This window comes from Hyperolius riggenbachi, chromosome 1 (genome assembly GCF_040937935.1).
Source record: "Hyperolius riggenbachi isolate aHypRig1 chromosome 1, aHypRig1.pri, whole genome shotgun sequence".
NCBI classification, from domain to species: Eukaryota; Metazoa; Chordata; class Amphibia; order Anura; family Hyperoliidae; genus Hyperolius; species Hyperolius riggenbachi.
The window spans coordinates 218,695,401-218,971,379 of NC_090646.1; the positions used below are offsets into that span (position 1 = coordinate 218,695,401).

General features: G+C 42.6%; 1 protein-coding gene across 1 annotated transcript; it reads left to right on the plus strand.

Annotated features, from left to right (window-relative positions):
- Positions 1 to 24,169: 24,169 nt before the first annotated feature.
- Positions 24,170 to 242,511, plus strand: PRSS12 (serine protease 12). Its single transcript, XM_068280625.1, has 13 exons — positions 24,170 to 25,177; positions 95,219 to 95,363; positions 98,173 to 98,345; positions 111,106 to 111,256; positions 126,008 to 126,186; positions 127,833 to 127,974; positions 140,128 to 140,324; positions 157,730 to 157,871; positions 173,729 to 173,934; positions 191,930 to 192,005; positions 194,459 to 194,581; positions 233,711 to 233,985; positions 241,572 to 242,511. Exons 1-13 carry the CDS (start codon positions 24,754 to 24,756, stop codon positions 241,877 to 241,879), a joined length of 2,541 nt encoding a protein of 846 aa, XP_068136726.1. The 5' UTR covers positions 24,170 to 24,753; the 3' UTR covers positions 241,880 to 242,511.
- Positions 242,512 to 275,979: the final 33,468 nt, after the last annotated feature.

The window sequence follows — 275,979 nt, forward strand, 5'->3', positions numbered from 1 at the left end:
ATTGTAACCTCCACCTCTCTTACTTTCTGTAGTAGATTTGAATTACACTGTGTGTGCTTCTGTCTTCTGGACTGTACACAGCAGCCTAACACTCACGCTAGAACTTCTTGGACCAGAATCAAGCATGTGTATATGTATCGCCAGATGTTTACCAAACCTATGAGGAGAAAAACATTGAAAGTTAGATACTTATATAACTAGTAGGAAGCCTCTGATTGCTCTAACGTCTTTCTAGATCCTCCTTGATTCCATCTCTGCTGCCAGGAACCCTTTTATTCTTCATAGCCACTCTCATGCCCATGTATGAGTGTGACCTTACCGTGCATGCGCAAGTATGGTCCACGCATACCCAGTAACAGGAAGCCATTCATGCTTGTACATCCACAAGGGTTTTCACTTTGTGGACCTGGGCATGTGGGGGCTGTTCTTGCACGTGGACAGATGGGATTGCCACGAGGGCATATCTGTCAAACCCCTGTTGGGTATGCTTAAAAGGACCCCGATCTGGGATTTAAGCGGATTGGGGAAGCCTCTGACCTATCCAGAGGCTTCCTTCTACTAAGGTGAGCACCTAAATTTTATTTTTAAATCATCCTGCTTCAAGTTCACTTTAAGCGACAGCGTTGACCAAGTGTATTGTATCTTTTCTTAAGATACAATTTCTCCCCCCCCCCCCCCCGAAGCTGCTCCATCGTGTGTCCTACCATAATTCCTCCAATCGTCGTAGAGAAAGTGCACAAGTGAGCTGTCTAAGTGCACAAGCATTGTGTCTGTGCAGCGCTTGTTTTTTTTTTGCAATGTTGTACAGAGAATCAACCTCGATCCTGATGAACAACATTAATGGTGCATGTGTACACACCTTGAAAATGAAATGATCTACACCCAGAAACTTCTCCTTATGATACCCCGACTCGTTCTTTGACTAATAGCTACTGGAAACGTAGGAGGAGAGAGAGAATGAGAGATCTTGAGAAGAGCTTCCCTGAGGGTTGCATCATTAGAATTTATCAGCATGTGCAATCATGAAATGAGCTTTATTGGTGTGGTTTGCAGGTAAGGGGACAACTCGGTTCGTATTTCAGCTGTTATCTTGATGGCTGCAGAATGGGAATTGATGTATGTATATATATTTTTCTCTGGAGAACTGCTTTACCCTATTTCTTTGCAGACGTTAAAATGCTTGCCATCATCAGCAACTTTGGGACATTAACTGTCTTCAGTATATAACAACAGCGTGCGCAAGTATTGATTTGAAAGTAAAAAAAAACAAAAAAAAAACAATGGCTTAACTTGATACAGTTTAATTCCACATTTTAATGAACCACTTAATCATTTTTGAACGTGTATTCATGCCATCACTTTCAAAAACTGGGCCATTGAGCTATTAATATTATTCACCTCACAGCTGCGTAATCTAACAAAGCATTACATATATATACAGCTACATATTTTGACTTATCTTTAATACAATTAACTTGTCATCTGTATAATAAACCATCCCGCTATCTGTAAAAGATTAAATTAACTTTCAAAATGCAACCTCAAGTGATTCTTCTATTTCCCTGCTGAGTCCCCTCCCCATGGAGCGTGCGTGACATTTGCCTACAGCAGTGGATCTCAACCTTTTATATATCAGTGGCGGCTTAACAACTCTATTGAAGTAATAAGGACGGCTACCTTCATTATAGCGTCTTTCCCTGTTCTTTAAAACTGAAATTATTTGGACTAATAAAATGCAGCAGCAGGCTTAGTGATAAGTGAAATAGTTTGCATATTACAAAATTATGTAATCAGTTCAGTAAGTTTCACAGTGTCCTCTTGTGAATTGCTGGAACCCATTCAAACAGGAAATATTAGCTTTTATGAAGCAACAAAATTTTGATTCTTGCTATGGAAGTGTGATTTTGTAATATAATTGTTAAACAGAAATAATTAGATTTTCATTAGAGCTTATATAGGTGTTCAGTTACTAGTTAGTCAGTCTTCTGACAGCTTGTTGCCATTAGTTTTAGTCTAGACATTTAGCTCCACCCTGCACCCCCCCCCACCACCACCACCACCCACAATCTTAGATCACAAGGATCTAATAACTTGGTCACCCCCAGAGTCCACCTCAAAACCTTTGGAGACAGAGCCCTCTGTCATACTGTCTCTACACTTTGGAACTCCCTGCCACACCTCATCATGACATCTCCATCGCTGGAAGCATTAAAAGGACCCCATCACGAAAAATGGTAACATTTAAAATGCATGTAAACATATACAAATAAGAAGTATGTTTCTTCCACAGTGAAATGAGGCATAAGTTACTTTTCTCCTATGTTGCTGTCACTTGCAGTAGCGAATAGAAATCTGATGGAACTGTCAGGTTTTTGACAAGTCCATTTTTTCATGCTGGATTCTCAGTATTTCATTTATTATTTAGAAAAGCAATCCCTGTAAATGATCTATACAAAGATGCAGGCCGCCCTCCCTATTCATGTACACACTATTCTGGAAGTGGGACAGAGCAACTGCTTTCGAAAATAAAGAAAACCCTGGGAATATCCCATGAGGAGATGGGCTAGACCAAAATCTGTCAGTTCTGTCAGGTTTCTACTACCTATTGTAAGTGCCAGCAACATAGGAGAAAAGTTATTTAAAGCACCTTTTACTCTTGAGGAAAAATACACATTTTATTTATGTGTTTTCATGTTTTTTTTTATTTTTATAATTTTTCACAATAGTGGTCCTTTAAGCCCAAACTGAATAGCCACCTGTTTAGTCTGTCATTTATGAAAACCTGACTATTTCCTCTGTAGCACAGTCCAGCCTGCAACCCTGTATTGATTTGAGACCTAACTATGCGTTTTAAATCCAATGGGAGAAAAGTGCTTTACACTTGTTATTTAATTGTATAACAGCCATAATACCCCAAAATGTATCACTATTCACCATCCATGCCATAGCACTGTCCCCAGCTAACATGACATCTTTTTCTCCTATATGCAATAGTAGTCCTGCCCCACCAATACTCAAATTATTCTCCTAATGTACTAAAAGAAAAAAATATTCATCCTCTATCCTTCATCCTCCATATTTCTTACCTAAAACCTTACCCTATCCTTCCACCAATCCCACCAAAGCAGTACCAAAGTAGTTTCAGTGTAGTTAATAAATGAATTGACTCAATGCGCATATACCCTGGTAGCTGCAGCAGACAAAGTGACAGCATTGTTGTCTAAAAACATTGGACTATTTACATGCAGCATCGTCAAATTTGTAAAAATCATTGAGATGCTGACATTGTCAAATCTGAGTCATGCATTGGAGGATCAAACATCATGGTGTGAGAATATTTGTTAAAACTCACCAGTGGCAATACTATAGGAAGTGCAGAACAGAAGCATTAATCACTATATGTTTGAGAATAGCCAGCAACTCTGAATAAAAAGCCTGCAAAAAACTGCCTATATACCTTTAAGGACGCTTGGCCCAAGGCAAAGCTAACTAAGGTAAGCACAGAGGTACACTGCTGCCCATAATTATTCATACCCCTGGCAAATTTTGACTTAAAGTTACTTTTATTCAACCAGCAAGTCATTTTTTGACGGGAAATAACGTAGGTGTCTCCCAAAAGATAAGAAGATGTACAAGAAGCATTATTGTGAAAAAAAAAAAAAAAAAAAATTTGTCAGCTTTTATTTACATTTGAGCAAAAAGTGCCCAGTCCAACATTATTCATACCCTTCTCAATAGTCAATAGAAACGCCTTTATTGGCTATTACAGCAATCAATTGCTTCCTATAATTGCAAACCAGCTTTTTGCACGTCTCCACAGGTATTTTTGCTCATTCATCTTTAGCAAAGAGCTCCAAATCTTTCAGGTTGGAGAGTCTTCTTGTCATCACTCTGATCTTTAGCTCCCTTCACAAATTCTCAATTGGATTCAAGTCAGGACTCTGGCTGGACCACTCCAAAACGTTAATGTTGTTGTCTGCTAACCATTTCTTCACCACGTTTGCTGTGTGTTTTGGGTCATTGTCATGCAGAAATGTCTACTGGTGCCCAAGGCAAAGTTTCTCTGCAGACTGCCTGATATTGTTGTAGAGAATCCTTGGCCCATATGCAATTCACTTTTTCTCCTTGGAGATAATTTTTCTTCTACTCAAACTAACTTTTCAGCACTGTGTAATTGAAAAAAAATATCAAAAACTAAGTGAAAAAGTACTATTAAGATTATTTTAAGTATTTTCTTGCTTGTTGGTGGTTTAGAATGCATTTTATTGACAAGTTTGAAAATATCACCTACGAAAAAACTCAGGAGAAAAAGTTAATTGCATATGAGCCCTTATGTATTATCAAATGTTCAAAGCGCACTGGTAAATGAAAGCACATAAATTACAAAATTGGAATAGGGTGCGCTCTCAACTGAGTATAGCAATTACTCTATGCAAATATATATGTATAGTCCAGCGCACATCCTCTAAATACACATCCAGTCCATTGTTGCACAATAAAAAGTCGCGGTTCACACTGTCTCTGATGCGAAGCTGAACTCTTGCAGTGCTCCACCACCAAATAGCACCCAACTGTTGGGTACTATTTGGTGGTGGAGCACTGGAAGAGTGCAGCTTAGCATCAGAGACAGTGTGAATCGAGACTTTTTATTGTGCAACAATGGACTGGATGTGTATTTAGAGGATGTGCGCTGGACTATACATATATAATCCTTATGTATTGCTCTTTTTTCATGGTGCCGTTTACTGTGATTAGGTTCCCTGGTCCATTGGCTGAAAAACATCCCCAAAGCATTTAGGTTCCCACCACCGTGTTTGACAGTGGGGATGGTGTTCTTTGGGTTCAAGGCTTCTCCTTTTTTATGCCAAATGAAAGAAAACATCATTGTGACGAAACAATTACATTTTTGTTCCATCTGACCATAACACAGAAGACCAGGAGTCTTCTTCTTTGTCCAGATGAGCATTTTCAAAGGCCAAGCGAGCTTTTGTGTGCCTTATCTGGAGAAATTGGATGGTATCCGGGGAACCCAGCAGTGTGCAGTGTCCGTTGGATTGTCTGCCTTAAGACATTGCAACCAGCAGCACCCAGATTCACTAAGATGGCCTTGGTGATGATCCTTAGATTCTTTTTCACCTCTCTCACTATCCTCCTGGCCAGCACAGGTTTCATTTTTGGCTTCTGACCATGATCTCTGAGATTTTCCACAGTGTGGAACATCTTGTATTTTTTAATAATACTTTGCACTGCATCCACTGTCACTTGAAAACATTTAGAAATGGCCTTGCAGCCCTTTCCTGACTTGTGAGCAGCCATAATGTGCAGCCGCAGGTCCTCACTGAGCTTCGTTGTCTTAGCCATGACTGTCCACAAACCAACTGCAGAGAGCTGCTGTTTTTCGCCTGTTGAGTTGATTAAAACAGCTGTTCCCAATTAAGAAGAGTAATTAGGATGCTTTAGAACAGCTTGAACTATTTGGAGTGATATCGAACTTTGGATTTTCCCACAGACTGTGACAGTTTGTGAAGGGTATGAATAATTTTGGACTGGACACTTTTTGCTCAAATGTAAATTTATCAATTACATTATTTTCAGTACAGTTCCTCTTTAACCTCCCTGGCAGTCTATTAGAAACCGCCAGGGGGCAGCGCAGCACTATTTTTTAATTTTTTTTTTTTAAATCATGTAGCGAGCCTAGGGCTCGCTACATGATAGCCGCTGTACTACGGCATCCCCCCGCCCGCTTCGATCGCCTCCGGCGATCTTTGATCAGGATATCTCGTTCAAAGAACGGGATTTCCTGAAGGGCTTCCCCCATCGCCATGGCGATGGGGCGGGATGAAGTCACCGACGTCATGGACGTCGTGACGTCTAAGGGAGTCCCGATCCACCCCTCAGCACTGCCTGGCACTGATTGGCCAGGCAGCGCACTGGATCTGGGGGGGGGGGGGGCGCGGCGACGGGAACAGCGGCGATCGAGCGCGGAGCGTTGGCGATCGGAATGCACACGCAGCTAGCAAAGTGCTAGCTGCGTGTTGCAAAAAAAAAGTGAGTAAATCGGCCCAGCAGGGCCTGAGAAATCCTCCTGTGTGGCATAGCTCGAGCTCAGCTCGGGCTTACCGCCAGGAAGGTTAATGTTTTGAGGACCAAGTTTTATTACGTACACTATTTTATTTCTTAGTGACTATGCGATTGTGGAGCTATTATTTATTTTTTGTGATGAAATAGTTATCTATGTTTCATGACTTTCTTGTATAAAAAGATATCTGGTGACAGGGCCACTTTGAGCATGTACATTCATAGCATTTTCTGCTAACACATTAGAGGTGGCTAGTTCTGCAGTTTTGATGCTGCCACTTGCACAGTGTTCTGAAGGTTACATACTGAGTTATGTAAAGTCTGGGCAAATGTTTGAGCCTTCTACATCAACTAACTGCATGATGGATGACCTCTCTAAATATTTCCTTGTATTTTAACAGCAGCTTGAGAAGACTGAACTAATAACAAAAAACATAAATTCTGTAGATTAAAACCGTCCTGTTCTAGGTAAAATGCTTTTTTGGATATCATCTGTTTTTTAATTTTTTATTACCATGGCATTTCAATGCTGTGAAAAGGTCAGTTCAGACTAAGGCAATTTTTAAAGAAATATCTTTTTTTATATATTTGGTTAGCGGATTTGTTAAATGTATTAATTGTGTCAAGAATTTAGAAACTTTATATACAGTATATATCTGGACAAACACACACAGATTATATACAGTGTGTATATATATATATATATATATATATATATATACACGCACATACATAAACGTTTGCTGCTTAGAGTAACGTAGCTACAGACTATGTGGCCCCATAGCAAAATTTTCATGGGGCCTTTAGATCTAGGCACTCTTGACCAATGCCACATGCCCCTAACCTATAGATATAAGTTGACCAGGCAATTTGCATTTTCATGCAATGTACACTGTGTATAGTCCATGGCACTAAGAGGGTAGTCAGAGGGTACAAAGGAAAGTTAATAGTGAACACATCAAGTACCACCTGGGGCCTCTGATCTCCAGGGCCCCATAGCAGTCGCTATGGCTATTGCTATGCCCCCTACACCCCTGAATTTTTTACCAGAAAATTATTATGGAGGCATGTACGCTGCATAGCTACACATCCACATGGTCTTTTAGATAGTTTGATCCATCACACCAAGCCAAAGGCCTCCTTCTTCCAGTGATCTGTGGTCCAGTTCTAATGTTCAAGTTCTTACAGTAGGTACTTTCAGCAGGGGTGAGTATGGGCACCCTGAATAGTGGTGGGTTATGCAGAAAAGTGTAAGCACCCCCATGCACTGTGTGTTCTGATTGCCTTCTGTCAAGGCCAAATTATATTTTTCCTCCATTTATGCTATAGTAGCTCTTCTGTGAGGTTGGACCAGATTGACTAGTCTTTGCTACCCGCGCACATTAGTGAGCCTTGGGTTCCTAAAGGTAGCATCACACCATACAATTTTTTTAAATATCTGTCCAATTTAAGAATTGCAATCAATTTTTCTGACTGATTGTAAAGGTGGCCATACACGATACAATAAAATTATCCGATTTTACAGCAATTTGATAAAAACGATCGTATCTCCCGAAAAAATCGAAAGCTTTTTTTTTTCATTCGACTGAAAAATCCGATCAGATTTACAGTTTTTTTCAATTTTATATTGATCCGGAATGCCAGATATTTCTCTTCAATATCTTTAAAGATTGTATGGTGTGTGTTAGATTGTCAGTTTATTAATATACATACTCTAGCAATTTTCTCTGAGTTTCCAATCAGTTTTATCATAATTGGGGAAAAATTTAACATATGTGTGTGGTACATTGGTCATATTTTTGAAATGTTACAAACAGTCAGAAAAATCGATTGCAATTCTTAAATTGAACAGGTATTTATAAAATTGTATGGTGTGTGGCCACCTTAACATTTCAAAAATATGAACATTGTACCACACACGTATGTTCAATCACCGTACAATCCACACACCGTACAATCTTTAGAAAGATTAAAGAAAAATATCTGGCATTCCGGATCGATAAAAATCAAAGAAAATGGGAAATCTGATCGGATTTTTCAGTTGAATGAAAAAAAACCTTTCGATTTGTTTGGGAGATCCGATCGTTTTTATCGAATTACTGTAAAATTGGATCTTTTATTGTATCGTATGTATTAAGTTGCCAATTTACCAATTGTTTTTCATTTGGCCACTTTTGGTACAGTAGGTACTTAACCACTGCATACCAGCAACACCCCATAAAATTGTTTTGAAGATACCCTGTCCAGGTCATGTAGCCATCACACCTTGGCCCTTTTCATACATGCTTGTGTGCCCATTTTTCCTACTTGCAGTACAGTCAACTGCTTGCAATACATCAACTTGCTGGACAAACTCTTCATATGCTCCTTAATGCATTATATCCCTTAACAGTTGTTCTTATAATAAGATAATCAATGTTATTCACTTCACTGGTTTTAATGTTGTAGCTGATTGGTGTATATCACAGGTGTCAAACTCCAGTCCTCGAGGGCTATATCCATGCCAGATATTAGGATGGACTGAGAAATGGAGAAATGTGTTCTACTTGATGAACCGCACCTTTCCTGATTCAGTCCAAACAATTAACTTGAGCTGGATTGTTATGTTAGAGACATCTGCTTTGACCTATTTGGCAGTGTTTCATAGTGTATGTTTTTGTTCATGCAAATAAAATTTGTTTGATTAAAGAAAAATAATAGTTTGAGCTGTGCCAAAAATATGTGAAGATTGAGGACTGGAGTTTGACATCCCTGGTGTATATCATCAAATGTAATACTACAAATGCACATTTCTATTTTGAGAGCTCTGCCTGCTGGATAACTAGTAGCATTTTGTGAACAGAAAAGTCTAATTTCACTACTGAATTATACAGATCTAAAAAGCCAAGTCTCTGGTGAATGAAATGTATAGACATAAGGATGACTTTACAGACAGTTGGGGAGGGTGGAGCCTTTTTGTCACAAACATTAGTGCAAAGTCTTGTAAAGCCTGTGGAAGGACCATGGGTAATACTCCTCCTCAATACTCCTCCTCATTCCGTGTCAGACTGAGAGGTAGAAAAGCTGAGGAAATCCACCTAGCAGCAGAAAACATGTGTTATCACTTCCAATAGAAACCTGTAGCAAGTCTTCACAGCGAGCAGCAACACATGCTTACTGTTGCTTGGCCAGCAAGTAGATTACCTCAGTTTCTCCACTTCCCATTCTGACACTGTCCTCATTTGATGAATCCACTCTTACTCTTCGTGACTATATTTACTTCTGTATGCCAGATGTTAATCACTGCTTCTTTCAGCTGTTGCATATGTTAATACCTTCACATCTGCTGCCTAGCTATCCTCTTCTTTTTTTGCCCTCAATTTTTCCAAGCTTCAAGGATTTCTCCAAAGAATCCAGTCTCCTAGTTAGATGACCAAAGTATTTGAGTTTAATAGTAGTATCGGCCTTTCTAGTGAACACTCTGGCCTTTTTTCTTTAAGTATTGACTGGTTAGATCTTCTAGCAGTCTAAGGAATCTCAGTAGCTTTCTCCACACCCACAGTTCAAAAGCATAATTTTTTCTTATTTATAGTCCAGCTTTCATAGCCATATGTTACTAGTGGGAAGATTATAGCTCTGACTATGCTGATCTTTGTTGGTAAAGCAACATCTCTATTCTTCAGTATCTTGTCCAAATTTACCATAGCTTTCCTTCCAAGCAACAAACGTCTCTTAACTTTTTGGGGACCGCCTATATGAGATCCTACGCCGCACTTGTGGCTGTTCTAGCCTGATGCGGCATAGGATCTACGCCGTCTGCCGTTTCTGCTTCCAACGTGATCGTGCGCACATGAGAGGGGGGGGGTTAAGCTGTCATTTGACAGCTGACATCTCCCCTCAGTGATCAGAAGCCATCGCGTATGGCTTCTGATCATGTGATCACTATGATCGCCAGCAGATCATAGTGATCACTGTGACAGCTGCGGCGGTAGGGGGGGAAGAAGAGGATCCACTCACCTACCTGACGTTCCCACGACGATCGGTGCTCCCCTTCGCTCTGGCCAGCATCCCCGCTCGCTCTCACTTCAGTGCCGGGTCCCAGCTTGATGACGTCATCAAGCCGCGACCTGGAACTGAGACTCTGTACGAACGGGGATGCTGGCTGGAGCGGATGGGTCTATTGCGGCTCATCGCTGGAGCCTGGGAGGTGAGTAAAGGCTGCCAGCTACAGGGGGGACACCTGGCCACACGGGGACACACAGCCCAGCAAGCCCCAAGAGGGATCCGGCTGCCTGACCCCCCCTACTCCAAACGCGCACCCCCATGCAAAAATGCCTGGTCCTTAAGGGGGGGGGGGTTAGGTGGCCAGTCCCCAAAGGGTTAATCTCATGGCTGCAGTCACGATCTGCAGGGATCTTCGATCACAAGAAGATGAACTCTGTTACAACTTCTACTTTTTCTCCATCTATTTGCAAATGGTTCATTGAAGCAGATGACATGACTTTAGTCTTCTTGATGTTATGCAATAGACCAGCTTTGGCACTTTCTTGCTTGACATTTATGATTAGGCTCATTAATTCTTCCTCAATTTCAGCCATTAGAGTGGTATCACCGGCATAACTCTGATTGTTAATATTTCTGCCGACTATATTAATTCCAGCATGTGACTCATGCAAACCAGCTTTCCACATTTCATATTCAGCATACAAATTAAATAAATATGGAGACAATATGCAACCTTGTTGTGCTCCTTAACCAATTGTGAGCCAGTCTGTTATTTCATACTCCGTTTTAACTGTTGCTTCTTGGTTTGCATATAGATTCCTTAAAAGGTAAATGGCCTGGTATCCCCATTTCCATGAGAATCTTCCAAAGTCTATCATGATCTACCCAGTCAATTGTTGAATAGTCAATAAAGCAAAAGTAGACATTATTCTATAATTCCCTTGCTTTCTCTATTATCCATCGAATGTTGGCAATATGGTCCCTTGTGCCTCTCCATCTTCTAAAACCAACTTGCACATCTAGCAGTTCTCGCTCCATATATTGCTGCAGTCTGTAGTGTTAGTATCCAGTTTGGTTTACTATGACTCAGGTGAGCATTTAAAACATTTGTCACCTACTAGACCATTTAAAGCGGTGTAAAACCCTGACATACATTCAATAAAAACATGTTTTCCTACTTTTTTTATGCTATACGGTTAGCATATTTGCTTTTGTGCATAAGTATTATTGTTCATTTAGAAATTATGCATTCCTAAAATACACTAATTTTACTCTGAGAGCTGACTTTGCATTTTATTTATAACTGCTTTATTCATCCTCTAACTTAATCATAAAGGATTTATGCTTGTCTCACTGTCTTTGTGAGACCCAGTGGTGTGAGAGAAGGCTTTGTTTACATTCTTGACTTGATACAATTAAACACTAGATAACATTATGTAAAGTTTCGGAAGCGGCCAGCTCTGCAGACAGGGAAGCTTCTAAAGCCTGTGTTAACCCTTTGAATGCAGTTCTAGTAAAAAGAAAATGCTGGTTATATATAATATGCTGGGTTTCATTCCCAGTAGACATGCTGGGTTTCATTCCGCTTTAAAGAAATAATCCAGTCTAGGTTTGCTGCATTGTTAAGATGCGCAGGTATTCTCTGGCTTTGGTAAATGAAGCGCTTGGTCACTTGTGCTATAAATCTTTAAATGTATGCAAAAAGACATTCTGAGCATTTCTTGCATCAGGATTTAGGGATGGCATTATGCTATCATCTTATTGCAGTTAAAACCTTGGCTGTTTTCTGGTCGTTTTTAAGCAGCGTGAAATATGTATAAACCAAATAAAACAGGTTTCCTTTTCTTCATATGACTTCAATGTTTACTGAAGTAGTTTAAATGATAACAAATGGGAAAGAAAGCTAAAGAACACACATAACATTGTCCCATTCCTTTAGAGGCCAAAGGCACCCAGAGGCTAAAGCACATGCAACTCAAAATGGGCAGCAATTTATATGCTAATACATTCCTGTGATTTTCCCTGGACAGAACAGACATTTCCAAGTGACTTATTTGTTTTAATGCTGACATTTAGCTTATTTTTGTAGGTAATTTTAAGCTTCCCAAATGTTTGAAAGAAAACAGAGTTGTAAGTTTGAGTGAATTCCAGTAAGTACAGGAGTGAAATATTTACTCAGTGCTCTATGTTTATAGTATGAATGTTGCATGACCCTACTGCATACAGCTTAGCTTGTGTGCTATACAGAAGATTAAGTTTACATGTTTAATAGGGAAAAATATATGATAAATAGCTTTATTTGCTTACACTATACAGTATTTCACTTAAGTGCTATTTGTCCAATTCTAGAGAAGTTACAGAAAGTGTAATCCAAGCCTTCATTCAGACCATTTCTGTGTTTTGAAATTTTATATATATATATAGGGAGTGCAGAATTATTAGGAAAATGAGTATTTTGACCACATCATCCTCTTTATGCATGTTGTCTTACTCTAAGCTGTATAAACCAGCGGTTCTGGATGCTTGCTTGGCTTAACAAGGGCGGAAAGGGATCATTTGCATATTTAGTAGGTGTGCATTGTGGGTAACCACAAATGTTCATTTATAACTGAATTATTGCAAATTTCCTTCTGTTTTAAGAAGGCAATTACACCAAGCTTTGCTTTTTTAGTAGGAGGGCTTTTTGGTTCCTTTCATCCCCCTATACATTCCTAGTAGTTTGGGTCACCCTGAGCTGCTTGGTTACTCTGTTGTACTCGACCAAGCCCTATTTCATACAGCCTTATCAATCCCTGCCATGTACTGATGAGGACCAAAAGTCCGAAACAGGCTGTCTACATGTGGGTTTGGTATGGCTGTGTAAAACTTAAAGCTATAGGCTTGCTATAAACCAGCGGTTCTGGATGCTTGCTTGGCTTAACAAGGGCGGAAAGGGATAATTTGCATATTTAGTAGGTGTGCATTGTGGGTAACCACAAATGTTCATTTATAACTGAATTATTGCAAATTTCCTTCTGTTTTAAGAAGGCAATTACACCAAGCTGTATAGACTCGAAAGCCTACTACCAATTAAGCATATTAGGTGATGTGCATCTCTGTAATGAGAAGGGGTGTGGTCTAATGACATCAACACCCTATATCATGTGTGCATAATTATTAGGCAACTTCCCTTCCTTTGGCAAAATGTGTCAAAAGAAGCACTTGACAGGCTCAGAAAAGTCAAAAATAGTGAGATATCACTGCAGAGGGATGCAGCACTCTTAAAATTGCAAAGCTTCTGAAGCGTGATCATCGAACAGTCAAGCGTTTCATTAAAAATAGTCAACAGGGTCGCAAGAAGCGTGTGGAAAAACCAAGGCGCAAAATTACTGCCCATGAACTGAGAAAAGTCAAGCGTGCAGCTGCCAAGATGCCACTTGCCACCAGTTTGGCCATATTTCAGAGCTGCAACATCACTGGAGTGTCCAAAAGCACAAGGTGTGCAATACTCAGAGACATGGCCAACGTAAGAAAGGCTGAAAGACGACCACCACTGAACAAGACACACAAGCTGAAACGTCAAGACTGGGCCAAGAAATATCTCAAGACTGATTTTTCTAAGGTTTTATGGACTGATGAAATGAGTGTGAGTCTTGGTGGGCCAGATGGATGGGTCGGTGGCTGCATTGGTAAAGGGCATAGAGCTCCAGTCCGACTCAGACGCCAGCAAGGTGGAGGTGGAGTACTGGTTTGGGCTGGTATCATCAAAGATGAGCTTGTGGGGCCTTTTCGGGTTGAGGATGGAGTCAAGCTCAACTCCCAGTCCTACTGCCAGTTTCTGGAAGACACCTTCTTCAAGCAGTGGTACAGGAAGAAGTCTGCATCCTTCAAGAAAACATGATTTTCATGCAGGACAATGCTCCATCACACGCGTCCAAGTACTCCACAGCGTGGCTGGCAAGAAAGGGTATAAAAGAAGAAAAACTAATGACATGGCCTCCTTGTTCACCAGATCTTAACCCCATTGAGAACCTGTGGTCCATCATAAAATGTGAGATTTACAAGGAGGGAAAACAGTACACCTCTCTGAACAGTGTCTGAGAGGCTGTGGTTGCTGCTGCATGCAATGTTGATGGTGAACAGATCAAAACGCTGACAGAATCCATGGATGGCAGGCTTTTGAGTGTCCTTGCAAAGAAAGGTGGCTATATTGGTCACTGATTTGTTTTTGTTTTGTTTTTGAATGTCAGAAATGTATATTTGTGAATGTTGAGATGTTATATTGGTTTCACTGGTAAAAATAAATAATTGAAATGGGTATATATTTGTTTTTTGTTAAGTTGCCTAATAATTATGCACAGTAATAGTCACCTGCACACACAGATATCCCCCTAAAATAGCTAAAACTAAAAACAAACTAAAAACTACTTTCAAAAATATTCAGCTTTGATATTAATGAGTTTTTTGGGTTCATTGAGAACATGGTTGTTGTTCAATAATAAAATTATTCCTCAAAAATACAACTTGCCTAATAATTCTGCACTCCCTATATATATATATATATATATATATATATATATATATATATATATAATGGCAGTATTTGTATAGCGCCTTTCTCCTGTCGGACTCAAAGCGCTTGCGAGGCAGCCACTAGAGCGCACTCAGTAGGCAGTAGCAGTGTTAGGGAGTCTTGCCCAATGAACTCCTTACTGAATTACTGGCTTACTGAACAGGCAGAGCCAAGATTCGAACCCTGGTCTCCCATGTCAGAGGCAGAGCCCTTAACCAGTACACCATCCAGCCAAATTATATATATATAATTTTTTTTTTCCTTTAGGGTTGTTTCACACTGGGCTGGTGTGGTGCGCTTATTTTTTACCGCGCCCCACCGCAGGGCATTGAAAGTCTATGGGGACATTCATACTGATGCGGTACGGCGAGATGCAACGAAAGTGAAGTTTTTGCCACAACCCCGACGCCAGGACAAAATCTATGTTATCATGTGGTTCTGCGGTGACCTGCAGTGATGTGCGGTGGACCGGAAGTCGTAAGTCTATGGCAATGTGTGTGTGTGTGAACACGCCACAAGTTTTACACGCTGCACATGCGTGGAAGCATATTTTTATCGGAATTCTTCCACACACGTGATCGCTTAGGCCACAGGAAGTAAGCATCACTTCCTGCTTGGCCGGCTGTCAGACGGGGATTACGATTACGACATACTAACATGGCCATCCCGAAGGCCTGTGCAGGTCGGCCCCTGGGCAGGATGCTTTCACCCTATACCCATTGTGTTGTGCATCTTCAAACATAGGATCGCAAAGGTGATGAAAAGTCGCATAGTATGTTGCCGCTGTGATTTGTCGGAAACAGTTCAGCATACAGTTCATAGTCTTATGCAGACACTGCAACTGTGACCACGCACTTCGGCTAATATTGTACAGCAAGCTGCGTCATATTCTGATGTAAATCGTTGCACCACACTGCAAACACACCCGTGTGGAAGCCCCATGTCTGTTGTGTTGCAATGGAATGGACTTACTGTATTGTGAAAAGACCCTTATAGGTTATTCATTCTAGATAAACATTGCCCCCTCATTAACCACTTGAGGACCCACCCTTTACCCCCCCTTAAGGACCAGCGTTATTTTTTGTGATCTGTGCTGGGTGGGCTCTGCAGCCCCCAGCACAGATCAGCTGGCACACAGAGCGATCAGATCGCCCCCCTTTTTTCCCCCCTGTGGGGATGATGTGCAGGGGGGGTCTGATCGCTCCTCCTGTCTGGCATGTTGTGGGGGGGGCACCTAAAAGCCCCCCTCCGCGGCGAAATTCCCCCCTCCCTCTCCTATCTTCTCATCCCCGGTGATCGGGGCTGCACAGGACGCTATCCGTCCTGTGCAGCCAGTGACAGGCTGTCCCCTGTCACATGGCGGCGATCCCCGACTGCTGATTGGCCGGGGATCGCCGATCTGCCTTACGGCGCTGCTGCGCAGCAGCGCCGTACAATGTAAACAAAGCGGATTATTTCCGCTTGTGTTTACATTTAGCCTGCGAGCCGCGATCGGCGGCCCGCAGGCTATTCACGGAGCCCCCCGCCGTGAATTGACAGGAAGCAGCCGCTCGCGTGAGCGGCTGCTTCCTGATTAATCAGCCTGCAGCTGGCGACGCAATACTGCGTCGCTGGTCCTGCAGCTGCCACTTTGCCGACGCGTGGTATGAGTGCGCGGTCGGCAAGTGGTTAATTTATTTATTGACCTACTTCATTACATATGACTAAAGGGACTAATAGCCAAAATACTTTGTTTTGCAAAACTCTCAAATGTTGACCCATTTAGCCCACTGTGAATGATTGCTGTCACATGAGATCACCAAAGGATAACTGTTAGGGACTGGGCAGCTCTTATATACTGCTGATGCATATGTTTGATGGATACGGGGCCAATGCTTGTGGCTAGGGCTCAGTTCACACTGGAACGCAAAACAGGCACTTTTTACTGGACTTGCTGGATCTGGTTGTGTTCACATTTTCATGGTTAAAGAGAAACCATAACTAAGGATTGAACTTCATCCCGGTCAGTAGCTGATACCCCCTTTCCCATGAGAAATATTTACCTTTTCTCAGACAGATCATCAGGGGGCTTAGTATGGATAATATTGTAGTAAAACCCTTCCCACAGTGTGACGTTAGCACCAGGGTGCTGACATCACACTATGGAAGCCTTGTTGCATTGTAGGAAATAACAGCTGTTTGCAACTGCTTAAAAAGCAAGCAGCAGCTACTTCCACTGACATCACCTGCCAGCAGTAAAAATGTCACCATGTGATAAATGTCAGAATGTAAATCAGGAAGAGGAAATATTTTACTATAAGCAAACATTGACTAAATCATTTATAAAAAATTATTGTAAAAATTGAGCACTTTATTCGTTACTTTATTTTCACTAGAGTTTCTCTTTAAATAGATCTGTTTCATGGAATCTGAAAATCACAACGCAAACTCCCAACCTGCTTGATTTTCCAGGATCCTGATTGCAATTAAACTGCAAATGCAGATGCACAGACAAAATAAAAGGCAATAGAAAACTCATACTTTATTTCACATCAGCGGATAAAAACGCAAAAACGAATTTATCAAAGTTTCTTTCTTCCTGTTTGAGGTCTATATACTTTGGATTCCTGGTTATCACCATCTTGGATAGCACAGAGCTGCTGCAGACGTCCATCAACCCAGAGGACCTCAGTCCAGCAATACCCTGCCCTGTATGATGAAAGTCATGTGGACAACAAGAACCAGCAGAAAGTCATCAGCTGTAGGAGAACATTGCCCAGCAGTATGTCTGTGGATCCAACATCCTGCCACACAAGGAGTAATGAAAGCATAGTGAGTACCTCCGTAAACTGCATATCATTTTCATATGGGGAAGTGTTGGGGTGGTTATTGCTGTGGTCAAGTACATATGCATCTATGTGTTTGTGTGCATATACAGTATGTGCATGTGTTTTGTTTTCTACACAGATAAACATACACAAACACATACTGTATATGTTTATATTCTCTATATGTATGGGAGGTTTGGTATATGATTGCTGTTATCAAGTTTGTATGTTTGTGTGTATATATATATATATATATATATATATATATATATATATATATATACTAGCTGACGGCGCAGCGTTGCCCGGGTATATACTTGGCTGGTGTTGGCTCCCCCGACTTTTCTAACACACAATTAATCAATTACTCAATGCCCATGTTTGTGAGCTTTGTGGTCTTTGGCATCAATAACTTGCTCTGAAATGAAACAAATCTGATTGGCTGTTTGTGGCTCCACCCACTTTTCTGAATTTGAACCCCTGTCACCCAAAGACTAACTGTACCCGGTTTGGGGCTTGTGCCACTAACAGTGCAAGAATGGCAGCATTTAAATATTCCCCTTGAAAATCAATAGGTGAATTTTGATTGGCTGTTGTAGGCTCCACCCACTTTTATGAATATTAATCCCAGTCACCACCTATGCAAAATGTGAGAACCCTACCATTAACAGTGTAAGAATGGCTGCAGTTTACATTCTCCCAGTGAAATTTGTATTTGTCTCCGCCCACTGATGACCCAGCATTGCCTGTGTATGTATTTGGCTGGTGTTGGCTGCGCCCAATTTTTCTAACCCTAACACACAATTACTTAATTACTCAATAAACAAGTTTGTGAGCTTTGCGGTCTTTGGCATCAATAATTTGCACTGAAATGAAACAAATCTGATTGGCTGTTTGTGGTTCCACCCCTTTTATGAATTTTAACCCCAGTCACCCAATGACTAACTGTACCCGGTTTGGGGCTTGTGCCATTAACAGTGCAAGAATGGCAGCAATTAAATATTCCCCTTTAAAATCAATAGGTGAATTTTAATTGGCTTTTGTAGGCGCCACCCACTTCTATGAATATTAATCCCAGTCACCCAGGGACCAACTGTGCAAAGTTTGAGAACCCTACCATTAACAGTGTTTGGGGCTTGTGCCATTAACAGTGCAAGAATGGCAGCAATTACCTTTTCCTCTTGAAAATTAATAGGTGAATTTTGATTGGCTATTGTAAGCTCCACCCACTTTTCTGAATATTAATCTCTTTCACCCAGTGACCAATTGTGCAAAGTTTGAGAACCCTGCCATTAGCAGTGTAAGAATGGCTGTTGTTTAAGTTTTCAGTGAAAGTTGTATTTGTCTCCGCCCACTTTTTGGTTATGGGAAAAAGTATCCTATGTGTTATTCCACGTAATGTACTATGTGTGTGCCAAATTTCATTCAAATTCCGTTCAGCCGTTTTTGCATGATCGAGTAACAAACATCCGCGCTTTCCCATTTATAATATTAGTAGGGTACATATATATATCTTGGTTTTTTTTGCTGCCAATCAGGCTTTCTTTGGGTGGTACATTATGCTAAGAATTATTTTATTCTAAATACATTTTAACAGGAATAATAAGAAAACAATGGAAAACATTCATTATTTCTCATTTTTCGGCCAATATAGCTTTAACCACTTGAGGACCGTGGGCTTTACCCCCCTTAAGGACCAGGCACTTTTTTTCCATTCAGACCACTGCAGCTTTCACGGTTTATTGCTCGCTCATACAACCTACCACCTAAATGAATTTTGGCTCCTTTTCTTGTCACTAATAAATCTTTTATATTTGGTGCTATTTGATTGCTGCTGCGATTTTTACTTTTTATTATATTCATCAAAAAAGACATGAATTTTGGCAAAAAAATGATTTTTTTAACTTTCTGTGGCGACATTTTTCAAATAAAGTAAAATTTCTGTATACATGCAGCGCGAAAAATGTGGACAAACATGTTTTTGATTAAAAAAAAACATTCAGTGTATATTTATTGGTTTGGGTAAAAGTTATAGCGTTTACAAACTATGGTGCAAAAAGTGAATTTTCCCATTTTCAAGCATCTATGACTTTTCTGACCCCCTGTCATGTTTCATGAGGGGCTAAAATTCCAGGATAGCATAAATACCCCCCAAATGACCCCATTTTGGAAAGAAGACATCCTAAAGTATTCACTGAGAGGCATAGTGAGTTCATAGAAGATATTATTTTTTGTCACAAGTAAGCGGAAAATGACACTTTGTGACAAAAAAAAGAAGTTTCCATTTCTTCTAACTTGCGACAAAATAAAATGAAATCTGCCACGGACTCACCATGCCCCTCTTTGAATACCTTGAAGTGTCTACTTTCCAAAATGGGGTCATTTGTGGGGTGTGTTTACTGTCCTTGCATTTTGGGGGGTGCTAATTTGTAAGCACCCCTGTAAAGCCTAAAGGTGCTCATTGGACTTTGGGCCCCTTAGTGCAGTTAGGCTGCAAAAAAGTGCCACACATGTGGTATTGCCGTACTCAGTAGAAGTAGTATAATGTGTTTTGGGGTGTATTTTTACACATACCGATGCTGGGTGGGAGAAATATCTCTGTAAATGACAATTTTTTCATTTTTTTACACACAATTGTCCATTTACAGAGAGATTTCTCCCACTCAGCATGGGTATGTCACAGGTCATTTTGAGAAATTTCGTTTCAAGACTACTCCTCACGGTTTAGGGCCCCTAAAATGCCAGGGCAGTATAGGAACCCCACAATTGACCCCATTCTAGAAAGAAGACACCCAAAGCTATTTCGTTAGGAGTATGGTGAGTTCATAGAAGATTTTATTTTTTGCCACAAGTTAGTGAAAAATGACACTGAAAAAAAACCAATAAAAATCAATTTCCGCTAACTTTTGACAAAAAAATAAAATCTTCTATGAACTCGTCATACACCTAACAGAATAGCTTGAGGTGTCTTTTTTCGAAAATGGGGTCACTTGTGGGCTTCCTATACCGCCCTGGCATTTTACAGGCCCAAAACCGTGAGTAGTCTGGAAACCAAATGTCTCAAAATGGCTGTTCAGGGGTATAAGCATCTGCAAATTTTGATGACAGGTGGTCTATGAGGGGGCGAATTTTGTGGAACCGGTTATAAGCAGGGTGGCCTTTTAGATGACAGGTTGTATTGGGCCTGATCTGATGGATAGGAGTGCTAGGGGGGTGACAGGAGGTGATTGATGGGTGTCTCATGGGGTGGTTAGAGGGGAAAATAGATGCAATCAATGCACTGGGGAGGTGATCGGAAGGGGGTCTGAGGGGGATCTGAGGGTTTGGCCGAGTGATCAGGAGCCCACACGGGGCAAATTAGGGCCTGATCTGAGGTGTGCTAGGGGGTGGCAGGAGGTGATTGATGGTTGTCCCAAGGTGTGATTAGAGGGGGGAATAGATGCAAGCAATGCACTGGCGAAGTGATCAGGGCTGGGGTCTGAGGGTGTGGGTGGGTGATTGAGTGCCCTAGGGGCAGATAGGGGTCTAATATTATAGGTAGCAGTGACAGGGGGTGATTGATGGGTAATTAGTGGGTGTTTAGGGTAGAGAACAGATGTAAACACTGCACTTGGGAGGTGATCTGACGTCGGATCTGCGAACGATCTATTGGTGTGGGTGGGTGATCAGATTGCCAGCAAGGGGCAGGTTAGGGGCTGATTGATGGGTGGCAGTGACAGGGGGTGATTGATGGGTGGCAGTGACAGGGGGTGATTGGTGGGTGATTGACAGTTGATTGACAGGTAATCAGTGGGTTATTACAGGGAACAACTGAAGTAAATATTGCACTGACGAATTGATAAGGAGGTGTCTGAGGGCAATCTGAGCGTGTAGGCGGGTGATTGGGTGCCCGCAAGGGGCAGATTAGGGTCTGATCTGATGGGTAACAGTGACAGGTGGTGATAGGGGTGATTGATGGGTGATTGATGGGTAATTAGTGGGTGTTTAGGGTAGAGAACAGATGTAAACACTGCACTTGGGAGGTGATCTGACGTCGATCTATTGGTGTGGGTGTGTGATCAGGTTGCCCGCAAGGGGCAGGTTAGGGGCTGATTGATGGGTGGCAGTGACAGGGGGTGATTGATGGGTGATTGACAGGTGATTGACAGGTAATCAGGGGGATAGATGCATACAGTACATAGGGGGGGGGGGTCTGGGGACATTGGGACCACCAGGGCAGGAGGCAGCCTGTATAATACACTTTGTAAACATTACAAAGTGTATTATACACTTTGTATGCGGCGATCCGGGTGCTAGTAACCCACGAATGACGCGATCGCGCCGCCCATGCCCTTACAAGGGCCGCCGCCATTTGTCAATACGGCGGTCCTTGCGGGGTCCACTTCCCGGCTGCCAATTGTCTATACGGCGGTCGGGAAGTGGTTAAAATAAAATGTGCTATTGTGAATAAAGCCCACATATTTCATTTGTCCCGGTTATTACAATGTTTAAATAATGTTCCTAGTACAATGTACGGCGACAATATTTTATTTGAGGGAAAAAAGGTACATTTTTTTCAGTTTTGCATCCATCACTAATTACAAGCCCATATATGTATAACAGTAATATACCCTCATACCATACACAGTAAAAAAGAGTCCCTAACATAACTATCTATGTATTTTTTTTTAAATGCTGTTAATTTTGTTGTAAATTGGTAACAAAGGGGGAGGGGGTTGAGAGGCGGTATTAATTTATTTTTATTTAATTTACAAAGTGTAGAATGTAGTGTAGAAAGTATATTTTTACTTATGTATGTATTGTTTCTATTTATTTATTTTTACCACTAGATGTCCTCACACTCGCTCTCTGTGTGCTTAGAACGAACACAGATACAGTTTTGTTACAGCAAAAATCATTGGCTTCTCGCTGGAACCCATGATCGTTGCCTTACAAGCACTTTGAGATTGGTTCAGGGAATACTTCTTCCCTTTCACTAATCACGGCTCTCCAGGTTCTGCCGGGTACCTGCAGTGGGGGGGGGGGGGGGGGGGGGGGGGGAGTTTGCATATGTGCACGGTAGTAGTGGCCACAGAGGACACTTTAAAACTTCTGTTGGTCCATTAAGAGTTACCAACAGGACATTTTAAAATGGCGCATGGGCGGGTAGCGGTTAAACAAAATTAAAACACAGCAGGTTAAGTAGCAAATAAAAAAATATCACTGTGAACCAATCTCATTGATACGGGTTTGATTCCAGTCCAATGTGAACCAAACCTAAGGCAGGAATCACAAACCTAAAGTGACAGTAAATATTTGAGATGAATAATAATTTTACCTGTTCCCAAATAATAATTTTAATGGTACTAACGCCGGGGGCCCACCACCTGTTAACCTAAAATGAACATGCATGTCACCAGGATAAAATACGAGGTTGTTATGGTAATGTGCGGCATAACACGTGTTACTATAGAAACACACGCATTACTCCAGTAACGTGCAAGGCACTAATAGGTTAATGGGCGGAGCTTCCCCAGCATTATTAACAGTAAAAACTGCTGGGAGCTACCTGCGCATGGGAGCTTTACTGCCGTTTAGTGCACAAGGGCAATATAAACGATATGAATCTGTTTTAGTGTTTTAATTCAAATGTGTGTATTTTTGCAATATTTTACATGCAGTCTGCATAAATCCGTTTTGATGCATAACAGTAATGGACAAGCAAATGATCTACTTATTCTTTCGTGTCGGTACTGCTTTTATTGCCTAAATTCAAGGTGCATTTTAAAATGTGGCAGCTAAAGGATGTATTTTTATAAAGTTTGCAGAAAAAAATGCAAAATCATAGAAAAGGGTTTTTTTTTATGATTTTGCAATTTTTTTCTGCAAACTTTATAAAAAAAAATAAAACAAAACAAAAAAAAAGTTTTTTCTTATTACCATCATCTAAGGGGGTCTTTATCATATTCTAAATTACCTATAACAGGCAAAATGGTAGCTGGTGCCAAGTTTGGGTTCATCTTTATTTTTGTCACTTGCAGCCCATAAGGAATTGACTGAAATCCTATCTGCATTGCTAGCAGTGGAAACATTGAAGCAGCTGACTAGCTGTGCTGTGCCTGGATGCATGCGCTTTAAACAGCTGGAGGGAGAAGACTCCTAGAAGAGGCACAGCCCACTGCTTTTATTCCAGTAAGTGAACTAAGTGCCTTTCAATCAATAAGGCTGGGCAAAGCAGCTTCTTGGGGAATAGCTAGCTCACTGCATTAACAGCGGGAGAAAGAAGGACAGCACAAGATGAGCTCTTTAACAGGACAGAAACTTCCATCTCCAGCTTGCTGCTTTGTCTGAGTCGTCCTGACAGCTCTGTTCACCTGCAGCTATTGAGCCTCACGGTTCGCCATCTGGACAATGTAGATGCATGAATAGGTACTTAGCATATTTTACTAATTACGTTGAGATCCTTAGTGAGAAATGTAATTCACGGTTTATGGAGAAGAAAATAAAAGGCATTAAAGAGAGAAATAAGGTGTTCAGAAAGTGCTAAGGGAGAACTTTCTGCTTGTTTGACTCATCAGTGCACACTTATTACTTATAAATGTAAGGTAAGCCAGCACTTGGATGCATTAAATAAAGTCACTACTGTTTCTACTAGAAAGCTTCTTTTTTTCTTCTTCTTTTTCTTTTTTTCCCAACTCTGCTGGAACTTTGGCTGAAACGTCATTGCTACGCTTGATTGATGCCCCGTACTTCCTTGACTAAAGCCAAAACGACTGTACTGACATTGCTTAAAGGAAAAACTATTTGCACCATCTGTCTCTAATTCCTTCTGAATTGTTGACACTGAGAAGTACGTTGGAGGAACGCAATCATTGAACTGCCTAGTGTAGTGCTGCTCCTTTCAGATGCTGTGAATTAGTAGTGTCACTCCTCACATACCTTCTGAAGAGTCCGGTGTAAAACTTGGCAGACCACGTGCTCTGGAATTTGTTGACTGGTAGTATTAAAGAGTAAACAAAAGCCTGAGAACACGGCTTTCAGTGCCTTCTTCTCAATTGTTTTTTGTCCATCCCATAGAACTTGTTTCTGTTTCAACAAGCACCCTAGCTTACAAAGTTCTCCCTCCTCCTTCTCCTCCTCCTTCCCCAGCTTCTCCTTTTCCTCATTTGAGGATTGGGCTCTTTGTCAGCCCCGCTTTACTCTGCTGACTTTTACTGGGAAGACCTGCATTTTTCCTGCATGAATATGAAATGGGCTGAATGGTATTAGGGGGAAGTGGCTGCTCCGCCTCCCCTATCAGACTCAGGACTAGTTTAGTGGTGGAGATGGAACAAAACAGACAGTACTGGCAGCATGACAATAACCAGCTTTGCTGTAGCTCTAATTTTAGGGAGCATCCCTATAGTGGGCTGCTTTGATAAGTCTGCCAGCCCATCCCTTTATCAGCTTCTCCATAATCATCAGACACTTCGCAGATCTCATCAACCTGCCCTGCATCCTCCACCTCAGCACCCCCTACCTGTCCACCAGCATCATCACACTGGCTGCCCAAAATACAGAGGCAAAGAGGGATCTATTGGTGACTTTATCAATGTAACTGAGTTTGGTACAAATTGCCTAAATTGGTTGGAGATCCCCACTTATCTGGAAAGAACTCCTGGAAAAGGACTAGGGGACCACAACTTCTGCAGGAACCCAGATGGGAGGAGTAAACCTTGGTGCTTCTTCAGAAACAATCGTGGTAGAGTGGACTGGGCATATTGTGACTGCAAACAAGGTGAATAGTTAGTTACTTTATAAGTGTATTATGAATAGCAATAGAGTGTTTTTAGAGTAAAATCTAAAAACAAGGGTTGTTCATTGTGATTAACTGATAATTTGAACTTTGGAAAAAGTTCCTGAAGTGGAATGAAAGTATTAAGATCCAATGAAAGTGACTATTTATAAACAGGTTAAAAATAAGAATATACTATGATGTATAGATAATGAGCGTCCCATGTATTGAGCTGTAAAGAGTTATTGGACCTAAACTGTTGGCAGGGAAATGATGACCGTAACGCTGACACTAAATCATTTGGAATATCTCTGTGGGAAAAAACAGTTAAAACAAAAGTTTCATGATGTGACTATTTAAAGTACGGTGGAATACGTCAGTGCTTTATAAATACTGAATGATAAAAATAATGTACTTTCAATATGAGATGTAGATATGAAATGTTAGCATATAAAATCAACATTGTAATAATAATCACACTTAAAATAATTGAGCTTATGATCGAGGTGTTATTTGATATAGATTACAGAATAAGAACACTAAAATAGTTTTTAGAAAATAAATTGCTATTCTTACTATTCTGGTGTATAGTAGATCTGTAAACGAGAATAGCGAACACTGCACAGAGACTGTGGACATAACTACTGCCATGCTCTCTTACCAAGCCAGAGTGCCACCTGTTACGCACAGACAGGCCTGCTCTGGTTTGGCCAACTTAAAGTGAACCTCAATGAGAGGGTTATGGAGGCTGATTTATTTATTTTCTATTAAACAATACCAGTTTCCTGGCAGTCTTGCTGACCATTCTGGCATCAGTAGTGTCTGAATCACACATCTGGAACAAGCATGCATCTTATCTTGTCAGATTTTTGTCAGCAACATCTGACCTATAGGCTTGCTCAGGGTCTATGGCTAAAGAGGATGAGCAGGGCAGCCAGACTATGTGCAGTGTTTAAAATAAAAAAAAATATGTCAGCCTCCACATCCCTCTAACTTCAGGTTACCTTTTAATGTAATGCCATGGACCCCATGAAGTGAAATCCTCTGTGAGAAACTTCAGATCAAAGGCATCATCAAGGCTTTGACTTTACGGAACATAAATCTGCTCAGATAGTTGTGCAGGTAGCCTCCTAAGTTAAAGGACAACAATCAAAGCTGAGGTTGCTGACAGAACAGCAGTAATAGAATGTAGCAGCATAGACAAGATAGTTTTTGTCCTGTGTCGGTGTCGAAAAGCAGGAGAAACCATGGGCCTGAGGGGATGCCGTTATTTGATAAAGCTTCAGCTCGGGATCCTGAAAAATATGATTCCTCCTTGCTGCTGTGTGAAAGCTGCGCATGTGCAGCATAAGGTGCGAGTGAGAGAAGCAAGAGACAACCACTCTCGCTTCCTCTCTCTGCATCCAGTGTATATGCGCACTAGCTTATGCACGCAAGCATGCAAGCCTTCAATTGACTGTCTGCCTTTGACATGCAACGCACTGGACGCAGAGTGGCTGCAGGAGAGAGGAATAACAGTGCACTAGCACAGAGCCGAACCTGCTCTGGTTTTTCTGCCAAGCGCAAGCAGCAGCTCTGTGCTACTGAGCAGGCATAAGCCTGTCACTTTATGGAACTTTTCATAATTTAACCCATACTAAAAACATATGACAGCTCCAGTCCAGTGTGTATAGTAACTAAACTGTGTGCATATGTGAGTACAAACTTTAAAGGGACCCTAAGCAGTGGCTAAGAAAATGAAATCAGGACTTACACCCCCCCCCCCCCTTCCCCAGCCCGCGAGTTCCCTCGGCATCCTCTTCTTCCGTTTCCTGGTCTCCCTAGAGGCTCCGGTAATCTGGCGACTTTGTGCCTCTGTAAGAGTCCTACGCATGCATGGTTCATTAAAGACTGAACTGCACATGCGCAGGACTCTTACGGCGACTGGCGATATGATGTGCAGGGTGCGCGCACGCACAACTTCAGCCAAAGTCGCCGGATTATAGGGGCCACCAGTGAAACCAGGAAAGGGAAAAAGATGCCAGAACCTCGCGGGCTACGAGGGGCTAGAGGAAATATTAGGTAAGTCCAACCTTCGTTTTTTAGCCACTGCTCAGGGTCCCTTTAACGTGTTCATTGTCAAAGCTGGTTTGAAAAGAAAGTAGCATGCTTAAACAAAAAGTAAACTGTCAAAGTGTTGTATTTATTTGATAGCACACAAAACAAATAGCCATATTCTAAAAGCGGAAGAATCAAGCAGACCACAGAGAGCAAAAAATCTCGGGTCATGTCGCTGCAACCGTGGCACTACATCTGTCAGCTGCAGGACATTATGAATGAGAACTTAGCATTCTTGTTGTTGGTGTAGTCCAAATCTGTTGCCCTCAGCCTAACAGCAAGGAAGCAGTAATTCTAAAACATTTTTTTAACCTTTGTAATTAATTTCACTTTGATACAATTAACCAGCAGTATCTGCTGAGGACACACGTGAATATGTCCACAGTAGTCTACATTGGTTGATTATTATCTCACATCTGTAAATGCCTATACCAATCCTACACCGTGTGTTCTTTTAGATTAGAGCAATATGGTGATCAGAACAATATACAGACAGCTGTTTGGTGTGAAGGTCTACCTGTCTTCATTCAAACTGAATGATCACATTACAAAGTTGCTTATAAACAAGACTGATCTGACAAGCCGTTACCTGTAGCAGTCAATGAGTTTTCAGAAATCTGCAGCCAGCCCAGTTAAGAGATGATTAGTGATTGATGTCTTTAACCACTTCAGGACCACAGTCTTTTCGCCCCTTAAGGACCAGAGCCTTTTTCTCCATTCAGACCACTGCAGCTTTCACGGTTTAATGCTCGGTCATACAACCTACCACCTAAATGAATTTTACCTCCTTTTCTTGTCACTAATACAGCTTTCTTTTGATGCTATTTGATTGCTCCTGCGAGTTTTACTTTTTATTATATTCATCAAAAAAGACATGAATTTTGGCAAAAAAATGATTTTTTTAACTTTCTGTGCTGACATTTTTCAAATAAAGTAAAATTTCTGTATACATGCAGCGCGAAAAATGTGGACAAACATGTCTTTGATAAAAAAAAACCCATTCAGTGTATATTTATTGGTTTGGGTAAAAGTTATAGCGTTTACAAACTATGGTGCAAAAAGTGAATTTTCCCATTTTCAAGCATCTCTGACTTTTCTGCGCACCTGTCAGGTTTCATGAGGGGCTAGAATTCCAGGATAGTATAAATACCCCCCAAATGACCCCATTTTGGAAAGAAGACATCCCAAAGTATTCACTGAGAGGCATAGTGAGTTCATAGAAGATATTAAAGATATTATTTTTTGTCACAAGTAAGCGGAAAATGACACTTTGTGACAAACAAAAAAAAAAAAAAAGTTTCCATTTCTTCTAACTTGCAACAAAAAAAAATGAAATCTACCACGGACTCACCATGCCCCTCTCTGAATACCTTGAAGGGTCTACTTTCCAAAATGGGGTCATTTGTGGGGTGTGTTTACTGTCCTGACATTTTGGGGGGTGCTAAATTGTAAGCACCCCTGTAAAGCTTAAAGGTGCTCATTGGACTTTGGGCCCCTTAGCGCAGTTAGGCTGCAAAAAAGTGCCACACATGTGGTATTGCCGTACTCAGGAGAAGTAGTATAATGTGTTTTGGGGTGTATTTTTACACATACCCATGCTGGGTGGGAGAAATATCTCTGTAAATGACAATTTGTTAATTTTTTTTACACACAATTGTCCATTTACAGAGATCTTTCTCCCACTCAGCATGGGTATGTGTAAAAATACACCCCAAAACACATTATACTACTTCTCCTGAGTATGGCGATACCACATGTGTGGCACTTTTTTGCACCCTAACTGCGCTAAAGGGCCCAAAGTCCAATGAGTATCTTTAGGATTTCACAGGTCATTTTGCGGAATTTGATTTCCAGACTACTCCTCACGGTTTAGGGCCCCTAAAATGCCAGGGCAGTATAGGAACCCCACAAATGACCCCATTTTAGAAAGAAGACACCCCAAGGTATTCCGTTAGGAGTATGGTGAGTTCATAGAAGATTTTATTTTTTGTCACAAGTTAGTGGAAAATGACACTTTGTGAAAAAAACAATAAAAATCAATTTTCCGCTAACTTTTGACAAAAAATAAAATCTTCTATGAACTTACCATACTCCTAACGGAATACCTTGGGGTGTCTTCTTTCAAAAATGGGGTCATTAGTGGGGTTCCTATACTGCCCTGGCATTTTAGGGGCCCTAAACCGTGAGGAGTAGTCTGGAAATCAAATTCCGCAAAATGACCTGTGAAATCCTAAAGATACTCATTGGACTTTGGGCCCTTTAGCGCAGTTAGGGTGCAAAAAAGTGCCACACATGTGGTATCGCCGTACTCGGGAGAAGTAGTACAATGTGTTTTGGGGTGTATTTTTACACATACCCATGCTGGGTGGGAGAAATAACTCTGTAAATAGACAATTGTGTGTAAAAAAATCAAAAGATTGTCATTTACAGAGATATTTCTCCCACCCAGCATGGGTATGTGTAAAAATACACCCCAAAACACATTATACTACTTCTCCCGAGTACGGCAATACCACATGTGTGGCACTTTTTTGCACCCTAACTGCGCTAAAGGGCCCAAAGTCCAATGAGTATCTTTAGGATTTCACAGGTCATTTTGCGGAATTTGATTTCCAGACTACTCCTCACGGTTTAGGGCCCCTAAAATGCCAGGGCAGTATAGGAACCCCACAAATGACCCCATTTGAGAAAGAAGACACCCCAAGGTATTCCGTTAGGAGTATGGTGAGTTCATAGAAGATTTTATTTTTTGTCACAAGTTAGTGGAAAATGACACTTTGTGAAAAAAACAATAAAAATCAATTTTCCGCTAACTTTTGACAAAAAATAAAATCTTCTATGAACTTACCATACTCCTAACGGAATACCTTGGGGTGTCTTCTTTCTAAAATGGGGTCATTAGTGGGGTTCCTATACTGCCCTGGCATTTTAGGGGCCCTAAACCGTGAGGAGTAGTCTGGAAATCAAATTCCGCAAAATGACCTGTGAAATCCTAAAGATACTCATTGGACTTTGGGCCCTTTAGCGCAGTTAGGGTGCAAAAAAGTGCCACACATGTGGTATCGCCGTACTCGGGAGAAGTAGTACAATGTGTTTTGGGGTGTATTTTTACACCTACCCATGCTGGGTGGGAGAAATAACTCTGTAAATGGACAATTGTGTGTAAAAAAATCAAAAGATTGTCATTTACAGAGATATTTCTCCCACCCAGCATGGGTATGTGTAAAAATACACCCCAAAACACATTATACTACTTCTCCCGAGTACGGCAATACCACATGTGTGGCACTTTTTTGCACCCTAACTGCGCTAAAGGGCCCAAAGTCCAATAAGTATCTTTAGGATTTCACAGGTCATTTTGCGGAATTTGATTTCCAGACTACTCCTCACGGTTTAGGGCCCCTAAAATGCCAGGGCAGTATAGGAACCCCACAAATGACCCCATTTTAGAAAGAAGACACCCCAAGGTATTCCGTTAGGAGTATGGTGAGTTCATAGAAGATTTTATTTTTTGTCACAAGTTAGTGGAAAATGACACTTTGTGAAAAAAACAATAAAAATCAATTTTCCGCTAACTTTTGACAAAAAATAAAATCTTCTATGAACTTACCATACTCCTAACGGAATACCTTGGGGTGTCTTCTTTCTAAAATGGGGTCATTTGTGGGGTTCCTATACTGCCCTGGCATTTTAGGGGCCCTAAACCGTGAGGAGTAGTCTGGAAATCAAATTCCGCAAAATGACCTGTGAAATCCTAAAGATACTCATTGGACTTTGGGCCCTTTAGCGCAGTTAGGGTGCAAAAAAGTGCCACACATGTGGTATCGCCGTACTCGGGAGAAGTAGTACAATGTGTTTTTGGGTGTATTTTTACACATACCCATGCTGGGTGGGAGAAATAACTCTGTAAATGGACAATTGTGTGTAAAAAAATCAAAAGATTGTCATTTACAGAGATATTTCTCCCACCCAGCATGGGTATGTGTAAAAATACACCCCAAAACACATTATACTACTTCTCCCGAGTACGGCAATACCACATGTGTGGCACTTTTTTGCACCCTAACTGCGCTAAAGGGCCCAAAGTCCAATGAGTATCTTTAGGATTTCACAGGTCATTTTGCGGAATTTGATTTCCAGACTACTCCTCACGGTTTAGGGCCCCTAAAATGCCAGGGCAGTATAGGAACCCCACAAATGACCCCATTTTAGAAAGAAGACACCCCAAGGTATTCCGTTAGGAGTATGGTGAGTTCATAGAAGATTTTATTTTTTGTCACAAGTTAGTGGAAAATGACACTTTGTGAAAAAAACAATAAAAATCAATTTTCCGCTAACTTTTGACAAAAAATAAAATCTTCTATGAACTTACCATACTCCTAACGGAATACCTTGGGGTGTCTTCTTTCTAAAATGGGGTCATTTGTGGGGTTCCTATACTGCCCTGGCATTTTAGGGGCCCTAAACCGTGAGGAGTAGTCTGGAAATCAAATTCCGCAAAATGACCTGTGAAATCCTAAAGATACTCATTGGACTTTGGGCCCTTTAGCGCAGTTAAGGTGCAAAAAAGTGCCACACATGTGGTATCGCCGTACTCGGGAGAAGTAGTACAATGTGTTTTGGGGTGTATTTTTACACATACCCATGCTGGGTGGGAGAAATAACTCTGTAAATGGACAATTGTGTGTAAAAAAATCAAAAAAGATTGTCATTTACAGAAGTATTTCTCCCACCCAGCATGGGTATGTGTAAAAATACACCCCAAAACACATTGTACTACTTCTCCCGAGTACGGCGATACCACATGTGTGGCACTTTTTTGCACCCTAACTGCGCTAAGGGGCCCAGAGTCCAATGAGTACCTTTAGGCTTTACAGGGGTGCTCAAAATTTAGCACCCCGCCCACTTGCCAGGACAGTTAACAAACCCCACAAATGACCCCATTTTGGAAAGAATACACGCTAAGGTATTCCATGAGGGCCATGGTGAGTTCATAGAAAATTTTATTTTTTGTCACAAGTTAGCGGAAAATGACATTTTGTGAAAAAAAAAAAAAAAAAAAACACAAAACCACAATTTCTGCTAACTTGTGACAAAAAATAAAACATTCTATGAACTCACCATGCACCTCACGGAATACTTTGGGGTGTCCTCTTTCCAAAATGGCATCATTCGTGGGGTCTGTCCTGGCATTTTAGGGTCTCTGCAATCATTACATGTATGGCCAGTATTAGGAGTTTCTGCTATACTCCTTATATTGGGCATAAGGGTAATGCACTGTGGGCTGAAAGGAAAAATGAACGTCAAACAATCAATCAATGTGGATGAAAAAATATCTGCCAAAAAATTTTGGAAAAAAAAAAAAGAGGAGGAAGGCGTCTGCCAGGACATAGGAGCTGCCGCCCCAAAAATCCAAACCCACCAGCTCGTATGCCCTGGCAAACCTGATTTATCCATTCACACCGATCGATGTGGATGAACAAATCATTGCCAGAGTTCTTTTTTGATACAAAGCGTTTGCCAAAGCATATGAATCCCCAACACCACTCCTCGGCCCATATGCCTCGGCAAACGTATCTTTTTGACTGCGGAGGAGAAATCTCGTCCTGCAGCGCTGCATGCACCGACTTGTGTGTAAGCTGACAGACGCGCAATGTTCTGTCAGGATGCACCATCAGTGCTGCAGCTGATTGGTCGGTCTGGATAGAAAAAAAGAGAGAAGAAAAAAAGACAAAACAATACAAAAAGGAGGGGAAAGCGTCTGCCAGGACATAGGAGCTGCCGCCCCAAAAATCCAAACCCACCAGCTCGTATGCCCTGGCAAACCTGATTTATCCATTCACACCGATCGATGTGGATGAACAAATCATTGCCAGAGTTCTTTTTTGATACAAAGTGTTTGCCAAAGCATATGAATCCCCAACACCACTCCTCGGCCCATATGCCTCGGCAAACGTATCTTTTTGACTGCGGAGGAGAAATCTCGTCCTGCAGCGCTGCATGCACCGACTTGTGTGTAAGCTGACAGACGCGCAATGTTCTGTCAGGATGCACCATCAGTGCTGCAGCTGATTGGTCGGTCTGGATAGAAAAAAAGAGAGAAGAAAAAAAGACAAAACAATACAAAAAGGAGGGGAAGGCGTCTGCCAGGACATAGGAGCTGCCGCCCCAAAAATCCAAACCCACCAGCTCGTATGCCCTGGCAAACCTGATTTATCCATTCACACCGATCGATGTGGATGAACAAATCATTGCCAGAGTTCTTTTTTGATACAAAGTGTTTGCCAAAGCATATGAATCCCCAACACCACTCCTCGGCCCATATGCCTCGGCAAACGTATCTTTTTGACTGCGGAGGAGAAATCTCGTCCTGCAGCGCTGCATGCACCGACTTGTGTGTAAGCTGACAGACGCGCAATGTTCTGTCAGGATGCACCATCAGTGCTGCAGCTGGTTAGTCATTCGCTCGGTCCACCTGGAAGGTTATTGGATGGAAAAAGAGAAAAAAAACCCCAAAAAACAAGCAAGCAGCAAAGCAATTACTTCATTAACATTAATAACCTTTGAACTTTTTTAATAAAAAACTTAACATTGCAAACCAAACATTAACTTCTTTGCTTACCTGTTTTTTGTTTTTTTTTAACTTACCTCCCGAGGACAAACCTCTCCTCCCCCATGGAACAATGTGCGAAGTGCAAATTGCACAGAGTTGTGGCGAAATACATTACGCAATTTGTCCCAAGTTAAAGGAGAGGTTTCTGGCAGCCCTGTGTATTAGGGTCTCTGGAAACCCGATGTTTGGTTTCACACTGCATATTGACATATCCGGTGGGTCGAGCCCGCCGCACCGTATCGTCCAAAACAGACCTTCAGGCAATACCACAAGAGTAGCATTCGGCCTAGTAATGAACTGCGTCGCCATAGACTAACATGACTTCCGCGCCGATCGATATTGCCACAGAAGCCACGCAGTAACGTAGGCCTGCACTAGCGTTAAGTCAAGCACTTCCGGCGTAGGGGGGGACCGCAAAGTGTGACTTTTGCTAGGCATTTTGCCCTAACGCATCGCAGCAGTGTGAAATAGCACTGAGAGACCCTTGTGTGCCTACCGCTGTGTGTGGAGTTCCCTACTCTCTAATAGTGTACCTGCTCGTGGTACCTCTCAAAACACTCCCCTAGGCATAGGCCAGGCTGGTCAGGACAGGTGGGACAATAAACAGTGGTGTCACGCCTTATTCCAGCCCTGCTGCAGACACGACAGCGTTTTCTTCGGATTCGTTGACCTGGGGTAGTCGGAATTGGATAGGCGTAATGCCTTCCATGCAGCCGGCTAGTTGCATCTTGGGGTTGGGCCACGGCACCTCCTGGATACAGGAGTTCCATCACGATCTGTTTATTAAATTGAATAAACGAGCCAGTTCTCCCAGCCTTACTGTAGAGAACAAAGCTGTTGTAAATTGCCAATTGAATGAGGTAAAAAGACACTTTTTTATACCAGCGTCTTGTTTTTCGGGCAACTAAATAGGGCGCTAACCTCTGGTCATTGAAGTCCACCCCTCCCATGTTAGTATTATACTCGTGGACGACAAGGGGTTTTTCAATGACCTTAGTTCGCCGTTGAATTTCAACTGTCGTGTCTGCGTGAATGGTGGACAGGAAGTAAACCTCCCTCTTGTCCTTCCATTTCACCGCAAGCAGGTCGTCAGCACACAAGGCGGCCCTCTGCCCCCGTTGAAGTCTGGTGGTAATGAGCCGTTGGGGGAAGCCCCGGCGACTAGGCCGCACGGTGCCACAGCATCGGATTTTTTCTATTTTTAAGTGCTGAAAGAGGGCCACACTTGTGTAATAATTGTCCACAAAAAGATGGTACCCCTTCTGGAACATGGGTGACACCAAGTCCCACACAACCTTTCCACTGCTCCCCAGGTAGTCAGGGCATCCGACCGGCTCCAATTTTGAGTCTTTTCCCTCATAGACCCTAAAATAAGATGTATAGCCTGTGGCCCTTTCACAGAGCTTATACAATTTCACCCCATACCGGGCGCGCTTGTTTGGGATGTACTGTTTGATGCGAAGGCGCCCGGTAAAGCGTATGAGGGACTCGTCTACGCAGATGTCCTGGTCAGGGGTATAAGCATCTGCAAATCTGGATGACAGGTGGTCTATGAGGGGTCGAATTTTGTGGAGCCGGTCAAAAGCAGGGTGGTCACTTCGATGACAGGTTTCGTTGTCATTGAAGTGCAGGAAGAGCAGGATGTTCTCAAATCGTGTCCTGGACATGGCAGCAGAGTACAGGGGAACATGATGTGCTGGGTCCGTAGACCAATAAGACCGCAACACATTCTGCTTTACTAGTCCCGTGTGAAGGAGAAGGCCCAAAAAAATTTTCATTTCGGAAACTTGGACTGGTTTCCACCGAAAAGGCTGGGCAAGGTACTTTTCCGGATTGGCGGTTATATATTGTGTGGCCTTACGGTTGGTCTCTGCCACAATTAAGTCCAAGAGATCCTGGGTGAAGAACAGATAGAAAAAGTCTAGGGCCGATCCTAGATTATCTGTCTCCACCTGGACTCCAGACTGGGCGGTGAAAGGGGGAAGTACGGGTGCGGCGGAATCAGGGGATTGCCAATTTGGGTTTGCCAGCACCTCTGGTAAATTAGGGGTAGTACGGGCCCGTCTTCTTGGTGGCTGCGACTGGGATCTTACTGCACGTGCCACCGAACCAGTTTCAACTTCCATGCTGGTGCTCGCCACTTCACCAGGGTCTACGGAAGTACTGGTGCTAGGTCCAGGAGATGTTGTGCTGCTGGTGCCTGCCCCACCATGAAATCTCAGACCAGCACGAACACCACTCTGCTGCCCTTGAGGCTGATCCTGCGCCACCTGCAGTCCAACAACATGGGGTGTGGTACGCCTGGCTTTAGCCGGGACCTCAACCTCGTCATCACTATCGGTCAGTGAGCCACTGCTCAATTCAGGTTCAAACTCTGACCCGGAAGATTCGTCGAATGAGGCGTCCCAATCGTCCTCATCCGACTGGGCCATGTACCTGAGAACCTCATCATCGGAATACCCCTTTCTTGCCATGGTGGGCTACTAAATTTAGGGGGTATTCCTCTGAGACTACGCAGAAAAAAGAGCACCTACCTAGCAAAAGGGAGTATTTGAGAGGTAGAAAGCTGTGCTCACTGAGTTTTGATAAAAAAAATAAATCAAAACTGAGGTTTACAGTGCCACAGCTATTGTACAGTGTTTTTTGCAGTGATCAGAAAAAAAATTCTGTCACTGCGGTGGGGCGGGCTGAACGCAAGTGCAGGCGAACGATCAGGCCTGATCGGGCAAACACTGCGTTTTTTTTTGTGGATCCTAGTGACCCTAATAGATCTGACTGCGATCAGTAATGATCACTTACAGATACTATATAGTACCAATGTTGATTAGCGACAGTGATGACGCTAATTAGTGACTGTGGTGCAGTGGGCTGAGCACTAACTGACACTTACAAAGGGGCCTAAAAAAGTGACAGTTTTCACTGTTTTTAGATCACTTGGATAGTGACAGGGGGGTGGTGGCGAGTGGGGAATCGGAGGCAATCAGAAACAATCACAGGACAATCAAAGGCAATCACAGGGCAATCGCAGGCCAATCACAGGGCACTCAATTCCCGGGACAATCAAAGTCAATCACAGGGCAATCAAACCAATCACGACACAATCAAAGCCGATCACAGGCCAATCAAAGCAAATCACAGGCCAATCACAGGCCAATCACAGGGCAATCAAACCAATCACGACACAATCAAAGCCGATCACAGGCCAATCACAGGGCAATCAAAGCCGATCACGGGACAATCAAAGCCGATCACGGGACAATCAAAGCCGATCACGGGACAATCAAAGACGATCACAGGCCAATCAAAGGGCAATCACAGGGCAATCACGGGACAATCAAAAAAAATCACGGGACAATCAAATACAATTACAGCACAATAAAATTGAATGTCAGCACAATGAAATTGAATGTCAGCACAATCAAATACAATTGCAGCACAATCAAATACAATGCACTGGGAAGGTGATTGTAGGGGGGGGGGGGGCTGAGGGCGATCTAAGGGTGTGGGGGGTTGATTAGGTGCCCGCACGGGGCAGACTGGGTCCTGATCTGGTGGGTGGCAGACACAGGGGGTGACGATAGGAGATCAGTGAGGGATTACAGGGGAGAATAGATGTGGACAATGCACTGGGGAGGTTATCAGGAGGGGGGGGTCTGAGGGCAATCTGAGGGTCTGGGTGGGTGATCAGGTGCCCCCAAGGGACAGTTTAGGGTCTGCGCTGATGGGTGGTGGTGACAAGGGGTGATAGACAGGTGATAGATGGGTGATAGACAGGTGATCAGTGGGTAAGACAGCTATATAGCTGTATACAGCATACAGGGGGGTGGTCTGGGAGAGGGTCTGGGGGGGATCTGAGGGTAGGGGGGGTGATCAGGGGACCCTAGGAGGCAGTTAGGGACCTAACCTAGGGGATAGCGTCCCTAGATAGTGACAGGGAGTGATTGATGGGTTTTTAGGTGGGTGGTGGGGTGCAGATGCTGGTGTGCTGGGGTGGTCAGGGGGGGTTCTGAGGGCTGGGGTGGGCGATCGGGTGGTCTGTGTGGGGCAAAGAGTGTTTGTGTGCACTTAGCTGCAAGGCTGCCGTCCTCTCTGATGGTCGCACGACGAGTGACCATCAGCGGAGGAGGCAGCCAGTATAATACACTTTGTTACAATAACAAAGTGTATTATACTCCTCTGATTGGCCGGATCGCCGCATTTGAAACCCGCCGGCGCTGCTAATTGGCCGGCGGGTTTCCGTGCAGAGTGGGCGGAGCCTATTGCCGGCGGCGATCGCGTCATTGATGACGCGATCGCCGCACAGCCACCGCTGATGCGGCCCCCGCCGATGGGCGTATTGCGGTCGTTTGGGCCCGGTCTTTGCCGCCGCCCATCGGCTGGGGGCGGTCCTCAAGTGGTTAAATTGCTGCACCGTGGTCTTTCTCTTTGCTTTTTTGTACTGCTTTGGTACCCATAGATGTCAGTATTTTGGTTCAATCAGGCAATGTGATTATATCTTGTCTCTGGATTCTCTGGCATATGCAGTTGAGTGTAGAGGTGGCCATACAATTATACATTTTTGATATCTGGCAGATTTGATTACTCTGAATGAATCCGCTAGAAATCGATGCATCGTGCCTGATTGATTTTTTTGCCAAAATAGATCGAATTGGCCAATTACACTGGACGGAAGATATCGCTCAATCATAGAAATTAATTTCCAGGACAACGGATGTGCAGTATTGGCAGCGGAGCTTACTCTCCCCAGCTTCCCTTGTCCTCTCTCATAGCCGCTGGGTGCTACTCCCTGCCTGTTCTATTCCGGGCCACCTGTGTCCCGTGACAAACACTAGAGGTCAAACAATTGAGGCCCAATGTACATAGTTACTAAGCCTCTAGTGCTTGGTCTCTAGCATTTGTTATGGTCAAAGCAGTTGTCGAGCACCCCTCAATTTTCAAGACGGATGTGCGACGGTATGGCCAGCTGCACCCCGGCCAATCAAACGTGTAGTACAAGAGAACCGGCACCATCCATTGTATATAGCTCTTTTATTTGCTTGTCAAAGGCATAACAGCAATCAATGCAACGTTTCAGGGCAGCCGCCCCTTTATAGCATTTGTTATGGGACACAGGCCTCCCGGGAGAGAAGAGTCAGGGAGGAGCGCCCTGTGGTGGAGAGAAGACATGCACCAGTGGGCGCGTGAGTGTAAGCTCCACTCAAGGCCAGATTTATAATTTGTGTGCCCCTAGGTCAAGTATGTTGTGGTTCCCCTTCCATGTACAGCAGCGCCCCTCCTATTCTATGTGCAGCCGCCTTTTCCATGTGCATCATCCATCTATGCAGCTCCTCTCATTTATGAACTGCTCCTTTGAGCATCAGTTTCCCTTTTTCCATATGTTGCTCCCTATTTTACCCTCCTCTTTCATATGTAGCAACCCCTCTTCCATGTCCAGGTGCCCCTGGGCAGCAGCCGCCCAAGGCCTGGGCCTATGTGGTCTTTCCAGAAATCCCGCCCTGGTTCTGCTGCCTACACTTTGCTGATCAATGAGGGATGATCAATGTGATGATACGTTTATGTAACTTGAAAAGGAACCAATCAAGTCCCACCAAGGTTACAATATTTTCAATCTGGATAAATTTGCATACAACAGTAGCATAATCCTGCATCAACTCCAAATCATTTGCATCTCCTTGATCATCCCTACACTTTGCATGGCCCAGGGGGTAGAGGGACCATGGGAGTGACTTGGGGACCGACAGGCAGAGCACAGCTCCACAGAATTTCTGTACATTTTATGCTGAAATCTAGTGAAATTCTGTGTACAGCGTGCGGAGAGATTCAGTCAGATAGACCACATCGTCCAGTGAATGGCTAACCTAAGCTTATGTACATACAGTACCTAGATACTTTTTTCTTGAAAAATTATTCCTGTGATACGTGTGTTTTCCAGCACGACAAAGCAAAAGTGATAGCGGAGTGACTGTCAGAGATCATTACACTGAAATTTTGGACTCCTGACCAGGAAACTCCCCAGATCTTAATCCCATTGAGAACTTGTGGTTAAAGGACAACTGAAGCGAGAAGGATATGGAGGCTGCCATATTTATTTCCTTTTAAACAATACCAGTTGCCTGGCAGCCCAGCTTGATCTATTTGGCTGGAGTAGCATCTGAATCACACCAGAAACAAGCATGTAATCTTGTCAGTTCTGACAATAATGTCCGAAAAACTTGATTTGCATATGCTTGTTCAGGGGTTATGGCTAAAACTTATTGCCATTAGGCAGAGGATCAGAAGGATAGTCAGGCAACTGGTATTACTTAAAAGGAAATAAATATGGCAGCCTCCATAATCCTCTTGCTACAGTTTAAAGGGGCACTATGGCGAAAAATTGTAAAAATGTAAAATATGTGCAAACATAGACAAATAAGAATTTCCAGAGTAAAATGAGCCATAAATTACTTTTCTTCTACTTTGCTGTCACTTACAGTAGGTAGTAGAAATCTGACAGAAGTGACAGGTTTTGGACTAGTCCATCTCTTCATAGGGGATTCTCAGCAAGGCTTTTATTCTTTATAAAGATATTCCCTAAAAATGATTTAAACAATGATGCTGGCCAGCTTCCCTGCTTGCTACACAGTTTTTTGGTGGTTGGACGGAGCAACTGCAATTCACTAAGTGCTTTTGAAAATAAATAAATCCGTGAGAATTCCCCATGAAGGGATGGACTAGTCCAAAACCTGTCGCTTCTGTCTGATTTCTACTATCTACTGTAAGTGACAGCAACATAGGAGAAAAGTAATTTATGGCTCATTTTACTCTGGAAAAAAAATTATGTCTTATTTGTATATGTTTGCACATATTTTACATTTTAAAATTTTTCGCCATACTGCCTTTTTAACTCTAAGGCTGGTTTCACAGTGGGACGTTAACCACTTGAGGACCGTGGGCTTTAACCCCCTTAAGGACCAGGCACTTTTTTTCCATTCAGACCACTGCAGCTTTCACGGTTTATTGCTCGCTCATACAACCTACCACCTAAATGAATTTTGACTCCTTTTCTTGTCACTAATAAAGCTTTCTTTTGGTGCTATTTGATTGCTGCTGCGATTTTTACTTTTTATTATATTCATCAAAAAAGACTTGAATTTTGGCAAAAAAATGATTTTTTTTAACTTTCTGTGCTGACATTTTTCAAATAAAGTAAAATTTCTGTATACATGCATACATGCAGCGCGAAAAATGTGGACAAACATGTTTTTGATGAAAAAAACCCCATTCAGCCTATATTGATTGGTTTGGGTAAAAGTTATAGCATTTACAAACTATGGTGCAAAAAGTGAATTTTCCCATTTTCAAGCATCTATGACTTTTCTGACCCCCTGTCATGTTTCATGAGGGGCTAGAATTCCAGGATAGTATAAATACCCCCCAAATGACCCCATTTTGGAAAGAAGACATCCCAAAGTATTCACTGAGAGGCATAGTGAGTTCATAGAAGATATTATTTTTTGTCACAAGTAAGAGGAAAATGTCACTTTGTGACAAAAAAAAGAAGTTTCCATTTCTTCTAACTTGCGACAAAAAAAAATTAAATCTGCCACGGACTCACCATGCCCCTCTCTGAATACCTTGAAGTGTCTACTTTCCAAAATGGGATCATTTGTGGGGTGTGTTTACTGTCCTGGCATTTTGGGGGGTGCCTAATTGTAAGCACCCCTGTAAAGCCTAAAGGTGCTCATTGGACTTTGGACCCCTTAGCGCAGTTAGGCTGCAAAAAAGTGCCACACATGTGGTATTGCCGTACTCAGGAGAAGTAGTACAATGTGTTTTGAGGTGTATTTTTACACATACCCATGCTGGGTGGGAGAAATATCTCTGTAAATGACAATTTTTTGATTTTTTTTACACACAATTGTCCATTTACAGAGAGATTTCTCCCACCCAGCATGGGTATGTGTAAAAATACACCCCAAAACACATTGTACTACTTCTCCCGAGTATGGCGATACCACATGTGTGGCACTTTTTTGCACCCTAACTGCGCTAAGGGGCCCAAAGTCCAATGAGTACCTTTAGGATTTCACAGGGCATTTTGCGGAATTTGATTTCCAGACTACTCCTCACGGTTTAGGGCCCCTAAAATGCCAGGGCAGTATAGGAACCCTGCAAATGACTCCATTTTAGAAAGAAGACACCCCAAGGTATTCCGTTAGGAGTATGGTGAGTTCATAGAAGATTTTATTTTTTTGTCACAAGTTAGCGGAAATTGATTTGTATTGTTTTTTTTTCACAAAGTGTCACTTTCCGCTAACTTGTGACAAAAAATAAAATCTTCTATGAACTTACCATAGTCCTAACAAAATACCTTGGGGTGTCTTCTTTCTAAAATGGGGTCATTTGTGGGGTTCCTATACTGCCCTGGCATTTTAGGGGCCCTAAACCATGAGGAGTAGTCTGGAAATCAAATGCCGCAAAATGACCTGTGAAATCCTAAAGGTACTCATTGGACTTTGGGCCCCTTAGCACAGTTAGGGTGCAAAAAAGTGCCACACATGTGGTATCGCCGTACTCGGGAGAAGTAGTACAATGTGTTTTGGGGTGTATTTTTACACATACCCATGCTGGGTGGGAGAAATATCTCTGTAAATGACAATCTTTTGATTTTTTTTTACACACAATTGTCCATTTACAGAGATATTTCTACCACCCAGCATGGGTATGTGTAAAAATACACCCCAAAACACATTATACTACTTCTCCTGAGTACGGCGATACCACATGTGTGACACTTTTTTGCAGCCTAGGTGCATTAAGGGGCCCAACGTCCTATTCACAGGTCATTTTGAGGCATTTGTTTTGTAGACTACTCCTCACGGTTTAGGGCCCCTAAAATGCCAGGGCAGTATAGGAACCCCACAAGTGGCCCCATTTTAGAAAGAAGACACCACAAGGTATTCCGTTAGGAGTATGGTGAGTTCATAGAAGATTTTATTTTTTGTCACAAGTTAGTGAAAAATGACACTTTGTGAAAAAAAACAATAAAAATCAATTTCCGCTAACTTTTGACAAAAAATAAAATCTTCTATGAACAGAATACCTTGGGGTGTCTTTTTTTCTAAAATGGGGTCACTTGTGGGGTTCCTATACCGCCCTGGCATTTTACGGGCCCAAAACCGTGAGTAGTCTGGAAACCAAATGTCTCAAAATGACTGTTCAGGTGTATAAGCATCTGAAAATTTTTATGACAGGTGGTCTATGAGGGGGAGAATTTTGTGGAACCGGTCATAAGCAGGGTGGCCTTTTAGATGACAGGTTGTATTGGGCCGGATCTGATGGATAGGAGTGCTAGGGGGTGACAGGAGGTGATTGATGGGTGTCTCAGGGGGTGGTTAGAGGGGAAAATAGATGCAATCAATGCACTGGGGAGGTGATCGGAAGGGGATCTGAGGGGGATTTGAGGGTTTGGCCGAGTGATCAGGAGCCCACACGGGGCAAATTAGGGCCTGATCTGATGGGTAGGTGTGCTAGGGGGTGACAGGAGGTGATTGATGGGTGTCTCAAGGTGTGATTAGAGGGGGGAATAGATGCAAGCAATGCACTGGCGAGGTGATCAGGGCTGGGGTCTGAGGGCGTTCTGAGGGTATGGGTGGGTGATTGAGTGCCCTAGGGGCAGATAGGGATCTAATCTGATGGGTAGCAGTGACAGGGGGTGATTGATGGGTAATTAGTGGGTGTTTGGAGGAGAGAACAGATGTAAACACTGCACTTGGGAGGTGATCTGATGTCGGATCTGCGGGCGATCTATTGGTGTGGGTGGGTGATCAGATTGCCCGCAAGGGGCAGGTTAGGGGCTGATTGATGGGTGGCAGTGACAGGGGGTGATTGATGGGTGGCAGTGACAGGGGGTGATTGACAGGTGATCAGTGGGTTATTACATGGAAGCACAGATGTAAATAATGCCCTGGCAAATTGATAAGGGGGGGTCTGAGGGCAATCTGAGCGTGTAGGCGGGTGATTGGGTGCCCGCAAGGGGCAGATTAGGGTCTGATCTGATGGGTAACAGTGACAGGTGGTGATAGGGGGTGATTGATGGGTGATTGATGGGTAATTAGTGGGTGTTTAGAGGAGAGAATAGATGTAAACACTGCGCAGGGTGGTGATCTGATGTCGGATCTGCGGGCGATCTATTGGTGTGGGTGGGTGATCAGATTGCCCGCAAGGGGCAGGTTAGGGGCTGATTGATGGGTGGCAGTGACAGGGGGTGATTGATGGGTGATTGACAGGTGATCAGGGGGGATAGATGCATACAGTACATGGGGGGGGGGTCTGGGGAGAATCTGAGGGGTGGGGGGGTGATCAGCAGGGGGCAGGGGGGGGGATAAAAAAAATAGCGTTGACAGATAGTGACAGGGAGTGATTGATGGGTGATTAGGGGGGTGATTGGGTGTAAACATGGGTCTGGGGGGTGGACAGGGGGGGGTCTGAGGGGTGCTGTGGGCGATCAGTGGGCAGGGGGGGGGGAAACAGTGTGCTTGGTGCAGACTAGGGTGGCTGCAGCCTGCCCTGGTGGTCCCTCGGACACTGGGACCACCAGGGCAGGAGGCAGCCTGTATAATACACTTAGTAAACATTACAAAGTGTATTATACACTTTGTATGCGGCGATCGTCGGGTTAACATCCCGCCGGCGCTTCCGTATGGCCGGCGGGATGTTGCGGCGGGTGAGCGGAGCCAGGCGGCGGCGGAGGATCGCGTCACGGATGATGCGATCGCTCCGCCCATGCCCCTACAAGGACCGCCACCATTTGTCAATACGGCGGTCCTAGCGGGGTCCACTTCCCGGCCGCCAATTGTCAATACGGCGGTCGGGAAGTGGTTAAAGTCCCACGTTACAGCAGCCAGTAACGCAGCCTAACTCACAACACTGTAAAATCAATGTGCTGTTTCACAGTGCACACATTGCGTTACATAGTAACGCAGCACCTTTAAACAAAGTGCTGCATGCTGTACGTTATACTGGGCTAAGCAGCGTTAGACTATTTGAACATGCTCAGTAATGTTGGAGGAGGAGGTCTCTCCTCCTCCTCGGCAGCCAGCCACATGGCTAATTAATTTTCACTGCACTGAGGAGACTCGTGGTGGGACTGTAGTGTTGTCCGGATCATGAAAGAATCGTTCATTTGATCCGGATCTTTTTTGTGAGTCGAATCATCCGGATCATCACAATGAAAGTTTCGGTTCACAGTGGATGTCTGTCTGGAAGAAACAGGAACATACAGAATGTACAGTGGAGGGAAAGTCCTGTCCTGCTAATCATTTCACCCAGTCTGCTTCCCTAGTAAAATGATTCAAATGATTCGGTTCAAAGATCCGGATCTTTTCAATGATCCGATTCAACTGATCCGAATCCTTAAAAAGATCCGGACTTCCTATCACTAACCTGGAGCTGCTGCTTTGAGAGCTGCATAATGCAGCTCAATCTGAAGTCCAACTTCAACACCACCATCCGTTGCGTTAGGGGCAGTTATGCAACCATAACGTCCCCTAAAACGCAACGTCTTGGTGGGAAAGTAGCCTAAAAAAGAAAAGGGAGTAGCAAAAGTAGACACGTCAGTTTCCACAATCTGTGGTCAACTGAAAGAAATAAGGCAAAAAATGGATTACCATCAGTCAGCATTTGCTCAGAAGCTGAAATCCAGCATACCAGAGCAAATTGCAGAAGTTATGAAGAAGAACAAACACTGTAAATATTGATTCTTTGCATAAAAATTATGTTTGTCAATAAAAGCCTTTAGGCACCGTTTCCACTTGTGCCAGCATCCGTCTCCGAGATGGACGCCAGCACTTGTGCTGATGTGGCTGGATAGTGTACTGGTTAAGGGCTCTAACGCTGACACAGGAGACCTGAGTACAAATGTTGGCCCTACCTGTTCAATAAGCCTTGCTATATAGTTAGAATACATTGGACAAAACTCCATAACACTGCTACTGCCTAAGTGGCTGCAGCTCTGGTGCTTTGAGTCTGCCTGGAGAAAAGTGCGATATAAATGTTCTGTGTCTTGTCTTGATGCAAATACGCATCTGAATCCCTCTAGCTGTGCTATGGGGATGCAAACGTGTTGTCCAAACACATGCAGCTGACAATATGTTTCTCCCCATACCTGAATTCGGAAGCAGCCTGTTGATTTAAATAGTATCATACATGTTCTTAGAAGAAGCAAAGTTTCTGTGTCGCTGACTCTTGCTGTAGGTAAAGTCTGTGCCCTTCATGGAGCTGTGTTTAATTTTTGTTTTAAAGTAATCCTGAAATAAGGGGAAAAAAAAGTTCTATACATACCTGGGGTTTCCTCCATCCACCTTCAGGCCTCTTGCACACTGCAAGCGATTCAGATTCAGATTCCGCTTTTTAATCGGTTTTTACTTCCAAATCCGATTCAGATTTGCAGTTTGCTCCCTGCACACTGCAAATCGGAATCTGAATCGGATGTAAAAACTGATTAAAAAGCGGAATCTGAATCGGAATCACTTGCAGTGTGCAAGAGTCCTCAGGCTGATCGTTCCCTCGCAGTCTAACTCTGCCATCTGGATCTTCCGTTAGGTGGCCCAATAACTCCACAAATCGGGGTGTACTGTGCATGCACGCGCCCCATTGCGCTCCCATTGTAGGGAGAGTTCTGCACCTGCGCAGTACTACTACACAGGAACAGAAGGTTCCCGCCCGCTAGAATGGACTGCACCGACTGCCGCTGCCTTGCGAGACTACCGAGCCGCCTAGCGGAGGATCCAGGAGGCGGAGGAGGACAGCAAGGGACCAATCAGCCTGAAGGGGGCTGGAGGAAGCCCCAGGTATGTATAAAAAGTATTTTTTCACTCATCTCTTGTACCCTTTAAGTGCCACTACAGGGATCCTTTAGTGCATACTTGCATATCACCTCAGTTGTTATTGTGGTGCAGCAAGTTATGTGTAATTATTTTTATCCAGTCCGTCATCACTGATTTGGTTCCCTGGTATCTTCTACTTCTGTTTTTCTTTAGTATCTGTAACCTCTGCTCCTTGCTCCTAGTTATTTGCTATTATATCCCTGCAGCCAGCATAAAAATCAATAGACAAGTTGTGTAGTATTATATGTGTTTTCCATTTCTTTTTTATTTTGGGATCTGCAGCTGTATTGCAGTGGAGCTGAAGCCTACAAAGTTCCCACCTGCCGTGTATATGCCTGTAGGCAGAGTCATATTGGAGTGTAGCTGCAACTATTCATACATGTATTTCTCTTTTAAGCAAGGCTTTTCTGAACCTTATATTCCCTTTTATTTTACTGTGTACTACCATGTTATTTGGTATAAATCTAGCTCTATTTTGCAGCGAGTTAATACGCAAACTGCACTTTCAGCTTGATGACAAGCTACACATTAAGGTGCGTCCACGCAGTAAATTGAATCGGGTGTGTGTACAAGTGTCCCCCAATCCGCAAAGCTGGAACTTTAAACGATAGTGACCTTCAAGCACAATGTTTCCCTCCTTAATGGACAACTGTAGCGAGAAGCTGCCATACGCATTTCCTTTTAAACGATACCAGTTGCCTGGCGGCCCGGCTGATCTATTTGGCTGCAGCAGTGTCTGAACCACACCAGCTAATCTTGTCAGATCTGACAATAATGTCAGAAACACCTGGTCTGCTGCATGCTTGTTCAGGGTCTATGGCTGAAAGTATTAGAGTCAGGGGATCAGCAGGATGGCCAAGCAATTGGTATTGCTAAAATGGAAATAAATATGGCAGCCTCCATATCCCTCTCACGTCAGTTGTCCTTTAAGCCTGGTACACACATGCAATTTTTATTGGCCAATGACTAGCCAATTTTACTACCTCCATATAGTATGAGGGTCAATAGATTCTCAATAGTATTAACAAATTGTGTAGGTAAGATATCATACTACATGAATATGATAAATTGGTCAGTGGTTGGCCAATCAAAATTGAAGGTGTGTACCAGGCTTTACCCCTGTTTACTTCTTGAACAGCAGACCTTATTTGTATCCAATTTTTTGTGCCCGGTCTAGTCTGTGTGGCTGGAACAGACTTGAAAGTTCTAAAAATAAGCATGACCAGCACTAAGGCTGCTTGCACACCAAGACGTTACAGGCGCACGTTAGTGCGCCTGTAACGCTCCCCCAACGCACAGCAATGTAACACAAGTGGGCTGTTCACACAGCCCACGTTGCGTTACATGTAACGCTGCACGTTCTGTGCAAAGTGCAGCATGCTACGGCGTTGGAGCGGCTATAGCCGCGTTAGACTGTTTGCACATGCGCAGTGGGGGGCGGAGGAGGCGGGGAGAGCCAGCTACAGTAGCCGCGCACATGGCTACTTAATATTCACTGCACTGGCGGGCGCTGATTGGCCGGCGGGACCACGTGATGCGGAGTGTCTCGCTCCGCATCACGTGGTCCCGCTGGCCAATCAGCGCCACTCTGGGAGATATTATGGGCATCGAGCAGCCTAACGCGGCTCACTCTACCGTCGGCTTTTGCAGCACCATACGTTGTGTTAGGTGCACGTTATGCGACCTTAACGTGCCACCTAACACAACGTCTTGGTGTGCAAGAAGCCTAAACGGTTCAAATAGGTGATTTATTCACATCCACAAAGTGAATAACAGAAACCAGGATATCCGATAGTAAGAATAGGATGTAACAATAGCTGTTATGTAAGAAGTGCTCCTGCCGCTAGCAGTAAATGCAGGCATACTTTGGATAAAAACTGTGTCTACATTGCAGCTAGGTTAGCACAACGGACCGTCACTGTTTCGAATGTAAACTCTTTGTCAAGTGAAGGTATACCAATACCAAAATTGCAGCCTATAGAAATCTCCCGCCCTATAGTGTCTTCAGCATTTTTCGGCACGTCTCATCAGACTATCCATTGACAAGCATGGCACAGCACAGGTGCTCTGATGTGAAATATAATTAACATAGATACCGCATTCGTTTCGGAGACAGACACAGCTCGCAAAAAGGGGCCTAATACTTCCAGCCACTTACCAGCAGTGTTGCTTGTGAGTTTCCACCAGTCATTTTCACATAAAAAATGCTATTTTTAATATCAAGCATATATTCATTCACAAAAATTCATTGTATTTTTGCAATATGGTCAGATGAAACAAATTATTCTTTCTGATCCAAAAATTCACAAAAATGCTGCGAAAATAGTTTTTTTCTAATGTAAAAATTCACAGGACAAGTGAAAAAAAAAAACCACGAACGTATTACAAAATCACTTTTGAATGCAAGTCGAATTTAACATTATTTTTGCAAAAATGAATGTGAAAAGAATATCGGCATTTTCACTTCTTTTCACTCACCAGAATGAGTATGAACATCAGGTGCTCTAATTAAAGGCTGACTATATTAGTTGCAAGTTTGTTTCAAGTGTGCAATTCAGACACTACTGCAGCCTAAAGAGATCAGCAAGACTGACAGGCAAACTGCAATTTTTAAAAGGAAATCAATCTGGCAGCCACCGTATCCCTCTCACTACAGTGTGCCTTTAACAAACCATTTTTCATTTACTTAAACACTTAACGACCAACGTCAGCCGATAGGCGGACGCAGGTCGCAGTGGTGTTTCCATGGAGCAGCTGTTCCATGTCAGTTCACGGAGGGTGTCTCCGTGAACAGCCTGCGAGCCTCCGAGCGGCTCGCAGGCTAAATGTAAACGCGGGAAAGAAATCCCAGCTGTTTACATCATAAGTAGATCGACGATCTCCGGCCTCTGATTGGCCGGGGATCGCCGGTATCTGATAGGCTGAAGCCTATCAGAGGCAGCGCAGGACGGATTGCCGTCCTGTGCCGCCCATAGGAAGGAGGGAAGGGAGGGAAGGGGAAGGAGGCGGAAAATCGCTGCGGAGGGGGGCTTTGAGGAGCCACCCCCGCTGAACGAAGATAGCGGGCGGCGATCAGACCCCCCAGCAGGACATCCCCCTAGTGGGGAAAAAAGGGGGAAGTCTGGTCGCCCTGGCTGCTTGCTGATCTGCGCTGTGGGCTGGAGAGCCCACGCTGCACAGATCAGCGCAAACAAGCCCGGTCTTTAAGTGGTATCTTCTCACACACTGCTGGTTTTTGGTGGTCTTTTACTATGCAATTATTATACATAAAGTGTTGGTGTAAAATGTGCACTGGGTTCAATGGTTTGTACAACTTTGTAGCTACACCACTGTTGACTGTGCCAACTCTTCTTCTTTTCCAGGACAATATCCCGGCCTGTACATAATATAATGTTTTGATGAAGTGGCTACTTCATATAACAATTATAGGAAAGATTGTTTATGTGGGATCAAAAGAGCCACATAAGGCCCTGCCACTGCCTAAGCAAACTAACAAGTTGTTTTAGTTACAATAGAAAGCATAGAGTCATTTTAAACAAATTATCTGTTGTCATAGACTGAAAGAGCTAGTTTGACACAGCCCTAATCTCCCTTTTCTGGTGAGTGGTCCACACACAATGAAGAGCATATTACTACTTGCTTTTGGTCTCTCTAAAGATATGTTTTACTTAAAAATGATGAGAGGCTACAGTATATAATTTAGCATTCAGACTCCAGCAAGATTCACTGAGAGATGAGCGGCTATGGGATAGTTGTTTCGCTAAAGAAAGACATAGCATGCACTGTTCTCTTCATGCTATCAGTGGGGAATATGTGCAATTGCAGGAGGCGACTTTCATAAGACACATGATAAAGCTGGGTTTGTTTAATAAACTGTTATCTTTCACTTGAGTTTTCCCTGAGGTACTGTGTCATGAAGAAAAGTAAGCTGGCTTGCCTGGACTTCTTTCCTATCAGCCACGATCGCTTCAGTCGTGAAAAATAAAATTCACAATAAAACGCCCTAAGCTACAGAAAGCAATTTATTTACATGGTATTTCAAGTATTTTCTAGGCTTGGCTTGTGCAAGGGATAAAGGTCAATCCTAAGTGAATTACAAAGGTTACAACATGTTAAGTGGGATTTGGTGCGTTAAACTTTTAAATGATTATGTTAGCTATTTATTCTTGCTTTAATAATATAAAGATTTTGACACTTTAATGACTATTTGTCCTATCTGCAGTCAGTATATATGGTCATCCCATTGCAGGAATATCTGTTTTCAGTAGACTGAGGCTAAAGTCACAGTAGTCAGTTGCATAAAGCATGCCTTATAATGAGTGTGAACTGCAATGGAGACTGGACATAGATTGCAACACAATATTGTGAGCAGGCCCATAATTGTATGGGCAGTGACCAGATATACCAAATTATTCTTCAACACAACTTTGCACTGTGCCTTCAACCTCTGAAGTATGTCTACAGTCACAAGAAAAAAAAAAAACATACTGTTGTATGGCCAAGATGAAAAAGTTGCCTTTACACTGCTGGTCAAAAGTTTTAGAACCCCTCACTTTTGCTATTTTTTTTTATTGAATTCAAGCAGGTCAAGTCTAGAAAATAGCTTAAAATGATACAAAGGTAGGAACAGTAAGTAGTGACCCAACAGAAGATAAAAAAGGTAAGGTTCCCCAAACCAGGAAACAAATGTAACTTTCAGAATTACTGTATATACTCGAGTATAAGTCTAGAAATGTAGGTCTGATTCACTTCATAAAAGTATAGGGGTCGACTTATACACACGTCACAGGCAATACTGACATTCCCATTTGCAACAATGTACCCTGTGGTAAGTGATACTTTGAGGAACGTAAATGCCAAGAAAACACAGGTCTGAAACTCCTGGCCACAACAATAAACAAGGAAAGAGGCAGGAGGGAAATACTGGGCTTCAGGAAGGGGAATGAATAATTGCAGCTCTTGCGGGCCTGAAGGAGTTATTGGCTGCACTTAAGGGACAGGAGGGGTTAATGGCTGCAATACTGTATGCAGTGCAGTCATTAACGCCTCCTGGTCCCCCAAGTGCAGCAATAACTGTGCTGGGTAGACTTATACTTGAGTCAATTAAAAATTCCATCTTCAGAGGGTTGAATATTGGAGTCGACTTGTACTCGAGTATATACGGTATACAAAATACCCTTTTTAAGGGAACAACTTCCTGCTGTTCTGCAGCAATGGGGGTTGATCAAGCCTTTAAAAGTTATTGTTACCAATTTCTACATATGTCCCAACTTTTCCTGACTACTTACAACCCGTGCTGTCTGCATAAAAGTAGTGTTGGAACACACTATGGCAATATACCCTTGTGAGCACTATTTGAACAGAGTATCATGACACTTAAAGAGAATCTGTATTGTTAAAATCGCTCAAAAGTAAACATACCAGTGCATTAGGGGACATCTTCTATTACCCTCTGTCACAATTTCGCCGCTCCTCGCCGCATTAAAAGTGGTTAAAAACAGTTTTAAAAAGTTTGTTTGTAAACAAACAAAATGGCCACCAAAACAGGAAGTAGGTTGATGTACAGTATGTCCACACATAGAAAATACATCCATACACAAGCAGGCTGTATACACCCTTCCTTTTGAATCTCAAGAGATCATTTGTGTGTTTCTTTCCCCCATGCACTGAAGTTTCAGGCTGCTCTTTTCTTCCTGCAAACAGCTTTGTCCTTGTTTGTAATTCCTCAGTATGTGAAAGCCCAGCCAGCTCAGAGGACGATTTATCCAGCTTGTAAAAGATAAGAGAGAGAAGAGAGAAGCTGCTCTAATCCTAAATAACACACAGGCAGTCTGCATAAAGGGGAGTTCATAGCAGAACCACAACACTGAAGAACTTGGCAGCCTTCCAGACACAGGCCGACAAGTCTGACAGGGGAAAGATACATTGATTTATTACAGAGACTGTGTTAGTAGAAAGTGCTGCAGTTAGCCAGAACACATTAGAATAGCTTTTGGAACTTGTAGGATGATAAAAAACAGGATGCAATTTTTGTTACGGAGTCTCTTTAAAAGTGTAGGTGTTTTCTACAGAGAAGTCAACGTGTCAGTGAGTACAGTCTCCTTCACCATCAAACGCAGTCAGAAACTGAGGGAACCTCTGACAGGAAGAGGTCTGGCAGGCCCAATGCCAAAACACCATCAGAAGGCAAGCTTCTGCAAGTCAACAGCTTGTGTGATAGGCGGTTCATGGGACCACAACTTCAGGTGCAGCTTAAGGTGAAACCTAAGTGAAAACAAAGTGAAGAGATAAACAATATCCATCCTTCTACTCCTAAAAATGACTTTTAGATATCCCACAGTTTTATGTTGTGTTTTAAAAACTTAAAAAAGAGGCATATTTATTGTTTTGTCTCAGCTGAATGTAAAGGCCCGTACTCACGGGCTGCAAAACTCGCCTGTCGCCAGCACACGTGAGCGTGTGGGCGACAGGCCGGCGACAGCTTCTCGCCAGGTCCCTCCGCGTACACATGCGGAAGAGGGACCAGCGGCAAGGCGGAAGCTGTCGCTGACGTTCCTCCTCCCCCCGCCGGAAGGTCTGTGAACCTCAATGGAGGTTGCTGTCGCTAGTCCGCGTACTCACGCGGACTAGCGACAGTTGCGGCGGGGGGGCAGCGGCGACTGTCGCCATGCGATTGAAAGTTTCAATCGCATGGCGACATAGCGACGGGCGACAGTTCGGGGGCGCGCGGGCGTGCGACGGCCCATACTCACGGGCGACCTGTCGCCGCAACACGCGCGCGCCGCGTGTTGAGGCGACAAAAGTCCCTCGTGAGTATGGGCCATCACAGTCTGTCTCTGTGTCTCACAGGGCTCAAATAAATGAACTGTTGACCTTTTTTATCTATCCTCTCCTTGCAGAGAACTGCGCTTCCTTGAGCACAGTATTTTATGGCTGTCCTTATCAGTAGTCTGACTGGGTTCTAGCTGGAGAAAAACTTTCAGTTGCATAGCTAAATATTAACTCTTTTAGGCAGAGTAAGAAGAAAAGCATCACAGCATATTTATTTGTGTGCTAGGCACTGTACATACACGTCTCTCTCATCATGTCACTTAAAGGGGCACTATGGCAAAAAATGTTTAAATTTAAAACATGCGCAAACAGACAAATAAGAAGCATGTTTTTTCCAGAGTAAAATGAGCCATAAATTACTTTTGTCCTATGTTGCTGTCACTTACAGTAGGTATTAGAAATCTGACAGAAGCGACAGGTTTTGGACTAGTCCATCTCTTCATAGGGGATTCTCAGCAAGGCTTTTATACTTTATAAAGATATTCCCTAAAAAAGGATTTAAACAATGATGCCGGCCAGCTTCCCTGTTCGCTATACAGTTTTTTGGCAGTTGGACAGAGCAACTGCAATTCATTAAGTGCTTTTGAAAATAAATAAATCCTTGAGAATCCCCTATGAAGAGATGGACTAGTCCAAAACCTGTCGCTTCTGTCAGATTTCTACTACCTACTGTAAGTGACAGCAACATAGGACAAAAGTACTTTATGGCTCATTTTACTCTGGAAAAAGTAATTCTTATTTGTATATGTTTGCACATAGTTTAAATTTTACAATTTTTCGCCATAGTGCCCCTTTAAGGTTCCCTTTAAAGAGAACCCGAGGTGGGTTTGAAGAATATTATCTGCATACAGAGGCAGGATCTGCCTATACAGCCCAGCCTCTGTTGCTATCCCAAACCCCCCTAAGGTCCCCCTGCACTGTGCAATCCCTCATAAATCACAGCCACGCTGCTGACAAACAGCTTGTCAGAGCTGACTGTGTTTATCTCTATAGTGTCAGTCTGCTGCTCTCCCCGCCTCCTGCAGAACTCCTGTCCCCGCCTGTATCCCTTCCCTCCCTGCTGATTGGAGGGAAGGGACGGGGGCAGGGACCGGAGCTATGCAGAAGGCGGGGGAGCAGCTGAGACTGACACTACAGATGTAAACACAGCCTCACAGCACGGCTGTGATTTATGAGGGATTGCAGAGTGCAGGGGGACCTTAGTGGGGTTTGAGATAGCAACAGAGGCTGGGCTGTACAGGCAGATCCAGCCTCTGTATGCAGATAACATTCTTTAAACACACCTCGGGTTCTCTTTAATAGTTGTGTTATGCAAAATCTCTCAGTTCCATCTGTAAAGTGAAGACTGTAAAATGCAGGATGAAAGCTTGAGATGCAGCAAGAAAACCATTGCTAAGACGCCAGAATAAGATAAAGAGGTTTGCATGGGCCATAAAACCCTGCCAGTGGAATACTCAAGACTGGACCTGCACCTGTAGAAGTGGAAGTGTGGGAATATTCTTCTGGTGATATTATTTGCACCAATTCAGAATACAGATCAATGACACAAGACGTGAGGGGGCAGGGTTCAACCAACATGGCTTCTTTCCTGAGGGACCTGTAGCAGCTGACAAACACTTTGGTTTAAGACACAGGCACCAGGTGAGAGTAAACAGGATTGTTATGAAAGCTGCCTTACTCCAAATGTTGTTTGTTGGATGACGTCTGCTATAATACCTTTAGGAGAGTATACAATTGCCATCATGCAACTTCTGGACACATCATACCCATCTCCCTTCTGGAGTTCATGAGATGAACATTGTGGGGCATCCAGCCCTGATAATAGGTGTTTCATAGTGGCAAATGAGAGCAGGTTTGTTCTGGACTGCCATTGTGCTGCACTTAGCCTGACAGTTCTGGACTTGGAGGAATTATAGCCTGCCATCATATAACTACAATTTCAGGAACTTCAAAGTTGTTAAGGTGAAATTTCCTGACCTTATTTCTCTTAATATGTTCCACTTTCCTTTTCCTGTTGCAGAACCTAGTGTTAGCAGTGCATTATAGTGTCATTTCTCAGACATATCAATTCCCATAGGACTGTTATAAGATGTATGACTCATAACTGAGTCACTGTCAAATAAAAAGATGAACATACACTGCCAGACCTGAAATTGCAGCTTTTATTTTAGAAATGGTTTATGTTACGTATAACACTGAAATCCCAGGAGGTCTGTAAACCTTGAACTCTGATATGGCTATGAAAGCCATATGAAGCCATTTTTCTGCATGGTAACTACACACTGCTGGGACCTACTGGGCTAGCTCTGCTACACAAAAAGTGGAGGATTTTGATGGAGCTTCTTTGGCGTTGATGATATTAAATGACATGTCTGATACAAGCAGCTACATATAAAATGACACAGATGAGCGTTTTGAGAACCTGTCATAAGTGAATAGATTTACAATGAATAGGCTTAGCAGAGAGTGATAATTTCCAATACACAGCTGACTTTTGTTTTGACTTCTGTGATCATTGTGAAATTGGGAGTCATTCTTCTGAATGATGAGCTCTGCAATTAGCATTCACTGCCAGCACTGTTAACATATTCCTGTACAGCAGTGGTTTCCAGCCTGTGACATATGTATGTCTTTCAGAGGCATGGATAATCTGTCACCACTTCACACCTGTTCTTCCTTCTAAGGATTTCTTGTGACAGGCCCCAAGCATATTGGGATTTACATCGTACCTGCAATAGTCTAGTGATGCCAAGACAGGCTAGAAGCCAGCCACAATTAGCACCCATTAAAGAGACACTGAAGCGAAAAAAAAATATCATATTAGGATTTGTATGTGTAGTACAGCTAAGAAATAAAACATTAAGATCAGATACATCAGTCTAATTGTTTCCAGTACAGGAAGAGTTAAGAAACTCCAGTTGTTATCTCTATGCAAAAAAGCCATTAATCTCTACGACTTTCAAAGTCGTGGAGAGGGCTGTTTTCTGACTTTTATTATCTCAACTGTTCCTGAACTATTTACTTTTTCTCTGCCAGAGGAGAGGTCATTAGTTCACAGACTGCTCTGAAAGAATCATTTGGAATGCTGAGTGTTGTGTAATCTGCACATATTATAGAATGATGCAATGTTAGAAAAAACTCTATATACATGAAAATAAAAATATAAGAATATTTTCTTTGCTGCTAATCTTCTAATAATTATTCATAGTACACAACCAATTCACTATATCATATTTTTTTTTTCGCTTCAGTGTCTCTTTAAGTAATGCCGGACCAGTACTAACCCACCAAATCCAAGCCAGTGCCAGATAAGCAAGACTAGCACCATCGCTGCAGTTTTATAGGCAAGTGTCAGCTGCTTTGGTGCAGAATTTTGTACGCCTACATGTGCATATGTGTTTGACAAGCACTTTGCATGCGCACATGCAGAGTCTAACAGCACGCTGTGTATGCCTTTCGAAATGCCGCCAACCACAGGAATAAACCTGCAACCAGTGGCACATGATCGCATAGCACCTGATCAAGCAGAACCAAGGTCAGGTGAGACTGACACCATCCATTGCATATCCACAGTTTGTATGCAGCTTAGATGGCCATGAATATAGCATGTGTACAGAGACTGCTGACCCTCCTCAATGTGTCAGTGAGAGATACAGACGGCTGGATATCTCCCTTGAGCAGTGGTGATCTTCATTCTATTCCCTCCTTACAATTCCCGCTCCATTCGGCTCCTTCGTGGGCCATACATAGTAATTCCCCTATTGTAACAGGTGTGGCCAGCCTGAAGGCTAGCGACTGTGCATACCTAGCTTAACCTTTTCCAGACCGCTGTAGGTAAATCCTATGCCGCACTTGTGGCTGTCTAAGCCTGATGTGGCGTAGGATTTACGCCGCCTGCTGTTTCCGCTCCTGACGTGAACGTCTGCACTTGAGAGGGGAGATTAAGCTGTCATATGACAGCTGACCTCTCCCCTCAGTGATCAGGAGCTATCGCGATTGGCTCCTGATCACTGCGATCGCCGGCGGATTTTAGTGATCACTATAGGCAGCGGCGGCGATAGGAGGGGAGTAAGATGATCTGCTTATCATCCTGGCGTTCCCCCGGCGATCAGCGCTTCCCTTTGCTCTGGCCGGCACCCCCGCGTGCTCTGCGTTAAGTGTTGGGTCCTGGCTTGATGACGTCATCAAGCCGCGAACCGGAACTTAGCGGCAGTACAAGCAGGGATGCCGGCGAGAGTGGAGGGGTCCACAGCTATTCATCGCCGGAGCCTGGGAGGTGAGTAAAGGCTGCTGGCTGCTACAGGGGAGATACCTGGCTACAAGAGGGACACCATGCCCAGCTAGCTAGACTGGGGATCCCCCAAACGCGCCCCCCGCATGTAAAATTGCCTGGTCCTCAAGGGAGGTTAGGCAGCCAGCCCCCAAAGGGTTAAATACGATAGCATATGCCCTTGGACAGTACATGATGCAGTTTTCTGCTGCAGAAAAACTACATCACATGTCGATTGCCGCCACAAGTTTGGTTGGTACAGAAGCTGCCATTCAGGACACCAGAAGTGAAAGAGATATGAAAGTATATATTTCCTTAAAAAAAAACCTGTTGCCTGAAATCCAGCTGAACATCCATGCATCATTCAAGGGAACCTGAAGTGAGAGGGAATTGGGACTGCCATATTTATTTCCTTTTCAACAATATCGGTTATACATGTTTAGTCATAGACCCTGAACAAACATGCAGATCAGATGTGTGACAAACATCGGTTAGCGGCATACTAATTTCAGGCGTGTGATTCAGACACTTTTGATGCTATAATGATCATCAGAATGCCAGGCAACTGGTAATGTTCAAAAGGATATAAATATGGCAGCTTCCATATCACTCTCACTTCAGGTATCCTTTAAATTGTGACTAGAAGGTGCTTGTTGCTTGCAGGTTGGAGGCTTAAAGCAAACCTGAACTGGAAAATAAATGTAAAAATAAACATACACACATCATACTTACCTCTCGTGTACTCTACTCATCAGTCCTTTTCTCCTCTCCTGCATCCTGTTTGTTCACTGTGATCGATGGACTTCTCCATCCTCCAGTGATGACCCTGTAACAGCTTCCAAGTCAGCACACTGGTAAACTGTAATATCGCCCACTTGAGCCATAGGTAAACATTGACATTACCTTGCACATCAGTTGTCCTTTAAGTTATAACTGACAGCAGCTGATATATAACTGACGGCAACTGATATATTTCAGTTCTCACAAAATCTTGTCATTTAAAATTGCAGAAAGTAGCTGCTGTGACAAAGTTGCCCATGTGACACACTGTGACATGGCCTTGAGATAAATGGATGGTTTCTTTGGTCAGTCAGACTAAATAATGCTTAATTTGTGTGCTTTGGAATGGCAATTTGCAAAAACATATATTGGTTTAACAGAGAAAAGCACAAAATGTAATTAGAATACCACCAGCTGCCCAGATCTCTTCTGCTACAAGTTGTTTCCCCATTGTGTTCTCTTTTTCCAGAGAAACTGTACAGTCTGATACCAGAGCATCATTATTTGAATTGTTTGTCTGGAGGTCAGAAATGCTACTTTATTCAGTTACTGCAGTTTGTTTTTTTTTCGTAGCTAGAAAAAGTTTGGAAGGAAAATGAGTGATAATTACAACTTGTTTTCTGTAAATGTCACAGGAAATGATTGCACAGAACAATATGCAAACCTAAGTATTTAATAGCAACAAATTAGCAATCAGCCTTCATTGTTCTCACTGTTTATCTGAGCGATGAAACATCCCGGTATTTCCTGTGGATTACGTGTTGTGCTCCTTGCTCTTTGCTCAGCTCTTTAAAGTGAACCTGTGACGCTTGAAATATGGGCATGTTGATAGCTGACTTCATATGCGAGTGAATCTCTGCTATTATGCTTATCCTCTGTCTTCCCTGTACACCCAGGACAATCTTGAGAAAAAGGGGACTCCAGGAAACCAGAAACCGGAAAAACATAAAGAAAAACCATGAGCCAATAGTGTATTAGGGCCAGTGCACATCAAAAACCTCTAGCGGATTCGCAAAACGCTAGAAGTTTTTTGAGCAGATTTTCAGAGCGATTCTAAGCATGTTTAGAGTGGTTTTCTAAACATGCCTAGCGTTTTTTGGAGCAATTTTGGTGTAGCAGATTTTATATATTGTTACAGTAAAGCTGTTACTGAACAGCTTCTGTAACAAAAACGCCTGATCTAGCGTTTTTCAGAGCGTTTTTTCACTTTCCTATATTTTAACATTGAGGCAGAAATGCCCCAGAAATCTAAAAAATGCTGCAGCCCCCAGTTTGCGTTTGTGTAAAAAATGAACCGCTCTGGTGTGCACCATCCCATTGAAATACATTAACCAAGCAGTTTTCAAACAGCTAGCGTTTTTAAAAACGCTCCAGAACCGCTCTGGTGTGCACCAGCCCTATAAGTAGCAGGTGCAAGTTATGTCAATCAATACTCACGTTATTTTGGTTGCACATTCCTGCAACCACCTTTAGAGCATACATGGGAATAGCTTCCCCACTCAGACTGGAGCAACTAGTCAGGCGGTTGCTCATCTTGATTCGTAGAATAGTAATGGGGAGGCACTAAACTAAAATTACAACCATCTTTCAGAGGTGTATACTTGATACAAGATGGGGGAGGTGGCCAAAAAGCAATAAAATTAGGGATGGGACGAATCCACAATTTTTTCGAATCCGAATCTGAAAAGGTTCTCGAATATCTCGAACCTTTCGAATCCCGAATCTAACGAATCCTGCACATAAGAATTGTGCGATCCGTGGTATAGTTGCCCGCAGTATAGGTAGCGAGGTAAAGGTGCCTTCAGTATAGCTAGCTAGGTATGGGTGCCTTCAATATTGGTAGCTTTCAGTATAGGTAGCAAGGTATAGGGGCCTGCAGTATAGGTAGAAAGGTATATGGGCCTTCAGTATAGGTAGCAGGGTATATAGGCCTTCAGTATAGGTAGCAGGGTATATAGGCCTTCAGTATAGGTAGCAGGGTATATGGGCCTTCAGTATAGGTAGCAGGGTATATGGGCCTTCAGTATAGGTAGCAGGGTATATAGGCCTTCAGTATAGGTAGCAGGGTATATGGGCCTTCAGTATAGGTAGCAGGGTATATGGGTCTTCAGTATAGGTAACAGGGTATATAGAGGCCTTAATTATAGGTAGGTAGGTATGTAGGTAGGTAAAGGGACCTTCAGCATAGGTAGCAGGGTATAGGGCCTTAAGTATAGGTAGGTATGTAGGTAGGTATAGGGGCCTTTAGGTAGGTAGGTAGGTAGGTACGTATAGGGGGCCTTTAGGTAGGTATAGTGGCCTGTAGGTAGGTAGGTATAGTGTCCAGTAGGTAGGTAGGTATAGTGTCCTGTAGGTAGGTAGGTAGTTAAAGGGACCTTCAGTATAGGTAGCAGGGTATAGGGCCTTAAGTATAGGTAGGTATGTAGGTAGGTAGGTATAGTGGCCTGTAGGTAGGTAGGTATAGTGGCCAGTAGGTAGGTAGATATAGTGTCCTGTAGGTAGGTAGGTAGTTAAAGGGACCTTCAGTATAGGTAGCAGGGTATAGGGCCTTAAGTATAGGTAGGTATGTAGGTAGGTAGGTATAGGGGCCTTTAGGTAGGTAGGTATAGGGGCCTTTAGGTAGGTAGGCACGTATAGGGGGCCTTTAGGTAGGTATAGGGGCCTTTAGGTAGGTAGGTAGGTAGGTATAGGGCCCTTTAGGTAGGTAGGCACGTATAGGGGGCCTTTAGGTAGGTATAGGGGCCTTTAGGTAGGTAGGTAGGTACATATAGGGGGCCTTTAGGTAGGTATAGGGGCCTGTAGGTAGGTAGGTATAGTGGCAGGTAGGTAGGTAGGTACGTATCCTTTAGGTAGGTATAGGGGCCTGTAGGTAGGTAGGTATAGTGGCAGGTAGGTAGGTAGATACATATAGGGGGCCTTTAGGTAGGTATAGGGGTAGGTGGGTAGGTAGGTAGGTAGGTGTCGCTCCCCCCCCCCGTGCCTCCTCCGCTCACCCCCACGGCCTCCTCCGTCCCCCGTGCCTCCTCGCTCACCCCTGCATAAGTATCAACTCACCTGTCCAGTGGAGCGCAGAGCAGCAGACCTCGTCGTTACTTCTCGGTTCCCTCTAGTGGCCGGACCGGCTTTTACTGATGACGTCATTGTAAAAGCCGTCACTAGAGGGAACCAGGAAGTGAGCGAGAGGTCTGCCGCTCTGCGCTCCACTGGACAGGTGAGTTGATACAATGTATGCGGGCGGGCGGAGGAGACGCGGGGGGGGGGTCGGAGGAGGACGAGTGCGAGCGGTGGATGCGCGGCGATGCAGCGTCGGGATTCGGCGGATTCGCAAAGTGGAAAATGGCGTCGGGATTCGAATCCACGAATCTCAAATATTTCCCAATATTCGAGGGATTCGTGGATTCGTCGGCCCATCCCTAAATAAAATGAATGAAAAAAAGAAGAAAAGGTATTGTAATGCTCAGGGGCATAACTTGAAATCAATGGCCCCCCCTGTGAAAATTTGGACGGGGCCCCCTTTTATTAGCTTCTGTAATAAAACATGCATGTTTTCACACATACAGACACACATGGGGCTTGATTCACTAGACCGTGCTAACTCAATTATCACACTTTATCAAAGATATAACACCTTATCAAAGTTAGCACGCCTTATCAAAGTAGCATAGGGAGCGCTACAAACTTATGCCTGCCATTTGGCAATGGCACTCATCCTGCCCTGTCCCCTGCGGGTTTGTAGCGCTCGCTATGCTACTCTGATAAGGCGTGTTAACTTGATAAGGTGTTATATCTTTGATAAGGTGTGATATTTGAGTTATCACGGTTTAGTGAATCAAGCCCATAGTGTGCAGAAAACACATACAGAAAACCAACAGACGAGTGTGCTCCCAGCCTCAGCTTATTACACTCACTCTGTCCATGACTGATGGAGCAGAACTGGCTCTGCAGACTTCTGCAGCATCTCTACAGTACAGAGCACTCTGGGATGGGTAGAGAGGTTGGGGACTGGGTGTTTTACACAACAGCCTTCTGCACACTGAACAGGGACTGTTTACAAATCTTGGTTTAAAAAACTTTGTATGGTTCGTTATCAGTGGCTGCGCAGATGCAGCCATTATAACAATTGTGCAGAGAGCAGAAAGCTTTTTCTCTCTGTGCCCTTAGTTGTCAGTCTCTCAGGACAGGGAAAAGAAACTTCCCCCCTATGGGGCCCCCTGCTGTTTCTGGGCCCCCCTGCGGCTGAATCCCTTGCAGGGTCTATTGTTACGCCCTTGGTAATGCTGAAATGGGTTGTCCATTTTTTTCATGTGCAAAAAAACTTTTTTCACTCTAAAGTACATTTTTGGTGGCTGATTATCCTTCAGAAAATACCAATACCTTTTCTTTTTAACAGTTTGAATTCATTTTATTTATTGCTTTGGGCACCTTAATACCCCCCCCCCCCCCCCCCCCCCACACACACACACACACCTTACATCCACAACAAGCATGCAGCCGGGAAGTTGAAAGATTATGAATCCCTACAGTGGGCCACACAGAAAGCAAAAGCACAACAACAGAGCTCTTATTTATATTCTCGAACATTCATGCTGAATTATATCTGCTTTTAACTATCTATTAGCAACCAACTGAGCTGGGTAATACACATTATACAACGGCCTCAGGGGTAATGCATATTATACACTGGGCTCAATAGAGAGAGGAAATAAAGCATTTTTAAATATATCTTGATGTGAATGGAAGACTGTGTACAAAACCTTTCCAGATTGGCAGTGGGACTCTTCAAAAAATGTTGGCACTGGCAGCATGTTGGATACAAAGGCCAGCACACTCCTCTTGTACAGGCTAGGGTCCCAGAATTGCTTCCCAGCTAGGACACTCTCTGCATGGAGTTTGTACTTTCTTTCTCTATTTACCTTAGCTTGAAACTGAAACTACTAGCCCCTGCAATCCAGTGCAGGTAGATGTGGCACTCATAATAAAATGTAATTAAAACAAGAAACAGTATGCAAAAAAATGAGAATGACCTGCCAATAACAAACAGTCTCCTTTAATGAGAACATTCTGATATTGTTAAAATTATTGATCAAAACAATGCAATCATTTTCCTTGGCATTGTACTGGTAGAAGATACTGGTAGACACATTAATTACTGGCAGCTACTTGTACAACAAGGTGAATGCAAACACACTACGTACCTAGTAAACTGAAATAAGTGGTGCTATAAAGATTTAAAGTGTACCTGAGGTGACATGATGAGATAAACATGTGGAAACATGGAATTGTTTAGTGCCAAACATTTAATAACTAGGCTGTGTTTCTTTTTTTTCTCTGCCTACAAGAGTTAACCTTCAGGCATGCAAGTTTCTCTCTTGTCGGACCCTCACTGATAAGGAATTGCATCCATAAATCTTTTCCTGGCAGAGAAAAACCTCTAAATACAGGTGATATATAAAAAAAGGTCAATAGTTTATGTATTTTAGCTCTGGAACATTTTATAGACTGTCATTGAGCCAACACTATACAACATTAAATCTAGTGTTTAAATGCTTAAACATAAAATAAAACCATGGCATATGTTATAAAGTCATTTTTAGGAGTAGGAGAATAGATACAATTGTTTATCTCATCAGTTTATTTTCACCTCGGGTTTCCTTTACATTCAGCAATATAGGAAACACTCAATTCCTTAACCTATTTTAGTTCCTGGACGTAGAAACTACGTCCAGGAACCATGCGCGCTGCCGCTGATTCCTCTCCCCCGCTGGAAAAGCGACAGCTTCTCTCGGAAGCTGCGCCTTTTCTGGCTGTTACCTCCCCCATGCGTCTCTCTAAGCGTATGTTATGCTTAGAGTGACGTCATGTAAACAAACTCATGGCCGCCATCTTGTGGCCAAAAAGTAATACTACAACTAAAAGTAAAAAAAAAAAAAAATCAACACACATTTACATTATAAACCTATTGTTTACATCCCACCCTCCCAAATCTACCCAAATAAAATGTTTAATATAAAAAAAAACCATTACAATAAAGAAAAAAAAACATGTAAATATTTACCTAAGGGTCTAAACTTTTTAAATATCAATGTAAAGATGAAATATTTCTATATTTTTTTTATTTTAAACTTGTAAATAGTGATAGATGCAAAACGGAAAAAAATGCAGCTTTATTTCCAAATAAAATATTGTCGCCATATATTGTGATAGGGACATAATTTTAACCGTGTAATAACTGGGACATATGGGCAAATGCAATACGTGAGTTTTAATTATGGAGGCATGTATTATTTTAAAACTATAATGGCTGAAAACTGAGAAATAATGAATTTTTTCCGTTTTTTTCTTATTCTTCCTGTTAAAATGCATTTACAGTAAAGTGGCTCTTAGCAAAATGTACCCCCCAAAGAAAGCCTAATTGGTGGCGGAAAAAACAAGATATAGATCAGTTCATTGTGATAAGTAGTGATAACGTTATAGGCTAATGAATGGGAGGTGAACATTTCTTAAGTGAAAACGACGGAACGCGAATGGGTTAAACTAGATAATATTCAATAATTATATTTATAATTCATTAATTTTGATTATTTATTAACTTATTTCCTGTAAAATGTCAATGGCTGCAATAATAACACAGGTGGCGTTATAATGCTGTGAAACTAGAGGCCCTGGAAAGCTGTGATACAGAGCAGGAATGTGTGTGTGTAGGAGGCAAGCATGGTGACCAGTCTTGATGCCAGCCCTGCAGTGACATGACTAATGAGATAGAATAACCCCGCTGGGGGTCACAGAGGTCAGTAACACTGGACAGATTTGTACCTGCTCAGTCCACAGCCCAGATAAAAATAACAAAAATTTTTACTGACGTCGAACCTGGGAATAATTTTGACAGATAAACAGTATGTCTGGATAGCTTTCAAGACTGTAAATTATTTGGATTTAACAAGTCACTGGTGTGCAATGTAACATTAGAATAGTTGTTTTATGAGACCCACAGCCGTAAACTGCTAGATTAACTTGGCTATTGAAATGAAAGACATTCAGTTTCTCATGTCATTTGAAAGTCTTGTAGTTTTATCAATAACTCATCAAATAGCTACATTGTCCTCACTGTTCTGTTTAATGACTGAAGCTAGAATTAGCAGAGGAATAATACAAGATAGAGTATTCTCTGCTCATTGTACAGTCGGTTCTTTGTACAATAAAAGTAACAAGGTGAGAAAGAAATGAGGAAAACACCATATATTTTCAGGTTGAACTTGATGGACGTATGTATTTTTTCAACCCAACTATGTAACACTGTTAGCTCCCTTAAAGATGAAATACAGAACCTGAGATTTAATTAAATAAAACTGAATTGACCATATAGTGCTACAGATATATTTTGCTTTCTTTCTGTCAATGCGAAGACAGAGGAAAATGAATGTGCAATGTTATCAGAAAAAAATGGCTTAGTTAGACTACATTAACTAGTTCTAAATCTACGCCCTGCAGGACTTCATCTGAAGTCCCAGAGACGTAGATATTCGCCTGTCGCTATACGCACTCACCACTGCATGCTCTCCCGTGCATGTTCTAGTCGCTGCCCGCTAGTACGGAGATCAGTGAATGGGAACACAGTTCCCATTCACCGATCGAAGTGCCGGTGTCAGTTATCGCCGACATCAATGAGATGCCTGAGGTCATTGTAATAACGAAAGCAACACACCCATTACTTCTTCTGTGTACTGTTCAGTACATAGAGGACTGAAAGGAGAGGGGACATCTAGAGGCCAAAAAGTAAATGATACCCTAACACATTACATTACACACTAATACACACATTTCACATTAAATTTCACTCTCCCATAGCTACTAAAATAAAATATTTGCATATATATATATATATATATATATATATATATATATATATATATATATATATATATATATATATATATTACATATATATAAAAAAAACATAAATAGTTGCCTTAGGGTCAGGGACTGAACTTTTTTGATATGTATGTTGTGAGGGTATATTACTGTTATGTATGCAAATATGGGCTTGTAAGTAGTGGTGGAGGCAAAACGTAAAAAAGACACCTTTATTTCCAAATAAAATATTGTCGCCATACGTTGTACTAGGTAAATATTTTAAATGTTTGTAATAACCAGGACAAATGGGCAGGTACTGTAATGCAACTTAGATAGGCAGGTGTAACCGTGGAACGGTAAATGTCTATTACTTGGACATTATGTTGTGCTGCCTAAAGTCAGTTGCTGTAAATAAACTGTGGGAATCACTTATAGGGTGCAAATATTTACAGTGATACAATCTCCGACATGTTTCACCCCGAAAGGCTTCTTCAGGAAGTAAATACAGTGTACAGTGTAACAATATTTACAACATCCCCTCACCAAAATTTCCAGCAGCAACAGCCCCTCAGTTCTGAATGTTTATTTTGACTTTAAATTTTCAGTTCAGGTTTGCTTTAAGGATTTTAAAGTGGTGTGTCTGTCTTTGTGAGTTGGTAAGGGAAATGCCTTTAAAGGGAAGGTCCAAGCAAAATAAAAAAATGAGTTTCACTTACCTGGGGCTTCTACCAGCCCCATGCAGCCATCCTGTGCCCTCGTAGTTACTCACTGCTGCTCCAGTCCCCCGCTGGCAGCTTGCCGACCTCCGAGGTCGGCGGGCCGCATTGCGTCTATTTTTACGCATTCCCGCTAGTGCAGGAACATTAACACATACATTTTTACGCGTTAGTGGTGCAATGCGTAAAAATTTACGCATTGAACCACTTACGCGTAAAAATGTATGTGTTAATGTTCCTGCTGCGTAAAAATGTACGCAATGCGGCCTGCCGACCTCCGAGGTCGTCAAGCTGCCAGCGGGGGATTGGAGCAGCAGTGAGTGACTACGAGGGCATAGGATGGCTGCATGGGGCTGGTAGAAGCCCCAGGTAAGTGAAACTCATTTTTTAATTTTGCTTGGACATTCCCTTTAATCACATGAGCAGATTTAGCTATCTTGGTCACTCCATCATTAAAATGATAGTCCAAATAGCAGATATCCCCCCAGGGAAGGGATCTGGTGCCCATTGATATTGGGTACCAGTGCTTTGTGGCGTGAAGAAAGCATGTTACGGCACAGTGCTTCCAAAATACCTGCACTCTCACCATACGCTTGGTATGGACCATTAACGTAATTGAACCTGATTGGAAATTGTGTCTGACCTCTATTTTTGTTTATGAGAAAAAATATTTATTAATGTTAAAATAAAAAGTTTATTTTGGCATAGAAACAAATGTATTTGTTCACATTGAGACGGAATGTTTCAATACAGTTTTTCCTACTGCTTCATATAAGAATTGTTCGAAAGAAATTCCACTCCTGGTACTGCATTTAGAATTGCTGCTGACAGATTTTTTCGTTTTTTTTATCATAAAGTGAGCAAAATTATCTTTAGTTATTTTATAAATGAGAATTTTAGAAAAAAAATAGGCAGCCTCTATTAGAGATAACAAGTTAAAAAGGTAATTTTTGAGTTGATGCAAATTGTATTTTTATTTTATGCAAATTTATGCAGCCACTGCATTTGATTGGAGCAGTTCTGAGAGGCATAACCTTGCACAAAATTTGTGACAGCTCAAAATTATAATAATCTCATTGACCATCTCTGATGGTGTATTCAAAAATTAGTTTTTTTCAAACACTTTTGAATACCTTTCCAAATATGCCCAAGTAACTGCTGGTAACAACTTGTAGATGTTGGGCTGAGTCACAGTTCATTCCCACCTCCTCCATATCTCATTCAAGTATTTAAAGTGTACCCGAGGCGACACATGACGTGATGAGATAAACATGTATATGTACAGTCCAAAACATATTCATTGTCGGTACCTTAGCAGGAATATAGTAAACATCACTGATAAGCTAATTACGGCCATAAAAGTTTTCCTGGGGGGCTTCTGTTTGGGTCAAGGTGCGTTTGTAGTTCATGGGGGGGCTCAGCGCATCTCTGATGGAGGCCATTCGGAGGCGGCCTGGTGTTGCGCTGATCCACCTTTTGCGCAATAAAAGTTTTCCTGGCAGAATACAACTTTTGAGGGCAGGGAGAGATAAAATACATGAACTATTAACCTTTTTCTAACTCTGAAAAACTTAATAGGCTGCCACTGATTAGATACCGTAAAACATACAACCTACTTTGTAAATGTTTAAATATGAAAAAGCCCTGGAATACTTAAAAACAGTCATTTTTAGGAGTAGGAGGATAAATATAATTGTTTATCTCATCAGTTTATTTTCACCTCTGGTTTACTTTAAAGAGGGAACTTCAGCAAAAAACAAACACACTGTCATTAAGTTACATTAGTTATGTTAATTAAAATAGGTAATATCATCTCTTACCCACCCTGTTTTTAAAGAACAGGCACATGTTTGTGATTTCATGGGGCAGCCATCTTTTTCATGGGGGCAGCCATCTTTTTGGTTGAAAGGAGGTGACAAGGAGCATGAGACACAGTTCCAACTCTCCTGTGTCCTGATTACCCCTCTTAGCTGCGTGCGCTAGGCTTCAAATCTCAAATTCAAAATTGAAAAAACATATTTGCGCCAAAACAGCAGAAGGAGAAAAACAACATCAGAAATCTCATCAGGCTTTGCACAGTATCAGGGGAAAAATGCCTGGGCAGATTTCTTTGATGGGGCACAGGTTAGCGCCTGTGCAGCTAAAAATGTGGCTTGGGTAAAAAAAACAAAGTTCTGATGCCGTGAAACTGTTAAAGAAACACCAAGCCTTTTCAGTGCTGCTGAGTAGATTTTTAGTCTGGAGGTTCACTTTAATGCTCTGCTATCAAATGCCTCCCACTGAGCTGCTATGTCCTGCTTCATGCTGACACAGAGCAGGTTTTCTGCTACTGTAACTATTGCTAACATGTCTTATACTATGATTACACATATCCTATCAGTTTTCAAACTGAACAAAGAGTTGCCTGCAATGTTAATTAGTTGGAAGACTTTGTTTTTTGCTTTAATTACTATTTGTGTTGCTTAAAAATACCGCTGTGCTGAATTTTGATGGCACACTCTCTGGGCTCGGTTTCCTAAGCTTGGAGGTTCTCTGGCAGTGAGTGCCAGTGAGGCCTCATTGAGCACTGTCAGCAGCAGTGCGATGTTCATTGGTGTCTGAGTCTAGTGAGTGCGCATATGTGTATTCACACGGGTGATTGCCTCCAAGCAGTCCAAAGTCCACTTTTCGGATTTTGTCTATATGGGTGATCAGTTAGAGAAAATTAAAGTGAAGATTATCTCATCTGACAGCATTGCCAGCCCAAGGCTTTCTTTCAACAACATGTGTGAACGGGAATTTGTGTAAAGTACCATATTTGTTGGAAACATTCTAGCAGACTTTTTGATGAAGTCCTTCAATTTCTCATTTCAGTATCAAATATGTCATTTAATTTTAGGTTAGTAAGGACAGCAATAATCAGTAACAGTAACATGCATTTAAAACATAGCTTCGCTTCAATCAATTCTGAGGTTAATTGGACATAGATATACTTTACAGATTGCTCTGTGAATTTTAATAAAGGAATGTTTGAAAAACAAAACAATCACAAACATATGCAAATTCAGTTAATTAATACTTTTTTTTTTTTAAATGTAGGCTCTGTTTTTACTGTTAATTACGTAATCATATTTTCCAGGGTGTATTGAGCCTCCTACCTAAGCAATATGTCCTTGTTTACGTACAGGCCATATTAAGGTCGTAAAGGACCATTGCACTAGTTCTAAATGGGTGAGAAGTTTGGTTTGTCACGTCATTTATAGGTATATGTTAAATACAGTAACAGGTACATATTTCATAGGAATTAACATAATGTTCTCCTAGCGTGCAAATCCACTCACTTAGGAAATGGAAGCAGGGCCTTCAAATGAAAGGCAGTAATTGCTGATCAAGTAGTTTCCATCCTCAGACCATCACCTTCTCACCTTCAACCTCCTCACGGAAGGCACCTCCAAGCTACTTGCCCACCCACCTGGTCGATGGCAGCGAGACCTACGCAAGCTCAACCCTAGCGTCCTTGCTGACCCCCTCCACGCCATCTCCTTTACTCTCCCCACCCTAACCTGTCCTAATCTTGCTGCAGCTCAGTATCACCCAACTCTCTCATCAGCCCTAGAGAAAGCTGCTCCACCAATATTTTGCCGCAACTGCCCCCCTAACCCCCAGCCCTGGCGCACTACCCATACTCGCAACCTCCAGAGGGAAACACGCCACTGTGAGGAAACGCGGCGGAGCCGCCGTCTCTCACAGTGAGGCGGCTGTTTCCGCGTTCAGCAGCGCGTCACAACGCGAAAAAACCGCCGCATGCCGCCTAGGCAGAGCGGCGGAATCCGCATTGGTAACGGCGGAATCCGCATCAGAGGCGGCCCCCGCACTAGATACATTGCATGACAGTACTGGTGTGGCTGGGACTGATAGTCCACCAAGATTCAGACTTACACGCGCGCGAGCACAGAGGCAGAGTTTAAATAGCAGTTAGAAGGGTGTCGGCTGACCAGCTGGGTCAGCTGACAAATTCCACTGCTCCCATTGGACCAGCAATTAGGGAGGTCCTGGAAAGGTCCTAGAGTATATGTACTGCTGGTTGTTCACTTGCTCCTTGTCTGGCGTGCGATCACATATGTGGGAGCACCCAGATCCGTAGTCAGATCCGCAAGTGTGCCGGGACCAGCTGGAGCTGTAATCCTACACTTAGCTAGATTCTGTTGATAGCTAAAGTACTAGTTTGATTGTGATTATCTGTTATGACTTTTGCCTGCCTTGACTATCCTCCTGAACTCTGATCTTGTACCTCGATATTTCTGATACTCTGTTGCCGAACCCCGGCTCGTTCTTTGACTCTGCTTCTGCCTCCTGATTTTGTACCCCGATATATCTGATACCCCGTTGCTGAACCCTGCCTGTACTTTGACTCCGCCTTTGCCTCCTGATCTTGTACTTTATCTGTCCGTGTGTGTACGACCTGGCTTGTCCGACCCCGAGAACCGACCTTACTGTTAGAGGCGGTTCCTCGCTCTGTTAGTGATCCTTCCTCCTGAAGGTTGCTTTCAGTCTGTCCTTCCTACTGTCAGTCTGACTCCTCCCATCTTGGAGAGCTCAAGTCTGCGGAAGGAATCTGTGCAGTTCTCCTTGCTCTGCACTGAGGCCTAGTCCTCAAAGTGTTACAGTTACACCAAACACTACACTCTACTCAGGTGAACAGAGGTTAGCTAGTATATCGGATTATCAGTGATACTGCAGATCACGTATAATCTGGTATACATCTGTATTTCCTGTGATACTGCAGATCACTGGTAATCAGATCCTCTCTGTGCTTCACCGATCGTTACAGAACGCCAGACCAAAAAAAAATGCAAATGGACGCACACACTGACCGTCTGGGCGCACTTGCCACCTCGGTGGAAAACATCAACCAAGTGCTGGGTAGCCACAAGACTATGATTGATGTCCTGTCAGGCTCTGTGCAAACCCTCCAGACGTCAGTTGATTCAGTGCGATCCTCTCCTAGTACTGACATACGTATGCCTGTACCTGATAAGTTTTCCGGCCACAAGTCTGACTTCCGGAATTTCAGGAGTAGAGTGTTGTCGTATTTCGAGTTGAGACCCCGATCCTCGGGGACTGAGACCCAACGGGTCATCTTTATTAAAACTTTGCTGACTGGGGACTCCCAGTCCTGGGCATACAACCTGCCTCCTACCAATATTGCCCTGACCTCGGTGGAGGAATTCTTTAAGGCCATGGCCATAATTTATGACGACCCTGACCTTGCCGCGTCCTCTGAGCGGAAGCTCAAACTTTTGCGGCAAGGCAGAGGCTCGGTCGAGGATTATGCGGCAGAGTTCCGTAGGTGGTCAGTCACCGCTAGATTCGATAACTTTGCTCTGATGGATTACTTCCTGTCTGGGTTGTCTGAGGAAGTCTCTGATCTAATGTTGACTGTACCCGAGCCCAAGACAGTCGATGAGGCCATATCATCGGCCATTCGAGTTGATCGTAGGTTACGCCATCAGAAGCAGGTTAGGGGTACTCACCGCGACAGGGTGACATCTTACGCGGCACCATCCGCTACACCCCTAGTAACACCTTCTCCGCCTGTCTCACCCTCTCCGGCCTTGCCTCCGCCCGAACCAATGCAGATTGGTCGTTCGAAGTTGACCCAGGTGGAGCGACGGCGGAGAATGACGGAACAGCTGTGCCTGTATTGCGCAGCAGCAGGGCATAGGGTGCGAAACTGCCCTAACAAGTCGGGAAACGACTTCGCCTAAGAGTAGTGGGGGGTGACACCCTAGGCACACAATTTTCACCCCTTAAAGAGAAAAAATTGCTTCTCCCCTGTACTATCACATGGGAGAATAAGTCCGTAGCCACTGAAGCGTTTGTTGATTCTGGCTCAGCGGCTAATTTTATGGATCTTGAATTTGCGCAGGAGTTGGGTATTCCCCTCACTCCAGTGAGTCCCCCCATTCAGGTCACGGCAGTAGACGATTCCCCTCTGCAACGGGATCGCCCACTGTCACAGACCCCGGAGGTGAAGGTCGTCATAGGGGTACTGCATGGGGAGCAGTTATGATTTTTTGTGTTACGCATGTCTACCTCCACTATTATCCTAGGCATGCCGTGGCTGCAAATCCATTCTCCGCACATAGACTGGGCTACGGGTCAGGTAACCAGATGGTCCGATCATTGTCACCAACGGTGTTTAGGGAAGGTGACATTGGGTCAGACCAAGATTCTTGTGGAGGGGGTTCCCGAAGAGTATGCAGAGTTCTCTGATGTATTTTGTCCTAAGTCTGCTGATCAGTTACCCCCTCATCGCCCGTTCGATTGCCCCATTAATCTCCGTGCTGGTTGTATGCCTCCTAGGGGTCACCTGTATAACTTGTCCGGTCCAGAGAAGATGGCTATGCAGGAATACATTCGTGATAACTTAGCCAAGGGGTTCATCCGGCCCTCCCGATCGCCTGCTGGGGCCGGTTTCTTTTTCGTTAAAAAGAAAGACGGGGGTCTCCGACCTTGCATTGATTATCGGGGCCTCAATAAGATCACGATAAAAAATCGCTATCCGTTACCCTTGATAGACGATTGATTTACGCAAGTCACAGCCGCAAAGATCTTCTCTAAATTGGATCTGAGGGGGGCATACAATCTAATCCGCATCAGAGAGGGTGATGAGTGGAAGACGGCCTTCAACACACCCGACGGGCATTACGAGTACCTAGTGATGCCCTTCGGGTTGTGCAATGCGCCAGCCGTCTTCCAAGAATTAATCAATGAGGTATTCCGGGAGGTTTTGGGTAGATTCGTGTTGGTATACCTCGATGACATACTAATTTATTCCAATAACCTCTCCGAACACAGGGTTCACGTAAAATTTGTCCTAAACAAATTAAGACAGAATAGGCTCTACGCAAAGGTGGAAAAGTGTATATTTGAAGTGACCACGGTCACGTTTCTGGGATACGTAATTTCCACCTCGGGCCTCTCAATGGATCCTGCCAAGGTCACAGCCGTGTTGGAGTGGCCACAGCCAGTGGGGTTGAAGGCCCTGCAGAGATTTTTGGGGTTCGCGAACTATTACAGGAGGTTCATTAAGGGATACTCCACTTTAGTTGCCCCCCTTACCAGTCTCACAAAAAAGGGGGCGGATACCAACCACTGGTCTCCTGAAGCCGTGGAGGCATTTGCTTTATTGAAAAAATTATTTTGCTCTGCACCAATTTTGAGGCATGTTGACGCGTCCTTTCCCTTCATTGTGGAGGTTGATGCCTCAGAAGTTGGGGTGGGGGCGGTGCTGTCGCAACGGTCTGGGTTGCAGGGCAGATTACACCCATGTGCTTATTTTTCCCGCAGGTTTTCATCTGCAGAAAAAAATTATGATATAGGCAACCGGGAACTTCTGCCTATTAAGTTGGCATTTGAGGAGTGGCGCCACTGGTTAGAGGGGGCAGAACACACGATCACAGTTTACACCGACCATAAGAACTTGGAATACATCGAGGGGGCGAAGAGATTGAGTCCCCGTCAGGCCCGATGGTGTTTGTTTTTTACAAGGTTTAGATTTATAATCACGTACACCCCAGGCAGCAAAAACGTCAAGGCAGATGCCCTCTCCAGGTGTTTTGAACCAGAAACGGCACAGCCACCCGCTCCTGAGTCTATCATCCCGCGGGAACTAGTGTTAGCCGCAACAGAGACTTGGGAGGATTGGACGGAGGTTTTGGGTCCATTTCAGCAGGACGTTCCTGAGGGAAAACCCGAAGGGGCTATGTTTATCCCTTTGCCCTTTCGTTTACAAATCCTGCACCTCTTTCACGCCCATAAGAATGCTGGTCATCCTGGAGCTGCTAGAACGCAGGATCTGATTGCCAGGTGTGCTTGGTGGCCTTCTTTGGCAACAGATTGCAAAGAGTACGTCAGGGAGTGTGCGGTCTGTGCCAAGAGTAAACCCTCCCGGCTGGCATCTGTAGGTAAGCTGCAGCCTTTGCCCACCCCGAGTGAGCCATGGACCCACTTGTCCATGGATTTTGTGGGAGAATTGCCCAGGTCTGAAGGAATGTCGGTCATTTGGGTGGTAGTCGACCGTTTTAGCAAGATGGCCCATTTTGTGCCCCTGAAAGGACTCCCCTCGGCTCAGGAACTGGCCGAGTTGTTCATCATTCACGTCTTCCGGCTGCATGGCATTCCGGAAGACATTGTGTCGGATAGGGGAGTCCAATTTGTCTCTGGTTTCTGGAGGGCATTTTGCCGCCAAATGGGCATGAAGTTGTCTTTTTCGTCAGGCTACCACCCACAGACTAATGGGCAGACGGAACGTATCAATCAGTCTTTGGAACAATTCCTAAGATGTTACGTTGCGGAAGCACAGACTGACTGGGTAAAATTTTTGCCCTTTGCGGAATTTGCACAAAATAATTTGAAGAATTCCTCATCTGGGTTCTCTCCATTCCAGATTGTGACAGGGAGATCACCCAAATTTTCCCCTTTTCCAGTCGTGTCATCCCCATTTCCAGCACTGGAGGATTGGCAAAGATCACTTAGGGACAATTGGGGAATTGTTAAGGGGAATTTGCAGAAGGCGTTCCAGAGTCAGAAGGGTCAAGCAGACAAAAGACGATCCGTAGAATGGAAGTTTCAGCCAGGGGAGTTAGTCTGGGTGTCCACACGTCACTTGACCCTGAAGCAGCCTTCTACCAAACTGGGTCCCAGGTTTGTGGGTCCATTCTCAGTAACCAAAAGAATCAATAACGTGACTTACGCCATTGATCTTCCTGCCAGCATGCGGGGCGTAAGGTCGTTTCATGTGTCCCTACTCAAACCTGCGGTCCAGGTGGGTTCCGCTCCTCCTCCTCCTGTGTTGGTAGATGACCAACCTGAATATGAGGTGGAAAAGATTTTAGATTCACGTGTTGTGCAAAACTCAGTACAATATCTCGTACACTGGAAAGGGTACGGCATTGAGGAGAGGCAATGGGTACCAGGGACGCGCATGCATGCAGACGAATTAAGGAGAGAATTTCATGCCTCACATCCCGAGAAGCCTGGTGGGAGTTGTCCGGAGTCCACTCCTCGGGGGGGGGGGTACTGTGAGGAAACGCGGCGGAGCCGCCGTCTCTCACAGTGAGGCGGCTGTTTCCGCGTTCAGCAGCGCGTCACAACGCGAAAAAACCGCCGCATGCCGCTTAGGCAGAGCGGCGGAATCCGCATTGGTAACGGCGGAATCCGCATCAGAGGCGGCCCCGCACTAGATACATTGCATGACAGTACTGGTGTGGCTGGGACTGATAGTCCACCAAGATTCAGACTTACACGCGCGCGAGCACAGAGGCAGAGTTTAAATAGCAGTTAGAAGGGTGTCGGCTGACCAGCTGGGTCAGCTGACAAATTCCACTGCTCCCATTGGACCAGCAATTAGGGAGGTCCTGGAAAGGTCCTAGAGTATATGTACTGCTGGTTGTTCACTTGCTCCTTGTCTGGCGTGCGATCACATATGTGGGAGCACCCAGATCCGTAGTCAGATCCGCAAGTGTGCCGGGACCAGCTGGAGCTGTAATCCTACACTTAGCTAGATTCTGTTGATAGCTAAAGTACTAGTTTGATTGTGATTATCTGTTATGACTTTTGCCTGCCTTGACTATCCTCCTGAACTCTGATCTTGTACCTCGATATTTCTGATACTCTGTTGCCGAACCCCGGCTCATTCTTTGACTCTGCTTCTGCCTCCTGATTTTGTACCCCGATATATCTGATACCCCATTGCTGAACCCTGCCTGCACTTTGACTCCGCCTTTGCCTCCTGATCTTGTACTTTATCTGTCCGTGTGTGTACGACCTGGCTTGTCCGACCCCGAGAACCGACCTTACTGTTAGAGGCGGTTCCTCGCTCTGTTAGTGATCCTTCCTCCTGAAGGTTGCTTTCAGTCTGTCCTTCCTACTGTCAGTCTGACTCCTCCCGTCTTGGAGAGCTCAAGTCTGCGGAAGGAATCTGTGCAGTTCTCCTTGCTGCACTGAGGCCTAGTCCTCAAAGTGTTACAGTTACACCAAACACTACACTCTACTCAGGTGAACAGAGGTTAGCTAGTATATCGGATTATCAGTGATACTGCAGATCACGTATAATCTGGTATACATCTGTATTTCCTGTGATACTGCAGATCACTGGTAATCAGATCCTCTCTGTGCTTCACCGATCGTTACAGCCACTGAACGAAAATAGAGGAAAACTCGACTTAAGGAGGATTTCCTACAGTACAAGACTAACCTGCTGCAGTTCCACACTGCCCTTGGTGATGCGAAGCAGGAATACTTTACCAAGCTAATCGGAACACAAGCTTCCAAACCCCGGCGTCTTTTTGGCACCTTCAACTCCCTGCTTAAACCCACCCCCCACCTTCCTTTTCCTCCCTCTCTGCCATAGATTTAGCCACCCACTTCACCAACAAAATAGTCTCCATCCGTCAGGAAATATCCAATCTTCCATCTTCACCTCCCACCCCCTCACAACCAACTCCTCCTCCACCCTATACTCCCCTCACCTCCTTCACTCCTACTACCATTGAGGAAGTCAACCACCTACTGCAGACTTCCCATACCACTACCTCCCCCCTTGACCTCATCCCTTCTGATCTACTTCAGCCTCACTTCACGGATTTGGCCCCAGTCCTCACTACTCTGTTTAACCTCTCCCTGTCCACAGGCACCTTCCCCTCAGACTTCAAGCAGGCCACAGTACTGCCACTGCTCAAGAAACCCTCCCTCGACCCCTCACTACCCTCCAACTACCGCCCTATCTCCCTCCTTCCTTTTGCCTCAAAACTCCTTGAACGTCTGGTTCACAAACGCTTGACCCAGTAACCTCAATGCCAACTCACTACTAGACCCACTGCAATCTGGATTTCGGCCTGCCCACTCAACCGAAACGGCTCTCACCAAAGTGGTCAATGACCTTGCCTTAGCTAAAGCTGAAGGTAAATACTCCTTTCTCCTCCTCCTTGACCTTTCAGCAGCTTTTGACACAGTAGATCATCCCATACTCCTCCAGTCCCTCCAGTCCATGGGCATTCACAATCTCACCCTGACCTGGCTTTCATCCTACCTCTCCAACCGCTCCTTCACGACCTCCTTCAATGAGTCCTCGTCCACCCCCAACCACCTCTCAGTGGGAGTCCCCCAAGGCTCGGTCCTTGGCCCCCTACTGTTCTCCCTATACACATCCTCCATTGGCAAGGTTATCTCCTTCATGGGTTTTAACTATCATCTGTATGCAGATGACACCCAAATCTACCTCCACACCCCTGACATATTCACCACTACCATGGACAAGGTCTCCGTCTGCCTATCTGCCATCTCCTCCTGGATGTCCGCTAGGTTCCTGAAACTAAATCTAGACAAAACGGAATTTATGATCTTCCCACCTCGGTCATCCCTGAACCTCCCAGATTTGCATGTCACTGTTAACCACACTACCATTCGCCCTACCTCTCAAGCCCGCTGTCTGGGTGTCACCTTGAACTCCGCACTCTCATTCACTCCCCACATCCAAAACCTCACAAACTCCTCATCCATGCCCTCATAATTTCCCACCTCGACTACTGCAATGCCCTTCTGTTTGGTCTCCCTATGACCCGAATAGCCCCACTGCAGTCCATCATGAATGCGGCAGCCAGAATTATCCACTCCTCCCATTGCTCCACCAGGGCGGCTCCCCTCCGTGAATCCCTCCACTGACTTCCTATCCAGTTCAGAATCAGATTCAAGATTTTGTGTCTAACCTACAAATCTGTCCACAAAATCTGTCCAACCTACATTTCTGATCTTACTCAGGGATACACACCTAGCCGCTCACTCCGCTCCTCCAATGAACTTTGCTAAAATCGTAACCATTTTTTCATTTAATGCTGATTGCAAAGGCCAACATATACAATGTATTGCTTATGGGCTACACATGATTCTGCAGTTTTTTTTGCATTTGTTTCTGTTTTTTGTGTTTGCATTGTGGAAAAAAACCTGTCTGCATTTATTCTTTTTACTCATGCCCCAAGTGTTTTCAAATCACATTTCAATATTGAAAATCACACACACACACCAAAACACAATTATGTACAGGGCCGGGCCGAGGCATAGGCTGGAGAGGCTCCAGCCTCAGGGCGCAGTGTAGGAGGGGGCGCACAATTCATTCAGCTGTCATTCCTAATTGTGTTTGAAGCAGAAAGAAATAAGAAAAGGGGATACATAGCAGTGACTGCAAGCCAGATAACTAGATATTAAGGTGTTGGGGAGGTTGTGGGCCCTGTGGTCCTCTTAGTCTAATAGCAATCAGTGTGTGACAGCTGGGGTGGGAGGGATGGAGGGGCGCACTTTGGTGTCTCAGCCTTGGGTGCTGGAGGACCTTGTCCCAGCTCTGATTATGTAACACAATTTTGGCAAAATGATCTTATACTTGCACAGCTCAAATGTTTGCCCGATCTAACAGAGACATACAATGTCAGAGCCCCAGTGGAACTGTATTAACTTTAAAAAAAACTTCCATTCAAATTCTGATAGTGTTGACTGGCATATTGCTGAAAGATAAAATGTCTAAAGGTGAAAGACAAGTTTTGCATTTGATGGGATTTGCAATCAGCATGACAACACTATTACCGTATATACTCGCGTGTAAGCCGATCCGCAGATAAGCGAGTACTCACTTTTCCCTCAAAAAGCAGGAAAAAGTGATTGACTCGCATATAATTTTCCATCACTTTTGTGTCCAGAAACAGTCTTTGTAGGTTTAAAAAAAATCGCCTGCCCATTGAAGTCTATGCAGTTCGCCAGATCTGCCTGTTCGCAAACATTTTTCGGAAGTTTGCGCTCGCTGTTCGGGAACGGAAAATTCTGTGTTCGCAACATCTCTATCCATGGGATAGCTGTGCCTCCAAGATCAAGAAGAACACACTAAGGGGTGGAAGGAGGGGGTGAACCAGCCAAAGGCTTACAATCTAAAGGGTGGGGAAGGGACACATACAGGATTAGAGTCCCATATTATCCAGAACTTAACTAACCAGCACACTCAATCAACCAGCACAAATCTCCAGCAGTACTCAGTGGTGACGGCCAACTTCTTAGGCTGTTTGTGGGCTTTGCTGTGCTTAAAGACTGGGTTCCATGGCCTTCTCAAGGTTAATATACTTTCAATTACTCTATTTTTACATTTAATACAGAATTGATGGTATGTACAGTATATAGTATGGGGTATAGTACTGTATTAGCTAAGCCTATTTTTAATATTAATTCTCAAGCACACTTATCCTGCATCAGCTGATCTCTATCGGTGCTTGATGACCGAGACTCTACTGCATACTGTATGATTAGTATCCTAAGTTTTGTGCCTAATTCACCTAATGCACATTATACTCGTTCTGCTTTCAAGCAGCTTACAGAAAATGGTGAAATTTCAGCTTTCATTTTATCATGCTGGTTAGAGAATAAAGTAAGGCTTGTGATTTCCTTCCATTGGCTGCACACACAAATTTGCTTTCAAATAGTTTTGATACGTGTGACCTGTTCAAGAATTCCCTTGCTCATTCATAATTTTCAGTCACTGCATACAGCTGCTCACAACCTTGCCAACTCCAGCCAGGGGGCACAGTCAGTGTTTCTAGTGGAAGTGCAAAACATATTTTATGTGATCTTGTACTAATATAACTGAAACAAATCAGTGATAAGGCATGCTATGCAGACTTACTTCCTCAACAATGCTACTTGCTCTCATTGAAGGCCCACTATTGTGAAAAACTGTAAAATGTGCACACATACTGTACTTTAAACAAGTACATTTCTCCCAGACTAAAATTAACCATAAATTACTTTTCTTCCATGTTCCTGTTGCTTACAGAAGCAGTAAAAAAAAAAAAAAAAAAAAAAAAAAAAATATATATATATATATATATTTATATTTATATATATATATATATATATATATATATATATATATATATATATATATATATATATATATATATATATATGGGATTCTCAGGGTTTTCTTAACTTTCAAAGCACTTACCAAATGGCAGCTGCTCAGTCCAACTGCCAAAATAGCATGTAAATAAGTAGGTGGATTTGCGGATATCTTTGTATAGCTCTTATTGAGGCAATGCTTTTGTACAGAATAGAGTCAGCGAATCCATCATGAGGAGAAAGACTAGTCCAAAACCTGTCATATCTTTTAAGATTTTAAATGCCTACTGTAAGTGACAGCCACATATAGTGCATTTTAGGCCTCGTTCGCATCATTCAGCGCAGGTGGCTGTGCGATCAGAACGCAATGTGTACGATCGCACGCCATCTGTTCTACTATGCACAGCAGATCCCATTCACTACAGAAAATGGGTCACCACTGCGATTCTCAAAAAACGCAAGCAGCGCATGTGATGGGAGCGCCACAAGTGCTGTTTATTCACTTTTGCCATCTTTGCGTGTCAGACATCATACGCGCTGATGAAATGCACACGGCAGCGCATATGATGTGAATGAGGCCTTACTCTGGGAGAAGTGTACTTCTTAAAATTATGTGTAAAAATATATTTTATATTTACATTTTTTGTAATAGTGGTCCATTAACAGATCTCCCCCAGATCCCAGTGAGATTACTACATTTTGCTGGACCTCCTGGCATGGACTCACCAGCTCTCAACATGTTCTAATCCGTACAGACTAACCAGCAAGCTCATGGTGACCCAGAACTCATTGGAGTGTGTAAGGGACTACAATGGTCCTAAAAGCCCCCTTACTAAGATGTTAAGAAAAACAAAAATTTGCTTTCCTAAAACAGAAAGAATTTGCGATAATTCAGGTTGGAGTGAGCTCGAGATGTCTCCCAGAGCACCACTGCTGAATATATGCAAATTAACCATTGTACCCTTAGAAGCTAAACACACCTCCAGAACCGCTGGAATGCAATGATGTGTCAGCTTGTTAAACTGTACAGAGCCATAATAATCCAACATGCATACAGACTGTTTCGGATTGTTTGATCCTCATCAGTGCATGGCATGGATTAATTTGGCTCTATGGAGTAGGGCTTGTAAACCAAGAGGTACAGACTAACCAGCAAGCTCATGGTGACCCAGAACTCATTGGAGTGTGTAAGGGACTACAATGGTCCATGTTCTAATCCTAAACCTCTATGCCTCATAATCTGGTCTTTGCTTCCAAGCTTCTGAATTAGTGCAATTACATGAGGTGAACAAGTAGTCTGGTGTATTATTAGATTTTTCTCAAACCATAGGGACCCTCTGGTGCTCTTGATGTTCAGAATGTAAATGTTCAGTAGAGGGTACACCTTTACGAGAACATTTCAGCTTGCAGTTCTGCAAGTTTGTTCTTCAAGAACTGGATGGCAAAGGGCATATGCCTTTAAAGCCTTGTACACAGATCTGACTTAAGTCAGCTGAGGCGGCCAATTACGACTGCCTCAGCGGACAAACAGGTGTGTGTATGGCACTCACCACCCCCCGACGCCCAACCCCAGGCACGCTGATCCCATTGTTTGCGCTGCTCCCCCACTGCTGTGTGATGTCAGGCATGCACCCCTTGTCAAAAAGTATCTAAAAAAGAAGGAGCGCTCTAAGTGCGTTACCCAGGATGAGACTTTTATTGCGCTTAAAAGTGGTTACTTACAGAATTGAAGATTAAAAACGCTTATCAGCGGGTGGACTACCCGCTACACCCCTCAGCGGCAAGGCTGCACGCGCTGTGGCCAGCAGCAGCGTGTCCGATGTACCAGGAAGCTCGTCTTGTGAGGCGGTGGGCGGGGCCTAGAATCGTGGTGCGTGTGACCACTTTTAAGCGCAATAAAAGTCTCATCCTGGGTAACGCACTTAGAGCGCTCCTTCTTTTTTAGATACTTTTTGCACACTCCCTAACTTGGAGCAGCATAAACTGTGTTTGCCTGGTGTGGACTAGAGACTCATTGGATGTGATTGGTCAAGGCTTCCTGGAAGTTGAAAGCGCAAGGAACACTTTTTATGCACCCCTTGTCACCCTTCCATCACCCCCCCCTGCATAGCAACACAGCGAATTGTCAGCTACTGTGCGGCCCGACCCAGAGATGTCACCCAAGGGGATCAGCTCCTGATCTCTGATGGGCAACACCAGCTGGGCATGTGTACGGGACCTTTAGCTGACTTATTTCACATTAGCTAATCAAGGAACTTATCCAAAGATAAAAAAAAAGCTCTACCACTGATTGCCTTCAGTAGAGTAGGAAATCATTTGTACCTGGGTTGGACTTTATAAAAAAAAAAAGCTGCAGGCCGTCATATATTTCCAAATGAACAGCCCAATTGAATGACAGTGAATTCGCCCTGCACCAGCTCAGAGTTGGCCTTCCTCAAAGCAGTAAAAACAATTATTAAAAAAAAACAAAGTCTAAAAGTGGAAGCACTTGCATAAATAAGATGTGAAAACTAAACTTAAATGGAATTTAGATTTGGTAAAATCAACAAGCAGGGACATTAATCTGAAACATTATTGTATTTTATGGTTATATTGATATAAAAAGCCTTCTGCTCTCCTGGATGGCTAGATGTAAAAGATGATTTAATCAATGAACCATATTACACTACACATGATTTGCTTTTCTGTTGCTCTTAGAACTTTGGTCGTTTCCTTGTAACAACAGAAATATGTGAAGCTCTGCCAGATTTCTGAGGGCATTTTTCGGACTTGTTATTGATCCAAAAATATGCAGTATTCTGATAAACAGCTTTTTTTCCAGATAGCTGTAAAACTTGATTATTAAAGCCAATAATACATTTGAAGCCACCTAAGGCAATCTGAAATGTTGGATTGCTTTCTGTTTGTTGTTGTTGCCTTGTTCAAAAAGATGGATTAAATACAATCAACATATGAATTTAAGCGTGCAATAGTTTGTCTGATATTATGTAACGTTGCAAAACTGTTAATGGTTGAAGAATGCACAAAATAACTGGTGTCCTAGTGATACTAAACAGTTTTAACAAGCAAGCTATCAAGGCATCTCTTGTATGACCTCATTATGAGTAGTGATTATAAGCAATTATGGACAATTTTCGTGAAAATTCTCATACTCCAAAAATATTTTCATGTACAATTAAATTATCCTCAAAAATGCATGCAAGTCAGTGGGTATCCTGAAAATTTACAACATGATTTACCCTGGGCGAAAACATGACATTCAGAGAGAAAACGAGATACAACGAGGGATGAGCGAGGTAGTGGCAGCTTGCTGATGCGGTGAGAGGCGCGTCCTGACCCACCCCTCACCAGGAAGTAGCGAGCAAGGCGCCGCGTGTGCTGCGGCGTCTATGGCCGGAATTTGAACAGGTGTTCTGCTGGAGGTCTTGCTGGAGGGCCTGGAAGGAGAGAAACCCTGAGGAGTAGGAAAGAAGAGGTGGTGAGCCTGCAAATTTTGAATATAGAGGCCTGCTGGGAATTGGAAGCAGCAAACTAAGTGTATGTCCTGGTGTGATTGGCCAGAAACTTTTGTTACTATTTTTTCAAATGCTGCAAGCTACAACATACTGGAGGTGACAAAGTATTGATAACAGCAGACTGTCTATATTTCCTGGTGTGGTTGGCCAGAGGATTTGATTTACACTGCAAGTAGATATATATTGATGGTCACAGGGAACTGATAACAGCAGACTGTGCATGTATCTGGTGCGACTGGCCAGAAGATTTTTTTTAAGTTGATATATGCTGGAGGTCACAAGAAATTGAAAACAGCAGACTGTGTATATAGCCTGGTGCGATTTGGCCAGAAGATTTGATTTATATTGCAAGTCGATATATACTGATGGTCACAAGGAATTGATAACAGCAAACTGTGTATGTATCTGGTGTGATTGGCCAGAAGATTAGATAAGTGCTGCAAATAGTTGTATACTGGAGTAACACAAGGAAGCGAGACCGGCAGTTTGTGTGTGGAGTCTGGTGCGACTGGCCAGAAGTTCTGATTATTATGACACGTGAAAGACAGAGAGGGAAGACTGACAGCTGTTCTACAAACGGGAGATATTAGGAGCTTTATGGAGGTAAAATCTGAAAAGTCTGATGAAAGTGGAGAAAGAATGGAGGAGACTCCTAAGGAATCCCTTGGGGGAGATGGTGGAGCTGGTAAAAGCCCTGCAAGAAAAAAGAGAACTTTATCTGATGCTGAGGAGGAGGAGGAAGGTTGGAAGGAGCAGGTGAGATCTTTGTCAGATATGGAAGGATTGATTGAGCGTTTGGAAAAATCGTTCCATATCGAAATGGTGGAGATTAAAAATAAGATGACGAGTATAGGTCAGAGAGTAGTAGCTGTGGAAAGTAGAGCAGAAAAAGTGGAACAAACTGTGTCTGAAATTGCTTCCCAGATTAATGTGCATAATAAAAAGTTTGATGAGATGTTGTCCCAATTGGATGATCTGGAAAATCGAAATCGCAGGCAAAATATAAAAATAAAATAGCTCTCTGAGAGTGTTAATGCTGAGGATTTTAAAGAAGCAGTTTTGAAGATTTTTCATATTCTTTTGAACAATGACAAAATTATTGAAATTGAAAGAGTGCATAGGTCGCTGAGTCCCAAAAAGACTGATCCTAAGAAACCAAGGGATGTGATTTGTAGACTTTTGCTTTATGCGGATAAGGAATAAATCATGTTTAAAGCCAGAGAAAAGGGTTCAGTTGAGCTTGATGGAAGCTTAATTGATCTATATCCGGATTTATCTTGGAGGACTTTATCAATCAGAAGGACAGTAAAACCTTTATTGGGGTAATTAAGGAAAGCAGGAGCAAAATATAAGTAGGGGTTTCCTTTTAGCCTCAGTGCTACCTTGAATGGGAAATCTGCAATTTTGAAATCTAAAGATGATGTAAAAAAGTTTTGTGAGACTTTGGGGATATCATCAGTTGACTTTGAGGATTGGAGAAGTCCTAGCTTTAATGCAACTTTTTCTCAGCAGGATAGATGGCAGAAGAAATAAGAAATAATTAGTAACGTAATAGATTTATAAAGGCCGGTTAAGTAATAATTGGATTAAGTTGGAAAGGAGTTTTCCTGGTGGGGGTGGAGGGTGGGGCGGGGGAGGGAGTCACTGAGCCTTCTCAAATCTCCTAAAATGGATCTCTGTTGGGTTGGAGATAAAGAGAATGGGTTTCTCAGGTGGAGGGCGCCTTGAGAAGACAATTGGGGTTTTTGTTTTGGTGTGTTTTTGTTTGTTTTCTTTCTTATGTACTATTTGATTATTGTTTATGGTTTCTTTTTTTTTTCACCTACTAGTCTTCTTTAGGAAATTAATGGAGTTTATGTTTGATGACTCAAGAGGGTGATCATTTAAGGATTCTCTCCTATAATGTTAAGGGTCTTGGCTCTCCAGTTAAAAGAGGAAAATTATGGATACAAATTGCATAGACTTAGACCTCAAATACTTTTCTTGCAGGAAACTCATTTTTGTAGAGATAGTATGCCTGGTATGCCCTTGACCATATTTGATAGGTGTTTTTTTTTATAATTCTCCAATTAAAAAGGCTAAAGGAGTTGCAATAGCAGTGAGTAAGGCGTGTCTGTTTGTATTTTTGGATAAAAAGAGTGATGAGATGGGTAGATTTGTTTTTTTGAAGGGAAAATTAATGGGCCAAATTGTGAGGAAACGCCGAAAGCCACCGCGTGTGCCAAGAGCTAGGCGGCTGACTCCGCGTCCTACGCGGCGGTTTGCTCGCGTCTGGGTGTGTGGTGGAACGCAGAAAAGCCGCCGCATGTCCTGACAGCAAAGCGGCTGTTTGCATGCAGCAGCGTGTGCTTGGTGTGGCTGGGTTTGTTAGTGCACTTAGGCAGATGGAGAGCTATGCACGCGCGGGCCTGAATCCAGGACCTTTATACTAGCAGGGGAAGTGTCAGCTGATCAGGAAGGTCAGCTGATTCCTGCAGGACTCATGATTGGCTGAATGGTTCGGGCGGGGCGGCAGTGTCCAGCAACTATATATTCTGCTGCTTGGTCAGTTGCTGGTTGCCTGTCGTTGCAATCACAATGTGGGAGCATGCAGACCCTTAGTCAGATCCTTAAGTGTGCCGGGACCAGCTGGAGCTGTAATCCTACACTTAGCTAGATTCTGTTGATAGCTTAAAGTACTAGTTTGATTGTGATTATCTGTTATGACTTCCTGCCTGTCTGACTACTCTCTTGATATCTGACTCTGTACCTTGCCTTTCTGATTCTCCGTTGCCAACCTCCGCTAGCCCCTGACTCTGCCTCTGTCTTCTGATCCTGTACTTTGTTTGTCTGTGAGTCGCCGACCTGGCCTTCCCGACCCTGAGAACTATCTCTATCACTAGGAGATAGTTCATGCCTTGTATGTGCTGGGCACCTGCTTCACAGGGCCAGCTCTGTATGTGTTGGGCACCTGCTCCACAGGGCCTTCCCGACCCTGAGAACTATCTCTATCACTAGGAGATAGTTCATGCTTTGTATGTTCTGGGCACCTGCTTCACAGGGCCAGCTCTGTATTCGCTGGGCACCTGCTCCACAGGGCCAGCTCTGTATTCGCTGGGCACCTGCGCCTCAGGGCCTTCCCGACCCTGAGAACTATCTCTATCACTAGGAGATAGTTCATGCATTGTATGTGCTGGGCACCTGCTCCACAGGGCCAGTTCTGTATTTGCTGGGCACCTGCCCCATAGGGCCAGCTCTGTATTTGTTGGGCACCTGCTCCACAGGGCCAGCTCTGTATTTGCTGCCTCGGGGCCCATCCTGTATTCATTGGGAACTCGCTCCTCAGGTTCCCCATGCTTGTTACTATTCTTCTGTATTCTGATCTTGTACCCCGATATTTCTGATACCCTGTTGCCGAACCTCGGCTCGCTCTTAGACTCTGCATCTGACTCCTGATTCTGTACCCCGATATTTCTGATACCCTGTTGCCGAACCCTGCCTGTTTATTAGACTCCGCCTCTGCTTTCTGTATCTGTACAGTATCTGTCCGTGTGTTACGACCTGGCTTGCTCGACTTCGAGAACTGACCTTGCTGTTAGAGGCAGTTCCAAGATCTGTTAGTGACGCCCTCTCCTAGGTGTCACTCACGTTCTGTCCTTCCTACGTTCCGCCTGACTCCTCCCCCGGGAGAGTCCAGGCCTTCGGAAGGAATCTGTATTGCTGCAGTACTTCATACAGTACGGCACTTGTTTCTGAGGCTTAGTCCTCACGGTATTACTGTTGCACCAAGCACTCACACTACTCAGGTGTTCAGAGGTTAGCGTTATATCGGATTATCGGTGATACTGCAGATAATCAATAATCGGATATATATCTGTATTCCCAGTGATACTGCAGATCACCGAGAATCAGACCCTCTCTGCTACACCGATCGTGACACAAATATATACTTTTGTTAATATCTATGTGCCTAATGAATTACATGCAACATAGATAGATATTCTGTTTTTGGATCAATATTTTTTGGATAGAGTAAAAGGAGCAGGTATAGGGAACATAACTATCTCAGACCATGCTCCTGTGTGGTTTGATTTGGATTTAGGGATTAGAAATAGACGTGATTGGCATTGGAGATTCAATGGCAACCTTCTGGATGATATAGAAGTTAAAGATAAGATTAAAAAAACATTAGTAGAATATTTTGAGGATAATGAATTGGATGGTGTGGACAAGGGCATAGTATGGTTAGCTCATAAGGCGGTGGTGAGGGGGGTATTTATTTCCTTGGGAGCCAAAAAAAAAAAAGAAAGAATATAATGGTAAAATTACAGAATTATTATCAGAAATAGGAAAATTGGAATTAGAACATAAGGGTTCATTAGATCAGAAAGCATTAGATCGTTTGAACAGGGCAAGGATCAAATTGTCAGAGTTATTAGAGAGTAGACTGAGGGAAAAAATATAATTTATTCTGCTAAATGGTTTGAAAACTATTTATTTGAAAATAAAAGTGGAAAGTGGTTGGCAAGGGCATTAAAAGGACAAAGGAAAAGTGTGTATATTCCTAGGATTAAGAATGATGGGGGGATGGTTGAGCTGCAGGCACACAAAATAGTGAATGTTTTTAAGGAGTATTATTCTTCACTATATGGACTTGGAATGGATCCAGGGATTTTGATAAAGGGATGTGGAAATATCTAGAGGAATCTGGGATGGTGAAAATATCACAGGAAAACAGAGATATAATGGAAAAAGAGATTAGTGAGGAGGAGGTGTTAGCTATGATAAAAGCTATGAAGGTGGGTAAGTCACCTGGTCCTGATGGTTTCATAAAGCAACATTTTTCCAATTTCAGTGATGTGTTAGTGCCACCTATGTGTAGATTCTTTAATTTCCTTAAAGAAGGTAGAGAAATTCACAAAGATGTGTTAGAGGCCCATATAACAGTTATTCATAAGAGTGGAAAAGATCCAGACTTATGTCAAAGTTATAGACCTATATCATTACTGAATTTGGATATAAAGATTTTTGCAAAAATTTTAGTTGAGAGAATTAAGCCATGGTTGGGATTAGTAGTTAAAGGTGATCAGGTTGGGTTTGTGCCCGGGAGAGAAGAGAGAGATAATGTGGCAAGGGCAATGGCATTGTTTAAGTGGGCTTTAATGAAGGAAGTTCCTGTGATGGTATTGTCGTATAATATGTATTGTACTTTAAGATTTATATACCTGTCGGATGCCTTCTCCTTGTCGAATGGAACGAGACAGGGGTGTCCCATGTCACCGGTTATTTTTATTTTGACCTTGGACATTTTTTTATGTACTGTTAGGAGGTCAGGAAATGCCTATGGAGTTAGAGTTGGAGATGAGGAGCATAAGATATCGGCCTTTGCGGATGATATTTTGTTTTATATTTCGGAGACTCTGGTGTCTTTGCCAAATTTGGTTAAAGAAATTGAGAGATATGGTTTTTTTTTTGAATTTCAAGAGTAATATGAATAAGTCTGAAGCACTGAATGTGTCATTGACACCAGGTGTTGTGAAGTTGGTAGAAAGTAATTTTTCGTTTCCTTTTAGGAAAGAGGCTATCAAATATTTGTGAATAATGTTACCAAGTGATCTATCAAGGCTGTACTCCCTAAATTATCTTCCATTATTAAGTATTATTAAAAAAGATCTGGAGGGATGGAATGGTAGAGGTTTTTCATGGTTTGGGTGTATTGTTAAAACGAATGTTTTGCCTAGGTTGGTGTTTTGTATGTCCATGATTCCAATTTGTGTGCCTGCAGCTTTTTTCAGGTCTCTTAAATCAATCCTTAGTATGTTTGTTTGGCAGAATAACCCCTCAAGGTTAGCATATGAGATTTTGGTACATCCTAAAGAAAAGGGGGTCTGGGGCTTCCGGATCTGAAACTTTATTATAGAGCTTGTGTAATGGTAAGACTTTTCGATTGGACATATGGGGGTAGAGGTAAGAAATGGGTAGATATTGAAAAGAAATTGGTTGGATTGGATTTGGCAAAAGTTTTTTGGCTCCCGGGGAGGTTTAGAGATCTACCAAGATGGACACCCTCTTGGATTAAAAATGTATTTAAAGAGACACTGAAGCGGAAAAAAATTATGATATTATGATTTGTATGTGTAGTACAGCTAAGAAATAAAACATTAAGATCAGATACATCAGTCTAATTGTTTCCAGTACAGGAAGAGTTGAGAAACTCCAGTTGTTATCTCTATGCAAACAAGCCATTAAGCTCTCTGACTAAGTTAGTCATGGAGAGGGCTGTTATCTGACTTTTATTATCTCAACTGTAGGTAAACTGTTTACTTTTTATCTGCTAGAGGAGAGGTCATTACTTCACAGACTGCTCTGAAAGACTCATTTTGAATGCTGAGTGTTGTGTAATCTGCACGTATTATAGAATGATGCAATGTTAGAAAAAACACTATATACCTGAAAATAAAAGTATGAGAATATATAAGAAGGGAGAACCGAGAGCCCAATATGGTGTAGTAAGTCAAGGTAAATGGTATATGTAAGGAGTAAAAATTTTATACTCACAAACCAGGGTTACCTCCAGGCAACCACTGAATAAGCAGGTGAGGAGATTGACCTGTCCCCACTCAGGATCAAGAAGTCGCTCTCTGTAGACGTGAAGAAAGAAAGGGGTATCCCCCTCCACCAAGGGTGGATATGTGATATCGTATCAGACTGTACAGAGGCGCCAACAGGTTAAAAACAGTAATTAAAATGTTTAAAAATTGCTTAGGAGGCAGTGGTGGACTTACCTCCTTCAAGCAGACACAAGTCACTGTGTATTTCGACAAAAAAATTGGATTTATTGGTACACTCCAAAGTATTATACAACGCGTTTCGCGGATCTATGCCCGCTTCATCAGGTAAATAGAAGTAGGAGTACACAGCAGAGTGTCAGAATCGCACCTGGCGGACAAAGGCGCCAGGTGCGATTCTGACACTCTGCTGTGTACTCCTACTTCTATTTACCTGATGAAGCGGGCATAGATCCGCGAAACGCGTTGTATAATACTTTGGAGTGTACCAATAAATCCAATTTTTTTGTCGAAATACACAGTGACTTGTGTCTGCTTGAAGGAGGTAAGTCCACCACTGCCTCCTAAGCAATTTTTAAACATTTTAATTACTGTTTTTAACCTGTTGGCGCCTCTGTACAGTCTGATAAAGTATGAGAATATATTCTTTGCTGCTAATCTTCTAGTAATTATTCATAGTACACAACCAATTCACTATATCATATTTTTTTTTCGCTTCAGTGTCTCTTTAAGGTATGGGATGTTGTTAATAAAAAGGGGGGTTGGTCTATGGGTATTTCTTTGATGACTCCTTTGGGGGATTCTCCTTTTTTCTGCCAGGAAAAGAAAGATTTTTTTTGGATCATGGGATGAAAGGGGAGGGGTAATGTTAGGAGATATTATGAATAATTGGAAATATATAACTTTGATCCGGTTGCATGAGGAATATGGGCAATTTCCATTTGATTTTTGAAGATGTACTCAATTAAAACATTTTTTGGAGAAGGGGAGAAATGTTTCCATGTGTAATGAATTATCAGAATCTGAGAAATTGTTTGTGAAGGAGGCTCCTCCCAAGCATCTGATATCATTTTTATATAAAGAGTTAAATAAAATGAGGGAGGGAGGATTTCCTAAACATTTGAATGGATGGGAGGAGAACACTGCCATCTCTTTAGAAGATGGGTTGAAAAGGAAAATATGCATTTTGGCTCATGCTACATCAGTTAGCTCTAGAATTAAGGAAATTAATTTTAAATTATTGACAAGATGGTATAGAACACCGGATAGGTTGGCTACAATGTTTCAGGGGGTGAGTGATAGATGTTGGAGGGGGGGTGGAGCAAAGGGGTCTTTAATGCATTTAGTGTGGGAGTGCCCAGTAATATCGGGTTTTCGGAAGGGTGTGTTGGACTGTATTAAGGAATTATGGGAAGATTGTGGAGATTAAAGGTATTGCTGCATGGAACATCTATGTCTACTGTAAATATAAGAGATCTTGTGTTCCTCAGCTCCTGATTGCAGCTAAAAGCTTAATCCCGGTTAAGTGGAGATGGGTTTCAGGGTTGAGAGGGTTAATAAGGTGAAAAGCATGGATAATCAGATTGCTTTGCAGCAGGATAGATTAGAAGCATTTAATGTTAAATGGGGAAAAGGGAGAGAATTTCAAGATACTAAGGAGTATGAAGATATGGTGGAGATGTAGGGGAGGGAGTTTCCTGTAGTTATAAGTATAACAATCATTTGTGTAATTTTTTTTAGTACTTTGGATGGTAATTGGTGGGGGGGGGGGGATCTTTGAAGAAGAAATCCTAATGTTATTGCATTATTTGCAAAGAGTGTTGATTGGAAGATTGAGAAGAATAGAGGGTGGTTTTTCTTTTTTTTTCTTTAATATGTATTGTATAATTTTGAAAATAGAAGAAGAGAATATGATGATACGTTGTATTGGAATTGATATGAAAGATGGAAATATTCTTACTTCTTCAATAAATTATATGAAAAACTTTAGTGGGCTTTTTCTAATCACACCTACATGCTATGTCACACCAGCAACTTTGGTAGATATCTAGATGGATACAGCACAAGTCTCTACGTAGCTGACACCACAGGATAACACAAGCAACAACTACAGCTGGAGACTTCGTGCTGTTATAAGTCTCTCTCTGTAATACAAGCCTGAAGCTAGCCATAGACTGCCAACAGAGAGCCATATGCAATTCCAGGTAATAAGAAGCTCCCTGGTTGCAAATTAATTATCACCTGACATCGCTCAGGAGCTACCGGCTTCTCTTGGGTGATGGTTGAGTGAGAAGGGCCTCACTGTCATTCACCTGGGCATTGCTTCTAGTTGCTGGGTGATCATGGAGCAACATTTTGTGCTGTTGAGCTGTCTTTTGCACCACTGACTGTTGCTGCTAAAATTCCAGGCACCCCAACACTTTCCTGATGTCCCCGGCACCTGCTTCTACAGCACTGAACACCTTGACATTCTTACTTTGTCTGTCACTAGATTGCCAGGCACCTTGACACTCTCCTGATGAACTCTGCACCTACGCCAGCTTCCTCTGCTCCATCACTCCATGCAACAGCTGCTCTGACCAACCAGGACCACCATCGCAGCTGCCATTCTTCACCATTCCTCTCAATGTGACATGGGAGCCCTGACAAAAAATGCATCTATAAACCTCCTGCAGGGGGGTTTCCCATTGATCCACTAAAACTGGCCAATGGGGATCCTCAGGGAGAGATAAGCCATAGCAAAGATGAACTTTAGTGTAGAAATAGTTTAGTTCATACCAAGGCCAGCCCTATAATAAAGCCACCTGACTCATATAAAATCTAGGAGGCACCATTGACCTGTCTAATCTCAATGGCAGAGCCAGCAGCAGAGCACACATACCTGGTACAGTGCTGGGTCCTCTCCTCTTCTGCACTGTAGTCTATCACCATGCAGCAAAGTCTCTCTGTAGGCTCCTGATATCACATGACATGTATCAGGAGCCTATGGAGGGCTGCAGTGAAGGAGAGGGCCCAATGCTGAATTAGGTATTTGTGTATTTGTGCTTGACCGCACACTCTCTGCTGTTTAGGTTTGAGAAAAAGAGAGAGGCAGGCTCCCTTAGCCCCTGGGCACTTCTTATACTGAGGGGGGGGGGGGGGGGGGGGGTGCTGTCCCCACTTCTTTCTGGGGGGGGCGTTACTTCAGGCAAAAAAAGCTGTGTGACCTAGCGTGGTTCAGACTTCCTATAAGCATGTCTCTGCATATGTCAGGGCTTCATCAAGTAGACGTCAGTACATTTATAAGAGATCAAAGGTGTTATTTTGCTCTATACAACTTGTACTGTATATCACTGTGATCATGCTGTTATAGAACTAATGACAAAGGGAAAGATTCTCTGCTCTGTTAAAAGTCAATACGCATCATTTAAAGTCTTCTTGCAACGTGTAATGTTGCAATGTTACAGAGCCACGGAAGATGCTGTCGCTATATAAATCAATAGTGATAGTAGTAATAATGTAATGCATAAAAACCAATAATGAGTTGGAGCTAAATGCCACACCCAGCCACCCTGGTCAGAAAACCATATGACATGTGAACGAAGCCTAAGAATTTTTTGGGGGGGATATTTTCTGAGTTATATTAATTAATTGAGATCTGTCAGCTGGAGGCTACATACAGTCACACAATTGCTGCCGATAGCTAATGATTCTTTTCTGGAAACTTTCTTTGAAATCTTTTTATTTGAAATTCAGCATTACTTTAACTGAATCAACTGAAATGATATGAAAGGTGTGTAAAGGTAGAATGTATTGAAGCTTCTCCTATCACTCACAGTCATCTGTCAAGGCATATAGGAGCCAGCAAACATTCCTTCTCAAATATTTTTCATGACCTTAAAATTTATGGCTTTCCCCTTCAAGGTAATTGTGATGCGAATAGAGTCTTTGCCCTCCAGCAGGTTTTTAGCATCCAGGGAATACATACATCTGTAAACTCTGTGGGATGCTATTTGTTTAGGCATAGTACATCACCTAAATGCATTTTTAACAATTAACAGGGTCAGTGCGTCTGCGGGGGAGTCAGAAGAGCGAGTCAGAGGGAAGTGTAGTGGAAGTCTATGTGAATGGAGCCTGGGGAACCATCTGCAGCAGCCACTGGGATGATAATGATGCCTCCGTCATATGTCGTCAGCTTGAACTTGGGTAAGGTTTTTTTTTTTTTTTTTATAAGGACTGTACATATATTTTAAAATAGGAAAACCCTCCCAGAGCTATTTTTACCAATGGAGAGGGAAAACTAGACATTATTAGCATATAAAAGGTTTAATACAAAGTTCCTTAAATTACAACAAGATTTTCTGTCTCTCGTGATCCTTCACCAGTAGCACTTGGCAGTCAGTCCTTATTCATTCAGTTCCTTTCTAAAGCTTCATACACACACCAGATGCAACTTGTCTGAGGCTTCTATTCTGATCTGTCTTGGTCGATAATCTAGCATATGAACAGTCCCCGCCCCCCAAGATCGGAGCAGCAGATCTTTTTGAGTAAGTTATTGTTGTCTCCATGGAGACAGTATCCTTCACTCTGGTGACACATACGTATATGGTGCTCATTCCCCACAGTGTTGCATGCAGGATAAAGCTTAATCCTGACACTAATTTAAAGTTGTCCCGAACTCTTTCACAGCACACAGTGAAAAGTCTTTATTCTACATATAGTTGCTTAAAAAATTCACTGCTGTGTATTCTGTGTTTGTTTAGGCAGATCAACCTGTCTAATTAGATTTTATCAGCAGCTTTGAATCAGAGCTGTGTGCCCAGGCTCTTTGCTCATAAGTAAACACTGAGGCTTAATGCCTTCTGTTCTCCCAGGAATGTGAAAACAAGTTAAATCTTCAGGTTAGAAGATTTTTTTTCTCCTAAAAGTTATCATTCTGCTGCTTATCTTTTAGAGCAAAGAGAAAGTTGATGATACTTTACGGTGTGGAGGCAAAAAAACAAAAAACAAAAATCAAACAAGCCACAGCAGTACATTTTCTGCAGGGCTAATTTTAATTTAATTTTCCTTTCTTTCCTGCAGATTTTTATGTATTTATTTTTTTATCATTCCATATGTTAAGTTATTTGTTTTAAAACAAGTTTATTTACTTTTCTTTGTTTTTACAGTGTGATATTTTAAAACTGTTTGTTTTATACCTTAGTATGAGTGGCTTCCTTGGCTGGGGAAGGAGCGATCAGATCGTTGGTCTGTGAATGTGGTGCTGCTCTGGGATCCATTCAGGCACAGATGCCAAATAGGGAGACAGGAGAGAGTGCACTCAATGTCAAGCAAGTGAGACTGGACTAGCCGGTCATGGAGTAAGCCGGTTATGGACTAGCCGGTCATGGTCAGGACAGCCGGCCAGTGTTGGCTAGATTACTCATATGGGCGTGCCATCAGAATCGCTTTGTCCCACTAACCGGGGATGGGGCATGTAACAAGTCTCCTCTTTCCTCTAGACAGTCTCCTCCTCGCAGTCAGCTGTAACTTGCTAATGCGTAAAACTTCCTACTACTCGAGCATTACCTGCATTCTGTGAGCACTCGGGATACAGTGGTTGGGTGTGGCTGTATATGGGTGATAATGTGTTTGTAGGGGTGAGTGGAGCAAGGTAAGGATACTCCGTTAATGAATATAATTACTTTTATTAAATTGCAATGTGTTTTGGTAAAGTTATCGCCTTCCCTTCCTCAGGCAAATGAGTAACAGGAAGTTTTGCACAACAGCAAGCTACAGCTGACCGTCCATCCCCTCCTCATGGAGGAGTCTTGCTGCATGCCCCATCTCCACCTAGTGGGACAAAGTGCTTCTGCTGGCACACCCATAAGGGTAATCCATTCCAGCCAACACTTTTCTGCGAGCAGAAAAATAAAGGATCTACTTACCTGGCACTTCTGCCAGCCCCTGACATCCTACTGTCCTTCACCACAGCTTCGGTGAGTGCTGTTCCCCTCCATTGCAGATGCTGACCTCACCAGGTAGGCATCTACTGCGCCTTCCCGAGCACACCGCCGCGCCGCTCGTAATCGCGCTCACGTGGTCTGGAGTGTTCTGCGTCTGCACAGAATGCTCCAAGCCACGGGACCACGATCGCAGACACTGGAGCTGCTGTGAGGGACAGATAGGCTGCCAGGGGCTGGAGGAAGCCCCAGGTAATTAGATCTTATTTTTTTTCTGCTCACACCTTCACTTTAAGGTGAGTTTACTCCACAACTGACCAGTCTGGTCTAGCTTTCTTGACATCAAGTGTGCTCTCTCCTGTATTATACCTTAAAGAACAACTATTAAAGAAACTGTTCTTCTGTAAACCCAATATACCTATAGAGCTTTAAGCCAGCAACACTAGAAAGCTTTTCAGAGGTCTCTCAGCACAGCCTGTATGAAAAAAATGCCTTTTTTACCAGCTGTTTGTAACAATTTTGCGTCCTTGGTATTTGGGGTAGGTGGGGGAAGACAGAGCTGAACTGTAACCTAGCTGTAAACTATTTACTTTAGACTGGGTATAGCAGTCAAGCAAAAACTCCATTCTCTACTCTTATTGGCTGTAGGATTCAGATTATTATAGCAGCTTAATCCCAGAGAAGTGAGCGTTACAGCAGCAAAAGTAAAGAGTGCAATACCCCATTATTAGGGTTTACTGACACTCCAGCACAACATATTAGTGTAGACTGGGCAGCTGGGTAGTGTACTGCTTAGCAATGTTGCCCTTGATGTGGGATTTAAGCCTTTGACCAAGGTTTGAATCCCATCTCAAGCCAGTAAGTAAAACAGTAAGGTCTTTGGGCAAGGCTCCCTAATGATCCTGGTTGCCCGTGGCTGCCTGTAGAAAAGCATAAAAAATGTTATGTGTCATGTCTTGAAATTGATGGTTTTGAATTTAGTCACAATGGCACAATAAAATGACATGTTACAAAGAAGTAATAGTTTATGAAAAGACAATACCATATGTATTTCTTTTATGTCATCTGCTCAGCAATAAAGGTGAAGCAAAGAAGATAGCAGTATCTGGACGCGTTCCAGGAATTTGGAATGATGTACGTTGCCGAGGCAATGAGGAAAATATACTTCTGTGTGAAAAACACATCTGGCTGGGTGGGACGTGTCCAAAGGATGTTGCAGCCGCAGTCACATGCAGTTCTACACACGGTAAATAATCTGTTCCTGTTTCCTTGGAGCTGCTTTTTAATTCCCCTAAATGCTACATATTTTTGCCGTACAATTTTTTTGATTACTGTAATTGATTAAATGAATAAAGAGAACAGATAAATAAGTCACACTTCGAGCATAAATCTTATGTGGATGGATATGAAGAAGCATTCCTACTAGTGAAATGTCGTTTCCATCAAAATCATAGAGTACAATGTACCCTGTTAGTGTGCAAGCTTATGTGCATTGCAAAGACTTCTTGGCTCCCATTTATCTCAGAGGAAGAACATATTATCGGATGGGGAATTCCAGCCTATCTGACAGCTCCCTAAGGCTATCAGCTGGCCATTTTTAACAAAAGATGCACACAGCTAACTGTACTGCTATCACTTTATCCTGGCAAAATTTAAGGCAATGATCGTTTAATACTGAAGGATAGTTTTTAAAAACACTGAAACTTAGCCTTTGCCTCCTTTGAAATTTGTAACCTTAGAGTGCATATTAGCAAGCTTTATAGTGCAATAAACGCTTGTTCTGAGTGTCAAAAGATCAATTAATTCAGTGTTTTAAATAAGTTCATTTTAATGAGATCAGCCATGGGCAATACACACAAACATGTCAAACATCCTGTATCTCAGGAAACTACTGCATTTAAATTTGTTCATCATTTTCAAAAGCTTAAATCAGAGAACTTATTTTATGGTACTAGTTTTAGGGGTCAGTTTAGCACACCTCCCATTACTGCCTCTTTTTATTCTCATATTTAAGATTTGCTGCCATCACTTTATCTCCAAAATCAAAAACTTTTAACAGCCATGAACAAAGTTTTGCATTAATTTAGCATCTAATTATGTGCAGAAATTAACACATTTGTGTAAGTTGTGCTAAAATTAATGTTTCTTTACAATATAGTCACCCCTGATGTGTAGTTTAGGCCTTGTACACACACTAGATGATTTTTGTTCAAAACTGTAACTTGGTGTTGTCTGGACTGAAAATCTAGTGTGCGTACATCACTCTGCAACCCACTCACTGACTGTTTACTCTTCAGAAGAGCAATCCAGCACATTTATTTGTATACAAATAACACCTATCTATTAACACTATTAAAAATGAAATAAGTAAGTAAATAAAAAGTGGACACAGACATGTTTTAGGTAGGCTTAGTGATTTATTTACCCAAGTTTATCTCAAAATGGGCCCTAAACAATTCATGGTGATAAGAAACTCACTTGCTTACTGACAAATTCAGCTGCAGGCTGCTCGTGGGCTGAGCGAGAGCGAGCAAAGCCTTGCTTAGGCTAATAACAGTCATTCATCTGAGCATTGCCAGTAGCTGCCAAGCAATGTCGGAGCAAGTTTTGGTGCTGTGGAGCTGTCTTTCAGCACCACAGCACTGCTACCTTGTTCCTTTGGAACTAGTGCATTTCTGCCACAGGAGCTCCAACTCACCAGGAACTGCAGCAGACCCTGTTCCCTATTGTTCTTCTCACACTGTGAAATGAGAGCCCTGGCAAAAAAAAAAAATATTCAAACTTCCCACTGGGGCTCCCCATTGACCCACCAAACTGACCAATGGTAACCCTTCTTAGGGAGAATTGTTATCGGCTCATTTTACCCTCTTTTCCTATTTGAAAGGGCAAAGGATGGGCACCTGGGGATCTCCTTATTTTTTTCAATTGTAACAAAGAAAGAAAAAAAAAGGAGAAGAAGTTGGCAGCAGGTGATAAGTTCTCGCTCATCTACCTGTCTTCCTGGCAGCATCAAGTCAGCAATCGCATAGGGGAAAGGAAAGCTTGGAAATAAAATCATCCAATTGAGTTTTTTCTTTTTTTATGCCCTACTGGATGAATACTACTAATGGCACTCAGGCTTCTTTTACAGTGCTTGTGCAAGGTACAATCCATGTTTTTCTATAGCCCCTTTTCACACTGTACACCAAAAAAACTAAAGCTTTTTCACAATGCACTGGTATGTTGCCAGTTTACCCCAAAGTCAATGGTAGCCTGGAGGGGGAATAGTAACTCGTAATTAATGCTGCTGGGACTTTTACTTTTGCATGAGCAGAGTGTGTGATTTTTTGGCTTTACCCTGCACCCAAATTTTCACACGCCTTAATTACATGAACGTGTAAAAGAAGCCTTAATGTTGGCGAGTTCAGCAATTGCACAGGTGTCAGTTCAGGCATGCTTTAAGTGCATCAATCCCTTTGATATTTGATAAACATAAAACTTATAAAATAATCAGAAAGAGCAATACCACCAGTGTGAGAGTCAAGACTAACTTGCTAGACTGACCTTATTTCCAGGGACTTAGGAGTATAACCATTGTACTTTTACCAAGTGCAACAAAATAAGAAATATCAGGAAAAAAGGGAGAAAATAAGGTTAAGGCTACGTTCATAGTGTTGCGTTGTGGTGTAATGGCTGCATTGTAATGCAGCTTTCTGCACTGCAGTGTACCACCTGTGCGACATTTACAGTGCAGTGGGTGCGGTATAACTGCATGCAGCTTTGTCACGCACTGCATGCAATATATTACCAGAAAACATGACTGTAGGCTTCACTGTACGTGATGCAATGCATAGATAACACCTCTGTGACGCTCAAACTGAGGCGCTCAAACCTATTGCTTGACCCACTAAGTTGTGCTCCCATTTTTGCTTGAGGAAGCGGGGTCACGCCAGCGAAATGCTTTGCATTTGTGGAGTTGAATAAATTATTTGTCAATTCTGTTTTATCGAGACTCGAGTGAGTTTTCTTTTTTGTAAGAGGGAGGTAAGTCCACCCTAACATCCCCCTCTGCTTTTAAGCGTTTTTTTAAAACGTTTTACTCTACTCTGGTGCCTCTGTATACCGAGTTTTCACTGTATACTTTGCCTAAGTGTATTTAAGTAATTTCAAAAAAAAATCGTTAACAATTAGAAAAACTTCTGCATTCTTCCAAAGATAGGAGGCAGCCCTAGATAATTCTTGAATCTGTGCATGAGAAGCATTTATACGGTAAGTGACATCTTTAGTTGGTCCTTGGAGGTAAATAAGTGGAAAATATGCATATTTGCAGCAGTGATGCATCATGGGATATAATTCTTGCTCACGTAAATCTGGATTATTGCAAATATAATTAATAATATTATTTATTTATTTATTTATTAGGTATTTTTTTGTATTTGAGGCCCTAAGGCTCCGTTCACACCCAAAACCACAAACCACCAGCGATTACCGCTAGCGTTTTGCGGGATTGATTTTTCCGTGATTAACATGGAAAAATCTCTAGACACTGTAGCGGTTTGGGAGCGATCGCGATTAGCGGTTCTATACATGCTAATCGCGACCACTCCAGAATCGCCGGCAAACCGATGCATGTAAAACATTTGAGGTTAACGCTAACTGCAAATGCAGCAGTGAGGACACTGCCATAGTGTTACATTTGCTAGCGTTTTTTTAAAACCACTAGCGGTTGGCCTTAAGCAGGAATCGCACGATTCCCGCTCAAGTGAGAATGAACCCTTAGACTTTCCTAGTGGTTGTGGGTTACCATGAGCTACCTGGGTATTTCATAGTACTAGCCCAAGCCCCATCCCACAGAGCCAAATTAATCCATGCCATGCGCTGATGAGAAGCAGAAACTTAAAAATGAATGTATGCAGGTTGGATTAGTATGGCTCTGTAAAATGTATAAGCTAAAGGGCTCACTATACATCAGCGGTTCTGGGTGTGTCCCTGGCTTTCAGGGGCATAAAGAGAAAATTTGCATAGTCAACAGTGCTGCATCATGGGAGATAGTTCTTGCTTACTTTAACTATGCACTCGTTTTTAAAAACTGCTTAAACAACCTCCTCTTATGGGGGGTTTGTTAATGGTGTGGGCTTTTAGGAGTACAGCAGGCATTTACTTACCTATGGGGGCTGCTCAGTAGCCCCCGTCCTATATGGAGGCCTCCATTTTCTATGTTGTGGTGCCACAGAACCCCATTTGTGCAGTGATGTCCTGTGATTCTGTCTGTTGGAATGCATGTCGGGGTTGTGCGATGCATGCCGGGATATGTAGTTCCCATTGATGGGCCGGGAGATGTATCCACATAAATGAAGTACATCTCCCAGCATGCACTTCGCATCCCTGCGTATGCATTGCAGTGGCCAGGGCCACAGGAAGTTACTGTGGGAATTTCAACCTGGGGCACAGGGTCACAGAAGATAGAGGCTTACATATGGATGTGGGGCTACAGAGCACAGAGCAGCCCCCCTAAGTAAGTACAGAGCAGCCCCCCTAAGTAAGTAGATGCACAAACGCCCACTCAGCAAATCTCCTTAGGCGGAGGATTATTTAAAAGGAGTCCGAAGCATAATTTTTTTTTTAAAAATAGATACTTACCTAAGGAGAGGGAATGCTCCGGGTCCTATAGAGCCTTCTTGGTCTCGTTCCCCCACAAGCTTTCCCATTAGCAGTCTACGACCCATGGGTCATAAACTGCTCTCTTCCGCATTTGGCTGACTTCGGGAGCCTTCAGAAGCACCCGGGCTTCCGAAACAGGTGGTCCTCTCTCGCGCACTCGCTGTGCTCAGTACAGAGCCGGCGGTCTTCGGGAGCACAAGTGCTTCTGAAGACTTCCGAAAGTCTCCCACGGCGGGAAGTTCAAACAGAGGAGCCTGCGGGGGAACGAGGACACTGTGAGTAGAATATAATTATGCTTCAGACTCACTTTAACAAACTTTTTCACTTAGGAGCACCCAGGCGCTCAGTATACTTTAAAGCTAAATTATTGTAAATGTTACGGCCAGAACCCTTCTAGTTCTGGCCGGCCACTTCGGGTTCTGGCCGGCCAATGTGCGAAGTGGCCGCTGCGCTGCAGGCCAACGTGAGAAATGGATTGATTCCTGTGACATTAAGGTATCTTCTGGCCGCAGCGCAGCGGCCAAACGTATAACAACTTAGTTAATTTAATGCAATTAAGCCGGCGGCAATGTAACAATTCAAGCCACCGGCTTTTGGTCTGCCTCTCTCTCCTCCCCCCCCCGCGTCTCTCTCCTCCTTCTCTTATGGGCAGCCGGCGGGGACATGCGTGTCCACGAGAGTCGTTCGTTGCACCAGGAAAGCAGAGCGGGGAGGCTGCAGACATTGCTTCTGCCAGCACCCGCTCTGCAAGAACGGCAGGGAAGCCTGCCGCGACGAACGTCTCTGGAGGGGACACGCGTGTCCCTGCTGGCTGCCCATAGGAGAGCGAGAGAGGCGGGGGGAGGAGAGAGAGGCGGGGGGAGGAGAGAGGCAGAGAAAAAGCCGGCGACTTGAACTGTTACATTGCCGCCGGCTTAATTGCATTAAATTAACTGAGTTATTATACGTTTGGCCGTTGCGCTGCGGCCAGAAGATACCTTAATGTCACAGGAATCGATCCATTTCTCACATTGGCCGCAGCGCAGCGGCCACTTCGCACATTGGCCGGCCAGAACCCGAAGTGGCCGGCCAGAACTAGAAGTGGCCAAACTTCGGGTTCTGGCCGTAACATAAATACTTCCTGTTTTAAGAAGGAAAATGTACCGTATATTATTTATATAGAGAATTAAATTGGGTCACTAGGGGTGTATTTTGTATGAGGTCAGAAAGGTAAATGGGACAGTGAAGTGACTAATAGGCAAATCATATTACTTTGACTAATGATTGTGCGGGAAGAGGGGTATAGAATGTATTGTAGCGGCTAGGAGGATGTGGCATCTAGCTGCAACATCACTGATAGATTGGAGAGATTATTTGGAATACCAGATGAGAGGAAGCTGCAGTAGGCGAGCTGAGAGATAATGAGAATGCTATGGGCTTGATTCACAAAGCCGCGATAACTCTTATCATGGTCGCGCCAGCGTTATAGCGCGCATAACGTTTTTCACATGCAAATGCGAATTTGTGTGCAAAATCGCAGCCATTTTCGTGCAAAAAGCTAATTTTGCGCAAAAACGTTACACGCGTTATAGTGCGAGCAAAACGCTATCACTACTGTAATAAGATTTATAACGGCTTTGTGAATCAAGCCTTATGTACAGACTGGTGACAGCGCTCATGGATGCATCCGTTTGCAAACCTACAAAGGCAATGCAAAGCCCCTCCGGACTAAATGCACGCCCTAAATGCAAAGCAGATGCACATTGTGTGCTAATTCTAATCTAAAGCTTTGTAGAATAATTGTGGATCAGTGAATGCAGCTAGCCACTAGTATACACACATTCAATTCATACAGCAAAAGGAATGGCAGCGCTTTCAGAAACTCATACCTGAATGTTTTAATAGCATAAGATGTGCAGAGCTCCAATAACTACTGGACTAAAATACACACCAACACTCATTGCAGACATAACAAGTGGGGGAACATGACTTCAATGAGGGGTGAACCTATACCTGAATGAATTATCTGCCACAATATGCAGAGCTCCAATAACTACTGGACTAAAATACACACCTAGCTTCACTACAGGCAAAGGGGGGTGTTAGCTTCAGAGATAATATGTGCACAAATTATAACCTACTAGACTTCCCCACGGCTGTGACGGACCCCCTTGGGGAAGACCTAATGCTAATCTAGCCATAAAAACACAACATTTCTAGTGCAGCTAATCAGACAAATGGTATACACATTTGATAAAACATACATACAGACTGGTGACAGCGCTCATGGATGCATTCGTTTGCAAACCTACAAAGCTACAAACTTTCAAGCCTTATGTGTTTAATGATCTCTGGGGATAGGGAGGAATGTATTTTGGAAATGTTGCATAGACAAACATGGAAGGACCCAGAGATATGGAGTGAATGAGAGTGAATAGTTAAAGATGACATCAAGACAGGCTGCCTCTGAGGTATGGTAGATGACTGAGTAATTTACAGTTAGTGGATGGTTTTGAAGATTTTGAAGGTAAGAGTTTGAGTTGATTACTTTATTTTTATTTGAGTTTTCTACTATCCCTCCACCCCTTCCTCCCCCCGAAAACAACAGAAGATTTTCCGCTTTGTTTATACAGTTTAGTATAGTTGAACCTGCAACAGCAGTCTTATCAATTAGCTTATCATAAGTTAATGTAATTAGTAAAATTGCTTGTATTTTTTTTTTTTTTTTTTACTAATGTTCACAAATTATTTAGTCAGTGTTTGCTCATTGTAAAATCTTTCCTCACTCTGATTTACATTATGAAATGTATCACAGGTGGTGACATCTTTAAGGCGTGTACACACGCCTGCTTTATTCAAACGGCGGGGCGGCCGTTCTAGCGACAGTTTCTGTGTGTACAGTCTGTCAGCAGTCTGATAAGGCTGGTTTTGACTGATCCGACCCGTCAATTGAATAAATCAGACGTGCCTGGCAATCTGCGTCTCTGAGGAATGGTTGTGTGTTGTGTGGTTTGAACTGGATAGACAAAACATCTGGTCTCCCAGAGTGCACTGAGAGAAGGCTGCATAGCCAATAAGCCTAGACTTGACACCACTGGGAGGGCGGGGCTACCACAATATACAGCGACATATAGCTAAAGTAAGAGTTTCTGATGCTGAAACCAGGAAAGTTTCCGTAAAAGTGGGTATCCTGAATAATTTACTGCATTCTACTATATGTCACTACAGTGCATATTTAACCCTTCCAGTAGCTTCCAAACGAATTATATTTTATTTTTGCTATTGGTTTTATGTAATGTGTGATTTCTGTTTTAATACAAGTCAATGGAAACACGCAAAATGTGAGTTCTGCACAAAAATTCTTAATTTTGAAGTTAGATAGATGGTGTATCATGTAAATTAACTTTATTAGTATTCATGGAAAAATCACAATGTGACGTTTTGTTTGCAAATGCATTTACCGTAAAAGCTCACAAAACTTTGTACAGTATTGAATACAAAGATGAAATACGTAGAATCATGTATGTAGAATTTAAATTACATGTAAAGAACACTAGGACAAGTGTGAATACTACCTTACACTCTTAATCAACTACAATTCTTATAATGGATAGACTGCGACAAGCTCCAGCGCCCCCTGGGGTACATTTGCCACACGCTGAGATCTTAAGGCCTAGAATCTATAAGGTGACACCTTAATGGCTGCTAGAAAAGGAGTAGAAAACATTCTGCATTCATACGCTTCATACTTTCCCCAGCATATGATGAAAGAGAGCGGGGAACCTGCCCAGGTTAGCTTTATAGGCAATTTGTTGCAATCAATTTCTCCTAAAGAAAAACATAAATTTGGACCATTTATAAATTGGTCCCCACAGAACTTTTCCTCTTTTATTTATTTCAATGCCAGATTCCATCTACTCACTTCAAATACACAATGTAGCTATAAACAGTCAAAGAAGATGACACAACACTGTCAAAAGGCTGAGGAGACGAAAGACATTTTGTCCCAGTAGGCAATTTCCTTGTGCATCAAACAGATCAATTAAGTCTTGTGAGGGGAATGCAGCTGTGTCCATTACAAGAGGAGCAGCAGCGATCTCATTTATAATTCAAGATCTGTACATTAAACCGGAGCAGCAGGTTTTTGCCATTAAGTAACATATCAAAAGAAGACTAAAGGGTTCTCGTCCTTAGAAACTGATGTTGTGTCTTTGTAGCATAGAATGGAACGATTAGAAGGAGTGCCCTCCCTGCTCCCTGCTGTGGACCTCTTATGTCTCTCTACTACATGTTGTTGTTCCGTTAAATGGCAGCAGGATTGAGAAGGATGTCATACACTTTTATTGCTTGAGAATATCTAATAGTTTTACCTTTTTTATTTTTAACACTCTCAGAAAGGGTTTGCTTTACTGTACTCGAATGTAGCTCATAGGCTTTAAATATTTAAATTCTGCTCATTAAGAAAGCAAACTGTTTTGTAGGAATATAATAAACAATATAACAGACGAATGGACAGTGCAGGGAATGTGAGCGACCACTTGGACACTTGGGTGCCACATAGACCCAATACTAATTGCAGCCATAGTGGCATACAGGGGACAATTTGGACACTGGAGTTGCTGGATATAGCTGAAGCCCCTGGGTGGTGGAGATTGCAGCAGAGATAGCGGGGATGGGGTAAGTTACCCTATGTGAGTGTGTACAGTAGGTGCAGATTAGTGTTAGAACTAGGTGGGGGTTGGTAGTGTTAAGCTGCGATAGCGGTAGGGTAGCATATTTAGATTTGGATAGCAGGTGGTTGGTGATAAAAGCAGATAAAGAGGGTTAGTGTTAGGTTTAGATAGTGGTAGTTTAGCATTAGGAATAGGTAAGGGGGAGGGGTTAATGTTAGGCTTACATGGTAGATTAGCGTTAGGACTAGGTAAGGTCGGTAAGGTTTAGGCTTACACAGGAACTGCTTAATTTTTACAATAATTATGTATGAATGATTTAGTCAGTGTTTGCCCATTGTAAAATCTTTCCTCTACCTAATTTACATTCTGCCATTTAACACATGGCAACATTTTTACTGCTGGCAGGTGATGTCAGTGGAAGTAGCTGCTGCTTGCTTTTTTGGCAGTTGGAAACAGCTGTTTTTTTCCCACAATGCAACAAGGCTACCACAGCGTGATGTTAGCACCATGGTCCTGACATCACTATGTAGGAGGGGTTTCAGCACAATATCAGCCATACAGAGTCCCCTGATGATCCGTTTGAGAATAGAAGAAGATTTCTCATTGGAAAGGGGGTATTGGCTAATGATTGGGATGAAGTTCAATCCTTGCAGCCAAAGAGATCAGCAGGACTGCCAGGCTACTGATAATGTTTTAAAGGAAATACCTTTATATAGCCTTTATATTCCTCACTTCAGGTACCCGTTAACATTTCTTGCAGTCCTGCAAGGAGTAATAGCTAATTAGGATTCATGCCCATTGCAAAGACTAATTAGTATTTATGGCCATTTCCTGTGTACTATAAATCTGTCCAGAAAAGACTGGTTCATCACTTAGCAATATATTACACCATGCGTATGGAATAAACCAGTTTTGGATGTGTGTATGCCTGGCTTTTCTGGAAAGTAAAGGAATGATTTTCACATTCACTTACTGTTCTGAAGTGATGCATTATGCATATTACTTCTTCTTCGTGTTACGGAGAATTGTACTTTCCCTTCTACAAACAAACAAGTGGTAAGAAATTATGTGTGTATGATTGTTAACTTGTTAACTGTATCAGATGGCAGACTGAGGTAATGAAGCGCAGCAAGTTAAAGATTATATGAAAAACAAAAACAGCATAAATAAGCTACGACAAGCGGTATCAGAAACAAAAAGTGGGAAACACGTCTGTTGCTTCAAGGTACAGATAATGTCACATTTATTTAAAGTACGTCTTAAACGACTACTGTAGTGAGAGGGAAGGAAAGGAGCACAAGATAAGAGACATATGGAAACTGCCATATTTATTTCCTTTTATACCAGTTGCCTGGCAGTCCTCCTAATCAGGACTGTTTCTAGTCTTTTTGTCAGCCCAGGCAAAAAGTCCTGTGTTGCCCCCCCCCCCCCCCACCCGAAAAAAAGAGACAAAACAGACCCACACACTAGAGAATATAAACCATGTGCTTGTATAGGGTGGATGCATAATACAGGGTATCCCTGAGATACAAACAACCCGGCAATCATGTTGCATTTCAGTACACCACCTTCCTGCACTCCAGCAGCCCTGTGTGTATATGCAGAGTATAGCGCAGCAGAGGCTGTGTTCTCACCTCTGCACTGGAGTCCAGTGCTGTGCTTCTACCTGTCTGCACATTACTTGTCTTAGTGCCTAGCATCTCCTACCACATGTGGTGTAATTACATGCACCATGAGGAGAGTGTGATGCTAGCACTAGAGTGAGCAGGAGACAGACAAGATGGTCGCATTGGCACAGTGCTGGACTCTGGCAGGGAGTTGAGAGAAAAGCACAAGAGGGGGACGGAGACAGATAGGGGCACAAAGGGAGACTGAAGGAGGCCCAAATGCGGACTGAAAGATGCACATGGGACAGAGGTAGTATAAGGAGACAAAAGGAGGCACAAGGGACAGAAGGAGGCACAGGGAGACAGAAGGAGGCACAGGGGAACTGAGGAGGTACAAAGAGAAAGAGAGGATGCACAAAGAGGGACAGAGGGAGGTACAAAAGGGGGCAGAGGAATGCATAGGGGAGAAAAGGCAGCACAAGGGGACAGAAGGAGGTACAAGGGACAGAAGGAGACATGCAGGCAAAAGGAGGCACAGTGGACAGAAGGAGTTGCAAAGGGTGACAAAAGGATTCACAAAGGGGGACAGAAGGCGGCACAGGGAGACAGATGGAGGTACAAGGGGATGCACAGCGGGTCAGAGGTGGCACGGGGGCTGAACTTAGCACAAGGGGGACAGAAGGTGGCACAGGGGGACAAAGGGACACATGCATGGGGGCAGAGGTGGCATGGGGGACTGAAGGAGGCACAAGGGGGACAGAAGGAGGCACAAAAGGGGGCAAAAGGAGGCACAAACACCAGTGGAGGAATGGCTTCATTCAGGGGTGGGGCTTAATCAAGGGCATGGCAACTCCTAGGACCAGCGGCACTCCAGGCAAGACAAGAATGCAGCTAATATTTTCAGATTTTTGTCAGAAGCGTCTGATCTGCATGCTTTTTCATGGTCCATAGATAAAAGTATTTGAGGCAGTTGATCAGCTGGACGACAGGCAATGTGCATTGTTTAGAAGGAAATAAATATGTCAGCCTCCATATGTCTCTCATCTTGGATTCCCTTTAAGGTGTCCCCACGCTGGTTGATATTTTCCATCAATATCTGGCGGATTTGATCATTTGATTGAATCTGATACAAATCAAATCAATACAAATCAATGCCACAAACAATTCACAATCAATTGATTTGTGACCAAAATCAATTGATTCGTTCCATCGTACCACATCGAAAATATCACTCAATTGGCAGTGGATCGGGAGCGTGTTGCTAGCGACATTTGATTTTGGGACAACCGGTGCAGCAGTGGGGTTTACTTTCACCCAATGCTTGGTCTGCCTGTGTCCCGTGACAAACACTAGTGGTCACGTATTGTTCAGCCTCCAGGGTTTAGTTACAAGACACAGGTGCCCAGGGAGAGAGGAGACCGGGAGGAGTTGCTGGCGGTGGAGAGAAGACATGCGCCAGTGGACAGGTGAGTGTAAGTTCCCAATTGGCCTGCAAGCTGCTGCAAAGTCAACAGCACGTTACCGTTTGACTTCCGTGTTGACGCAGTCATGTATGTTAATGGGCGACGTAGGGATTTTAAATATGTCGGCGGCAGCAGTGCCCCGTGCTTTGGCGGAACAACATGAATACGATGGGAAGACCCTGGAGTCCCAGTGACAAACTTCCTGTCCAGCAGTGAGTATGTCACTGGCCGAGTTGCGGCAAAGGGTGTACGGGCGGAGCTATGCATATGAACCTGCCGTGCACTTTGCTGCAGGATCATATGAATGCCGTTTTTGTGATGGGACGGAGCATTGCACTGCGATGCAATGGCCAGGTGTAAAACCAACCTCAATGTACTATTTTAGCATTCTATTCTCTCCATAATGCATGCATTCTTATCATAAGAGCTGTTCAGCAAATCTGAATATGTAGATTTGTAGAATATGCTGGTTTGGTGGACAGACAGACAGACAGACAGCATGACAGACAGATAGATAGATAGATAGATAGATAGATAGATAGATAGATAGATAGATTTGATTACTCAGCAATGATGTTTTACTTTCTTATTATTCAGCAATAATGTGAAGTACTCTGTATTTAATGACTGTGTTGCCCCCACAGATGCTGCTTTTATCCCTACCCGATTGGTTGGTGGAAGCTCGGCCTATGAAGGACGTTTAGAAGTGTTTCATGGCGGCCAGTGGGGAACAGTGTGTGACGACCAGTGGGATGATGCTGATGCTGAGGTGGTCTGCAGGCAGCTCGGATACGGGTAAGGAAATCATCTTCCTCTATGTAATCATGCCTTGTTACAGCAGATGGTAATTTTGAACAGGTTGGATTATTGCTGCTGCTATTATAGTAATTATATTGAACAATAAAATGTCTGCTAAAAGGCTGTACATAATGATGTTTATACAAAGGAACTTAATGTTAGAAAAATATATGTATTATTAATGGTGCCCTTAAACTCTTACATAAAGTTCCACTGAAAGAGATCACAGATGTGCTGAGAACAAAAATGAGTTGCTGTGAAAAGATCGTATTGTTTCACATTAAAGGGGAAATTAACTCAGGAAAATACTTGTGGCTTGCTATTATTTTCAGGTACACATGCTTTATATATTTCCTTTTCTATTATCATCAATAGAAGGCCATTGAAGGAATGCTTATTTACTGAACATCCCTGTGCTCTAACAGTATCTTTACTTTTGTATAGTCACCGTATTTTTAGGACCATAAGACGCACTTTTTCTCCCCCCAAAAAGGGGGGGGGGGGGAAAGTCAGTGCATCTTATGGTCAGAATACTACGTTTTGAACTTGCACCAGCTTTTCCCCCGCATTGCTATTTTGTGGCCACCTCCGCCCCCTCCTGTAACATTTACCCGATGCAGGGCTTCTTGTGCAGCAGCTGGTAATGCACAGACAGCCTGGCCTGAATTATGGAAGAAAGCCTGGGTGGTCTGGCTCTGCTCTGGTGTTGTGGGTGCAGCAGTTTTCGATCAAGGTTACTGTAACTGGGGGGCAGTGAGTGATTAGTGAAGCTGGGGGGCAGTCAGGATTACTGTAGCTGGGGGCAGTAGGGATTAGTATAGGTGCTGGTTACTGTAGCTGGAGGGGCAGCAGGGGTTAGTGTAGTGTAGCTGCGTAGTGTAGCTGCTGTGGGGAACAACTCCACAAGATACTCCTGCACCACAGATGCACCAAGTTTAGGTTATTTCCCCCCCTCCCCCCTTGTTTTTTTCCTCTAAACCTAGGTGCGTCTTATGGTTCGGTGCGTCTTATGGTACTAAAAATTTCTGAATGGTGACTGAAAATTGCAAAACTGCTGCCAGTGGGTCAGGCCATTATGTGATATTTCATGTGGGTGTGAAGTTCGAAGTGTAGAGTTAAAGGACACCTGAAGTTATTTCCTTTTAAACTATACAAGTTGCCTGGCTGTTCTGCGTGTCCTTTGCCTATAATACTTTTAGCCATAAACCCTGAACAAGGATGCAGATCAGATGTTTGATTTAAGTTTGACTGGATTTACCCCATGCTTGTTTCAGGTGTGTGATTCAGACACTACTGATGCATGAACGATTAGCAGGATGCCATGCAACTGGTATTGTTTAAAAGGAAATAAATATGGATGCCTCTATATCCCACTCACTTCAGGGGTCCTTGAATCACCAGGAACAGTTCTAAAGTTTTTGCTACCTGATGCTAAATTCGCACAATTTCCCCCTCTCCCATTAGACAAGAAGAGCGGCCAATATTTGTCTTGCTCCTTCTCTAAAAAGAAGTGCAGCCATATTCAGTGTCTAGTCCTCTCTCCCCATCTGAATATGCAGAACGGCTAAAACAGACCACAGTTAAAACAAAACTTTCACGTTAAAATAACAATAAAGCACACTTGCTGTGAAAATTAATGTTATATCTGCTGACATACAACCGACTCATTTTTTTTTAGCTTTCTCAGCTCCTGTGGCACACAACAGGAGCCCGGCGTATGCAAGGCTGAATTGCCCATGCACGGAAAAAGTGGAGATGCATAAACACCCCACTAAAAAGTGCATGGGCAGCCCCGGGCCCCCACCGAAGCAAGGCCCTTTCCGTTGTTGCCCCTTGGGCACAGGGGGCGTTTGGGGTCCTCCAACACCCGAAGGACTGGAGGACTCTGACTTGCCATGTGGTTGCCCACTGGCCAGGGTCGGCTCCCACCAGAAGGAAGCCTCTGGACTGAAGTCCCCAGTGCCAGCAAGCTGGCCCCGACTCATGGCATAGATCCGCATCTAGATCCAGTATTCTTCTAGCTTGTTTGAACAGCACTTTATCCAGGTACACTCCCACCACCAAATCCTGGAATTCCCGGTGCCAGCTTTTTAGTGCCAAGGGTCACTATTGATCCATCGGTCCAATATAGATTGGGAGATAATAAACACAAATCACCAGAAATTAACTAAATTAAATCAAATATTATGAGAGATTCATGAAAGCATCCAGTTAGCACCATATTTTGTGACAAAAAAACAGTAAGGCTCCCTGCACACTGCAAATCCGTTTTGAGATTCTGATTCTGTTTCCGATTCCGATTTTCAATTCCGATTTTCCCTGAATGCAACCAACAGAAAAACAAAGGAAAAAACGGAGCATGCTGTAACAATAAAAAATCGGAATCAGATGTAAAAACCGATTAAAAATTGGAATTGGAATCGCGTGCAGTGTGCAGGGAGCCTAATGGTGGCCATACATGGTACAATTTTTTCATACAATCTTACCATTTCTATGTAGTATAAGGGTAAATTAAGTGAATATACTGAAAGGATAATTTATGCAGTTCCCTTACATTACATAGAAATGTAAGATTGTATGAAAAAAATTGTACCATGTATGGCCACCATAAGACATACTGAGTATCATGGCAACATCCTGTACTAAACAGTTATAATGTGCTAAAAATAATAAACTTGCAAACATTACAGAAATGTAGATTAGACAGCTGTACAGGCTTCTTTTAATAATGGAGATGTTACAAAAGCAAATAATGTATACAAATATGTGAAACTACATAATAAAAATATAAATGCAGTATACTAATTTTGCGTGCATAGATGACATCTTTGTTTGTGTAGCTGTTTGCCATTATGTACTGTTACACAACTTCCCAATACTTTCAGCTGTGTTAGGCTGAGGACATCAAGCAGAAACAGGAAATGGCCCTATATACAATACATTTACATGACATAATATTACTCAAGAACTACATGCAATGAAAATGACTGGATGTGCTCATTTGTATAATGAATGACGCATTTCTGCATTTCCTAGTCTCTAATGGCAACATGTACATTAGATGCATATTTTGGCCATAAATGATGATAGGTATGTCAGCATTTTATATGACATCTTATTTAGGGCTTATGAATTTTGAGTCTTCCATATATATAGAAAATACGCCTGCGGAAAGGCCTCATTATTCATGTATTGCTTTAGAGTGCTGATTCGACACTATGAGCAGTAATTTATAAAGATGGGTTTTCATGTAAGAAACCAAGGCTTGTCAAACACCAGAAAACAAATGAATCAAAAATTGTTGAATTTTATGTGCTTGCATGTTTTTTACAAAAAATAATCCTCTAGTATACTGTATTTTGAACCACATTTGTGTTGTTGAGCTAACATGGAAATTTGCACCACCAGCTGTTTGACCAGTCAAGCAGATATCTTCCCATCCAGTCAGAATCCCAGTTGCCAGTTGGTGCAAGCACTGAACTTCAAATGATAAATATGAGTTTTCGGGGTCATTTAAAGTGAACCTTAACCCCGGAGAAAAAAAAGTTTCACCTTTCTGGGGCTTCCCCAAGCCCCCTGCAGCCGTCCTTTGCCCTCGCAGCTCCTCGAGTGTCCTCCGTTCCCCACCGTGGGTTAGTTTCGTTTTTGGCAATGGGTACTCTTCTTTGCCTTCCCGTCATCAAGCACGTCCTGCGCAGGTGCAGTACGCTTGCGCCTGCACAGGACACGCTTGACGGCGGGAAGGTAAAGAAGAGTACGCGTTGCAGGGGGCCGTCTATCAGTCAATCGAAAATGAAACTATCTTGCGGTATGGACCAGAGGACACTCGAGGAGCTGCAAGGGCACAGGACGGCTGCGGGGGGCTTGGGGAAGCCCCAGGTAAGTGAAACTTTTTCCCCCCCGGGTTAAGGTTCACTTTAAGTGTTATGCATGTCATAAATATTGTTAGTGGTGGTGGATGGGGAGGGGGTTTAAACACAGCAACTTTGTCTGGGAAAACCTTATTAGGGTGCGATTCCACGGGGGTGTCGAGTCAGTTTCCAAAACAGACGTGGCATCCGTGCTGATGTGAATTCACTTCCAGATTGTTTCAGCCATGCCGTGCACAGCTATGGGAAAATCTGCAGCAGGTATCTTTTTTTTTTTCCTGCGTGCGATTTGGATGCAAACTATTTATTTCAATAAACTGCGTTTCTGCATGCAGCAAACAGACACGGTTCTGGTCTAGTGTAAACGGGCCCTAATGAGAAGAATACGTCTGCAGGTCTCTGCCACACCACACACAATTGGGAAGGCACTCGACCTTTCAATAGACCAGAGACTTATAACTTGTCAGTAAAAGCTTGTCTCAGATGTCCTGAAATTGCATTTCTTCTAGACTCCTTATGGTTGCATTTATTCTGCTCCAATTAGCCCCAAAGTTTAAACCACTTCATAGGTCAATTCCACAGAATACATTTAATAAACATTTACAAGTTGCACTCACAGTTGGCTAGTGCAAAGCAGTGGGGTGTAGCCAGCTTGTCCATCTGACACTGTGGCCCATATGTAATTCACTTTTTCTCCTGAGTTTTCTCCTAGGAGATATTTTTTCATCTTCGATTTAAAATAACTTTTTAGCACTTTGCAATGGAAAAAGTACCAACAAGTGCAACATCAAGAAAAATCTATCTGTTTGGCCTGCACAGATAGCCATGATGCTATGCTGCAGAATCCTCTCGGTTTTTGATATTTTTCTTGACATTGCACTTATTGTAATTAGCGCTGGAAAGCAGATTACACTTTATGTACCCCTCTTGACGAAACCCCTCTCTTTTAAAGGGGTGAAACATGTTGGGTTGTGGTGGGGTGATGTGTTTGTAGATTATAAGCTGTCAGATCAGTCTGGGAAAAACATTAGGCTATTCAATATATAAGAGCTAATATGTGCTGTATATGGTCTATCCTGCCAGTCCTATTCTCCCTCTCCCAGAATTAATTATGAGACATCTGCAGAAACAGGCTTTTTAATCATTTATTTATCAAGAGTTACGTTTTATTATAACAATTCTACATAGGTAGATTTATTGTGTTTAAACTATAAAACAAAGCAGAATGAATGACCATTTGAATCTTTCCTGCAGTAAAACCTTATCTCAAGCTGTCTCTCACTGTTTCTTGGCTGTTCAAGTGCTTCAGAAAACAGAACTGTATTCGACTCAGTGGGTCGAAGAACTCAGAGAAGCTCTTTTGCATAGATAACAACTGACATTTTTTAACTCTTACTGTACTAGAAAACAACATGAGACTCGTTTGTTTGCTACGAATGTTCTATTTATTAGCTGTACTATACATACAATTCATTATCAGTTTATTTTCGCTTCAGATTTGCTTTACATGGTCTGCAGGGTAAACCCAGTCAGCAAATTTAAAAGCACAGCAAGTGTGCCTGGACCTGCAGCACCAGATCTAGCATGGGCTGAAATGATTAACCTATCTCCTCTATCCTAAAAAGAGACATTCGGTTTCACATAGTAATGTGGCAGCAGGGGTGCAGCGTGCTGCCAGTTTCCATGCCCCTGCCTACCACCATTATGTGACCTGGGAGCCACATTATCTCTAAACAGAGGTGAGCAGTACAGGCTGGATCCCAAGTGCTGCTACCGCCTGGGACCATGACCTGCATGCTCCCCCACAGGATGCATAAGAGTTATTCCCCTGGGGTATGCAAATATGAATTAGTGTCTACGCTACCCTTAACAAAATCCCCATGTGTGTACATATATGTCTATGTAAGGAGCTCTAATAGCACAGAGATTGTCTCCCTCAAGACTGTATTGCCCCCCCCCCCCCCCACACACACACACACTTACTACTCATAGACACCCCTACACAACATCCAGCATGCTTACCCCTTAGCGGACAGCTAGGCACAGACACTTTTGTTTGCACAATTGCACTGTTGTTACATTTAGAATTTCATGTATCCCCGATGAACCCTCAGGGGACCACGTACGATAGGCTGAGAAACTTCTGTATCTGAATGAGATAATTAGCATGTATAGGACAAGACTATGCTATCAGTTCAAGCTAACTTGGAGAATTCCAGTTCAGCAGTCTTTCTACGTTTTTTTCTTGTGCGGCTCGCACTTTTGTTTATAGAACCTTATTTCCCTTTAAACCTAAGATTTGACCTGAACCATTTTGTGTGCTCGTCTGTGAAGATGCCGCTTTCCTGACGCAGCTGTGTTTCTCAGTGTTACTAACACCTAGCAGAAGTGATGTGCTAAGTGGAAAGTGGCCCATTTCACATGTGCCAGCTTTTTCCAACAATCTGCAGACATTTTTACAGCATATAAAATAAAACGTTGACAGAAGATGTTTGTGTGTAATTAAGGCAAATCTATTTTTGCTCTGACATATGTTGTTTGCAGAGACCTGGGGAGCTGTGCATTTAAAATAAAAAGTTCTTACTCATTCTTTATTTTTGTCTTCTGTTCTTGATCTTTGCAGTTCAGAATGGACTGTTATTAACTACTTTATGTACATTCTTTGATATACTGTATATTTCCTCTGAGGACACATTCACAGTGGTGCACTGTGGTGCAGTGTAACAGGCGCTTTGTAACACAGCTTACCACACTGCAATGCACCACCTATGCGACATTCACAGTATGGCGAGAAAGTGGCGGTACAATGGAGTGCATCATGGTAACGCACTGCGTTCAGTGCGTTAAAGCGGACCTGAACTCAGAACATCCTCTCTGCTCTAAAATATACGTTCATAGACCCTTAAGAGAAAGTGTCATTAGGGTCTTGCTGTAACATAGATTGTAGTGTAACTATTTCAACTAATGTACCCTTCTTACAATTTAAGATTGTATACAAATGTAAGCAGATTGCAGAGTGGTGCAGCGGAAGTGTGCTGGGCCCATAACCCAAAGGTTGATGGATCGAAACCAACCTCTGCTAGGCATGATTTCATTTTTGCACCTCACTTTATCGCATGGGCAAAACAGTTTCCATAGCCCTGTAAGAGAAAGTGTAATAAGGGCCCTGCCGTAACATAGATATTACGGTAGCTAAGACTACACCTGGGCCTTTCTTGTAGTTGAAGAGATGAGTGAAGTGTGACACCACACTTAAATAAAAAACAAAACAAAAAGACAGCAAACAGAGAAGCTTCCCCATATTGGAGCATTAGATTTGGTAAAGTCTTAAGCCAATGTGTTGTAAGACACAAGTAAGCTTTAAGTTAGCAGGAATGGTTGCATGGCCACCTAGCTTTTCATCCTTCCCAGGCCAGCTAGGCTGGCTTCAGCCTGTAGTGTTGGTAGTATAGTGATGAGCATAGCTGCCCTCCAAGCAGTTGACCTGGGTTCGATTCCTGGCCAATGTATGTGAGCGTGCTTTTGACATCCTACAAATCCCTGGAAGACAAGATCCTCCCTAATGGATGTATACACATGCAGTAATGCAGGCCTGCAATTTAAAATTGAATGTGATTTCTGCCCTTAAAACACTGCTTTGTGTGAAAACGAAAACATTTTCTGGGACTTTTGACGTCTATTCCAGTCAACCATGTCTTCCTCCAGGTGTTAGATGCATTGAAACATATTTTCCATCACTTTTCTGGCCAGCATAATTTTTTGTAATTTTTCAAGTTCGCCTCGCCATTGAAGTCTATGGCGGTTTGCGAACGTTTGTGGAGGTTCGCGAACCTAAAATCGGACGTTCAGGCCATCTCTATCACTATTGGATTGTGTTGCCTGGCAGTTGAGCTTATTCTTTTTGTAATTACTGTAATTGTTGGTATATTTGTAGTTACAGTCCATCCAGTTGTACAACAGGCAACTATCCAATATAAACATGGCCAAACATTTTTAGATAGAGCAGTGGGCACCAGTATTTAAAAGTAGTCTTTAATACATTTATCTTATTACAACATACAGGGCCACAGGGACATGGTGCAACAAATCTAACAACCTGGAGTAAGCTTGGGTTTGTATCACAGGAGCCTGTAGGCACAGATGTCCTGGCACCCTAGACATCACCCTCTATGAACCTTCAAGCACCTGCCCAACCACACAAAAAGTAAATAAAGATACACAGAATACTAACAACACAGAAAGTTACCCTCTCACTCTCTCCGCGTGTCTAATGTCCTGTCTCTCAGAATGTGCATTTTCTGATCAAAAATCGGAAGGTTGCAATGTGCACACTCATCTCTACAGCTGTAATGATAATGCTTTCATTTTGCAGGGAGTAAGTAGCCAATACAAAAAGGGAAAAGCAAAAAAAAATAATGTATGTGTGTTTTAGATACTGTTTAGCTTAATACATAACATTGGTGTGAAATTCTGTGGGTAGCCCTGATATCCTAAACCTAATTTCACCCCCTCCCATTTTCACAGCCATAACCTACCTTATTATCTTCCATCTACTTTGTATAACTAATCTGTATATATACTCTGTACAGCGCTGCGGAAGATGTCGGCGCTATATACATACTATATAATAATAATATTTCTTTTTAACCACTGGCCCTAACCTTAACCTTGTATCTTCCTAACAATAACATGTTTCACTGATGGCTGATTCTAACCACAATCTACTTCTATATCTTTTGCTAGACCTAACCTAATCCAGTACTTTCAAATAACGCTATTTTAACTGTAACACTGACCTAAAACCTGGCACTGAAATCCATTACTCTAACCCACCCTATCCTTCCTAACCCCTTATGATAGCAATACTCATTAGTTGGCATGGCGAAACCCAGTAACAGCTCTGGGTGCAACTTTGAATAGCTGAGTGAAAAGGTACTTCAAAATGCATACAGCATGAAAGGAATGTTATGAAGCACAATACTTGCTGATCGTTATTACAAATCCTTTGCTAGGTAACACAGTTAAGCATGTATATACTGCATATTTAATATAATTTTAGCCAAATGCCATTTAGCACAGTAGCCACACCTCCCAACTTTCTGAGGTAGGAAAAAGGGACACCTGTAATGCTTGGTACACACAATACAATTTTCTGGCAGAATTACCTGCCAGATCAGCTATTTCCAACAGGTCCGATCTGATTTCTGAGTGATTTTCTATAGAAGTAAATGGAAAATCGATCCGAAATTAAATCAGACATGTTGGAGGTAGTCAATCTGGCAGGTAAATCTGCCAGAAAATTGTGTTGTGTGTACCTAGCATAAGATACGCTCCGTCACACCTCCAGGCCCAAACCAAACACAGTGGAGGACATTTATCAAGAGTGTCTGAGACAAAATATTGGTAGGTTTTTTGAAATGTGTGCAGAACTGTCTCAGACATATTAAGAAATCACCAAACAGTGCAGTTTCCTTCTTAAACTGTTCTTAAATAGGAAGAGTTCAGAAAGTTTCTTAGACAGTACAGTGTGTAAAAGACATGTCTGCTGTATTGCATTGACGCCCAGCACTGGAAGGATTAAGCACAGAACAGCTTCACAGGACACTTGTTGACAGGCAGGTCTGAGTAAGGAGTACAGTGGGGGGGAGAAGCACTTTTCAAATCTTGTCTAGCCTGCACTGCACAAGCTGTGTAGAAGTGTGATTAAAGAGAATCTGTATTGCTAAAATCGCACAAAAGTAAACATACCAGTGCGTTAGGGGACATCTTCTATTACCCTCTGTCACAATTTCACCGCTCCCCGTCGCATTAAAAGTAGTCAAAAACTGTTTTAAAAAGTTTGTTTATAAACAAACAAAATGGCCACCAAAACAGGAAGTAGGTTGATGTACAGCATGTCCACACATAGAAAATACATCCATACACAAGCAGGCTGTATACAGCCTTACTTCTGAATCTCAAGAGATCACTTGTGTGTGTTTACCTTCTGTCCCCAGCTTCTCTCATGCACTGAACATTACAGGCTTCCTGCAGACAGCTCTGCCTATGTCGTTAATTCCTTAGTATGTGACAGACCAGCTCCTTTCACAGCCTCCAGAGGAGGATTTTTATCCAGCTCTCTTCTATCACTGATAAGATAGCAGAGAAGCTGCTGGCTTATGTAAATAAAACACACACTGGAGTGTGCATAGAGGAACAGTTCAACACTGAAGAACTTGGCAGCCTTCCAGACACAGGCCGACAAGTCTGACAGGGGAAAGATACATTGATTTATTACAGAGATGGTTATAGTAGAAAGAGTTGCAGCAAGCCAGATAACATTAGAATAGGTTTAGGAACTTGTAGGATGGTAGAAAAAACGTTGTAATTTTTGTTACAGAGTCACTTTAAGCACTTTTTAATCTGCACAGTTTAGGAATGGATTTGCACTTTTCTTAAGGCTTCTTGCACACCAAGACGTTGCATTAGGTGGCACGTTAAGGTTGCATAACGTGCACCTAACACAACGTATGGTGCTGCAAGAGCCGACGGTAGAGTGAGCCGCGTTAGGCGGCTCGAGTCCTATAATGTCTCCCAGAGTGGCGCTGATTGGCCAGCGGGACCACGTGATGCAGGACGAGACACTCCGCATCACGTGGTCCCGCCGGCCAATCAGCGCCCGCCAGTGCAGTGAATATTAAGTAGCCATGTGCGCGGCTACTGTAGCTGGCTCTCCCCGCCTCCTCCGCCCCCCACTGCGCATGTGCAAACAGTCTAACGCGGCTATAGCCGCTTCAACGCCGTAGCATGCTGCACTTTGCACAGAACGTGCAGCGTTACATGTAACGCAACGTGGGCTGTGTGAACAGCCCACTTGTGTTACATTGCTGTGCGTTGGGGGAGCGTTACAGGCGCACTAACGTGCGCCTGTAACGTCTTGGTGTGCAAGCAGCCTAACTGTAGTGCAGGTCTATAAATTCACGCTAAACTGCCGCTATTGAGTAGGATTTAAGAATTTTCTTCTTACCATGCAGAACTGTTCTCCCTGCTGGTTATAACTGTTTAAGAAGAAAAAAAAACTGTTGGTAATGCTTTTATAAATCTGGCCCATAGTTTTATAATTCAAACCAACTGGTCAGTTTTATTATTGTTATTTTTTCCTTCATATTAATGTTTGAAAGTACTATACTTCCAATAGCACTCATAAACTATAAGTAACCTTTTCAATTCACTCTAGTTAACCTCAGCTTTTATCTCAAGGGGTGCAGGTGCTGGCCCACCAACTATGTGCATGCACCATAATACTCCATGCATTAGAAAAATTGAGCTATGAATCACCATCATGTTATTGTTAGCTTAAAGTTCTCACTGGAAATAGTTAATGGTGAACTTCTGACATGCTTTTCACAGCATTTTGTGGTAGTTATGGTGCTGAGTAAACTAACTGTATATTAACTGGATAATTGACACAATAATTTATGAACAGTGCTAACCATCTCATGACTGCAGAATAATTAAAAGTAGTTGGGTCCATCTGTTGTTATTTTGCTCATGATGTGTGACTGATATATCCCTGCAGAAACAGGTGGACCATTTGCATAGGGAATAGTATGTCAACCTAGATAGACCTTTATTGATGTGAAGGAAAACAAGTGGAGTTGTTTCCGAATTTCATCATTTTCAACACATAACCAATTATTTTTCAGATAGGGTTTTATGGACTATTTAACTGCATGCCTCATTTTAAAATTAGAGCTAAGTTGTTCAGTTTTCTACTGTTGCTATTCTAGAACTTGCATAATTTCTACAGTTCTATCAATTCCGTATAATTATAAATGATTGTCTTTTTTCACTCCTGCCCTAACAATCATCTATACTATGAATATGACTTAGCATCTGGTGATTGCCAAATAATGTAGCAGGTTTTCTTAAGGTGAAACTCCACTTTCTGTGAAGATTGATTTAACCTCCTCGGCGTTCTATTGAGATCGCCAGGGAGGCTGCGGGAGGGGTTTTTTTTAATTAAAAAAAAACTATTTCATGCAGCCAACTGAAAGTTGGCTGCATGAAAGCCCACTAGAGGGCGCTCCGGAGGCGTTCTTCCGATCGCCTCCGGCGCCCATAATAAACAAGGAAGGCCGCAATGAGCGGCCTTCCTTGTTTTGCTTAGATCGCCATGGCGACGAGCGGAGTGACGTCATGGACGTCAGCCGACGTCCTGACGTCAGCCGCCTCCGATCCAGCCCTTAGCGCTGGCCGGAACTTTTTGTTCCGGCTGCGCAGGGCTCAGGCGGCTAGGGGGGCCCTCTTTCGCCGCTGCTCGCGGCGAATCGCCGCAGAGCGGCGGCGATCAGGCAGCACACGCGGCTGGCAAAGTGCCGGCTGCGTGTGCTGCACTTTATTTGATAAAAATCGGCCCAGCAGGGCCTGAGCGGCAGCCTCCGGCGGTGATGGACGAGCTGAGCTCGTCCATACCGCTCAGGAGGTTAAGAGTTGCACAAACTTAGATGGGTACTCTGCAAGAGGTTTTGCACTTTAATGCAATAAAAAAAAATGCCCAGATTGTCTAAGGCTGAAAGCCCGGGTGGAAACTGTACTCATTTTACCACCTCCATGTAGTATGAGGGTCAACAGATTTTAATACTATGAACAGGTTGTGTCGGTAAACTCTCACACTACATGGAAGTGGTAAAATTGATTTGTCAAAAGTAAAAAAATGTGTACCAGGGTTTAGAACAGCCTAGTACACATTAGTTGCACAGAGTGGAGCCTGGTACATACTGTACATCCAATCTTGATTGGCCAATTTTACCATTTCCATGAAGGATGATGTCCAACAGTTTTTGAATTCTATGAACAGATTGTGTAGGTGAGCTCTCAAACTACATGGAAGTGGTAAAAGTGGCCAATCAAGATTGGATGTGTGTACATACCTTAGGAGTATGTTAATTGTTTTTACAACCTGGGCAATTGACTGGCAGCAAACTTAGGCATATGCATGTTGCAGTTTGAGTAGGGAATTGTCTTTAAGAAATTCTAAGCTAAATTAAAAATAAGATAGAAACCAACCTCAGGAGCTGGAAGTCCTGCCATTGATCCCTCTATACCTATTAAAACCCAGCAGATTAAATAGGTTTCTTCTGCCTGCGAGTGCGGCTGTAGATGAGCACAATTGCACTGGGCATGAGTGAGTATGGTGCGCACATGTGCAGTAGAGGAAAGTGCTTGTCCACAGACTAGGCATGTGCAAACCATACTCATGCATATCCAGTAAGGTTGTTCTCACAGGCAGAAGATAAAGAGGGACCCAGCGCTAGAATGGTGGCATGTAGACGGATCCAGGAAGCCTCTAGGCTATCCAGAGGCTTCATACTACTGAGGTAAGTATCCCTCTTTAGTGTTTTTCTTAGACTTCTGTATTGCTTTAAATAGCTGTGCTTTCAATGCATATTTTACTTACTTACATGTGAGCGCACTGAAGTAAGGCATGTAGTTAAACCCTGCAAAGCACAGACCAAAATTGAATACATTGCCTTTTTCAGCAGTAGTGATCTTTTCCTTGAAGTGATCATTGTTTTTTTTCCAAATATGATGCAATACAATCTGTTTTGTTAGGTAAGATTCATAAAAATGTCTGAAAAACAACAACGAACAATCGGTAACAACGTATCAGTGATTACTAAATGGTCAACTGCAAGGTCAGATAATGTTCGATGAGATGAGCAAAGAATTCTTTGGAGCCAGAAAATGCCCAGAAGGGAAAACTACCAAGCTGTAAGGAATTATAGATAGGGGGGTTGGTGGCCACTTCCTGAATGGTGGTGTGGCTTCTGAATGGCAGTCGAAGATTGCTTTGATTCAAGTCTGTTACTGTGCTCAAGCCCACAAAATGGCCAAAAGATGCTATATGAAGTTTCCACTGGATACAATGCTAGTTTAGCATCAAGCAGTAACAGTGTGAACTCCATTACAGAACCATCCTCCCTACCTCCCAGGCCCGTTGCCTGGGCGTCAAACTGGACTGTGCAGTAAGAAAACTTAAAACAACTATAATAAGAGGTATATGGAGGGGGCCATATTTATTCCCTTTTAAGCAATACCCGTTGCCTGGCTGGCCTGCTGATTCTCTACCTCTAATACTTTCCGCCATAAACCCTGAACAAGCATGCAGCAGATCAGGTGTTTCTGACATTATTGTCAGATCTGACAAGATTAGCTTCATGCTTGTTTCTGGTGTGATTCAGACACACTGCAGCCAAATAGATCAAAAGGGCTGCCAGGCAACTGGTATTGTTTAAAAGGAAATAAATATTACAGCCTCCATATTCTTCTGATTTCAGTTGTGCTTTAATGAAAGGAAGAATTCTGGGTATCTTTGACACTAAGCCATAAATAGCTGTTACGGTTTCCAGGTTGCCAACAAGTTTTCTAATGAAACTAGAGCAAATACAGACTGAAGTTGAATGACATTTAATATCATTCATTTGCAAAATGACATGTACAGGATCTTTATATGTTATTTTAACCTTTGTAATTTAGATAAGCGATTATTGACTAATTTGCATTTGACACATCGATATGTAAAGATAGGATGTGACTGTTTTTATGGACTTTGTGAAATGTGTTATTTTCTGTGTTTGAGTATATGGCAGAACATGGCATTTTTAGATATTTTATGATTTTTGAAATGTTTTATGTTACAGATGTATTACATTTTGGATCTGTGTTTAGAAACCATCTTCATTCTGTACCATGCTTTGCTAATAGGAAATGTTGCCAAGAAAAAGAGCCTGGAGGAAGCATGTGTTGGATTATTTGCTAATTATATAATATAATGTATAATGCGCAGTGTGATAGCTCCATTTTTGGCAGAAGCTTATTGTGTTGTTTTTATTGACAGGGGAGTCGCTAAGGCATGGAGTCAAGCCTATTTTGGAGAAGGCAGCGGCCCCATATTACTGGATGAAGTGCAATGTACAGGGAATGAGCTGTCTATAGAGGAGTGCCAGCGCAGTGCTTGGGGTGACCACAACTGTGCACACAAAGAAGATGCTGGGGTCTCCTGTACACCACTGGCAGGTATCCCGTTTTGGTAGACAAGCAAAGGGCCTGTTTATTATTTGAAAAAGAAAAACTTGTAGCAGTCATTTTATGCCACACAAGTATTTTTGATGCTTTTTTTCACTAAAAAAACAAAGTAAGTAAACATAAAATAGAATTAAAAAATATAATACAATATAATAAAATAATGACATGATGCAGTGTTCCTTCAACCAAGTCATAATTTAGCCTAGTTGATTCTGCTACCCTTTCACCTATATACATGGGTGTGTGTGGTAAGACTTTAAAGTGAATCTCAGGTCACAGGAACAGGACAGTGTTGTTATTATTAATTAATTTTATTAAGTGCTAAAATATTATGCAGCACTGTACAATAGATAGGGGAGACATTACAACATTAAACACACACAGGGACATTACAGCTTTAACAATGGTACACAAAATGGTGAAGCAACAATATAGGCATATATTTAGCAGACAAGCCCATATGGTGGCAGAGAGGAGCACACAGGGAGGAGGGTCCTGCCAAATAGGCTTACAAGCTAAGTGTTGCCCTTGATGTTGCCAGACTGAAATTATATAGCCTGAAATTTTGAATCAAAAGTTTCTGCATCGACGTCCTGAGCCTAAAGCCTTGTACACAGGCTAAATAGTTCATGGCCGAGGCTGAAAGTCTAGCTTGTATATAGTGATCCCCCTGGTGCCTCGGTCAACAATCTACCTAGCGGATCTTCTCAGCCAAGCGTTGTTCTTCTACTCGCCCTACCTGCACTGTGTCGCTCCATCATGCGCCGCTAGTCGGTCCTCCTTCCCCATCCATAGCAACAGAGTGCATGGAGGCTACAGACACATCTGTACTGCATTGGCCCTGTACTGAAAGATGTAGTCCCGAACTCTGCTGAGCAACAGTCTGCGATCATGTGTACAGGGCTTTACTGCTTGACAACAGTTTCTGCCTTTGCTCTTGCTGCATTCAGGTGCAGCAATAGGGGATCTCCCATTTGAAAGTTAGTCTCTCACTTTTTAAAACCTCTCACATAGTAAAACCTGCCCAACTACATGATAATTATGATGCAATGTATGGCATGTGCGTAAGAAAATAAAAGCATTTAGATTTTTAGTGGAAAGGATGCTAAAATAGACATTTGCACATCAAATTTGCCAGTGTTTGCACATGGAAATTCCTGCTGTGTCTACGTAATGTAAGCTATTTGCATTGCTTGCATAAATGCTGGTAAAACTGACATGCACTGTGTACCACATCATTTTCATTGGCACTTGGTGAATCAGAGTCTTAGTCCTTATGCTCAAAAAGAGACACAAAAAATCTGCGTTGCCTGGAAAAGAGAGGACATTTATACATCAATTTGTGCATTAAGATTTCGGATTATAATAATATCATTATTAATAATAACAAGTTGTTCTATTTTTTTTTATTTGACATACACTTTAAATACACTTGAATTTTATTTGGCTACAAGAATAAGGCAAATCAAAAACCATAAAGTATTTAAATGATACGCTATGAAATAGTCATAAATAAAAAATAAATGATCCAGTGTTTGTGTGAGAAGTATTATGTCAGATAGCAGGCTGGATTGCAATGGCTTTTTATTAATATTAAATAGTATCCCAATAATTTTGAAAATTAATTTTTCATGTAGATGGTTCCATCAGATTAGCAGGAAGCAAAGGTAGCCATGAAGGACGTTTGGAAGTGTTCCATAAGGGACAATGGGGAACAATATGCGATGATGAGTGGACAGACCTGAACACGCAAGTTGTGTGTCGCCAACTTGGATTTAAGTAAGTGGTCTGTGTGTCTTAAAAGTGAAAGCTGTCTGTTTAAAATTACCCCCTGCCACATATCTTCAAGCAGAGCTTCATTACAGAAATAATTGTATGGTTGGATTCCTCTACTTAACCTTACTTATTCTGTTTGATAAAAAAAAGGCCTCATAAACATCTTAGCTTAATGTTTTGCTTAGTGGTCACATGATGACAATCAGACTGTTCCTCTGAGTTTCCCCTCTTTCTTGGTCTGTGTTGCTGGTGATTGACGTTGAGCTGTCCACTATTGGAGTACGGTGTGGAGTATACTGCCAAGCTCCTGGAAAATTTAGGAAGGCTAATATTCCAGTTAGATGAGGACACCCTTGCTACTGTCATTTAAGAACTGGTTAAAGAATCAAAGTGTGTTGCTAGGCAAAAGATAAAAACCTTCAGAAGATCACTGATTCAATCTGGAGAGCAGGGGAGGGGGTGCAGAAATGCTCATGGGGTAGGAGTGAAGTCTCTTCCTCTGCTTTCCCTCTTAAAATTACATTTCAAATTAATTTACAGTAAACAGAAAATGGAAGCTGCCTTGACTGTCTTTCTTTAAAGTGTACCCGAATTGACATGATGAGAGAGACATGTACAGGGCCAAGCATACATGCAGTATAACTAGGCATTGCTCCTTTTCTGCCTGAAAGAGTTAAATTTTTATGCAAGTGACAGTTTTTCTCAAGTCAGACCTGGTCGGACTATAGCATAACCTTCATTGATACGGAATTACAGCCATAAAAGTCCTGCTTGATGGAGAACAGCTTCTGAGTTCAGGGAAAGGATTCAAAAGGTCGATAGTTAATATTTTAGTTTCTGGGACACTGAAAGACTGTATCAGTCTATGAGATAACACAACATTTAACTTACTTTTATAGCCTTTAAAAAGAAAATAAAACTCTGGAATTCTAAAAAGTAATTTTTGGAAGTTGAAGTATAGATACAATTGTTTATCTCATCAGTTTAATTTCACCTTGGGTTTCCTTTAAATAATGTTGCTTTGCCACTGTTGTCCGAATGATCTGCCTCCAATATGTTCTGAATCACTGACTCTGAACAAGTATGCAAATCAGGTGTCTGATTCATTCAGCTTCATGCTTATTGTAAAAAGAATGACTGAATTTAAAAGACCTGAAAAACAGCTAGGCAAAAAGATATATATATATATATATATATATATATATATATATATATATATATACACTAGCTGATGGCGTTGCCCGGGTATGTATTTGGGTGGGGTTGGCTCCACCCACTTTTTCTAACCCTAGCACGCATTTACTCAATTACTAAGTTTGTGAGCTTTGCTGTCTTTGGCATCAATAATTTGCATTGAAATGAAACAAATCTGATTGGCTGTTTGTGGCTCCACCCCTTTTCTGAATTTGAACCCCAGTCATCCAATGACCACCTGTACCAGGTTTGAGGCTTGTGCCATTAACAGTGCAAGAATGTCCGCAATTAAATATTCCCCTTGAAAATCAATAGGTGAATTTTGATTTGTAGGCTGCATCCACGTTCCTGAATATTAATCCCAGTCATCCATTGAGCAACTGTTGAAAGTTTGAGAACCCTACCATTAACAGTGTAAGAATGGTGGCAGTTTACATTTTCCCAGTGAAATTTGTATTTGTCTCTGCCCACTTTTTGGTTATGGAGATAAAAAGTATCCTATATGTTTTTCCAGGTAATGTACTATGTGTGTGCCAAATTTCATTCAAATTCGTGCAGCCATTGTTGTGTGATTGAGTAACAAACATCCAAACTTTCACATTTATAATATTAGTGATATATATATATATATATATATATATATATATATATATATATATATATATATATATATATATATATATATATATATACTGTATATGTTCCTTTGTGGATGGCAAAGGGTCAGGGCTATCCTTTAGTAAGGTGCTCCAGTACATGCAAAATCTGCCATTTAAAATCTACCTAACAGCCCCTGCAGTAACGCATTTAGATAAGCAGAGGCACTTAGGGATTCATGACTTATACATCCTGTCACTGTAGTTTTAGCTTGCACTGTGCAGGCGACCAGACCTGACCTGCAACTCCACACTAATTACTGTCATATTCCATACTGGTAGTAAATGTCTCGCCTACTCATATTGTCAGCAGTAGGCAATTTGCCAGGTTAACTGACTAGACAAGGACTTGCTTTGGTCCACTTGATCAGCTTATATATTTACTGCAGTAACTGTTAAACTTTAAATCTTTCATTTTATACTAAAGTAGTAGATATAAGGTGGTATCGTTGATTCAGTCAAAATTTCTCTTGATTTTTCTCACAGAAGATGTTTTCATACACTTTCGATACATTTTTTTTTGTTTCCAGCAATCAAATACTACTCAAAATAAGTTCCCACAAATTAACTTAAGTTTGATTTTTCTTTTTGACTTACGTTTTAGTACTTTTTCACTTTCTAGGTGTGAAAAGGGAAATTGGTAATTAAGATGATAAAAAAAAATCAGAAAGGAAACTCAAACGTTTATTGAATAGAACCCCTGTTTTTTAGGTAGAGACAGATAGACTATTTGAATAAATAAAATAATGCAGATAATTTAGTTGAAACGATTCTCACTGGAAAGGTGATCATCAAAGCATGCATGTAATTTGGGTGCAGGACAAAGCCAAAAAATGGCTCCTGCAAAAGTCCCGACACTGTTAAGTACTATTCCCCCTCCAGCCTTCCAAGGGTAATACATAATTTGGCTGACTTGCGCTGTTTTAATAATGATTTGGACTCCGTCCTATGATGGGGCCCAAATTACTGTCTGAGCGCTGCTGTAGCCATAATTCACATTACGCCCATGGCGGCGCATGGTGTGCCCAAATTTCCTGTGACATTTTTGCCTGTCTCATTATCAAAAACCCCAGGACAGGAAAATACACAGTTTTAATTTTGGTTGTTGTCCTAAAATAGTGAGGACTTTCTCATTATTTTAGTTACATTTGTTAATAAAATTAAATTGTACATAGGTGGGAAAGACCTTAGATGCCTGATGGACATGCAAAGTATATTATAACAGATATAACAGCTGCCCATGTAAATGAACACACTTTTCTCAACGGAGTAACAAAATCATTCTTGTTGAAAGAGTTTGCGGTCTTCCTTCAGGCTTAACACTATGGGGAAATATAGTAGGGTTTACCTGGAAAATACAACCAGCAGACTGCTAGTCCCTCTAGCTCATATATTAACCACTTCAGGATTCGGCGTACGCTTAACTACGCCCCTGAATCCTGAAGTGGATTGCATGGAAACGGCCGCTCGTAAGAGCGGCCGTTCCATGTCAGTTCACGGAGCGTGTCTCCGTGAACACCCTGCGAGCCGCCGATCGTGGCTCGCAGGGTAAATGTAAACACACGGGGAAGATCTTCCCCGGTGTTTACATGTATACGGCGCTGCTGCGCAGCAGCGCCGTGGCAGAGATCGGCGATCCCCAGCCTCGGATTGGCCGGGGACCGCCGGCACCTGATAGGCTGAAGCCTATCCTATCCGGCGCAGGACGGAATTCCGTCCTGCGCCGCTCACAGGGGGAGGGAAAGGGAGGGAAGGGGAAGGAGGCCAGGAAGCGCTGCGGAGGGGGGCTTTGAAGAGAGCCCCCCCGCAAGCGCAAGCAGCCGGCGGCGATCAGACCCCCCCAGCAGGACATCCCCCTAGTGGGGAAAAAAGGGGGGAAGTCTGATCGCCCTGGCTGCCAGCTGATCGGTGCTGCGGGCTGGAGAGCCCACGCAGCACCGATCAGCAAAATACCCCCCTGGCACAGAAGTGGTTAAACTGTATTATTATTATTATTTTTATTATTATTATCAGGCATGGACTTACCTCACAGGAGCCTATAGCCATGGATGTAATGGCACTTAGGCTTCCCCATCCATGAATCTACAAACCCCCACCAACCTGTCCCGCAAGTGTGCTGGCTGTCCCAGCTGTCACTTCTCTCTTACTTCCCTTGCCTGTCATAGATAGCTACAGGTGTCCCTTAGTATTGGTAGCCAGAAGTACCCTCAATATTAAGTAACTAGAGGTGCCCCAAGTATTAGGTAGCTAGAGGTGCAGGGTGAGTAACCTCTCATTTACACTCTCCTCAGGACTCTGCATAGGGAAGCAAGGTGGGCATTTAAGGAGGGGAGGTAGACACTTTTCCATCAGCAGGCACCTGGAGACACGTGCCTACAATGCCTTATGGTAAATCCGGCACTCATTATTATTATATATCCAGCTGCATAATATGCCCTGTTGATAGTGTCCAATATTGGGTTAATTTAAAAGACAATAGGTAAAAAAAACCATGAAGATTGCCATTTTATTGCTTTTTAGTTTCATACATTTTTACTGTGAGATATCTTTAGTAAATAAGGCAATAACATACTATATATGCTTATTACATTTGTATAGAAAGAGATGAGAAGAAAATGTAAAGTAAACAGTCATGTGAGAATTTAATGTGTACAAAATCTCACATTTAAGACTTATTATTGCTCTCTGTTTTAGCATTTTGTTGTTTTTAACCATTTCACATCTAGATCTTGCTTTAGCTTTATATCCCTATTAAATCAGCAATAACTTTATCACTATGACACTTAAATCGGATCCGAAATGAAAAATGAACTATAACAAGTAACTTGTCTATATATCTTATCTAACGTTTATGGTGGCCATACATGGTTCAATAAAAACGTTAGATTTTCCCATTTATTCGATCTAAATGGTCGAATTGAATGAAAGTTGAAAATATTTTTTTTTTCGATCATGAAATTATTATCCCGTTTTTTCGGGAAAAATGATCGGACATGCTGGAAAAATCTTTATATTCGATCTAATGGAATAATCAAACTAAATTATCTAATTGAAAAATTGTACCATGTATGGCCACCTTTAGATAGTTTACACAGCAAATCTAGCTGCACACAGCTTTAATAGAATATGAGTGTTTCCTCCTGTGATACAATGACAGCAGCCATGTTGAAAAGTGCCTTGGCTCTCTGAAAACCTGTGGGCGTGGCTTGTTCAGTTTATAGGGAATTAGAGTATTAAAACAAAAAAGTATTTGGCTTGAGGAATGCCCTATAAACAATAGGAAAGGAACACAATTATGCAATGAGTAAAAGTTCATCTCTGATCCACTTTAAGTGGTATATGAATTGTTTGTTGTTTTATGACAAAACTGGCTTTCATTGGGTGGTATTTTTTCCCCTAGAATAATTTAAATGTTTATGCATTTTAATGGGAAACACGAGACAAAAATATATATTTTTTGTTATAATTTTAAAACAAAAAGTGCTACTGTAGAGACGAAAAATGAGTGGTGATGACATTTGATTTAGAAATAAAGGTGTATTGTTGCTGCAGTATTCACTTATTTCCCCTTGAACTGGTAATATAACCACATATTTTCATGGTAAAAATGGAGAGGTAAAGGTTAATAGGGGGGATAATTCATATTTTTATTATATAGGGGGAATAGTATCAACGAGGGGAGTGGGAGAGGAGTGGGAAGGCTCTATAGGACCCAGAGCCTTCCCTCTCCTTAGGTAAGTATCTGGTTGATTTTTCAGGTTCTCATTTACTTTCAAGACATAGTTTGATTTTAAAACTGCTGCTGTGACAGCATGATGCAATGTAAAAAAAAAAAAGAAAGCTATATAACTGAAAATAAAAATATGAGACTCTTTTCTTTGCTGCTTATGTTCTATTAATTATCTGTACTACACATATAATTAACTATATCATAAGTTATTTTTTGCCTCAGGTTTGCTGTAAAGTGTCTGCCCATTAAAGCGGAATTAAACCCAGCATTTCTTCTTTGCTCTAAAAGATTATTTACAGCATATTATATACTACCAGCATTTTTTTTTACTAGAACAACATTCAACTACTTAAACACAGGACTTACAAGCTCCTTGCCGGGAAAGCTGGATGCATCCGAACTGGAGATAATGTTATCTTGTGTTTACATTGCTCCCTTGATACAATTAAGTAAACATTTCTCTGACACTGCAGAATCTCCTGAACACAGTCAGACACTCAGAAAGAATTTATGCTTACATTACAATATGAATAAACCAGTTATGAATAAAATGCAAAGTCAGCTCTCAGAGCAAAAAAAGTGTTCTTTGGGAACTTGTAATTTGTAAATGAATAATAATACTTGCAAAAAGCAAAAGCAAATATAACCGTATGGCATATAAAAAGTAGGAAAACATGTTTTTATTGAATATTATGTCAGGGTTTTATACCCAGGGCAGCCATCAGGGGGGGACAACTGATACTGCAGTGAGGGGCCCAGTGCTTCTGGAGGCCCTGGGCCCCCAAAGCACTGGAAGGGCTGCATGTGCTGGCTGCGGGCCTGTGGCTCACTATCCAGCACACCACGTTCCAGCAATTAGAGAAGAGTGACATCAGCGCTTGAATGTGGGGAGCAGTTAACTGAGCCCGCTACAGTGGACTTTCTATACTAGTGCACCACCTATATCTGGCTACAGGCTACCTATACTTGTCCACCACCTATACCTGGCTACCTATATTGGGACTGGAACCACCTATACCTAGCTACCTATACTGGGGCACCACCTATACCTGGCTACTTATACTGGGGCACCACCTATACCTGGCTACCTATATTGGGACTGGAACCACCTATACCTAGCTACCTATACTGGGGCACCATCTATACCTGGCTACCTATACTGGGGCACCACCTATACTTGGCTACTTATACTCGGGCAGCTATAGCTTGCTACCTATACTGGGGGCACCTGTACCTGGCTAACCTATACTGATGCACCACCCATACCAGGCTACCTATACTGAGGGCAACTATACCAGAATACCTATACAAAGGTACCACCTACACTGGGGCACCTGTAACTTGCTGGCCTATACTGGGGCATCAGCTATACCAGGTTACCTATACTGGGGGCATCTACACCAGGTTACCTATACTGGGGCACCACCTATAGCTGTCTACTTATACTGGGGTACCCCTATACCTAGCTACCTATACGGGGGGGGGGGGCGCCTATACCTGGCTAGGACAGGGGGACAAGCTGAGACAGAAGGGGACAAGAGGTAACACAGGGAGATAAAAGAAGCACAGGGGGAACAGAGGTGGTCAAAAGAGGCACAGGGAGAAAAGAGATAAGCCGGGAACATAAGTTCACACAGAGGGACACAAAAGAGGCACAAACTGAGGTGAGACAGAGGGGGATAAAAGAGGCACAGGAAGAAAATAGGGGGGCAAAAGAGAATGGATAAAGAATAAGAACGGTCCTAAAAGTTCCTATCTCATTTGTTAACTGGGGACTACCTGTATTTTGCTAGTATGTGGCTCCACCCACAACATGCCATGGCCACGCCCACTTTTTGCCGCATCACGCTGTGCATGCCACTTTCTTCAGTGTCGGAGCCATGTACATTTTTTGCCGCAGCGCACTTTGCGCACGGACACGGGGGTGGGGTGGCCAGTGGGAGGGCACAGCAACCAGTGGGTGGGCCCAGGGAGGGGGGGCCCAGGCCTGATGATGTGTGAGGGGCCCCAAAATTTCTGGTGGCGGCCCTGTTTATACCACTTTAAAAAAAATCCCCAATAATGTTACCCTTACAGTGCCCTTATATGTACAGTACTACCCCTTTATAGTGCTGCTTGTGCTGTACCCCTCTTATCTTATGATGGTCAGTGTCCCTCTCTTTATATGGCTCTAAAGAACTGCAGCTGGATCTTGCAAATTTTTACCATGTTAGAAGGCTACAATAATAACTTCCGTGGGCAGCTCTAATTTACTCGTGGCAAATGTATAACAAAACTGAATTTGCCTGTTATACTGCTCTCTACAAATGTTACAGGATCAGAACACTAATGCTACAGAATGACATCTCCACATCTGCAATGTCTTATCTCAGGAATTATTTTGCTTTGCTATTAAGCACCAGGCTTGCATTACATAAATAAAAATGACCCTCACATATTTCAGTTAAGCAGCTCAGTTACTTAGTTGAGATTGCTATTCAGTAAGAGACCAAGGCAATATTCTTCTGATTGTGGCTCACTATATAAAATAGATAATATAAGCATTGTTCAGATGTATGTATGGTGTCAGATGGGATCAGCCTGTGTAACAGACCATATGAATATGGACAGTCGCTATTTAGGTTGTGGACCTCCAAGGTTTTACAATCTCTTAACACATGTTTTAGAAGACTACGCCACCCACGATGGTCACTTGTATATTCACCCTGAACAATGATACCATTCATAGCTGGCATTCATGCCTGAGGAGCCCACAGTGGAAAGCTTCTGTGTGGTGCCTGCCTTGTTTCTTATCGTTAAAAAACGTATAGATTGGTGTACGTCTAAAGGCATAGATATATGTATAACACGCCATTTGAATTTTTATGTTCCCTCTTTAAAAGGCATACTCTTTTTTTTATTTAGCACATTTTAGAAAAACGTACAGTGCCACAAGAATATAATGGCCCTTTATAAATCAGTAATAATTCTAAACTAGAGCAGCTATATGATCATCTCCATATGTTCTAATTATTTAGTTTCATTTTGAGTATACAGAATTTTAATTGGACTCAAGTAAGAATGTTTACATTTTGCTTGTTGCCGTGTGGAAACTATATAGTGCTTTGGCTTTGTGAACCTTCCATTGCTACTCCCACGCAGTTGCAAAATATACCCCATAGCATTAAGCAACTTGTAAACATACTGTATTTAGCAGGGTATACTGAATACTTGGAAAGCTTGTGCAGACTTAAAGGAATACCAAGGTGATATTAAACTGATGAGATAAACATGTGTATGTACAGTGCCAAGCATACAAATAACTAGGCTGTGTTCCTTTTTGTCTTTGTCTGAAAGAGTTAACCTTTATGTATGCAACTGACAGTTTCTCTCCAGTTCAGACTTAGTCCAACTATAGTGTAACCCTCATTGCTAAGAAATTACAGCCATAAAGCTTTCTTAACAGAGAATAGCTTCTGAGGGCAAGGAAGAGATAAAAAAGATCAATAGTTTGTAGATTTTTAGCTATGATACACTTCAAAAAAGGGGGCATTGAGCAGAGAAGCTTAACATATACATTTAAACATAAAATACAACTGTGGGATATCTCAAAAAGTTTTTTTAGGAGTAGGAGGATAGATACAATTGTTTATATCATCAGTTTATTTTCATCTTCATTCCTTTAATTACACAAACTGCTTTTGAAGCTTATTATTTTACTGAGGTGCTCTACAGTCTCAAAGTTGTTGGTTTAACATAAATTGTTTCACTCAATGGGAAGAGCGTTTCCTGAACCTTACCAGCATTAGCTCCATTACTTTTATGTTTTAATCATATATTTAATCATATTCTCTTCCACTCTGAGGGCCCGTTTCCACTAAGAGCAGTGCGATGCGGCTACATAGCCGCATCACACCGCAGGTGTCCTGAAACACATGTACAGTAATGGAAGAGTTTCCACTGCGTGCATGTTGTGTGGAGCGGTGCGGAGCGATCTGAGAATCTGCAGCATGCTGCAGATTCTCGCACGCCCGCATCCGCGTCCTTTCTCCTCCATTGACTTCCGCATCGGGAGATGCGGAAGTGATGCGGCCGGGGGTGGAAGTTATGCGATGCGGCTAGGTAGCCGCATTCACATCATTTTGTAGTGGAATTGGGCCCTGACCGCCAGTCTGCATCTTACACATTCTAGGAATATGCAACATGTGTCTCTTCTGCCTGCCGTCAGAAGGGGGGGTGAGTGGCAGTCTGGGTCATGCCCCCTCCTCCCATAAGCTACTGCAGAAATCTCTGTCTTGACCCGTGAGGCAGTATCCTGTCTCCAAATTGGAGCAACAGTCCACTGGTCATGTGACTGCTAAAATTTAAGCAAAGTTACCTTTTAGCGTTGGCTTTTTCAAGAGTTGCATACGGTATGGAATTCTTTTTTTCAGTTTCTAGGAGACTCACTTTAAATGTACCTTAGATCAAATATGGGTCAAGGTGGGGTGATGCACACCATAGGGTATGGTCCAATGGTTCCTAGTAGTGTTGGGCGAACAGTGTTCGCCACTGTTCGGGTTCTGCAGAACATCACCCTGTTCGGGTGATGTTCGAGTTCGGCCGACCACCTGATGGTGTTCGACCTTTTAGTTCGGGTTCGCCCGAACTACTCAATGCCCGGCCGAACAGGGCCCTGTTTGCCCGAATACGGCCCCCCTATGGGGTCGCAGGCATAAGGGGGGAGCATGCCCCGATCGCGGGGGGGGGGGGTCGGAAATTCCCCCCACCCCCTCCGCTAGCGCTCCCCCCTCTGCCCGCTTCCCCATAAAAAAAGTTTGCGGAAAGTTAATAGTACCTACTAGTGGTGGCTGGCTGGCTGTGGTGAGATCATGAGTGAGGAGGAGTCCGACTAGTCTAGGAGACACGTTGAGGCCGGGCAGCGGGCGGTTCAGCAGTAGTACCCTTGTGGTACTTCTGCCCTTTCTCTGACCTCACGTCCTCTACGTGATGACGCATACGAGGGTACGCGTGACGCGTACCCTCGTATGCGTCATCACGTAGAGGACGTGAGGTCAGAGAAAGGGCGGAAGTACCACAAGGGTACTACCGCTGAACCGCCCGCTGCCCGGCCTCAACGCGTCTCCTAGACTAGTCGGACTCCTCCTCACTCATGATCTCACCACAGCCAGCCAGCCACCACTAGTAGGTAGTAGGTACTATTAACTTTCCGCAAACTTTTTTTATGGGGAAGCGGGCAGAGGGGGGAGCGCTAGGGGAGGGGGTGGGGGGAATTTCCGACCCCCCCACGTTCGGGGCATGCTCCCGCCCTATGCCTGTGACCCCATAGGGCCCCCAAAAGCGGCATGTTCGGGGGTCCCATTGACATCTGGCCCATGTTCGGCCGAATGGACCCGAACCCGAACATCCAGGTGTTCGCCCAACACTAGTTCCTAGGTGCTCAGACCAATGTCTACCGGAAAACCAATATGTAGTCATAGTGAATGGTCAGCACTCCAGATATATTGTAGGATGTAACTTAAGCTTTATTGCTGCATATAAGATATTCCAACATTTTGAGACAACAGCGTTTCTCTTTCTCAAGGACAACAAATGCCAAACAGATGTGCTTGCAGGGGAATAAGCTGGATGTGCATCATCGGGTGTCTATACATTAATTCCTGGCAAGAGTAATAGGTTTTATGGATTTATGTAAAACTTCTACCATAATCTCTCCAAACTTCTGCATAGTAAAATACATTAAAATGTGATACGACTACAGCTATGCACTGACATAATAGACACAATTCACCTGTTATCTTCACTCTTTACAACATACCTGTAAAGACAAGATTTCAGCAAGGCTTGGTGTACAGAGGCGCCAGAGTAGAATAAAAACGTTTAAAAAACGTCTAAAAGAGGGGGATGTTCAGGTGGACTTACCTCCCTCAAAAATATAAAACTCAATTGAGTCACAATATATCAAAGTAAAATTTTTTATTTAACTCCACTTAGTGCAACGCGTTTCGCAGGTGTGGTCCCGCTTCATCAGGCAAAAAGGAGCATAACTCAATGGGTCTAAATGTAGAAGTGAGCGCCTCTTGATTCCACCCTCGGTGGAGGGGTGCTACCCTGTTTCCTATCTACAGAGAGCGACATCTTAAAAACCTGAGTGGGGTCAGGTTCTAATACTCCCCACCTGCACTTGAAGTGGTTGCCTATGTTTGTGAGTATAGCTAAATATTTTGCTTTAAACCACAACCAACTTAACAATACTACACCATATTGGGCTCTCGATTTCTTTGTTCTTCCAAGCTGTAAAGACAAGCGTGCAACATAAGCTCTGCCAAACAACATGTGCTGTGCTATGAAGATAGGAGATAGAGACCAAACAGGGACCACCACTGTTGGGGGATAAGAAAGTGGTTCAATTAAAGTGATTGCTATTTCCTCCAGACTGTCATCTAAAACAATCTAAGATAAATATTCTGGCTGGTATAAGTTTAATGCATGCATGAGCTTTTACCCTCTTACCCTCTTTGTCTTTCTTTTGCTTAAAAAAAATGATCTAGCTTATTGCTAAATAGTGATTTCTATAGTAGTTATGTTGCTTCTTAGATATGGAAAGATCAGCTTGGAGAAGAATTCTGAGGAGAGTACTGGTGTCATCTGGTTGGATGATGTGGCCTGCACAGGCAGAGAATCCGCTCTGGCCCAGTGTGCTAAGCAATCCTGGGGAAAACATGACTGCAGTCACCAAGAAGATGTTCATATAACGTGCCATCCAGACTCCAATCAGCACAGACCTCATATTGGTATGTCAAATATAGAGCATTTATTTTTTTGTATTAGAAACACCATAAACATGCTTCCCAGAAAAAGGATGGTTTCCTAGTAAGTCTGTTTAATTGGGAGGCATGGTTGGGAATTTATGTGTCTCTTTTTATTTTCATTTAAAATTGGGTATAGTGGTGGACTCTTATTTGTTGTTAGTGGTGTATATACTATATTATTCCAGCATTAGCTAGAACATTTGCAATACCCTTACAATTTAAATGATCTGGTTTACTAAGCTTCTTAAAGAGGAACTTTAACCAAGGCTTGAACTTCATTCCAAACAGTAGCTGATACCCCCTTTCCCATGAGAAATCTTTACCTTTTCTCCAAGAGATCATCAGGGGGGTCTGTCTGGCTGATATTTTGGGGAAACCCCTCCCACAGTGTAATATTATGACCTAGGTCTTTTTAGGGCCTGTTTCCACTACACACTGATTCTGGATGCAGAAAACTGACTCCAATGAATGCCTATGGGAAATCTGAATAAAAAAAATTGCATTTAGTGGAAACAGGCCCATAGGCATTCATTGGAGTCAGTTTTTCTGCATCCAGAATCCGCGTGTAGTGGCAACAGGCCCTTAGGGCCTGAGCCTACTAACGCAGTTGTGCGCAGTGGTGTCCGCTTCTGTCCACTTTTCAGCATCAGTAACATTGATGTATTGCTGAAAAGCAGACACAACTGCGCCCAACTGCGTTAGTGGACTCAGGCCCTTACAGCAGTATTAAGTTTTTATTTTGTCTGCAAACCTTGTTGCATTGAGGGAAATAAGGCTATTTCCAACTGCCAAGCAACCAGTATCCCTCTCAGCATATGTATATCTATTAAAAAAAAACCAAAAAAAAAAAAACCTTTGCATTGTAAAGCTGGCCACTAACGGTCCAATTTCTAGCGAAAAATCGTTCGAGCGATCAGAAATTCTGATCGGACGAAAAATCGTTCACTACACCATCAACTAACCAATTATTGCTTCCTATCTATCACAACCACCAAGAAAATCCAAATTTTCGTTCGACGAAAATTCATTCGGGCGACATTTTTTTCACTCGTTCATAATCGATTGTGTCCACCAATGGAGATTATTTACAACCAATCCGATCAGAATTTCTGATCGCTCGAACGATTTTTCGCTAGAAATTGGACCGTTAGTGGCCAGCTTTAGTGGATGTAGTTTTAGATAATGGCAGTTGGTGCTGTCTAGTTTTTCCTCGTCTGCCAGTAGTAAAGATGATGATGTGCTGGCTCATTGTGGATCAAATAACATGAACGAATTACATGGCGAATAGCAATCATTTCTTGATGTATCTTCTATTTTTTAACTTCTCATGCTATTTATTTATTTTTATTTATTGTTATTTTTAATTTTTTTTACCGCTACTATTATTTTTCAGTCAAGTCAGTCTACAAGCCTGGCTAGGATTTGTTATGGTCTGATACTGGGTGGCAAAGTTTTGCAAACCTTTCCAGGGCATAAATAACTATAGTTATTGCTATTGAAAGGTTTGGAGTTAGCATACACCCACAGAAAGACATTTTTATTAATAAACCCGGATTTTTAGACTATACAAGACATATAATATTTATATTGTGCTTTTCTCCTGGCACAGTGCGTCAGAGCACTCACCACAGGCAACAACCAGGATCATTAGGGAGCCTTGCCCAAAGACTCCTTAATGTTTTTACATTCTGACTTGAACCGGGATTCACAGGTGAGGGCTACAAACTCTTGTCTTGCTACCGAATAGCTAACAGTTGTTCATAAATTCATGCCAGAAATGTCAACAAAGTTCTTTAATGATCTCCTGCCTTGGAAACCCATAGTGTATTGTAGTGAATGCAGCTGCAAAATTTAAAGGGACCCCGAGCAGTAATTAAAATCAAAACTTTCCCTTACCTGGGACTTCCTCCGGCCAACCCCATCCTCCTTCTGTGTGTCCCGCTGGCGGCTCCATTGCCGTCGACACCCAGGATACAAAATCAGGAAGTGCCGGGTGCCCGGGTGTTGTTGGCAACAGAACAGCCAGCGGGACCCGCAGAAGAGCCAGGAGAACGGCGGGGAACCTCACGACCTACGGTGGGCTGGAAGGTGTCCCAGGTAAGTGAAAATTTTGATTTTAATTACTGCTCGGGGTCCCTTTAAGTGCACTTAAATATTATCGGACATTATGCAAATAATGTGACATGTAGTTTGCAGAACAATGTGTACTTTATTTGTGTAAGGAGCATTATACAAGCAAAACGTGTGTGCATAATGGGAGTTATGCAAACTGGTATGTGTAACGTAATCTCCCTGTGCTGTGTATGCACCTAAATATTACTGGCCATTAGTGAATAGAACCCAGTGTTATACATACATACATTTTCTGTTACATAATTTCTCAGTTATTACTTCAATTCTCAATGTAGGTCATGAAAGGTGTTGCTTTCCTTTGTCAGGTCCCTAAGTGCAGAACTCTGGCTGTTGCTTTCCTTTTAAGAGTCTTCTGTGGGAACGTTTAGCTTGTCTGAGGCACTCAGAAAGAAGAAGTTGAGTTACAGATAAAGTTTTGCTTACTCATCTCATAGATATTTTATAGATGAATAAATAAAACATGAAATTTGTAAACGTGATATGCTCCTACCCGTCCCCTTCCCCACAGTCAAGAAGTTGGAAGCAAAAATGTCTGCAGATCTTGAATTATTATCTTACCATCTGGGACCCATTGATTATAAATTGTCATTTATTGTCGTATCTGTTGAGCCTACGAATGTTAACCGTGACATCTTAATGTTGCCATTTATTGTGGTTCTTGGCTGGCTGCCATTTTGCGCTGTCACAGAAATGTAAAATAATACAGTTTCTTTGGCAGTAACAAGGGTTTTGTTTTAGCCTCTGTGTAAAAAGAAAAAAAAAGCTGAGAAAATAATGCGCAGACACTTCAAGCTCCATCCTCAACCCAGGTTTGTGAATAAAAACATGCTGCAGTGCATTTTCTAAAGGAAGAACATATTAAGTGCTTTACTGCTTCGCCAAGCTTAGCATGTTACCATTGCATTAACTGATCTTTTAACAGCACTTTCATTTACTAGAAGTAAAATGAAATAAAGATATGTTTCCTTTCATTGGCATTTGTCAGGGGAAAAATAAATAAATAAAAGTAATGTTAAAAATTCAATGTTTGAACAATGTTCAGCAACAATGTGTCAGAATTAACTGAGATGAGTGATATGGGCGCTTGTATCACTTACCTTAGTCACTTTCGGCACAATGGGCATGATTCACAAAACTTTGTCACCTCTTTTCCTCTGTTTTCACCTTAACTATGTTACATTTGTTAGCTCCCAAAGAGCAAAAATATAATATTATAGAGTCCCACCTCTACATAGAAAATACATAGAAACAAATGGCTGCAGCACACAAGGGAATAGGTTCGTGGGGTTCCGTATGAGGTTCCTGCACCAAAGGGTCCCACATATGGTAAGTCCTTCTCTAACCATCTAAAAATGCTACTTCTTTCACATCTATTTCTATGGGAATGATGTCTAAGGCCTGGGAGTCAAACAATTAGGGATACATAGTAGTTAAAATAACCTCACCTTTTGAATCCAGTTGGTAGCTGATAGAAAGGTGAGGTGATTTCAACTACAATTTATTCCTATTTCTTTGATGCTTGGGCCTTAGAGATTATTCCCATAGTAAGAGATGTGAAGAAAGTAGCATTTTCTGCATGGTTAGAGTACGACTCACCGTATGGGAAACACTTTGTTGCAGCGGTTGAGCTTGAGCGTATCGATATATATATATATATATATATATATATATATATATATATATATATATATATATATATATATATATATATATATATATATATATATACGGTATGTATTAAGGTATATATATATATATATATATATATATATACATATATATATATATATATATATATATATAAAGCAGTTGCTCTAAAATGTTGCCCTTGCCTGAGCCCCTGTAGGTCATTGCACTGGCACATAATTGAAGGGTTTACCGAGTTCACTGTCCCGTTTGACTTGATTTCAGTCGCAGTATTGGTGTTGAGCCTAGAGTGTGATGTCTGTGTCCCAAACGCCCGTTAGTGTAACCAGAATCTTAGAGCTGCAGTACTGCAACTTTGCAAGTGAGCTTTCTTATAAGCCAATCATTCATCAAGGGCTATGCCACATGGGCAACTGAGCTTCAGGGACTAGGCTTCAATATATTTTAATGTAGTCTTCAATGATTGCAGCTATTTTTGAGGAAACATTTATTTGTGACTAATCGGCAATGCCATTGGCTCTGGTACTATTTACTAAAATGATTCACTAGTCGCTGCAACTAGTAGCTAGCAACACATTTGCCTGTGTGACATGGCATTGCCTTAAAGTACTCCTGAACTGACAGGGATAGAGTCGCTTGAAAAAGCCCCACCGGCCGAAACACTGTGCATTTTATGCCGTGGTACTTTCAATAAAGAAAGCTTGCTGAAATCCAGATGAAGACCCAGTCATTTTTGTGTTTTGCAACGAAATGGTCACTGCCATATCTGTTTCTTTATAAACCATGCTAATTGCCTGTCAGTCCTGCTGATCTCTTTGACTGCAATAGTGTCTGAAGCACACTACTGATACAAGCATGTAGCTAGTCCAGTCAAACTTCAGTCAGAGCACCAGATCTGCATGTTTGTTTAGGTTATACAGCGAAAAGTATTAGATACAGAGGCTGAGCAGTATAGCCAGGCAATCTGCATTGTTTAAAAGGATATAAATATGGCAGCCTCCAAATCCCTCTCAATTCAGGTGTGCTTTAAGGGGTATATTTATTAAAACATTTTCAGCAAGGCTTGGTGTACAGAGGGGCCAGAGTAGAATAAAAACGTTTAAAAACCGTCTAAAAGAGGGGGATGTTCAGGTGGACTTACCTCCCTCAAAAATATAAAACTCAATTGAGTCACAATATATCAATACAAAAATATTTAATTGAACTCCACTTAGTGCAACGCGTTTTGCAGGTGTGGTCCTGCTTCATCAGGCAAACAGGAGTATAACTCAATGGGTCTAGATGCAAAAGTGAGCGCCTCTGTAAACAGAGGTGCTTACTTCTGCATCTAGACCCATTGAGTTATACTCCTGTTTGCCTGATGAAGCAGGACCACACCTGCGAAACGCGTTGCACTAAGTGGAGTTCAATAAAATATTTTTGTATTGATATATTGTGACTCAATTGAGTTTTATATTTTTGAGGGAGGTAAGTCCACCTGAACATCCCCCTCTTTTAGACGGTTTTTAAACGTTTTTATTCTACTCTGGCGCCTCTGTACACCAAGCCTTGCTGAAATCTTGAGTCCACCCTCGGTGGAGGGGTGCTACCCCGTTTCCTATCTACAGAGAGCGACATCTTCAAAACCTGAGTGGGGTCAGGTTCTAATACTCCCCACCTGCACGTGAAGTGGTTGCCTATGGGTAACCCATGTTTGTGAGTATATCTAAATATTTTGCTTTTAACCACAACCAACTTAACAATACTACACCATATCGGGCTCTCGATTGCTCTTTGTTCTTCCAAGCATTTATTAAACAATGTTGAATATAATTTAAAGAATATGCAATTATGAGCATATTTACTTTTGCACACACCTCCTTGCACAAAAGTTATCAAGAGTCTTTGGGCCATATCCTATTCAAGGTGATAAGTAGCTTGCAGATGCAAGCTACTTATCACCTTGCCATCGCGCGAGGATTACCGGCAAATCCTATTGCCCATATCCTTCGCGCGATGGCCGATCGTTAGGGAGCATTACTCAGGCGAAAGCCTGAGCGATGCTCCCTTTTACCGAGCGATGGGGAGTGAGGTTTACGCTGTGGTGCTGTCCATCAGCACCACGGCCTCACTCCCCACACATGCGCACTCGCCCGCCTAACATCCGCCGCAATCTTCTGCCGCAGCATCTGGGGGTCTCCTTTAATAAGGAGACCCCCAGAGCTCCCCGTCGGGTCGCCGCACAGTTTAGAAGCCCCCGCGCAGCTCTGCACCGGCACCCCTGTTGGCATACATACCGCCGCAGATCACCCGTCGCCTCTCGCCGCAAAATCTGTTGCGTAATTACAGTGTATCTAACACTGTAATTACTGTCCGCATAGGAGCCCGGGCAAAGCATCTTTGAATCTGCAGCCGGGCTCCCCATTGGTCTGCTGTCTGAGCCATTTTATTGGTTCAGACAGCGGACCAATGGGGAGCCCAGGCTGCAGATTCAAAGATGCTTTGCCCGGGCTCCTTCTATGCGGACAGTAATTACAGTGTTACACTGTAATTACACGACGGATTTTGCGGCGAGAGGCGGCGGGTGATCTGCGGCGGTATGTATGCCAACAGGGGTGCTGGTGCAGAGCTGTGCGGGGGCTTCTAAACTGTGCGGCGACCCGACGGGGAGCTCTGGGGGTCTCCTTATTAAAGGAGACCCCCAGATGCTGCGGCGATGACGTGCGTTAGCTAGTTTAGACCTGCTTTTTGCTAACGCTAATGTCTGCCGGGAAGCATCGCTTCCCAGAGACATGATAAGGGTAATTGGATTCGGTGTTAAGAACTCGCTGGGCGATTATATCGCCCAAGCGAGTTCTTTTCCGCCTGGGGGGGTCTAAAGTTTAATTAGATTAGGCGATGCCCCCATCGCCTAAGTTAAGAACTCGCCAGTGCTTAGCGCTGGCGAGTTCAGCAATAGAATATGGCCCTTTGTGAGTTACAAGCTGGAGAAGTGAAAGTTTGTAGTTTTTTTGTTTAATAATATTGTTCAAAGAATAACATCAGAAACAAGTGATATGGTTCACTGAACAGCGTCACTGTAACTATTTTACTGTGGCCTGCTACTGTTGTCAATATTATTAAAACAGGAAGTTCTTGGGGGTATAAAAGTGCAATTTATTACTGTTAGGTTCTGCAGCCATGTTCAAGCACGTCATAAAGACTAATATGATCCACTCCGTGTTCAGAAAAGAAATCAAGTTAACAAGTAAAGTGTGCAGTATTCCTACTGTATGCTCATCAGGCAGTATATGGAAAACATTTTTTATGGAGGAGCAACCAATTATAAGAAAAAGACAGAATAAATTGAGCAGGTACAATGAAAATGGTAATAATCCCAAAGTTGCATTGAGCACTGGTGGAAAACAGGCAAAAAATGGGAGAGGGGTAATTCTTGGTGGAGCAATCCCTGCAGTCAAAGGGGGACTTAGGGTCATGGGAACAAAATAATGTGTTATAAATGCGGTTTTTTTTGAACTTAGTAAAATGAAATTTTACTGTGGTATTATTTTATATATGCTGAGTTCCAAGTTTTGTATACTTATTTTATACGAGGCACCAGAGATGGGAAAGAGTCCCTTGTCCATGGTATGGACAAGTGCTTTTGGGGAGAAAGTGAAGCTTTGCTGCTCCTCTCTTGCAGAGTGCCTCACATCATGAATCATGCAGGCTGGTATAGCTCAGGGCACACAGCCTACAAGGTCTGGTCCCCAATTCTAGCTATACCTGCCTGCATGGGTGACAAGGGGTTTAAGAGTATTGGGAGGCTGTATACAGTCCGTTTTCTAGAAATGTGTATACAGAACGCATTATATATTAAAGTGTACTGCTACAAAATGTAATTTCACCAAGTTTAAAACTATTTTTTCTGGGAATTGTTTAAAATCAATTTTCTCCAAAAACTAGCAGATCTTTTTGAAAAAAATTTTTTTGACTTGTTCCCAAACTATGAAATTTCTCATTTTCATGTAATTACACGTAATCATGACATTACGGAATGAAATGACAGTTACGTGCTAAATGAATTACAAATATAATGAAAATATTTCATTATGATTTTACTTCATAATTGCAAAACGTAATGCAAGATTACGCTTATACGAAAATTGTGCTCAGACATTCATGCTCAACTCTATAGGGTATCCGATTCTCTTTACATGCATTATAATGCTATTATGACATTTTCTCCTTTGCTATAAATTGGCCCTCCATCCTTCTTCTAAAATAATATTTCTTGCTGGTGTAGAAACAGCAAGAAGAGATCTAAGTGAGCAGAAAGGGTGACCTAAGCAGTTTCCCCCTTCTACACATGTCTGTGAATTGTACACTAAGTAAATTAGGCTCACTGAGTCACTGACACAGACATTTGACCCCTGACCTACACAGTCGCTCTAGGTATAACTCATTCTTGCAATTAACTTAAATTACAGCTGGCTTATATTCACATATCTCCATGTTTTAAAATGCCACGATAATATGTGTTTAAAATACACCAAAATAACCCATTATATATGGGGATTTTAACATTTAAAGAAAATGCAGTGAAACGCTTGCTTACCAGTAAAACATAGGAACCCAAATCTTTGTACAAGTGGTTTACATTACTAAAGGTCTAGAGAAACATAGAGCAGTAGGACAGCTGGTCCAGAAATGATTGACACCCCGACATTAAACCCACAAGAATAGCAGACTGCCAATTTTCTGCCTCACTGGCAATATATCGCATCCTCCAATTACGTCAAGTAGATCATACTCCCAAGTAACCACTGAATGGGACCTTTACTATACTGTAACTAATCATAGACCTATCTCCACAAATATTGTGTATATTTATTACCGTACTATAAAGTTAACAATACATATTGGTGTTAACTTGGTTACCTCTTGGATCGGAAGGTATAATGTTTCTCTCTGGAGTAGTCCATGATGTTCTAATATAAGAGAGCAAGTGTTATCCCTTTCAAGAACAGCTGCTGATGATTTGATGATGTCACGTGAAGACATATAATGCAGCTGCCTTCTTAACGTGAAATACCATTCCAGTGTATCCCATATGCTAATAGCCATTGCAGATGTTCATGTTGCTCCAGTTGCAAATGACTAGAGGTCTAAACACAATATGAATGACTTCTCTTTCCAGGGGAATAACAAGGGCAATAATTAAGGGCTACTTTGATAAATAAATTTGTCCTCAGTCTGAGTATTAATAGCAGCAAAATATGTTCACTGTCTTTAAAGACATAAACCATCTGGATGAGTAATCCAGTAATTGTAACTGAACTTAGACCATGTCAGGTCACACAAAACCAGGGACTTCTCATATTTAGTGTATTACCTCGATATTAATGCTAGTATGACTGTCGTATATCATGTTATCTAGGACACAGACATAATGCAGGGCTTGTCTGCAAATTAACGTACTGCTTATCACCACTCTGCAAATATTTAGCCTTACATGTAAAAAGGAAAGATTATAAAATTGTTGATAAGCACTGAGCAGATAAAATGAAAATTGTTCTTTTTAGCAGTTTACCTAATTACATATTCACAGCCTGCTGGCAATGTATTATTTTCATTATTATGTTTTTAATTGCTAAAAGAAGAACACCAGACTAGAGATGTAGAGAACGGTTCGCCGGCGAACGGTTCCAGGCGAACATTGGGGGTTTGCGGAAGTTCGATTCGCCCCATAATGCACTATGAGGGTCAACTTTGACCCTCTGCATCACAGTCAGCAGGCACATTGTAGCCATTCAGGCTACAGTAAGCCCTGGACCCCCCCCCCTTATATAAGGCAGGGTCCGGCGGCCATTACACTCACTCGTGTGCCTGCTATTAGACAGACTAGGGCGAGCTGCTGCAGACTTGTTCTTCTAGGGACAGATAAGTTAGGTTTTTGGCTGCGTAGTTTGCTCCTGGCTGATTGTTATTGCTTTTATAGCACCCTAGCTCTTTTCAGAGCTCATCCTGTACTTTATTTTTTTTACTGTGTGTCAAACTGACACTTTTGTTGTATGCACAGCCTTGCTAATTGATAGTGTGTGTGTGCCACTGCCAGCAGCCCAGCACATTCAGTGACTGACTACCTGTGTGTGTGACAGACAGGGAGCTGCACATTGTACTACCCAGTACTGCATATACCCAGTACCTGTTGTGTTTACTTAACCCACCTCATCACTGCATATACCTAGCTTTGTGTTGAGTGAACCCAGCTCACTGCATCCTACTACTACCTGTTGTGTTTACTTAACCCACCTCATCACTGCACATAACTACCTGTAGTGTTGAGTGAACCCAGCTCACTGCATATACCTACTACCTGTTGTGTTTACTTAACCCACCTCATCACTGCACATAACTACCTGTTGTGTTGAGTAAACCCAGCTCACTGCATATACCTACTACCTGTTGTGTTGAGTGAACCCAGCTCACTGCATATACCTACTACCTGTTGTGTTTACTTAACCCACCTCATCACTGCACATAACTACCTGTAGTGTTGAGTGAACCCAGCTCACTGCATATACCTACTACCTGTTGTGTTTACTTAACCCACCTCATCACTGCACATAACTACCTGTTGTGTTGAGTAAACCCAGCTCACTGCATATACCTACTACCTGTTGTGTTGAGTGAACCCAGCTCACTGCATATACCTACTACCTGTTGTGTTGAGTGAACCCAGCTCACTGCATATACCTACTACCTGTTGTGTTTACTTAACCCACCTCATCACTGCACATAACTACCTGTAGTGTTGAGTAAACCCAGCTCACTGCATATACCTACTACATGTTGTGTTGAGTGAACCCAGCTCACTGCATATACCTACTACCTGTTGTGTTGAGTGAACCCAGCTCACTGCATATACCTACTACCTGTTGTGTTGAGTGAACCCAGCTCACTGCATATACCTACTACCTGTTGTGTTGAGTGAACCCAGCTCACTGCATGTACCTACTACCTGTTGTGTTGAGTGAACCCAGCTCACTGCATATACCTACTACCTGTTGTGTTTACTTAACCCACCTCATCACTGCACATAACTACCTGTTGTGTTAAGTGAACCCAGCTCACTGCATATACCTACTACCTGTTGTGTTGAGTGAACCCAGCTCACTGCATATACCTACTACCTGTTGTGTTGAGTGAACCCAGCTCACTGCATATACCTACTACCTGTTGTGTTGAGTGAACCCAGCTCACTGCATATACCTACTACCTGTTGTGTTGAGTGAACCCAGCTCACTGCATATACCTACTACCTGTTGTGTTGAGTGAACCCAGCTCACTGCATATACCTACTACCTGTTGTGCCCGCCTCCATATGATTCTCGTGAAAGGAATGTGGTGTCATCTTTGCCTGCCATAACGGATTCCTGTTAAAGGATTTAAAGTTGATTCATGATAATTAGGGACGCAAAAGGTCCTCCTGAGTCCTGTATTGTTATTTTTGGTCACTACCTCAGGGCGGGCGTGCATGCCTGCCTGCCTGCTGCCCTCCTTGCCTGGATGTGCAGTGGTAGCCGTTGCTCAGGCTCCACACCGGATTCAAACCCCTCATTCCCCGGCCATTACCCGGGGTCACAATGGCAGACTTGCCCGCCTCCACAGGATTCTCATTGTAGCGGTACTGAACAAGTACACAGCAAGTAGAAAATGTAATTTAAAAACCAAACGTAAGCTTTTTAACAATGCCATGGAAAGTTGAGAAGGAAGTCACACATTACCTGACATCACTGAGTGAGGAAGAGCAATCTCGCCATGTTGCGCAGTAGTCCAGCATGGCCGTCACTACACAAACAGCTTTTTGCGGTGCGTTACACAGTGAGTTTGGTGTGTCAGTGTGAAGCAGTACTCTAATTACACTCCCTTATTGATGTATACACATGCAAGATGTTTTAAAGCACGTTAGGCCTGCAATTTAGCATTCAATGTGATTTCTGCCCTTAAAACGCTGCTTTGCGTCACATCCAGATTTTTCCCCGGGACTTTTGGCATGTATCCCACTCCGCCATGCCCCCCTCCAGGTGTTAGACCCCTTGAAACATCTTTTCCATCACTTTTGTGGCCAGCATAATTTTTTCTATTTTTCAAAGTTCGCCTCCCCATTGAAGTCTATTGCGGTTCGCGAACTTTTCCGCGAACTGAACCTTCCGCGGAAGTTCGCGAACCCGGTTCGCGAACCGAAAATCGGCGGTTCGCGACATCTCTACACCAGACTGCATTAACTAGTGTCCTCAAGTCTTATTGGTTGTAGCTATTAACTTGAGGTAAGAGACATATGAAGGCTTATATATTTTATTCCTTTGAGATTGCAAATTGACTGGCTTTCCTTCTGATCCACTGCCTCTAATAATATTAGCCATAGACTCTGAACAAGCATGCAGATCAGATGTTTCTGACAAAAATCTGACAAGATTAGCCATATGCTTGTTTCAGGTGTGTGATTCAGACACTACTAACCAGAAAGATCAGCAGGACTGGCAGGCAACTGGTATCGCTTAAAAGGAAATACATATGGCAGCCTCCGTATTCCACTTACCTCAGGTTCCTTTTAAGCTCTAAGATCAGGCAGTTTTTTTTATGTATTTAGTAAAATGTGTCAAATTAAAATTTTAGTTTTTTTTTTTTTAAAAGCATGCAACTTCTGTTGCTTTCTATACAAATGTGGCATTTTAATAGCCTCTATCCTGTACAGAGTGCTAGCTAAAGTGCTTATAATATCTACACAAGGCTGATTAAATGGGAGGGGGTCAGTGACTACTTACAAACCAGTGAAAATATACTCAGTGAATATATTTCAAATAGTGATCAACAGACATTTTCCCATCATTATTTTTATTTTTTGTTTATACGGGGGGGGGGGGGGGAGGGGCATTTCAGTATACAGTAAAGCCCCCACTGTCTGGCACCATTGGGGATAAGTTGATGCTGGATAAGTGTAGTTTCTGGTTGCTTGAGAGTCAATGTTAAAGATGGGCCAAGCTAAAAAAACTATTCTGAGCAATACTCAAAAATCTGGTCTATTTGGAATGTATTTAGGGAATCGGAGGAGTTTCAAACTAAACTGAACGCTGCCTAAAAACACCCAGAGTGGCCCTCTTTATACACCTACACCGCTCTTGGCATTTCGAGACAGTTCTCTCTCATATATTCTTTCTCAGATATTAGCTGAGAATTCTATGCATAGACTCGCTAGACCCATTTGATTTTGTTCTGTTATTACTTAGGTAACTGTTTAGTTTTTTTGCTGTTGTGTTATTATCTAAAATGCAGCCTTCCTTGAGATTCTCATGCTGGAGACTTCAATAAGCCACTTAAAGTAACGATAAGATCAGATTGACACCTGTTATTACGTTTACAGCTCAAGTGTCTCCTTCTCCATGGTACCCACATTAAGTCCATGTCATTGTGATTTGGTATGGAGATGCACTGAATATATTGGCTTCATTACCTACATTTGCCAATCTATCTCCTATAAATTACGATACTCCTTTCATGAGATGTATGCGATAAATGTATGATGTATTCATTATCTTCTGCTGCAAAAAGTGTTCAATGAAGAATTTGAAAAAAACAAAAACAAAACAGTACTTACTATACTCCACACTGTGTATTTTGAAATATAGTAATTAAAAACAAATTAAGACAAAGGACAGACTTAATGTAACAAAGGTTACATTAACAAAGGTTAATTACTGTATAAAGCAGTGTAAAAGTAGATTTATCTATCCTGCAAGACCAGGATTTTTTTTCTGATTGCTTGAGACTTCTGGTTTGAGCCAGAATTGAGGGGTTTTACTGTTAAATTGGGTTAAAATCAGTAATGCAAATGTACTGAATTATTTATTTGGTGTTCGTTTTATGACATTATAAATACACTAGAGTGCAGGTACACTTAAAACACTTTGTATACCTAAGACTTTTAATTAAAACATAGTCTGTTGTGGTTTATGCTTTTTTTTTTCCTGAGTTTGAAAAAGGCTTACAGTGCCCTTCCACTTGTGTTAAAAACAATAAACATTTTTTACAGACAGGTCCCCACCAGACAGGTCCCCACCCTTTACATTATTGTTTTAGCTTTGGTCATTGCATTCAGATCTGTCAATCAATTAAAAGGTCAGTCTTATTCCCAACACCCTAGCCAGAGAGCTGACTAGACAGACAACTTAGGGAGTATTACATTCTTCAAGATAACTAAGGAAAAGGTACACATTAGAAATGTTGCTCTTCGGTGTGTAATATGCGCAACTCATTAGTTTTCTTCCAAGCCACGACCAATTCCATTCTGTGATGAAGTCTGCCTTCCAGGAGAAACACATTCTCCAGCCTGACGCGAGGCCCGCTTAAGATGGACTCATCTTCTGAAAGGAAAATATTACTCTCGTTATAAAATTGCCCAAATCATAGATTGGCACTTTTATAAGTTTTTAAAACTATTATTCTATTGTAATTTGTGAAAAGCTAAACATTCTCTAGACTGACAGTAAGCTCATATTGTGCTTTTTTGCAACCATGGGCACAGTAGTGTGGAGTACGCAGCTGAGGTGACTGATAATGACCGCCTCTGCTGAGAATCTAGCATATGTACAGCGTATCCCGATGTCTTAGCCAGCGACTAGCCAATTGGTCAGTTTGGATGATCACTAGCTGAGAGCTTTGTTCTCCCCTCTCACCCTGGCTACTGCATGACATCACAACTAAACCCCTCCACTGCCCCCCAATAGGAACAGAACACATCGCTAGCCTGCAGCCTAGTGATGTGTCTGTACAATGTCGTCCCTGCAACGTTTTACTGACACTTCTATTTGCCAGTTTTTTTAGGGACTTAGTAAAATGGTAGTTGTTTTTTCTGCATAAAATCAAGGTAAGCAACCTAAAATCATGCTGGAGAGATATGCAAACATTGTACTTCATTTACGTCAGACTGGCTCTGACTGACGGAAGTGCGGGGACCCAGTTCGCGAAGCTGCGGGCAGCGGAGGACGGCGGTGTGGGAGCTATCCGAGCGGATGGGGCTGGAAGAAGCCCCAGGTGTGTATAAAACTTTTTATGCTGTTCAGCTCTGAGTCCCTTTAAGGGCCGCTGGAGAGATATGTAGAGGGCGCACTTCTCCGGTGTAGACTGGCTCCAACTGGCTGAAGTGACGGGACCCAATATCGAAGCTGCAGACAGCGGAGGACGGTGGCGTGGGAGCAATCCGTGCGGATGGGGCTGGAAGAAGCCCCAGGTATGTATAAAACTTTTTATATTGTTCAGCTCTGGTACATTTTAAGGCTGTGGCTTTTATGTAAAACAGTAGCTGAGTTGTAATTCAAATTGGCCATCAACTCTACATTCGCTTGTTTTTTCAAAACTGTGACATTTAGATGTTTAAACTTAAAGCTTAAAGAGAAACTCTGACCAAGAATTGAACTTTATCCCAATCAGTAGCTGATACCGCCTTTTACATGAGAAATATATTCCTTTTCACAAACAGACCATCAGGGGGCGCTGTATGACTGATATTGCGGTGAAACCCCTCCCACAAGAAAATCTGAGGACCATGGTACTCCTGGCAGTTTTCTGTCTGTGAACCTTGTTGCATTGTGGGAAATAGTTGTTTACAGCTGTTTCCAACTGCCAAAAAGCATGCAGCAGCTACATCACCTGCCAACAGTAAAAATGTCACCATGTAATAAATGTCAGAATGTAAATCAGGGATTTAAAAGATTTTACAATGGGCAAACACTGACTAAATCATTTATACATAATATTGTAAAAATGAAGCACTTTTTTATTACATTATTTTCATTGAAGTTCCTCTTTAACTTCAGATTCAGAATTTTACTTAGAATTTTTAAAGTTTCCCATTTAAAATCCAAAATTACCTTCAATGTAATCATTGAGGAGAATCTTAAAGGGAACCTAAACTGAGAGGGATACGGATGTTACCTTTTAAAAGATACCAGTTGCTCGGCAGTCCCGCTGCTCTCTTTGGCTGCAGTAGTGGCTGAACCACACACCTGAAGCAAGCATACAGCTAATCTAGTCTGATTTCAGTCAGAGCACCTGATCTGCATGTTTGTTGAGGGTCTGTGGCTAAATGTATTTGGAGACACAGGGTCAGCAGGAGAGTCAGGCAACTAGCATTATTTGAAAAGGAAAAATCCATATCCATTTCAGTTTAGGTTCCCTTTAACCAGCCACTTTTTGCAATGTAGACACAGCTGCATGGATGTTGGAAAGGGAATAATAGCTAAAGCAGAGATCACTATATTGTGGTATTTTTTACAAAGTAATAAACACATTTTCCTATTAGAGAACATAGATCAGTACATGATCACAGCCATAGAAACACATACAAACCTGCTGTCAAAACCTGACAGGACCGGGTACCTTTTTATGTGTGAACGTAAAGTATTACGCCATTCCTAAAACTATTGCCTGAGATCTCAGTAAATAAATGTAAAAATGGAATGGACAATATAAAAAAACAAAACAAAATATATTATGTTCATAGCTGGTGGTATGTGTAGACAACTTAATAAATTATGGGCCCGATTCAATTGACTTTTTTTCAAGTAAAAAAAAAACTCACAAGATAAGCTGAGCAGCCAGTCAAAACACTAATAAGGCGTGTGTTGAAAGGAGCAGCTAAAAGAAGCATGTCAAAAATGAGGTGGGTGCCGGGGCCACCCGCTATGTGAACTGTGGCTACCAATAGCAGGCACGAAACATTCGCTATTAGTAGACGCATAGCGGGCGTACATTTTTGTCATGGGGTTAAGGTTAGACACCACCGGGGGGGTTATTAGTTGCCCAATAGGGGATTATTAGTTGCCCACTGGGGAGGGTTCTGTGTGTCAGTTGTCCAGGATGGGTATTCGTTTTTCAGGGGGTTATTTATTGCCCACCAGGGGTTGTTGTTAGTTGCCCACCTGTGGAGGGTTCTGTGTGAGAGTATGGGTTAGGTCATAGTGAAATATTGGCAATTATTACGGATATTTCACTATATCAGTTAAGTAATAGAATATTGGTAAATTTACCGATCTTCTACCACCGCTATTTTATGCGCCCTTAACTGATTTTTTGGGGTTACTCTGCGCCCAAATTAGTGCATGGCATTTTCAAATGTACGTGTGTGGAAGTATGTCAGAAAGCAAATGATTGGTTAGTTAGTTTGAAAATAGCATGATGGACAGATTGCTGACTTACAAATACCTGGGCACTGACTGCAAATGTTTAAATAAGCACTTCTCTAGTATTTAATAAACATTCTCTAGAACAGAACTGTTTTATTTTCATGAAAAAGTGACTGGTTTGTTTTGAAAGGAACCAAATACTAAATGCAAGGCAACCACTGTAGTTTGTGATCAAGTTAGGAGCTGTTTTAGCATTGAATGTATTCCAAACAGGCATTTTAGTTTCTTGATAGACATTCATATATTGAAAATAGTTCTTTTTTACATTTTTCAGTGCAATAGGTGATTTAATATTAATTGGAGAGCGATGTAATTGGCAGATAGGCTCACACCTCTGTCCTCTGTAATGAGTTTTTTGCTCTGTGTCCCTTCGTCTTTTTCTCACTGTTGCCATTGTTTCAGGTCCTCCTCTGAGGTTGATGGATGGGGAAACAAAGAAAGAGGGTCGTGTGGAGATTTATCTCAATGGCCAGTGGGGGACAATCTGTGATGATGGATGGACCGATAAAGATGCGTCTGTTGTGTGTCGGCAGCTTGGCTACAAGTAAGTCCAATGCCATTAGTGAAGTACTTCCTTAGTGACAAGCAATATATTTCCTAGAGACTGCTGGAGGCCTCTCACTTCTTTACAAACGAGACATTAATAAATATGAATTTCTAATGCAAGTGAAAATTCCTAGTGCAATAGAAGTAAATCAAATGTTCCTTTAGATAATTACACAACAGTCCTTGTACCGTTTTTCAATGTAAATATGCACTTTTTCACTGAAATCATGTGAATCATCAACATTTTTATTCATTTAAACTTTCTATCTTTATTTATTCCCAGAAAAGCTTGCCATCTCTATCCAACCATTGATTATTTTTTACTTGGCTGTTATGAGTTAGAATAGAACATATACTTGGGAAGAATTTGTGCTTTATTAATCTGATGAAAGCAATTTTAAATATTGCTTATAGAATGCACATATGGAAGGTTGTTCAATAAGGTAGCTCAAACACCATGGTCATAAGAAAAAAGTAGGTGGCCCACAGCAATCAATCAGGATTTAGCTGCTGCCAGACAAGCTCAGAAATTGACAGAAAAGACCAATCTCCCGACCATCCCTATTTTTGAAATCAAAGTGCTTTGTCCCTGTTTTCTTCTCAAAAGTGGTTAAAAAATTATTTTAATGCAATATTTTTCCAGAATCCCTTTTTCCTAATAAAGATAATACTCATTATCAATACACAACAAATGTATGACGCTCTGGCTTTTGCTGATAATTTCGTTATGGTCCATTTAATACATGAATGGCAAAGGTCAGGTCCAGGATTTACCTTGATTGACCTTAGTTGCTTCTCAGTGCATCACAGTATTCTTGTTTGAAGGGCTTCCAGCAGGACCTCCCTCCCTCCTTCATGGTGCAAGCACAAGCAGTGAATTTGAGAGCAGCTGCCTGTTGAATGTAGAGGCACTTCCACATTTCACACCTAACCAATAGTAGGGGAAGCGGTGCGCATGTCACACATTCTCCTTCCAGAACCGCACCTAGCAAAGCAAGTAAGCAGCAGTCAAGATTACTAGGGAGAGAGCGGGAGAGGGCAGCAGGATTTTTTCTGGCAGTCACTGATTCAACACTGCATACAATAGAGAAGCTGATCTTCGTTTCTGTATTGTATGCAGGAAAAAAAATGATGTCACTCTATCAAAAAATATTGATATTGATCCTTCCCATTAAAATTATACAAATCTGGGCTTGGGAGGCTAGGAGTGGGGAAGCAAAGTTAACTCAAGGTTTTGTTAAACCTAAGGCAGTCTTTGGCAAGAATATGTTCCTTCAGTACAGAAAATAGGCATGAGCTCAACTAATCTTCTCTACTATCTCTGAATTGTGGGTTGTGCGCTAGCTCTTCTGTGGCTTACAAGGTCTGGATGGTGACCTCAAAGCACATGGTGAGCTCCTGATTATAAGCATAAAATATCTTGTCGCCCCTCAGAAATGTTGTTCTTACGCGGATGTGTTCTCAATTCAAATATATTTTTGTACAGGTGCCCCTCTTTTCAGTTGTTTAAGTTGTTTAAAGATGCTCTGTAACCGAAGTCGATTCTATATCAAATGGGTTCCTGAGCACAAAACAGGGTGGTGATTCAACATAATTGGCAGCTACAGGTTGATTAAAGGGACTCCGAGCAGTGCAGAAACTATGGAAAGATGCATTCAGCAGAATGGAGCTGCTGACTTTAGGAAAAAGTCGCCCTGTGTAATACAATGTAACTATGGAAAGACGGATATCATTTTAAAGCTCTCTTTCTCCTCTTTCTGACGCCCCCTAAATCGTCGCCCTACGAAAATAACGAAAACTAAAAGGCGTAGGGTGGCGATTTATATGTCATTGGAAAGAGGAGAAAGAGAGCTTTAAAATGATATGCATCTTTCCATAGTTTCTGCACTGCTCGGAGTCCCTTTAAGGGCCAGCCTCATTATTATTACAACTAGACAGTTAGAGCTGTTTCCTTACATGCTTCGTGTAACGATCTACTCAGGGAGTCACCTGTATTGGTATATGGGCTTGTGTAGGTAACTAATTTGACCCAGGTTGTCACTAAGGCCTGCAGCCCACTAGAGATCAGTCTTGCACTGTCAAGCGCTTTGTGCAGCTTTTCCTAGTGCATTTTCCACCTTGTTTTCCATGGTGATATGAAGTGCTGTAAAATCTAATGCTAGCAATTGTACATTCCAATTAGTGTTTTTTAATTTTTTGTATTTTGTTAAATACAGTTTTAAGTGCTAGTCAGGTCTCCCATTGTCAATTTCTGCTGGTGTCCAATGCTTAGCCCCATACCATTGCACAAAAGTTCTGAGTCCAAATAGAGAAGATCCAATTACCTACTGTGCAAGGTGGTGAGGCTAAGCACCGGAAGATGGGGAATTTGACATTGGGAGATCTGCCATCTTTTTTTAGAACATGAAATTACCCCCAAAGTTGCTGTAAATTTGTTTTTGAAAAGCAATTCAAAAGCTATTTTGCAGAGCCCCTATCTTTTGCATAGAAGCACAAATGCTCCAAAAGCGCCGCAAGATCCTCAATCGCAATCACTCCCGTGGGTTTACCTTAATCCACTTTTATCAGTGTAGTGCTTTTTTGGATCGCTGGCCATCCCAAAGAGAAGCTGAAATAACTCTAGTGAGCCCAGGCCTAAAGGTTTTTCTACATCCATCCAAATACTATCACTTTGTAGGCCAGGAAGAGAAATTATTTGAGCAAGCTCTGCCGATGTTGTGCAATTCCCTCTTCTCTCATAATTCCAAATAATGAATGATAGCTTGATTGTCATCTGTATTTGCCTACTCAGTATCTCCAACAGGAAATGAAACAACTGTCTCCAGTATTCCTGGAAATTGCAGATCATATAGATAAAGATAACATCATCTTATGAGCATCTAAAGTAACTACAATCATCCATTTTGGCCATTGTATGAAGTCTACTGGCGGTCAGGTCTGGTGACTTAACTGTATCAATTTATTGTTGGAGGCAGAGGGCACTAACATATGGAATGCTAACAAGCTTACCGAGTCATAAATTAGCATTTATAAGTGCAGAGATAATTGTTTAAATGAGGCTCCTGACCTCTTGTGTTCATAATATATAATTAGCTTTAATAGAAGGAGAAAGTTGTGTCTGTATGCACTGATGTAATTGCAGAAACATAAATAAATAAGAGCTTTAGTTTCCTATCTCATATAATATGTTCTAGTTTAATTATACCAACATTTTCCCATATCGGTGCACCTTTAAAGGACCACTATATCGAAAATCATAACATTTAAAATATATATAATCATATACAGATAAGTACGTTTCTTTCAGAGTAAAATGAGCCATGAATTACTTTCCTCCTATGCTACTGTCACTTACAGTAAGTAGTAGAAATCTGACAGAACTGAAAGGTTTTCGACTAGCCCATTTCCTCATGGTGAGTTCTCATAGTTTTCTTTATTTTCAAAAGCATTTAGTGAATGGCAGTTGCTCTGTCCAACTGCCAAAAAAGGTGTGCAGTGAGCAGGGAGGCTGCCCAGCATACTTGTATAACTCTTTTTTAGGGAGTGTCTTTATAAAGAAGTTTTGCGACAGTGGTCCTTTAAAGTCTTATAATAGTCAATTTAATGTAATATGCAAAAGAAAACAGAACCCATCTGTACCCCAAACACAACTCAATGAGCCATGAATGAAAAAGTGTCACAAATATTTATTAAAGATCACAATAAGATCAATAAGAAAGGCAGTTGGTCTGAGTGTCAAGGCAGTCGATGAGACTAAATGGAATATAATGTAATACCCCATGCGGAGGGTTCTGGGAGTATTTTAACAACCACATCATCTTTAACCACTTGCCGACTGCGCACTCATACCGCGCGTCGGCAAAGTGGCAGCTGCAGGACCAGCTCTGCCTCTGACGTTGGAGACCAGGGTTCGAATCCTGGCTCCTCCTGTTCAGTAAGCCAGCACCTATTCAGTAGAAGACCTTGGGCAAGACTCCCTAACACTGCTACTACCTATAGAGCTCGTCCTAGTGGCTTCAGCTCTGGTGCTTTGAGTCTGCCAGGAGAAAAGCGTGATATAAATGTTCTGTGTTTGTGTAAAGCCCAACTATAAGCCATTAACGAACCAAGCAAATTCCAATTGAGATTAGGATGATAGGCGTATATAAACATTGTCCCAGCTGCAGAAAGGGCAGCAACAGAAAGGATTTTTTAATTTGAAGATGTAAGCGCCAAAGATTATTATTATTTAGTATGCATATAGCACCAACATCTTTCACAGCGCTGTACAGAGTATATTGTCTTCTCACTTAAACAAATACTATCGATTAAAACAACTTTTTTGTAATACTCTATATTAGGGTACACATTACCACTAGTGCTAGGGGTCTTTATTTGTTCACCCAGTCCTGCTTATAAATCATCCTTCATTCCTCACACAGCTCACAAATATACTTCACTGTGTCACAGCATGCAGGAGACATGAGGAGATCTGAGGAGGCAACAGGTAACTAGATCATGTGCTGTAATATTTCTGAAAGAGGGAGATGTGTATTATGTATACTGTACACTATTCCTGACTGACTGACTGGCTTGTGATGATGATACACTCCAGGCTGCATCTACTTCATAGGCTGCTATGAGAGGGAGAGACAGTGTTTACAAAGGCATTATCGGGATCTTTATCAGTCAGAGAACAGAAGACAAGGAACACACATTGCTGGAATGTTTAACCCCTTACCACCATCTGAATAAGGGCTGGTTCAGACGGACGCTTGCAGAGCGTTTACAGCCAGCGTTCAGGGCTTGGTGTTAAACGCTCCCATTCAAGTGAATGGGAGCGTTTGTACCAAGCTTTCAAGCGCGTTTACACAAACGCGGCGTTTGGGTCCCGATTTTCTCTGGCGTTCAAGGAGCCCCTGGAAGCTACATGTAGCTTCCAGGGGAGGTTAACCGCGACGGCTAATGTCCCCCTAGGGGAAGAAAAAACGCGACCGCATCCAAACGCACACGAACGCTGCTGAACGCGACGCCAGCAAACGCAACGCCTCCAAACGTCCGTCTGAACCAGCCCTAAGATTGTTTCAGCAAAGGGATAATTAAACTATACACTGAGGAGTTGATAGCAACCCCCCTGTGCAGGGACATGGTCTAGCCCTCTAAGAGCCATCACTTTTGTATCTAAAAACTGATGGAGGATTTTACAGCAGAGAGGCAGAGCTCTGTGAGGAAGGAAATTGCTCATAGTGCTTGTGGTAATGTGTGCCCTAACATACAGCATTTAAAAAAAATGCCTCAATCGATAGTATTCCTTTAATTGTCTTTCAGAGGGGGTCACAATCTAATCCCTACCATAGTAATTTGTCTATGTATGTATCATGTAGTGTATGCATCATAGTCTAGGGCCAATTCAGGGGAAAGCCAGTTAACGTATCTTTATGTTTTTGGGATGAGTGAGGAAACCAGAGTGTCTGGAGGAAACCTACACATACACATAGTGAATATACAAACTCCATGCAGATAGCCCCTGGCTGGAATTTGAACCAGGGACCCATCGTTGCAAGGTGAGATAGATAATGTTTGTAATGTACACTGATCAATATAACTGCTTTCAAAATTCGCTTCATTTAGTTTTGGGTTTAGTAACTTTAACATGTAAGAAAATGTTCCTGACTTCTTACTAAAAGACAAAAAGACAAACACTTATATGGTGCTTTTCTCCTGGCGGACTCAAAGCGCCAGAGCTGCAGCCACTAGGACGCGCTCTATAGGCTGTAGCAGTGTTAGGGAGACTTGCCTAAGGTCTCCTGCTGAATAGGTACTGGCTTACTGAACAGGCAGAGCCGAGATTTGAACCCTGGTCTCCCATGTCAGAGGCAGAGCCCTTAACCATTACACCATCCAGCCACTACTAGGTATGTATTATCTCTAAAATACTGCTATTTTTTCGTTCTCTACATTTTAGTTTTCTACATCATGATAGTGCCAGCAGGCGAAAAGATTGCAAGTTTCCAGAAGGATACCTATTTATATATTACTTTTAAAGTTCCTGTTATTTACCAGCACTAGAGCCAATCACCATATTTATGAAGTGGGGCTCACACTGATTGCCATGTTACATATAATATTTTTAGAAAGGACACAAATGTGAGGAAAAATGCTATAAATACATCCTGCACAGTTTAAACGTATGAGCACTGCAGCATCACATGCTATTGAGTAAGCAAACTTTGTATCAATATAGATGGCTACGATTCAACTAAGTGACATTTTGAAGCCATTTTGACCATGTACCATGCATGCTTGCAGATGGTTTATGCTTAGTAAATATGCTTACTCAGTTTTTAGCACATGGACTGCATGTGCTGCATGTAACTACCTGTTTGGTAATTCTTACTATGAATGGATATTGGGTTGCAAACTACTACTTTAATACAATAGGGTAAGTGAGGCAGTACTAAAGTTTTGTACATAAACAACTCCATCTTACCTCTCTTGAAAAATTTGGACTCCATTTGGACTCCAACTCCATTTCCAAAACACTTAAAACGGGTGGAGGTGCCCAATGCGTAAAAGATAGGCTAATAAGCTATTAATCTGATAAACAAAGAGGGAATCTTACCTCTCTTGAAGAATTTGGACCAGTTTATTAAAAAAAAGGTATTTTATTTAAGCACATAAAATTGACAACGAGTTTTGCGGGTACTTGCCTGCTTCTTCAGGTCAGTGAAAAAAACAGCTGCCTTAACTGCTATGGCTGTGTAGCAAGCATGAGCGCCTCTCTCAGAGAGAGAGAGGCACTCATGCTTGGCACCTGTTTTTTTCACTGACCTGAGGAAGCTGGCCTTCACCCCTGTTTTAAGTGTCTTGTCATACCTCTTTTAGAGGTGATAGTTTTTTAGTTGTCCTAAAGAACTTCCGGAGTGCGACCACCCAGTTCCTGTCAACAGACCTGGTAAACCTAACGGGGACTGTTAATTTCTCGCCTGCTCTGACGGTGGTTGCAAGGATTTGCAACCCACCTTTGTGAGTATATACATACTTAGCTATTTGCTTTCCTGAATCTTACACGATTCTGCATCATTGGGCTCCCGGTCTCCTTTTGTCTTTTAGATGAACCTGAGGTTGTTATAAGCACAGGAACCATCAACATAAGCTATCTTCTGATCTATTTCCAAAAAGTTGGGTCACAATATAAAGTGTATATAGAACAGAATGGGATGATTTGAAAACATTTAGAATCTATATTTGATTGGAAATAGTAGAAAGACATTATTTGATACCAAAACAGAGGTTTATTATTTTATTAAACATGTTGATTTTGAATTTAATGCCAGTAGCACTTTTATAAATATTGAGATGTGGCATCAAAATGAAGGAAAGTCAAAAGGGGCATTAAAACACTTGCTAGATTACTTTACAATTTCACTTTAATTTAACTTAGGTAGCTGCCCTCTCCATGGTGCTGAATCTATGCTTTCTATGAAAGTACAGATACCGCATTCTGAAAATCAATTTTTTGTGAAGATTTAAAAAAAGGCATGGGGTTCCTCCAAAAAGAAAAAGAGCATTGACATATCAGTTGTGCAGTTGGATGTCCCCGAGTTAAGAGGATGGGGAACATAGGTTCCACTGGCTAGCTGTTAACAGCTGCTGTATGAGCTTCAGCACTATGCTTGCACAATGGCAAGCATATAGTCAGCCTTTCACAGTAAAGTGACAAGAAAACACACCCATTCACTAGCAATGTGAGGTTGAAAAATAATAAAAGAAAAACAAAACATCCACAGTGAGGCTGGATTCATAGTGGTCAGTTCCATAATGCAGAGACTAGACATAGACTTTAATACAAATCCAGCATGCAGTGCGTTAGAATAATGTGCTCAATTACAATGTAGCACTGTGAACAGCCCCATAGAATTGTATGCGCAGTGAGTACGCAACTGACCACTGTCAACTATATATGTGTATAGTGAGGCAGCAAATTACTAAGAGTAACCAAAGCGTTAAGTTGAAGTTTACATAAATATAACCAAAGTTGGTGGATGTCACAGTTTACAACCAAAATGAATTAAAACACATTTTTATTGATATTCTTACTTCCACAAATATTAAAATATCTATGAAACGTTAGCTTCTCTTCTTGCAGCGTGGGCCTGCAGTAGCCCGCCCACTCATGTGCAGTAAGCTGGAGCCACGGGCTCCATGCTACTGCACATGCACGGCCTACTGCATGGCCATGCTGCAAGACAGGAAGGAGCATGGCCCCGATCTGGAGGGGTACATCCTGAAGCTACCCTCTCTTCAAGTTAGTATCTTATTTTGATTCTGAGCTACAGCTCAGGATCGCTTTAAGTGCTAAGGACTTCCTGTTCCTGGATTCTAACATATGTTTCACAGGGTATCATCACTGAGTCAGAGCCCTGGCCGGTGGCTCTGTGCTCAGTTCATGCCGTGTTTACCCCTTCGCTACTGTTAAAATGCATAGCTACTTCCAGGTACGGTGATGTACTGTCCAGTGATGTCACTTCCTTCAGACTTCTGTTGGATCTCACATACGTCTCCTGAACTAAAAAAGATAACGTTTAAAGCAGGTCCACTGTGCCATTTAAAAGCAATCTGTTTTGGCAGACTCTGCCACCTTCTTCAGGGTTAAGCTTTGCAATTCATTGCCATTATTTCCTCAGATATACTATATCCATCCAGGAAGACTGCACCTTTCATCCTCTTTAAGCAGCCCTGACCTGTATAGTATTAAAGGGGACTTTCTTAATTTCCAGTTCTCGCTTCACTGGTATTCTTGCAAAAAATTATTTAATGCAAAACGCATTTAGTCAATATTATTATGGTGTTGTTACGACTCCTGCAGAAGATGCCGGCGCTATATAAATACTAAATAATAATAATATTTTACCACAATTTCCTCCTTTTTTCCCCAGTCACCTTAATAATTATGAACCTAACTGTAACACTTTCCCCACTGAACCCCAAGTACAATCTCTGATCTTTTAACTTTATATTAATGTAATCTATGTAACTGATTTTAGCCTATAACATAAAAATTTACTTAGACATCTGCCTAATCCTAACTACTGACAATTAACTAATCATAAAATGATCCTAGGACTAACTTGAATTTACCAGTAATGGGCTCTTAATCTAATCTAACCCCCAATCTAACCCCAATCTAACCCCAATCTAACCCCAACCATAACTTCACCTGACTCTTTGACTCCCCAAAATAAGGATACTCATCTGGTAAAATATAGTGATCAATAGTCACCCTTTATCAGCTTTAAAAGTGGGTGTACTAAAATCACACAGTGCTTAAATGACCACCTTGAACTAGTTCACTCCCATACTGGTTTGGCTTGATATCTAGATCAACTTATTCATCATAAGATAACTCAATTTTTAGAACCCTATAGCATTCCAGTTAAAGCCAGGTAACCTTAATAAAATGTAAAGCATCTTATAAATGGTGTAGATTTATAGTTTCAAATCGGTAGATAGATAGATAGATAGATAGATAGATGGATAGATTAGGGAAAACTTAATTTTTGACATACAGTAGTTACAGATGTTTTTTTTGAACCACTGTTCACTCTTTAATAAAGTTCATGTTATTCTAACAATGCCCTGGTGCATATATTAAAAGGATCACATAATAATTCTGACCCTAAATGTCTTTCTGAGTATAAAAACACCTGCAAAATGAACTGTGAATGTACAAATTTCTTCAGCAGCACATAACTAATGGAAAGTTCATAGAGATTTTTTTTTTCTTTATATGTGTTCTGTTTTCAATGAATAACATACCCATAAGCCATGGTGTATTGCTTTTCCATATGTTGGTTGGCTTTAACAACCTATTATTAAAACAGGTTCATAGTAAAGAAGCTTTGTAAGTCAGAAAGAAATGCTCTAGAGCTGTAAACTGTATTATGGAGTCTGGCGAGGGTTACTGGAAACTGCAGTGTATTGCCTGCGAGCTAACACTGTCATTTTATGAAGCTAAGTAAAACGAACAGCCTAAATCATATTAAGGGACTGTCTTCCAAATTAGAAAAGAGCCATTAAGAGCCTAAATATATCAGGATAACTCATCGCAAGGCAGTCAAGCATTGTATGAGATCACACACACATTATCTGTTGTATTACATAGCGTCTGAAGACTGGCTGCAGCATCTGTCAGCATGCAGCTAATTTAACAACGGAGTGAATTCTGGGGTGAGATGCTTGGTGTCCCTGACACTAAACTTAATGGATGTAATGTGTCAAAGCCTTATGTCTGCAGAATAAAAAAATAAATAAAACACAAGAAGTACCATTTGTTGTTATACTGAGCACAATTTACTGGTGGCTTGCAAACAAACACTGAAATGTATCCTTCCTACAGTAAATGGCTGGAGATTCCTATTTGTTATTTATCCCTTCCCTTGGAGGAACAAACAATGTAATGTGCCTACCACAGTCACTGAATGATGCCCACTGTCTGAGGCTCCTCTTGTTAGGAGATAGTTGGCCTATTAGTATGTTTTGGGGTGTAGGAGGAAGCCCTTGCAAATCATTAATTAAGGGGCTGGGGTGGTTCTGGGATTTACTTAAGGAAATACAATCTGTTGCAATTCTAGTAAATAATGTTTTTTTTCCCTTAAATACATAATTTCATAAATGTTTAAAAACTACAAAAATATACATTTTGATTAATAGGAATACATACGGCATGTTTTGAAGGTAATGATGCGATGTCCCTCAAGATACTCAACTGGTAATCAAAAGAGACAGTTCCCATGTCTTTTAAATCAAAAATCCATATTCAGTCCATCATCCGTCCATTAAAGGGGCAATTCAAGATTCTAGCACTTTATTGTCATTGTGTAACATAATAAAAAATTACTTTTCATGGCAACCCCACGGTGCATATAAGGAACATAGTTATAGTAACAAAGGTAGAAATAGAAGAAATTATACAAGTATGCCAGGTACTACAAATATTTAAACAAAATGTACACAGTGAGTGTTTCAGAGAGGATTCAGAGTTTATCAAGTTTATGGCGGATAGGAAAAAGCTGGCTTTCAGTATGTTTGTTTGTATGTGGATTGATCTAAAATGTCTACCTCATGGCAGGAGCTCAAACAAGGCATGTCCAGGGTGAGTGTTGTCCTTGGTAATGTTTTTGGCCCTTCTCATACAGCGAGTCTTATACAAGAGTTCCAGTGTTGGTAGTTCAGTGCTGTTAATGACTTCTACTGATTTAAAGGGAACCTTAACCGTGGGCCCCCCAAAAAATCCACTTACCTGGGGCTTTCCCAAGCCTCCTGCAGCCGTCCTGTGCCCGCACCGGTCCTTCGGTGCCCTCCGGTCGAAACTTAGCCGCGGAGGGAGACCGGAGGGCACCGAAGGACCGGCGCGGGCACAGGACGGCTGCAGGAGGCTTGGGAAAGCCCCAGGTAAGTGAATTTTTTTTGGGCCCACGGTTAAGGTTCCCTTTAACAACTCGCTGTAGGGCTTCTCTAGCAGCTTTGGTGCAGCTGTTGTACCAGGCCGTCATGCAATTGGTCAGAACACTTTCTACCAGCAGCTTCTGTGGAAGGTTAGCGCTCCTTATATTTCTCAAAAAGTAGAGGCGTTGTTGTGCTTTGCCAGTTACAGCTAAAGCATTGTCACCCGAGGACATGTTCTCCCAAAAAGGTAAAGCTGGAAACTGTCCACAGCCTCAGCATTGATTATTAATGGTATGTGAGTGGTCTTTTTGGTGGCCCTAAAGTCCAGAATAACTTCTTTATGATGAAAATATGTTATCCTGACTAACCTGCTAGCATGTAGATTCTAAAGAAGACATCAGTTATCAAGCAGAGCTTTCTATTTAAAAGCTTCCTGGAAGTGCTAATTTACATTATGTGACAGCTTCTCTCTGTCAGTAACCAGCCTTGCCAATGTGGTAATCCCCTCCCTACTTAGTTTGCTCTAACTGCCTGCCCTCTCTTACTCCTCCTCTTCCATCCTCCTCCCGTTTTTACCTCTGAAGTTACTATACCTGCACACAGGACTCTGAACGTGGGCTGTTGTGTGTAATTGCTGTTGAAATCCTGAGAGGCATGTACATAATCAGGTAACTGAAATAGAAAACCCCAGGATTGAACTTAGAGCCTCCTGTACCAAATGCAGTTATTTTACCACTATGCTCTGGCTTCTGTCATAGTGTCTGGAAAGAAAAATGTTACTCATTATTTTTTTATTTCTTTGGTCACTTTTGTCAATTATTCTTTTGTGCCCAAGCAAATCCTTGATATTGCCTAGGGTTCTGAGTATGGAATCTAGGAACATCCTTTCTTTTCCATCACAGTCTCTTCGCTGACCTTTGTATTGTCAAGGACTCACGTGGGGTGATGTGTGGACAGAAAACAATATCTGAAGATGGATTTTCATTTGGCTGTTGGTATCTGCCAAGTTCTAGTGGAACTCTGTTTTGATAAGATCAGCACAAACAAAAAATGTTTCAAGGGAATCTGAAGATGGATTTTCATTTGGCTCTTGGTATCTGGCAAGTTCATGTGGAACTCTGTTTTGATAAGATCAGGACAAACAAAAAAATGTTTCAAGGGAACCCGAGGTGAGAATAATATGGAGACTGCTATATTTATTTCCTTTTAAGCAATACCAGTTGCCTGGCTGCCCTGCTGGTCCTTTGCCTCTAATACTTTCATCCATAGACCCTGAACAAGCATGCAGCAGGTTGGGGGCTTCTGAAAATATTGTCAGAACTGACAAGATTAGCTGCATGCTTGTTTCTGATGCAATTCAGTTCACTACTGCAGCCAAATAGATCAGCAGGGCTGCCAGGCAACTAGAATTGGAAATAAATATGGCAGCCTTCATATCACTCTCACCTCGGGTTCACTTTAAGGCATGATTTACACAAACAGCAAATAACAGCTCTTAATCAGCCCTTATTCAATTCACTTTTTCTCCTAGGTTTTCTCCTAGTAGATAATTTTTCTTCTTCTGTATAAAATAACTTTTCAGCACTCTGCATTTGAAAAAGTACTAAAAAGTAGATTAAAAGGTACTGTCAAAATTATTCTGAGTATTTTCTTGCTTGCTGGAAGTTTAAAGGCATTTCATTGATAAGATGGAAAATATCACCTATTAGAAAACTCAGGAGAAAAAGGTAATTTTACATAAGCTAAGATCCACTATAAGATTCCCAGACCTTAATTGCCTTTATGCTCCAGGTGAGGGCGGTCCTAGTTGGCAGCAAATAGCTGGTGATGTTGCTTTTTAAACATGCATTTTTTTTAATGGATTGTGATTATAAAGCACCAGTGCGAGCAGCAATACATATAATATTTAAATATTTTATTATTTTTGACTTATTAACCCCATACTCCTCCATGCAGGTTGAATGAATAGGATGGTAAAGCCAGCAAGTGAGTGGCTCCATGTCTTCACCTCCTGATCAGTACCATGGATTTTAACATATGGGAACGGGGGATGATCACTTCAACGGAGAAATTCCAACCCTAGTATTAAGGACAATGGTCTCCTCCTTTCCTCTGAATCCCAGAAAAGGAAGTGGTGGTTGGGGGTAACACAAAAATGGAGGATTAATTTCCCTTAATGAGGGGGAAACAAAGTAACCACCCCCTCAGGTAAATAAGGGCATTTCTGCCCCCTAGCTTTTAGTTTTCTGGCCATGCTCTGGAAATCAGGTGATGCGAGGTCTTCAGGGCGGCTTTGAGGGACAAGGCAGCACAGGTAACTATAACTTTCTTTTACAGGAAGACTGCTAAATTTAAAGTTTAGGCTGGAGATCCGCTTTAATAAATGCAGTGCCAAATAGCTCAGAGAAGCCCTAAAGTAGACATTTCCAGCTATGCATGCATAAAAAAGGCTTTTATCAGGGAAGTGTGTCAGATAGAAAAAATATGCTTTTGACTATATGTGTTTGCCGCAAACATAATATAAAAAGGAAAAGGTAAAAAAAATGTTAAAAAGGTAGTGGAAAGTTTACCAAATACTAACGGAAACGTAACTTAAACCATTAAACATTTGTAATCAGTGTGATCTAGGATGGATACAATATAAGTTTAAATGGTCCACTTCTTTCTATTCACAACTACGGATGATCAATATACAACTTGAAATTGGACCAATCACAATAACATCCTTTGAATGGAAGAAGAACTTATTTGCATCTCATTAATCATCCCTATTCACATCCTGACCACGTGGCCCTGTTATTGCTCCTTTTTCAATATGGTCAGAGTTAAAACAGGCACAATAATGTTACCATGTTTTACACAGGCATAACAGAGTCAATAAACTACAACACTGATCTGATCCTGGAAAATGCTCCAGTGTGCTATTAAACATAGCTTGATGAATTTAGTATTTTTTCTGCCAATAGTTTTGGTGAAGGTAATTACCTGGAAAGTGTTGTAATTAATTGCATTTTGCTTCCCATGGATGTAGTTATCTTCATTTGAGCAGTCATTGCCCTGTAGGAGATTTATGCTAGAGGAAGACATTGGGATTCCTTCCAGGAGATTTTTTTTAATATAAAATATCCAAATGGAATAGTCGTGAAACAGGAAGAAGTGTGATCTGCACATATTATTTGATAGTAATGTAACTCTACTGATGCTGTGAAGCTTTTCAGATATGTTATTACTGAGCCAAGGCGATGCATATACTGCAAACAAGTTTTTGAGAAATCCACCAAGTTTTTCCAGTATTTTCATGGTGGCATTAAAAGGCTACAAATAAAGCCCAATCAGGATTTTATAACAACCTCTCTTACCATGAGACAGGTGATTTCAGAGCCCACTCGGCATCCATGCTGTACCAGATTTGGGTGCTGCCTTTGGCCATAATGTGAATAATGGCCACTGTGTAGTTTGTGTGCTGACAATAGCGATAGCCTAAATTTACGATAATATCACAGTAACTTGAGTGTCGCCAATAGCCAGACCGCAAATTATGCAGCTAAGGGTAAAATTAGGTAATCATTAGGGGAATATATGTGATATATACCCTGAGATTACCTTGCATAGGGAGACCCGTATTTCGGCATCTCCCTACCCCAAAATTACCATGTGGCCAAATCATACTCCTGTTACCACCCCCTCCACCTCACACAATTAACAAATTGCTGCCACCCCACCATAATTACCATGGTGAGTGCTGCTCAGAGTCCATCCTCACCAATCTTTGCAACATGTCTTCTTTTGTGGACTTGCAGTGGAAGGAGGATGAGAAAAGAAATTCTATCCACCCAATTTGCGCATGCCTACTTGAATAGGGAAGCTTTCCTTCTCTGTTCTTGCTCATAATTTTGCACAAGGAAGGGTCCGTTAGACTACTATGTTGATACTTTATTATAATGAGCAACTTTATGTTCATGCTTTAAGTGACAACTGGGTTTTTACAGAGATTAGTAAATGAAAGCCAAGATTTTTGGCTTTGGCACTCAGATATGTGTTCTGTTATATGTAAGTCTGAAATGATCCACTGTAAAGGTCCAATTTTCTTTTAAAGTAAAAAAATTCTCTATTTTGAGGGAGAAAATAAATTATTTTAATTTACTCATCAGGAGGATAAAATGAAGGGAAGATCCCACACGGGATCTGCTGAGAACCCAGTGTTTATATGCCTGTGGATTGTTATTTTCAGTTGACATTTGCATGATTTCATTATTTTGATTATAGAAATTCCCTAAAAGATGGACAATTCACCTGGAGTTAAAAACATGCTAGTGGACAGGACACAGCTACATTTTGATTGAATTTACAAGAATAATTTCTTTTTCTGTACTTAACAAAACAAAACCAACTGTGGTCAGTTTCAGTTAATACATATATATATTCCAGGGGTCCATCAAAGGCAAGAACAATGGCATATTTTGGAGAAGGAAAAGGTCCTATTCATGTGGACAATGTAAAGTGCACAGGGGTTGAAAGATCTCTGGCAGACTGTATCAAGCAAGATATTGGAAAGCATAACTGTCGCCACAGTGAAGATGCTGGGGTGATATGTGACTATTTAAGCAAGAAGTTAATGACATCTGGGCCAAAAGGTAAGGAATACCAAACTACTTTACCTAAAAGATAATTTATTCCTGTTCCTGCTGCATTTTTTCTATGTTCAGTACAAGTGGTGGTCATAATTTGAGTCTTTCAAGTCTTTTTAAGTCAACACGGTCAGGAAATCCACATCATCACTATTCTTAGTTTAATTACTTTTGGGTATTTGACTTTGAAGCAGGATAAAGTGTTATTTTTTTGTTCTTGCAGATATATATATACTGTATATATATATATATATATATATATATATCAACTACTGAATGGATGATTAATATTAACTTTCAGGTTTTACCATATGCTTTGTTAAACATTTCTCGCCATGAACTAAGCATGAATTGTGGTGTGCACAATATGACAGTTCTGTTTCACAGGAAAAGCTATATCATTCTCATTTACTTCACAGCAAAATATTATAAATATGTCTTGCATTCTTGATGATCGCAGAAGTGCCATTCATATATCTTTTTACCAAATGAAACAGTCTTTATTTTTAAAAAAAAAGGTCTCTTTTTCTCATCTACCTACAAGACGTCCACGGGCAAATGAGTTCACAGTGTCTAGAGGAAGGTCACAAACTTCATTTACTTGACATTCTCCTTAGTCACAGTCACAGCTGTTCTGCTGAAGCCTGTGGAGTGAAGAAACAAGTAGATACATTATTAACAGCCTCGATAAGACACAAGTAGGCAACTGCCAAGTTCCAGTACCAATTAGGAGTCGGGGGATGCTACGGGCACTGTTGCTAGGTGATGGACCTATTTCCCTAGAATAAATGAACTTATGCAAGATCATACATTTCTGAAAACAATAGAAAGCTTTAGACAGTGCCATCCATTTCTTTCACAACAGAAATAATTATCAAACTTTAAAGCAGTGTTGTTAGGCCTTACATGTAGGAAATGGGGGAAGCTCATTAATCTTCAATGAAAAGGATGCACATCATGGTAAAACTATTTTCTGATTTAATATTGGTTGCCACTTATGTATAAAAATCAATAGCTTAAAGAGAAAAGGATTTTAGCCTTTTACAAACAGAGTTTTCATTCCATAACTTTCAACATGGAATTAATGAATTTTCAAGGATCAGTTTAGTGGCTTTCAAATATGCAAACAAAGAAACATTCTGGCTTAGTAGAAAAATTCCAGTGTTTCATTGTGCGGGCGGAGCCAGCCCACATGAGCATGGTGGTTTTGATCTGAGACTCAGACCCACCATGTTGTCCCTGCATGCCGGAATTGGCCAAGGTGCACCTAGAATGACAGGGCAAGAGGTGCTTAGGCACACAACCAGCCTGATGGGAGCCTTACAAGAGCTTTCAGCGTCAGAAGCCTTCTGAGTCGTGAGTGGCTAGAGGCGCTGTCCTCACTCCCTCCCTCCTCTCTGTATCCTGTCGATACAAGACTTACTGAGCTATGCTTTGTTGAAGCCAGACCTGTTGATTACAGCAAGTGTTGGGAATTCAAGGAGATGTGACATCTGCATTTTGCTGGTTGCAACCATTATACATAGGGACCTGGTAGTCTGCATTGCTGGGATCCCTGCATACATTGATAAGGGAGGAGGAGGTTGTATGAGTGTATGGTACAGGCCTGTGGTGTGTGTCGGTGGCGGATTCATGTATAGGTGCAGTGTTTGGGAGCTGACTAGATTGGCATAGGCTATGGCCAGGCGATCGGGCAAGACAATTACCATCCTGCACCTTATTCCCATGCACTTTATTGTATCATGCTCACAATAAATTGTTTTTGTACTATGCACCTGAAGCAGTTCTTAGGTCATTCTTTGTGTGTGCAGTTGGAGGTATACTGGGTACCTGAGCAGCGCCTCCTAAGTTGGATTTGTGCAGTCATATGTTGGAGGGGCCGTCCAATATTATACATTTTTTTTAGAAAGGGATTTTAGCCTATTACACACAAACAGATTGGAGTTTTCATTCCATAACTTGCAACGTGGAAATGAATGAATTTTCAAGGATCAGTTTAGTAGCTTTCAAATATGCAAACAAAAAACATTCTGGCTTAGAAAAAATCCAATGTTACTTTTTGCAACGCTCAGCTTCAGAACATATACTTCCAATGCCAGTTCTATCAAAAATCCACGTAATGTTTCTAACATATGGTAATCAAAACAGTGTGCTAGCAATAAATGCTACCAACATGACATTTCTGTTGCTTGGTTCACATTGTTTTATTGCTTCAATTCCGAGTTCCAAACTATATTAATGTTTGTCCAGCTTCAAGCAGGGCTTCTGATCCTGCTGGGAAAATGTGTTCCTCCTTCCTGAGCCAGAAACCTTTGCTAGTAGAAGTCAGCTGTGCTACATCACACTTTGCCAGCTTACTGTATATCGGTAGCCAGACTTGGGTACTACCCTACTTACATCAAGCTGCATAGCTTGAGGTCCTTTCTGCTACTATCATTAGATCTCTGGCTCAGAGAGTTCACATAGAAAAGTAGTGAGTTTAAATAAATAAGCACAGTATATCAAAATAAGCTTTTAAAACTTTGCCATTATTGGGCAACCATGTTTACAATTGTTCCTGGTTTTTCATGGACTACAATGTGGTCTTGAGTTTGTGAGAAGGGTAAACAAGTAATTTGGGATCTTCTTTTTTTTGCAGTGGAAGTAGTCTTCCAACTAACTTTGGGGCTGATTTACAGATACAGCAAATTTACTGATATTTATGTCTTGTCGGTACTTTGTTTGGATTATAGTAAACCTCACTGATAATCTAAATACAGCCATAAAAGCTTTCCTGGCAGTGCAGGAGGAGATTTTTAAAAAAGTCAATAGTTCATGTATTTTTACTCAGGAACACTGAAAGGGGAACTTCAGCCTAAACAAACATACTGTCATTAAGTTACATTATTTATGTTAATTAAAACAGATAGGTAATATAATCTCTTACCCACCCTGTTTTAAAAGAGCAGGCAAATGTTTGTGATTTTATGGGGGCAGCCATATTTCTCATGGGTACAGCCATCTTTTTCATGGGGGCAGCCATATTTTTGACTAAAAGGAGGTGAGGAGCATGAGACACAGTTCCAAATGTCCTGTGTCCTGATCACCCCTCCCAGCTGCACGCGCTAGGCTTAAAATGCTGAGTAGATTTTTAGTCTGGAGGTTCACTTTAATAGGCTACCACTGAGAAGTGACATCAAAATATTCACTCTACTTTGTAAATGTTTAAATATGAAATAAAACAATTGGGGTATCTAAAAAGCCATTTTTAGGAGTAGGAGGATAAATACAATTATTTATCTCATCAGTTTGTTTTCGCCTCGGATTCACTTTAAGACAAGAATACAAATTCATAGATATGCATGAAATTCTACTGGGTATTAATGCTTGATTCATTACAGCTTTTTCAGTTTCTCTAATGTGTGACGTAAGGACTAACTTTGTTACATAAAATAAACGTTTCCTCAACTCAAATTTTGTCTTTTTTGATTATACAGTGATAGCAGTAAAAACAAATGCTCCTTCCTTGCAGATAGACTAGAGAGAGAGAGAGAGGACGTACCATGGTGGGCATGGTAGTTATTTGGACACCTGTCCTGATGGCATGTCTAGTAAAGACGGGAGGAGGTTTACAGCAGTGTTAGATCACTATTGTAAAGAAGCAATCAGATAAAAATCTTGGCCCAGCTATTAAGCACGGGGGTCCTTCCAGTTTTCTTACCAATCTGCCTCAAAGTGGATCCGAGATGAACTTTTATTCATTGCATAATTGTGTTCCTTTCCTATTGTTTATAGGGCATTCCTCAAGCCAAATACTTTTTTGTTTTTGTTTTAATACTCAAATTATAAAACTATAAACTAAACAAGCCATGCCCACAGGTTTTCAGAGAGCCAAGGCACTTTCAGACAGCAGCAAGGGCTCATGGGAGCTCAGTCTGGGCAGGAGGAGGGAGAGATATTACTAGCCAGAGATTTCAGAGGCAGAGGGGAGGAGGGAGGAGGAGGGGGGATTAGGTTTTTTTTGCTCAAGATACAGATAAGCCTGCCTCTGTGTAATATTTACAAACAACATGTCTGCTTCCATTGTATCACAGGAAGAAATAATCATATTCTATTAAAGCTGTTTGCAGCTAGATCTGCTGTCTAAACTTTAGGATAAGATATATAGACAAGTTACTTGTTATAGTTAGTTTTTCATCTTGGATCCGCTTTAAGTGTAAAATGAAGTCAATATACCACACTGTGTTTGCGATATTTAATTTTTTCTTCATGTTGTCTACTCTAGACCACTTTAAGCTCAGGTGTCTGGTTTTAATACACTGTAGCGTATAGGCTGATTGATTAATACTTTGATCTTTTACTAAATTACTATATACTGTATCTTACAGACTGGAATAGGTTTCTCTTTACAGTTGCATTGTATTGGACTCCCTCTCATTTAATAGTTCCCAGTCCAAGTCCCAAAGAATCTTACCAACATGCTGTTACTTCCTCCTCATGCTTCACTGAGGATGACCATTCCATAAATCTCAGACTTATGAAGAGTCCCAGCTACACTTGCCTCATGAGTGCTCTGTCCCATCTCAGTTTCTTGGATCTCTGCAGCACCTTCAGGATGGCCATTGGTGCCTTTACTGCATGATTTATGAATGTGAATTTTGGTTCATGGCTGTTTCAGGGCAGAGTGATGATTGTATAATTTGTCCTGCTTCATTTATTAATTTAAATGTGCTTTGGGGGATTTTATGAATTGAGATTTTTTTATAACCCAGATTTAGAACCATGCTTACCGGTTTTACTTGACTTATCCAAATGTAATATTGGATGTGATATTTTTTGATAGCTCATTAAAACTCATAATGTTGTTTTTTTACATATCCTGTATTTTGTAACAAAACAAGAGGGCTCTCCAAGAACAGTTGTATTTATATTGAGATCATATAACATTGCAATTGCACTCTAAAATAATCCACTGAACTAGTTTTGTAAAGTTGGATTTAACTACCTGAAGACCGCCTCACGCCAATGGGCGATGCCGCGACAGCAGCCCCAGGACTGCCTAACGCCAATTGGTGTCAAGTCCTAGGGCCAGCTACTGCAGGAAATCGCATGCAGGTTGCATCTCCTGCTTGAGGGGTAGAGCTCCACCATGCCTTCAGTCTCCGAGCTTGGAGACTGCTAGACGGTGAAACCGCCATCTAATTACCATGTACAGCGCTGCGATCAGCAGCAGCACTGTACTGGGGACAGCCGTGTAACATGGCTGTCCCCCTGGGAGACCTGAAGGTGATCGGCTGAAGCCTATGACAGCTGATCATGCTGATTGGCTGGTGGGGGGGGGGAGGGGGGAACAAATAAATAATAAAAATCAATGATATTTATAAAAAAAATAGACAAACACACACAAATAAATAAATAAACAAACATCTGGGGGGCAATCAGACCCCACCCACAGAGAGCTCTGTTGGTGGAGAGAAATAAAAGGGGGGGGGGATCACTTGTGTACTGAGTTGTGCAGCCCTGCAGCTTGTCCTTAAAGCTGCAGTGGCCCAATTAACAAAAAATGGCCTGGTCTTTAGGGAGATCTAGTACTGTAGTCCTCAAGTGGTTAAAGGGAACCTGAGATGGGGAGGGAGAGGAAAATTGTACATACTAGGGGCTTCCTCCATTTCCTTCCAGGCTGATTGCTCCCTCCCTGTCCTCCTCTGCCACCTGGATTGTCTGGAATTTGTCCATAAAAGTCCTCCAATCTGGAGCATTCTGCACCTGGGTAGTACCACTGTCCAAGCACAGAATGCTCCCAGCGAGGGAGCGCACACAACCGAACTGTGCCTGTGCCAACTGGCCCTGACTGAAGGACTTTTGGAGCCGAATTTCAGACGATTGAGGTGGCAGGGGGACCAATCAGCCTCTGAGGTTGTGAGGGACAGTTATTGACAAGACTATGGACTATGTAAAGTGTTGCAGTAAATGTCAGTGTTATACAGTATACAGTTAATGGATGATAATTCTTAAAAGAAATATAAGCCAAACCAGGCTATCCCCCGATTTACTTACCCAGGGCTACCTCCAGCCCCTTGCAGCCGACATGTCCCTCGTAGCAGCTCTGCTCCCAGCCTCCGGCCCAGGGTCCCTGCGGGTGCTCGTGAGGTCGTCCTGTACTGCGCCTGCACGAGTGCCGCTGTCAATTACTCGCATGTGGTGTGGAGTGAACTCCGCAGCTACAGAACTACTGCACCCGCGCAGTACACTCCACACCATGTGCGAGTGATTGACAGTGGCGCAGTAGAGGATGACCTTGAGGCCTCTGCTCTGGCGGGGACCCAGGCCTGTTACGAGGGACATGTCGGCTGCATTGGGCTGGAAGAAGCCCCGGGTAAGTAGATCGGGGCATGTTTTAGCTGATATTTCCTTTAATATTAATAAATATTCATATATAAATAAGAATAGTTACTTTAACATTATAAGCTACAGTAGTTTGTATGGATAAAAATGAACATTTTAATTCCAAACTGTAGACAAGAGGGCAGGCTTTATACATATGCAAGGCACTGTAGGTATTCTGACAGCCTGGAGTTATTTATTGTCAGAATGCAGAGTAGAGATGTAAATGTTGATGCTTATTTTTTTAAATGCTGTGTTTTCTTAGCCTGTGTCATAGTATCAAATAAAATATATGTGAAATGTGAAACTATCCTATGGCAATGTTTGGTTTGTGCTGTGATACATACCGATCACTTTCAGTGCAGCTTTTATCAGACAACTTCTCTACAAAAAAATATTTGACCTAATTTGCTACGCCTAAGGATTGTGCTTTGCATTCCTCTAGCTTGTATAGCCTTTCACATTTGACAGGCAGGATTTAATCACTTCCAGTATGTGAAGTGAAACAATGTGAAACCCATGACCCCAAATTTTATTCACCTCAGTGAAGGTGGTTATCTGGTTGCCCCATATTAAGATGTGACCAGAGGGCACATAGGGCCCTCCCTTTTATTACCCCAACACCTCTTGCAGCATCAGAGGTGGGAAAGAGCCCCAGGGTGCTCTAGAAGGGTGGGAGGTTGCTTCCACCGTGCATGGCAATGCTAGGAACCCTGCTTACTAGCCCTTTTTGTGTAGACCACCATTGTGCGTCGCTGAACAGCTGGTTGGGTGGTATTTCTAAGAAGTATATACTGTTTTGTTTTGTTTTACTTAAAGAAAACCTGTATTGAAAAATTGGCCCCTGGGCAGGGCCGGATTTGTACTCTTTACCGCCCAAAGCCACTGTTACCAGCCACCCTCCTTCAGTATCGGTAGAGAGTTGACCCTTCCCTCCAATATAGGTAGTCAGATGATCCCTCCCCATTCCCTCTAGTGTAGGTAGTCAAATGACTACCCTCCCCCCAAGTATAGATAGCCAGATGATCCCTCCCCCCTTTCCCTGCAGTATAAGTAGTCCGTAGTCCATAGCCGCCAGCCACAATGCAAATGTGTACAGAGACAGCAGAGTACCGTGGTCAGGTGCTCGCCTGATCTCCCTGCTTTGCAGCATTTGTATGCTTGAAAATGCTACACCACTTTATCCTGTTGCTTTGGTGCCCTTGCTCCTCTGGTGCCCTAGGCCATGGCCTAGGTGGCCTTGGCCTAAATCTGCCCCTGTGAGGGTACTTACCTTGGGAGGGGAAAGCCTCTGCAGCCGATTGAGGCTTCCCCCATCCTCTTCCATCCCACGATGGTCTCACTAGACTTTTCCAAACGGCGGCCATGTAAATATTTACCTTCCCAGCTCCAGCACAGGTGCAGTAGTGGCTCTCGCTCTGTATCAGGCAGAAATAGTCGATCCCAGATGGATCCACTCTGCTGCGCAGCCGGCTTGCACCTGCGCAGTAGAGCGGACCCGACTGGGATTGGCTATTTCCGCCTGATCTGAACCGAGAGGTGCTACTGCGCCTGCGCTGGAGCCGAGGAAAGTAAATATTGCAGGCTCGTCTGCGCCACAGCATGACAGATTGTTGGCTGTGGCTTCGTAAGGGTCCAGCGAGACCACCGTTGGACGGAGGAGGACGGAGGAAGACTCCATCTGATTTAGAGGCTTCCAGCATCTTCTGTGCCCAAATAGTCTCTTTTCTTCCCTGTTTAGTAAATGGGTTGGTGCAGTTAGCCTAGAAACACTGCACTGCTTTTACATACAGTATTAGAAAGCTATTCCCACTGCAGACTGAAGTGGAGAGTTAGTTAAAGTGAAACTAAACTCAGAACTATATTCTGCACTTAAAGATTAGCCACAGCATGATAACCTTAATGGGAAAAAAAATCTTCATTACAATTTAAGGAAATCCTAAAAGTTTTACTTGTTTTCACCGTTACAGAAGGCACTGAAAGGGTTAAGCCTCGGTGTTTAGTAGGCAGAGCTTTCCTGCAGTCTGTTTACTGTAGCTGAAAAGAAATAATTAGACATGTTGATCTGCCTAAACAAACACATAATACAGAGAAAGGCCCATACACGTCGGATTTCCGCGAACGACGGGTCGTTTGAAAGTCCAGTCGTTCGCCCGCTAAATCGGGCGTGTGTACAGACTACACACGCCCGATTTAGCGGGCGAACGACGGAACGACGGGACGTTCAAACGACCGGTCGTTCGCGGAAATCCGACGTGTGTATGGGCCTGAAGTTCATTTCCACATCAACTATATGTGGAGGAAAGTCTTTTCATTGTGTGCTGTGTCTGTGCAAGAAGTTGGGACCGCTTTAATAAAAATACACGTAGCTCAATAATAATAACATTAGAAAGAGATTAGAATTCATATATTTTATTATTATTATTTGAAAAAAAAAAAAAAACAACTTTGAAATAATTGAATACTGTATGACCAAAATGTTTAGATATTATTACAATATTTATTTTGGGTTGCAGTGATGTTATCTTCACATTCTCTTTCTCTACAATATATACAGCTATAAAACAACAGGCCTTGTTATTTCCTGGAGATTGCTGTAGCCATTGCCTAAGGCATATCCGCCTATAGTGATGGCTGGCAACCAGCTAATAAATGTGCAGTGTGACATCTAATGTCCAAAGGCAGCCACCTGCATGCATGGTCATGGCCACTGTTCTATAATAAATAGCGCGGTCAGGAATTTTCCCAGCGTGGATCGCAGTTCATGCATTTCATACTAATGTTATCATTTACTAGAAAATGCGCGTTGCCTCGTATACTATATACTGCTTAATCAGTTCAGAACAAATATGACAGTAAACCTATGGTATTTCTACTGGTGCTATTTTTTAAGTCAGACATGAAAATTCCACATAGAATAAACTAATGTGCAGTTTTCAAATGCTTAAATGTCAGATTTCCCTGCAATAACGGTAAAACAGATCAATGATACTCAACAGAATTTTAAAATATGTATAATATCCTCACAAACATGAAATCCTGAACATTATGCCAGTTAGTAATGTTTTGCTGCATTTGCACCATTTATATGTTAGCAGGTCCTCATAAGTGTAGTTTGTAGTCCATGAAACGTTGCATTTTAAGGGGCAACAATGTAATAATTGAAACACCCCAGGAGATCCAATATATTGTGTCTTTTTTGCTTTCTATGTTTTAATTGCATATTAAAAATCTACTCAGTAATGGAAGTGTGCGATATCATGGTAGCTTTAACTAGACCAGCAGGTTTTCTGCTTTATTTGGTAATTACATATGCGAACAGCTCACTATACAGATGGAAAGTACTATTAAAATGAAAAATACAGGATTGTTAACGGCAGGTTTGTTTGTACTCTGGGTATCATTACAGAACCAAAACAGACATGGCAAGTGTATGTGCTGATAAAAAAGGTCCTTTACATCACCTTTTGGCAAACTGCCAACAGCTTGTATTTTCTTCCCATACAATTTGTACATATGGCTTGAAGAAGACATGTCTTTCACATATTTTTTTTTTCTGTAGGGTATCACAAATTCTGAGATAGAAATACTTTTCCAAACAAAAAGTACTGTACAAACAAGCTGCATGGGGGAGGCTTTTTTCCAGTTGTGTTGTGACATAGGGGCATATTCACTAAGCAGCGGTACAGTGTATGGAGCACTGGTGAGCTGGGCGCAGGGTTAGCCAAATGACAGATCAACCCTGCTGCTGCTAAAATTGCTGGTGGCGTTAAATACTATTCCCCCTCCAAGTCATAGCAACTTGGAGGGAGATGTAATTCGGGGTCTGGCGATCACCGGAACCTTTATGCGCCCCTTGCAGTATAACATTACTGCTATGACGGCATCTACTTTAACCGCTGAGCGCCGTGCACCTAAACCACCTGCTTTGTTACCGTTACCTATGTCACTGACATAGCATGCATTGTGTAATTAGTGTCACCCCATTATCTGAGTAACCCTGTGCTGCTATTGTAATGTATGCAGGGCAAATAGTGTAACGTGTTAAAGAGAAACGTGACCAAGAATTGAACTTCATCCCAATCAGTAGCTGATACCCTCTTTCCCATTACAAATCTTTACCTTTTCACAAACAGATCATTAAGGGGCTCTATATGGCTGATATTGTGGTGAAACCCCTCCCACAGTGTGATGTCAGGACCATGGTCTTGACAGTTTCCTGTCTGTGAACCTCATTGCATTGTGGGAAATAACAGCTGTTTACAGCTGGGTCCAACTGCTAAAAAGGCAGCATCTCCTTCCACTGACATTACCTGCCAGCAGTAAAAATGTCACCGTCTGATACATGTCTGAATGTAAATCAGGGAGTGGAAAGATTTTACAATGGGAAAACACTGACTAAATCATTTATACATAATTATTGTTAAAATGAAGCACTTTTTTATTACATTATTTTCACTGGAGTTACTCTGTAAGTTAGCAAAAGTAGGAAGATGCAATCTGCACACCAAACATGACTTTACAGCAATTTTTTGGGGGGGTCACATGTTCCCTTTGTCAAGGTATAATCGACAAGACAACAGTATATGCCATGCACCAGTGTATACATACAAAACGTGGGTGTTACCTAGGTAACGCAAGTCGCACTAATTGTGCACTGCACTTTTAGCACTGGTTAGTGAATATGCCCCATAGTTACTGTACAGGACAGAGCAGGCTGTGTCTAGGCTGCATAGCCAATGATTTACATTGCTTTTCTGGCTGGTTCTTTTTGTGGGGAATATTGGAAAGCTTCATGGCATAAGATCCATTTGTTCTGGACACTTTTATGCTACATTTATGCTATACTAAAATTATAGTATATGTTGCTTGTGTATACATTCCAATTATGTTCTTTTTTTACACATACTGAAAGAGATGATTCAGTTAAGAGCAGGTTGCATATACAATAATACACTAATAAGATATAGTGGCATTTTAATTTAATGCATGGCTGAGTCTTTCAGTGTCTCAATTAAGATCATAATGTAAACTACAAATCACACCAGGTCCAGCCATGCTGAATAATTATCTACAGTGTGCAGACAGACAGAGAAGTGTTAGAAGTTATGTATCCAAATGGGAAAATTCAAACAAACAATACAGCAGTCCCTATCCTTCTAATTTTCAAACCATCCTCATTGAACTCGAAGAGGTTCCACATTAGACATACTGAAGCCTTATAAAAAAACTATTTTTATTTGACATTTATCTTTTGCAATATCACCAGTGCTAAAACGCTGCATCCCTGCGGCAGAACACTGTAGGTAAATCCCCCAAATAAGTCCACGACTTTCCAAGTCCGGGGAGGCAGAGCTTAGCGCTGTAGCTCTGCCTCCATTAGAGTCAATCCTCGCTGATCGCTGCCTCTCCCCCAGGCCCTCTCAGTGAAAGAAGACTGAGAGGGGCAGGGAGAGGCAGCGATCAGCTGGATTGACGGGAGTAGAGGCAGAGCTACAGCCCTAAGCTCTGCCTCTATAAGAAAGCAGTCCCCACATTTTGCCCCGGGATTTGGGGGGTTTAATGACAGCGTTCTGCCGCAGGGATGCAGTGTTTTAGCACTGGTGATATTGCAGAAGATAAATGTCAAATAAAAATAGGAATTTTATAAGGCTTCAGACTCTAAGGGTATTAGTCAATCTATGGGTTGGAAGAAGCCCCATGTGAGTAAATATAGTTTAGGGTTACTCCTTGTGAGTCCTTTAACACACCTCTCACAATCTTCATGTAACTAAAGAATATAGCTTGACAATAATCATCAAGAAACCAATTCGTATTGCAAAACTTTTCTTAATCTTCCTTTATTAATGCAAAAAACTCCACACTTAAAATTTCTATTTAATAGCAATAAATATTGTTCATACAAAAAAGTACAACAGTTATCCAGTCAACATTTCTGTAAAATGGTTTGTGTTCCACATTAAAAGGAATCTGAAGTGAAAATAAACTTTTGAGATAAACTGTATGTGTAGTACAGCCAAGAAATAGAGCAATCGTAGTCAAGAAACGAGTCTCAAATTTTTTCCAGTACAGGAAGAGCTTCTCTGAACTCTCTGACCAAACTTGGTTAAAGAGAGTCCTGTTTTCTGAGGCACTTATACATCAAATAGACAGTCAGACACAGATTTACACAAGGTTTTCCTGCAGGGGAGTTCAAAGGGTCATTATCTCTGCTCTGTTTCATACCGGTAGTTTAAAATACAGAGTGTGGTTTGTAATTGCAAATATGAGAGAATGATGCACTGTTATATCAAAAAAAAGCTATATATCTGAAAATAAAAATATGAGACTCTTTTCTTTGCTACTAATTTTCTATTAATTATCTGTACTACACATAATTTAAGCCTAGTCACAGAACTCAGAAGCATTGGACCAATCAGAGAATGTAGAATTTTTCCATGAAAATCAGATTACCGCGGCCATTTTAGACCAATCACAAGACTTGAATACCTGTACTACCGAGTACAGTAGAATCCCTTTGTAGTAAACTCCAAGGGATCAAGAAAAGTAGTTAACTACATCAGAAGTTTACTATATCAGAATTGGTCTTACATGTATATTTATACAGACGCATTTGGTGGGACCTGAGGATTGAGTTTACATTATCCAGAGGTTTATTATATCAGAGTTTACTATAATGAAATTCTACTGTATTCCCTAGTCTTGTGATTCGCGTAAAATGTCTGTGGTGTTCCGATTGCCGCTGTAAAATTCTGCATTCTCTGATTGGTCCAATACTTCTTAGTCAACTAGGAAGAACTTGGCCAATCAGGGAATACAAAAAATGACTAAAAAAGACTCCTCGTAAATGGTAAATCCGCAGAATCGGTAATTGGCATTTATGGAAATCAAGATTTCCACGGAATCGAAAATTGGCATTTCCTACTATCCCTACCCTTAAAGGGAACCTTCACTGTGGGCAAAAAAAAAATTCACTTACCTGGGGCTTTCCCAAGCCTCCTGCAGCTGTCATGTGCCCGCGCCGGTCCTTCAGTGCCCTCCGGTCTCCCTCCGTGGCTAAGTTTCGTTTTCGGCCGACTGCCAGTCGTCCTCCGGCAAAGCGTCCTCTTCTTCCGCATTCCCCGCCGTAAAACGCCGTAAAGCGCATCTGTATGACGCAAGACACGTCATGCGGACGCGCTTTATGGCGGGGAATGTGGAAGAAGAGGACGCTTTGCCATAGGACGACTGGTAGTCGGCCGAAAACGAAACTTAGCCGCGGAGGGAGACCGGAGGGCACCAAAGAATCGGCACAGGCACAGGACGGCTGCAGGAGGCTTGGGAAAGCCCCAGGTAAGTTAATTTTTTTTTTTTGCCCACAGTTAAGGTTCCCTTTAAACTTTCAAGGATATTTTATAAATAACTTTTCCAGGAGAAATGTAATGAAAATACTATATAAAATGTCGCTGCATGCATTAATATGCCACTGCAATAGTCTTGCCAGCAATGTATCCAGTAAAAACTGCAGAAATCTGTCAGTGTGACAATGGCACCACTTTGGGACCAGTACCACTTTGGGACTTCTCAGTCTGACACTGCAGGTCATGCATGCATATGTTTCATGCACATAAGCAGCTAGCTCTTTTTTGTAAATCAACAGTCAATGACACAAAATAGGGTATGCCAAGGATGAAACTGCTCCTGGGTCTCAGGACTAATGGGCCAATTTAGGGTCCTCTTCACCTGATTAGCTTTTCCTTTGAGCTTCACTGTTAATGAACACCTTATGTGCTTTGAATGTAGTGCTTTGAATAGTTGTATTAATTAACAAACAATTCTCTCTTTCAGCTTACACATCTTTTAGATGGCCATCTGTTGGTTTGCGGCCAATTGACTATCCAAATTGATAATTACTTTCGAATTGGATGAAAATCAGTGCTGCAACAAGCATGTCCAATCAATGATTTGACCAATTTTAAACCGAAATTGTTTGAGTGTATCAATCAGACATGCTGGGACATCTCAGGCTGATGTGGCTGATCAAATGCGTGGCGGTAATGGCTCGCAATATGACGACACCCCAAGCTGCTTTACCCCCAAATTATATGTGCCCCTTGTTGCCTGGGCATTAAAATATATGACCTATCTGACAGCATGAGTCCACTGGCTCTTTTTCTGGAAATTTGGGTTCCATGTGTCTTCCGCACTTTTGGGGAGACAGCGACAGAGGCGGAGTGGAGGTGTCACAAGACCAATTCACAAAAGATTTCATGCTTAAAGGGAACCTAAAATGAGAAGAATATGGATTTGTCCTTTTAAAATAATACCAGTTGCCCGACTCTACCACTTTCCATTGATTGCTGCTGTTCAGTGATTCTGGATTTATGGGAATTTAGTATGTTGATATAAGTGTGTAAAGGGTTAATTAATTGTACTTAGTCTTTGTTATAATATATTTTTCAAGTATGTCTGCTATGTACTTTCAGCATATATTCATTATACCACTATACATCTCTTTCCAACACTTTATTTAGCTTGAAGTTTGAAATGTACTTTTAATGGATGCATTTCAGGAAATATTACATAAACTCACAATTTACTATAGGTTTAGAGTCATGATAAAAAGTATTATTATTAAGGGAAGCTAATGTGAATCTAGCCCAGGAGCTGAGACACAAGTTTAGGCTGCTTTCACAGTAAGACGTTACAGGCGCACGTTAGTGCAGCCTTTAACGCAGCCCAACGCATAGTAATGTAAAATCAATGGGCTGTTCACAGTGCCCACGTTGCGTTACAGGGTAACGCTGCATGCTCTGGGAAAGTGCAGCATGCAGTACGTTATATGCGGCTTTAGCCGCGTTAGACTGTGTGCACATGCTCAGTAATGTTGGAGGAGGAGGTCTCCCCTCCTCCTCCGCGGCCAGCCACATGGCTAATTAATATTCACTGCACTGTGGAGACTCGTGGTGGGACTGTAGTGTTGTCCGGATCATGAACGAATCGTTCATTTGATCCAGATCTTTTTTGTGAGTTGAATCATCCGGATCATCACAATGAAAAATTCGTTTCACAGTGGATGTCTGTCTGGAAGAAACAGGAACATACAGAATGTACAGTGCAGGGAAAGTCCTGTCCTGCTAGTCATTTCACCCAGTCTGCTTCCCTAGTAAAATGATTCAAATGATTCGGTTCAAAGATCCGGATCTTTTCAATGATCCAATTCAAATGATCTGAATCCTTAAAAAGATCCGGACTTCCTATCACTAACCTGGAGTGGCTGCTTTAAGAGCTGCATAACGCAGCTCAATCTGACGTCCAACTTCAACACCACCATGCGTTGCGTTAGGGGCACGTTATGTGACCATAACGTCCCCTAAAACGCAACGTCTTGGTGGGAAAGTAGCCTAAACGTAAAACTAGCTCTGCCACAGATTACTAGCACAGTTCTGGAAAAAATATTTGTAATAAATCACCTTTAGATCCGGCACCAGCAACTCACAGCAACAGCATACAGGAGATAGAGCGGAGACAGCCTTCTTCACCTTTCAAAGGGGTTTATTAAGCATCTTGTGTTACAGTTTGATTTCTTCAAAGTATAAATAGTCTTTCCTATGTCTTATGTACATCACATATATTTACAGCATACATACAGGAAGCTAGTATTCTAACTAGGAAGCATAGAGAGCCGGATAGCTGGAAAGTAGAGTACCGTCCCCTTTTCCCTCCGTGCTCCCTCTTTATATGAACCAGAAAGAGTTAAATGTGACCTCATCTGAGCCATCTATGATTGGTTCAGATCCCTTGTGATGTCAGGACACACACCTACTCGATTAATATTATATAAGATATTTTGCCCTAGATACAAAGAATTTCCATGTTGAATAAACATGGCTTTGTTTACTGTTCTTGTGGTGTACATGTTGAGGTCAGTGAGACCTGTGGCCTTGTCCATAGAACAGCTTCTTGGTATGTTCTAGTTCTGCTGACAGAACTGTAGATTTTCTCTCTAAGAGAAAATCCCCTTAAAGGGCAGGTCTGCACCCCAAGCCTTTTTGACTAACTCAGTCCAAATAACTGAAGCCTAATTAAATGATAACAATATTGCATCAAGCTAGGCTTTAAAGAGACACTGAAGCGAAAAAAAATTAGGATATAATGATTTGTATGTGTAGTACAGCTTAGAAATAAAACATTAGGAGCAGAGGCTATTGTTTCCAGTACAGGAAGAGTTAAGAAACTCCAGTTATCTATGCAAAAAAGCCATTGAGCTTCACGACTTTGAAGTCGCAGAGAGCTCTGTTTTTTGAAGCTTGTTATCTCAACTGTCAGTCATTGTCATTTCTTTTTCTCGGCAGAGAAGGGGTTCAAAAGTTCACTGCTGCTCTGTAAAATCATTTAAAATGCTGAGTAGTGTGTAAACTGCTAATATTAGAGAATGAAGCAATGTTATAAAAAAAACACTATGTAACTGAAAATAAAAATATAAGAATATTTTCTTCACTACTAATAGTCTAGTAATTATCCGTACTATGCATACAATTCATTATACATACAATTCATTATCATTTTTTTTCGCTTCAGTATCTCTTTAACCACCTGAGCGGTCTGGACGAGCTCAGCTCGTCCAACACCGCCGGAGGCTGCCGCTCAGGCCCTGCTGGGCCGATTTTCATCAAATAAAAAGCAGCACACGCAGCCGGCACTTTGCCAGCCGCGTGTGCTGCCTGATCGCCGCCGCTCTGCGGCGATCCGCCGCGAGCAGCGGCGAAAGAGGGTCCCCCCAGCCGCCTGAGCCCAGCGTAGCCGGAACAAAAAGTTCCGGCCAGCGCTAAGGGCTGGATCGGAGGCGGCTGACGTCAGGACGTCGGCTGACGTCGATGACGTCACTCCGCTCGTCGCTATGGCGACGATGTAAGCAAAACAAGGAAGGCCGCTCATTGCGGCCTTCCTTGTTTATTCTGGGCGGCGGAGGCGATCGGAAGAACGCCTCCGGAGCGCCCTCTAGTGGGCTTTCATGTAGCCAACTTTCAGTTGGCTGCATGAAATAGTTTTTTTTTTATTTAAAAAAAACCCTCCCGCAGCCACCCTGGCGATTTAATCAGAACGCCAGGGTGGTTAAAGGGAACCAGAGAGGATGCAATATACATACCTGGGGCTTCCTCCAGCCCCATACGCACGGATCGCTCCCACGCCGCCGTCCTCCGCTGCCTGGATCCGCCGCCACCGGGTCCCGTCATTGCCGCGAGTCGGCAAGTCGGCCGGCGGACGCGGCCAATTCTCCGCATCACAGGGTGCTCTCCCCATACAGATACGCATGTGGCTGCTTACTGCGCAGCCGCATGCGTACATGTATGGAGGGAGCCCCTGTGATGCGGACAATTGGCCGGAAGTGACGAGCCCGGTACCGGCGGATCCAGGAAGCTGAGGACGGCGGTGTGGGAGCGATTCAGGCTTATGGGGCTGGAAGAAGCCCCAGGTATATATAAAATATTTTTCTTTTTTCACCCCCTCCCCCCCCCCCCGTTCCTCTCTGGTTCCCTTTAACTGGTTACATGTAGGAAGTCATGGTATGTTTAACATTTTTACCTGGTTTCAACTTGATACCATTTCAGTTTGTGATAAATATTTTTTGTGACTCTTGCTATTATTTGATCGGCAGAATCTCCCCTTGTTTGTGGGTCGAGGCTTTTACATCGCCGTCCTAAACGCATTATTGGTGGAAGAAATTCCCTGCGGTAAGTAAATTGTTGAACTAACACATGAATTTATATTACTAAATATGATTAATATTTCTGTTACCTGTAAATAGATGGCCGGTAAAGACAATAAAACATAGGACTCCATGTTCACAAGTCTGTATGACAGCATCTGTATAAGGCTACTGTTAAAGAGGAACTCCAGCCTAAACAAACATACTGTCATTAAGTTACATTAGTTATGTTAATTAAAATAGATAGGTAATATAATCTCTTACCCACCCTGTTTTAAAAGAACAGGCAAATGTTTGATTTCATGATGGCAGCCATCTTTTTGGTTGAAAGGTGGTGACAGGGAGCCTGAGACACAGTTTCAACTGTCCTGTGTGCTGATCACCCCTCCCAGTTGCTAGGCAACGTGAACAACAATATAGGAAATCCCATCATGCTCTGCACAGCATCAGGGAAAAAAAGCCCGGGCTTTTTTTCTTTGATGGGTGGAGCTTAGGTAAAAAAGCAGCTAAAAATGATGCTTTGGTAAAAAAAACAGAGCTCTGATGCTGTGAAACTGTTAAAGAAACACCACGCCTTTTCAGTTCTGCTGAGTAGATTTTTAGTCCGGAGGTTCACTTTAAGGTGCTCAGGATGACTGTGGTTAAGGGGGTGCTTTTTTCTGCTCCATAAACTGCGGGTTGAAGGATGACTTCTAAACAGCAATACAAGACAATCTGAAGTGAGGGTCCATGTTCTGGAGGGTGATGGCTCTGCAGCTTTGCCTCTCATCAGGGATTTTGAGGAGGATTCTCATTGGTCCACTCAGTGGAACAATGACAATGGGCTCATATGCATCTTAGTGGATCAATGGAGCACCCCGGTGGGAGCTTTGTAAATGCTTTATGCCTGGGCTCTTATTTTACATTTTAAGAAATAGCAGCAAAGAACAACAGAGGCGGTCCTGGTAGGTTGGTGCAGCTGCAGTGAGGTGCAAGTGTACCAGGGAGCCTGACATATAGTGGTGGATACTGAGAGAGTGCTGGGATGCCCAGCATTGTAGCAGTGGCAAGCAGCAGACGTCAGGAGTGTGTTGGGGTGCCCAACACTGTACTAGTTGTTATTGGTGGGTTTGAAAGAGGTATGGTGGATGTTGAGAGTTTGTTGGGGACCACACTCTTGATGTCCGCTGCACCTCTTCCAGACCCACTGCTAACTGGCAGTGTAGTGGCTAGTGTGATATATTACAATGGAGCAATAGTGCTGTGGTTCTGAATATTGCTCCAGCATCACCTGGCAGGTAGGAGCAAAACTCAAGCAAATGAGTATCATTTGCCTGAGTTAGGACCTTCTCACTCCAGCATTGCATGGGTAAAGCAGGCAGTTCAATTTGCTGGTAACGATGGTCAGGTGATAAGAAACTTTACATGGAGCAATCTTATCACCTGGAATTGCATAGAATACATGGGCCCATATGCAAATAACTTTTTCATCTGAGTTATCTCCTAGGAGATAATTTTCATATCCTCTTTAAAATAACTTTTAGGAATTTTATATTATTGTAAAAGTACCCAAAAGTCAGTACTCAAAATTGTTTTGAGGATGTTCTTGCTTGTTGGTGGTGTAAAAAGCATTTTATGACAAGGTGTAAAAATATCACCTAGGAGAAAACTCAGGAAAACAAGTGAAATGCATATGGCCCCAGTGTCAACATACTATCACTGCTTTATCACTATCTTTTCTGTAGAGTAAATCCTAGTGTAACTATATATTATGTTATACTAGCTGGTGGCACACTCTACGCTGCATGGGGCAGGAATTCGCACAACATCTCTCATTGTCATGTGCGCTGTCCCTCCACATGTGCGCATGCGCCATCCCACCGCATGTGTGCCATCTGATCAGCCAATCAGTTTGAAATGGGCAGGAGGGGACAGAAGGACATACAGACACAAAGTGGCCAACTTGGAAATAATTATAAGATTATATTATACAATAGTCATTTAGCCCGCCGGGCGCTAGGGCTATGACATCAGGACGCACAGTCGCGCTCCCCGCCGAACTCCCTGCCACACTCCCCGCCGCGCACGGCCAAGCTCCCGCTGCGCGCACCAATGGCCACCCGCTCCCTGTGTCCCCATCCTCCTCCTGTTGGCTACACATGCACAGTAGCACAAAACCACGGACACACAGCCAGGAGGAGGATGTTGCAAGGACAGTTAGGGATTATTATCAAGGATGATTAGCTGTCATACAGATTATTATAGAGGATGATTAGCTGTCATACAGATTATTATAGATGATGATTAGCTGTCATACAGTAAACATATCTGCTGGTTGGTGTGAAATCAGAAATTGTTTTGAATAAAAAGTAACCACATAAGACTGCACACACACACGCACACGCACACGCACACACACACACACTCACTCACACACGCGCACACACACACTCTATTCACGTCTTTTGTGATAAGCAACCATTATTTGTTTCCAAACAGAGGTGGATGGCCCTGGCAGGTGGCTCTGAGGCTGAAATCGTCTCACACTGATGGAAGGTTGTTATGTGGAGCTACTCTAATCAGCAGCTGCTGGGTGCTCACTGCTGCCCATTGCTTTAAGAGGTATGCTGACGCAGAGAAAATAGGTCTGTTCTGTTCTTGCTATGGAATCCATACAGTGAAAGGAGGAAGCAAATGATGATGTGTGTCACTTTCCACAGGTCACAGGTACAGAGATGTACGCTACAGCCAGATTTTATTTCTTATCGTAGAGCAAAGAACACAGCACAACTACAAGAACCATATTAAAGATAATTCATATGTCAAAACACAAGGAGTTACATAGCAAGTAGAATGTGGGAGCTGCTTGCAGGAGTTACTGAACTTGTGGCAGCAGGGAAACTGGGTATATGGACAGGATCCTGAATTAACGCTGTAGGACCAGTCACATGTTTGTGTCTGCTACTGACTCCAAAACTCATGTATTCTGCTGCTGCTCTGCTCTCTAACCAGTATAGCCCATTTTCTATTGCTAGTGTTCTAGGATAAATAATTGCATATTTATATTTAAGATAAAAAATGTTTTAAATTGTATTAGATATTTGCTTTTATAAAATTACAGCAAACTTTCTTTATAGTATTTTCTGACCCTTTCTAATACTTGTAAAAAGTAGAAAAGGTAGAGGGGATAATTTTAAGTCTATTAAAAAAGTCAGCGCAGATCATAAGTGAATCCACTGTTTTACAATCAATCGTATTTCACCAAAGTGGTCATTCAATTCTTATATCCAAGTGGTAGACCGTCACCCAAAGGATTAGAGGGAGCTTACCAACTGCTGACATCCCATGTTATAAGGTTGTATGTCTCCCGTTCAGTGGTAAAAGGGACCAGGAAACGCCCAGGATCCAAGACTTTCAAAAATCCTTGTATTAGTTCAGGCTCACCATCCGGAAGATCAAGGCCAATAAATGATGCAAATAAACGGTAAATATACGGGGCCCAAGCAATGGGAACCCCGAGACAAGTTTGCGCTTGTATGCTGGTCCACAGCCAGTAAGACAGTATAAAAGGTGCCGCCTGTCTCCTTCCCCTCCATTGCCAGCTCTGAACTTCCAGCAGGTCTTCCCGATCAGTCACATGATATGACATGCAAGCGGGATCCAGCAGACTGTGTCAGCATTACAGTGTCACCCGGTGGTGGAAGAGGGGTGATGGAGGAGATGGAAGAGACTCTTCCATAACCCCTCTTCCACCACCAGGTGGCACTGTAATGCTGGCACGATCTCCTGGATCCCGATCACGTCATATCATGTGATTGGAACAGAGAAGACATGTTGGAATTACATTGCTGCTAACAGGTATGTATGAAAGCTCCCTGCCGCCCACTTTGCCTACCCTGCCAAGCCAGCCAGGCTGGGGAAGGCACACTTCCCCAGCGGGAGGAAAAATTTGGCCCTGCAGCAAAATAAAGTTTTACTTTATTTGGCTTCTAAAGTGTTAAAATACTGTGACGGAAAAGCTTTCACATAAACCTGAATGGGGCTGCTTTTATTGCTGTTAGTGTTCCATCCTGTGATGAGCATGTATTTTAAGTGCAGAGGGTTAATGACTGCTCGCATTAATCTAGGTTAAGGTAGTTAGTATTTAGCCCAAATTAAACCTACACATTTTTATTTTGATTAAGTATTAAAATGTCAATATTGTTATTTGAATTTTCCATAAATTCCAAGTCCCTCCCTATTTTTTTTTATGAATCCTCACATTCGTTTTGTACACATGCCTATCCTTTTATAAATGAATGCACTGATGTATACATGAGTGTAATAAACAGCAAACAATAAATACTTTATTGGATTGACACGAGTACCTGCCTTGAATGCAGACAGACAGATTTCCCGGAAATTCGAACATTCCTGCACAAGACACTTGGCTGAGGTTCTGTAACGTGAATATGAAACAGATGTTCTACATTCGGTGAAAAATAAAACTCCCAATCCAAAGGAGCCTTCTTACAAGTATACAGCCTTCAGCCAGCATAATAGAGCTGTTTACATTCCAATTCTAGTGTTACAGTCTAATACAATTTTCTTCTGTTGTTCCCAAACAAGCAGAGATCACAATTTCTTCCTTAAACAATTTCCAGACCTATATTGTCTGCATTGTAGGTTCAAGGCCACATCTGTTATTGTAGCCATTCTGCAATCCAATTGAACAGTAAGGCAGGCTGCAATTATGTATATGGTTTTCAATTACTTTAGCTTTCATTGCATGCTTTTACTTTTGCAGTATATACAGTACATTTGCTGTAACAACATTACTTTGGACAACTATCCTCTCAAGGTGAAATGTAGAAATACTTTTTTTCAAGGAAACCTAAGGTGAAACCTATAGGCGGCCATGTTTATTCATGCCTATAGTTCCAACTGGCTGTAGTTTTATTTTGTTAGTTTAAGGCACACATCTGAACTGAGAGGGACATGGAGGCTGACATATTTGTTTGATTTTAAGTAATGCAGATTGCCTGGCTGTCCTGCTGACTAGGCATGGTCGGAAAATTCAGCGGAATTATTAATTCCGTGATTCCGGCCGGAATTAGCTAATTCCGATTCCGGTGGTCGGAACGGAATTCCTATACCTCTTAAACGGAATTCCGCGGAAATTTTATAATTCCGACGGAATTTTCCTCCTCCTCCTCCATCCTCTTATATCATCAAGTAGGGAATTGCAGATTTTCAAAACAGCTTATATACCATAGCTGGGATTTGAACCCAGGACACAGTGTGTAGTAGGTAACTGTCTTACCCTCTAGACCATGAACCACACTACATGCTAAAGCTGGTCTAGCATAAACCATACTACCATTATGATCAATTCAATAGAAAAAGTAGCATGATTAAGGATTTGTACTTTTTGAAAAGCATGCTTATATACCATAGCTGGGATTTGAACCCAGGACTCAGTGTGTAGTAGGTATCTGTCTTACCCTCTAGACCATGAACTAAAGTTGGGCCGAACCTCCGATTTTAGGTTCGCGAACCCTGTTCACGAAGTTCCGCGAAAGGTTCGGTTCGCAAAAAAGTTCGCGAACCGCAATAGACTTCAATGGGGAGGCGAACTTTGAAAGTTTTAAAAAATTCTATCAGCTGGAAAAATGATAGAAAACACGTTTCAAAAGGTCTAATACCTGGAGCCACACCTAATTGAGTGAAATACACATCACTGCTGGAGGACCTGCCCACCCTCCCTCCTCCTCCAAGCAAGGTCCTTTATACCATTTGACTCAGTTGTCTGCCTACACTAATTAGTTATGGGACAGCTGCTACAAAGATTTTAATCACCCTTCTACCTATTCCCTCCTGCCGGAGGGAGGAGGGTCTCTTCTGCCAGGGAATTATACTATTTTAAAAACCAGTATACATCATACCATAGCTGGGAATCAAACCCAGATCTCACTGTGTCGTGGGCATGTCACCCTAAGCACTGTACCACTACAGTAGTAAGTGAAGCTAGCCTAAAATGTACCATTTATGCTCAATGCAATAGAACCATTAGGTTGCTTAAAGGAGAACTGTAGTGAGAGGTATATGGAGGCTGCCATATTGATTTCCTTTTAAGCTATACCAGTTGCCTGGCAGCCCTGCTGATCTATTTGGCTGCAGTAGTGTGAATCACACCAGAAACAAGCATGCAGCTAATCTTGTCAGATCTTACAAAAATGTCAAACACCAGATCTGCTGCATGCTTGCTCAGGGTCTAGGGCTAAAAGTATTGGAGGCAGAGGATCTGCAGGATAGCCAGGTAACTGGTATTGCTTAAAAGGAAATCAATATGGTAGCCTCCATATACCTTTCACTACAGTTCTCCTTTAAAGGGAACCTTAACTGAGAGTGATATGGCTGTTTCCTGTAAACAATACCAGTTGCCTGGCAGTCCAGCTGATCTTTGTGACTGCAATAGTGGTCGGGAGGTGGGAGGTGGGAGGAGGGCGGAGGGAGGCCAATTAAAATCTCCCTAGCAGAGTGTGTAGCAGCTGTCCCATAACTAATTAGTGTAGGCAGACAACCGAGTCAAATGGTATAAAGGACCTAGCTTGAAAGGAGGGTGGGTGGGTTCTCTAGCACTGAGAGCAGTGTGTTTGACAAAAACATGTCTGCTGACAGTGATATGGAGGGTCAAAATTTTGCTCAATAGAGCATTATGGGGCGAATCGAACTTCCACAAAAGTTCGCCTGATGCAGGCGAACGCAAACCCCCAAAGTTCGCCTGGAACCGTTTGCAGGCGAACCGTTCGGCCCAACTCTACCATGAACCACACTACATGCTAAAGCTGGTCTAGCATAAACCATACTACCATTATGATCAATTCAATAGAAAAAGTAGCATGATTAAGGATTTGTACTTTTTGAAAAGCATGCTTATATACCATAGCTGGGATTTGAACCCAGGACTCAGTGTGTAGTAGGTATCTGTCTTACCCTCTAGACCATGAACCACACTACATGCTGAAGCTGGTCTAGCATAAACCATACTACCATTATGATCAATTCAATAGAAAAAGTAGCATGATTAAGGATTTGTACTTTTTGAAAAGCATGCTTATATACCATAGCTGGGATTTGAACCCAGGACACAGTGTGTAGTAGGTATCTGTCTTACCCTCTAGACCATGAACCACACTACATGCTAAAGCTGGTCTAGCATAAACCATACTACCATTATGATCAATTCAATAGAAAAAGTAGCATGATTAAGGATTTGTACTTTTTGAAAAGCATGCTTATATACCATAGCTGCGATTTGAACCCAGGACTCAGTGTGTAGTAGGTATCTGTCTTACCCCCTAGACCATGAGCCACACTACATGCTAAAGCTGGCCTAGCATAAAGCATACTACCATTATGATCAATTCGATAGTAAAAGTAGCATGATTAAGGATTTGTACTTTTTGAAAAGCATGCTTATATACCATAGGTGGGATTTGAACCCAGGACTCAGTGTGTAGTAGGTATCTGTCTTACCCCCTAAACCATGAACCACACTACATGCTAAAGCTGGCCTAGCATAAAGCATACTACCATTATGATCAATTCAATAGAAAAAGTAGCATGAATAAGGATTTGTACTTTTTGAAAAGCATGCTTATATACCATAGCTGGGATTTGAACCCAGGACTCAGTGTGTAGTAAGTATCTGTCTTACCCTCTAGACCATGAACCACACTACATGCTAAAGCTGGTCTAGCATAAACCATACTACCATTATGATCAATTCAATAGAAAAAGTAGCATGAATAAGGATTTGTACTTTTTGAAAAGCATGCTTATATACCATAGCTGGGATTTGAACCCAGGACTCAGTGTGTAGTAGGTATCTGTCTTACCCTCTAGACCATGAACCACACTACATGCTAAAGCTGGTCTAGCATAAACCATACTACCATTATGATCAGTTCAATAGAAAAAGTAGCATGATTAAGGATTTGTACTTTTTGAAAAGCAAGCTTATATACCATAGCTGGGATTTGAACCCAGGACTCAGTGTGTAGTAGGTATTTGTCTTACCCTCTAGACCATGAACCACACTACATGCTAAAGCTGGTCCAGCATAAACCATACTACCATTATGATCAATTCAATAGAAAAAGTAGCATGATTAAGGATTTGTACTTTTTGAAAAGCATGCTTATATACCATAGCATATCTATTGAATTTATCATAATGGTAGTATGGTACATGCTACGCCAGCTTTAGCATGTAGAGGTGGGACAAGGTCCTTCAGCACCCAAGGCTGAGACAGCAAAGTGCGCCCCCCCCATCCCTCCCACCCCAGCGGTCACACACTGATTGCTATTACACTAAGAGGTGCCCCAGGGCCCCCAACCCCCCAACCCCTCCAACACCTTAATCTCTACTTATCTGGCTTGCAGTCACTGCCATGTATCACCTTTTCTTTTTTCTTTTTGCTTCAAACACAATTGGGAATGACAGCTGAATGAATTGTGCACCCCCTCCTACACTGCGCCCTGAGGCTGGAGCCTCTCCAGCCTCTGCCTTTCCAGCCTCTGCCTCAGCCTGGCCCTGAGTGTGGTTGATGGTCTAGTGGGTAAGACAGATACCTACTACTATATAGTGTGGTTAATGGTCTAGAGGGTAAGACAGATACCTACTACACACTGCAATGCCGCGCACTGTATTGGTGTAATTTGCCTTTTTAAAACAGAAGGAAATCTGCAAAAATTCAGCTATTCAGCTATAAGTGAACATTTGTGGTTACCCACAATGCACTGCTACTAAATATGCAAATTACCCCTTTTCCCCCCTTGGTAAGCCAAGCAAGCATCCAGAGCTGCTGGTATATAGCAAGCCTATAGCTTTACATTTTACACAGCCATATCAAACCCACATGTGACAGCCTGTTTCAGACTTTTGGTCCTCATCTGTACATGGCAAGGATTGATATGGCTGTATGAGATACGGCTTGGACCAGTACAGCAGAGTAACCAAGCTGCTCCGGGTGACCCAAACCACTCGGAATGTATAGGGGGATAAAAGGGACCAAAAAGACCTTCTACTAAAAAAAGCAAAGCTTGGTGTAATTTGCCTTCCTAAAACAGAAGGAAATATGCAATAATTCAGCTATAAGTGAACATTTGTGGTTACCCACAATGCACTGCTACTAAATATGCAAATAATTCCTTTTCACCCTTAGTAATCCAAGAAAGCATCCAGAACTACTGGTGTATAGCAAGCCTATAGCTTTAAATTTTACACAGCCACATCAAACCCACATGTGCCAGCCTATTTTAGCCGTTTGGTCCTCTTCGGTACATAGCAGGGATTGATGTGGCTGTATGCGATAGGGCTTGGACCAATACAACAGAGTAACCAAGCAGCTCAGGGTGACTCAAACTACTATAATGTATAGGAGGATAAAAGAGACCAAAAAGCCCTCCCACTAAAAAAAAGCAAAGCTTGGTGTAATTTTCCTTCTTAAAACAGAAGCAAATCTGCAATAATTCATCTATAAGTGAACACTTGTGGCTAACCACAATGCACTGCTACTGAATATGCAAATTACCCCTCTTTGCCCTTGGTTTGATATGACACTACTTCTTCTTCTTGCTTGGACCAGCCCCTTCTTCTTGCTTGGACCGGCCCTGGGGGCAGGGCACTACTTCTTCTTCTTGCTTGAAGGTTGAGGCACTTACTCTATTATATATATAGATTTACAGGATTCACCAACTCTCTACATAAGCAGTAGTATCTTCACTCAGTGTTCCTAGCCAGGAGATCCAGAAGATGACCCAGCACCGTCAAGAGTAATGTATTAAGCTTTTTTATTCAAAGAATCAAAGATAATGGCAGGGTACAGCATTAAGAAAGAGGCTAATGCATCAAAATAACAATGTTTCGGGAGGACACCCTCCCTTTGTCAAGCCTGCAAAGCCTCTGACAAGTTAATCACACATCCGCCATTTAAATACTAGGCTCCAAATCAATGAGCCAATCACAAAAGAGACAGCAGTGCTGGGTCGACCAATCAGGGCAGACTTGACAAAGGGAGAGTGTCTTTCCGAAATGTTGCTATTTTGATGCATTAGCCTCTTTCTTAACGCTGTACCCTACCTTTATCTTTGATGCTTTGAATGAAAGAGCTTAATACATTATTGTTGATGGTGCTGGGTCATCTTCTGGATCTCCAGTTTGCTGCAATCCCCAAAGGTCAGGGGATTTGGATCTGCAAGCATGTCAACTTCTTTGGTGCTTGCAACCTGCATCATGGCTGTTCTCAGTGTTCCTAGCCAGAACATAACAGGAACTAACGGTTCACAGCAGTATAGATAATCTTATCTAGTACAGAATTAGAACTGTGCCATCTACAGGCCAGATGTATGAACACCACAAATATGCTATGCCTTTTTATAGGGATATATACAGTAGTTTTTTTCAAATGTGTGTGTTCATTAGGGGGATTTTCCCTGTATTTTACGATAGAAGTGATTTTTACCTTTGTGCTATTCATCATTAATCTTTGCTCTGTGCTATTTCAGTATGAAAAGGAGTCTTGATGTTTTCTGAATGCTCTGTGAGATTATATCTGGCTGTCATCCTGATTATCTCACCTATCTATATACTGCCATACATATCAGCTTTCAGTTCTGAAACACTTTGCTTTTAGACCCATATTAAAGTGGAATAGAGGTGCACAGCCTTATACTAACATTATACCAACATTCAAGTAAACAGATTACAATAATATCTTTTATGGAATACAGTACATAAGGCAAACACAAGCTTGCAAAATGCTGCACAGAAATGACTTAGCAGTTACTGTTCATTGATGGAGGGTGAAGTATGAGTTACGGCCCACATCTGTTCTATTATAGCAGCCTGATTGTGCCTGCAGATATCTACAAGTCTATATTTGACTGGCAGAGTGTGGAGAGCAGGCCATCTATTACTCAGAGATCAGTAATCTGTATGACACCACACATCTCTGTTCTACTTCTGAATCAGAAGAGGAAATGGCAAAAGATGGGGAAACAATCAATAAAACATCAATATGCTCACAACACGTAAAACATATAAATGCACGCCACACTATAAGTGCATTATAAAATAAATGCTTTTTTAAATGCAAAATTATACCAATTACACTTACTGCATAGTTATTAGGCGTACCTATATTAAAGCACAATTTCAAGAGGAGGAATTATTTTTCTTTGACTAGAGTGGAAAGATATTGGAATTGATTTTCATTTTATTTTATTATAATGTGCCCCTCATCTGGGAGAATTTTCTTTACTGTCAATATTAAAAACAAGTTGGTAAATGTTTGTAAGGCTGGGCGCCAACTACAGATCACAATCACTCAGCATTTTGTGCTAGCGATTTCTGAAACAAGAAGAACCATTTGAGATAGAATATAGGGAGGGTGTGTCCTGATTGAAAACAAATATAGGGTTTATAAAAATACAAACCCTATATATTTTACCACTTGCAAAAACTTCTATTGACATATATAAAAGCACATGACAGTAAACCACTCCACAGTCCACCACCCCTCACCCAGACCCAGAATACCCTCCACGATAACCCAAATCTTGTTTATATTCCTGTGCACAGGGATCTACACTGAAGCTGCGCAGCTTAAAGAGTCAGTCCTGACACATGCAGGATAATTCCAAGGCACAAAGAGTGGTCAAAAGTGCCAAGCCAATAACATGGATCACATATAATGGTACTTCAGTTCAGCGGCCACAGTTGCGCTATGTCCATCCCACTGTCTCATAAACTGCTTGCTGTAATGTCAACCTGCTGTCATAAAATGGATACTCCCAGTGATATTTGCGAATGAACAACTTCCACACCGCCAAAAAGGTGTCCTCAGCAATCCAGGGTATCAGCACGTGTAAAGCAGGTTAGCTGGCACATGCATACTCAGCAATCATTTAGTGTTGCATAGACAAAGTTGGTCACATCAAGTTGCATCATATTACAGTTCATGTATAGAGCAGTTGCAAACCAGCCAAGCTCAATCTGACACAGTTCAGAGAAATTTCAGCAAAGCAGTGGCAAAAGCGGTAGCATGGTATGCTGCATATAAACTGCCAATGTAAACAGAGTTGCCCGGGCAGGCTCTCACTGTGATCCCAGGCTTGGGCTAGTCACAGCTGAACAAGGGGCGGTATAGGTGCGTGGCTCGGCGGGGTTATGATGAGCAAATGGATCCCGGGGTTACGGAGGGCTGGGATGTGAGGAGGAGACCATCCTGGCTGAGGACGGCGTCCTCAATCGATTTCGCAGGCTTCTTCAGCAGGCGTGTCTTAATGTGGTGACGCGTCCACTATACGCCTACCGCCCTCCAATCTGGCAGCAGCAAACGGTCCCTCCTGCCCCCACCCGCGGGCCAATGCGGGCGGGGCAGGCCGACACGATGGGCGAGCCCACCAATAGGCTCACCTGGCGCGTCTGCCAAGCCCCGCGGGAAGGGGCGGGAAAGGCCAAACAGCAGCCGGACCGGACGGCGGGGGCGAAAAGCATGCATGTCCCAGGTAAATTGCACAAAACCTAAATCACTAAATATAGAAACATAAATAGCAATAAATGCTACATACAACATTATTCAAAAATGAATGACTTTAAAAGGCAACAACACATTCATTCATAAATACTTAGCAAAAACTGCCTCCATTATAGGGCATGACAGAATGCAATTGCAGACCGTCACTCCAAGGAGGCATATACCTGGCAAAGCCATGGTTTAATGGAATCAGCTATAAATCATAACATTCATGTAATAGTCAAATAGAGTGTATGAAATGCTCCGGTGGGGACCAAACAACCCCCAGCGCACAGCCCAGAGAGGTGCAGCAACAGAGGCAGTGGCACAGAGGTGCACTAGAAGAGAGAGGACCCACACTAAAGTGGCAGGAAGGGAACATAACTTGTATTTTCATTCAGACCTGGATATTTTGTTGCATTTGAATCAAATATCCACTGAGCCTCCTTCTGTAGGAGTAAACGGTCCATATTACCACCCCTTGATGAGTTATGGATCCTATCTAGACCAATAAACCGCAAAAACTGGAATTTACCATCATGGGCAGTTTGAAAATGTTTGGCTACCTGGGTCAGATTAGTCATGTTGGAGCTCTTAATACTAGTAATGTGCTGCGAAATTCTCGAGCTAAACTCGTTTTTAGTTTTTCCCACTTAAAAAGGGGCATAATAGTAAGTAAACTACCAGGGTTGTACTACAATTAACGTAATGTGACAAAGACCAGTTTCTACCATCCGGTAGTCGAACTGAACTGCCCACCTGTATATATCGGCATACAGAGCTTCCGCCACAGGTATAAGTGCCCATGATTTTACAATGCTTTGTAGTGGTTTGGCGATCCAAAAAATGGTTATCCACCAAAAGATCCCGTAACGAGGGTGCTCTGCGAATTGAAAAAAGGGGGGTATCTGTGGCTAAAGTAGTCAGTTTAGTGTCATTAGTAAGGATATGCCAATTCTTTTCCATAATCCTAGAAATTTCACAATGTTGTGCTGAAAACCTAGAGACTTGTTCTCCCTTTTTGACTAAATGTCTATTTCCAGTAAGGAGAGGTGTCCTAGAGCTCACATCAGCCCTCTTGTAGGCTTTAGTGAGAGTCTTATCATTATATCCTCTTTGTCGTAATCTAGATCTCAGGCCGTCCGCCTCTTCCCTAAATACCCCATCATCTGAACAATTGCACCGAACGCGCAAATATTGCCCCGTAGGCATGCCTGTAATTGTATGACTGGGATGGAAGCTATCCGCCCTTAAAAGGGAATTGGTAGCTGTGTCCTTTCTATATTGTCGTGTTGAGATGAGGCCGCGACTAGAGATCGAGATCGACAGAGGAACGGAGATTTTACAGAGGAACGGAACCTCTGTAAAATTTCTGAAACAATTTCCAGCAGTTTTTATATCGATTTTATTTCTAGTGATTGCAATTTTTTTTGCTGGTTTAGGTAGTAAATTGTTGCAAAATAAATATCATACAGCGATTTCAGAGCGATTTTGCAGCATCCCTATGTGCTGTAGGTTTACCTCCATTGACTTTTATTAGCATAGTTATTTTGGAATCACCAGCGATCATCAGTGCTAAAATCTCTTTAGTGGGCCATATCCCTGAAGGTGGCCACACACCATACATTTTTTTTAATATCTGTTCAATCCAAGAATAGCAATACATTTTTCTGACTGATTGTAACAATTTAAAAATCTGAACAATGTACCACACACATATGTTACATTTTTCCCCACTCATTAATAAAATAATTGAAAGCTCAGAAAAAAATAGATTGGAACTGTACATCAAGTAATTGACAATCTATCACACACCATACAATTCTTGATAAAGTTGGTCTGAAATTTCCAACATGTTCAATCTCCATAAATTGAATAAAATGGGAAATTCGATCAGATTTATCAACAGAAAACAAAGAAAAGCTCTCGATTTTTCGGGACAACCGATCGAAATTATGGAATTGGTGAAAAATTGGATCTTTTAATTGTATGGTGTGTGGCCACCTTTAGGAGTATATTCATTATACATTGGGTAACTTTATATGTGCAGACAGCACACATAAAGTTTATGGGGCTGTTTGTAAATTACATAACATGTGACATACTATTCCATATTTTTCGGCGCATAAGACGTTCCAGATTATAAGACACACCTAGGTTTAGAGGGCAAAAACCAGGTGGGAAACTATATACTAAACCTTACGCAAAAGGTGGATCAGCGTATATACTAAACCTGGTGCTTCCATGGTCCAGGAGCACCTTATAGATGTTCTTCCCCAATTATTATGTCCTCCTGTGTCCTCCTTTGCCCCCCTTTTGTGTCTTCCTCTGCCCCTCGTGTCCTCCTCTGCCACCTTCCCCCCCCTGTGTCCTCCTCTGCCCCGTGTATAACTATGAGAAGCAGCAGCATGGCTTACTTAATCAATGGCTCTCCTAGTGCCGACTTCTACTGATGATAAGGCAGGTTGGAAGTTCGTTTTGGCAGCCATCTATAAGTTGGGGACTCCCTGTTAGGGATGGTCGGAATGCCAATTTCTAATTCCGCGGTAAATCCCCATTCCGCCATTGCCAATTACCGATTCCGCTTTCCGCTGCCAATTTCCGCATTCCGATGTGGAATTTCTGCCGGAAATCGTGGAAATTCCGCCCGACTTTAACATCGATTTTCTCACAAACTATACGGTCTTTTTGAAAACTTTTTTTGCATCTTGTTCAGAAGATTCTGTTTAATAAATCCTGAAAATTTTGTGTTTCTAGGACTTACGGGGGCTTTGCTATTAACCGCTAAAATCTGCGGATTTTTACTGTAATGTAAAATGCAGAAAATAGTCAGATGCAGATTTTCTGCATTTTACATTACAGTAAAAATCAGCTGACTTTAGCGGTTAATAGCAAAGCCCCCTTAAAGGGATACTGTAGAGGGGTCGGGGGAAAATGAGCTGAACTTACCCGGGGCTTCTAATGGTCCCCCGCAGACATCCTGTGTTGGCGCAGCCACTCACCGATGCTCCAGCCCCGCCTCCAGTTCACTTCTGGAATTTCTGACTTTAAAGTCAGAAAACCACTGCGCCTGCACGCCCGTGTCCTCGCTCCCACTGATGTCACCAGGAGTGTACTGCGCAGACACAGACCATACTGGGCCTGCGCTGTGCGCTCTTGATGACATCAGCGGGATCGAGGACACGGCAACGCAGGCGCAGTGGTTTTCAGACTTTAAAGTCTGAAATTCCAGAAGTGAACCGGAGGCGGGGCCGGAGCATCGGTGAGTGGCTGCGCCAACACAGGATGTCTGCGGGGGACCGTTAGAAGCCCCTCATTTTCCCCTGACCCCCCTACAGTATCCCTTTAAGTCCTAGAAACACCACATTTTCAGGGTTTATTAAACAGAATCTGGTGAACAGGATGAAAAAAAGTTTTCAAAAAGACCTTATAGTTTTTGAGAAAATCGATGTTAAAGTCGGGTGGAATTTCCGCGATTTCCGGCGGAAATTTCCGCCATATCCGCCTATCGCACTTGCATTACTGATTTCCGCTTTCCGATGCGGAAATGCAATTTCCAATCGGAATTTCCAATGAGCATCCCTACTCTCTGTATTCGGCATATAAGACTCAGGTACTTTTTGTCCCCAATGTTGGGTAGAAAAAGTATGTCTTATATGCCAAAAAATACGATAATTTGCATAGAGCTTGGTAAACTTTACTTGCACTGCCTGCATATATAAAGTGTACCGACATATAGTGAATACACCCCATACATCTCTTCATCCTTAACCAACTAGATTCTTCAGATTTAAGTTATGGAGGTCTAATGTTAAGCCATGTTGAGTCGCCTTTTACTATCTAAAGCAAAAATCTAAAATCTATCTTTTTCCCCTCAAGTTAGTTACTGTATATACTTTTTTATGACTCTGAGATAGAAAAGGCAAGCCAGATATTTTTTATAATGTTACCATCTGCTGCTATAATCTATTTTCACTTTACAATGGAAATATACAGTAGAACATTAGACTGTATATTGTATACCAAATGTCATGCATCGTAACCTTTTATTTTGACTTAGTGGTGCTTTAAATATTTTTAAGGCTCTGAGACAGGAAAAATAATAGGACACAGTAACCTATGTATGCCCATGCATAGTTTCTGATCTTGTTCACAGCTTCAGCACAAGGAGCATTAAAATATCTATTTTGGGAAGAAACTATGCAGAATCTATAGATAATAGGGCAAATTATCCTCACTCTAAAGTCATTATTTGGAGAGATTTTACTTTACAATTAGAATAGTAAGTATTCTTTTTATAATTTTTGCCCTTAAAAATAACTTCATTCTTCTCATTAGCACAAGCAGCCCAAAACAATGTTGCTTACAAAAAGAAAAAGTGATCTTGCCCTTCAACAAATTAAAATAATGGCCCAGACTGCATAAGTGCTGTATACACTATAGACCAGTGATTTTCAAATATACTTAAAGCGGACCTGAACTTAGAACTCCCTCTCTGCTCTAAAAGTTACGCAACAGCATAATAACCTTTCAAGAAAAACATTTCTTTGTTACAGCTGATACACATCCTGCAATAAATCTGCAGTGTGTCTACTTTCTGCTTTCATGGAAGCAGACATATTGTTAACATCCTGTATTTACCAATTAGCTTCTCTGCCATGGCAGGCAGCTGACACAGCTGAGGGATTAAATTCATTGTTGCTCGGATACAATCCGTGATCACGGCATAGCTTTGATTTATGAGCATTTTTTCACTATCCGACATCTTGATCCAAATCCGTGATCGGGAATTGATCACGGCAGTCAATCACGAATTCGGCCGTTATTCCAAGTATTCAAACCTACAAAGACTGTTTCCAACCACAAAAGTGATGGAAAAGTTGTTGCAAGGGGTTTACTGTGGCATGCCAGAGGGGGATCCATACCAGAAGTCCCACCAAAAATTAGGGAGTTGATGCAAATTTGGGTTTTTAATCCCTAAAGGGCAAAATTCACATTACATTCTTGCAAATAATGCACTGGAGTGGTACTGTACGTGCAAATTAATGTAGCAACAATAGCAGTAGTGTGTACAGCTATGGGTGTCAGTGGGCTGTGGAGTGTCACACACAGAGAAATGCAATAGTACTATTAAGATACAGTGAAATAATAATGCACTGGAGTGGTTCTGTGCCTGCAACGTAATGAGGCAACAACAGTAGCAGTAGTGTGCACACAGCTCTGGGTGTGGGCTGTGGAGTGGTGGTGGCACTGGTACCTGCAACTTAATGTAACAACAGCAGTAGTGTGCACACAGCTCTGGGTATCAGTGGGCTGTGGAGTGTCACACACAAACAAAAAAAAACACAGGAGACCGATGCAGTAGCCCTCAGAAGGGCTGTTTGGGGTGCTTTCACTGCAAGCAGAAACAAGAACAAAGGCCTAGCTAATGTTTTCCCTACCTATCTGCAGCAAGTCTGACCCTGATCTCACTAACAGTCAGCAGCCAGCAGAGAATGAATCCAATATGGCCACCGCAACTGCTTTTTAATAGGGGATGGGGGGTCCAGGAGGAGGTGCTAGATGATTGGCTGCCATGTGTCTGCTGACTGTGAGGTAAGGGGTCAAAGTTTGGCTCCATGATGATATATAGGGGGTGGGTCGAACACGCCATATGTTCGCAGTCCACCGGCGAACTGTTCGGACAATCTCTAGCTAAGAGCTGCACAGACATCTCGCTCTGTTATAGCACAGGTAGTTTATAAAGTAATACATGGCTTAAATAAGAGCTCAAACTCAAATGCTAGAAGTTGAGGGTGTTTTAAATGTTTAAGCTATCAACAGGTGGGCAGTCAGAAATAAATGGTCTAAATATCACAACCTTTGTTTTACTCATATTGAAGAGACACTGAAGCGAGAAAAAAAAATATGATATCATGAATTGGTTGTATAGTAGGGGTAATTACTAGAACATTGGTAGCGAAAAAAAATATTCTCATATTTTTATTTTCAGTTATACAGCTTTTTTTAAATTTTTTTTTTTTTTTTAATAACATTGCACCATTCTCTAATATTTGCAGTTTACACATTACTCAGCATTCTAAATAATTTTACAGAACAGGCAGTGAACCTTTGACCTGTCTTGAACTGTTCTCTGCAAAAGAAAAACACAAAACAGTTGAGATAACCTAATCAGAAGTCAGAGCTCTCTGTGACTTTCAAAAGTCGTGGAGCTCAATGGCTATTTGCATAGATAACAATTGGAGTTTCTTAGCTCTTCCTGTACTGGAAACAAATATTAGACTTATGTCTGCTCCAAATGTTTTATTTCTTTTCGCTTCATTGCCTCTTTAAGTTTGAGGAAACTAGCAGACATGAATTTAGAAATAACAGATAGACAGTCAAAGACTTTAAATAATATTGTAGAGAGGTCAGGAGCTGAGAAAAAGGTTTGGGTATCATTGGTGTAGCGGTAAAACTAGAAACCAAAAGAGTGTATTAATTATCCTAGGCCATGATGGAAAAACGGTCTAAGAATAGTACCTTGTGGTACAGCAATTTTGGAAAGTACAGATGTTAGGTAAAAGCAAATGTACTAGGCCCGTGAACCCTAGTTATGAGAGAATTTGCAGCAGCAATGTTCCACAGCATCAAAGGCAAAGGACAGGTTTATGAGTATGAGCATGGAGAATTGGCCTTTTTTTTTGCATCTAGCATGTTAATAGCAACTTTAGTAATGTACTGTTTTAGTGGAATTGTGGAAGCACTGGAGGGTGTGTAACAAGGAGTTAGCAGAGAGAACGTCAGAAGTTCTAAATGGAGGTGCCATTCCAGCAGTTTGAAAGCTAAGAGGAGAAGTGAGGCAGAGCTGTAGCTAGGGAGGTCTGTGGGGTTCAAAGAAGGTTAAATCACATGTGCAACCAGAAGCAAATAAGATTACAGTGTTCATGGTGGTAATGTGCCCTGGCCTTTCAACACCCCCTCTACTGAATTCTAGCTTATAATATCCCCAGGGGCGTAGTAACAGGGGGTGCAGAGGTTGCGACCGCATCAGGGCCCTCCCTCAACTGCAGTATTAGCTCTCTATTGGTACTCTGCTTATAATAATCACTTCTATAGATGCTTTAAATGATAGTAATTATTAACAAGCTGCTTCCCATCCCCTTTTTTGCACCTCTGACACCGTGGATGTCCTTGGCAGGTTATGGTGCACACCATCAATTGTTAGGTATAGAGTACTTGGGGGCCCCATATAAAACTCGCATCGGGGCCCACAGCTTCTTAGCTACGCCACTGAATATCCCGTGTGGTGTAGTAGCTTTCCAGAATATTCTATGTTGTGTTCTAGCTTTCTAGTATCCCCTGTGTGGTGGTGTTGTAGTTCTCCAGTACTCCCATGTGGTGTTCTAGCTTCCCAGTACTGCCTATTAGAGATGGCCCAGCCTTGGAGAACTCATGGAGAAGCACATGATCAGTTTGATCAGCTGATAGATTTGTAAGCCTCTGATTTGCTGAGATGACTTCCTAGTTTAACACATGATCATGACCAGCAAATCAGAGGCTTACAAATCTATCAGCTGATCAAACTGATCATGTGCTTCTACATGAGTTCTCCAAGGCTGGGCCATCTCTACTGCCTATGTGGTGTTGAAGCTTTCCAGTGTCCCCCAGAGTGTGTCCAGGCTTTCTAGGCTCCTTCAGTAGTGTAATAAAAGCATTTTGGTGTCCCTGGTCCTTTGGATTCAGTTTGCACTTCCTGTCTTCTAGAATGATCTTGTGTGCATTTTAATCGTATTCATTGTTCTTTGTCACTTCTAGGAATAATCATTTGTTAGGGTGTACTGCTACTGAGTGGTAATGAAACATGAACAAGTTTAATTTCTGGTTACAGGCCAGACTTTTGCTCTAAATGTGGTTTCAGCTTTTAAACTTTTACTTGCAGAGGTAGTTTTATTTACAATAAAAAGTTAAAACAATGGCAATAACTTGGAACACTCAACGGCACAATTTCAGTTAAGTCCGTGAATCTATCAAAATAAAGCTTTGTGCTCTGTATTTTTCTTTTTGTGTTTTTTTTTTTTTCATTTATTTTATTTTTTTAGCTGTAAATCCAAGATCGACATTGAATTTTAAGAATATTGATTTCATTTTTTTTTCTGTAAACAAGCTAAATAAACATTATAATGAAATGGTCATATTTATATAAACGATTCATGTTTGAATGAATATGAGATATTTGTTTTCTACTAGGATTGTTTACATGTTGCAGGACAGAACTTTGTGCGCCAGATTTATTATATGAAATGTGTTTTCTTTGTGTTTTCATTTATGATCTCATTGGATTCCATCAACCTTTATCCATTGCTGGTGTCTGCTGATTTTCATCTTTGGCTGGGGTCAAGCAATTGTTTTTCACCCCAACGATTTATTAAATTGAAAACACTTCTGTCAGATGAGAGGATGTTCTTTTGAAAAATACTGAATGCCTTTATGTGATTGGACAAGAGGGCCTCTCATTGAAATCCTCACGGATATGGTGCAGCAATTACTAGCTGAGGGAGAAATTTTCGCACTGTGATTTTCAATTTGAAATGTCAAAAATTGACCTTGAAGTAGATGCTGTAGTAATCACTGCTGCCATAATGATACAAAAATCTTTTAAAGCACTATGCTGCTGCTTTGGTGAAGTGATTTTGTATGAGTTCTAAATGACCCTGGGCATTATAGGTATGACAAACACCAGCGCACCAAGTCTATGACAGCAAAATGGGAGTATGCATGCTTTTTATTTGCATGGTTAAATTGCAATCATTCACAACAGCCATGGAGTTGTAAATCTTTAAGTGCCAGTTAAAATTTTGGGTGAAGTACCCCTAAATATTGCTATACGCTTATAGCAATATTTAGAAGGGCATTAATGAGTTATGTCACTAACTGTCACTCACTTAATTATGTCACTACTAACTGTCCCTCTGAGGAGCTCACAAGCGAATCCCTTTAAAGTAAACCTGAGATGTGGAGAAAAAAATATAGATATACACACCTGGGGCTTCCTCCAGCCCTTTTCAGGCTTATCGTGCCTTCACCGTACTCCGGGGCTGCTTGTATCCTCCACTTAGCGGCCCGGTAATTCAGCCAGTCAATGGGAACTGCCCATGAGAGGCTCAGCTGCACATGTAACACCTATCGCACTCCCGCCGTACAGTGCCCCTGGCAACTGGAGCATGACGGGGGAGCATAAAGGTGGCCACACATAATACATTTTTATTTTCCCAATAACTTGCATTGGCATTAATTGGATGCCTGCCGAAACATGCAATTATATGAACTGCTTTGCCATGGTTCACTATGGATCTCTCTTAAGGTGGCCACACACCATACAATTTTTTAATTATCTGTCCAATTTAAGAATTACAATCAATTTTTCCGATCTGATGTTTCAATCGAATGAAAAAAAAAGATTACGATTTTTTCGGGAGATCCGATCATATTTATCAAATTGCCGTAAAATTGGATCATTTTATTGTATCTTGTGTGGCCACCTTTATCCTTACTACAAAGCAGCAAAACAAAACTGTTTTTCTAATACAGAACTAACCCATTGAGCCAACAGGGGGAGCACATTTGTCATATTTTACTGACTAAAATCATAATATTAATTAAAAAAAAACAGTTCCAGTTTAAACCTAATGAGTAAAACTAAAAGTAAGAGTCTCTGAGCATTCCCTTTAACCACTTGCCGACCGCCTACTTCATATTGGCGGCGGCAAAGTGGCAGCCCCAGGACCACGTAACGCAGAATGGCGTCAGGTCCTGGGGCACTCTTTGGCCGGGGATCGCGCGCTGGGATGCGCGCGCATCCGCCGGCAATAGGCTCCGCCCACCCGCGACGTCAACCCGCCGGCCAATCGGAAGCGCCGGCGGGTTGTTAACCTGACGATCGCCGGATAGGAAGCGTATAATACGCTTTGTAATGTTTACAAAGTGTATTATACAGGCTGCCTCCTGCCCTGGTGGTCCCAGTGTCCGAGGGACCACCAGGGCAGGCTGCAGCCACCCTAGTCTGCACCCAAACACACTGATCTGCCCCCTGATCGCCCACAGCACCCCTCAGACCCCCCCCGCCCACCCCCCAGACCACTGTTTGCACACAATCACAGCCCTAATCACCCATCAATCACTCCCTGTCACTATCTGTCAACGCTATTTTTTTTTTTAGTCCCTAAACTGCCCCCTGCTCCCTCCTGATCACCCCCCCACCCCTCAGATTCTCCCCAGACCCCCCCAGACCCTCCCCCCCCTGTGTACTGTATGCATCTATCCCCCCTGATCACCTGTCAATCACCCGTCAATCACCCGTCAATCACCCCCTGTCACTGCCACCCATCAATCAGCCCCTAACCTGCCCCTTGCGGGCAATCTGATCACCCACCCACACCAATAGATCGCCCGCAGATCCGACATCAGATCACCTCCCAAATACATTGTTTACATCTATTCTCTCCTCTAAACACCCACTAATTACCCATCAATCACCCATCAATCACCCCCTATCACCACCTGTCACTGTTACCCATCAGATTAGACCCTTGCGGGCACCCAATCACCCGCCCACACGCTCAGATTGCCCTCAAACCCCCCCCCTTATCGATTAGCCAGTGCATTATTTACATCCGTTCTTCCCTGTAATAACCCACTGATCACCTGTCAATCACCCCCTGTCACTGCCACCCATCAATCACTCCCTGTCACTGCCACCCATCAATCACCCCCTAACCTGCCACTTGCGGGCAATCTGATCACCCACCCACACCAATGGATCGCCCGCAGATCCGACATCAGATCACCTCCCAAGCGCAGTGTTTACATCTATTCTCTCCTCTAAACACCCACTAATTACCCATCAATCACCCCCTATCACCACCTGTCACTGTTACCCATCAGATTAGACCCTAATCTGCCCCTTGCGGGCACCCAATCACCCGCCCACACGCTCAGATTGCCCTCAGACCCCCCCTTATCAATTCGCCAGTGCAATATTTACATCTGTTATTCCCTGTAATAACCCACTGATCACCTGTCAATCACCCATCAATCACCCCCTGTCACTGCCACCCATCAATCACCCCCTGTCACTGCCACCCATCAATCAGCCCCTAACCTGCCCCTTGTGGGCAATCTGATCACCCACCCACACCAATAGATCGCCCGCAGATCCGACATCAGATCATCTCCCAAGTGCAGTGTTTACATCTCTTCTCTCCTTTAAACACCCACTAATTACCCATCAATCACCGCCTATCACCACCTGTCACTGTTACCCATCAGATTAGTCCCTAATCTGCCCCTTGCGGGCACCCAATCACCCGCCCACACCTCAGAACGCCCTCAGACCCCAGCCCTGATCACCTCGCTAGTGCATTGCTTGCATCTATTTCCCCCCTCTAATCACACCTTGAGACACCCATCAATCACCTCCTGTCACCCCCTAGCACACCTACCCATCAGATCAGGCCCTAATTTGCCCCGTGTGGGCTCCTGATCACTCGGCCAAACCCTCAGATCCCCCTCAGACCCCCTTCCGTTCACCTCCCCAGTGCATTGATTGCATCTATTTTCCCCTCTAACCGCCCCCTGAGACACCCATCAATCACCTCCTGTCACGCCCCTAGCACTCCTATCCATCAGATCAGGCCCAATACATCCTGTCATCTAAGAGGCCACCCTGCTTATGACCGTTTCCACAAAATTTGCCCCCTCATAGACCATTTGTCATCAAAATTTGCAGATGCTTATACCCCTGAACAGTCATTTTGAGAAATTTGGTTTCCAGACTACTCACAGTTTTGGGCCCGTAAAATGCCAGGGCAGTATAGGAACCCCACAAGTGACCCCATTTTAGAAAGAAGACACCCCAAGGTATTCTGTTAGGTGTATGATGAGTTCGTAGAAGATTTTATTTTTTGTCAAAAGTTAGCGGAAATTGGATTTTTATTGTTTTTTTCACAAAGTGTCATTTTTCACTAACTTGTGACAAAAAATAAAATCTTCTATGAACTCACCATACCCCTAACGGAATACCTTGGGGTGTCTTCTTTCTAAAATGGGGTCACTTGTGGGGTTCCTATTCTACCCTGGCATTTTAGGGGCCCTAAACCGTGAGGAGTAGTCTAGAAAACAAATGCCTCAAAATGACCTGTGAATAGGACGTTGGGCCCCTTAGCGCACCTAGGCTGCAAAAAAGTGTCACACATGTAGTATCGCCATACTCAGGAGAAGTAGTATAATGTGTTTTGTGGTGTATTTTTACACATACCCATGCTGGGTGGGAGAAATCTCTCTGTAAATGGACAATTGTGTGTAAAAAAAATCAAAAATGTGTCATTTACAGAGATATTTCTCCCACCCAGCATGGTTATATGTAAAAATACACCACAAAACACATTATACTACTTCTTCTAAATACGGCGATACCACATGTGTGACACTTTTTTGCAGCCTGTGCTAAGGGGCCCAAAGTCCAATGAGTACCTTTAGGATTTCACAGGTCATTTTGAGACATTTGGGTTCAAGACTACTCCTCACGGTTTAGGGCCTCTTAAATGCCAGGGCAGTATTGGAACCCCACAAATGACCCCATTCTAGAAAGAAGACACCCCAAGGTATTCCGTTAGGAGTATGGTGAGTTCATAGAAGATTTTATTTTTTGTCACAAGTTAGCGGAAATTGATATGTATTGTTTTTTTTTCACAAAGTGTCATTTTCCGCTAACTTGTGACAAAAAAAAAAATCTTCTATGAACTCACCATACTCCTAACAGAATACCTTGGGGTGTCTTTTTTCTAAAATGGGGTCACTTGTGGGGTTCCTATACTGCCCTGGCATTTTAGGGGCCCTAAACCGTGAGGAGTAGTCTAGAATCCAAATGCCTCAAAATGACCTGTGAATAGGACGTTAGGCCCCTTAGCGCACCTAGGTTGCAAAAAAGTGTCACACATGTGGTATTGCCGTACTCAGAAGAAGTAGTATAATGTGTTTTGGGGTGTATTTTTATACATACCCATGCTGGGTGGGAGAAATCTCTCTGTATATGGACAATTGTGTGTAAAAAAAATCAAACAATTGTCATTTACAGAGATATTTCTCCCACCCAGCATGGGTATGTGTAAAAATACACCCCAAAACACATTATACTACTTCTCCTGAGTACGGCGGTACCACATGTGTGGCACTTTTTTGCACCCTAAGTGCGCTAAGGGGCCCAAAGTCCAATGAGTACCTTTAGGATTTCACAGGTCATTTTGCGACATTTGGTTTCAAGACTACTCCTCACGGTTTAGGGCCCCTAAAATGCCAGGGCAGTATAGGAACCCCACAAATGACCCCATTTTAGAAAGAAGACACCCCAAGGTATTCCGTTAGGAGTATGGTGAGTTCATAGAAGATTTTATTTTTTGTCACAAGTTAGCGGAAAATGACACTTTGTGAAAAAAAACAATTAAAATCAATTTCCGCTAACTTTTGACAAAAAAAAAATCTTCTATGAACTCACCATCCTCCTAACGGAATACCTTGGGGTGTCTTCTTTCTAAAATGGGGTAATTTGTGGGCTTCCTATACTGTCCTGGCATTTTAGGGGCCCTAAACCGTGAGGAGTAGTCTTGAAATGAAATTTCTCAAAATGACCTGTGAAATCCTAAAGGTACTCATTGAACTTTGGGCCCCTTAGCGCAGTTAGGGTGCAAAAAAGTGCCACACATGTGGTATCGCCGTACTCAGGAGAAGTAGTATAATGTGTTTTGGAGTGTATTTTTCCACATACCCATGCTGAGTGGGAGAAATATCTCTTATAAATAGACAATTGTGTGTAAAAAAAAATAAAACAATTGTCATTTACGGAGATATTTCTCCCACCCAGCATGGGTATGTGTAAAAATACATCCCAAAACACATTATACTACTTCTCCTGAGTACGGCAATACCACATGTGTGGCACTTTTTTGCAGCCTAACTGCGCTAAGGGGCCCAAAGTCCAATGAGCATCTTTAGGCTTTACAGGGGTGCTTACAATTAGGCACCCCCCAAAATGCCAGGACAGTGAACACACCCCACAAATGACCCCATTTTGGAAAGTAGACACTTCAAGGTATTCAGAGAGGAGCATAGTGAGTCCGTGGCAGATTTCATTTTTTTTTTGTCGCAAGTTAGAAGAAATAGAAACTTTTTTTTTTTTGTGTCACAAAGTGTCATTTTCCGCTAACTTGTGACAAAAAATAAAATCTTCTATGAACTCACCATGCCTCTCACTGAATACTTTGGGATGTCTTCTTTCCAAAATGGGGTCATTTGGGGGGTATTTGTACTATCCTGGAATTTTAGCCCCTCATGAAACCTGACAGGTGCGCAGAAAAGTCAGAGATGCTTGAAAATGGGAAAATTCACTTTTGGCACCATAGTTTGTAAACGCTATAACTTTTACCCAATCCAATAAATATACACTGAATGTTTTTTTTTTTATCAAAGACATGTAGCAGAATAACTTTCGCGCTCAAATGTATAGGAAATTTTACTTTATTTAAAAAATGTCAGCACAGAAAGTTAAAAAAGTCATTTTTTTGACAAAATTCATGTCTTTTTTGATGAATATAATAAAAAGTAAAACTCGCAGCAGCAATCAAATAGCACCAAAAGAAAGCTGTATTAGTGACAAGAAAAGGAGGTAAAATTCATTTAGGTGGTAGGTTGTATGACTGAGCAATAAACCGTGAAAGCTGCAGTGGTCTGAATGGAAAAAAAGGCTCTGGTCCTTAAAGGGACACTTAAGTCAAACCAAAAAAAATGAGTTTTACTCACCTGGGGCTTCCAATAGCCCCCTGCAGCTGTCCGGTGCCCTCGCCATCTCCCTCCGATCCTCCTGGCCCCGCCGGCAGCCACTTCCTGTTTCGGTGACAGGAGCTGACAGGCTGGGGACACGAGTGATTCTTCGCGTTCCTGGCCACAATAGCGCCATCTATGCTGCTATAGCGTATATCATATACCATATAGCAGCATAGAGGGTGCTAATGTGTCTGGGAACGCGAAGAATCGCTCGCGTCCCCAACCTGTCAGCTCCTGTCACCGAAACAGGAAGTGGCTGCTGGCGGGGCCAGGAGGATCGGAGGGAGGCGGCGAGGGCACATGACAGCTGCAGGGGGCTATTGGAAGCCCTAGGTGAGTAAAACTCATTTTTTTTGTTTGACTTAAGTGTCCCTTTAAGGGGTTTTATGACTGCAGTCCTTAAGTGGTTAAGAAAGATAATTCTTAACAACAGCTGAGCTGCAGAACTGGAGCCAGGATCAGGAATCCTGACTCCAACAGCTTTTTTGCTTTCATTAAGGACACAAGGTCTGATCCCATGTGTACATTGGGGGCTTAATTAATTCTACACATTGGGCTTATGAGTTACTCTCTTCCCCCCCAGCACAACTTAATGCTGGCATCCAGCCAGGCAGCGATTAAATGGAATTAATATTTTCAGGACTGGATGCTATTACCTGATGACAGTGGTAATTTTTCATGGGCAGCGACACTCTGTGAATAATTATTCTGGTATGTTTGTGTCTACTCTGCCCTTATAATCAATGCCAGGGTTAGGCTGATTAATTTTTTTTCCTTGTGTGCTGCAGGGTGATGCCAGGGCACCTGGAGCTTGGCAAGGAATTATGTATGTGTGGAGGAAATAAATATTCTTTGTAAATTTTACACTGCTCCATGACCCAATGACTTCTGTTAACACTGTGTATAGCAGGAGAGTTCCATTTCTTCCCCTGTAAGAAAGGATGAAATGCTGCCAATGTGGCCCACGACGATAGGACATAACATTTCTTTTTTCAGCGATAGCATCTTGCCTCCCTCGTCCTTCGTTCTTGGAACACATTCACTGAAATTGATTACATCACTTTCCAGATCTGTGGCTCGCCCGTATCATGCCAATAAAAAGAATCAGCGACGTGCCAAAAGCTCAGAAGCAATCTGAAAATTAGAAACAGACAACCGCTGTTATAAAACCTCCATAAAATCCCCAATAAGCCGGCGATAATAGCGTAAATGATTCTTGCCTCATGGTTTTGTAAACACAATGGACACATTTAATTAAAGAAGATGAGTGTCATTGTCACTAGCAATGATGTAGTGTCTACTCAATAGGAATACAGATGCAGGCGAGGAAATATTGCATTTGGTAAGAACTTAATTAGGTTAAAGGTGCCTGGAGGTTTAGTGTGTGACAGGAGTTTTAAACATCTGAAAACGTGATAGAAAATCTTAACAGCTGAAGTGTGAGTTGGATAGATAGATAGATAGATAGATAGATAGATAGGTAGGTAGGTAGGTAGGTAGGTAGGTAGATAGATAGATAGATAGATAGATAGATAGATAGATAGATAGATAGATAGATAGATAGATAGATAGATAGATAGATAGATAGATAGAATCATTCTATATTAAAATGGACAAGTCAAAGCTCTAGCTAATGTAATTAGCAGTTGTTGCGCATCTGTATTTTATAAATTAGTATTTTGAATTTACTCGGCTAGTTTGTTAACTTGCTGGCATAAGAGTGGTAGTTCATTCCACAGCCCATAGCAGATCGCGGGATGCATCCACATCTTCCCACCAAGAAAAATCACCTCTTTGTAGCCAGCATTACAGCACTGCTGCTTTGTGATTACCTGTTCATAATGTATAATTTTTTTTTTTACTATTTCCATATGACACCACTTACATTGTCTTGAGTTGTGGGTGGAGTGTATATTGCACCCAGCTTCTGGCGCTTTCTGTGGTAAGCAGCTCCAGAAGCTGTATTTGGACTTTACTTATGTGGATCTGCATTAGTCAAGTGCAATGTGAGGAGGCAAAGACTGGCACTAGATGAGGGCGGAAAACATTGGGTGCACCGGATCCTGTACTGTATGCTAGGACGTGCTCTCAGAAACATACATTTGCATGGAGAGAAGGAGAAAGCAGAGGCACTGTGATAGCAAAAATGAAGTACCTTTAATCCACGGTGTGACACACAGCAGGGTACACAGTGGGGGTGAGGGGGTGCCTAAAGGCTGTGTGTCACACTGTGGATTAAAGGTACTTCATTTTTGCTATCATAGTGCCTCTGCTTTCTCCTTCTCTCCATTATGCATTAGTCAAGTCCTGGCTTGGGTGTGGAGCTGGCCAGGACTCAGGAGTAGTGCAGGGTGGGTGCTTCTGGCCGCTGGATCCTGGATGGAGTATTAGAAGGTGCAGATTGCTGTATTTTGAATGTCCTGGAGCTAGAAAGGCTAGCAGTGCTTAATGACTTTACTGTGCACCACGTGTTTCACTGTTTTGCTACCACAACGTCAGCCAAGGACTGTTTTCTTTCTTTTTTTTTTTTTTTACACTATAAGGCACTGTTTGTTTTTTAACCACTTCCCGACCGCCTAACGCACAGAGGCGGCCGGGAAGTGGAGCCCTGAAGGACCGTCTCACCCACAGAGGCGGCGGTCCTTCTAAGGGCATGGGCGGAGCGATCGCGTCATCCGTGACGCGATCCTCCGCCGGCGCCTGTCACCGCTCGCCCGCCGCAACATCCCGCCGGCTATACGGAAGCGCCGGCGGGATGTTAACCCCGCGATCGCCGCATACAAAGTGTATAATACACTTTGTAATGTTTACAAAGTGTATTATACAGGCTGCCTCCTGCCCTGGTGGTCCCAGTGTCCGAGGGACCACCAGGGCAGGCTGCAGCCACCCTAGTCTGCACCCAAGCACACTGATTTCTCCCCCCCTGCCCCAGATCGCCCACAGCACCCCTCAGACCCCCCCACTGCCCACCCCCCAGACCCCTGTTTGCACCCAATCACCCCCCTAATCACCCATCAATCACTCCCTGTCACTATCTGTCAACGCTATTTTTTTTTATCTCCCCCCCTGCCCACTGCCCCCTCCTGATCACCCCCACCCCTCAGATTCTCCCCAGACCCCCCCCACACCCCCCCACCCCTGTGTACTGTATGCATCTATCCCCCCTGATCACCTGTCAATCACCTGTCAATCACCTGTCAATCACCCATCAATCACCCCCTGTCACTGCCACCCATCAATCAGCCCCTAACCTGCCCCTTGCGGGCAATCTGATCACCCACCCACACCAATAGATCGCCCGCAGATCCGACATCAGATCACCACCCAAGCGCAGTGTTTACATCTATTCTCTCCTCTAAACACCCACTAATTACCCATCAATCACCCATCAATCACCCCCTATCACCACCTGTCACTGTTACCCATCAGATCAGACCCTAATCTGCCCCTTGCGGGCACCCAATCACCCGCCTACACGCTCAGATTGCCCTCAGACCCCCCCTTATCAATTCGCCAGTGCATTAGTTACATCTGTTCTTCCCTGTAATAACCCACTGATCACCTGTCAATCACCCATAAATCACCCCGTCACTGCCACCCATCAATCACCCCCTGGCACTGCCACCCATCAATCACCCCCTGTCACTGCCACCCATCAATCAGCCCCTAACCTGCCCCTTGCGGGCAATCTGATCACCCACCCACACCAATAGTTCGCCCGCAGATCCGACATCAGATCACCTCCCAAGGGCAGTGTTTATATCTGTTCTCTACCCTAAACACCCACTAATTACCCATCAATCACCCCCTGTCACTGCTACCTATCAGATTAGACCCCTATCTGCCCCTAGGGCACTCAATCACCCGCCCACACCCTCAGAATGCCCTCAGGCCCCAGCCCTGATCACCTCGCCAGTGCATTGCTTGCATCTATTCCCCCCTCTAATCACACCTTGAGACACCCATCAATCACCTCCTGTCACCCCCTAGCACACCTACCCATCAGATCAGGCCCTAATTTGCCCCGTGTGGGCTCCTGATCACTCGGCCAAACCCTCAGATCCCCCTCAGACCCCCTTCCGATCACCTCCCCAGTGCATTGATTGCATCTATTTTCCCCTCTAACCACCCCCTGAGACACCCATCAATCACCTCCTGTCTCCCCCCTAGCACTCCTATCCATCAGATCAGGCCCAATACAACCTGTCATCTAAAAGGCCACCCTGCATATGACCGGTTCCACAAAATTCGCCCCCTCATAGACCACCTGTCATCAAAATTTGCAGATGCTTATACCCCTGAACAGTCATTTTGAGACATTTGGTTTCCAGACTACTCACGGTTTTGGGCCCGTAAAATGCCAGGGCGGTATAGGAACCCCAGAAACGGACCCCATTTTAGAAAAAAGACACCCCAATATATTCTGTTAGGTGTATGACGAGTTCATAGAAGATTTTATTTTTTGTCAAAAGTTAGCGGAAATTGATTTTTGTTTTTTTTTCACAAAGTGTCATTTTTCACTAACTTGTGACAAAAAAATAAAATCTTCTATGAACTCGCCATACACCTAACAGAATACCTTGGGGTGTCTTCTTTCTAAAATGGGGTCACTTGTGGGGTTCCTATACTGCCCTGGCATTTTAGGGGCCCTAAACCGTGAGGAGTAGTCTAGAAAACAAATGCCTCAAAATGACCTGTAAATAGGACGTTGGGCCCCTTAGCGCACCTAGGCTGCAAAAAAGTGTCACACATGTGGTATCGCCGTACTCAGGAGAAGTAGTATAATGTGTTTTGGGGTGTATTTTTACACATACCCATGCTGGGTGGGAGAAATCTCTCTGTAAATGGACAATTGTGTGTAAAAAAAATCAAACAATTGTCATTTACAGAGGTATTTCTCCCACCCAGCATGGGTATGTGTAAAAATACACCCCAAAACACATTATACTACATCTCTTGAGTATGGCGATACCACATGATTGGCACTTTTTTGCAGCCTAACTGCGCTAAGGGTCCAAAGTCCAATGAGTACCTTTAGGATTTCACAGGTCATTTTTGTTTCAAGACTACTCCTCACGGTTTAGGGCCCCTAAAATGCCAGGGCAGTATAGGAACCCCACAAATGACCCCATTCTAGAAAGAAGACACCCAAACGTATTCCGTTAGGAGTATGGTGAGTTCATAGAAGATTTTATTTTTTGTCACAAGTTAGCGGAAAATGACACTTTGTGAAAAAAAACAATTAAAATCAATTTCCGCTAACTTGTGACAAAAAATTAAAAACTTCTATGAACTCTATGAAAGGGTAGAAAGCCCTAGGTCCTTAAAGAGTAACTGTTAGCCCCCAAATTGAAATTTAAAACACTATTGCAATGTTTTATTTATTATATAAGTGAGCCAAAAAGCCAATGTAGAAGTTAAAAATCAATCTAATTTTGTTACTATGTAACCTTTCCCCCCAGCTCCGCACGCAAGCCGCATATCAGCTACTGTAGCATGCAGAGCATGCCTATGTCTGGCCGACCCCCCTCTCCCCCCAGGACCAGGTGCCGATCTATTTGCACCACAAACAGCTGACCGCTCTGACAGGGAGAGAGAGCGGCAGCACTTCCAGAGCAGCACCGCAGAGCAGCCGGCGCCGTGCATCTCTCTCACATGTGATTCTCTCACATGTGACTCGGCGGCGGCTGCTCTGCGGTGCTGCTCTGGAAGTGCTGCCGCTCTGTCTCCGTGTCAGAGCGGTCAGCTGCGGTGGGGAGAATATATTGGCACCTGGTCCTGGGGGGAGAGGGGGGTCGGCCAGACATAGGCATGCTCTGCATGCTACAGTATCTGATATGCGGCTTGCGTCCGGAGCTGGGGGAAAAGGTTGCATAGTAACAAAATTAGATTGATTTTTAACTTCTACATTGGCTTTTAGGCTCACTTATATAATAAATAAAACATTGCAATAGTGTTTTAAATTTCAATTTGGGGGCTAACAGTTACTCTTTAAGTGGTTAAACACTGTATCCACGCCTATTGTAACACTGTCTAAGCTCCCCACTTGAAGCTAATCTCTCTCTATATATAATTTAAGATGGTTCTTTAGTTGGTAGCAGGAAAAGTATGAATGTTTGTGCTGAATTATTAACTTTTGAACTTAATGTTTAATAAACTTGCACACATAAAATAAAGCTTACAGACATATGGTTACAGATTATTTACTTTAAGTTATTTATATTTTCTGGCATGTAAAGTTAAAAGTCTTGCCAGATCATCTGCCTTTACACATAAACCACCCACACCAGCAGTGACAAAGTATTCCTTGGTAGTAAGATCCTCTTTAACGACAGGAAGTAGTTAGAATTCCATCACATAGATGACTTCCCTGATTGGAGTGACAGTGAATATGCTGCAAACTGACACTAAGAACACTGTCCAAACTTGCTGCATGCTGTGGGATTATTTGTACGGGGATTCCAGATGAATCTAAAATATTCAGTGTGTCACATTTTGCCACTTCATGAGGTAACATCGCTGCAATAGCAAGATCATGATAAATATATCTATTTTTGTTTATGATGGATAAAAAAAGTGATTCTCAGTCCAAGCATGTTGGCTTCATTTACTAAGGCCAGACAGCTTTAGTTTGATCCTCCACTTGCATGATGATCATATTTGTCTATGTTCACTACCATTTTTTATTTGCAAAATGTTACAAATTTCATAGAAACATGTTTAAAGATGAACTGTAATCCAGGATTGAACTTCATCATAATCAGTAGCCATGACTCCATTTCCCACAAGAAATCTTTACCTTTTATCAAATAGATCATCTGGGAGGTTTGTGTGGCTGATATTGTGATGAAACTCCTCCCACAATGTGATGTCAGGGTCAGGGCCCTGACAGTTCCCTGTCTGTAAACCTCAGTGCATCGTGGGAAATGTTTCCTACTGCCAAGCAAGCAGTCTCTTCTTTGTGCATATATATCCAATATAATAAAATGCCTGTCACTTCATCCGCCTGTGTCCTTGTGTCTCTGTACGGCCCGCTTCAGGGTTGCCACAGATCCTCATCGGCTACCTGGGCGGGAGTAGTCTGAGAGAGCAGACTGAATTGCGAGGAGGGCAAACAGGGGGGTGGATGCTGCAGCCCTCAGGTTCTAGTGCCTGTTATATAACGGGCCTAAGGACTAACATATATTTATCCTATCACATTGTTGGTGGGTGTGTTTATAGATTGTTGGGGCTGTCTATTTTACATGTCTGCTAGTAATAAAGATGATTTACTTTAAACGACCCATTGGACAAGCACCACCCTAAAAAATAATAATAATAATAACACTTGGAATAATGTAGGAGGGATGTGCTAACTGGGTAAACAAGATAGTCATAGCAACAAAAGAAGAAGTACCCAATATTCACAGCATCAGACCACTCCAAGATTAATTCAAAAATAGAATTTCTTTATTGGTAAAGGACAAACAAATTTAAAAAACAATATTAAAATTCACCAAATGGTGATAGCAGCGGTGTACATAAATCATAATAGTCAAAATATTCCATACATGAAATAATAGGGCCTCACAACCAATCAGATTATAGGGGTGTAATCAGTACAAATAAGTACAAGAGACCCTCAAAATACCTAAACATTAATATGGGCCATATACAAAAGTGCAATTTGTAAAGTGCATATATAGTGCAGTACCAGACTGTGTAGAAAAAACCAGGGACATACAAATAATAAATCCCATTGACCAATGTAATTCAGTCACAATAGAAACCAATCCAAGTTCTGCAAATAATTTAAAAATGTGTCAAGGAGCACTTATATAGGTAAGAATTCCCAAAGGTGCAAAAAGAGGAAAAGGGTGAAGCTCAAGACTTACATGAAAGGAGAGGAGGACGCCAGAGTACACCGCCGACCACCAGGCTAGTAATAAAGATGATGACACGAAGGATTTTGGGAATCAAATAACATGAACAATTACATGGCAAGTGTCAATCATTTCCTTCCCCAGCTCTAAATGGCCAGCCCTGCCTCTCCCCACCTCTTCCACACCTCTTCCATGCCTCTCCCCCACTTCCCTGCTCGTTGCTTTGTGACGAGACACACAGAACCAGAGCTGCAGCATAGTGACCCCAAGGGTTGCGGGCCATCTTTTTTTAAACTGAAACTGAAGCAGCAAGGAGCGGGGGTAATAGACGCTTCCTGATCAAACAACAGGGGGCGCAATTCTGCTGACAGCATTCCTGAGTCTAAGGGAGTAACAATTATCCAGCAGCCAGGTCGTCTAACTCTTTGTCATATATCTACATTAGAAGCTATTGAGAGGTGAGCTCCGAACTTTTCCCACCCTCCCTATCACAGATCATTTCTCAGTCCCCTGAGATAGCAGCAGATGCTTTTGGTCTGGAGGTTACAGGATCTCCTATTCATTTCCCTCTCTGGTATCCATACATTTCTCAGCCTTATCTAAATGTGCTGTTTACTTACTTTTATTTATGACACTCTCTGCACTTTAGATCCAGCTGGCATCTCTGTGGCCAATTTTAACAACTTCTCTATTGTACAGTGTACCTCAATAGTTAAAATGCATTATATTTCTAGCTCAGTATCTATCTACTGATATTTAATAGGTTGTCACTTGTCAGGCTTTTATTATGTTATAATCGTCACTGCAAATTTTTCATTGCTCTCATTCATATGAGAGTGGTGGCCATAGCCGGCCTTTGACCTGTGCGACCAGAGCGGTCACTCAGGGAGCCGGCTTCCAAGGGGGCGCCTAATAGCTGGTTACTTATACTGAGGGCACCTATAGCTGGCTACCTTTACTGAGAGCACCAACACCTGGCTACCTATACTGGAGGCACCTACTATGGGGGGGGGATGGAGACCTTCAACTGACTTCCTATACTGGGGGCGTTTTTTCGGGGGGGGGGGGTGCACTGCGGCTATAACGCATGGTGCAAATTGTCGGTGCTGTGCTATCATTCTAAATAGGGGGGGAGGGGGGCGGCTAACTGTCCCACTGATTGTTTTTATTAATTTTCCTGAAAGGTTCTAGCCTTCATCTTTAAGTATATTCAGGATAATGCACTCTTTCCATCCATTCGTGGTTATTAACCACTAATATAATTGATACAGAAAACTGACAAAATGAGCAGAATTATCATGCAGAATGTCAGTTTTTTTCCTGTGCAAGAAAAACACATTAAGTGTGAACTAGCCCTTTGATTAACATAAGTTCTTCTGTGCAGAAAACGCATACGAAAACAGTCAAGTATGTTCCCTGCCTTAAAGTATTAGAGGCAGAGGATCCAGTGGCGTCCCTACTATAGAGGGGAGGGGGGCAGGGCGCACCGGGTGTCAGACACCCCGAGGGGGGTGTCGCCACGACCCCCCACAGCAGCACAGCAGGAGGGAGAAGCAGGGCTAGAAGGAGGGGCTGTGGAGGCAGCGGTGGGGAGGGGGGACATATCCCCCCCCCCCTCCCTCACCTGGGACCCCTCCTTCTGCCTCTCTCTCCCCCTCAAGAATAGCAGCGACAAGTGCGGAGCGGCCGGAGGAGTATGGACAATTACTCACCTGATTTCCGCTTTCCAAGCGGAGACATGTAACGTCATGACGCTGCGCTCCGCAGCGTCATGATGTTAAAGGTCTCCGTCTTCAATGCTGCCCACTGTGCTTCCTGATTAGCGGAAGCACAGTGGACGGCATTGGAGGCGGAGACCTGTAACGTCATGACGCTTGGATCGCGGAGATTAGGTGAGTAATTCTCTTTACGCCTCTGGCCGCCCCGCACTTGTCGCCGCTATTCTCCCCCAGGTGAGGGACCCCTCTACAGCCCCTCCATCTAGCCCTACTTCCCACTCCTGGGGCACCTATACTGGGGGCAACTATACTAGCCATACTGGGGGCAACTATACTAGCCATACTGGGGGCAACTATACTAGCCATACTGGGGGCACCTATACTAGCTTACTGGGGGCAACTATACTAGCCATATTGGGGGCAACTATACTAGCCATACTGGGGGCAACTATACTAGCTTACTGGGGGCAACTATACTAGCTTACTGGGGCAACTATACTAGCCATACTGGGGGCAACTATACTAGTCATACTGGGGGCAACTATACTAGCCATACTGGGGGCAACTATACTAGCCATACTGGGGGCAAATATACTAGCCATACTGGGGCAACTATACTAGCCATACTGGGGGCAACTATACTAGCCATACTGGGGGCAACTATACTAGCCATACTGGGGGCAACTATACTAGCCATACTGGGGGCAACTATACTAGCTTACTGGGGGCAACTATACTAGCCATACTGGGGGCAACTATACTAGCCATACTGGGGGCACCTATACTAGCTTACTGGAGGCAACTATACAAGCCATATTGGAGGCAACTATACAAGCCATATTGGGGGCAACTATACTAGCCATACTGGGGGCAACTATACTAGCCATACTGGGGGCAACTATACTAGCTTACTAGGGGCAACTATACTAGCTTACTGGGGGCAACTATACTAGCTTACTGGGGGCAACTATACTAGCCATACTGGGGGCAACTATACTAGCCATACTGGGGGCAACTATACTAGCCATACTGGGACAACTATACTAGCCATACTGGGACAACTATACTAGCCATACTGGGGGCAACTATACTAGCCATACTGGGGGCAACTATACTAGCCATACTGGGGCAACTATACTAGCTTACTGGGGGCAACTATACTAGCTTACTGGGGGCAACTATACTAGCTTACTGGGGGAAACTATACTAGCTTACTGGGGGCAACTATACTAGCCATACTGGGGGCAACTATACTAGCCATACTGGGGGCAACTATACTAGCCATACTGGGGGCAACTATACTAGCCATACTGGGGGCAAGTATACTAGCTTACTGGGGGCAACTATACTAGCTATACTGGGAACAACTATATTAGCTATACTGGGGGCAACTAAACTATACTAGCTATACTGTAGGTGTGTGTCTGTGTGTGTGCATGGGGGGGGGCACAATTTTAGTATTTGCCATGGACGCTGTCTTACCTAGATACGCCACTGAGCATAGGTGGTGTGTTGCAGTGTGGTAAGCTGCAGTAATGTATGTTACTGAATGTAAATCTGATAAGCGGACATACAGTGGGTTGCAAAAGTATTCGGCCCCCTTGAAGTTTTCCACATTTTGTCACATTACTGCCACAAACATGCATCAATTTTATTGGAATTCAACATGAAAGATCAATACAAAGTTGTGTACATGTGAGAAGTGGATCGAAAAGCATACATCATTCCAAACATTTTTTACAAATAAATAACTGCAAAGTGGGGTGTGCGTAATTATTCGGCCCCCTGAGTCAATACTTTGTAGAACCACCTTTTGCTGCAATTACAACTGCCAGTCTTTTAGGGTATGTCTCTACCAGCTTTGCACATCTAGAGACTGAAATCCTTGCCCATTCTTCTTTGCAAAACAGCTCCAGCTCAGTCAGATTAGATGGACAGCGTTTGTGAACAGCAGTTTTCAGATCTTGCCACAGATTCTCGATTGGATTTAGATCTGGACTTTGAGTGGGCCATTCTAACACATAGATATGTTTTGTTTTAAGCCATTCCATTGTTGCCCTGGCTTTATGTTTAGGGTCATTGTCCTGCTGGAAGGTGAACCTCCGCCCCAGTCTCAAGTCTTTTGCAGTCTCCAAGAGGTTTTCTTCCAAGTTTGCCCTGTATTTGGCTCCATCCATCTTACCATCAACTCTGACCAGCTTCCCTGTCCCTGCTGAAGAGATGCACCCCCCAAGCATGATGCTGCCACCAGCATATTTGACAGTGGGGATGGTGTGTACAGAGTGATGTGCAGTGTTAGTTTTCCGCCACACATAGCGTTTTGCATTTTGGCCAAAAAGTTCAATTTTGGTCTCATCTGACCAGAGCACCTTCTTCCACATGGTTGCTGTGTCCCCCACATGGCTTGTGGCAAACTGCAAACGGGACTTCTTATGCTTTCTGTTAACAATGGCTTTCTTCTTGCCACTCTTCCATAAAGGCCAACTTTGTACAGTGCATGACTAATAGTTGTCCTGTGGACAGAGTCTCCCACCTGAGCTGTAGATCTCTGCAGTTCGTCCAGAGTCACCATGGGCCTCTTGACTGCATTTCTGATCAGCGCTCTCCTTGTTCGCCCTGTGAGTTTAGGTGGATGGCCTTGTCTTGGTAGGATTACAGTTGTGCCATACTCCTTCCATTTCTGAATGATCACTTGAACAGTGCTCCTTGGGATGTTCAAGGCTTTGGAATCTTTTTGTAGCCTAAGCTTGCTTTAAATTTCTCAATAACTTGATCCCTGACCTGTCTTGGACCTGTCTTGTGTGTTCTTTGGACTTCACGGTGTTGTTGCTCCCAATATTCTCTTAGACAACCTCTGAGGCCCTCACAGAGCAGCTGTATTTGTACTGACATTAGATTACACACAGGTGCACTCTATTTAGTCATTAGCACTCATCAGGCAATGTCTATAGGCAACTGACTGCACTCAGATCAAAGGGGGCCGAATAATTATGCACACACCACTTTGCAGTTATTTATTTGTAAAAAAAATGTTTGGAATCATGTATGATTTTCGTTCCGTTCCACTTCTCAGGTGTACGCCACTTTGTGTTGGTCTTTCATGTGAAATTCCAATAAAATTGATTCATGTTTGTGGCAGTAATATGACAAAATGTGGAAAACTTCAAGGGGGCCGAATACTTTTGCAACCCACTGTATAGTGCTCATCAGTTTCATTGGCGTTTACACTAGTAACATAACCTGCATTGCACACGTAATGCACCTCATGTTATGTTCACAATGCCTGCATTCCTATTATAACTTGCATGATGCAAATAAGCTACCATGCTTTTACAAGCAACGTGTCTTGTGGTCATTATGCAAACCCACATTACATTGCTTGAAAAAACATTCCTTAAATTTACGTGAGTTCTATATACATGTCAATTTTACCAGTGCTTAAAGGAACACTATCGAGAGAGAGAGAGAGAGAAAGCTCACAGCTTTTGTCACAGTTTTCAAACTGTTTTTGATAGTATTCCTTTAATGAATAAAATGTTGTGTCATTTATACATAACCACTATGAACTATATTCACTAAATAGCAGTAAAATTTACATGCACATATGATGTATGTACATTTGACTGGACATTATGCAAACTATGTAACATACATTACATAGTTTGGGTAACTCACATTATACATGCAGTGCATTAGTTGCTTGTATAACACACATCAGGGCCGGATTTATCATAAGGCACTGTAGGCACGTGCCCACAGGTGCCATGATGATAGAAAGGCGGCTCACTCCCCTCCCCTAGTGCCTCCCTCCCACCTTCCCTAGGCAGAGTCCTGATGAGAGTGTAAAGGAGAGGTTACTCACCCAGCTCTCGGCATTCCACTGACAAGATCTCCCTTCAGTTAAGGGCACTTCTTGCTGCTTAATACTGAGGTTCCTCTAGCTACCCAATACTTGTGGGCACCTCTAGTTACTTAATATTGAAGGTACTTCTGGCCACCAATACTAAGGGGCACCTGTACTAGCTATGATGACCAAGGGAAGTCAAAGAGATCAGACAGCTTGGCCAGCCAGCACACTTGCGATGCGGTTTGGGGGGGGGGGGGTTGTTGTAGGCAATGTCTAAAGGGCCAGCTCATCTGTGCCTATAGGCTCCTGTGAGGGCCTGACACCCATTATGCAAATAGAGTAGCACACCTTATACAAGCAATGTGTGTTGTGTGTATTATGCGAGTTACACATGCTACGTATTATATTTTACATTGTTTGCATAACGCCCAGTGAAATGTACACGTTCTATGTGCGCACATCAATTTTACTGCTATTTGGGGAATATGGTGCCCCCCTTCCCCAGTGACATAACCCCTTACTGCCATATTCCAGAGTAGCTTTTGTGGTTTTACTTACTACGTGCATCATTAGTGGTTAGTCACAACTCCAGAAAGTGTCCACAGAGAGCGGGTGATGCTGCAGTTGAGTTGGTGAAAACTTTATCAGTGAGGGGGAAACAGTTGGAAAAAATTTAGAGTGCAGTTTAAAATCAGGCTATGCTGTTTTACACATTAGATAAAATATTTGCAAATGCGAGCTAATCACAGAGTATCATCACAGCTTCTTTAATGTGTGAAAATAAAACTTCCCTCTGATGAAGTGTAACATTGCTCAGTCTTCTGTGGAATATATGTTCAAATGCTTGTTACCAATGGATTATACATAAGACAACATTATTTGATAACTGATAATGTTTCCTTCTAGATATGGCAACAATACTCGGATATATGTGATAAGAGTTGGGGATTATCACACACTTGTCCCAGAGGAATATGAAGAGGATTTGGGAATCCAGCAGATTATTATCCACAAAGACTACAAACCAGATGGAAGTGATTATGACATTGCCTTGATAAGACTGCATGGACTGCAGTGTGTACCATTCAGCAGCCACGTGTTGCCAGCCTGTCTACCTCTGAGGCGGGAGAGAGCACAAAAAACTGCAGTAAACTGTCATATCACAGGATGGGGGGACACAGGTATGTTTATCTTCTAAAATTATATTCTGGCTTTCGTCTCAATTTAAAGCGGAATATAACCCAGCATTTCAACTTTGCTCTAAAACATTATTTACAGCATGTTATATGCAACCAGCATTTTTTTTTTACTAGACCAGCATTGGAAGGGTTACACAGAGAGCTTTAAAGTTCCATGGAGAGAAATGCAGACACATCCGAAGTTTAGACAGATACATTTAAGTAAACACAATGTAACAATTGGTGAATCTGACACACTCTCTGACTGTGCAGGAGCTCCCGGACACAGAGAGAGAGAGTGAGCCACATTCCTCACTTGTTACATTGTATTTACTTAAATGTATCTATCTAAACTTCGGATGCGTCTGCATTTCTCTCCACGGAACTTTAAAGCTCTGTTGTAACCCTTCCAATGCTGGTCTAGTAAAAAAAAATTGCTGGTTGCATATAATATGCTGTAAATAATGTTTTAGAGCAAAGTTGAAATGCTGGGTTATATTCCGCTTTAAGCACAGTTATTAATGATTTTGCACAAAAAAATGTTTTATTTGCTCCGCAAAAAACAATAAGATATTCTTTTTTCTTTTGCTAGATTAATTAATTTAAAATTAATTAATTAATTAATTAATTAAATTATTAAATGTAATTAATATTGTGGTTGCTAAAGGAATACCGATTCACAGGGCTACATATTCAGTGTGCACCTCACTGCTCTGCTGCTAGATAGCTGCTATTGACAGAGCTGCACTTGTGTTGCCTCCCACTGCTTCTGATGTAGTTGTTCCTGTCTTGGCTTATGTTGCCTGCACTTCTTTAGCTCTAGCTTACAGTAGTTCTCAGTGTTTTAACCAGGCCAAACTAACTCATTCACTGGCTTTACCTATCCTCAGCTCTCCTGTCTCTCTTCCTCTTGGCTCTGGTACTTCAAAACTCGCTCTTCACAGATGCCAACGTTTGTTTTGTAAGGTTACACAGTTAAAGGGATACTGTAGGGGGGTCAGGGGAAAATGAGTTGAACTTACCCGGGGCTTCTAACGGTCCCCCGCAGACATCCTGTGTTGGTGCAGCCACTCACCGATGCTCCGGCCCCGCCTCCGGTTCACTTCTGGAATTTCAGACTTTAAAGTCTGAAAACCACTGCGCCTGCGTTGCCGTGTCCTCGATCCCGCTGATGTCATCAAGAGCGCACAGCGCAGGCCCAGTATGGTCTGTGTCTGCGCAGTACACTCCTGGTGACATCAGCGGGAGCGAGGACACGGCAACGCAGGCGCAGTGGTTTTCTGACTTTAAAGTCAGAAATTCCAGAAGTGAACTGGAGGCGGGGCCGGAGCATCGGTGAGTGGCTGCGCCAACACAGGATGTCTGCGGGGGACCATTAGAAGCCCCGGGTAAGTTCAGCTCATTTTCCCCCGACCCCCTACAGTATCCCTTTAAGTAAACACTTATTCATTTTCCCATTCGATTCCCTGCAGATTTGATCGATCTGGAGGGAGTCAATACCTCAAAAATAAAAGATCATTTAAATTTTAGTTGATTTTGCCCAAATTTGATAAAAAGTATTGATTAGACAGGGTGGAAATTCTAGGTTGATTGAGGGCAGGATGGCGGTAGAACATCGGGCCATATTGTTGCACTGCATCGAACAGTGCTTCACTGCAGTTCGATTGATTTTCAATAGATTTCCTTCTAGAATGTTTTGAAAATTGATTTGCAGTGTGTGGTAGGAATTGATTCCTTTCAGGGAGGAATAAATCACATTAGGTGGCAACCTGTAAGTTTATAGCCAGCTGGATTCCCTGGGAGGTGAGTAAAAGAGCCCACTGCGCACTATACTCTGCATAGAGATCCCGGCAGCTAGCCCTAGCTACACTCAGGATTACGGCCAGGGAGGTTGAATAACCTTTCAGCACTTTGCAATTGAAAAAGTACCAAAAAGTATGTGAGAACAAGGCCGGTGCTACTATTCAGACAAGGGGTCAATTGCTCCCGGGCCCCAGAGTCCATAGGGGCCCCCCAAGCACCTTCTATTAAAAATTTGACTTAGCCAGCCACTGGGTACCACGGCGTGTGTGGTTCAGGTGGTGGAAGTGAGGCAGCAGCAGCAGGCAGAGGAAGGTTTCAGGGCCCCCTGAGTGTCACCCCCCCCATTTGCAGAGCGGTGTGCAGCGTAAATCACCAATCACCCTCTAGTGGTGCCCCCCAGTACTGCTCCACTGGAGGAGTCACAGAGGAGACACTGTGACTGTGCAAAGTGGTGAAGACTTTCTGAACTTCCCAGAGGCACTGTCAGGTGAGTTGTACCCTCAGCCCTTCTGTTGCACTGCTCAACCCTCTGCATATAGGGTGAGAGGCAACCTAATCCTGACAGGGGTGCACATCTAGCTATCAATATTGTGAGGAAGAGGAGGGGGGCTACCTAATCATGGAGGGCACTTCTAGCTATCTATATTGGGAGGGAGGGGGCTACCTAATCATGGAGGGCACATCTGACTATCTATACTGGGGAGGGGGGTACCTAATGATGGGGAGCACATTTACCTATCTATACTGGGAGGGGGATGCCTAATGCTGGAGGAGGGGCACATCTAGCTACCTATACTGGAGGGAGGGGGCAACCTAATCTTGGGGGGCACATCTTGCTATCTACTGTATACCAGGGGGAGGCTACCTAATTCTGGGGGGGCACATCTAGCTATCTATACTATAGATGGGGGGGGGGTTCTATCAGTGTGTGGGGGGATGTCATGGGGCCCTAAGTTACTTTCGCCATCAGGCCCCATTGGAGTTAGAACTGGCCCTGGGTGCGAAAGTACTGTCAAAATTATTCTGAGTATTTCCTTACTTTTGCTGGTGGTTTAAAATGCATTTTATTGATAAGTTTTGAAAATATCACCCAAGAGAAAACTTAGGAGAAAAAGTGGATTGGATCGGGCCCATTATCTCAAATCTACTTTTTTACAGTTTTTTGTTCTTTTGCTTCACATTTTATTGTTTCATGCTGTGAATATTAAATATGGATACATCCCTATACAGTATATATAAAATAAAGAAAGAAAGAAATACATAGCATGGGTGTTCTTACTTTTTCAAAAGACCTAGAGTATTAGCTCTGACACCTAATAGGGATCATTTGAAACACGTCTGCTTTCTTCTTCTCATGAAAGATCCAACACAGCATCTGCAATGGTTCTCTGTTCAGCAGAGTAGTAGAATCTAAAGTGGAGACCACATGAGTGAATACTGATAGAGGGTAGAAGGTCCTCATTGTCTGTGTAAGTGGAAAAACGTTTATGATATTAGATATATGATGACCCTTGGCAGATAGCATTTTGTGTGCTGCAGCTGAATGAGCCCAGTCATCTCGGAGCAGTCTACAAGCTGTCAGTGGAAATATATTTATTTTAGTGTATGTCACATATGTTGTCCTCCAAATGAATTAGTATTTCATTCTGTTAAAGTTCAAAATTTCTGCTCTGATTATTCTATTTGAATATTTTAGTGTCTTAAAGGATCCCTGCATTATTACGTTTCAAAAGGGTTGATCCTGGTGAATAAAAAATATTTAGGATGAGGACTACAGATGGTCAATGAGGTGCTCATAATTGTGAGTTGATGCAGCATTATGCAAATTTTGTTTGCAAATGTATTCATCTTGAAAATGGAACAATTCAATTTCACCAAGGTGGACTTTGATTGGTCAATTTTAAAACTTCATACTTTTGCATAAAACATTTGCATAATCCTGCATCAACTTGGAATCATTTGACCATCGCTAATCAGAACTAAGCTTGTTGATGACAATTCTTCTTCCTGATGGGTAAATTATGCTCCATATCGACTCAGAAATCAGAGTTGGGACTCTTAGGAGCACCACAGTGGGAGATTTAAGGCAATAGGGTGGAATGGGTCGCAGGGTTCAGCGGGTTCAAGCCCGATCCGCCCATGATGCCAATTGAGGCGACTTCCTCAGGTGGCAGAAGTCTGGGGGCAGCACTAGGCAGAAACAGGAAGTGAAGAGAGTGTCTGGCCAACCTATACTGAGGGCAACTGTACCGGGCTAACCTATACTGGGGGCAACTGTACCTAAGCTACCAATACTTGGGGCACCTGTCGCTGGCTACCTACCTATACTGAGGGTGTTTTTTGCAGGGTTCACTGCAGTTATAACGTGCGGTGCAAAATTTTGGGTGCTCTGCGAACAATTGGGGGGGGGGGGGCATGCTCACAAGTTTGCCTCGGGCAGCAAAAAGTCTAGAAGTCTAGAACCGGCCCTGAGTGGGTTTGGGGTTGATTGTAGGTTGTTGTGTTTGTTTTTCTTTGGAAAATCACAACACAATGTACCTGTTAGAAATGTGTATGGCTGATAAACTAAGATCTGCCTGAATATTTACATTTTATTTAAAAAAAAATAAATATATGCTCGTGGTTAGCATAAATGTAACCCTGACAGAACAACGGTTTATTGCATAACTTGTGACATCCAGGTCTCTAGGCAAATCCACTTTTTAATGCAAACCTGAGGCACTCCAGGAGATATCTAGTACACATTTATAATAAGTATACTTTCCCTAATACCTGGTAGCTGTCACTTAGAATAAACATATTGTTAGGAAGGATTTTCAGGCTCTTGTAACTGGGAGGCAGCAGTAGGATTGTAATTTTAACTGTTTAACTGTGGATGTCTTCAGTGAGTTTCTTCTTAGCTGCAAAGCCCTTCTGTGTCCTTCCTGGAGAGAGCATGTGTGAAGTTAAAAGAAAACCGTTTTTTGATTTCATCTTTTATACATATTTTCACACTGAATGGTTTCTGATCTTTAACTCTTTCCCGATAGGCGTCAGGAAGGTGGTAGCCCCAGGACCGCCTAAAGGGTGCCAAGAGTGGTGGGTGGGGATTGCAGGGGATCGCACGCGCTGATGCGCACGCATCCCCGCTTCTCCGTCAACAGTCTGCCAGTGGCGATCTACGGCACCCCTGTACTGGAGTGGCCTACAGAGCAATCGCTCTCATAGGCTGATGCCTATAAGAGATGATTGTGGGAATTGGCTGGTGGGGGGAGGTAGGGAGCGGGGAGTGTAAAAAAAAAAAAAAAAAAAGTAAATTTTAACAAAAAAAAAATAAACAAATAAATTAATTTAAAAAAAAAACAAAAAAACCCCTGCATGAGCGATCAGAGCCCGCCACCGACAGTTGATGGGCAGAAAAGGGGGATTCATTTGTGTGCTCAGTTGTATGGCTGTGCAGTGAGCTATTAAAGCTGCAGGGCACTTAATTGTAAAAAAAAATAGCCTGGTCGCTAGGGGGTGTAAGCCTGTGGTCCTTAAGTGGTTAAACAAAGTTTAAAATTTTGCCGAAGGGATGTTGAGTCAACACATGAGACTGTGGAACATTTTACTTATAGGGACACTGTGGTGAAAAGCATGTGAAAGGCTACATTTCTCCTCTTAAACAATGTCACATGTGGTTCACAGGACACACTAAGAAAAGGATACCCACTGAACAGACTATGATATGAAAGTCAAAACTCATCACAGCTCAATTGTAAAGCTATAAAATATATTTATTATGGACATATCCAAACACAAAATTAGTTAAAAACAATATTTAAAACCTCTTTCTTAATCCAAATGTAATTGGCAATCTCAAATGCAGCAGATCAATAAAGTGTCACAGTGTAGTAAAGTGATGATAGTGCTAAATTGCACGACCTAGTAAAAAACAATCTGTGTCCTAAAATACTGACAAAACTCCAATCAATTACAAAATTCTAAAAAACTAGTGCCAGCCCAACAATAGAAAGTACAATGTAGTGCCTATACATTCAAACAATTATAAAAAAAAAACTGTGCTTAAAGAGACACTGAAACGAAAAAAAAAACTATGATATTATGATTTGTATGTGTAGTACAGCTAAGAAATAAAACATGATCAGATACATCAGTGTAATTGTTTCCAGTACAGGAAGAGTTAAGAAACTCCAGTTGTTCTCTCTATACAAAAAAGCCATTATCTCTATGACTTTCAAAGTGTGGAGAGAGCTGTTATCTGACTTTTATTATCTCAACTGTTAGTTAATTTTTTACTTTTCCTCTGGCAGAGGAGAGGTCATTAGTTCACAGACTGCTCTGAAAGAATCATTTTGAATGGTGAGTGTTGTGTAATCTGCACATATTAGAGAATGATGCAATGTTAGAAAAAACACTATATACCTGAAAATGAAAATATGAGAATATTTTCTTTGCTGCTAATCTTCTAGTAATTATTCATAGTACACAACCAATTCATTATATCATATTTTTTTTTCCGCTTCAGTGTCTCTTTAAAGTGAACCATTGCATGTGTTGACAATAATTGACAACAAATTGATGACATCAATAATAGAGACGTTACATAATATATATAAATATTAATAAGGTGCGAGTGCGTGCTTACCAGTATGAGATGGCTGCTGCATATAGGGAGAAGGGGGAAGGAGCGCCTTGCGCGTTCGCAGTGTGCGGCTGCTTCTGGAGAGGCTTCATGTTTACAAAGCATGTTTACAAAGCTTAGGTTTCAGCAGGTAAGGCTTCACTCGTAAAAGTTTTGTAACACCTGACCTTGACAGATGTAATGCACTAACATACAAAACAGTCATATTTTTGTCACTGTAAATTATAGTGTTACAGAAAATTTAGAAAAAATATCGCCTTACAACAACTAAAAAATAATAACAAAGAAACTATTAGGCGGGGTCCCATTTGAGTCTGCAAAAAACGGCAATGCTTTTCCATGGGCAAATCTGCGGAGTCTGCTCACTGTTGACTGACAGCCAGCTGACAGTAACTGACAGTCGTCAATAGGGAAATCACACGCAGTGTGAAAAAAGAAGCAGTATTTTCCCCCCGCAGCTGGAAAACGCACATTATACCCACTGCACTGCAGTTCTGACTACATTGGAAAGCCTTATGTTTGTGTTCCCAATGCGATTTGATGTTGATGGAAAACATGCGATTTTGGCATGTGTGACCCCTGCCTTAGAGGCGTAAAATAAAAAAATTATATTTTTAAGATGAAAACCCTATAATAATATAGGACTTGCAATGAAATTGATTTGAATGTACTACTTCATTATTTTATTTCATTCTTTATTCATAACATTATCAGAAAGATTAAACAATGATTGATCTGCAGCATCTTAAGCTTGGTACATGTGTAAAGATTCAGTGACAGTTTGATGACTTGGGGGGTCTAGGTGACAGCTTATCTTTATACTTCACATTCCTGACTGGAAATAAAAAATGCAGCCCATATTACAAAACCCCTTGAAAGACATTAACTGCCATCAAATCTCTTTGAAAGCAGAGCTGTCAATCATAGTTGTGTTTTTGAAGTCATACCCATTATGATGTGCATCAGTCACTGACAGCCTTGTTCTGCCAAATGCTTTTCTCGACTATCCTCTCTCTGACCTCCTGCAGGGGCTTAGAGCCATAAAATAACAACGGTGCTAAACATGCCAGCAAACTGCTGGTTTAGGAAATAATTGTCATTGAAACACTGTCACTTAAATATTTGCATTTTGATATGTATGTATGATGCATTTGTTTTTTAGGTCGAGCATATTCAAGGACTTTGCAACAAGCTTCTGTGAATTTATTACCTAAGCGGACTTGTGAAGAGCGGTACAAGGATCGATTTACAGGAAGGATGCTCTGTGCAGGAAGCCCTCCTGAGCAGAGGCACGTGGACAGTTGTCAAGGAGACAGCGGTGGCCCTTTGGTGTGTGAACGGACTGGGGGCAGCTGGGTAGTGTATGGAGTGACCTCTTGGGGTTATGGATGTGGCGTCAAGGACTCTCCAGGAGTTTACACAAAAGTGTCTGCGTTTATACCATGGATAAAAAGTATGACCAATTTGTAAAAATCAGAAACCAAGACAAAAAAGAAATGTTTCCAAGGTATCCAGACCAAAATATTGTGAATATTACATCCGCAACAAGTCACTTTGATGCCATTATGTCATAGTGATTCATCTCCAGCCTACATGTAGGTGCTTTAAAATATATATATTTTATTTCCTTATCAATAAGGATGTTTTGTTGTGAACATGGTGTTACCTCCTGTTCGCTGCTGTAGAGAAATGAAAATAACGTAATGTTGGTCATTATGGTAGACTTCTTTTAAGGCTACTCTCAGAGAATAAAATAGGAGGGCAACAAGATGAAAGGAAAAAATAGCATGTCTTTTCTATGTAAGCCTAATGCTGGCCATAGATGGCAAAAAAAAGTATTTGGAAATACAACAGGATAAGAATCCTACCATCTGCTATAACAATCTCTAAAACTATGCGTAATAAATGATTCAAATGAAATGAGCCACAATGACAAAAAGGACAAAAAGCTTGGCAAATCAGTTACAAATGTGTGTTAATTTTAAAATGCTTTATGAAAAGGGCAATCAGCAAAACCATTAATATTATGCCTCAATTGCAAAGTACAAGTTTATAGTAGTTCTGTAGTTTTTTTCCCCTCCATATCTAAAAAAAAAAGCACATGGCAGAGATTAATTAACTGATTGGCTGTTTGCCACAAATCAACTTTCGCTTAAAAAAAAATTCATGATTAAAACCAAACTTAAAGAGTCACTGAAGTCTCAAAAAAAACCTCTTTTTATATAACAAATGTGTTTAATATGTTTACCCTAACTAAACCGCCGCATTCCCTGCCTCACACGCGTCTGTCAGAGCTTATCTCCGCCTCTCCCCCGCCCCTCTCAGTGAAGGAAGACTGAGAGGGGCGGGGGAGAGGCGGCGATCCGGGCTGACAGACGCGCTGAGAGGCAGAGCTCTGCCTCTCACTGAAGCGCTGCCCGGATTTCCCCCCGGCGAGTTAGTGATTTAGATAGTGTACAGCGGCGGGAATGCGGCGATTTAGTTAGGGCTAACATATTAAACATATTTGTTCAATAAAAAGGTAGGTTTTTTTGAGACTTCAAAGTCTCTTTAGAGCTCACAGGTTAAAAAAAACAAACAGTAGAGTACATCAATCGCTGTTTTGGCACATTTTTAAAATCTGACATCCAATTATTCTAAAAAAAGAGGCACTCCTACATTGCAATTGAATAGGAGTGACTTTCTGCAACTAGTTCCACACTGGGGCTTGCATTGAGATGCATCATAAGGTACACATAATGGAACCAAAACAGCCTTTGCAGGGGATTTGATGTAATGCACTCAAAGAAGAAAATGGTGAATGTGCTCTTATATCAATGTGTGCATCATCGTGTGCATTGTAGCAGCACCTCAGAGACATGCCTCTGTGTCCCCACACCACAGCTCTCCACCCTCCCACCGCCATGCTATAGCTCCCTGAGATTAGTGACATTATTTGTCGCTATCTCGGAGGTAAACATAGGGGACACGGATTCCATTTTTAAAACGCTTGCCAGGGACATTCCTGCAGGGATCCCAGAGCTGCCATTGGGCAGCTCTCTCTCCCTGCCCCCCCCCCCCCCCGCCACTCGCCTACCTCCCTGCACACTGGATGAGAGAATCAATCTCTCCTTCCAGCGTCGTGACCCAGAGGTCACAAAAGTGAAAGTAGGCCATTGCAGCCAACAGGAGCGTCGGTATTTGCGGCTACCTGATCCGCTCAGTCCCCCGGATCAGGTAGCCTACTTTTTTTTTAAATGTATGAGCCCACCTTGGGCTCTCTTTAAGGTGGCCACACACCATACATTTTTTTATTTTGATTCGATTCAAGCATTCTGATCCAGAAGTTTTGATCAGAATCTTCGAGGTACAACACAACTATTTTTGAGATTGCCACCATTTCGAGATAAAAGATTATAAACTCCGAAGATGTGTTGGTTAGAGAAGAGAGGAGTTGGTTAAGAGAAAAAAAAGTGAATAAATAAAGTTTGGTATGCACTAAAGAGTTACATACATTTTTTCCTGGTTGAATACAATTTTGCAATCCATCACACACACCATACAGTTCTTGATAAAAATTGGTCTGAATTTCCAAAATGTCCAGTCCCCCCCCCCCCCCCCCAAAAAAAAAAACCCCAGGAAATTCGATCGCATTTCTTGATCGAAAATAAAAGCTTTTTTCGATTGTTTTGGGACAACCAATCGTATTTAACGAATTGGTGAAACATTGGATGTTTTAATTGTATGGTGTTTGGCCACCTTAAAGGGATACTGTAGGGGGTCGGGGGAAAATGAGTTGAACTTACCTGGGGCTTCTAATGGTCCCCCGCAGGCATCCTGTGACCACGCAGCCACTCACTATTGGTCCGGCCCCGCCTCCAGTTCACTTCTGGAATTTCAGACTTTAAAGTCTGAAAACCACTGCGCTTGCATTGCCGTGTCCTCGATCCCCCTGATGTCACCAGGAGCGTACGGCGCAGGCACAGACCATACTGGGCCTGCGCAGTATGCTCCTGGTGACATCAGCGGCAGCGAGGACACAGTAACGCAGGCGCAGTGGTTTTCAGACTTTAAAATCTGAAATTCCAGAAGTGAACCAGAGGCGGGGACAGAGCATTGGGGAGTGGCTGCACGGGCACAGGATGTCTGTGGGGGACCATTAGAAGCCCCGGGTAACTTTAACTCATTTTCCCCCGACCCCCTACAGTATCCCTTTAAGCCTTTTCTGAGACACTTTTACTTAATGTGTATGAATAAGCTTGAAGTATAATGGTTTACTGGGCAGCTAATGACATTTGCAAAATTTAATTCAACATTGCAGTGTTTTTGTAGGCAGGTAGGATTTAATATGATTTGATCAAGACTGTTAAGCTGGCGATACACTATACAACTCCATCACCGATTGGCACTGTAATGGACCCATGATTATCAATTAAATTGACATCACCAAGAACAGCCATTGCAAATCGCTTAATGTACAGTCATTTGTGGGTTGATTGCAGTGCTGATAGAAAACAAAATTTTTGCCTAATTAGACGTTTTTGGCTAACCATAGGTCTAATTGCGAAAAAAATGATATAGTGTACAGCCAGCTTAAAGCTAAGCATACACAATTTAAGTATGCTTGACTTTCAGTTGGATCAACTTGTTCAATAGAAATATCAACATTTGATTAAAAAAAAAAATCAATCACAGTATTGCCCAAAGCAATCAAAGTCTGCTTTTTCTATAGTGATGGAAGTTTCACATGATGAAAAGCATATTTAAGGAAGTGTTTGTAGACTTGCTCCTCAATTCGACTTAAGAGTCTCAAACATCTATCACATGTACAATCAACTAAAGATTTCCAACTTGACCAGACAAGGTTCTTTTGTTTCTACAGAATGTTGATCACTTTTGGTTGATCAAAGTAAAAAATAAAGAATTGAGGTCAATTTGAGGAAAGAATCCAGTAGACTGCTGAGGAAATAAAAACAAAAAATGATAAGGTGCTCGGTAAATTTTCTTGACCACAAATATAGATGGAATGGTTTGAGACAGATATTGGTGTCACACCATGCTGTAGTAAGTCAAGGCGTTTTTTGGGTTACTGTGTTCATAAGTATTGTCTCATCATCATCATCATCTTTATTATACCACATTGCTTAAAGCATGAAAACATTTTATGAGGTGTCTGCACTGAAAGGTGAATATTTTTGTCTAACTGTATTGGGACCAGGTTATTTCATCACTATTCAGAACTTTTGCTAACTACTAACCAGACTGCTAAGCCAATCACTAACGTCTAGTGTTGTAGACCTCTTCTACCTCAGCTTCTGTCACTCTGAAGGAAGTAAATAAAGAATATCTATGGCAAAAAAAAAAAAAATACAGTGCATATGCTCCACAACCTCAGCAGAGCTCAGACAATCCCGATCTTCTCTTCTATGTTATCACATTAATAAAATAGATAAACTCAAAGGACTAATTGCAGGAGTAGCAGATAGGGACCAAATAAAAATGTTCAAAGAAAAAATACAATTCACAGAGGAGTTTAGAGAGGTTCTCTTAAAGAGAACCCGAGGCGGGGTTCTTCCGTCGCAATCCATATACAGAGGCTGAGTCTGTCTATAGAGCCCAGCCTCTGCTGCTAGTTAGTTCCTTCCAAAGCCCCCCCTGCGCGCTGTAAGACCCCATAAAACACAGCCGCGCTACGCGGCTGTGTTTACCTCACTACTGTCAGTCTCGGCTGCTCCCCCGCCTGCTGAATCGCTCCGGTCCCCACCCGCGTCCCTTCCCTCCAATCCGCGGCGAGGGAAGGGACCGGAGCGATTCAGGAGGCGGGGGAGCGGCGAGACTGACAGTAGTGAGCTAAACACAGCCGGCTGCGACACGCTGCGTTTCGCTAGCGCGGCTGTGTTTTATGGGGTCTGACAGCGCGCAGGGGGGGCTTTGAAAGAAACTAACTAACAACAGAGGCTGGGCTCTATAGACAGACCCAGCCTCTGTATATGGATTGCGGTGGAAGAACCCCACCTTGGGTTCTCTTTAAAACTTATTCCATGGTGAGACAACACAGGTAGGAGAAGAAAACAATTTTAACAATTTTAGGACATAAGGGTTTGTCCACACTATGGGATTGATTCTCTAAAATTGCTATGTGCACAACTTACGTTATAAACATAATGCACACCTTATACACATTATAGAAGCAACTCATGCATTGCACACATAACATAAGTTGCACTATGTGCATAAACCACACCACTTTACTTGTATGAATACTAGTAAAATTGCCCAGTGTGCTGTCTGCACCCAGCAACTTTACCATAGTTTGGTGACTGAACTCCCATGTCTGTGGCTTAACTGCTACCCAGTGCAGATAGCAGTGGAGCTCTTTCCTATGGAATAACATGGAATTTTTTCACATATCTTATCTCCAGGAGGGCATATGCACACTAGGGGGCAGCGACCGACGCAGCAGATGCAGTGCCAGGAGGCCATTTCCTGAGCGATTTCATGCTAAAATCAACCGGGAATTGTCCTGCGGTTTATGGCGGCCAACAGATTTCTCTCTGATCAGATTTGACTAGAGAGAGATCTGTCTCTTGGTCAAACAGCTGCCAGAATCGCTAGATGTATGGGTACCTTAACGCACAGTTCCCCAACCCTGTCCTCAAGGCCCACCAACGGTACATGTTTTGCAGAAAACCCCAAACATGCACAGGTGGGGGTAATTAGCGTCTCAGCAGAGCTGATTAACTCCCTCTGCGGATTTCAACAACAATGTTGGTGGGCCTTTAGGTCAGAGTTGGAGAACACTGCCTTAACTGATACAAAAAGTCATTTATGTGCTATAATCTAGAGGTGTCCAAAGTTCAATGCTAATTATTACTAATAAATCTAATGTGAATATAGAAAGTAGTTTTTGGAAGGAAAACAGTACTATAACATTAGTTAAAAATGCAATAACTTAATTTTTTTCTACTTGCAAATTTGTAGAAAGCAAATTTACTACAGCAAAACACAAATATATCATGTACAGCCTGATGAACCATGCACTCAGCTGAACTTCATGTTACAATAAAACTGGCTTTTTGTTTTTCTCTTAAACAAAAATATAACTGACTGTTTTGTTTGAAACTGAATGGACACCAACCAGCTTCACATTATGCTTTGATGAAAACTCAGCAATATTGCTGAAGGGAATCTTTAATGATACTTTAGCAATATGTTTCTGTCAGCTGGAAGCTTTCCTTTTTCTGTGTTAACAAAATGCATTTTTTGTTTGTTTTATTTGTAGTCTCATTCAAAGCAAACCAGTGGGAGACATAGATCATTTATTTTGGAGGAATGCCCCTTCAGCAGAGTACTGTCCATGTATCCACTTTACCACACTCCTCCCCAACACTGAATAGCTAATGATATGATAATACATGCAAGCACCCTATTTACCTAATAGCCAAAATGGTATTTAGTAAACAACTGCCATTTTACTGCAAATACAGTACAAACCTTATAAAAATCTTTCTATATACTAATCTGTCCAAAAGTGATAATAGGTTGCTCTGTAAAGTAATGACTAAAAGGTTTTTTTTTTTTTCTGGCTCAGTCCTCCTTTAAAGAAATACTTTTCCATGCAGTTGTGCTGCCAGATTATGCAGATTATGCAGATTATTGACTCCAAACACACCTTTTGAACAAATATGGAACTCCTAGTTTGCTTCTCAATAGAGCCATCTGCCTAATCTTGCTTATAAAGTTCAGACTTCAGTGTGGCTTTCTACTGCATTGATAGTCACTTGGGCAGTGTTGCATTTCACATTATATTTGCTGGTCACACTCACAAGCAGAGATGGATTAAGATGAAACAGAACCCTATGCAAGGTTGTAGCTCTGGCACCCCCTTGTGGTCCTTTTGTTTAGCTGAGGTGAATTGTGTTTAGGAAGTTGTCAGGTGGACCCTTTGACCCCACTAGGCCCCAAACACCTGCCTAGGTTGCTATGTGGATGATTCTGCTCTGGAAAAGCAGCATACACCACCTGGAAGCCACTCACACTACCAACACTTAACAACCTCTAATTGTCTCTGTTCATCCATGTGTATCCTTTGCAAGCTCCCCCACCCCAGGGAGTGACATATGGACGGGGCAGATTTACATGGTATATTAGGTATGTTCTTGGTGAAACAAAAAATGTCCAAGCTCTGTTTGACTCACAACTGAAGAACCCGCATTAATTGAAGCACTTTTGTATGCTCATGTGCTCTGAATCCTTCAGGAGATAACCAAGGTGATTGAAATCTATGCCCTATTTTGGTGGTTACCTGGCTGGCAGGGTGTAGATTTCAATCACCGCCACAGCGCGCGGCTGCCGTTTTCGTCACTTCCGACAATCTCGCTGCTGAATCCCTTCCGTGTCCCATCGCAGCTCACTTGCTCTGCCTGTCTCTATGATGGCAGAGCCCTGTGAGTGGGACAGGAGCCGATTTCATTGGCCCCTAGCTGTGTCTATCAATGTAAGCAACTCCCATTGGCTCATAGAGATGGCAGAGTGGATGTCAGGAGGATCCTGGCATGCGGCGGTGACAGCGGTTGCGGTGGGTATATGCGGTGATTCGTCAGGAATCTGTCGATATTGTACCAGCGGTCTCTGGTCCTTAAGGGGGCAGAGACCACTGGTACTTAAGTGGTTAATGTGCAGTATTCCACATCATACAGAACTGACAATTGTTTCAAGGCCTCGCAGGGTCCCCCTTTATCAAGGTGTGTGGTATATATACCACACGCTTTGATAAAGGGGGACCCTGCGAGGCCCCAAAACAATTGTTGGTTCTGTATGATCAGGTGGAATACTGCACATTAAAGTGCCTTGCTTCTAATCTGGTGTGCTGATGGACTATGTTCATACTTGGTACTTAGTGACATTGCCTGGGTCACCCTGTCTAGCACCCAACATTTGATGGTGTGCCTTCTTCGCTTCTTCACTTGGATATCTGGTGAACAAGTAAAAAGGATGCTAACCAGGCAATCCAAAAGTTAAAGAGGCACTTAAGCCACAATATCGCCCCCTATGCTGCTATTGCTGCCTTCCTTACCACAATAGCAGTATAGGGGGCGATATTGTGGCTGGGAACACGAAGAATCACTCGCGTTCCCAGCCTGTCGGGCCCTGATGGTGAAACCGGAAGAAGCGGCCGGCGGGGATGGGAGGATCGGAGAGACACGGCGAGGGCACCGATCAGTTGCAGGGGGCTGAGGGAAGCCCCAGGTGAGTAAAACTCATGTTTTTTTTTACTTAAGGTTCACTTTAAAAATCACTTTTATTTTTCTTTTCCATATTTCTTATTAGGTACAACTGCCATACAAAGGAAGTTGCAGAGCATGCTGGGGTTTCTATTTTTTTTTTCTTCTTTTACTTCCCCCCAGACTTAACTAATGCAGCCTGATTGGCTGAAGCCTCTTTCCTTCCTGTTTTCCCATCCCACACCTCCGTTCCTCTCTGATTGGCCAATGTTTCTCAATGCACTTTCTATTGCAGAGCTCGGTGGGAGTGTCTGAAGACTGGGAGGAGGGCGGCCAATGCAAACACAGACAGAGAAGGGAGTAAATGATGTCAGGATTGGCTTCAATATAGACACAGACAAATGGAGAATCCAAAGAAGGATTTTCACTTTTTTTTACTATAGAAAAATCACTAAAATCAAAATGTGGACAGTGCAGTTTTTTTTCTGAGACAGTATGGCTGACAGCTCCACTTAAAAAAAAAAAGAACTGCAAGAATCAACTTTTCACAGTGATATTTAGAAATGTGAAAATCTCTGCATAACACAGTCGCTCTGATAAACATAATGATGACAAGTAGAACGCTTTAACAACAACTAAATTATATAAACATTCTGATGGAGGTGCCACTCTCAAGACATTTATACACCATAGGAAAATCCTTAATTGTTGAATAGATTTTGCATTAGCATCAGAATTATTATTGTGTATTTATAGTCTGATGACATTTTCCTCAGCACTTAACATTATTAACGTTGGCGCTTTATAAGTACAATAAATAAATAAATAAAAAGTGGACAATGGAATGGCAGATAAAGAAAAAATATAGCAGTTACGTTTTCCAGGCTCATGTAACGCATGGTGAATTACATTCATTTCTGTCATTTCTTTGAACATGTTGCATTGTAAAGTGAGAATGCTTTCATCAAATTGAATAACAATCTACAAAGTGAACTGACAGACAAAACAACTAAATAAAATCAACATATGTTTTGACCTCTCTTCATCTTCTAAAAGAACATCAATTTTCCCAGCTAGGACCACTTTTTATTTAACAAACTTAGCAGGTAGGTTGTTTCAGACATCTTGGAGGAGTAACCGAAGCTCTTGTGCAATTTTTTTCCTTGATGTTCTGAAGCACATGCCCACTGATTTGTTTAAAAAACTGCCCCAAATTTACTAGGGAGAAAATTGCACATCAAAGGCCACTAGGCATAGGGCAAACAACAGCATACAACCAAAACTGCAAACTGTCACATTTGTCTGAACCATGAACAGCTGCTACTGCAGCCATACATGGCTCCATTTATCTGAATAGTATATAACATATAATCTTCTTTAGCAGTCTTCTGCATGCTGTCCCCATCAAAACCCACAGTTAACCAGCTGAGCGGTCTGGACGAGCTCAGCTCGTCCAACACCGCCAGCGGCTGCCGCTCAGGCCCTGCTGGGCCGATTTTAATGAAATAAAAAGCAGCACACGCAGCCGGCACTTTGCCAGCCGCGTGTGCTGCCTGATCGCCGCCGCTCTGCGGCGATTCGCCGCGAGCAGCGGCGAAAGAGGGTCCCCCCAGCCGCCTGAGCCCAGCGTAGCCGGAACAAAAAGTTCCGGCCAGCGCTAAGGGCTGGATCGGAGGCGGCTGACGTCAGGACGTCGGCTGACGTTGATGACGTCACTCCGCTCGTCGCTATGGCGACGATATAAGCAAAACAAGGAAGGCCGCTCATTGCGGCCTTCCTTGTTTATTCTGGGCGCCGGAGGCGATCGGAAGATCGCCTCCGGAGCGCCCTCTAGTGGGCTTTCATGCAGCCAACTTTCAGTTGGCTGCATGAAATAGTTTTTTTTTTATTTAAAAAAAACCCTCCCGCAGCCACCCTGGCGATTTAATCAGAACGCCAGGGTGGTTAAAATGATCAGGAGCCTCATCAGCAGGGTTTTTATTCTTGCTGGGGCACCCTATGGGTCCATGTTGTGGACCAATAGAAAATTGATGAGCAAAGTCAAATAAGTTTCTTAGCTGAAAATTCAGTGTTTGAAATTGCTGGGTCTTCACTGCAGTAGAAGGGATTGGGAATTTATAAGATAGCTGGGATGGCCAAAGCTGAATCAGGGTATCGTCCCCCACTGCTCTTTTACAACAGAACATCAACAAGAAAGCTGGTGTTTTTTGTTGAAGGTTACTGAAATACTGTCGTCTTGATCGAAATACAAGGTGTTGACTTTTGCCCAGTGTATTTGTTTGGTCAACTTAAGATACAGTATATCCAATCTGTTATCTGACTGCACATACATTTTTTGCCAATTACACCCTAACCTCAATCACTTACGTTTATTGTTAGCATGTTCCCTTGCTGAAGGTGTGAGCTGTGACCAGTTGCTACAGTTCTCTGTACTGGTCCACTGGGCTGTGAAATCTGTTAATGAAACTTTTCTTCCTTCCATTGTTTAAAGTACTCTCAATGTCTATGTATTTTTTCATCATCAAAACTGTTGAGAATATGGATCCTGGAAGGTGAAGATAAAGACATATTCTCACTGACAGCCCAAGTCTTTCACTTCAGTTACGTTGGCTGTCCAGGATGAGTTTCTTTGATTGTTTGTTTTTGGTAGAAACACAATGCTCTTAAATTTCTTACCAATCCTGTCGGAGATAAAGACTCGTCTCTCAGTTAACCATTTCAGCCCATGGGTATTTTTCACCTTATGGACAAGAGGAATTTTCACATTTTAGCGCTCCTCCCTTTCGTTAGCCTATAACTACACATCACAACAAAATGATCTATACATTGTTTTTTCCACCACCAATTAGGCTTTCTTTGGGTGGTTCATTATGCTAAGAATTATTTTATTCTAAATGCATTATAATGGGAATAATAATAAATAAATGAAAAAAAAAATCATTATTTCTCAGTTTTCAGCCATTAAAATAATACATGCTGCTGTAATGCAAAATCCACACATTGTTTTGGTCATTTGTTCAGGTTATTGCAACATTATAATTATATCCCTAGTATAATGTATGGTGACAATATTTTATTTGGAAATCAAGGTGCATTTTTTCAGCTTTACAACCATCACTATTTTTTAGCCCATAATTTAATATTAATATGCCCTCTTGACATACATATTAAAACATTTTTATTTCCTAAAGTCAGTAGGTTTAATTTTACTATTTGGTCACAAGATGTCCCCACTGAGTACTTCCTATTCACGTACAATAAGTACGCTATAGGAAGTAATGTGTTGCTACGTTGTAACTAGGGAAGTGACACAGGCATCAATGGATGCCTGCGATCAGGGTGGCCTAGAGGGGAGATTAATGGATGGGAACTTTGTTCCCATTCATAAAGCTAACCATCAGCAGTGGTAAACGGCAGAAATCAGCAAGCGGGAGGAAGCACGGAGGCTCTATTTAACCACTTGAGGACCCACCCTTTACCCCCCCTTAAGGACCAGCGCTGTTTGATGGGATCTGTGCTGGGTGGGCTCTGCAGCCCCCAGCACAGATCAGCGGGCACGCAGAGCGATCAGATCGCAACCCTTTTTTCCCCCCTATGGGGATGATGTGCAGGGGGGGTCTGATCGCTCCTGCTGGTGGCATGTTGCGGGGGGGGGGGGGCACCTCAAAGCCCCCCTCCGCGGCGACATTCCCTCCCCCTCCCTCTCCTACCTGTCCCCCCAGTGATCCGGGCTGCACAGGACGCTATCCGTCCTGTGCAGCCAGTGACAGGACGTCCTCTGTCACATGGCGGCGATTCCCGGCCGCTGATTGGCCGGGGATCGCCGATCTGCCTTACGGCTCTGCTGCGCAGCAGCGCCGTACAATGTAAACAAAGCGGATTATTTCCGCTTGTGTTTACATTTAGCCTGCGACCCGCCATCGGCGGCCCGCAGGCTATTCACGGAGCCCCCCGCCGTGAATTGACAGGAAGCAGCCGCTCGCGCGAGCGGCTGCTTCCTGATTAATCAGCCTGCAGCTGGCGACGCAGTACTGCGTCGCTGGTCCTGCAGCTGCCACTTTGCCGACGCACGGTATAAGCGTGCGGTCGGCAAGTGGTTAAGAATGAACACTGTTTTTGAAGTAAAACAGTGTTCATTCTCGGTGGACATGTACGGATTGGCTCAGGGGACTTTGGTCCCCTGCAGCCAATCCCCCTGCTGCTGGCAACATTGCAATCGTGGGCATCTGCCCGCACAATCACACACACAGCCCCCCAAGCTGCAGGGACGTGACTATCGTGTCCCTACTGCTGTAGCAGGCGCCACTGCAGACGTGAGGCTCACGTCCCATTGGCAGAAATGGTTAATCTATCATCACACATCCAAGATCATAATTAGAAACAGATTTTTGTAATGGAGTAAAAATTGCTTGGCCTTTTCAAGTTGAGGAAAACCATTAAAATAATGGAAATGTCTGATTCCCTGTTGCCTCAGGTGTGTGACTGCTGATTGTAAGATTTTGGTGACAGTTCTTAGTGCAGTAGATAAACTGAATGGATGAATGACCAATGGGTGACTGCTGTAGACATACAAAAAACAGAACCCAAGGAATCTTGAAATGCCGGATGTAGAGGCATGTGTAGATATGCATCCTTTAGCCAGCACCGATTCAGTAATGAGACCTTCGGAAAGACTCCCTAGCACTGCTACTGCCTAAAGAGCGTGCTCTAGTGGCTGCTGCTCTGGCGCTTTGACTCTGCCAGGAGAAAAACGCAATATACCTGTAAATGTTCTGTGTCTTATCTTATCTATTTATGGCATGACATTTTATGGTTAGATAGATATAATTATATAGGGCAACAATTCTATCTTCATCTTCTCTTTTTTTATAAAACTTCACAGTTTTTCATATAAAAAATCATGCATGACTCTCCAGTTTTTTTCTGAACAGGAAAGATAGGAGAGTATGGTTATGCTAAAGGGTCCTTTTGCACTGACCTGCATGAACAGAGTAGTAACGTATTGTAAACCTGTATATTTCTCTGATGCTGGTATTGTTGCAGTGATGGAATTTTCTGGACAAGACTGCAATTGCAAGTGTATTTTTTTTTTTTAATAATGAAATTTGCTTTTGCTTTTCCACCCACACCTAACTGAAGTCGACTAATCTGGTTCCCACCATACCAGCAAGAGAGTGAAACTTTAAAAGGTCTTTCCTTAGTTGTCTGTAGTTGATTTTACTGCATAAACAGAGTATTTATTCTGTAATTGGGTATATAATATTTGTTTTTTTGCAAGCAGATCCATTGCGGTTTGTTGTTTTTATACCTTTGCTTTACTGGTTATCTAGTTTAATACTTATTGCATAACCTGTTTCATAACTTTGTATATTATCTATCTACAACATCCTTAGATCCATTATTTCCCTTAAAGCATATGCTAATTTTTCATTGCAATGAATTTGACATTTGGTACTATTTATATATAGAAGCCTTTGTGTATTATTTTCATGTGATAATTATGTACATTATTTGTACACTGCTTCCTTATATGACAGTGCTTTGGCATTACATGTCTTTTAAACTGACTTCTTCCAACAGATGCAAATGTTTGTAACAAATAAATTGAATGTTCAACTGTGTGATCTTTATTTCAAGTGCTTAAAATGACTATCTATGTGTTATTTTGTTATTGCCGATGGTAATTGTACATCCACAGTAACTATAATATTATCATTGGAACCTAGTACTACTATACCAATAATTTTAATACAAAATCTTTAGAAACTTCAGATGGGTGTACTGGGACAATGCACCATTTACAATATATTACTGACTTAAGTGGGAAATACACTGTTCAAAAGTACCCCCTTATCCTTAATAGCCTGTAAAGAGACTCTGAAGTCTCATAAAATTCATGTTTTTATTTTAAAAATCACTTTAACATCATTGCCCTACCTAAAACTCTGCATCTCCGCGGGTGAACTCTATATCCCCCCTAACTCCCCTCCCACTGCAAAATCCACAACTTTCTTGGTCGTGGATTTTGCTGCCCCGGGAGGCAGAGCTTTCAGCTGTAGCTCTGCCTCCATGTGCGTCAATCCTAGCGTATCTCCGCCTCTCCCCTGCCCCTCTCAGTGAAAGAAGGCTGAGAGGGGTGGGCGGAGGCGGCGATCCGTGCTGATAGATGCGTGTAGAGGCAGAGCTGCAGCCGAAAGCTCTGTCTCTCACGGAAGCGCTCCCTGCAGTGTGCCCCGTGGAGTTTGGGGGGATTTAGTTAGTGTTCAGCCACGGGTATGCGGCCTTTTAGGTAGGGCAATGATGTTAAAGTGATTTTTAAAATAACGTGAATTCAGTCTCTCTTTAAGTCGAGGTTAATTCCATAAATGTCTAACCTCTCCGTACTCCGAAAAAGTTCGATCTCGTGGCAAATTGGCTTTTTTGTTTACTGAACTTTTCTGCAAGAAAGGCCAAGTTATTCCCTATGCAGTCACTTTCTTGCCAAACTTTACAGGCAGAACATGGGGGACTGTACAGAGCCAGAATTTCCATGCCGTATTTTCACTGAGGCCAGTTTCATACCTGAGTTTTGCAGTGCGATGCAGTGCTCAGACTGCAGAAACCGACCTTCATTGGACCTTACACCATCTTGTAGTGACAGGGTCATATGCATAGCGCTGCACCCACACTCAGTGATGTATTTTCTAATGGGCAGGAGGTACATCACTGGGATAACTGTCAGTCCGTGCATGCGTGCCGTATTTCACTGCACTTTCCCCGTGCACACTTACTGCGTTGCCCATTGACTTGCATTGCTGCACAATATGCATGCTGCAGACTTTGCGTTGGAAATTCGGCAGTTTGGATACCTCCAGCACACCGCATCACATAAGTGTGTAAGTCTCCATAGACTCGCATTGCCCTTACGGCAGGGATGCAGCCGGGAAGTCAAACATGGGACGATGCAGTAGGTAAGAGTGCAAGGGATCTCAGGGTGACTGTCACATACTGTGGCTTTTTAGGTTAAAATAACTAGATCGCTCCTAATTCCAGACCAGGGGAAACAGAAATATGACTTTACCTTCTGAGGATGAGCAAATTATTGAATATCGTTAGTAGAGCCATGAGGACTTTTTAAGAAAACGACTCCTGTTTTCTGAAATGAAACTAAGGCTATGCAAATGTTTAGAATGCTCTTCGTTATCAAATGCCTGCTGTAATATCCATTAGCACTGTGGTGGCATGAAAAGACCACAGTGCAGCTATTCTGTTGTACTCTGTATACAGTTATTATACTAAATCACGTTGCACTAGATATTTACTGTGTGAGAGCATCCTATAAAGCCAAAAAAGATTACACTCAGAGTAATTTGCAATACTGTCACGTAATTCCACCTTGATATTGTGGCACATAATGTCTTATGGCACTAGAAGGTGACATGATTTATAGGCTGTAGTGACCTTGATAAGTCAGACTATCACTTCGGGCCTTGTCTTTCCTGCCACTGTGCTTCTTTATTAAAAACAAAAAAATGGTAAATTCTGCTCAGATAAGCCTTTGTAACAGTGTAAAATATGTTTATCTGTATATTTATTAGGGGGTGTTAAATACTATAGACGTTTTTCATATTGAGCTCTATACACATAGCATACCTGGTAAATTAAAGTTGCTGTTTGTAAACAAAGCTAATAGACACTCCCTTTTCCTTTTATACCCCAGGATTGAATAATTTGTACTTCCATAGTAAAAAATTATGTTACTGGCCCACATTTAGACCCAATAACATTAAAAGGAATTACATGAAAATAGAAAAAATAAACAAAACAAAAAAAGAAAAGAAAGAAAACTAAAAACAAAAACAAAAACCTAGTGTAAAAAGTTAGTACAAACTTTATGTACAATGATATACAATCTAAAGTGCATCACCCACTTTCTATCTCACAAATACAAGAAGTTAAGATGACACGGTGTACTGTATGTGCAAATATAATATCACAGTCATTTTCAGAGTATAATTACTAGTTTAGTCCAGACATCAGCTGGATCTTGTCTAACTAGCAAAATTAAGTTCATTTATAAATTGACACAGGAAGAAGAAGCTTTAGTTTTTTCCAAATGAGTTTAAAACTTGTTAAAAATAATTGTTTTTAACATTTTTGATGCAGGGTAATTTAAATGAACTTTCCGGTCAACATGCTCGTTAACTGCTAATTCAGTAGTTAGTATAACATAGTTCTTCCCCAAGTTTTCGTTTTAAATACAGATAAATCTATATATCACCTGTGTTCATATGCAGCACCCGTACGCCCGTACAAGAAGCTCATTTCTACTTCTAGTTCACTCCTCTCCACCACCTTCCTCATAGAGATGTGTTCTTGTGGCAACAGCTGACGCGGCATTCGGAAAATGGACCTGAACTTTCCACTGGCCATATCAGGGCTGGATTTACTATAAGGCACTGTAGGCACATGCCTATAGGCTCCTTATGATGGAATTAAGGCTCACACCCCTCCCCGAACGCCTCCCTCCTTCCTATGCAGAGCCCTGATGAGAGTTTAAATAAGGGGTTACTCACCCAGCTTTCGGCATTCCACTGACAAGATCCCCCTTCATTCTGGGGCACCTCTAGCTATTTAATACTGAGGGTACCTGGCTACCTAATACTAGACAACACTACTACAGTAATAATAATTATCTGCAAACAAGTTGTGCTTTTGATTGGTTTGCACCTGCTATTTGTAATATGTAGGAAGGTATATTCTGTTACCAGGTGTTACTCATCCTGTATCTATTTCAGATTGAGTTAGATTTCTTGAAATTTGTGAGATTTTCCTTATATCTACTATTCTACTCTATCTAAGTGCAGTTCTGTAAATGTTGATAAACCTAACAGTCCCAAAAATAAGATGTTGAAAGAAAACAGCACTCTGACCAAAAGAGCATGCAATCTAAATGTCTCACAGATATTGAGAAAGTTATAATAATGTATTCTGGCTATGCTGAGAAAAAAGTGCTTAAAGCAATCCTGAAGTGACCTACAAAAAACAAAACAAAATCATACTCACCTAAAACGAGCAAAAGCTCTGGATCCCATGGGGCGTTCATATGCATCCGCCGACAGTGAGCTAAAATCCCCAGTGGCGCTAAATACTATTCCCCCTCTGGGTTGTAGCAACTCGGAGGGAGATGTAATTCAGGGTCTGACGATCACTAGAACCCCAAATTATTCTTGCGAGGGGCGCGCAGTATAGCACTAGTGCTATGACAGCGCACAGCTTCGGTTCTTCGGCATTGAGCGCTGGGCGCCGTAATGAACTGCTTTGTCGATTGGGCCTTCCCAGTCCTCTCTACAACTCCTTGTTTCTTAGCTGTCCCCCTTTCAAAAATCATACCTTCAGGAATCCTCGAAAAAGGCTTCAGAATCACTCACGCCCCTGAGTGCGTTTGAAGACGGGTGCATCTGCAGTGCAGTACAGATCGACTTGTCTTCAGAAGTACTCAACGATATAAATACTTCTAAAGGCAGAAGGGCCAAAGATGTATAATGATCATCAAGCTGGGGACAGCACCTGAACTAAGGGGACAAAAAGGACTGGGAAGGCTCTGTGGCAGTGAGTGCCTTATCTCTTAATAGTTGAGTATCTAACTTTTTTTAAGTCGCTTTAGGGTTACCTTAAATATTGCAATATACCTCCTTAATTGACCAATTGTTATAAATACCTGCAACATAACTACAAAGCAGCTTCAAAATAACAGCCTCCTTGGAAAAAAAAACAAAATTAAAAAATAAAACAAAACATGATATGTGTCTGTCCTGCCCCTCTCTTCAGTATTTAATATTTAGACATGTTTAAAAGACACGAAGAAGAAGCTTAGATTTATATGATGAGACAGATGGTTCCTCTTGTGAAGTGGTCCATGTAAGCTGTGATTTCAATCACCATGATGTAGTGATGATAGCCAGGAACAGACATGGATATGTGTGTATCAGGTTCTATACTGCAGATTAGCATCCTTACTATTGCCAACAGAAGTGGAAATGTTAATTGACTGAGTTTGGCAGTTTCAGAAGGTCCTCCATTTCTAACAAGTTAGTTAGGTATATAATTTCTTTGTGGACTACCGAGCAAAGTTATAGTTACTACCAGTTATGTTTGGTTATATGTGTAATTCATCCAGAATTTCATAAACATTTTTCAATTTGAAGAGCCATTAGTGCCTAATGAACAGTTTAAGGGATATTTATAAAGGCAGGATTGTAACATATTACAACTGGATCTAAAGAGCATAGCTATAGCATAGCTATATGAAGAGACTTGTGGCAGATGACATTTCATGTTGATAAATGACATGCACCTTAGACATGCTTTCCTCAGAGCAACATATAAGATAAGTGGCTTGCAGCTGGCAAATTCACTTTTAGAGAAGGACTTTGCAAAAGTTAAGCAACTGTATTCAGTGCCAAGAAGCAGCTGCTAAAGCAAATGCAATTCTAGAATAAATAAAAAAGGAGATAAAATCATGAGATGCTACAGGGTGGCGCATGAAAGACCGGCCCACCGTGCTCTGTCCCTGCTGTGTGTCCACCTGCATCTGCTGCCTAATGAGCAACACTCTCATACAGCAGCAAGTGCAGACAAAACAGGCTTCATTAAGCCATAGACCACAGACACACACACACCAGGGATAGAGTAAGTGGCAAAAGCAGATTGGCTGGCACCTGCCTGTACAATAAAGCATGTGGCAGGCGAGTGACATGATCATGGCCGTTTCTACCCCCGTGCGGGGCGTGCCGCCGCCCGGGGCGCTGCTGGGAGGGGGGCGCTGTGATGGAGGGGGGAACCGCAGCCGCGGGGAGGGCAGCCCGACCTCTCCCTCCCTCTCCCTGGGCCGCCCTCCATGCGATCCCCCCTCGGACGGAGTGCAGAGTAATGCGCAGGGAAGCGCTATAGAAAACTACTCACCTCGCTGGCTCCAAGCGCTGCTCTCTCGCCGCCAGTCTCCTCTGTCTGCCTACACGCTGATACACACACACGCTGCTTCCTGTTTAGCAGCGTGTGTGTGTGTATCAGCGTGTAAGCAGAGATGAGACTGGCGGCGAGAGAGCAGCGCTTGGAGCCAGCGAGGTGAGTAGTTTTCTATAGCGCTTCCCTGCGCATTACTCTGCACTCCGTCTGAGGGGGGATCGCATGGAGGGCGGCCCGGGAGAGGTCGGGCTGCCCTCCCCGCGGCTGCGGCTCCCCCCTCCATCATGGGGGGCACCTACCTAACCTATACTGGGGCAGCTACCTATCTAACATATCCTGGGGGGCACCTACCTATCTAACCTATCCTGGGGGGCACCTACCTAATCTAACCTATACTGGGGGGCACCTACCTATCTAACCTATACTGGGGGGCAGCTACCTAATCTAACCTATACTGGGGGGCACCTAGCTAATCTAACCTATACTGGGGGGCACCTACCTAATCTAACCTATACTGGGGGGCACCTACCTAATCTAACCTATACTGGGTGGCAGCTACCTAATCTAACCTATACTGAGGGGGCAGCTACCTTATCTAACCTATACTGGGGGGCACCTACCTATCTAACCTATACTGGGGGGCACCTACCTATCTAACCTATACTGGGGGGCAGCTACCTATCTAACCTATACTGGGGAGCAGCTACCTATCTAACCTATACTGGGGGAAGCTACCTATCTAACCTATCCTGGGGGGCACCTACCTAATCTAACCTATACTGGGTGGCAGCTACCTAATCTAACCTATACTGAGGGGGCAGCTACCTAATCTAACCTATACTGGGGGGCACCTACCTATCTAACCTATACTGGGGGGCAGCTACCTATCTAACCTATACTGGGGGCAGCTACCTATCTAACCTATACTGGGGCACCTACCTAACCTATACTGGGGGGCAGCTACCTATCTAACCTGGGGGGCAGCTACCTAATCTAACCTATACTGAGGGGGCAGCTACCTAATCTAACCTATACTGGGGGGCAGCTACCTATCTAACCTATACTGGGGGGCACCTACCTATCTAACCTATACTGGGGGGCAGCTACCTATCTAACCTATACTGGGGGGCAGCTACCTATCTAACCTATACTGGGGGGCACCTTCCTAACCTATACTGGGGGGCACCTTCCTATCTAACCTATAGTGGGAGCATTAACTTATCTAACCTGTATTGGGGGCACCTACCTACCTAGCTAGTCTATACAGGTGACAACTATACTGGCTACCTATATTGGAGGCACCTACCTAACTAACCTATACTGGGGGCATCTACCTATCTAACCTATGCGGGGGGCAACTATTCTGGCTACCTATATTAGAGGCACCCACCTAGCTAACCTGTAGTGGGGGCACCTAACTATCTAACTTATACCGGGGACGCCTGCCTATCTAAGCTATACTGTGGGCAACTATACTGGCTACCTATACTGGAGGCACCTACCTGGCTAACCTATACCGGAGGCAACTATACTGACTCACCTATGCCTGGCTACTTATACTGGGGGGACCTATAGCTGGCTACCTATACTGAGGTACCTATTCTGGGGGAATCTATACTGAGTGCAACTAGACCTGGCTAACCTACACTGTGGGCACCCATACCTTGCTTCGGGGGGGGGGGGGGGGCGCAATTTTTACACCCTCGCCCTGGGTGCATTTTAGCCTAGAAACTGCACTGGACATGATGCTGGGCCTTTCTTTCATGCACCACCCTGTAGTATACTCCCTTTGTGTAAATAAATTGTGAGGTCTCAAGGAAGCCCCAGGTAAGTATAAATCCTTTGAGGCTAATTATCTCAGTTACTCTTTAACTACTTGAAGACCGCCCCACGCTAATGGGCATGGCCGTGGCGGCAGCCCCAGGACCCCCTAACATCAATTGGCGTCAAGTCCTGGGGCTGCAGTTTGCAGGAGATCACGCACAGGCTACGCACGCATCTCCTGCTCGGGGGTGGAGCTCCGCCCCACCTTCAGTCTCCGAGCAGCGGTGGCCGCTCGGGAGACTGTTAGACGGTGAAACTCCCGTCTATTAGGGTAGTACAGCACTGCGATCAGCAGCAGCGCTGTACTGGGGACTGTACTGGGGACATTAGAGAGCGATCGGCTGTCATAGGCAGGAGCCTATGACAGCCGATCGCCTGATTGGCCGGCTGGGGGGAGGGAGGGGTTTTTCAAAATATTATACAATAAATATTTATAAAAAAAATAAACACGGGGGTTGGGGGGGGGGGGGCGATCAGACCCCACCAACAGAGAGCTCTGTTGGTGGGTGGAAAAGGGGGGGGGGAATCACTCGTGTGCTGTGTTGCACGGCCCTGAAGCTTGGTCTTAAAGCTGCAGTGGCCAATTTCTCAAAAAACAGCCTCGTCTTTAGGGGGGTTTAGCACTGTGGTCCTCAAGTGGTTAAGTGCAAAATCCACTACAGGCTAACACACAATCTTTTTCTGTTCGGTTCCTTCACCTAAAGGGGCCCTTACACTGGTTGATTTCAGCCATCGATTGATCGGTTCTATGAAATATCTAATCTTCTGATTGATCGATTTGCAGCCGATTTTGATCGATTTGATCTATCTGACAAGATTGAAAATCTAGGTTGATTTGGTGCTGGCAGCAGATCGATGGCCCATAGAGTTGCATTGGATTTAATGGTCCAGTAATGCATTTAGATTGATTTCCAATAGATTTAATTCTGAAATCTATTGAAAATCTATTCCTATTGTGTGGCACATATCAGATAGATTCCTGTCATATTCGACATGACAGGCATCTGACAGAAATCTATCTGATGGTCGAATCTGCTGCAAATATACTGTATAAGTGTATGGCCACCTTAAGACTGAGCATCTACCAGCAAGCTAATTTACTGGGGAACCTAGAAACCAGGATTCCAGGCTTTGCTTAGAATTACTGCATGACTGCAAAAGGAACAGAGACCCTAAGGGCTTGTCTTAATCCTGCTCCTTAATCTTGTAGCAGCCACATAAAGTAAAACTTGATGAGGCTGCAGGGATTTTTTTCTGCTGCTGAGAAAGTGTGCATTCCCCAGCTTGGCAGGCCATGCAGAGTGGTGAAGGGAGCTGTCATATGTACCTGTCCAGAAGGTAGGATCGGCTTCTCCTCTTCATCTACCCACAATGCTGCATTCCCAACATCCTCTTCTGGGGGCAGAGCCCAATGCGGTCTGGTCTCCGAATTCTGGCTGTACTAGTCTGTATGAGTATACAGGGGTTAAAGAAGCTTGGTAGGGGGAGACCCCATGTCATTTTTTTTGATTTATTAATTTAGTTTTATGGAAATAATATGTATATTTGCCAGGGATCCTACTAGAGTTGTATTGCGGCTACGCAGCGATCCTCGACAAAAGTGTTGCAACCTGCCCCAGCGTTTCTTGTTGGTCATTACACTGTTCAGTTTTCTGAGCAACAGGAAACCCCTGCAGGAAATTCACAGCTGTTTCTGGGGATATATGTATGTGGGTAGAGATGAAATATATAATCTATATAATAAGCTCCCGCACCTTTGCCTCAGTGTTTCCACACTGTCCTTTGCACGATCTTGCACCTTCTATATGCCTTTTTGCACACTCTGTTTATCCCTGTTCGGGACCTTTACACAGGATCTGTATTGTTTATTTGTTTGCACTATTACACAATATTATATCATACTTCCCAACTTTTTGAGATGAGAAAGAGGGACACTTAAGCCACGCCCCTGCCACACCCCTGATTACGTCTCCATCACACCCCTATTCACGCATACCATAAAGATTTCATAAGAAAAATATGTTGTTGTAACGATTGCGGAATCGTCTCCGTGGTCAGCGCACCAGACGTGCGCTGACGCGGCGGATTTCCTCCACAAGCGTATAATTGAGGACACCCAGGCACCTGCAGAGGGAAATTCCTGTCGGCAGGTGGAGCTGTGGAGTGCAGAGGAACAGCTCCTTTGCCCTACCACACACGCCAGACAGGAATTGTACGAAGGGAAGAAACGCAATCGCAAGAGAAGCGATTGAGAGTGAGCACAGAGACAGATTGTGTGTGTGTGTGCATAAAATTAGTCGCCAACCTGCGACTGTGCACACACCACAGCAGATAAGAAGCAGGAACGCGATCGCGAGAGGTGCAATCGCCAGACGTGACACAAGGTTACAGCAAGGCGGAGCACGAGAGTAGCAAAGGCACAGAAAATAATACAATAAGGAGATACGGAAAATAATAAACGCTAGCTAACCGCGAACACCGCACTCATTCGCAACAGTGCACGCGGTTATGCGCGGTCTCCACGTGATAAGCACAATAGAGACAAGCACGCCTAACTAACCATTAACAGACAAACATGAAACAGAGGACGTGAGCGCTTGCTCACCGAGCCTCCAGCAAGTGCAGCAGACAAGACAGACACACGCAAACAGGGACAAGCGACAGAAGGATCCCCAGCGCTAGCGAAAAGTGGCTAGCGCGATCCCAGAAGACAGAACAGAAGGATCCCCAGCGCTGTTCCAACCTACACTCCAGACTCAATCAGAAGGATCCACAGCCGCTAACGCTAGGACTTGTACGATCCAAACACAAGACAGACGGAACAGGCAAAACAGATAATACAACCTAACTGGACTAGAAGGGGAGCCTAAAGCAACCCCCAGGAATTAACTATACTAGATAGCAATGGCTGACACTCCAGCAGTGTCCATCAGGAACAGACCATGGAAGGGAAATGTCCAGCAAAGCATTCTGGGAGCAGAATGCTTTTATAGTGCCAGTCATCAAAAGAAGGCAGGTAAGGGATTTGCATGACTAATGTATGCAAATCCCTCAGCAACACAAGCTGCACAACTGACAGAAGGTCTCCTTTCCAGAGTTCTGCAGCAAGCAAACCTAAACAATGGTCAAAAGGCTGCCTGCCTGCGCAGGCAGCTGAGCGGATTCTCACAGTACCCCCCCCCTCCTAGGGTCGAATTCCAGACGACCCTCAAAACTGATATCTCCAAACCACTTTAACAGAAGACTCATGAAGGTCGGGCCAGCCCGACAAGGTCCAATTCCAGAGTCAGTCCACCCGAAACCGACCTCATCGGAAACAGAAGCCACCGAAACATGCCCGTCAGCACTACCAGTCTCAGCGTAACACCCATCAGGACTATGGATACCAGAGAAGAAGCCATCGACACCCTCCAGACAATACCCACCACCTTCCAAGGAGCGTCCGAAAATACCAAACCTGCCACAATACCTGTTCGAAGTGTCCCTTACAACACAAAAGCCACCGTTGATCTTATCCAGGGTACCAAGCAAAATCTCTCCCGGAATCTCCCAGAACCTTTTGAAGCTCCACAGAGATCCCAAGAGGGTAGAACAATCACCAGGCTCACATGGAGAATTACCAAGAACCCCCATGGAACCAATGACAATTCCGGATTCAGAATTACGAGGACACCCATCAAGATCAAGACTTTCAGGGACCACTTCTGGGCATGCAAGCAGGCAGGCCATATCAGAGCATGTCTCCACCGAGGAAGCATCTGAGTACGCTGGTAACCGAGGCACACTTGGGCTTTCTGGGTCACAGAGCACACTGGGGTACACCAGCACAGGAGAAACCTCAGGACATGTCGTGGAACTGCCAACCTCAGAGTCCAGCACGTCAAGACCAAAACCAGTACCGGGCAAAGAATCATCATGAGTGGAGGTCACAGGCACTGGACTTTCAAAAGAAGACTCGGATACAAATTCAGAAATTTCTGTGACAATAATATCATCATTGACTACACAGGCATGAAGCTCCATCAGAGCTGAAAAGGTAGCCAGCAAGGCAGCAATGCCTACTGAAGTGGGCAACACCTCAGAAGGACTTGGGGGGCAGGAGACGTCTCCTACAAGTTCTGCACCCTTTGGGAGGAACTCGGAGATCTCCATGAGGTCAGACAGGACCTCAGGAACATCCTTTTTCAAGTTTCCTAAGAAGGATTCTGAACTATCCATGTTACAGGGCAAGGCTTGAATTTTATTTTGTGAACCGGGCAGATGTCCCAGGGAAGGTTCCACCATAAACTGAGACTGAATTTCATCATCAGGACAGGGATACACAGAAATATCTAGTGAAACTAACTCTGGCTTTCTGAGTTTCGTTTCACTGCAGGGAAATTCCTCCATAGCAGTCAAACCAGACCGCAATTCCAAAATAGCAGAGAAACAGGTAACAATGGTTGCAATACCTAGACGAGCCTCACTGCAGGAGATTTTAAACAAGGTAATATTGACTCATCCAGATTACTGGGTGGAGAGTCAGTACTTACTTCAGAATCAGACTCGCAAATGTCAATGCGGGTGGACATAATGTCTTTATTCATGATACAGGGCAGGCTCAGAGACATCTTCTCTGGACAGAGCAAAGGTGCTTCAGTATCAGGTTCACAAAACCAAAGTGCTGTCTCACTCTTAGACTCGGCCAACGATGTAGAATCCGAGAAGACAGAACGCAAAATTTGCGAATCCACAATCGCTTTAGGTTGCGAAACCGAACACTCCAAAGACAGGGATTCTGAGGTCTCCAAGCTGGATTGCTGGATCTCAGAAACGCCAGCTGACAATGTACCTTTACAAACGTCACCTGAATGACGTACACGTAGTTCATTCAGAATCATTTTCCACATACAAATCAGCGGACTCACAAAGTCAAATTCACACCCCTTTTTTTCTCTTAAGGCGGAAGCATAACTTATACATGCTCTCAAGACAGATTCACTTCTGGCAATGTAGTACTCACAAAACGACTCTGAATCGTTCTCCAATTCATACGCCAACGCTTCGAGCTGTTTTTTCTGGAATGGGGGCTCCCATTCACACCTGACTAGGTCTGAGCATTCATACTGAACCATGTTAGGGGAAGTTGTGACAACAACATGAGGAATCATATTAATTTTACTCTTGAAACTGCATAGTTTGGGAATTTTCCCCATAGCAAGATCATAGATGGAGGATCTTAAAGTAGTACTGAGAGAAGAAGATCTGTTTTTACATGACAAGGGATCACACAAATCATTGACAAACCTGACACACACACGCCGATCACAATCGACAGGAACATCTGAGAAACCGTCATCAGATCGCACAGATTTAACCTCTAAACAAACGGGAGAAACTCCATCAGAATTCACGCAGGTGTCCACAGTCGAGGCACACCCATTCATTTCAGGTCGCACAGTGTCCAAACTCACTTGCTTTACCCCAGAAAGACAGGAATAATCATGTGACAATGGTGTCTCTTTATTGGAAATAATTGGTTGGTGTGTGTGCAATTCGTCCAAAATAGTCTGCCACACATAAATCACCAGATCCACATCACACTCATCACATTCATCTGAATCTATCAAAAGGTACATAGAGTCGAGACAATCATTCAGGTCATCCGCGCTCTTTGCGATATAAAAATCGCAAAAGGCTTTCCAATCGAAATCAAACTCTTCCAACAAGGCCCCAATCTCCCATGAGGCAAATGGCGGTTCAAACAACCCAGTATCTAGGTAATCTCCATATGGGTTGGGGTCAGGAACGAGGACAGACTTTTTAACTGCTTTAATGTAGTGTGCGATCCTACCTATAATAGGATCCACATATGCCTTTGCCTCAGGCAATGACATCTGAACAAAATCGAAGGTTCCCTCTGCCCTGGGAATTTTGGTTAGGCTGGACATTCTGTAATGAGCGGATTCTCACAGTTGTTTTATAATTCAAACCACACTGGTCCTTTCTATCCTGGTTCATTTTCCTTCATATTAACATTTTACAATTAGTAATATATCAATTTAAAGGATGGGAATGAAGTTTAGAGTCAAGCAAACACACTTTAGTAGAGAAATATATATATTTACATAGAAAGAGGGACAGAGTCCTGAAAGAGGGACAAATGAGGAAAAAAGAGGGACAGAGGGACAGGGCTCTCAAAGAGGGAATGTTCCTCCAAAAGAGGAACAGTTGGGAGCTATGATTATATTTATGCACTTTATTTCTCATGCTGCTGGTTCAATTTAATCAATACCATTTACTTTTATGTGGCTGTTTATGAATTTTTACTGTTTTATATAGCCATTAGTGATTGTGTTCAATACATTGAGTATGTGGTGTGGAAACTCAGCCATTTGACTGTTATTCATTGTAATATTATATTTACATTAATCTATGGGTTTCCCTGCATAGCCATCCTTGTGACTTGCTTTTAAGTGTTTTTAATATTCTTTAATAAAGATGATTATGTATTGTGATTCTTGGAGTGGTGCAGTTTTTTGAGGGAACCTCTTTTCTGTGTATTTATGTGAAATATATAATCTGTTATTTAACTGCATTTAAAAACATTTCTCCAATGGTAACTTTAACATTTATTTTCTCAAAAAACTACAAGGTCTTTTTGAAAGATTTATGTTTTCATTATTCTCCCTAACATACCTGCAGGATGCCCGGTCCTGTTCGTAATTAATGCAGAGCAGGCAATGCAGTGGAGCGTTATACTGTACACATCTGCCGCTGGCATGATACAGGTCCTCATATTCCGTATACAGGGAAACAAAAGAAGTGATAATAATATCCTCTCAGGTGTGCCACAACACCTACATAGACTTTATACTGATAAAAATGATATATGTAGCAAAAAACTGAAGAAACTTGAAGAGTTTATATGCAAAAATACAAAATATTTTTATTGAAGACAACACTTGTGCAAAAATATTTATAAAAAGTATCCATCAGGGAACATTTTCCATAGCAGAGAATGGCAAAAAAAATGCATCAGTTGTTAACATCAAGATTAGTGCAGTTGTGCAAATTGAGGTGACAACGTCGACTTGTTTTGGGATAGACCCTTCATCAGGTCTCCACAAATAGAGACAAATCTGTATAGTTAACACATGTTAACCGAATGGCCATTCCTCTCCAGCTCCTGCCTTGTGCGGTTCCCGTGGCTTCATGTTGTCCAGATGTTTATTAAGAACATGTGTTAACTAAACAGATTTGTCTCTATTTGTGGAGGCCTGATGAAGGGTCTATCCCGAAACAAGTCAACGTTGTCGCCTCAATTTGCACAACTGCACTAATCTTGATGTTAACAACTGATGCATTTTTGCCATTCTCTGCTATGAAAAATGTTCCCTGATGGATACTTTTTATAAATATTTTTGCACAAGTGTTGTCTTTAATAAAAAATCTTTTGTATTTTTGCATATAAACTCTTCAAGTTTCTTCAGTTTTTTGCTACATATATCCTTTTTATCAGTATAATAATACAGGTCCTCTCCACTTCCTGTTAAAGAGAAACCATAACCAAGAATTGAACTTCATCCGAATCAGTAGCTGATAACCCCTTTTCCATAAGAAATATTTTCCTTTTCACAAACGGATCATCAGGGGGGTCTGTATGGTTGATATTGTGGTGAAACCCCTATGACAGTGTGATGTCATGACCATGGTCCTGACAATTTCTTGTCTGTGAACCTTGTTGCATTGAATTGAAATTGCATTGAAATAACAGCTGTTTACAGCTATTTCCAGCTGCCAAAAAAGCAAGCAGCATCTCCTTCCATTGAAATCACCTCCCAGCAGTAAAAATGTTACCATGTGATAAGTATCAGAATGTAAATCAGGGAGAGGAAAGATTTTACAATGTGCAAACACTGACTAAATCATTAATAGATAATTGTTGTAAAAATGAAGCACTTTTTATCACATTATTTTCACTGGAGTTCCTCTTTAAGCTTGCAAGTGCCATGCTGCCTGCCAATCAGCATGCAGGAACTGAAGCCGCATGGTGATTGGCCGGCTGCACAGCACTTGAAGACTGAATAGGAAGTGATGAAGACCAATTAGGTTTGGAGTAGGTACAGTATGTATAACGCTCCGGTGCACTGCCTGCTCTGCATTAATTATGAGCAAGGCAAGACCAATCCCCCCCCCCCCAGCTCCTGCCACCCCCCCCAGGTCCCAGGCCTCCCCATGACCACAGTGTTTGTGGGGGCCATAGTTACTTGCCTGGCACTGGTAGTTCCTTAACTCCAGCACAGCTGCGATGTATTCTTCATTAAGATATTTTTGAATGAAACATAGTTTTTCGTTTCCGTTTGCAGGAGATTCAGCTTTAACCTCTGTTGGTGACTTGGAGCATGATAGTATACAGTGAAGCTATTTCCTGTGTTGTGCTGAAGCCAGATTTACAATCTGGCTTATCCCTTTGCCAGGCAGAGGGGGAGGGGTACTCCTGCTCACTGACATCATTTCTTTTTCTTTTTCCAAAACCTCAAGGTACCCTTTTCACAACCTCATAGAACAGGAAATGTTTAATTCATAGACATATTAGTCCCTTGCATTACACAGAACGAGGTGGAATAATCTCATTTGTAATATGCTGAATATTTTAGCTCAAAACAGAACGGAATGCATATTTAAGGACAGGAGAACATTTTAAAAATAACAAACAGGAAGAACAAATGCTGTATTGGTTTCAGTTAGAACAGAATTCATATTTTAACAAGGTTCACCATGGCAGTTTGCCTTCAGCTGCTAATGACATTAATGTGCCTATTTTGGAAACAACCGTACTATTAAATGCGTAGGCACATCTGCACGTTTGTGTCTTGTATTATCATTAATAGTGGCTACATAACTGATTTTTTTATGGCATGGAGTGCAGAAAATAACTGTCTTTGGTTGATTTGTGTTACTGTCAAGGCTCAAGAAAAACAATTTACAGAAAAAGTACAAATAACTCTCTTGTGATATTTTCATTTCGAAAACTTTTCAGGTGTCATAAAGTTGTTAGGACATGAAAAAATAGAGCTCGTCCGCGGAGGAGAAATGTGTTTCTGGAAAACAAAATATGTGCTGTGTCTTGGTCTAGGCAGTTTATATTATGGTACAGTACAGGAAGTACCCTGGTAAGAGTTAGCCATTTAGTGATCACACAATAAGTAAAATCTCATTGGGGTTGATTCACTAAGAAAAATAGCGGTAGTAACCTCCTGTTACTTGCGCTATTTAACTCTGTGTGCCTTAATGCATGATACATGTGCTATTAGCAGCATTGCGTGCAGTATTAACTTTGTTCAGAGGAACGCTCGCTATGCACAGTACAATGAGCGCTAGTAGCTTACTACCTCTATTAGCCAATAATGGGCGCTCAAATTATCCCGCCCTGGACCACTTCGGGTCCAGTAACTTTAAAGGAAGTGATCCCCGCAGTTTGATTGGCCCAATAAGCTGCCTGTCAAATTACTGATATTTAAAAAGACTTACCTGACCCCATATTCTCATACCAACCCTCTCTAGTGCCTAACACTAACTCCTGTTCTAATACCTAACACAAACCTCCCCTCCTAAATCCCTGACACATACCTTTCCTCCTAATGCCTAATATTAACCCCCAGCACCCAAACAACTGAAACACAAAGCAAAGTATTAGCCAATCAGCTACTAATAGCTGATTGGCTATTGTAAGTACTACTGGACTACTAATAGCCAGTCAGCTTGGCTAACTATATCCTTTATTTGCCAATATGCTAGTCGATTGGCTGCTAATAGCCGATTGGCTAGTTAGTATCAGGTGCATTGTGTGCCCAATTTACCACCATAGCACCAAATTATGCATGGTGTCTATTAGATGCCTGCCAAAGTTGGCACCCAAATGAATTGAATCCTGGGTTACATACCAATATATAGCAATATATTGATATAGGAGCTATTTCTTATGCTGAAACCAGGTCAATTATTGTAAAATTGGGTATCCTGAATAATGTATTACATTGTTCTATGTTTTGTTGCAGTCCCTCTCCAATTATTGCACATCTGTTTACACACAATTATTGAGGCAGGGAACACACTTGCAGGGCCGTTTCCCCCTGCGTTTCCCAGGTTTCCGTCGGGTTTTGCGGTCGCGTCTAACGCGTGCGTTTTTCCGCGTGCGTTTCTGCGTTTCTGCGTTTCTGCGTTTGCATGGCATGTAGTGTCATGCAATGTGCGGAAAAAAGCAGAAAACTGTGCGGCTACAAAACGCGAAAAAAAACGCGAACGCAAACGCGCACAAACGCATGCGGCGCAGCGTTTCCCGAGCTAGGCTATTATTTTCAATAGCCTCTAAAATCGTGCGCGTTTTGCCGTTCGCGGCAAAACGCGCAGAAACGCATGTAGTGTGTTCCCTGCCTGAATCTTGTGGCAAGTGTACAAATACAGATTTGATTTAAATCATGATTTAACAAACTAATGTATTTTATTGAATCAAATCATTGCATTTACCTTATAAAGTGTCTATAAGCCACAGTGCAGTTTCTAGGCTAAAATGCACCCAGGGCGAGGGTGTAAAAATTGCGCCCCCCCCCCCCCCCGAAGCAAGGTATGGGTGCCCACAGTGTAGGTTAGCCAGGTCTAGTTGCACTCAGTATAGATTCCCCCAGAATAGGTACCTCAGTATAGGTAGCCAGCTATAGGTCCCCCCAGTATAAGTAGCCAGGCATAGGTGAGTCAGTATAGTTGCCTCCGGTATAGGTTAGCCAGGTAGGTGCCTCCAGTATAGGTAGCCAGTATAGTTGCCCACAGTATAGCTTAGATAGGCAGGCGTCCCCGGTATAAGTTAGATAGTTAGGTGCCCCCACTACAGGTTAGCTAGGTGGGTGCCTCTAATATAGGTAGCCAGAATAGTTGCCCCCCGCATAGGTTAGATAGGTAGATGCCCCCAGTATAGGTTAGTTAGGTAGGTGCCTCCAATATAGGTAGCCAGTATAGTTGTCACCTGTATAGACTAGCTAGGTAGGTAGGTGCCCCCAATACAGGTTAGATAAGTTAATGCTCCCACTATAGGTTAGATAGGAAGGTGCCCCCCAGTATAGGTTAGGAAGGTGCCCCCCAGTATAGGTTAGATAGGTAGCTGCCCCCCAGTATAGGTTAGATAGGTAGCTGCCCCCCAGTATAGGTTAGATAGGTAGGTGCCCCCCAGTATAGGTTAGATAGGTAGCTGCCCCCCAGTATAGGTTAGATTAGGTAGCTGCCCCCTCAGTATAGGTTAGATTAGGTAGCTGCCCCCCAGGTTAGATAGGTAGCTGCCCCCCAGTATAGGTTAGGTAGGTGCCCCAGTATAGGTTAGATAGGTAGCTGCCCCCAGTATAGGTTAGATAGGTAGCTGCCCCCCAGTATAGGTTAGATAGGTAGGTGCCCCCCAGTATAGGTTAGATTAGGTAGCTGCCCCCTCAGTATAGGTTAGATTAGGTAGCTGCCACCCAGTATAGGTTAGATTAGGTAGGTGCCCCCCAGGATAGGTTAGATAGGTAGCTTCCCCCAGTATAGGTTAGATAGGTAGCTGCTCCCCAGTATAGGTTAGATAGGTAGCTGCCCCCCAGTATAGGTTAGATAGGTAGGTGCCCCCCAGTATAGGTTAGATAGGTAGGTGCCCCCCAGTATAGGTTAGATAAGGTAGCTGCCCCCTCAGTATAGGTTAGATTAGGTAGCTGCCACCCAGTATAGGTTAGATTAGGTAGGTGCCCCCCAGTATAGGTTAGATTAGGTAGGTGCCCCCCAGTATAGGTTAGATTAGCTAGGTGCCCCCCAGTATAGGTTAGATTAGGTAGCTGCCCCCCAGTATAGGTTAGATAGGTAGGTGCCCCCCAGTATAGGTTAGATTAGGTAGGTGCCCCCCAGGATAGGTTAGATAGGTAGGTGCCCCCCAGGATATGTTAGATAGGTAGCTGCCCCAGTATAGGTTAGGTAGGTGCCCCCCATGATGGAGGGGGGAGCCGCAGCCGCGGGGAGGGCAGCCCGACCTCTCCCGGGCCGCCCTCCATGCGATCCCCCCTCAGACGGAGTGCAGAGTAATGCGCAGGGAAGCGCTATAGAAAACTACTCACCTCGCTGGCTCCAAGCGCTGCTCTCTCGCCGCCAGTCTCATCTCTGCTTACACGCTGATACACACACACACGCTGCTAAACAGGAAGCAGCGTGTGTGTGTATCAGCGTGTAGGCAGACAGAGGAGACTGGCGGCGAGAGAGCAGCGCTTGGAGCCAGCGAGGTGAGTAGTTTTCTATAGCGCTTCCCTGCGCATTACTCTGCACTCCGTCCGAGGGGGGATCGCATGGAGGGCGGCCCAGGGAGAGGGAGGGAGAGGTCGGGCTGCCCTCCCCGCGGCTGCGGTTCCCCCCTCCATCACAGCGCCCCCCTCCCAGCAGCGCCCCGGGCGGCGGCACGCCCCGCACGGGGGTAGAAACGGCCATGATAAGCCATATCCAAAAAACATTTTAAAAGTTGCCATGCGCAGAGAGTTAGTGTTAATTCTCCTGGCAAGGCAGCACACATTGTGCAATTAGTGCGCCTCATGTTACCTAGGTAACGTGAGCATTTTTAAGAGTAATGTGCGCTCCTCAAGTTACCATAGCAACATGTGTGCAATTTAAGTAACACTAGGTATTGGTAACACATCCCTTGGTGGGTTTACTCACATGGGACCCTTTGGTGGAGTCAACTGAAACATTATCAATTCTAAATTGTAATAAGTATAATTCATATTTTTAATATTTTTCTCATGAGTGGGTTATATTGGCTAAAATTCTTTTGTGCATTAATATTCCAACAAAGTTCCCGTTGTAATCCATAAGGCCTCTCTCCAACCCAAGCCATAATTTATTTTCATTATTTGGGTACCAATCAATAGAAATGGCCCGAAAAAGTCATCGGTGTACAGTTCCTGGCGAACTTGGGCTGTTCGCGTTTAACGCAGATTTTTTTGAACAAAAATTTGCTTTCGTATTTTAAAAGCCCTCTTACATGCTAGAAACACCAAATTTGCAGGGTATGTGAAACCAGGGTGCTACGGGTGCTCCAGGGTGATGACATAGGTGGGTGCTATAGGTGCGGTGGGTGGGGAGGAGAGCAGGAGCCATGCAGGAAGGACAGAGCAGGCTCTAGCTATACTAACTATAGCTAGAGCCAAAAACATCTTTAGATTTTTGCTCCAAGGATCACCATTGGTCTGTTATTAGACCAATGGGGAGCTTTGGAGCCAAAATTTAAAGATGCTTTGAGTTCTAGCTATACAGAGTATGCAGAGTATAGCTAGAGCTGTGCGTTGAGGAGCAGCGGTGCGTGTCGGTGGGTGCGCGGATCGTTGGAGATCTTCAGTCAAGGTCGCAAGATAGAGGATATTGGTGTGGGACTTTTCCTAGGATATTTGTGTGGGAACTTTCTTAAAGGTACAGGTATGTATTTATGGTTAATTAAGATTATTAAAGGACTTGTTTTGTCGTTGTGTTTTTATTTCATTTAACCCTTTATGGAAATGGGTAAGGGGTTATGTACCCCTATACTCATTTCTCCTGTGGAAGGGGTTTGCATCTGGG

Excerpts from the sequence above, each read along its gene's own strand:
- PRSS12 (XM_068280625.1), top strand. The coding sequence starts at position 24,754 with ATGACAATAACCAGCTTTGCTGTAGCTCTAATTTTAGGGAGCATCCCT. Across the intron at positions 157,872-173,728 it reads TGTCGGCAGCTTGGCTACAA|GGGTCCATCAAAGGCAAGAA; the intron begins GTAAGTCCAATG and ends TATATATTCCAG. Across the intron at positions 192,006-194,458 it reads GGTGGAAGAAATTCCCTGCG|AGGTGGATGGCCCTGGCAGG; the intron begins GTAAGTAAATTG and ends GTTTCCAAACAG.